Source organism: Notechis scutatus, chromosome 1, assembly GCF_049901735.1.
Source record: "Notechis scutatus isolate UNSWTSFEM ecotype Mainland chromosome 1, rNotScu1.2, whole genome shotgun sequence".
NCBI classification, from domain to species: Eukaryota; Metazoa; Chordata; class Lepidosauria; order Squamata; family Elapidae; genus Notechis; species Notechis scutatus.
In genome coordinates, this window is record NC_142009.1 from 39,809,643 (window position 1) to 40,098,000 (window position 288,358).

At 39.8% G+C, this 288,358-nt stretch overlaps 3 protein-coding genes and 1 long non-coding RNA gene across 11 annotated transcripts; 1 reads left to right on the forward strand and 3 right to left on the reverse strand.

The window, feature by feature from the left end:
* Positions 1–959: 959 nt before the first annotated feature.
* On the reverse strand, positions 960–50,767 carry FOXN2 (forkhead box N2). 3 transcript variants are annotated; one of them, XM_026684772.2, is made up of 6 exons: positions 50,602–50,767; positions 36,161–36,708; positions 12,495–12,619; positions 8,146–8,210; positions 7,318–7,386; positions 960–5,139 (listed from the first exon to the last, which is right to left on the reverse strand). In XM_026684772.2, exons 2-6 carry the CDS (start codon positions 36,692–36,694, stop codon positions 4,613–4,615), a joined length of 1,320 nt encoding a protein of 439 aa, XP_026540557.1. In that variant the 5' UTR covers positions 36,695–36,708; positions 50,602–50,767; the 3' UTR covers positions 960–4,612. The 3 variants fall into 3 exon arrangements, with proteins under 3 accessions (XP_026540557.1, XP_087817549.1, XP_087817538.1); XM_087961423.1 differs by lacking the exon at positions 50,602–50,767 and adding an exon at positions 50,197–50,260; XM_087961412.1 differs by lacking the exon at positions 50,602–50,767 and adding an exon at positions 49,689–50,020.
* Positions 50,768–84,965: 34,198 nt separating this feature from the next.
* LOC113423384 (uncharacterized) lies at positions 84,966–96,277 on the reverse strand. The gene is made up of 2 exons (XR_015748842.1): positions 95,815–96,277; positions 84,966–85,245 (listed from the first exon to the last, which is right to left on the reverse strand). It is a non-coding gene; the product is annotated as an uncharacterized LOC113423384 (long non-coding RNA).
* Positions 96,278–96,573: 296 nt separating this feature from the next.
* Positions 96,574–197,744, forward strand: FBXO11 (F-box protein 11). Of its 5 annotated transcripts, none has more exons than XM_026684754.2 (23): positions 96,574–97,210; positions 171,166–171,293; positions 171,480–171,561; positions 174,056–174,200; positions 178,186–178,315; positions 179,685–179,768; positions 179,857–179,989; positions 181,504–181,610; positions 181,703–181,814; positions 182,420–182,526; positions 182,623–182,760; positions 184,942–185,159; positions 185,721–185,806; positions 185,891–185,985; positions 186,960–187,082; positions 187,161–187,246; positions 190,023–190,099; positions 190,189–190,332; positions 190,972–191,082; positions 192,539–192,646; positions 196,060–196,168; positions 196,259–196,357; positions 196,443–197,744. In XM_026684754.2, exons 1-23 carry the CDS (start codon positions 96,973–96,975, stop codon positions 196,570–196,572), a joined length of 2,790 nt encoding a protein of 929 aa, XP_026540539.2. In that variant the 5' UTR covers positions 96,574–96,972; the 3' UTR covers positions 196,573–197,744. The 5 variants fall into 5 exon arrangements, with proteins under 5 accessions (XP_026540539.2, XP_087817582.1, XP_087817577.1 ...); XM_087961456.1 differs by having other exon boundaries at positions 196,259–196,371; positions 196,456–196,587; XM_087961451.1 differs by having other exon boundaries at positions 96,840–97,210; positions 174,059–174,200.
* On the reverse strand, positions 197,714–222,293 carry MSH6 (mutS homolog 6). 2 transcript variants are annotated; one of them, XM_026684724.2, is made up of 10 exons: positions 221,781–222,293; positions 217,821–218,023; positions 212,286–212,461; positions 208,626–211,173; positions 206,696–206,958; positions 205,501–205,618; positions 203,364–203,453; positions 201,043–201,197; positions 198,293–198,492; positions 197,714–197,873 (listed from the first exon to the last, which is right to left on the reverse strand). In XM_026684724.2, exons 1-10 carry the CDS (start codon positions 221,951–221,953, stop codon positions 197,798–197,800), a joined length of 4,002 nt encoding a protein of 1,333 aa, XP_026540509.2. In that variant the 5' UTR covers positions 221,954–222,293; the 3' UTR covers positions 197,714–197,797. The 2 variants fall into 2 exon arrangements, 1 of the variants encoding a protein (XP_026540509.2); XR_015748844.1 differs by lacking the exon at positions 205,501–205,618 and having other exon boundaries at positions 221,781–222,277.
* Positions 222,294–288,358: the final 66,065 nt, after the last annotated feature.

Below are 288,358 nucleotides of genomic sequence, written 5' to 3' on the forward strand. Positions count from 1 at the left end.
CCAACAGGGAAAGTGCTACCAATGTTAATAATCACTATACATTTTATATCATAGAGGTGACAATAGACTTTTTCGTAATGGGAGGACATGAAAAACAATTGTGTACACATCAACTTTTGTCTGGAGAAAAGAGACTGAAAACAGACTTTTAACAGGTCAAATGCAAGACGACAAACCTGAGCAAAGGAGCTCTTAGGGAAAGTAGCCTCAAGAATGAAAATCTGGCCAATTTGTATTGAGAACTGAACTCAACTCTTCTCAACTTTCAAGAGATAAGACCCAAAGAAACACATTTCTTTATAACCATATTACCTGCATTGCTATGGAAACAAATTTCACATCACGCAAGTTATTAAACACACATTTTGGACAAATGTTAAATGGGACATCTCTGCACAACATACAGGACTTAAAATGTGCCTCGGCAATTAATATACAGGCTTGCTTATAAATTTGTGAATGGTGACTTTATATTAAATCCCCATGCTGTAGGTGCTCTGGATCATGTATATAGTACAATATTCTTCACTTATCCACATGTTACCACAGAAACCCCATTTCATAGGAAGGATATATGACTAGAACCATTCAAAAGGTCAGATGAGAATTTTGCTTTCTATGAATTGATCTAAGAATCAATTCTACCCAGTAACGACCTAATTACTAAGCAATTATACAGTATTTCACTTTCTATTTACTGACTGCTTCTTTTATTTAACTTAAGTACCTTTTGGCAGAAAATATCATACTTCTCAAGCAGTTATTTAAGACTCTTCTCAGAGAGTCTTAAATAACCCTGACTTAGCATGTTTGCAGGGCATTCTAGACTTCCACATGCTATCTCTTACAAAAGTAAAACCTAATAACACTGTGAGTTATTTTTTGTAGCAGTCATACAATGGAAGACCCTATTCAAAGAGGGGCAAATATTATTTGACAGCAAATGAAAGCAATATATTGAAAGCAACTTTTAATCCATAGGTCTTTTTTCCAATTCTCAATCGCTATGCTGTGGTGGAACTCGCATTATTGATTAATGAAATTAAAAAACAGGAAGTTATACAAAATCTATCAGAGTTGGAAGTAGACCCCTACGTAACTCCTTCCTTAGCAAAACCTAATCAGCAGGTTATTTCAAAAGCGATTCTGGCAAGCAGGCAGTTTTTCACCAATCCATGAGAATTTCTGGATTGAAGAGCTGAAGCAGGCAATATACAGAATGAGCACCATTTGTGTTTAAACTTGACATCAAAGAAAGTTGTCTACAAACAGGTGAGCGTGCAAACATCCATGCATTAGATTTTTGTTTCTGTCTATAAAATAACAATGTGATTACAAGCTTGACTCACTTATAGGTTGCTATCATTTTAACAAAAAATTTATTCTGAAATACTAAAAACTACATAATTTCTTACAAACTTAAGGCCTACACCAGGAGAATCTCTGCTGATATTATTCTAATAGCACTGTCCTGGGTGTGCTGGGACTGCAAATCTCAAAATTTCCATTGTTCATGGGAATTCTGTGACTTGCAGTTACACTACAGCTGGATGTTGCCAAATTAAGGGAAGCTGTAACAGTAGCAGCATTCAACAAAGTAGGGCTGTGCAGTGCTTTGCATTCTAAGGCAAAAAAGCACATTGCAGCATATGGGGTATGAACACTACATCTCTCTGCTTTTTTTTCCTAGCTCAAAATACCTGTCAGTTGCTGGGAAATCTCAGGAAATGATAAGTGTGATTTAAGGGATTGTAGATAGGTGCTAAGTTATTTTCCCCATAAGCTCTAAAGGACCATTTTGCCTTTGAATCTAAAACTCTACACAAGCCTGCAAGAAACCTCAAGGGGGGAATCGCTCCTCTTAGTTCTGGAGCTCTTATAATCAGTCCAGTTAGGATCACTGGAACCTGGCTAAGGCATTGAACTCCTACAGAACACTGAACAAAAATTACAGAGAGAGAGTTTTTAGCAGATATAAAGAGACAGTATGCAAGAACAGGCAGTGAAGTTAAGTCCCAGACATTTACACCTTTGACACTTTTGTCAAAGCAGCTCTATGTCATCAGTAGAAATGTAATGTACAACTCACAAGAATGCAAAATGCAGAGAGAGATAACAGGCAGATTTGCTTAAAGGGCCACTAATGGACTCTCTTCCCTTTCATTCTCAAAGCATAAAAAATGTGCGGATGAAATGCCATTTGTCAAGCTGCTTTCCAAACAAGTTATGCTTTGATCATTATGCAACATTCAAGACATTCACAGAACACAACAGCCCCAGCCTGTAGCATGCAAACATTTTTTTCGCAAGTGACCACTGAAAAGTAATGGAATTGCATTAATGGATTGCAGCCAAAGACGGTTGTGCCAGCTTGGAGCGTCCTGTTTTTCTGAGTTAAGCTCATTGTTTTCAGTGCTGTTTGTTCCAACCAGAAACGCCTGCCACATGACTCCAAACCCATCAATATGGCTGATGGTAACAAAAAAAAAAAAGATGATACAGTTTGGCCCTGTACTTCAGACTAACTATCCCATAGGGCAAATAACTGCCCCTATTCCAACTGTGTATTAGCATCCAATCAACACAGCAGTGTTAGTAGCCCTATGTCCTCTCTTATGGCCTCCAGAATTGAGAAGATGCACAACTGTTTCTGAATAAATGCCCAGGAGAGACAGAAGTCCACAATTTTAGACAGCTGGGATACACAAATAAATGACATCTGGATTCACTTCCAGAATTTGAATTCCCCAATACAGTGCACAAAAACAGGTAATTCTCACGTTACATGGTCCAGGCATTGTAAATATTATGTTCTGTGCAACTGTCATGCTGCATCTGGACTTATCTCAGAATTCAACATGGGAGATTATATTATTGCTGAAATAATAGATATAAAACATAAACAAAATCCATCCCATCTCCAAGAAAAATGGAGGCTGCCAGGAGTGGACAGTATCTATCTCTAAGCTTCCTCTGTTGTTTTTAGGAATGCTGGGTTAAATCAAAGCAAAACTGAAAACTGCAGGGTAGGCTAGGAAGTAGTCTGTTAGAGAGCTGCCACTGAAAGCCCTTGTTCTCACTCAGGTGATACATAGCTGAACTTTACTGCTGCAAAAAAACGAAGAAGAATCTCTCATGATCATCCCATTATAATTTTTAAAAGCTTTACTCATAAAGAATTGGGGAGAGGATTAGTCTACAATTGTTCAGCCAGCAATGACTTTTCAATGCACTTATTTCTGTTGCATATGGAATATAATTCCATTATGGTTTGTGAGGTGATGTGCTAGAGCCCTCCAAGACAACTCTTAGCTTATGAAGAACTAGTCAAGTATCAGCGACCTTAACCTAAACAAAATTGAAGTTCTCTGTGCAATGGTCATTTGCAATTGAGCAATCACTCTTTTTTGCACATAATTTAGATATCAAGACAGAAAGAAGGGCCTTGGATTTGCAAACAGATGTATATACCATTGATCCAATATATAATAATTACAATTAACACAAACACAAGGGAAAGAACCAGCTCCTTCCCTTGTGTTAAAAATAAGAAGAAAATTCTAATTACTCATTCAAGATCCCACTCTCAAAAACAGGAAGATTCACATGTTGTATCTCTCCCCTACCCATCAATTTTATAATTGCAAACACCAGTCAACCTGCAACTGATTATCATGGCAGTTTTATACCATTCATGTAATCACAGACTCTTGGCTTGTAAGTTGAGGAAATCAGTTAACAATGGAAGCTAGAGCTAAAGGCTATAAAAACATGTCTACTGTCTTGCTTTGCATTCTATATTGCTAAAAAAAATGGAGACACTGTGGACCCCATAAGCAATAAGAAATGGGGGCTTAGTTGCCCAATTTCAGATGGACCTCTATACTTTTAGGACTACCAGATTCAAGCACCAACTGGGAATTAGGCATATATATGTATTGTTTGCTTAATTTTTATCCCCTCATTCTGAGGGCTAAGAATCATATAATTTACACCTCTTTTGCATAAATGAAATATATTTCATTCACTCAGTATCTGATCTTCAGAACTAGAAAGACAGAGATCTTTTCCTTAGTGTGATCCAATTCTTTGCACCTAGCCTCTTATTCAAAAGTACAACATACAAAAATCTGGTAGGCCTAAAAACTGAAGAGGCATATTGGAAAATGGCAAGCAATTCTCTTCTCCACAATATACACATTTTTTTAAAAAGAATCCTTTGTGAATAGGTCAATTGATTCCTCCAATTTTCTGTTTTCATCCTAAATGCCACACACCTTTAGCACAAAATGACCCAGCCAATGATATCCATGTGAATCAATCATTGATAATGATAATAATATTCCATTTCCTTACAATTATTGAAACTTCCTCATCCGTTTCACACAATTTCCGTTGGCCCTTCAATGCACAAATTAATTGCTCTTATCATTAAAAATAAAAACAAAATTTTATAAATGGCAAAATTATAATCTGCAAAAATTAAGAACAAACAAAAAGTCCTTTTATGGCTTTGATCTCCCTTGCAAAGGGTAAAAGGAGGAATATTGCCAGCCTAAAAAATAAAACATGTATATAGATATTGATAGATAGACAGATAGATCAATTATCTTCACACTGTGTTATCATTTTTTTTCCTTCTCTTCTGGGTATGGCTCTTAGCAGTACTTATTAGTGAGCCAAGACAAGTGCTGATCCCAGCAAGATGAAGAAGAGACCCAGCCGCCTCTTTGAGTTCGTCATCAATTTCTTGGCAGAGTTCCTCCAGGACCTTCTGATGAGGCTGGGCCTCATCTGTGATACTGACACATGGCTGTGAGGTATAACCACTGTCTGCCAGAGAGTCATCGTCATCTTCATTGTCATCTGTGTCCACTTCACTCTGAAATCCTTCACTGCCGTCACTCCCTGTCCGGGTGGCCTCTGAGACAAATTTGTATACATCATCGACAGAGGACAGGGAAGACATGCTAGAGAGCGATGCACAACGCTGTGCAGCCACACTGCTGGCGCTGTAATTGTGGTCCTCCTTGGGGTCAATGTTAGGGACTGCTGGATCACTCTCTTCTTGGGTGTGGTTATGGAATGTGCTACCATATTTCCTTTTCTTGGAGAGCTTGAGGGATGGTGGCTTTTCACCTGAGGAAAAAAACAACAAAAAATCTTCTGAAAACTCAAGGGAGACAATGGGTCCGACAAACATGTTTCCATGTTTAAACCATCAGGTGTCAGGATTCCAGCAGTTACTCCAATTAAATCATGAGTCTCGGACCAAAATTCCAAAACTTCAAAGGATTTATTGGGAGTTAACATATCCGGCACTGCCTGGGTGTAGCCGACTCTGAGACACATAATTCATTGTCACTCGACCCTGGTTTTCTCCCACCCCCTGGGTGTATCATAATTCATATTCTCCAATGAGACACATCCATAGCCAAGAGTCATCAATCATGTTCTCCAGTTAGATTTTTGCATGGCAGAAACTTCAGTCACCTAGTTACTATCTCTGAAAAACTATGTATGGAATGCACTTTCAATTTCCAAGCTGCCTCACTGCTCTTTCAAACCCCTTTCCCCCCTCCCTTTCTGTTGGCAACTCTAAAACAACCATAGAAATATTTTAGGAGTTGACATCAGGAAGGGATTCAATTAAAACCCAGCTAAAAAATAGGAATGAGATCCTTTATTGCCCTGTGTTTATTTCTTAGCTGAAATTTTAGATCATTCATTTCTGGAATATTTTTCATTATGTAAATCCACAATGTATTATCTCAGGGTGTTGGACTTCTACTTCCCCAGGCAGTGTGTATAATAGTTCTGCCACCTGAAAAATTATGGAAATTGAAGTTCAGTTTATGGACAACATCAGGTAAGGGAATATGTTGCTATGTCATTTGATTGATCTCCCTCTCTCCTTCATCACACACGACCTCTTCTTTCCCTCTTTCATTTTCTGCTCCTCTTTTTCTGGTTTCCAGGGGCACTGACTGAATCTTTTACTATCCCAATTCCCTCAACCCCTTCCTCAGTGCTCAATGAATTTTCACAAGTTCCATTACCATTTTGTTCGAAAATTGAACCTAATCATGGTATTAATAATTCTACTCAGTCTGGAAGCAAGTCACTTACTGGACATGCATGTCATCTTTAAGAACAGAGCCAGTGGATCTAACTAACAAAGGGCTGGGCAACCATCTTTCTCTCTCTAGCAACATCTTATCAGGGACAATATTTGGATGGTGGCCAAGCACCTGAACTGCATTCACATGATCATAGGGTGGTGCAACAGTCAAAAGTGTAAGTATAGATTGAACAGTAACTCACTTTTTTTTCCCAAGGCCCTTGTAATTTTGAACCATTGTTAAGCAAATGGTAAGTTGAGGGTTGCCTGTAAAACTGAAGAGTGCATGAAATTGTCCCATAGGTGACATGTTGCCGGCATCTAATCCAGCATCCCGATTCCCAGAAAGCAACCAGATCCTTGGGTAAACTGACAATAAGAGCAATAAGCTATCTATGCCAATACTGCCTTTAACTGAGGACCTACCACCTCCACAAGGATGCTGTTAACAGAACAGTTCTCCATGAATGTTTCTAACATCCCCTCTGAAATTATCAAGTGTAATGGACTTTGCATACCTTGTGGCTCCTAATTCCATAAAGTAATAAAGTTATGTGAGAAGGGCTTTCCGTTTTCAGAAATCTCCTGCCTATTACTTGGATGATCCTGAGTTCTGGGTTATGAAAGAAGAAAAGGAGGGGGAAGAAAACACTTCTTCTGCTACCAGGAAAAAATAGTAACATCAAAGCTGTAACTGGTATAAAAAAAAGATGCTTTAAATCTTTCTCCATCCCTGTGTTCAGAAAATGCTACATGGCTTCCATCCAGTTTCCTTTAAACAATCCTAGAATTGTTTTAGTTGCCCTTTTTCAAATAGTTTTGGTTGTTTTCAAGGTCAGGATCACTCATGAGTGAAAGTACTAGAGCTCTAAGTAAACTGAGAAATTGAAAAAAACATGAGAAGGTGTTTTTGGAATAAAACTTCTGTGTAGCTGCCAAGAAAGCTTCATGTCTATACTAGAAGTCAAAGAAAACTTGAGGGAGACTATAACTTTTAAGAACTTTGGGAATTTGGCTAAGCAATCAGATTTCCATTATTTATTTCAGTAGAAAAACAATTAAGTTTTTTTTAAAGTTTGTAAATGAACATCTTTCTATCAAACCGTCAATTGCTTAAGCTCTTAATTTTAAAAACGTATAGTTAAAAATAAATTTACAAAAACAATATTCCTTGAAAACAGATTTATCGTACTTACAATCTAAAATGTCTTGTTCAATGGAAGTATTCAAGAGCATCATGGCAGTAGCAGCATCGATATCTGAATCTGAAAATCAGAAAAAGAGAAAAAAGCTCCCCATGTCAATTAACCTCAATTAAGTTTGATCTGGAAACTATTATTATCATAGAATAACCAGTCAGAATTCATTCCTAGAAATTTGGATTGGAAACAATTGTCTAAAGAACAAGACTTTTAAAGCTTTGATTCTGAATATTTATCAGAAAATGATTAATATAACCAAAACCTCATCAATTAATCTACTGTCAAATGAGAAACCCGTATATAGAACTTTTAAAATGGCAGATCTGGTTTCTTTTCTCATTTTTTTTCACTGCAAAGGCTGATTTCATATCAAGGTGAGGCAGTTTCCATCGGTTGATAGTTTTTTTTAACCGCTACCAGACTTCTTCTCACGGCAGGATGTTATTCTCATGCAGCGATCTGAGGCAACACAAACTAGCCATACTTCTGAACCCAGGTAGTTCAAATAATACATTGAAACTTCAAACCACATTGGCAAACCACACTGAAACTTCAAACTAAAGTTTCCAATCTTAGTACTCTTAGTTTTCCCATTTAGTATCTGTACAAATGCTGTGACCAAAGTCTTGCTTTGCAACTATGTACAAGCTTTGAGTTCAAATTCTTCCTTCTCCTCATGTGATCAAATTCCCGTTATATCAATAAAGTGCAGTTCTAGACAGATTTATAGAATGTGTTTCCTATCTGCTTATCATGAAGAGCTGACCAATTCAGACTTTTTAACAAAGGATAGGTAAAGGAGCAACAGGAAAAAATGCTTACCTTTGATAGATCGTCCCTGACATTGTTTCCGAACTGAGGTTAAATAGCAAGGAGATGATGAACCACTGGAAGAGAGGGGAAAAATCTCAAAATTCAGAGTCTATGCTATGGAAGACAAAATTAACATGAGCCAATTGTATTTTCAGCTATTATGATTTCAATACACATAATTAAATGCATATAACAAACTCCAGGAACTTCTAAATGGATTCTCAAATGAACCATACCACATTGATTTCTAAACCAACAATTAGAGATAGATGCCAGTTCTCTATTCATTCCAAATCATGATTCATCAAAACATTTTAAATATGTGATCCGTCCTGGTCATGTTTTGGTCTTATACCTAAATATTGGACTAGAGTAGGCCCACTATTTCCTCAGTAAAGCACTTAACTGGTATGGAAAAGATCCCAAAGTTTCTAGCATTTTCCAATTTAAAACCTTACAGCAGTTCATCTAAATACATATTCATCTAAAATCATAGAAAGTTATCTGTCCACCAAAATAGATTATGCTGGATTATGCAGATTTTATACAAGCTACTTACAGGTCTTCTGAACTCTTATCTGGCTACTGCTTTTTAAAAGTCTCTTAGCCTTTTGCTGCATCTTGTCTCAAGCTTTATTCCAGATGAGACATTACAGTCTGGCACAAAGCTGGAAACTTTTAAGTAAATTAAAGTAAATGAAGTAAATTAAGTTTTGTAATGCTGAAAGAGGAGTACAGGTTGTCATCGACTGAGGACCACAATTGAGCCAAACATTTCTATTGCTGAGACATTCGTTAAGTGAGCTTTGCTCCGTTTACTTTCCTTGCCTCAGTTGTTAGGTAAATCACACACACCAGGTGTTAAGTTAGTAACACAGTTGTTAAGCGAATCTAGTTTCTCCATTGATTTTGCTTGTCAGGTTGCAAAAGGTGATCACATGACCATGGGATTGCTCCAATGCTTGTAAGTGTGAAAAAGGATCATAAGTCACTTTTTTCAGTGCTGTTATAACTTTGAACAGTCACTAAGTGAACTATGTAAGGATCATAATGAATTTTTAAAAATCTCTTCATACATTTAAAGGGAGAGGACATTATTCTACCCAAGACAACTTTCTTAAAGCAATAAATATTAAGTCTGTAATGAGCATCTTTTAAGAAAGGCCTTTCTGGCAAGAATTTCTACTACAGGTAGTCCTCAACTTACTACTACAATTGATCCCAAAATCCCTGTTTCTAAGCGAGACAGTTGTTAAGTGTGTTTTTCCCATTTTACATCCTTTCTTGGAACTATTGTTAAGTGAATTTCTGTAGTTGTTAAGTGAATCTGCCTTCCCCATTGACTTTGCTTGTCAGGAGGTCACAAAAGGTGATCACATGACCCCGGGGACATTGCAACCGTCATAAACCCAAGTCAGTTGCCAAGCATCTGAATTTTGATCACATAACCATGGGAGTGCTGCAATGGTCATAAGTGTGAAAAACAGTTATAACTTTTTCCAGTACTGTTGTAATTTCAAACAGTTACTAAATGAACTGTTGTAAATCGAGAATTATCTGTTCATCAAGACCAGGGCTGTCAAACTTGCAGCCCACGGGCCGGATACACCATCACGCGCTGGCCACACCCACACCCAGTTTAGTAAAGGAGGAAAAAGTCATGATACGTCACATGATGATGCTGTGACAAAGCGAGTTTGACACCCCTGATCAAGACTATTTGGGGAAGAAGGGTCCAGGAACAGCTTGTCCTTCCTGCAGTGGTGTAATTATTTCAGATCAGTCCATACTTCAAGATGCTTGTGTAATTTTCAAAGGCTTTCTAATCTATAAAGCATACTTACAGCTAATCAACGCAAAAGCTCTTGGTTTGGTATTAATTCACGTGTATAGTTAAAAATAAAACCCTATTTCACCAGAAACACTATGATATCACTAAGAAACTTGGGCCTACATCTTCAAGTTATTACTTGCTAATTTATGTTGGCATCAGTTTCTGAAGACCAAGAATGGAGTATACCTGCACTATAATATTATATAGTCCCTAGAGCAGACCTGGACATTTTAGGGTCCATGGGCCATATGTGGCCCTTTGGCTGTCCCTTTCTGGCCCACACAATGTCAATGGGAAATTAGAAATCAAATGTAAGTGTATGCCACATATGTAATACAGCTGCATTGCTTTTACTTTGAAGACGACTGCTTTTTGGGGGGGTTCAATTTAAGTATATGTGTGTGTGCCTACGCATCATCTCAGCCTTCCACCCTTCACAACAGTCCTAGCTTCTCATGTGGCCTCTTGGAAAAATTAATTGCCTCCTCCTGCTTTTGAGCAATGAGGAAGCAAGTCAAGTGATGTTAAAAGTTTAAAACTCTCCAGCTTTAGCCCTTATGTACTTCATTCATTTTAATAGCATTGTTTTACAACATTTCAAATATCTACTCCAGAATTTAATGGCCAGTGGACAATTATCACTGAGACATCTTTTGTAGATAGCCCATGTTATGGACATCTTTCCCTAAATCTTTTCTTTTAAACCTTTTAGCCTCAGGCAATTTCCTAAATGTATTAACACAAGAGTTCGTTTCTTTGCTTATGAATCACTTTGCTTATGGATAACAAGCATCCATTGGTGAATAGGACCAGAATCAAAACAACGTGAGGTAACCTGATTTTCTTCCAGCCTTCTTTCATTCTAGCACTTCCCAAAGGCTGGCACTATCTTTGGAAAATTAGGGCAGGGTTCATCTGAGCCCCCCTCAAGTCTACACTAACCAGGCTAACTCACTGCTCACTCCAGGAATTCGATTCTGAGTGGCTCCAAGGTTGACTCGTCCTTCCGAAGTTGGTAAAATTGTTGGGGGCAATATGCTGACTCTGTGAACCGCTTAGAGAGGGCTGTAAAGCACTATGAAGCAGTATGTAAGTCTAAGTACTACTGCTATTCTTTTAATGGACTTATAAGTCTTTCAAATTGCCTTCTGCAAGTTTTTCTAAACTGCTTTTTAAATTACTCATTTCACTTCCTAATTGGCCCAATTTTTATAATCAGCTTATTTTTTTTATCTATTGCTTTCATATATTTTACCATTCTGAGTCTATTTCAATGTTCTTGCAGCCACCTTAAAAATTACATTGACAGCAAAATAAAAGTATCAATTGTATTAATTTTTTAAACAACATTCTATATTTAAAGGCTCAGGGACCTATTTTTGAGGCTAGATATGACACAAAACGAAGAATGCGAGGCACGGCAAACTAATACAGTAACAAACATGCATTTTTGGTGATAGCCAAGTTGGAAAGTAGAAAAAAACTCTAAATAATATAAAGCGATGTACCAGAGATTTTATTTCTGTGCCTCCCTGAATGTACAATGCTGCTAAGAACAGAAAACAAAATTCATTCATCTTTTTTGTCCAGTTATTACATGAATATAAGTCTGAATTTCAAATTCACATACCTGTGCTTCAAAAAAAAAATCATCTCATCCTTATACTTCTTCAGAAATGCCATCATTTTTAGAATTTTTTTCTTTAAAAGGCCTTATGCAATTGTGTCAATTTTTAAACTGTATTTTTTAAACATTTTATTCAGTTGTAATTTCATGTGAAATATGAGCTTTTCTCTCCCAGGTTATCACCACACTACAAGTCATCATGGCTTTGAGAGGAGCTGCAAAGCTTCTTTGGGATTGTCTGTGCCTGGTACATCTCAGGGGTAGTTGGGGCAGAGTCCAAGGAGCAAAAGTAGCTCTGTCCTCTTTTCCACAAGGCCATCTGTGGTCTTTCAGGCTCATACGCTACACTGGAATTTGGGCCATGCCTCAAATCTCATTCCTTATATTACCTGTTCAAAAATGAACTATGTAATGCAAAAGTTCTATGAAACATTATTTTTCTACATACTTATACTCCTAAGCAAGAAGCTTCATTACCTGGCTTATACAGAGTCCTTTACATCTCTCAGATATCACAAACAATTAAATTCCTTTTTTTAAAATCCCAGTAACAAAATTCCAATAACTACAAGAGGCTGGCTATTGAGATGAAAATATAAAATTGCCTTGTTCAGTGCTGGTCTCCTGTATTCTGTGACTGAGGCATGCTGATTTGGGGGAAGGAAGCACACTCAGTGCATTTGGGAACAGGGAATGCATTTCTGCCTACAAAATATGGGATCTGCCATTGAATATGAGCTGTTCTCCAATTTTCAAAAAGAAAAAAAAATAGGATATAGAAAAACAGCTTTACATCACAGTCTGGTCAAAATAAAAACGGTCCCATCTTCTCTTTAGTTATATTATCTGGAAAATCTTTTCCTCCAAGGTTGTATTGCTTGGAAAAAGAAATCCTACCTTAGTGGTGATGCTGGTGGGGTATAAAATGCAAATGTGGAGGGAAATGGTTGCTTCTTCAGAGCCTGTACAAGGTTTGGTTTGTATTCTGGATCAACACACCACAATGAACCTTTTCCGTTCACCTAGGAAACAACCATGCATTAGAACTGATTACAGGCAGTTTCAATAGGAACATCAGATATAATAGTGCGTTACACTCCATGGGTGCTTGTATAAAACACAATGTATCACTATTTTTATGTTTAAAGGCCTTAAGATGAATATGAACACACCTGGAGGCACACTTCTCTGAATAAGCATGGTCAACTGATCATGACTGCAATCCCACCACTTTGGCACTGTATTCATCACTGGTAACAGCAGCCGAAGACCTCAAGAGAGAATTGCCATCCCTACGGCCCTGTGCCTCTCCAGAAGATTGACTGGCCTCAGGAACGTGATAGGAAAAGAAGGGGCTTGCAACTTTCCTCACAAGTGCTTTTCTTTTCCTCATGGCAGCACTGGGGTCATATTTATGGACATATACACAGTTAAAACCTTTTAAATCTAATGTTTACCCACTTGGAAAGTTTGGATATTTTTTTGCCACTACCAAACTTCAAGAAAAAAACCACAGCCTTATTTTCTTAAATATAATGGTTATCGTGCGTGCCAAGCTTCTCCAACCTGTAACTGTATTTTCATAAGACATTAAAAATGTAGCATTATTTATGTATCAGATTTACGTCCTGCTTTTCCTTCTGGAGATTAAGATAACATGTTGTCAGCCCCATCAGGCAGACCAGACCAGGAATTCAACTCCACATGAAGGCTAAAATTGATTTCATTTAGATTGGCTATAGTAATGAAATTCTGACGGTTTGTCCCCTTCCTCCATCTTCAGTGAATTAGGCAGATTTCTGTCCGAGTTGCTTCCAAACTAATTGTATCTCTTTGTTCTGGATTTTATCCCCCTTTGCCTTGGCAATACTTTCTGCAAGGCCATCTGCCTTACTCTCTACCAAGGTTTAGCAATTTGCTTTTCCATACTTGATATTTGAAAAATGTCAAATTACTTGTATTGATTTATTGAAGTAAATAGTTCCTCTAAAATTTCCTTCTTTCTTTTCATAAAAAAGACCAACTAAGACCATTTATTTAAAAAAACCAAACTTCATATTTAAAAAATTGCTGTGATAACGAAGTTTGAAAGCTACTTTTGTTTTCTTAGACCCACCATTCACAATTTTTACTCAAACTATGAGAAATACATTTAATAAAGGAAAGGAAAATTCTGTAGCTAGTTGCTCAGTGTCCCTTTTTTTCTTAAGCAATTACTTTTCTACCTCCAATGTTTATAATTAACCTATATAATGTTAGACCTCTTTGATGTTTAGTATTATGATGATCAAAATGGAATAAAAATATAACTTTTTTAAAGAAAAATTAGCATTTTGTTTACACACTTTGTAATGCAGAGTTTGAAATGCAACCTTCCTTCAAGTTAAGCAGTTGTCCAAATGTGTTGGATTAGAAGTAGTCCTTGACTTATGATTGCAATGAAACCCAGAATTTCTGTTGCATGTTATGACAGTTGTAACTTGAGGCACCCACGTGACCAACCCAATTTTACATTTTTTGCAGCAGTTGTTCATTAAGCAAACCCATTGTACACAATATCTTTTTTTTTGCAGAAAACTGGAAGTATATACCAGTTTCCAGAAAATAAAGCAAATTGTGGTCACATCACTGTGGGATGCTGCCAATAGTCATAAATGCAGGCCAGTTGCCAAGTGACCACAACGTGATCTAGTGATGGGGTGAGAGGGTTGTCGGAATTTCAAATCCCAGACTTAAGCACCTTTGGGGGATCCATTGTAACTTTGAACAGTTGCTAAGTGACTGATTATAATTTGAGGACTACCTCGAATCAGCTCCAGATAGAGTGTAAATCTTTAAAAAAGTTGTCCTTTCTCAATTTTTGTCAACTAATTAAACTTTTTGAAAGAGAACACAAGAATTCCAGATCATAGAGAATAATCTCTCCACTCTGAATGACAATTCATATCAGATAAAAAGGGGGCGTGCATAAGCGCAAGGGGGCGTGCATAAGCGCACCAACGTGCCTACCGTCCCTGTCCTATTGTTTCTCTTATTCTTCTTTTATTTTTCTTATATGTACCCATTTCATGTATTCACAACTATGTATACACTTATACTTATTATCTTGTAAACAATTGGCAAATCAAATAAATAAATAAATAAAATAAATAAAATAAAATAGTAACTATCACAGAAAGCAATTCTACCCATTGTAATACATATAGCAAGAAATAGCATCATATTGTTGTAGTGTGGTCTTCCTGCTCAGCATTATAACAAGGCACATCTCTTTTCCAGGATTGGTTAAGACATCAGTTTAGAATGTGGCAGACTGTGTGAGTTCTGGTCCTGCCTTAACCATGAAAGCCAGCTGAGTGACCTTGGGCCAGTCACACTCTCAGCCCAAGTCACCTCACAAGATAGTTGTTATGGGGAAAATAGGAGGAGATAGATTCTTGGACATATTCGCCATCTTTGTAGCTATTTGTAAAAATAATAAAGGCAGGATATAAATAAGTAAACAAGTAAATCAATTAATTTCCATTCTATCCTCTCTGATGCTTCTTGTCCCCAAACACCCAATAGATATTCTGTGATCATCTTTAATCCTCAACTTAATGGATTAATGAGAAAATTTTCTCTTACTTGTTTTTTAATGGCCCTATTCAGGGAACATACCATACATGAGACTAGGTTGTAGAATGTTACCTGTCAATTTGGAAATAGACTTCACTTCCCTAGGAGTACAAAACTCATACATAAGATCTGGGAAAACCCAACATTTCCTTATACAGGTAGTCCTCAACTTAGGACTTCAATAGAGTCCAAAATTTCTGTTGCTAAGTGAGGCAGTTTTTGCCCCATTTTACGATTTTTCTTGTCATAGTTGTTAATCATTGCACTTCTTAAGTTAGTAACATGATTGTTAAGTGAATCTGGCTTCCCCAATGACAGAAGGTTGCACAAGGTGATCACATGACCCAGTGACATGGCAACCGTCATAAATATGAGTCAGTTACCAAGCACCTGAATTTTGATCAGGTGACCATGGGGATTCTGCAATGGTCATAAGTATGAAAAAGTCATTTCTTTCAGTACCGTTGTAATTTCAAATGATTACTAAATGAACTGTTGTAAGTCAAGGACTGCCAGTATGTATTCTGAAAAAGCAGTTTTTTAAACATAAAAAAGCAATGTAGCATTGGTAAAGCTGACAAAAAAATTGAGACAAAGCCTGGAATAAATTCCTTAAAAAATGCATTATAAAATTATTGACTAAAATTAGATTTTGGCACCTACTCCTTTCCTCATCAGACAAGCACAACTGATTAGCAATGCTTCCTGCAGATTTTGAGCTGTGCTCTTTCCCCCAATCTCACCCCAAGCCCTGGCAAACTAGTTTTGTCTTTGCAGACCATCCATATTTTGTGTTACCCTTTTAACATCCTGGAATGGAAGAAAATGGGCGTTGGTTCTTACCTGACACGCCATTTCTCTGAGGCCGTGAGGATCATCCAGTGTGTGGGAGGTGCTCCAGTCTGCGCTGTTGTAGGCTGAGCTTAATTACTGAGGAACGCTCCGCCCTCCGGCCACGTGGCTCCCTATGCGTCCCCAGTTTGCGCGAAGACGAGAGTGAAGGAAGGTCGCTCTCCCATCCTCCTATGCTAAAGAGTTCATTGGCCGAAACAAGTTCCCACCAGACGGCAAATCTAAAGGGTGGGGCTGGATGATCCTCACGGCCTCAGAGAAATGGCGTGTCAGGTAAGAACCAACGCCCATTCTCCTGAGAGCCGTTCGGATCATCCAGTGTGTGGGATATACCAAAGCTTGGCTGTCCTACGGGGACTCCGTCTGGCCCTGCAACCTCTGAGGTTCCCTAAAGACTTGCTGAAGGACTCGCTCTACCAAACGAAGCCTCCGCCGAGGCAAACGTGTCTATCTTATAGTGTCTAATGAGAGGAGATGGGGATGCCCAAGTGGCTGCCCTACAAATGTCGGAAATTGGAGCCTGAGTGGCCCAAGTTGCCGAGGTGGCTGCACTTCTGGTGGAGTGCGCCAGATCCCCTGGGTGCACGGCAGGGCCTGGGACAAATAGGCCTTGGCAATAGTAGCCCTAATCCAGCGGCCGGTGGTAGACGGGGACACCCTATGGCCTAGTGAATTGGGCTGGAAGAAATAAGGATTCTGATCTCCGGAAGGGCTGAGTACGTTTAATGTAAACGCATAGGGCCCGCCTAACGTCCAGGGTGTGCCAAAGCTGCTCCTTCCCGAGAGGGATTGGGGCAGAAGTTCGGGAGTGTGAGTTCCTGAGCCCTATGGAAGGCCGAGTTGACCTTGGGCAGGAAGGTGGGATCCGGTCGGAGGACCACCCAGTCGGCATGGAAGATGCAAAGGTCCTTCCACCGACAAGGCTGCAAGCTCTGATATTCGGGCGGGCGAAGTAATATCCACCAGGAACACGACTTTGAACGTTAAGAACTGGGGTGAGGCCTCCCTGAGGGGCTCAAAGGGATGTTTAGTGAGGGACATCAGGACCCTATCAAGATCCCAGGTAGGATATCGATGTATGATTGGGGGACACAAGTTGGTGGCTCCTCTGAGGAATGCCCGAATACGAGGTGGTGGGAGAGGGAACCCAGATTATCACAGGCAATGACTGTTGAGAGAGCTGCGACCTGACGCCGCAAGGTGTTTGTAGAAACCCTTTCCTCAAGCCCTCTTGGAGAAACTCCAAGACTTGAGCGATGGGAGGTGAAAGCGGTTGACCTGAGACTATGGCACCACTTGCAGAAGCTATTCCAAGTGGCGTCGTATATACGGGTTGTTGAAGGTCGCCTGGCAGCTAAAATGGTAGTAATAACCTGGTCAGAAAAGTGTTCGCTTTTTTAAAACGCTCCCCGCTCAACCTCCAAACGGCTAACTGGAGCCACTGAGGGTCCGGGTATCGGAGGGGCCCCTGGGAGAGGGATATCCTGTTGGAAGGAATTTTCCAGGAGGGGCCACCGACAAGTTGAGGAGGACCGCAAATCAAGGGCGCCTGGGCCAGAGGGGGGCCCTAGAATCAGCTCCGCTTCTCTCTGGAGATAAGCTTCTGGATGACTCTGGGAAGCAGGGCTAGTGGAGGGAATGCATATAGGAGCCCTGTGTGCCAGGGACAACGGAGGGCGTCGTAATTCTCGGCCCCGTAGGAGGGGTACCTGGAGAAAACCTGGGTAGTTGTGTGTTGAGCGGGAGGCGAAGAGATCCACCAATGGAAGACCGAACATCCTGGTCGCCTCCCTGAACAGTAACGGGTGGATGCGCCACTCGGACTGGTCGACCGTGGTCCTGCTTAGCCAATCCGCTTGAGTGTTTGAGTCCCCTGAGATGTGTTCGGCTTTGAGGGAGAGGAGGTTGCGCTCCGCCCAACGGCAAGGTGCTCGGCCTCTCATCAAACAGATGGACTGGGTGCCCCCTGTCGGTTGACGTGAGCCTTGGCGGTGACATTGTCCGTGGGTATGAGGACATGCCGCCCGCATACGTGTGGAAGGAAATTGCGCAGGGCCAAGTGGATCGCGCGGAGTTCCAACCCGTTATACTGTATTCCCGGTCTACCTGTGACCATCTGCCCTGTGTTGAGAGGGAGTGGATGTGGGCGCCCCATCCGGACAGGCTGGCGTCTGTGGTGAGGGCGAGGCGTTGGGGCTCCTTGAAGAAATGGCCCTTGTTGATGGTGGGACGGGTCCACCAGAGGAGAGACGTGAGGACCCTGGAAGGCACCTTGACTGAGGCCTTTGAATTGCTTCTGCCGGCCCGCTGGAACGGAGCAGGAAACACTGTAGGGATCTAGAGTGTAAACGGGCCCATGGAACAATGGAAATACAAGAGACCATTTACCCAGTAATTTAGACAATCCTAAAATTGTTACCTTCCTTGATCACCTGATATGTTTGATGGCTTCCTGGATGCTAAGGAATCTCTCCGAGGAAAGGAAAACTTTACCCTGAACTGAGTCAATGACGGCCCCCAAGTGGGTGATCCGTGTAGATGGTGACAGTTGGCTCTTTGCCAATTAACTAGAAAGCCATGGTCTTGGAGGGCTGAGAGAGTAGCTCTAAAATGCCTCTCTGGGTGGGTTTTGGAGGGAGAGAGGGATGAGGATGTCATCCAGATAACAATGGAGGCGGACCGGGAGGTTCCTGAGGTGGGCCGCCAGGGCCGCGAGGCCCTTGGTGAAGGTTCCCGGGCCGAGGCCAGCCCAAAGGGAAGGGCCACATATTGGAAGTGGCGATGGTTGTAGCAGAACCTGAGGAATTTGAAATGGGAGGGCCGGATAGGGATGTGAAGGTATGTCTCGAAAGGTCTATGGAGGATAGCCAACCCCTGCCGGATGCTGAGTAAGATGGACTGTAGGGTGTGCATCTTGAAACTGCGATAAACCAAATAACGGTTAAGACGTTTCAGGTCCAGAATGGCCCTCCATCCACCAGAGGATTTAGGGATCACGAAGAGGTGAGAATAGAACCCCTGTCCACGCTGAGATGGTGGGACGGGTTGAATGGCCTGTATGGTGAGGAGATGACGGATTGCTGAATCCATTAGGTTGCGTTTGAGGGGTCCCTTGAGGGGGGATGCCATGAAGAAGTCAGGAGGGGCGCTGGAACTCAAGCGTGAGACCAAGTCTAACGGTATCACGGACCCAAGCAACAGAAGTGGAGGGTCCCATCGGTCGGCGAAGTGCCAGAGGCGGCCGCCTATGGGAAGGGAGGGACGGGATCTATCTACGCTGGAAGGGCTTCTCCTGAACCCCTGGAGGGGTGCTCTGTAGCCGCTGCCCTCCTGTCCTGTCGCCCGGATCGGTTCGGTCCTGGGGCTGGAATGGCCGGAAGGAATGGCCTAGGTACCTGGGCGGGAAGGGGGACTGGTAGAAGGGACGGGAGGAACCTCTCCGAAATGGCTGAGGGGCTCTAGATTCTGACCTCCGAAAAGAGGAGGGAGAAATTTTTTCTTGCTTCGGGTTTCAGAAAGCAAGGGGTCCAAAGCAGAACCAATATTTTGTCCCCCTTTATGGGGGCGTGGCCAGCTTAACCTTGTGTTTATGTCCGCCTGCCAGTGCTTGAGCCAGAGCAGGCGGCGAGCTATGATGTGGGATGTTATTGCTCGTGCGGAAAACTTAACCGCATGGTAGGTGGCATCGGCGGAGAACTCTGCCGCGGCCATCAATTTTGCTACGTCCTGTTGAGCCCTAGTGTTGGAGGGGGAGACGTGCTGCTTCAGTAGACGAAGTCACCGGATAGAATCTGGTGAAGAAGGAGGCGGCAGTGGCCGATCTAATGGCCCAGGTGTCTGCTTGATGAGCCCTACGGAGGGCGAGCTCAGACCTCTAGTCCTCGGGCTTTAGGGCCTCTAGAGGATCACTGGGGACGACGAAGAGGCCAGGCCAACGATGGGGTCAGTTACCTCGGGAGTATTAAGTAAGTCGCAGAAGCTTGACTCGAGGTTGAAGAACCTCTTGTCCAGGCTGGATGGGGCGGGGGGCCCTTGTGGAATTCAGCTGGTTAGAGACCAGGTCGTGAAATAAGGGTGGGGCCGGGATTACCACCGCCTCCACCACGGGCTGTCTAAAAATGACATCCTCCTGGCCTTCTGCCGGGAGGAGAGAGTCAAGGAGGGCTGCACGGACAGGCCAGAAATAATCCTGGCTTTGAATAACAGCGACTTGAACATGTGTGGTTTGAACAGTCCCGTAACAGTGGGTTGGTCCGGGTAAGGCCCTCGCCCCTCGGACATGTCCCCTCCATGGGGTCTACCTCCGATAGGAGCTCCTCTTGGTGCATAGACCCCCATTCCAATTCCTCCTCCACCCCAAACTGATCTTCCATGGCCTCCTCCAGATCTCTTTCTGGAAGAGGGCTGCCCCCTTGTAAAGGTACCTGACCATGAAAGGGATCCGATCTGGGCGAGGACCTGACAGATGGCGGATCGAGTTCGGATTAGAACGCCTGAGGCTGTAATGAGGCCTCTGGCAGCTGGAGCTCCCAGACAACCACCGGGAGGGATAGGCTGCCAAATTCTGCCCTGAGCCAGCTGCGGAAGGCCAACAATATTGTCCAAATTCACAGATTAATCAATCGGTCATCTGGCTGAGGGCCTGCATGTAAAATCAGTAACTTCGCAAACGAGGCCTCAAGAATGGCGCCGCGCGCGCGGTGCCCAAATGGCGGCCGCCCACGCTCCTGTAATTACGGGCTGCTCAGGGCTGAGTAGGGACCTCTGGCACCTGGAAGCCGAGAGAAGGTAGTTAAAGCTGTTCCCCTACTTGCTGTAAGCGGCGTTAGCGGTGGGGGGAATGCCAGCAGCGCTATCTGGCGCGCTTTAAACAAGCCGCTGCGATTGCGGCGAAAAGAACGGCAGGGAAACGTCCGAATTGGGGGATTGGCGCCGAAGCGCTAAAGCCACCCGTTCTACAACCCCCAGGGGGCGAAGAAAACGTGCTCCCTTGTATCTCCTATACGAGCAGGCTAAGGAAGGAAGGATTGTCCCTTTTAAATCAATAATCAAACCTGAAAGTTAATAGCTTGAATCGGCCAGAGAGAGAGAAGAATTACACAGCCTAATCTCACGTAGGCTGAGCGCAAACTGGGGAACGCAAGGGAGCCACGTGACGGAGGGCGGAGCGTTCCTCAGTAATTAAGCTCAGCCTACAACGACGCAGACTGGAGCACCTCCCACACACTGGATGATCCGAACGGCTCTCAGGAGAATATACTGTACCAGAAAAAGATTCAGCAGGCTGATAAATGCTGAATCAGATTTGAATCCTGTTTCTGATACCCAGGCCAAACCACTTCCCTCTGCTGGTTTAAATATATTTATCTTGTTCTAGGCAATTTAGTTATTCAGTGTCTTTTTCACTTGGGCTTGCATGCATGTTATATTAATATTTTGTCTTCAAATGCCTGCTTGGAAGCATTAAAACTGAAGTTGAAAACATCAATAGATAGGATTAATAGAATAATTTCTTAATAGCAGCCCTGCTTGTATTTCTAATTGGCTTTTATTTGGAGAGGCCTTTTTGTAAAAGGGTGTTTAGGACATAATGCATGCATTCATCCTCAGCCATCTCTTTCTCTTCAGACAATGAATAAACAGGCACTATTCCAAAATAGCTATGACTTTTCCTACCAGTTCCCAATCTTCCTTTCCAAGTGCTCAAGGTGAATTAACTGGGGCTGTCTTTTTGTTATTCTTAACAACGTATCTCAAATGAGGTACATCTGGCCAAGAGATACTGCCAAAAGCATTTAAGAATTGGATTTCACTGGGGTATAGGTATATAATTGGACTTCATATTTTTTAAATATATACTTATTATCCTCCTTTTTCATATGACTGCCAGCAATTCTTTATCCACGGAAATCAAAGCTATTCCTGCTTCATCTTCAAACAATGATGCATCAAGATGGCTCACTGGGCACCTCATTATCTATTTTAGAGCCAAATTTTAGTGCTTGCAAAGACATCACAGGGTGGTAAGTAATCTCATTTCAATTATTGAACCTAATGCACTTTTAATTTTAAGTCCCATAAATAAGACCCCAAAAAAGTTGGAATAACCTCAATGGTCCCAATATATTACAATATGCAGGATATTTTTATGAGTCATTGAGTTTGTCATATTTTTGCCATGAACAGTAGTAATACGTTGGGTAGATTTGAATTATTTATTCTTTTGAATAATTTTATTCCTCTTGAATAAAATAAGAGAATAAGTTACTTTTCAAATAATAAAATTTGCGCACAGAAAGTCCCAGGTTCAATTATTTCTGAGATAATCCTTTGAATAACTTAATTAAGAAATTGAGAAAAATCACTGCTGCAACAACTCATCATATGGAAAAACAATTCCTCACAATTTTATTTTTAAAAAACATTTATATAGCTGCCTTTTTTGAACCAAACTCTGGGTGTCTCACAACCTCAAAATAAAACAAAATCTATCTACAACAATAAAACATCAAAACAAACAAATTTGGCATTACAACTATACTTTCCCATGTAATCCACAAGTTCATCTCACCAATCTCAGCCTAACCCAATGTTTGGAGAAAAAGACAGATCTTAAGTATTTTTCAGAAGATTAAGTGGGGGCTGCCAATCCTCTGGGGGAAGCGTGTTCCATATGACAGGTGCTGCCACAGAATAGGCGTTGGCTTACCTGAACGCAGTTTCTCAGCATGCCTTGGGATAATCCACACATATGGGTTGAATCTGCCTTTCTACCCAGAGACTGAGTCATCAATCTTTGCCACGCCTCTTTCTGTCGGGGCAGGAAGCCCCCTAGCCTCAGGCATGACGAAGGCACAGTCATTTGATGATTTTCCTGTGGTGTTGGCTCTGCCTCCCACCTGGACACAGGACGAGATGGTTGCTAGGATGGGAGTGGATTATCCCAAGGCATGCTGAGAAACTGTGTTCAGGTAAACCAATGCCTATTCTCCAGCACGCCTTTGGGATAATCCACACATATGGGACATATCAAAGCTGGCAATCCCTATGCGAGGGAAGTCTGGTCCTGTGCACTCCCGTCTGTATGCACTCGCTGTAGCACTCTTCTGCTGAAGGCCGCCCCTGCTGAGGCGTTTGTGTCCAGTCTGTAGTGCTTTACAAATGGAGATGAGGAGGACCATGTAGCACGCTGCATATGTCCTCAAGTGAGGTTTGCGTCGCCCAGGCAGCTGCGGTAGCTGCACTTCTGGTCAAGTGAGCTGTTACCTCTCTGGGTGTTGAAAGGGCCTGGGTCTCGTAGACCTTGGGTATATAAGCCCTGATCCAGTGGCCTATAGTTGAAGAAGAGAATTTAGTGCCTATTGAAGATGGCTGAAACGAGATGAACAGGGCTTCGGTTTTACAAAACATTGATGTATGTTTGATGTACCTGCGAAGAGCCCTCTGAACATCCAATTTGTGCCATCTGTGCTCTGTCATGTGAAGGGGTAGGGCAAAGGGGTAGGAAGTCTTCCCGACTTCCTGAGCCCTGTGGAAATGAGTTTACCTTTTGGGATGAAGGAGGGATCGAGGTGCAGGACAATCCTGTTGTCATGGAAGTTGCAGAAGTCTTCCCTGGTGGAAAAAGCTGCCAATTCTGATATGCACCTGGCCGATGTAATGGCCACTAAGAAGGTGACTTTGAGTGTAAGAAAGCGTAGGCTTACCGATTGAAGATGTTCAAACAGTTCTTGAGTAAATGCTTGTAACACTGTAGAAAGGTTCCAAGAAGGGTATCTGTGGACTGTTGGCAGTCTAAGATTGACAGTACCTTTGAAGAAGGAGCAGACGACTGGATGATCAGCGAAGGAATTCCTCTTCTCGTAGTGCAACATGGTGGACAGGGCTGCTACCTGCCTGCGTAGAGTACTAGGAGAGAACCCTTTGTCGAGTCCTGTTTGTAGAAAGTCCAGGATCTGTGGCACTGAGGCCACAGTTGGGTCCTTGCTGTTCTTGGTGCACCATTGATGGAACGCTTTCCAGGTAGCGTCATATATTCTGTTCATGGAAGGCCTCCTGGAGGCTTGTACTGTTTTGATGACCTTTCTTGAAAAGTTATCCCTCCTCAGGATCCTCCTCTCAAGTGCCAGGAGGTCAATTGGAGCCACTGAGGCTCCGGGTGTCCCAAGACCCCCTGGCTGAGAGATATCCTGTCCTGAGGGATCCTCCAAGGGACAGTGACAGGCTCACTAGATCCGCATACCATCTGGGCCGGTGGGGAGCGATGAAGATGATTTCTGCCTGTTCTAGAAGCACTTTCCTTATCACTCCCGATATGAGGGGCAGAGGAGGAAAGGCGTAAAGGAGACCCTTGGGCCAGTGGCTGCAAAGGGCGTTTACCCCTTCTGTGTTCGGTGACAGGAATCTGGAGTAGAATCGGGGAAATTGAGTGCTCATTGGAGTGGCAAAGAGGTTGAGGACTGGCCTCCCTAATCTCTGAGATATGTCCTGGAACAGATCTGGATAGAGACGCCACTCAGAGTTGTCCACCCTGGTCCTGCTTAGGTAATCTGCCTGGACATTTGCTATCCCCAATATGTGCTCTGCCTTGAGTGACAATAGGTGAGCCTCCACCCAGATTCCCAGTTGCTGTGTTTCGGACATGAGGGATCTGGAGTGGGTCCCTCCCTGGCGATTGACGTGGAGTGAGAGCTGAGTGAATGGCTCTCAGTTTTAACCAGTTTATGTTGTGTTGAAGGTCCGCTGTGGACCATTGACCCTGCGTGAGCTGTGACTGTAGATGGGCCCCAATCCCAACAGACTTTCATCTGAAGTGACTGTGATGCGATTGCGTTCTTTGAATAGGGACCCCTTGGTGATTGCTGGGGATACCCACTACTTGAGGGAACTGAGGACATCTGACCGGAGTCAGACTCTGACATTGGAGATGCTGGTGCCTACTCTCTGAAATGGTAGAAGGAACCATTGGAGAGGCTGGCGTGCAATTGGGCCTACTTTGGCTATGCAAGAGATTAATTTTCCCAGAAGCTGGGAAAGCACCGCCAGGGGAGCTGCTTGCTGCGCTGTGACCTGGGTGATCAAGGACCTGATGCTGTCCTGACATTCCTGGGACAAATATACCTTGCGTAGATTTGTGTCTATCACTGTACCCAGTTGAAGGAGATAGGTGGAGGGTGTTACCTGGCTTTTTTGGAAATTGATTGAAAATCCGTGGTCCTGTAGGACCTGGATTGTGTAAGTCAGATCTGATTTGGCTTGTTAGCTGGACTGGACTGGATAAGAATGTCGTCCAGATAGCACTGGACGTGCATCGGGATTGTTTTGAGGTGTGTGGCCAATGCTGCCAGCACTTTTGTGAAGGTCCTGGGGGCCAATGACAGTCCGAATGGGAGAGCCTTGTATTGATAATGGCCCCTGCGTAATAGAATCTGAGAAATCTCCAATGGGAGGGGGATAGATGGGAATGTGAAGGTAAGCCTCCATCAGATCAATGGACATTAGGAGATCGCCCCCTGATGCCTTCCAAGATTGACTGCAGAGACTGTATTTTGAATCTCTTGTATTCTAAATAAGCATTGAGCTTTTTGAGATCCAGGATCGCTCCCCCCTCCCAAGGACTTGGGAACTACAAATGGAATGGAGTAAAACCCATGCCCCCTCTGGTCCTCCGGTACCGGCTCAATGGCCTGGATGTCCAGCAAATGCTGGATCACCATGTCCATGAGTCTTTTCCTTACGTGGTTCTTGGAGGCTGAGTAATGGGTAAAGGTCCTCAGAGGAGTGGACAGAAAATCCAGGGCAAGACCAAATCATACTGTTTTCAGGACCCAGGAATCAGAAGTGATGGTCTTCCTTTGTTCTGCAAATAGGGCCAGTCGGCCGCCGATGGGAGGAAGGGTCCAGCAGTCATTTGGATCAATGGTAGGGATGACCACCTGTGCCACGAAAGGGTCATTTAGATTGAAACTGTTGTATGTTCCTGTCTTTAAATCCCGATCTATCTGTGGATCTATCAGATCTGGCCTGGTAAGACCTTTGGAATTGAGGAAATTCCTGGCCCGAGACTGAGGGACGAAATGGCTGTCTATGGGTGTAAGGAGAAGCCCTCCTGTCAGCCCTCTTGGTAAGTGAGGAGAACACCTTTCTCTTGTCCTTATTCTCGACTACAAAGGGATTTAAGGCCTCTCCAAATAGGGAAGAACCTGTATAGGGAGCAGTGGCATCTGCTTGCCACTGTCATAGTCACAGCAGATGATGAGAAGTGATGTTGGAGGCCAGGGCCCTGGAGGAGAATCGGGCTGCATGCAGGGAAGTGTCGGCCGCAAATTCGGCGGCTGCCACTAGTTTGTTGACAATCCTGATGCATTTTGATTTCCTCAGAGGGAATCCTAGCTTGTAATTGGTGAAGCCAGAGGGGGGACATCCTAGTGAAGAAGGAGGTGGCCGCAGCTGCTTTAACTGCCCAGGCATTGGCCTGGTGTGTCTTGTGAAAATTTTGTTCCGCCTTTTTGTCCTCTGTCTTAAGGGCCTCTGCTATATCACCTGATATTGCAGAGGGAGAGACCAAGGACGCCAAAGGTTCATCCAGAGGGAAGTTGAAGTGACTCAGAGAGAAGAGGAGCTATATTGAAAAAAAAAATTATCATTACCCCCCCGGATTGGGGAAGGATCCTGGCTGTGCCCATTGCTTCTGAACTACGTCCAAAAGTAACTTGGGACAAGGAATCTCCTGTTGGAGAATTGTAGGTTCAGAAAAAACCCTGCTGTTAGGCTCCTGAGTGTCTGCTGAAGCAGTTGGTATAGTGGGCGGAGGATCAATTTGGGCAGTGGTTCTAGCCTTTTGGAAGGGGGATTTAAACAGCCCCAGGCTAAACAGACCTGTGAAGGAGGGTGGATCAGGTGATAGGTCCTCATCTTCTGAGGACCCCTGTTCTCCCTGAACTCCTCCTCCATCCCAGATGCCCTGCTTCTGATGGAATGGGCTTGAGAGGCCTCTCTCTGGTGCCTGGAGGAACCCATGGAGGCCTGATGTTGCACTGACTGCAAAGGCTGAGGATCAGATCTGGGAGAAGAATGGCTCCTCCCCCCTCAAGAAGGAGGCTACCCCATGAGAAATGGCCTGAGCAATAAGGGCCTTAAGATCCTCCGATAATTCTGAGGCCACTCTATCTGCTGAGCGCATCCCTGCTGCAGTTGGAGTAAAGGTGGCCTCAGGTGATCCAGTCCCGTCTCTGGTCTGCAATTCTGCAGGACGAGGAAGCATGCAATCAAAAGGAAATCTCCGAGTTTGGATTTCCTCAGCAGGAGGATAAATTCCTGCTCCCTATCCCCCTCAGGTGACCAAGCCCCAGAAACTGCAGGCACGCCCTGTGCTAATGGCTGCTGAGGGGAGGGATTAACAGGTCTTGGCTGGGGGAAGGGGGCATACTTCTCCTGGTCAGCTTGCTTCTGAGCTCTGGAGAACTGCTTTTCCAGTGCTCTTTGCCTCCTTTCTTTTGCTCTTGTGGGCTTTCTGGAATAAAGCACCTTTGCTTTGATCTTGTTAGCAGCCTCTTTGCTTGCAGATCTGGACTTCCTGGGACTCTGCTTGATCTTTTAGCACTTGTGGACTCCATGCTGCTTTTGCCCCAATTGTTGGAAGGAGAGTTCTCTCGATTCTCCACTCCTGCTGCTCCAAAGGGAATTCAAGGCCTGGAAGCCTTCCCTGGGCTGTGACAGTGGCGGACCCTACCAGTCTCCTGGACAACTCACTACGTGGCCAAAATGGCCACCAACGGCCCCAGAAATCAGCTGGAGGTCACAAAAGCAAAAGCAGCTGCTCCGGAGCTACCTGGTTAAGCCTGGGATTGAAATGACATGCTGGGGGTAATCGGAGTTTCAGCACCCCCCTGGGGTTGGGGGGGCTCCCCCTTGACTGCCTGGGCTGTTAGGCCTTCAATTGGTAGCTCAGGGAAGCAGGCAGGATTTCCAATTGCTGCCTGTTCACGATGGTTTGGATGCTTTAGGGGCTTTTTGCAAACCTTTGGGAGAATCCACACTTTAAACTGCTGCTTTCTGCTGAAATTGTTGGAGCCAACCTTTGCCACGTCTCTATAGAGCCAAAACGGAGTCGTGACTGGGGCTAAGGGGCTTCCTGACCTGACAGGATGGCAAAGATTGATGACTCAGTCTCTGGGCAGAAAGGCAGATTCAACCCATATGTATGGATTATCCCAAAGGCATGCTGGAGAAATGGCATGTTTTCTAAGCTAACGCTTAACGGAAGGGATTAGGCATGCCCATTTTATCCAATCTGAGGGACAATCATACCAATAACCCAGTCTTATATCATATAGGGCTTTAACTGTAATAATCATCACCTTGAATTTCACCCAGAAGAATATTGGGAGCCAATACAACTCACACAAGAACATGGGTGATGTTTATGACCCAGAATGCTGGATCAACTGTAATTCCAGGCGGTCTTCAAGAGCAGTCCCAAGTAGAATGTGTTTCAGTAATCAAAAGTTAGCTATTGTTTTTCAAGAAAAAAAAAAATCTCCAACTTTATCCAGATAATTTGGGACTCAGCTTGATTATGTGGGTTTATGTTTGTGTCCATTAGCTTTACAGAAATTTTCAAAGAACATACCGCTTTTAGAATATTAGAAGTCTTTTTTGGATGGAAATAATTCATTTAGAGGATATCTGCGCTAATTTCTATGCCAGTTCCTATGGGCAACCATCTTTTCTACATCATATATAAGCCCCAGGCTGTTTTTCCAAACTGAACTGCTGAAATTCAGTAGAAAAACAAAGAAATTTGATGCACAACCTCTCAACAATTTGGAGAAGGCTGTGATAGTACTCAATTAGATATTCTCCAAGGGATGTGTATTTGTTTAGCATATCTCATTTATCTAAGCATTGTGTCCTCTATCTTTGTTCAGAATACTTCTGTTAGTAACTTTTTTTTAATGATCTGATCCCTTTTAACATTTGGATCAATATTACAAAAAACATTTCATCAATACACAAAGTTTAACATCTGTGGTACATTTGGGAGATCAAACATTGCAAAAACCTCTTTCCTAACACTCTCTATATACATCATTCTCACAATGATAGTTGCAATTTTAATTCTACCATTTGAGTTCAACAAACTTGCTTTTAAAAAAGGATGACTTTAGGATTAATCTTCAAGATTTGTTATGACAGGCTTCTCTAATCTAGTGACCTCCAAATATGTAGAGACCAAGTCCCAGAATTCCTTGTCAGTAATATTTCCAACCTATTTAGAAGAATCTGGGAATTGCTGGATGAAACAATTCAAACTTCTATAGGTAGCCCTTGACTTACAACCATTCGTTCACTGTTTGAAGTTATGACACTGTTGAATAAAGGTGGGTATAGTTGGTTATTGGAATTCCGGCCATCCCAGCATCTTCACAGTCATATGATTGTGATCTTGGAGCCAGGTCATGCTTACACAATTGGTTGCAGTGCCTCATGAAATCATGATTTCCATTTGTGATCTTTCCTGCCAACTTCCTCAGAAGTCAGTGAGGAAGCCATCAGGGAAGGTCACAAATCTGAAGTAGGTTCCTCCCCACACACACATATGCCTTCTCCAAACCCCTCTGCCGCACCAGCCATTTGCATCCTCCTCAAGCCTCACTTTATTTGCCCCACTTCTCACACTCCCTCCCTAAGCCACCCACTCCTTCACATCCTCTTTCACCAGGCAACAGCTATTTTACTGCCTGCCAGCCTGCTTGCAAGCCACTTTGCAAGGCTATGCAACTTCTCACCGGCTTCCCCACTGACTTGGTTGTTGGAAGCTGGCATGAAGCTGCCTCACCTAATAACCATGGGAGTCAGTTAAGAGAACTGCAGGAATTGCCGTCACTAAACAATGCAGTTTCACTTTACAACCACAGCAATTGAAATTCTCTCATAAGTCAAGAACTACTGGTACTCTTGTTCAGGATTTATGTTTCTTTTGTCTCAGTGGATTAGGAAATAAAATACTCCGAGACATACTGGCAGAGTGTTCTGGAAACTTTAATCCAAGCATATAAGAAGGGGACTAATAAGAGAGAAAGCTTCACAATTAACATTTAGTATACCAAAAACAGTAAAGCCACTGTTTAAAAAGTGAGCATTTTACAGAAATTTGTTGTGCCAAATAACGAAGACAACAATTTTATGTACATTTTTAATATTATGAAACAATTTTTATGTTTCTTGTGGATACATACTCCACAGGGGAAAGAATCCATTTGATCCCAGAGCTGAGTTCTTTATTTAAATCAGAGGTCTCCAAACTTGGCAACTTTAAGATTTGTGGACTTCAACTCCCAGAATTCTGGGAGTTGAAGTCCACAAATGTTAAAGTTGCCAGGTTTGGGGACCCCTGATTTAAATTGTCATTCTGATGGTGTAATAAAGGAAAGGGACAAATGTGTTTGACTTTAAACCGCTCCATGAAAACTGGCCTCTATGTGAGCTGCAGCATTAACTCAGATCAAAAGCCTTACTACCACTATCATACCAGAGAGAGGTACTTCCAATGTAACAAAGCAACATTCAATACATTTGACTTGCATATCTTGTTTCCATTGCATAAGCAGTTCCTCTTTAATTTCTACAAAACCAGCTCTGCTATCCAAGTTTCCTCAGATGCTCTTGAGTTTATGTTACATCAAAACATATAAATACATGTGCACTTGGGATCCACCCTCATGCTTAAGTTTAAAAAGACAGAGAAGAGAGATGACATCTCCCACCTCCAGCCAGGAGCACACCAGATCAGCACAGCTTCTGCCTTGCGCTACCAGTCACTCATAAGCCAGCCAAGCAAGAGGAAATGCTACCATGGCAACACAAACCAGGCTGCTTAAAGAGCTGGTACTTTACACACTAAGCTCTCCCTGCCACAAACAGCACAACTTTCAAATAACCCATTTCTCCTACTTTAGGCAATAGAACTAATGCAACATACAATTTCCAGCTTTTCTAAAACCACAATCCTCCTACCATGCAAACTCGTAAGGTTGGCAAAAGTTGGCAAAATGTAAGTCACCTGGACAGGTAGAAAAGGAAAATCAAGTGTGAACAAATACACTGGCATTCATTCCTACAGGATGGTTTACAATGGATACAATTGGATAAATTCTTTATATTCACTTCTACTCAGCTGAATGCATGAAAGGCAAAGAACAACTCTACACATATATCCCATCTTTTCTCTCCCATCCTCTACATTAACGATGTCAAACTTGATTTCATTGAGGGCCACATCAGGGTTGTGTTTGACCTCGGGGGGGGGGGGAATGGGCGTGGCCAGGGGGGGGATGGCCAGCTTGACATCACTCATGTCGGGGGCACCTGTGGTGGTCCAAGCACTCTGCCAGCGAAAACGTGCTCCCGGGCTTCTTTTTTGGCTGTGATGGCCTCCTGCAACTCTTTGCCGGTGAAAACGGAGCTTGGGAGAGCTGCGGGTGGCCCTTGCAAGCTCCGTTTTCGCTGGCAGAGGGACCGTGGGCTGGTTTTTTATTGTCTCTAGGGTAGCCCTGCAGGCCAAATCTAAGCACCCCGCAGGCTGGATCTGGCTTGAGTTTTGACACCCCTGCTCTACACATTCAGTTGGAAGTCCAATTCAGAGTTGTACTCATGTTTGTTAGAATGTAAATAGAGCTCTATAATAAAAGCTGTCCAAGTTGTGCAATTATATTTACGTTCAAGCCATGTATGGACCCATTTTAAATCTGATAGCTGAATGGAAAATCAGGAGAACGAAGATAGTCCCATGTCTACTTTGAAGCCTTGGACACTTTCCACTGAATATCTATAGATGACATAGGGAATGGTCTTGAAGCACAAGAGGAAGAATTGCTACCACAGCAACAGCAAGGTAAGTAGGTCTTGAATCTGTAACTGAGTAATAAGAAAGAATGTATCAAGCAAGCCCTTTCCTAGTTCACATGAAGATAAAGTGAGGAAGGAGGAAACACATCCAGATTTGGAGGCCTGTGGTTATAGATGTTACAATAAAAATAGTCCCAAGGGCACTTTTCCAAAAGGCAATTGGACTTTGTTTTCCCTTGGAGACATTTCTCTTCTCATCCAAGAAGCTTCTTCAGTTCTGAAGAAATCCAATGCCTTTTGAAAAAGTACCTCTGGGACAACTATGACCTGGATGACTGAGAATCTCCATAGACAATAAAAATAGTCCAAACCCATGTGGTATTGACAAATAGATGAGTGTATCTTTTCTTTTTATGTACACTGAGAACATATGCACAAAGACAAATTCCTTGGCCAATAAAGAAGGAAGGAAGGAAGGAAGGAAGGAAGGAAGAAAGAGAGAGAGAGAGAGAGAGAGAGAATTAGTGTCAGAGTCTGGTCTACTTTGCAGGGTTCCAGTTCTTCATTTTTTCAACCAAATATGTAGGATCTGATTGATGCCCTGATTTGCAATCTCTTTGCATCTTCATTTCTCCTAAATGCATGTATTTCTGTACTTATTTTTTCTAATATATCAAACTGTACAATGTTCCCTTTGTAATTTCATGATTACATGCCACTTCCATCAATATATAAATATTTGCCCATATTTTCCATAAATAATTATGGTTTCACACTCGCTGCTGATAAATAACATCACCATTTGTGTTTTGTGACTGTCAGCTTACTGTATGTTTTGTGCATTGGTTTAAAGAATGCACATTTTTTGTTAATTTTTGAATAAAATGAGAAGTTAACTGATTTCCCAACCATCCCTAGTTTAGTCAGATATAATTCATGAGTCATTAAAAGAACTGTTAAGCAATAGCAAAAAAAGTAATGGCAACCCACTATACTGGTTATTGCTTGATTCTTCTAGCTCAGCCAATGAGGTCCCCTAGCATACACTTCAGAAATCCCTTTACCAAAATTAATCCACATTTCTTATTAGCTATCACAAGCATTGTAAAATATATTGAGATAGTTATAAGAAAAAATCCAACACATCTAGTTAACTTAAAAATTTAAAAACCAAACAAGCTTTCAACAGTTTTTGAAATTTCTTTATCAACTAAAATATCAGAAAAATTATGTTATGAGAGAATAAAAATACACTGAACTACACTGAGTTTAGCTCAAACGTGTGCAGTGTGAGATCCAAGTTACATGCAACTCTTGAATTCCTTGGATATAGTTTAAAGAGAACTTGAGAAGTTACTATTAAGTTGTCATTTGCATACACCAGGGAAAACACTACATATATGACTGGATATTAATCTTATTAACTATTTTATTTTAATTAAACTGAAATGTAAGATACAGAAAAACAATTTTAGTCTTTAATCTGGCTTCATTCATTACGTTTTGGAAAACCACCCTGGCATGTTACTCAAAGAAATACTGTTGGAGATGTAAGTATTTATATCATACTTTACCGGTCATTGGATACTTGGCTTATATCCAACCCTATTACTGTATTAAGTAGTAAGCAAAATAATGACTGCTTTCCTGTTCTCAGAAAAATATAAAATCTTCTTGTAACTTATTTTTCCACCATGAATTTTTAAGCATTCAATTAGCTATTCATTCCCAGGAACAGTTCTCTACCCCTCTGTGTACTTTTAAGTCTTATCTGGAAGATTTCGTAATGGCCTGCTACACCATACAGGCAAATTTAGTCACAAAGCTTGACTTAACTATTTTTTTTCCACCTAATGCTGAATGAAAGAAGCCCAAGGCTTTCTCCCAACACTGGAATTGTAAATGGGGAAGAGTGCGTACAATTCCTCAACCCCAAAGATGAATAAACACCAGAATACTTTTTCTTTAATTATACCTTTGTACAAGTGAAACACCTTGATTCTGAGGTGGCAATGAAATTCAATTACTATAAACACTGGGATTCACAACTCACATTGTTGTAATGTGGTTGGTTTTAGCTTAGTGAGTTGCCTGAAGGAAGAAAGCTGTTTGGAAAACTTGGAAATGGTCCATTTGGTGCAAGCAAAACAAAATAGAAGTTGGCTTCACTCAATACACAACTGCTAAACTTGCAACTTAACCTTATAAACATAATTATCCCCCAATATATATATTATGGCTTAACATGATGGATTGGCTCCCACGATGTATTAAGGCAATGACTGAATTCCCAAAACAGTAAACAGTGAATTACCAAACAATAGTTTAGCCCATTGTGTGAACAAATCTAGCATGTTATGTGAACCCAGCCTTTAAGTCTTCAATATTCTTAACTACATCCAAGCTGCAGGGGGGCAGCAGAAGTATTCAGGGTTGTCCTTAATTTCCATTCTAACAGACAGAACCACATCCTGTTGAGCACAAAGAAAGGTATATTCAGCAATGTCACCCCAAATTTGTTGGATCCTAATGCAGGTAGTCTCCAACAACTAATTACTGTTCCTAGAAAACTATATGGATTCATATACCTTTTCTTTTAGAGCTCAAGGTGAGATACATGGTGCTTCTTCCTCAAACCCAAAGTCACCCTGTGAATTTCCTTTGCTAAGGCTGGATTTGAACCTGCAATGCCAATCAATACATTACCTCAACACAAAGGCATTATGACTTTATAAATTATAGGCAACATATTAGGCAGCCTTCACACTGATGACAATCTTTCAATATTTCTTCATGATATTAAAATCAGAAGGAAAACAAAACATCCAAAATGATGGTGTAAATTTAAAATTATTCCTTTTAATCTGAACTATACAAAATATATGTCCATCATAAATGGACAGCCATAAATAAATGCAACAGCCTGTCCAATTATGGCTCTGTCTTTCTAGTCTAATTATTTCATAGTCAAAAATATTTATTACAACACGCTGACTATTCGTGACAGATTTTCACAGGTGGCTTACTGTATAGGGTTCAGTCAAGTAAGGATAGGAAAGATAGTCTCATAGATACCAAGAACTAAGCCATGTAAAGCTTAAAAGTTGACCACCAGAGTCTTGAATTGGAGCAAGAAGCAAACTGATAACCAAACAAATTATGGATGTTAACACTGTTCAATCAGCTACCTTGCCACAAACGTGATAGAAAGTATATAATGGAGATATGCTAATGGCAGATATCAAGTTGTCTATCTAAATATATGATCCAGGGTTTAAATTTTAAGACTTTTGCTTAGAGTTTTTTCAATCAGTGGAAATCTGGCCACTCTGAGGCTTGGAGGCACCTGATCAATGCTTACATAGCAGTTCTGTCTAGTCTGAGAACCAGTAATCCCTGCCATACCAGTTTTAGCTCTTACAGATTGGGAAAAACTTGTACCACAAATCTTGGACAACTTCTAACATTTAGCATTAACAGATGAGTTGGGTGGAACAATGGCTGCCTGGAGAGAAAGCAGCTTCCTAGGGTATAGTAGGAGAGGGACTGATAGCGAAGCTGAGGATGGAACTGGAAGACATAAATTAATTTCCAGCTGTTCAATTCATGCAAATGGCATTTGTTATCACTGCTTTTATGAGTAAAAATATTGATCATTTGAATTCTACCAGGAACTCAAGGGAAAATACACAGCATTACATCTTTCCATTTCCCTCCTCCCCAAATATCAACCATCTTATGACGTAGACTGAACTGAGAGACAGAAATTGCTCTAAAGTTACTCTTTTACCAAATAGTAATTTTTTTAATTGGGGCAGTATAAAAACCATTGGTAAATAAATACTCACCCACTGAACTTTTACACCTTAGAACTGACCAACACACTAACTTCTGAACCACATGGGTTGTATGTGATGATTAAAAGATGTCAGGCTGTCAAATCAGAATTTTTGTAATGTAACAGCCTTATGTTTACAAGGAGCACATTTTCCTCAACTAGCTCTCTTTCAGATGCATTGACACCGTCAATGCATCTGAAATGATTAGGCTGTCTAATCAACATAATTTGAAGTCCCAACATATCTGGAAGGTGCCTGGTTTAGTAAAGCTAGTATAAGGTAACAAAGACCCCAAACATTCCATATTTATTTATGTTCTACTATACATTTGAATCAAGGGTTCCACAATAAGAAAAATGGGTTTACAGTAATTAAAAAGATACAGGTAAACAACTCTAATCTCACCTTGCCATGGCTTCTCTCCACCTTTCGGAAACACTTATTCAGAGAAAGATTATGCCGGACGGAGTTCTTCCAGCCAGTGGGAGCCGTAGCAAAGTATGGGAAGCGTTCCAGAATCCAGCTGTAAATTTCTTTCACTGGGAGGCTTTTATTAGGCGAATGTTCAATTGCCATGTATATAAGAAGGCTAAAAGAATATGGGGGCTTAGATGTGGCAGATTTCTTCTTGGGATTAGAATAGCAGGAGGATGAATATGTTGGCACATTATCCCCCTCAATATCATACAGAGGACTAACAACTGGAAGACCTTCACTTCCCAGGCTGAAGTTCGTTAGGAGATTACTGTTTTCATGCAGCCAGTTCAAGTTGGTGAGCTCATCGTCCGCAACTTCACTATCCACAGCTGTGGCCTTTGGTCGAGCAGCATCACCTGCCTCCGGCAAGCTTCCCATTCTTTGGATATGCCTTAGACCTGCTGCTTTCTCTACTGGTGTTTCAGCTTTCTTATCCGGAGTCATTCCTGTTACTGGACCCATTTAATCTTGTAGGCCTAGGCATAAAAATAAAACCCTAAGCATTAAAAGGTAGATTGTTAGTGGCCCTATATTTAGTTTGATCATTGGATCATCTAGTTCAGTATTATCTAGATTTTCTGTTTTAACAAATCTTCATCTATATTTTCACAAAAGACTTGACAAAAATGTAATAGACACTTCTTGTTTACCTATTGCTTTGCTTAGCAATGTTTTCCAGTTATAAAGATGATGAAAAAGCATCTTTGTGACAAACCCTGCATTTACAGCTTTCATAGGTCTGTAAAGCAAATGAAAGTTTGTTTGTTTATTTATTTATTTATAAAATTTAATATAACTGCCCACTTGCTCACAGCAATTCTTGGCGGCTTACAAACAGTAAAACCAAAATATATTAAAAAAATAAAAAAATAATACACCCCGCCCCCCGCCATTCAAGTTGAAGTAAGATCATCAGCACACAGTCACAGTTTCACTTAGTGATCACTTTGTTTAATGTCTGAGTTGCCAATCCCGACTGTGATCACTAAATGAAGACTAATTGTAATTGTATTAATGGTGAAGTAGGGGTTTATTTAGTTTTGAATTTGTAAGAGATAGTCAGGATTCCTGGCTTTCAAAAAATGCATTTCACAGCAAAAATACCTCACATCTTCACAAGAGCGTGGGCTGCTGCTTCTCTGCATTATTTCTGCAAACACCATGCAGCCACATAAATATTTCTATTATTTATTAAATTTATATGCCACCAATCTCACTAACAAAGCGATAAAATGACCAATATTGATTCTTCACTTGGCCATTCTAGAAAAGACAGCAAAGGAAAAATCTCTACAAAGTTTTCCATTCCTTAGTGCTCAGAGGATATTATTGCCACAAAAAGAAAATCAAGAGCTCATAGCACCCTCAAAGCAAAAGTTCAAAATGGCAAAATATGCTTATTCTGGTGATTATGATTATAACATTTACTATCCTAACAGCTTGAACATTCAAAGCAGACAAGCTAATTACTCCAGCAACTAGTATAAACTTGCAAGGTAGATCAGGATTATTAAAACATCCATAATCTAGTCCAAAATCCACACAGGCAACACTTTTATTTAGTTAGCAATGTTTACAAACTATTTGCAAACTTTTAAATTTCCAGAAATTTATCTTTATCTTAGACAAGATAGGGAAAAAAAATCCCTATTGTATAATGCCAACCAAAATCCAGTTAATGCAAGGCTAGCACACCCACAATTGAGGGTAGCACATCTGCGATTGTCACTGAGGTTTTTAGAGGGCAGAATGGCACAATTTGCCATGGCCAACTCGCGGTGAGACAACTTGCCATCCGACAGTTTAACAAATACAAAAGCTAAATTAATTTTCACAGAACCTTGGCCAATAATAATAAAATAAAGTCAAATACAAGCACTACAATAATTTTGGTGAAAACATGGTCACCAGTAATAAAAATAACTGAATGAAATGATTAATACAGGATTGAATTGTTCCATGGCGGATTGTCTCATGAGTTGGACATGATGAGTTATCTCAGATCCCTTAGAGCAGAAGTTCCCAACCCAGGTCCATGGGAACTGGGCCACACAAGCAGTGGGTGAGTGTGCAAAGCTCCGTTTGACAACTGCCAATCTGCAGAGCTAGAAAGGTTGGGAACCACTGTTTTAGAGTATAATCATTGTTTGAGCAAAATGGAGAAAAGGAAGATTCTGTTGGAGAAAGCTCAGAAAAGATGAGATTTATTTTGAAGAACTACAGCAGAATATTGGAAAAATGGGTTTATTGTCCAGCATGTCCTTTGTTTGCTTGATGTGTTTATTTTAAATATTTATGAGATCTATAATCCATTAGAAAGCAATAAAAATGCTAAAACCACACCAAAAAATGACTGAAAGATATTAGTAACAATGTCGCTCTGACTTCCTGCGTTATATGTTAAAGATGTTTTTGTCAGTCTAGACTTATCTTTAGAAATTATATTTAGAGGTTTTTTTGTTTTATTTTGTTTTCTATAACTACTCTGTGACCTTGCAAAAATATACTTAAGTTGTAAATATATATATATATTTGATTTTTTTTTATATTTCATTCATAAACATATAAAAATTATATTTAAATTTTTTCATTGCCTATTTTCTTTGAACTGGGACCTATTATCTTATTTTCCATAGAAATATCAGTCTGACTTGTGCAAATTCAAATAATACAAGCATTTCATGAGATTCATTATCAGTACTAATTGACACCTACCTGTATACAGTTTATGTATTAAACTCCATAATGTATTTAGGATGCTAGTTTAGTTAGCCTTTTATAAGGCAAAGGTTCCCCTCGCACATATGTGCTAGTTGTTTCCAGCTCTAGGGGACGGTGCTCATCTCAGTCAACTGCAGATAAAAAGAAACTTCCCCTATCTTTCCAACTGTTAATAATTCTTACAACAATTACAAGCTATTAGTCTAATGATATTAAAACTGGAGGAATCTCCTAAGCTAACCCTTTGGAATTAGCTGCAATTTCCCAAAAGGCACAGGTGGGTGACATCACAAAAACGTATTATGCACTCCTCTGATTTTGAGAAATCAGAAATACAACCAATGTAAGTTAAGATGACCTATCATTTTCATCTCAGAGTTAATGTTCAGCTTTCACTGGCCACATGCTTCCATTTAGAGCACTGAAGACAGATCCACATCATCTTTAATACAACAGGGAGTCATTTAAAGAACTATTGGTTGGCTTGATGGAAATGTACCATCACAATACATTCTCAACAAAAAATACTAAGTGCAGGGTATGAAGTGAAAAAAAATTGGCCATGGAAAGTGTTAACTGGCTTACGCATGAAAATACTAATAGACTAGCAGTACATGATATTGCTACTACTCACCTGCACTGTGGTTTGGCAGTATATCTGCTTCTATTTCAAAATAAAGGTCTTAAAAGATAATGCTTATGATCATATTAAACTACCAAGAAACAACAATAAATGTAGTAAATCTATCAATAACTAAATGCTGCATAACTGAGACGATGGCTAGTCACAATTTACACACCATGTTTACACAATTTCACTATGTTCAGTGCTCACCACTTTGATGTCCGCACTTTAGGTATGCTTTGCTGTCAAAATCTGACTTGCCAACAGTGAAAGGAAACATCTTCTATAGCCAGTATACACGAAGCTGCGGGAGTCCTTGGTGTTCTCTGAGCTTGGTTTTTTGCTACAGACATTTCATTATTCAAACAGGTAACATCACTGGTGCCTGTTGCACTGATCAGTGAATTAATATTACCCATATGGTAATGAAATTTCTGCAAGCAAACAACCAAACTCAGAGATCACCAAGGACTCCACAACTCAATCCTGAGATACATATATTCTGGTCTATTGGATGCACCAAGCTCTTAAAAAATAGAAGGCCTTCCAGAAAGATGGTTGGATCACAAGTAAATGTAATGCACAATGCTTTTAGTGACATTAAAGTGTGAACTGAAAAAGTCTAATAAACATCAAGTTTTTTGCTAAACAAGCTCAGTATTGTTTGGACCCAGTCAAAGATGCCTCCATTTGAATGTAAGAAATTATTTTTTCTATATCAGAACACATTTCCCAATGGGAAAGATAAACTCTGTAATACACAGTTTTTCTCTAAATTAAAACACCAAAAAACCTTTACCACAAATGTATTAAACTTGTAGCTTACAGCAGAGCAACACCTTGCTTGCTGGTTAGCTGTAACCCACCTTGATTAAATTCTGCATCAAAGTCATTTGGTAAGCTGTAAAGCAGCGGAATTTATATTCTTCCTCTACATAAAAGAAATACTGTCTTCATTTCACAGTAGGAACCTAGAGCACATCAGTGTGAATCAAACAGAGTTATGACATCTAATCAAGTGCAGGTTTCTATAGCAATGGCACCGTGATTTCTTCAAACCTAACTGGCAGCTGATTTGTGGCAAAATACACCATACTTTACATATGTGAACATCCACAGAAGAAAAAGCATTCTGGGAGGTTGCTGTTTTTACCACCCTGTCTCTCTCCCACGTACTGAGCTGAGAGAGGGCTGATTTTCTCACAATTCACAATAATGAAGGGATTTTAATTCTAGCTACCTAGTAATGTTTCTCTCTAACTGCAATGTTATTCTTTGCCACAGAGAGCTGATAAAGCCACCTAGCTTCAAACAGCTTGGAAGGAATAATATTAGCCAAAGAGTGTTCTTTTTCACAACTTCTATTTACTGTCTCAAATAAAAAAAAAATTGCCATGCAATATAAATCCAGCTGTTGCTGTTTTACAGTATTATTATTTTGTACATTATTTTTCAAAGTACTGATTTTACATAGATTTCAGAAACATTTCCACCTACACAACAGATATGATAAAGTATATAATTTCAAATTTCTAAACAGTTAATATGCATTCCTGTCTTCCAATCCCTTAAGTTTCTTTGTTAGTCATGATGTCTGTACTAATCAAGTAATAGTAGACCATACTGTGAATAGACTGGCAAACCTATTTAGTGTTAACTCTTGAGCCAGGTATGCAAAAAACTGAAAGTACAAAAGAACAAGTCCCAGAACTTGTTCAAAAAATACCTTCAATTTTAGCAGATATAAAACTAAAACTAAACAAAATGAAATTCAGGTTGTGTCCTGCTCACCTATTCGGTCTGTCCTTTCTCCTTCTGCAGAATTTCAGCCCAACACACAGAAGTTTAAAGCTTCTGCCAAATCAAAATGGCACATCTCTGCACTACGCTATGATTTTGAAGCTACCATAGCTTCAAAGTATAATCCAAGTTAGCCCTAACAACAGTTTATTCACGATGCCAAATTAGAAAATAAGCAAACTGAACAAAGAGAAACAGATTGCTAGGGGAAGGTTAGAGAAAGCCTGTGAACTAGGATACACTCCCCATCTTATCAGAGAACACAAAAAGACATTTGATCAGGTCAGAATATCTGTCCAGCCTAGTCCAGTTTTCTCCAATTAAGAATCCTCCAACTATTATATGACGTTCCACATAATTCCCAGCTAATATAATCACACAGAACAGAATTAGAAGACTCGTGGTCCAATTGGGAGGGCATCACATAGGGAAGGGCTAACTGTTCCAGTTCAAACAGATGTTCTTGAATTGGAAACACTTTTCAGTGCCTCCAAGCAACAGAGCATTTTTCTCCCCCTGCTTGTTTGTGAGGGATAGTCACTATGACTTTTTCTTTTTGAAAAGCCAATTACAGCTTTGGAACTGCACAGCTAAAGTAGTAGCATGAGTAATTATCAAATTCCTAATTATTTTCACTAAGCAGATATTCTATATGTGTTTTTAAAAATCCAAATTACAAAACTTTGTCCAAGAAAGTACCGGTATATTTTACCTCATGTTATGTCTTAGGTAGGATTTTTTCTTTCCAGTGGAAGTATCCTCTCACTTCCTTGCCCATGGTCTGGGCATCAGAGCCCCTCTTTGAAAGAGATGGATGGTTTAGAAATAAGAAATATGAACAAAACAAAATAAAGTAAAATAAAATAAGTCATCCTGGGAAGGCTGAAGCTAACAAGTGTGCTGCATTCCGAATAGTGTCATGTTCAGCTTCCATGACTTCCTGCTTGCTCAGCATTGCACGTTCCAATCAGCCTCTGAACAAATGGACTGTGCCCTCATTACCAACACTTAAACCTTTGGCATGTAATGCTAGAGTGCATTATGTTACGATGCTTTTAGGGCGTGTGTGTGCAGAAGAGTGCAAGTGGGGGCAGGGAAGGAAGAGGAGGATTGTTACCAAACCTGTAATTATTAAGTGACATCACATAAAACTTGTTTTTGTTCCAGCCTGAACTAGTTTAACAAAATAAGGGAGGAATTCCATGTGATAAACAAGAGACAGCTGAAATAGCACTATAAGGCAGCTAGGATTTTCATATAGAGAGCAATCCACAACCAACAAGTGGAACTCTGAATACTTTTTAGGATAATGTGAATGAAGAATATGGTGAAGTTCAACCATAGGGTTCACTTCAGGGCTATGGTTTACTGATTGATAGAATTTTACAATAACCTAAATCGTAATTTAGAATGACTGGATTCATCCAACAAACTAAGCCAAAATCAAACAAGCACATGATGGTTTAGCTTGACATGTGAATTCAGTCTGCTTGCATACTGTATGTGCATTTGACAAATAAAATTTATGGGTTCAACTATATTTGAGCCTGAAACACAGAATGTTAGCTTGATCATAGAGACTGAATCTATCCTGATATTCAGCATCTTGACAGCTCATTAGCGTATTTTACCTTCCAACTTTCAAAGTAGATGCAGCTTCATTGAAATCAATGCCCATTTCATTCTGATACCTTAATGTTCTAGTGAAGCACAGCATGTGAACAGAGAAAAACCTCAATAAGCAATTTAAGCTTCATTTTGCTTAGCCATAAGCTCAAGAACAATCATTCACAGAAAGTAGGATACATTCTAGAAAAATGCAAAATACTTAAGGCAAAGAATTATATTCATTTCTTCTTCCCTTTGTTCTCAGAATTTAACACCTATGTGCTAGTATATACCACCCATCTCACTTGAGCTGCTACTGGGATCAAAGGTCAGATTTTAATCCCAAAATGCACTGCAGAGACCCTATACTTCATTACAATCCCACTTACACCACCATGTATCCAAGACAACTGAAACATTATGTTCTCCTCAGGGATAAAAACCTACCTCTCCATCATAGGCTTAGGCAAGCTGGCATACCAGTCGACCAGACAAAACTGTGCATACTGGAATATTGCTCAACATCAGAGGACCAAAAGATCCAAGTTGTTATTTCTCTGTTGCCTGATGGCAAAACCTTCCGATAGTTAAATCGGTCTTAAAATTTTAAACACATCCAGGATATGCACTCAGCTTTGCCATTTGCATTATTAATGAGACATGTCAACAGTCAGCCTTTTCCCCATAAGCATCAGGTGGCTGGTCCATTTTTAAAAACGGCTTGTATGTGCTTATATGTACCCATCTTTTGTTGTAAACCTTATTTAGCAATTAAAAATAAGGACTGTTGCAAAACCAACTATGAAAAATAGTCTTGGAAGTATAATGCTGTTAGCAAAGAAGCTAGCTAACTGGGAATGAATGTTTTTCAGTTGCGACCGTTCTTCACACAACCACTGCAGCATCCCTGTGGTCATGTGATCAAAATTAAGAGGCTTGGCAATTGACTCATACTGATGACAGCTGCAGTGTGTCTCAGGGTTATGTGATCAGCTTTTGCAACCTTTCATAAGCCAAGTCAACAGGGAAGGGAGACTCACTTAATAACCCTGTTACTAAATTAACAACAGAAGTGATTCACTTAACAAACATGACAAGAAAGGTCATAAAATTGGGCAAAATTCACTTGACAAATGCCTCACTTAACCACAGAAATGTTGGGCTCCACTGTGGTCATAAATCGAAGCCTACCTGTATACATCTGGAAATTTCCTTCTTCTTCCCACTCCAGCAAGGAAATTTCCTTCTTCTTCCCCCCACACCATCTGAAGATAATTCCAAGTTATATGAAACTTAAAATGCTTTGTTATGCATTATGCTGGATGAAAGTGAGGTAGCAGAGCTGAAGGGGACAATCAGTTTTTCTTTCCTGCTAATTCAAGAATGGGCAGATAACACTCTATAGTGGAGACAGGGTCTGAGTGGAAATTTGGAAAAAGCTGCATCAGAATTAATTGTTTCAATGTCAAAATTAACAGCTAGACTTAAAAGTAGTCCCACTGGGCTAAGAATTAGTTCATCCAATTTTTCAATAAGCCATGGGTATGCACAATATGTGATTTTTTTTTTCATTAAGTGATTTTCAGCAGGAAAATAACAAGGAAAAAATGGTGTTTCCAGTTGATTTTAAAGGCTCAAGTGAATCAACACCTAAACATTTCTAGTTCCTGAAACATTAACATAAATCATGGGCTAAACTAATGACATTACCAATTAAAATGTTAAATTAAGTATCTTTCAATAGCATAAATCTGTTTTTTTATATATGCAACCGAACGTTTCCATTCATCCCACCAGCTGTAACTTTTCAGAATGTCAGGCTCAGATTCTAGCAAAACTTGGAAGAAAATAGTATATTCTATTTTTGGACAACTATTGAGCCTGACTATAAATGTGTCCTTCTGCCAACACACATAGCCATCATTTGTTTGATAAAATGTATAACCACAGACAGGCAGTAATTTGTGATGATTTTGCTTTGCTGTATATGCAAACATCTACTGGAATGGATAGAGCAAATGCATGGGCATGAAAAACCAAAATACACATACAACTTGACTTGCAAAACCATAGCTCTATTTGGAAAAACTCTGTGAAGCCCGAAAAGGCTCCAAGAATGCCTATAACCATCCCATCTCAGTAGTGGCTGAGCACAGAGTAGGAATAGTGTTTTTGGACTGACATGTATATCTGTAATTTTCCGATTATGCTGTAAATGCTCCCACAAAATGGCTGTTTTGTCACAATGCACCCATTTCCCAGAAGGCAGCACAAAAGCAACCAACCAGAGAGGTTGGGAGTTGACAGCATGCAAATATGATAAATACAAAATTAACATGATTGCTGGTTTGGGGATTTTTTTTCTGAGATTCAAATGTACAAGATTTACAAAATAAATAGATACAAGTTGTCCAAAAGATGTACAAGAGAACATACATCTCAAAATGCCCACAAGTTAGAGGACTGAATCCAATGGCCAATAGTCCCTTCCAGAACTCTTTGATTTTGTGGTGCTAATTATTCTGGTTTTGAGATTTTATAGACATAGTAGCCCCACAGTGATAGGCAGCAAAAAAAGGTAACAAATAAAGATTTATCTGTAGCAAAAAGTCAGCATGGTGTTTTGATCAGCATGCCAGACAAATTAGAAAATCATCCCTCATCCTCAGTGATGGTCACTTACAGACTTATGTGGTTATAGTTCTGCACATAAAGAGGAAAACAATCTCCCCAGTCTTTATAATCCAGGGAAATGTCTGATGACTTCTACTTCCATGAGAGCTCCCTGTATAATATCAAACCTAACAAACAGTGAACTCTGTAGTATGCAACTATACTCTAATAGTCCTAAAATGCAAAGAGGGAAACAAAAATAGTGACCGTGAGCGACTTTTCCCCATTTCCAACCTCTTATCCAACTAGATAAGAACAATTCCAAAAACCTTATGTCCATTTAATTTGCTATAAAGCAGGGGTGTCAAATTCAAGTCCCATGGGCCAGATCTGGCCTGCGGAGGGGTTAGATCTAGCCCACAGGGCCGCTCTGGAAATAGCAAAGGACCAGGCCACGGTGCCTCTGCCAGAAAAAGTGGAGCTTGGGAGGGACACGTGCGAGACCCTCCCAAGCTCTGGTTTCGCTGGCAGAGGGTTGCAGGAGGCCGCCACTGCCGCAAATAGAGCTCAAAAGCCCGGTTTCGCTGGCAGAGTGCTCGGGTGACCACAGGCACCCCTGACACGAGTGACATAGAACTGGCCATGCCCACACTGAGCACGCCAAGCCCGGCCCCTGAGATCAAACACAACCCTGATGTGGCCCTCAATGAAATTAAGTTTGACATCCCTGCTATACAGCAAATCACTGCAACTCTTTGAGGCCCTACAAGCAAAGCCAAATAGCTCTGAGGGTGGACCATACCATATTTTGTTTCAGATCAAAAAAGGAACAATTACACAGGGTAATTAACTTTATGTAGCAGGTATGGACTTGGATTCAAGATATAACATAACATAGGATAAGTTAAGACTGGTTTACAACTGTTGGCTGTATTACAGCCAACCAGATGCTTGATTCCCTCAGTTTCAACATGGAATGAAAAATAGTTCTGCCTATATTCCACAATGAGCAAGCAGAATAGATACTAGGCTATTAGAAAATTGTATTGGCTCTGTGAAACTTAAATATTTTTTGCCCAACTATGTACAGCTCTGCTATTATATAATTTTATTCAGATTTTCTTCATGAGGCTTAGAAGAAAAACAATGTTATTTTGTCTAATAAAATATCTCCCTTTTAGGGAAAGATCAAGTTGATTGTGAAAATGCAAAAGATCTTGTCAAGATACTAGAAACAGTAACGTAAGTAGTTCAGACTTACAGGCTCATACACATCAAACATATCAAGACAATGTGAGGAAATTGCCTGCCAAATTACTTTTGTGTCTAGATGGAGTTGAAATATTGGACAATGTAATGTATAAAGGTAAGAAAAACTCCAATACAAGGTCATGATTGCTCTCCTGGCATTCCCATGCTCCAAATTCTAGTACTTATTAAAAACCCATTGCCTGTGCTACACAATTGTTCATTTCCCTAGTTACAACAGGGATTTTTGTTCCCTTTGAAGATTATACATTTTTATGATTCAAAACAGTTTGGATGTGCAGTCCTATGCATACTTAATTGCTTTTCTGAATTCAATGGAACACACTTGAGTGGATGCATACAGCACTGTGCAAAAAGCTTTTTGGATATTATCTACACAATTACTGTTACTTAAGTCATTTGCCCATGTGATTTTAAAACTTTTTATCTTCAAGGAACTTTTTCCATATTAGCACTGGTAAAGCACTAAGATTCAAACAGGGCCTGTCAACTATGATTGGAGAATGGTAGTTTACCAACATCAAACCACAGGGGAGGGGGGGAATGAATGATAAAACATGCAGCCATGACACAAATGACATTAGAAATCAGGATACAGGTATATAAGGTGGAGTATGCCCTATAGAGTCATTGCACACATGCCATCATTTAGATATAAACTCAGTTTGCAGCAAATGACAACTCTTCCTTTAAAGATTGCCATTAATATTCATTATTTATTATTACAACCATGGCAGTCAGATAGTACAATGGGATGGAAACAACCACTGTTATAGTTGCTGTTAGAGAACATGATAAACGTTATAGAGAAACCCTCATTCATAAGTGACATAATGCAAGCCAGCTGAAAAGAACATCATCTAATAATCTGTAATGAAAGAAAGAATTTATGAATTATACAACCTTTTTTCCAACTGGAAGTTGAGAAGCTTAGTAAGTAACCAAATTCTTACAAAAGTGAGTACTTATATTTAGTAGATGAAATGTTGCTTATTCCAAAGTTCAAGATGACTTTCAATAATAATAGTGAACATCATAACAAAATGCAGTTAAAGCCAAAATTAAAACCTATCATTATGAACAGTTGTTAAAAATTTAGTGAACAAGGTTTTTCCCATCTTCCTAAATAGTGGCATGAACTACACTGCTTTAGAAGTACATTCCATATTTCAATACTGGGAAGTCATATTCCCAGCTTCTCACTACTCAGTAAAGAAAATTAATGCTGTGTTATTTAGGGTGTAGACTAGTTCAGCCTTCTCCCCATTTGGTGCCCTTTGCACCTGAGCAAATATAACACCAAAATTCTCGGGCGCAATTGCTTTTTGAGATTACTGTATTTCAGTACATCAGATATGAAAATGAATGGTTTAATATGGTAATTAATGGCTATGAGGGGGGAACATTAAAAATATGTCAAGTATTCTCAACTGCATTTTCTAATTCTAAATAAAAAATTGCTGCAATTTTTTCATCACAGATACAATAAAAAATAAACACAACTAAGTAAATGGTAAACTGCTTAGAACCTTATTTTGGTTGAACAGCACATAAATTGTGCTAATAAATTAAAAGGAATATTGTACTTTAACATAACATGTATTTCAAAAGAGTAGATACATGCCATTTATCTGCAAAATAAAATCTTTGAGGAAGAGGGAAAAGTACTCTCATCTTCTAGATAACAATGCAACAACCTCCAATTTGTAGAAATGGCTTCAGATGGCTTAGATTGTTTTCTCCATTCGTGTTCAGGGCTATTAGAAAAGAACAATAGTAGACCATTGTTTCACTAAGTTCTCTGTTTCATACGTACAGAGGTGGGGTTTAAGTGTGTTTAAAACTGAGGATGTATTTTATAAATATTTCAAATATGTTTGCAATTGGGCACTTAACAATTTTCAAGGGGAGATTGCTATTCTTTCTACCCCTTTGCACAATCAAAACGAAACGGGTGCAAGTTTGTTTCCTGCCCTTCCATTCAGTTTTATCAATAAAGAGTTTGCATTATTTTTTTAGCAGCCGGAAGCAAAGAAAAGCGGCACAGAGGAAGGAGGGGTCCATGCAATATTGCAGAGATTGCATGAAGGGGGGGTGTTCCCGTTCTTAAGCTCCCCTGGAGGAGGAGGAGCTCTACTCTGTGTGCCTGGCTTTGTGTTGAGCTGCTTACACACAGCCACACGCTCCCACAGCCGCCCGTGTGACCCCATGGCCGCCTCTCCCTGCGCAAGGCTTTGCCGGCCACGTGGCTGTCACAGTCTCAAACCAAAATGGGGGAAGCAAAAGTGGCGGAACTAAACAAATCGCAGCCGGTGCCAAGGGGGAGGGAGGGGAGGGGAGAATCCTACTTTAAACGGGAAGAAATGTAACTTCCAAGGGCTTTTTAAGTTTCCTGCAATCTGCTCGAGAGATTTTAGCCGTACAACTTGACACGGAAGGAAACTGACGAGCTTGACCCTTCCTCCCTGCTTGCTTTTCAGGCTTATATTAACCTTTCCCACTCTTTATTAGGACCGTCCGTAGAGAGAAGGAACAGCCACATGGCAGCGGATCTCCCACGAGAGCAACGCCAAGTCCAGGGGGAGAAGAAAGGAGATATTTGCGACAGCTGAGCAGCCCGAGGGAAGTCCCCAGAGTCTTAAAGCCAGTTCCCCGATCGCGGAAAAGACTCAGCGTTTTCCTCACCGCCACGGAAACTCAGCTTCCCTTCCCCTCCCCCCTCCCCCTACTCTCGAAGCCGTAAAACTCTTCCCTCGAATAGACGCCGCAACGCCTCCGGAGTACAACTCGCAGCAGGTCCTATCAATGCTCAGACATTACCAGTTGTTTCGAGGCGATTGGAAGGCTATTCCCCGTTTGGTCTCCCGTTTCTTCGATCAACAGGCACAAACCGTCTCCAGTAGTTCCCCTTCAGCCAGAAAACAAGCCTTTCTAGCCTGTTCACATGCCCTTCTCGTTTAATTTCACTTCTCCCCCGCGTCCCATTTGAGCCGTCGGGCAGACCGACCATCGCTCCTGCCATGCAAAATGCTAACTGCCAATCAAGCGAAAGTCTTTCTCTCTCCCCCCCGTCCAAACAACCTCTGGCCTCTGCAAAACTGGCTGGAAGAAGCCCTACTTCGCGGCTTGCGGAAAGCGACCCTTCTTCCTTCAAGTCGCTTCTCTGAAATTCTTAATCTTTCTCTCCTCCTCCTCCCCCCCCCCAGCAAAGAGGCCACAAAGCTCTGGCTTGGCCATGCAAATGTTTTTCCCTCTCAGATGGGCAAATAGAGCCTCCGGAGGTACAAACTCCAATTTACACAGATCTTCGACACACGGGCTCCCCCACCTCCATTTGTAGCCTTTGCTCGATTCCACCCCTTGTCCGAATTAAATCTTTAGCCGGAGCGCGCGGAGACACGCAAGCACGCCAGCGGCGCAATTTAAGCCTCCGCGTTACCCAGCTCACATTGTGCAACCGAGGGATGAAAAGCTCAGACGGCGTCTTCCTCCGACACATCTTAGCCCCACATCTGGAAATATATTTTTTGTAAAAAAAAAAAAAAAAGGAGGGAAAAGGAAAAGAGAGAGAAAGAGACTAGCTAAAACTTAGCATTTTTAAGGATTTGGAAGTTAAAATAAATGGAAAGAACAGAAAATCCCAGATTTGGGGAGTGGGGAAATGAAAGAAATGATATTTGATTCCCGCCCACTTTCCCCAGAAATAGTTAATAAAGGAAATATTCCAACTCACTGTACTCATGAAGCAGGCGTATGGGGGGGGAGAGGATGGGGGCACAAAATGGCAGCAGTAGCAGCAATATGGGAAATGTGTCACAGAACAGCAGCGTCGCCGCCTCTGGCTTTCCTTGCCCTGCGAAGCAGCAACAGCAGCGGCGGAGCCACCTCCTCCCTCTGTCTCCCCATAGCAACAAGGCGTCCGAGCCATTAACTCCTCCTCCTTCTCTTCTACCCGCATGCTAACCTTCCTTGCTCACCGCCAACTTTCGCCTCCCTTTATTGTAAATGGGCCGACTCCGTTTCTCGCTTCTCCTGGGACAGAAGAGCCGAATTCATTCGAAAGAAAAAGGGCGGGCTGGTACTTTTTGTCGGGGTGGGGAGCGTTTACTTAATGTCAATGCCTGTAAGTATGCACACGCAACCGGCACCCCGTGGTCCTCTGAAGAAAAATAAAAAGGCTAGTTCCTTCCACACCTTGACCTTAAATCAGTTCATTCAGGGAACATCCTTAAAGTTTGTCTATTACAAAAGTGGAATTAATATATTACTGTAATTGGCCATATTATTTGGGAGAATGAGATGGAAGAGTTCAGTTATATATAAAAGTAAAAACATGGCCAGGGACTGACTGTGGAACAGATCATAAATCATGAAAGTTCCAAGACAGCGACCAATTTCCATGGCATGATCTTCACTATATATATTCATTTGCAAGGAGAATATCAGGAAGTCCTGAACCTCATTGATTGGGAAGCAGAGAAACTACAAATAAGTTTAAAGAGGATGTTAAGGATAAATGTGAAAGAGAAACCATGAAAGATGAAGAAACAGAAGAAAGCAAACTAGATGTCAGAACAAACAGACATTTTAAAGAAAAGATGAGATAGGTGATTTGCTTAATGACTGGTCACATAACAACCATTTAAAGTTACAACAGACCTCCCCAGCTATTTACAAATTCCAAAGATCTGACAGCTGAATGTGCCTTGTGGTCACATGACTATATATCAGATGAATGGCAACTAGCTCACCTTTACTGCCGGTTGCAGCTTTCCACGATCAAGTTACTGCAATTTACAATATTTTTCCTATTTTCAGAAAAAAAAAACCTGTAGGAATACATGGATTTGTTTAATGACTGCTGGGTTCACTTAATGACTGCCATATTTGCTTAACAGTTGCTGTAAAAAAATTTTTTTAATTAGGTCTGGTCACGGTGCCTTGAGTTAAGATTTACAACCTTCATTATTTATTCCAGGCTCCATTCCAGTCTTATGTTGAGAACTACCTGATTCAAGGAAGATCAATCAAGGACTAAAGGAGTGTAGTGAAATTGTATATATTAGAGATGTTAACATCCAAGATACCCTAGAAGACATGTCCTATTTACGTGAATATCTAATGCTAGAGGATGAAATTAGATCAGCACTCCACTCGTTCCTCAATGAGAAGGCTATGGGAATTGATGGAATATATGAAAATATGGCAAGCAACAGAACAAGAAACTAAAGGTTCTAACAACCCTGCATCATCATACACAGGTATTTGCTCTATGTTGTCCTGTACTTTCAGCTTTCCAAGAGCATTGCACTTGTTCAGGTCAATATATGGTACTGTTTGTTTACATTCTCAGGTTCCATGCATGATACAAGATTTCAGAAATATCTTTCTACATTTAAACATGGGGGCAATAAAATAAAATGACAAGAAATAAGTGACATAATCAGTATATTTACATCATGAGAGTACTGTTCTATTATATACAGAAGATAAGCTATAGTATTTGATTAATTTTCCAGTCAGATTATGCTTAAACTTCACTTTAGTCTTTATGAGTATGGGAACCTATCATTGTTTTAGATGGAAAAAAAACTTGATATGAACTATGTGATTAGAATTGGTTGCCTAATTTTAAAAATGTAAGTAGTGCTGTGGAACGCTTGCACATTATGTTTCTGTTGACATAGCTGCTTCCCAGATACCAAGAACATGATTTTACTAATAAAGTTCCAAAATCATACTTATGTAAAAATTATATAAATTTATGTAAACTGAATAATGTTCCCTCTATTTGTTTTTTTACAAGTATAATATGTCAACCTTCACTGTTGACAATATGATTAAAACTAAACAGATAAATCAACACAATACACTATATCAAAACAATTACTACCAACAAATAAACCATTCTAGTCATAAAAATCACAAAGCCTTATGACAATCAACCTCAAAAATGAAGTAACATTGTTTTAATAGTCTTACAAAAACAATTCACTAACAAGGGCAAAGAATGCTAAAAGGATGGGGTTCATTCAAGAGAAATAAGACCTTTAGGTCTGTGTCCCCTGATTTCTTTCAGGGACTTCACCTTGAATGTCCCTTTCCTTGGGTGAGCAGGTTTTAACTTGAGTAATAGCCCCTAAATTATCCTGGAGTGAAGCCATAAAGTGCTTTGAATGGAATTCTAAAATGGATACAAAAAATAGATGTCATGTTGCAATAATGAAACTCATCCTGGCCACATTTTATACCAACAGAAATTTCTGGACCACTTTCAAAGGCAGTTATTTATATTGTATTTGACATTACAGGTAGTCCTTGTTTAGCAAGTTCCTTGTAGAGAAACTGTTCACAATTACAATGGTAATTACAAAGTAACTTGTAATAGTTCTCACATTTACAACATTTGCAGGATCGTAAAGCAAAGGAAGCCTGAAGTACAGTAAGATCATAAGCAGAGTCACTCAAAGTCGAGTTGCCAATCCAGTTGTGGTTGATAAATGGGAAATTTCCTGTAATCAAGTCACATAATGATGAAGGTAGGAATTACTGTTACCAGGGTTTCTTGGTCCAAGTAGGATTATAAACTGGCAAATTGCTCTCAGCTGAGTGAAGGCCATGGATTCTATTTTTCAGAGAATGCATGAGTTTAAGAAGACTCCAAGTTGCAGACTTGTTTCTTCATGTGGAAGGTGACCCTATCTACAGCTAACCTTGGAACTGCCTCTAGGTTAGTTTCCAGATAGGCAGTAAATCAACCTTTCTAAGAGTTTGTTTGAGCTGGTTTGTACCATTCCAGACCCTTACAGTCTTAGAACTTCCAAAACGTCTCTACTTCAGCCTGGGAAGTTATACATCAACTGGATATCTTCGGGACTATCTAGTCCCAGTGATTGATGCCTGCCCACTAAGATCAGGAAGAAAACTAAAATCTTATGGTATCTCTGGACAACTGCGTAACTGGATAGAAGCATTCCTGTCAAACAGACAACAAATGGTCACAATTGGGAGTGTCCTATCAAATTCTGTACCTGTCAACAGTGGTGTCCCCCAAGGCAGTCTTCTAGGACCAACTCTCTTCATACTCTACATAAATGACCTCTGTGATCATATTAAGAGCAACTGCGTTCTCTTCACTGATGGTGTAAAGCTGTTCAATACCACAGACAATACTGCTACCCTTCAAAAAGATATTGACTATGTATCAGAATGGTTAAACAAATTGCAACTTCAAATCTCAACAAATAAATGATCTGTCCTACATATTGGCAAAAAAAAATCAGAAAATAAAATACAAGCTGAATAGTCAAGACCTTGTTGATGATCCAAGCTCTGTAAAGGACCTTGGAATATTCATCTCTGATGATCTAAATGCTAGAACCCACTGTAACTACATAGCTAAAAATTTGCTAGACCAATACTCGAATACAGCTCATCAGTCTGGAAATCACATTACATATCTGATATTAGCACAGTTGAGAAAGTCCAGAAATATTTAATAAGAAGAGTTTTCCACTCCTCTACTCATTGTAGAATACCTTATGCCACCAGACTTGAAATTCTAGACCTAGAAAACCTTAAATTACGCCGTCTTCGATCTGATCTAAGTATGGTATATAAAATTATACATTGCAATGACTTACCTGTCAATGAATAACTTCAGCTTCAACCATAACAACACAAGAGCACACAACAGATACAAACTCAAGGTTAACCACACCAAACTTGATTGCAGGAAATATGACTTCAGCAACAGAGTGGTCAATGTCTGGAATACTCTACCTGACTCTGTGGTTTCTTCCCCAAACCCCAAAAACTTTAACCTTAGACTGTCTACTATTGACCTCACCCCTTTCCTAAGAGGTCTGTAGGGGGCGTGCATAAGCGCACCAATGTGCCTACCATCCCTGTCCTATTGTTTCTTTTATTTTTCTTATATGTACCCATTTCATGTGTTCATAACTATGTATATACTTATACCTATTATCTTGTAAGCGATTGACAAATCAAATAAATAAATAAAAATGAATAAATAAATAAAAAGATTTTCTCCAGGCCCCTTCACATATTGTTATCAATAGGGTTCATGAAGTAAGGCTTTCTCAGCTGCTGCCCCACCATCTCTGGAACATCATTCTGGCAGATTAGATTGACCCCCACAATTTTCAAAAGGAAATAAAGACCTGATTTTTTGCAACAAGACTTTGGGACTTGACAACAGTATCTTGTTCTTCCTTGCTGGGAAATGTCTAGATATGCATTGTATTATCAGTGTTTGAGGTATTTGGGGGTTTTCCAATAGAAGATATATTAAAAATGGAAATCCATTGAAAAATAATTCACATTAATTGCTCCATTACCAAAGTAACAACACAAGTAAGTATCCACAAGAGAAGCTGTGTAAAAACATTATTCAGGTGAGCACTAATGCACTGCAGCAACCTGCAACACCAGAAAAAGGGAACATACCATCTATACATCTTCCAACAAAATGGGCACCTATGCAACTTTATCAAAAAGTCCTGACTACTCAATTCACTACAGCACAACAAACATAAACTATGAGAAGGATAATACTGCCATACTTCAATAATATCTCAGAAACAACCAACAGATTATTACAACCACATGGCATCACATACCATACAAACCAACCAAAACCATCCAAAACATGTTAACTAACCAAAAACCTCAGTAGCCCAAGGGGAGAAGTGAACAGGAATAACCTTTAGTGTAAAGATTATAACAGCCACCATGTAGTACTGGCAGGCAGACAGAGGACATCCAGAACACAATCTAGCAAACAGAAAACACAATAAAAACTCCTAAATCGTGCAACACGTGGACAGACTCAACTGGGAAAATCGTGAGCATCCTAAACTAAGCCAAATTAAAAAATGCTAGGAAATTCCTGGAAGCCTAGTGATCATACAAATCAGATTCTAATAAACACAGAGAAATAAACCATATTTATATAGCATTCAAAAGAGACAATAAAAAACTAAGAAGGAAACAAGACCAGAATACATCTTCTCCAGCAACCAATACCCAGATAAGCAGAAATTAACACCAGAGAATCAATCAAGCAGAAAACAATAACCTCATTAAGGAATTACCAAGGAGAAAACCAAAACCTTACCAACATTGGCAGGGGCAAGCTACTGTATGTATATGCAGCAAACTCCACACTCACTACCACTGATCATGTTACCTAGTTGGTTAATGAAATGTCTGCAAGTAAGCAGCCAAGCTCAGACAGCACTGAGGATTCCATAGTTGTATGTATTTATTTTATACAATTGTTGAACACCATTCAGTGTCTATAATTACTGGAGTGGCCTATCAATCCACTAAAATATCAGCATACTGTTTCTTCACTGCAGATTAACAAATGGCCTTTCCAGTAACTTAATTAAGATGTTAAAAAGCAATAGGGAGAAGGCTAAAACACAAGGCATGCACATCCAAAGCACCCATGGGTGTGAATGCTCCTTCCTTACAACTATAGACAGGAAATGTCACTATGGTAGGAAAGAAAGATAACAGATAACAGATAATTAGAGTTGGAAGGGACCTTGTAGGTCATCTAGTCCAACTCCCCGCCCAAGCAGGAGACCCTACACCATTTCTGACAAATGGCAGTCCAATCTCTTCTTGAAAGTCTCAAGTGATGATGCAAGCTATTCCATTGGTTGATTCTTCTCACTGTCAGAAAGTTTCTCATTTCCAGGTTAAATCTCTCCTTGTTCAGTTTCCATCCATTATTCCTTGTCTGGCCTACAGGCACTTTAGAAAATAGAATACCCTTTCCTCTCTGTGACAGCCCCTCAAATATTGGAAGACTGTAATCATGTCTCCCCTGGTCCTTCTCTTTACTAGACTAGCCAAACCCAGTTCCTGCAACCGTTCATTCATTCGTCCGTTTTAGTCTCCAGTCCCCTAATCATCCTGGTTGCTCTTCTCTGTACTTTTTGTAGATTCTCAACATCTTTTTTATAATGTGGTGAACAAAACTTGATGCAGTACTCTAGGTGTGATCTTACTAAGGCTTCATAGAGTGGCATTAGTACTTCCCTTGATCTTGATTGTATCCCTCTGTTAATACAACTTAGGATTGCATTAGCTTTTTTGGCTGCTGCTGCACACTGCTGGCTCATATTTAGCTGGTTGTCCACTAGGACTCCAAGATCCTTCTCACAGTTACTGCTATTGAGCCTGGTTTCACCCAGTCTATATGTGTACTCTTGCCTAAGTGCAGGACTTTACTTTTCTCTACATTCTCTACATTGAATTTCATTTTGTTAGATACAGCCCTGTGTTCTAGTCTGTCAAGATCCAGCTGGATCTTGAGCCTATCTTCTTGGGTGTTAGCTAGCATCATCTGCAAATTTGGTAAGTTCCCCTTCTATTCCCTCATCTAAGTCGTTAATGAAGATATTGAAGAGTACTGGGCCTAAGACGGAACCTTGTGGCACCCCACTGCTTACTTCCCTCCATGTAGACTTAGACCCATTAAGGACTACTTGTTGAATATGGTTTGCCAGCCGGTTGCGAATCCGTCTAGTGGTGGTGCTATCTATTCCACTTTTTTCTAGCTTACTAAGAAGTAGGTTGTGGTCTACTTTGTCGAATGCCTTGCTGAAATCTAAATATATCATGTCCACAGTATTTTTCTGGTCTACTAATTTAGTCACTGTGTTGAAGAATGAAATAAGATTGGTTTGGCATAATCTGTTTTTAACAAACCTGTGCTGACTGCTAGTTATTACTTTACTTGTTTCTAGATGTTAGGCAGATCTGTTTCTTATTATCTTTTCCAGTATCTTCCCGGGTATTGATGTTAGGCTAATTGGTCTATAGTTTCCTGGGTCTGTTTTTTTTCCTTTTTTGAAGATGGGAACTACGTCAGCATCTACAAAGGATACCTCTCCTTTTCCCAACTTGCAAGTGATCAAGCAAGAAAGTTTGATTGACATTATCAAACACCACGGAGACATCTAAAAGGATCATTCACTAGGTCTTTTATCAGAGCAATCAATATTGTGTGCATTTGTGACATTCTATGTTGCATCTTAAACTACAATCCAAATTGAATGTTGGATTATGATGCCAGCCTTTCATTAACTATTATCCCTGGAAGAGATCCAACAGATATAACCTATAGTGAGGATAGGGATTCTTTTTGTGAGTGGTGGGGAAAGGGGTTACTTGTATACTTGTATACTTATTAGTTTTACCTAAAACTAATAAGGATACCAGTGCATGCAAAATAGATGTTTGTGCAGGTAAGATTATCAACCTTGATGCCAACCAAAACCAAGCATTTAATAGTGAGTGCCATACCATGTGCACTAATCAAACAGGTGGAAAGAAAGTAGGGACAAGCAGGTTATATAGACAGTAAACACAGTGTCAGACATAAAGATCTCAAGTGCCTATATAGAAATGCACAAAGTCTGGGGAACAAACAGGGTGAACTCGAACTACGAATACATGAAAGTAAATATGATATAGTTGGAATAACAGAAACTTGGTGGGATGAAACCCATGGCTGGAACATACTGGTAGAAGGATACAAACTATTCAAAAAAAACACCCAGACCCCATAAAAGAGGAGGTGGAATTGCACTGTATGTAAAGGACCACTATATTGCTACAGAAATGCATGAAACTAAAGATGAAAACCTCCTAGAATGCATATGGGTCAATATAAAAGAAAAAAAGAATGACATGGCCATAGGTGTATATTATAGGCCACCCAATCAAGCAGAAAAAATAGATGTCCTTTTTGCCAGCCAACTAACAAACATATGCAGGAAACACACAACAATAGTAATGGGAGACTTCAATTATCCTGATATCAATTGGAAAACTAATTCTGCACCAAGTGAGAAACCAAATAAGTTCCTAACCAACCTAGCTGGCCACTTTGTTGTCCAAAAGGTAGAGGGTGAAACTAGAGGGACAGCCATACTGGATTTAATTCTTACAAACAGAAAAGAAGTGATAGAGGGAGTTGAAACTGCAGGAACCTTGGGTGAAAGTGACCATGTCATACTAGAATTCAACATAACACAAACACAAGCAACATAACATAATGACACCAGAGTCTTGGATTTTAAAAGAGCTGATTTCAATAAACTCAGAGAGAACTTGGGAAAGATTCCACGGACGAAAATCCTAAAGGGGAAAACAACTCAAGAATCTTGGGAAACTCTAAAAAGTATGATCATAGAAGCCCAGACCAGCACACCACCACTGAGAAAGAAAAACAAGAAATCCAAGAAGAAACCAGCATGGCTGAACAAAGATCTCTCTGGCAAATTGAAAGAAAAAAAGGACAAGTACGAAAAATGGAAAGAAGGACATACAACTAAGGCAGAATATCAGCAGATAGCCAGAAACTGAAAAGACAAAGTCATGATAGCAAAGGCTCAGAACGAACAAAGACTTGCCACAAAAGTCAAAGATAATAAAAAAAGTTTCTTCCAACATATAAATAACAAGAAAAAAATCAAGGAAACAGTCGGTCCACTAAAGAGAGAAGACGGCAAGGAAGTAACAGGCAACAGAGAGAAAGCAGAACTGCTTAACTCATTCTTTGCATCCATCATGCAAAAAGAAACTATAGCTCAACCCACCAAAAACATAACTGTAAAAGACAGACCAGAAATAAAAGTTAAAATAAGCAAAAAAAAAAAAAAAAAATAGTAAGAGAACACCTGTCTGATCTTGATGAAAACAAATCGCCAGTGCCTGATGGATTACATCCCAGAGTTTTAAAGGAGCTGGCAGAGGTCATCTCAGAACCACTGCACCATATCTTTCAAAAATCCTGGAGCACCAGGGAACTACCAGAGGACTGGAAAAGAGCTGATGTGGTTCCCATCTTCAAAAAAGGAAAAAAAACAGGGATTAGACTAGATCAGTGGCCCCCAACCTTTTTTGTGCCGCGGCCCGGTACCGGCATCACAAAATCATCCGCGGCCCGGTACCGGCATCACAAAATCATCCACTGCCCGGTACCGGCATCAGCACGCATGGCAAGGCGAGCCGAGCGACCGGCCAGCCAGCCGTCCCCCGCTTCTCCCCGCCACCTTCAACTCTTCCTTTGTACCTGTGTCGATGGGCTTCGTGACGGCTTTGTGACGGTCGCTTGTCTCACCTTGCCATGCATGCTGAAAGAATCCTCGCGCCTTAGTTTTGTTCGAAGCCGCCCCCCCCCTCGATGAAACTAAGGCGCGAGGATTCTTTCAGCACCCAAACGCCACTTTCTACCCGGAAAAGCTCACCGGAAGCACTTTTTCATCAAAACAAGATGGCGGCGCCCAGCAAACTGGCGGCCCGGTAGAAATTGTTCCACGGACCGGTACCGGTCCGGGGACCGGTGGTTGGAGACCCCTGGACTAGATGACCTACAAGGTCCCTTCCAACTCTGATTATCTGTACCTGTACCTATTTCACAGGATTTTCTTTTCCTTTTTTTTAGATAAGGCATGATTTTTATGTTATTGTTTCACTGTTTTAAATATATTTTAGGACATACATTACTAGTCTCGTATGTTCTGTCTCAAAAGGAAACAGCATTACAGTCAAATTGCATTACAGTCAAATATAGCAATGGTACTGCTGAATTTAAGCATTTCAGAGAGATCTATGGCATATAACCTACACCACACACAGTTCTTTAAAAGCTGATAGCAGATTACCCTCTCCTACTTTCTTAAGTTAGCAGTAGGGTTTTTTTTCCTGTTAAAGTAACTACCTTTGGATTGAGACAGTAGGTTGCTGATAAGTTTAAAGAAGCTGTTGCAGGAAGAGCAAATGCCTGTACATGTAGCTGCTAAAACACCTATTGGTTTCTGACTTTCTTTAAGTTTTTCATAATGCATTACTGTACTGTATTCTTGGGGGCGGGGGGAGATAAATGGTGACATGCTTTTATTAAGTATGTATGTGGCCAGAGCCTGTACTACTTTGGGAGGGATTTTCAAAGGACATCTTGCTGAGGATTAACTCCAACCTGGACCTGGGTCTGATCAGGCAAACTAATTTCTCTGAAATAAACCTTGTCCAATGAACATGCCTTAAAATAAACACCAGCAGCAAACAAGGGAAGTGTCATGGAATATGACCAATATTCAACTCTGGATTTTTAATTTGCTTAAAGTCCCAGCTCTTTTCACTAGGCATCAGAATTACCTGATCACTAAAATATGGCATTTGTAATCATAAAATATAGGCAAAACTTACTTACATTTACAATGCACTTACAATCAACACTAGTATTTGTTTTTCAGGACATTTGTCCAGTGGTGGGATTCAAATTTTTTTACTACCGGTTCTGTGGGCATGGCTTGGTGGGTGTGGCAGGGGGCGGATACTGTAAAATTTCCAGTCAGAGGTGGTATTTGCCGGTTCTCCAAACTACTCAAAATTTCTGCTACCGGTTCTCCAGAACTGGTCAGAACCTGCTGAATACCACCTCTGCATTTGTCTCATGCCTCAGGGAAGTTCTGCTTCAGGTAAGATATACAGAATACAACCACCCTTACAGTTTCTGAAGGAGTAAACAGGCACTGGAATTCCTTAGGAAGAAAGGAGATGACGTACTTTGATTATTCAAAAATCACAGTACTGCAGTATGGTATTGAATTTCTAAGTATTCTCATCATATTCATGTAAATCTATATTGCTCTCTAATTTATTTGTATTATATTTTAAGACAAGAACCAGCTTGCATTTCTTGAAAAAATATTTGTTAATAAACCTTTGAGGGGTGAATATATTCAGTAATGTCCTTCCTTGTTTTGAAGGCCACTGACAACTGAAATGTCTTGTCAGAGAGATCTATCTAAAAAACATCTAAGTGCTCAGAAGTTGACCACTTACATATTCTTATCCTTTTCCAGCAACATTTGGAAGAAAAAGCTTCCAAAGGCTGAATGTATTCACAGGCATGGGTGTTGAGAGCCCTCATAATGACTGCAGGATGTTTTAATTTACTGGATTGGTTTCAGTAGTCATTATGGATTTATATTTTATTTAGGTTTTACTGTTATTCTAAGGTGCTGTTAGTTGCCCAGAAATGTTACAGTCACATGGGTGGCCATATAAATTGAGTAAATTTTAACAAACTAGCGAGCAGAATTGGCCAGGAGTCTGCACCAAGTGTATCTCCATAGATTTCCCAGAATGCAACAGGAAGAGTTCTACATGAAATCTTCAGGGGTTCCTCTCATAACTGGAAAAGATTCCCATGAAACCCGTTTCTATAGCAACTGCTGCTAAGACCTGCACAGGCCATGAACTTTTTTCCAAACAGGCCAAGGGAGTTGGATTTTGTTGAACCTAAAAATGACAGCTGACACAACCTACTATATACAGGTGAAACTCGAAAAATTAGAATATCGTGCAAAAGTTCATTTATTTCAGTAATGCAACTTAAAAGGTGAAACTAATATATGAGATAGACTCATTACATGCAAAGCAAGATAGTTTAAGCCGTGATTTGTCATAATTGTGATGATGATGGCTTACAGCTCATGAAAACCCCAAATCCACAATCTCAGAAAATTAGAATATTACATGCACTCAATAAAACAAGGATTGTACATAGAACAATATCGGACCTCTGAAAAGTATAAGCATGCATATGTACTCAGTACTTGGTTTGGGCCCCTTTTGCAGCCATTACTGCCTCAATGCAGCGTGGCACGGAAGCTATCAGCCTGTGGCACTGCTGAGGTGTTATGGAAGACCAGGATGCTTCAATAGCAGCCTTCAGCTCTTCTGCATTGTTTGGTCTTGTGTCTCTCATCTTTCTCTTGGCAATGCCCCATAGATTCTCTATGGGGTTCAGGTCAGACGAGTTTGCTGGCCAATCAAGCACAGTAATCCCATGGTCATTGAACCAGGTTTTGGTGCTTTAGGCAGTGTGGGCAGGTGCCAAGTCATGCTAGAAAATGAAGTCAGCATCCCCATAAAGCTCATCTGCAGAAGGAAGCATGAAGTGCTCCAAAATCTCTTGGTAGATGGCTTCGTTGACCCTGGACTTAATGAAGCACAGTGGACCAACACCAGCAGATGACATGGCTCCCCAAATCAAAACAGACTGTGGAAACTTCACAATGGACTTCAAGCATCTTGCAGTGTGTGCCTCTCCATTCTTCCTCCAGACTCTGGGTCCTTGGTTTCCAAATGAGATGCAAAAGTTGCTCTCATCAGAAAAGAGGACTTTGGACCACTGAAAAACAGACCACTTCTGTTGTTCTTTAGCCCAGGTAAGACGCTTCTGACGTTGTTGGTTGTTCAGGAGCGGCTTGACAAGAGGAATACGACATTTGAAGCCCATGTCCAGGATCCGTCTGTGTGTGGTGGCTCTTGATGCACTGATTCCAGCCTCAGTCCACTCCTTGTGAAAGTCCCCAACACTTTTGAATGGCCTTTTCCTGACAATCCTCTCCAGGCTGCAGTCATCCCTGCTGCTTGTGCACCTTTTTCTTCCACACTTTTCCCTTCCACATAACTTTCTATTAATGTGCTTTGATACAGCACTTTGGGAACATCCAACTTCTTTTGCAATTATCTTTTGAGGCTTTCCCTCCTTATGGAGGGTGTCAATGATGGTTTTCTGCACAACTGTCAGGTCAGCAGTCTTTCCCATGATTGTGATTCCTACTGAACCAGACTGAGAGACCATTTAAAGGCCCAGGAACCCTTTGCAGGTGCTATGGCTTAGTTAGCTGATTAGAGTGGGACACTTTGAGCCTAGAATATTGAACCTTTTCACAATATTCTAATTTTCTGAGATTGTGGATTTGGGGTTTTCATGAGCTGTAAGCAGGGGTGGGATTCAAATTTTTTAACAACCAGTTCCATGGGCGTGGCTTAGTTTGTGGGCATGGCTTGGTGGTCATGTTACTGGCTGGGCATGGCCAACTCAATATCACTCACATCGAGGCACGCATCTCCTCGCTTGGCCTCTCATGATTGTGGGGATGCTGCAACAATCGTAAGTGTGAAAAATGATAATAACTCACTTTGTTCAGTGCCATTGTAACTTTGAACGGTCACTCCACACAAGCAAAGTACAAGCAAAGGAGGGGGGAAAAACTCCAGAGAAGTTCCTGAGACAGGAAGTCTAGTCCCGCCAAGAATGTAATAAGGGTTAATGGAGAGTCAGTTTCTGTAAGCAACACCAGAACGTTTCCTTCCTGCCTTCCTTACAGGATTAGGCCAGTAATTTCTTCTAACAACCGGTTCTCCGAACTGCTTAGAATGTTAACAACCGGTTCTAGCAAATAGGTGCGAACTGGTAGAATCCAATAATGATCTCAATTATGACACATCATGGCTTGAACTATCTTGCTTTGCATGTAATAAATGAGTCTATCTCATATATTAGGTTCACCTTTTAAGTTGCACTACTGAAATAAACAAACTTTTGCATGATATTCTAATTTTTCGAGTTTCACCTGTAATCTCTCTTTGGCAGAATTACTCAGATAGGTTTTGTTTTTAGAAGGTTTAGAGATTCTTCAGGTTTAATTGTCAATAAATCAGCATGGCCTCCATGTCTATAAAAACAATGATCTTTTCAATCACAGAATGGAGAGCAATTCTTAGTGTACGCAACCTGCCTATGGTAAGATAACAGCTATAACACATGCTGTTTGCTCCATGAAAGGTTTTGCTAGATAATGAAGGACTCCATTAAAACCATGTCCTTTTTGTTTTCTGGCTTATCTCGATTTTATATTGTGATGGGTTCACACATGGGTGCATCTATGTGCGATCATAAAAGTATCTGTTTTTAAACAATCATCTTTTAACTTCATAATATTCCTTAGTCCTTGAGAAATTATTTTGACTGCCTTTTCAGAATATCTTTTAGAAAAAAGGTATAGCACTTCAAAGTTTACAGTAAATACTGTAATTTTCTGCCAGAAGAAAAATACATACAGTTAGTATTCTACCATAGAAATAATAGTACTTTATTTTTACAAAACAGAAATGTGGTGCTGTGAGATTACATAAAAAGTTCTAGGATAGCTGAATATTAATAGACAATAAACCAAGGATGAGAGCTTCCTGTTGAATTTCACTATTTTAAGGTGCAAAACATCCTTCTATTCTTTATGTGTTTGAAAATAGGTGTGTAATGAAGAGTAAGTGTACTTTTTGGAACTCAGATTGTTTGCATTGATTTGTTCAAATTATTAGTTGTAAACAGGCATGGGAAAAATTTAGATGGGCAAGAATACACTTAATGTTTTGGTTACATTATTCAGATGGGCAGGGCTGAGGTTTGATGGGAATATTGGAGGAACTTGTTTAATTGCAATAAATCTGTTTTAGGATTTGCAGAACAATTTTCATTAGTTTTCACCTCAGCAGTGGAAAACTGTACTTTCTTACTTTCTTGAGGCACTAACAGTGTCAACATAATGATGCACTCCAATACCAAATACACATAAAAGTGAAAAGATTGAGAAAGATAAAACTGAAAATGCTGTGTTCTTGCAAATTCCACCTTCAATTACAACACACCCTCTTCCTGTGCAAGATAGGTCTTGACAATTTTCCTAAAACCCAAGAGGGAGGAAGCTGATGAAATATCTGCTAAGAGGTAGTTCCAAAGTGTGGGGGCAATAGAACACTTGATTTGGAAGTCTATCAGGTGACAATGTTGTAAGGACAGGACCTGGAGAGAGCTGACCCCATTTGATCTGGTTCAGAGGAAGCTCTAAAGGTCACAAAAAGAGAGTTTGAAAGCTGCCAGGTCCTCTGGGATTGCAGGTTGGCAGTCCTTGTTATAGATCTTCACATCCTCACATCCTGGACATAAATTGTTTCAATTTCTACCCTCAAAACAATGTTATAGTGCATTGCACACCAGAACAACTAGACACAAGGACAGTTTTCCCCCGCATGCCATCACTCTGCTAAACAACTAATTCCCACAACACTATCAAACTAAGACTCTTATTACTATTATTCTTCTCATCCTTCCTATTACCTATCTCCTTTTCTACTTATGACTATAACCTTGTTGCTTGTATCTTATTATTTATATTGTTTTATTTAGTTTCCTAGTATGATTTTGATTGCTTATTTAGTATCCTATGATTATCACTAAGTGTTGTATGTTATGATTCATGATGAATGTATTTATGATGCCTATGATCATGATCCATCACTTATATCTTTTATGTACACTGAGAGTTTATGCACCGAAGATAAATTCCTTATGTGTCCAATCACACTTGGCCAATAAAGATTTATTCTATTCTATTCTATTCTATTCTATTCTATTCTATTCTATTCTATTCTATTCTATTCTATTCTACTATCATTGATCAAAGTATGTATTGGTCCTTGGAGCATATTAAGATATTTTATACTTCACTTTAGATCTCAAAGGACTTCCATGATGACTTGCAAAAACATTCCAATATCAATATAGATTGGCTTAAAATGATTCTGAAAATATGCAAAACAATATGATAGTTTTAAAAAGCATATATGAAGGGGGGAAAACCACATGCAAAATGCTTCTATATCTAGCAACTTGAATCAAGCTAAAACTATTCTGTATCTCTTAACAATAGAATTCAAAATCCACATGAATTATTCAGAGAAGATTCAATTGTGATGTTTTTAAAAAAAGATATGTCATCATCTCAATAAATAGAAATACATCAATAATATTTTTATATTTCTAATTTCAATGTGATAAATTCTCTCTGAAGCTAATTCAAAACAAAGGCAGTGCATCATCTATGAATATTGGTTTCTTATTACAATTAATTAAATGATTAGTAACAGACTGTGTTATTGGACTCACACTATTACAAAAACTCAAAAGAAAATTGATTTTCTATAAATCAGACCCACTAGGGTATCACTGAGTATCTAAGAGCCTTCTGTAACTGGTTGCCTTCCACATGTGTTAAGGTTACAGTTCCTAAACTTGAACCAGGCTAGATGGAAACTCTGGAAGTTGTTAACCCAATATACTGGATGGGCATTGATATGGGAAAATTGATATAAGACCGACCATATATGTTTTTTCTTTCTCTTTTGACTAAAATATCCCTAACCCTAACCAAATTCTGGGAGAAACAGCAGGTCTTAAGCAGTTTATGGAAAATCAGAATAGCAATATGAATCTAACTGATCTAACATCCACATAGCCATATAGTCAACTGACCATATAACCCTATACTTCCACCTTTCCCAAAAAATAATTTTATATACTTTGTGGAAAAGTTCTTTGGATGAGCTCCCTGTTCTGTATTTAATGTGCTAATATTACTGGGCAGTTAACTCCCTGGACAGTTTTCTGCTAGGTTGCTAGCTTTCTGTAGATGTTCCTCATTTGGCTGACATGCTCTCTTGAAAACAGAAGCAGAACAGTTGTCAGAAGGATTGGTCAGAAGGAAATCAACATCAGGCATGATTGTGGAATTTGTATTGGTTGAGTCAGCTTCAATTAGGGGAGGGGGGAGACTTCGACTCTTCTAGTTGTGAGATTTGAGGCTGCTCTTCCAGTATGTCATGCATTCTTTTAATTCTTGATTGATAATAGGCAAAAAAGTTGTGTATTCCTGACAAATCTTTTTACTAATGTAAGGGCTAGCAAAATGTAGGCACAGCTCATCTTTATATAATCTTCCTTTATCTCTGTTGTATAAACACTAACTATTCAGTGTTCACAGATGTTCTCTGCAACATAATAATTGGTGTGAATAGAATTAATACTCTCTTTCTTCATTGAACATGTCTGTGCTAATCTGTGCTGGTCTAATTCCTTGCATTTTGCTTAGCAAATGAATTGAGATGAAGCATTTATGGAACAAGTAAGGAGAAGTAACAACAGCACCAATTTATTTATTTAGATTTTTTCCTCCCTCATGAAGTAAAGGTTGAAGAGAGATATACTGCATTCATAGCAGGTTCTTTGTTCACATCAGCAAGAGATAAAAATGTATATCCGAGCAAATCAAACATTGGATTATAAATATGTTTTGCTTTTCTAAATTGTCAGTGAGATTTTAAGAAGTTTGTGTATATAATAAAGAAGGGTATTCATTCAGAGTGGTGTGGAATGTTTAATATGTACTAACCAATAAGCAATGCGTTCAAATCAGTTTATGCTGGAAACCTTCATCAACCGTAGGACTGGAAAAAATGTACAGCTAGAAAAGGACTTAAACAGTTTTTAGCACTCTTAAATGTATTATCACAGTTGGGTGGAAAGTCTGTAGCCAATGTTAGCTGAACATGAAAGTTAAGCATATCAACCCTAGTTAGTATTTGGATGGGAGACCCACTGGGTAATACTAGGGTTGAAGGCTAGACTGGAAAATAAAGCAAAACCCCCAAAAGAAGGCAATATCAAACTGCTTTCACACCCATGCTAGGACAACTGAATAGATATCTCCATGAAGCCAGTTAAGTTCAATCTGAAAGATATTTTATTTGTAATATATTTTAATCCAACCTAAATTCCAACTGAGCATGGAAATTGTTGCAAATCAGATTACGGATATGAGCATATAACTCAGAATAAATTCAGAGATGTGTAAATTCAGTCAGCTTGATGTCAGCGTTTCAAGTAATGCACCTATGAAAAGCAGAACTCTGAGGCAGGGAATTCCTCAAAGAACAATTTATTGGATACATCATATTTGCACAACTGGTGAAAGCCAACTCTGAAGTTCCCGTGGCTTTCACCTAATTAAAAAGTAAAAGCTTCCCCTTTCCCCCAAGTCACTGGTCACGCTGTCTAATCAAGGTGCCGATTGGTTGCTTGGTTATTTCACTCCTCCTCTGGCCAGCCACCTGTGAGAATGTCCTTGGTTCCCACAGGAAAACTTTATTGTTTTGGATACAACACCTGATCTAGCTATTTCCTCCCTCCCTCTGTTGTGTGGCAACCCTGAAGCGTCCGTGATGGCCTCAGCCAGGTTTACTTCAGGGTTGACAATGCCAGTTGTAGCCTTGATATCAGAGCAACATGGTCTTGATATATCTGACTTACACAAACATGCAATTTGTATGTATTTCTGTGCTATTAGGCAAAAAAAAAAATAGGCATATAAATTTTAAGTTACTCTGAAGGTATGTTCATGCAAGCATTGTTTGATTGGCAATGGGGAACATCTAGTCATTTCAGATAATTAAGGTAGCCGGTAACAATCCATTAGTACATCAGACCGTTTGAAGACAGTGAAGACAAAACAATGGGGGGTTACTGCAGGTGCTGTGAGTCACGAAGCAAAGATCTGTAATAATTCTTCATTGCTTTTGGAGCGTGGAGTTAATGTAATTCCCAGGAGTTCTAAGTTTAAATTCTTAGTTTTATTATGATTTAACCTATCCATTAATTTATCGCATTGTCTGTTACTGAATTCAAATAAGGAACTAGCATATTTTATAGATCCTTTCATAAATTGTCACTACTTTGCAGTCCATTCTCTCTTTCATGAAGAGTTCAGTGAGAAATCACATGATTTGTAATAGAAAATTCATGTTCATTCCTCAAAATTGCCTTATAAGAAATGGGGTAACAGGTAGTGAGAAAAAGAACGTTCACAACTGCTCTGGATCAGATGGATAATAATGATCTAGATAAAAATTCAGAACTGATACAAGCCAGTTTTTTGGATTTCCCAATTCTCTATACAATATGAAGCCATTGGGCTCAGTGTTCTCCCATCACCTACAAGCTATGATAATCAGATCTCTAAATGTACTAGTATCATAATTATCATTATCAACAACTTGGGGTTCAAGGAATAGATCTTTAGCTCTATTCGGGCAGTTTTGGGATTAGTGTGCTACCAAAAACTGTATTATAAAATTATTCTAAAATTGAAATTCTTCCTGGCAGGTAATCACTCTCAGCAATGCACCAAAAAGAAATTGGAACCCATTCAAAAGAGGTTCAGGGGATATCTGGTGGCCTTATACAATAAAATGTCTGTCTTAAATCAGCTTTCCCTGTGGTAAGTTTCTCTCCCCAGCTTATTTATTGTGACTGAACCAATAATTCAGTCAGGCAACCTGTTTAGTTGTCTCTGGGCTAGGTTTGTATGTAATTTTGAAAAGAAATTTTACTTCCAGGAAGCATAGGTTGTAATTTTTAATGAAATAATATTTTTGAATTTTGTTCTACAAAAACAGACAAGAAGAAGGAGTAAATGGATTGGAGGCTTAGTTAGTTCAATCTTGGACCCATCATAGCTTTGATTGGATTTTCTCCTAGAAAATAGATGTTAGTTTTGATGAGGAAAAAGTGGCCTCAGGTTGAAGAAAAAAACTATAATTGAATTCATTATATCTCTTTGGAAATATAATTTTTAAAAGATGAAACTAAGATGCTTTCAAAATATTGAGGACTTGAGAATCTGAGAATCTTATTTGTGGCCTGATGTGGCAAAGGTCAAAAATAGAAAGGAACACCTATTTTTGGCATTCTTTAATGAAAAACATAGAATTGTTATTGGAGCTGAGTAGCATTTTGTTCTTTGAGAGACATTGCATTCTTACAGTATAAGCTCACCATTCGACATCCAGAAATGAGAAACAGAAGACTACAGACTCCAAAAATTAGTTTTAACTGTGCGCATGTACACAGAAATACACAAACTAGAACGAAAACTTTTTTGCTCATTCCATTCAGATCTGTTCTGTAAATCCAAAAGTGTGAACAACTTTGCACAGAAATGTCAAAAGAAATGTTCTTTCTAAAACATGAAGCTCTGTTCAACATGTAGAATTTTAATTTGATAATTTCAGCACTATGGTCTTAATAGGAATCTCTTTTGTATACTGTATTCATGTTACTGTTTGCCTCCCCGAGACTGAAAGGATCTGTTGTTTGAGCAGCTTGTTTTGGGTCCAGAGCAACCATTTGGATTCATTTTTGACATTATTTTAAAAAATACAACAAAAATTGAGATGGTTAAATGGTTTTTATTCATATTACAAAATTGATAAGCAATTAATTGTAATCCACTGGAATATACATCTTCCCAGTCATTGTATTCTATTATTGTGTATCACTTTGGTCTCTGATCACAAAGGAACAGCAAATATTCAATACAATATCTTACTAGCAATCTTAAGAGATACAGTTGTGGTTTGATGCAGCTATAGATAGATGATCATTGGAGTAGTGCGGTGGTCTAGAGGTGGAGCTCTTGTCTTCAATCAGGAGGTTGTGAATTCAATTCTAGGTAAAGGCAGGTATTTCTCTCTCTGGGCACACTGAGAATATATCTGCTGAACAAAACTCTGCATTGGCAAAAGGAAGGGCATCCGGCCATTAAAACACTCTGCTAGCTCCATTCAGCTGCCCAGACTCCACCCCACAAGGAATTATGGGGTCATTAAAAGGTGATGAGATAGGGATGGTTGTTCTTGGGGTCAATTATTTTTAAGGAAAATAAATTACTTACTGATTCTATAACATGAATGACTGCAATGATGCAGATAATATTTCTTCTTTCTGTTTGGGAAAGGACTATTTTAATCAATTTTATCTTCTATTGCCTTCAGAATATTATAGTAGAATAGAGTAGAATATTACAGAATATTATAATATTACACCATCCTGAGATGGTGATACCACAAAACTCAATTTCCAACATCTATAAAGCAGAGAAAAGAAATGTCTGGCCTATCAGTTCAACTTTCTTGCATGGTGACTACATTTAGCCAGAACAGACTCCTTCTTTAGACTTTCTATCCTATATAAAAGTATTTAATAGGAAGGTAGCTTCATATGGTTTTGACAAGAAATCCCAGAGTTAACTGTTAAAACTAAGTATAACTCCCAGTAGTGACCACCTAGCACTTCTGTTCCATTGCCATTATAAATATCCAAAACTGACAATTCAATAAATCTAGCACCCTATTTCAATTTCTTAGTCACAGCTGCCAACTATTTGGTTATGCCTGGCTGTGCACACCCATCAACAACACCAAGAGCAACACAGACAGTAGCCCATTTATGATAATCAGCCATCTGGTAGACTGGCAAGCTCTATAGAGAATAATGGCAAATATAAGCCCAAAACTCAGGATTGGCAAATGAAAAGCAACATCATTCATAAGTATAAACCTAAGCTAGATAGGTTTACATTTGAAAGCTATAAAAAATATAAGGCAGCCGTCCTGGATCTGGTTATTAAAATTCAGCAAAACTCTTCCTAATTAAAATAGGCTTAGGGGAATATTGGCTATTCTGCAAATTATCGTAGAAAATTACAAATTTTGTTTGTAAACAACTCAAGATTCTCTCTCTCTCTCTCTCTCTCTCTCTCTCTCTCAGTAGATACTTTATATAGCCAGAATTGACCAAGAATTCCAAAAACAAAATAATCAGAAGAAGTTCACAACCAATAATCTGTGATAAAATAATCTGATTCCCTCCAAATGATTAAGAAAATAAATCCCATAATCCCAGTCTTCTCCTCTTCTGATCAGCTGCTGGGAGCCTTTACCTTAAACATCTGAGATGACATTCGGTTGCCTCCCATCAGCGGTAAGGCTACAAAAAAATCAATTCCATTAGTGAACTAAAGCATCCAGACTTCCCTGAAGTCTACTAAATGTTGTGTAGCGATTTGAATCAAGAGAGGATCTAGATATAGTTCTTCCAGGGCTGATTTCCTAAGATATAAAATGCCATTGTATAAGAATGAAAAATATTGGATGGCGAACAATGCAAAGCAACCATTCGGTATGGCATTACCAAAATAATACCAAACTAGAGTAATTCAATATTCTTGCAATTGGAGTCAAGAACTTCAAAATGCTTTCCCTAAAATAAGCTTTTACTGGCAAGTCTGAAATCATTGAGTTAAGTGCCATTCAGTTGAGTGCATTGATTTTTTCCCCTCCTCCCCTCCCCTCTCCTTGCCTTGCCTTGCTTTTAATGGCTTCCATTTACTATTTATTGAAAGAACCAGAGAGTACAGTAAAGACGTTATCTGGTAGATGAAAAACTAAAGCAGGGGTCTCTGTGGGTTCAGAGAGGAAAACTGCACATACTTCCCGGAAATACTCAGCAACAAAATATATCTTGTCAAAAAGTTCAAGATACTGAACATCTGACCAAACATATCTGTTTCTTGCCTTCATAATGTCTCCATTTTGAAAGGCCAAGCAAGAAAAAATGATTTTAAAGGGTGCAGCATTTATGCAAACAATTGCCCTAATTTTGGACAGTAATTATTTACAGTGTTGATGCTTTAGTGTATAGTAATAATTGGTAGAGGCAAACTAGAACAATTGGATCTGGGCTGCAAAATCTCCAGAGGATTACAACATGGCAACAAAGAGATACAAAACTAATTCTTTATTGAGATCTAGTTGCTGTCCATATTTGTAGAACCCAGATCAGATAGCCCAAGAGCAAACTCTTCTCAGGTTCAAGGAGGACCGGCAAATTATGCTATGTTCCTACAGATCAAATTATCTTTCCCCCAAGGCTCCCAAATTAGTTCTGAAAACCACATCTCTTTGCATACCTATTTATAGAACAATGAAAAAAAATCTTTAGGTTATGCATTTTCAAAGTGCCTGACATCTGTATCAGAGATCCCAGGCAACTATATTTTCCAGGATTTTTGGTGCCTCAAATGTTGCTATGGCAGCACTCACAATGCTGGTATAGGAGGCTACATTTGCAGGAATTGTTGAATCACAAATTAGCCAATCACAAATTAGATTAGCAATAGCACTTATATACCACTTCGTGGTGCTTTATAGCCCTCTCTGAGCGGTTTAGAGTCAGGATATTTCCCTCAACAATCTGGGTCATCATTTTACCAACCTTGGAAGGATGGAAGGCCTGAATCAAACTTGAGCCAATCAGGATCGAACTGCTGGCAGTAGGAAGAATTAGCTTGCAATACTGCATTTAATCACTGTGCCACCACAGCATTAGCTTAGTATGTTGTCTATCTATCTATCTATCTATCTATCTATCTATCTATCTATCTATCTATCTATCTATCTATCTATCTATCTATCTATCTACGAAAGACCACTCACAAAATATCAGGAAATCTCCAGAACCGTGAAGCCTACAAACTTGAAATTTGGCACATATGTTCCTCTTGGCTTCTAGGTGCTCGCTAAGAAAGAATTTTTCGAACTGACCATCAGATCATTAGTATTTCTTAATATAGTAATTAACACATTCTGATGCTAAGGAGTTCTACTCCCCCTCCCCACCTGAAAAGAACTCTGTTCCAACTGCCAGTTGCCTCACATTCTGTTACCTCACATTTCATTACCTTAGCAACTACACAGCTATTTGCATCATTCAGGTGACCAGAGGACAGAGACAAACTTCCAAATTGCCCCAATGACTCTCTAAAAGGATGCAAACTACACTTCCAAACAGGAAGCTACTTTGGCATCAAAGGTTGTAGTATTTCTATAATCCACCATCCAGTCAGAGCTGAAGAAGCTCATTGGATGAGAAGCAAAACATTTTCAAAGAAAAACCAGAAAGTCCAGTTGTCTCCTGAAAAAAAGCACCTTTGGGACAACAGTTGGAGGATTGTATTTTACAACACTTTTGCTGGATAGATAGATAGATAGATAGATAGATAGATAGATAGATAGATAGATAGATAGATAGATAGATAGATAGATAGATAGATAGATAGATAGATGGATGGATGATAGAAAGGAATGAAAAGGAGAAAGGAAAGGAAAGGAGGAAGGGAAGGGAAAGGAGGAAAGAAGGAAACCCTGGGCTCCTGCAAAGCCCAATCACAAAGTTTCATCACAAAGCACGGATAACCAGCTAGTATGTACTGTATATAATCCATATGATTAGTTTATAGTTCATTGTGTATTCAGAAGATGGGATCTGGCAGATAGGCATATTGCAGGTAGCATCAGCCAGGGACCATCATTTGATGGCTTCCAGGAGGTATGTCTTCTCTGCTGAAGCACTCACTTTATGTAACATGCTTTGTCCTGAAATCAGAATAACTCCATTTTCTTTTGGTATTCCAAACAGCCCTTAAATCTTGGCTAAGTTGTCAGGGATCCCAGGTGACTGGAATCCTGTTCAAATGGATGCATGAAGTAGCTATTTTAATCTTCCCTCTCCTGTGCTTTATATTTTTCATTTTTATGGTATTTATTAAAAAGGTTTTTATAGTGTATATCTTTGTTTTAAATGTATTGTTCTTATTGATTCTTGTTTATGTTTGGTGGAATGCACAGTCATAAAAATGTGATTAATATATAAAAATAAGATTAAATTAAAACACATATAAACATATAGTGTGATCCCAACCATTTAGAGTATACCAGTGGAAAATTCCTTCTCTTATCCAAACTTGGTAAAGAAAATTTGGGAACAGCAGAGCTTGCTCTGTAGTACAAGTAAGGTTTGTTGGATAAATCTATATTTCATCTCAAGTAAGGATTAATAATAAGTTAACATTCCACAGAAATTCTTTCCCCTTATCTTTTGCCCATCTCTAAGACCTGGTTTACACTTCATATGAAACCAAGGTTTGTTGAAGCTACTATAAATGAATGGATTTACAAACCAATCAACATAATAACTCCTGATTTACATAACCTGTTAATGCAAAACCAATTATGCTGTTAAGCCTTAGGGACTGAGTAAGAGGGCTGTATAGAATTTCCAAAATGAAGATTTTTCTGCCTCTGACCTGAAGAGGAAGAAGTATCAATGGGACTAAAGCAGCTTTCTGCCAGCTGGATACCTTTCAGAAGAAATGTACTGCTTATTTGGGGCACACATCTAGAATGTGACAGAGAGACTTCAAAGACTCTTCAAGTCTGCTGACAAATATCCTTTCCTTTGATCATGTAGGAACAAATCACACAGCCAGATATAACCTTGAAGATGCTGCAAGAGACAATAAAGTACTAGGCAGGACACTGAAAGAGTTGGGAACTTAGGGGTATTTTCTTTTGTCAAAGGACACAGCCCAAGAAGAGAAAGAATGCTGGAAATGAACATATAGCTATACAGAAAGTGCCTATGGAACTTGCAATTCTTTGTTCATAGGATATGTTTCTGAGATCAGAGATTTAAGTAAGAGATGGATGTCGTTTATGAGATCTGAGAAGAACATGTCTGAAAGTCACATTGCCAGTTTGATCTAGTCTTTAAAATGAATTGTGTGGGAAGAAAGAAGAGAGGTGAGAAATTAATCCAATGCTTAGTACTGGGATACTCTACATACTCTAGAGATATGCAGAATATGGAGGAACCCAATAAGGAGCATGGAAAAAGGAGTTACAGCATGTTAGGTTACATGACCTGAAGATTCCACTGTCTATACAAATGCATATGACAAACTCTTTAATGCAGGAAAGAAAATACTATACAGTGTAGCATATATTACTGAAATCTGATTGAACAAAACTCATGACTTATTGCAAGAACTGAAGAGTAAAACTTACCCAAAAGGGGTTACCAAAGGTAAGAATTTTATTCTTAGGGATCAGGATTCTACAGAAACAAAGAAACGAGAATAGAGAAGTACTGTACACTAACAAATAGGTACAGTAATGTACACAGAGAAGCAGATAAAGCACAAAGGAAACTTATAAGGGAAGCTAAAAATAAAAAAAAATGATACTATTAAAAATAAAAGAATGGAAGAGGTGGTTCTGTTCTGAGAGAAGATGTTGTTAGGACAGTAACAGGTAAGGGCATGGCCCCTTGACTTCTATTTATTTTGATCTTCTTTCTGGAGGGAAACTATCTTCAGATATAATACTGAAGCTACAATAAATAGAAGCATCTGCGTTTTGGAAAGAGCATTTGAGTTTTAAGATTCCAAGATCCTACTAATTACACCTAAGAGTTTGGGGATACCTTTCTGTAATGTTTGAGAAAATATGGAGGGGCTGCATATAGTCAAGGGCACCCATTATTATTGTAAGTCAACTTTGCAGTAATACTGAGGAAATTATTAAAGTATAAGCGGGTAAAGGTTTGCTGGGAGAAACATTTTAGGTACTTAGAATCTGAGTGCCCACACTTAGTAATTAGCATGATGTAAGAAAGAGAATGGGGAAAAATAGGAAAATGCAATTATGGTTGATTCAAGAGAGGACCATTGAGAGGCGAGTTTTACTCAACCCTTCATTCGGAAAGGAGATTGAGATGTTTGCTATATGTGATAGTTGGGCAAGTGAAGTGTGGCTGGACAAATCAATGAACAGTCTGCCCAGATATGTGTTGGCACCAGTAAGAAGAGATGCAAAGAAGAGTTCACAAGAAGAGTTCTCCACTCCTCTACTCGTTGTAGAATACCTTATGCCACCAGACTTGAAATTCTAGAACTAGAAAACCTTGAATTACGCCGTCTTCGGTCTGATTTAAGCATGGTATATAAAATCATACATTGCAATGTCCTACCTGTCAATGAATACTTCAGCTTCAACCATAACAACACAAGAGCACACAATAGATACAAACTCAAAGTTAACCGCACCAAACTTGATTGCAGGAAATACGACTTCAGCAATAGAGTGGTCAATGTCTGGAATACTCTACCCGACTCTGTAGTTTCTTCCCCAAACCCCAAAAACTTTAACCTTAGACTGTCTACTATTGACCTCACCCCTTTCCTAAGAGGTCTGTAGGGCGTGCATAAGCGCACTCAACGTGCCTACCGTCCCTGTCCTATTGTTTCTCTTATTCTTCTTTTATTTTTCTTATATGTACCCATTTCATGTATTCACAACTATGTATACACTTATACTTATTATCTTGTAAACAATTGGCAAATCAAATAAATAAATAAAATAAAAAATAAATAAAAAGGAATCAGAAGAGCATACAGGAGAAAGGAGGGGAAGCTGCCTCATTGGATGCTTGCAAGACAGATAAGACTATTGAATTGTGTACTGTATGTTGGACTTTAAAATATTTTGGGATTTAACAATCCTAACTGTTGGGTGATGCTGAGACTGCTATTCCAAGAAAGCATCCCAGGACTCAGAATTCAGTCCCATTGAGCTCAACAGCTACTGTACTGTTGTGCAAAGTTGTTATTTTGTTCTTCTGAGTAAATAGGTTTGTAAATCTATGTAGTCCTTGTTTAAATGCAAAGAGTAAAATAGGTTTCACAATGTTTGATTCTGAGTGCCAAATAATAAAGCAAGGTTGTTTATCCTTAATTAGAAGTGTACATTGCGTCTTACTGATTAATGTAGAAACATTCCTTAGAGGTGGTTGGAAGTGACAGCTTTGATGAAACAAAATGTTATGGAATCCAGAAGAAATTCCATTTGGCATATCTCTTGAGTGAGATTCATTTCTTGAATACAGACTGGCTCATATGCTGTGACACAAGCTGGCAACCTATTGATTCATTCAAGTCAGTGTCAACTTTTAGCTACCACATACATAGATTTTTTCCATGATGATCTATGCCTAATCTGGTGTTTCAGGTCTTCCAACAGTGTATCCATCAATACTGTAAGTTAGTCCATTCATCTCACTTCTGGTTGTCTTCTTCTCTTTCCTTCTATCTTTCCCAGCATTAAAGTCTTCTTCAGAGAGCTAGGCCTTAACATAACGTGTCACAAGGATAATTTGATGCTGGTCATTTATGCCTTAAGTGAGAATTCTATGTTGATTTGTTCACTGATCCATTTGCTTCTTTTCTTGGCTGCTCATGACGTTCTTAGGAGTATTCTCCAATACCAAAGTTCAAAAGCCTAAATATGTTTCCTGCTTCTTCAAAATCCAACTTTCACATCCAGAGTCTCCTCTGCTTTTTTTTTTTAAAGAGTAGGAAAAATTACTCAGGTAACCACAGGCCATTCAGTCAATACTACACAAAACTATTTAGTGTATCAACATCATATGGGAAGGCACCATCTCCAACTCAATATTACCAATATCAAATATCACCTTGCTTAATCACCCTTGTTCAACAAACTCAACCAGCTTCGCTTATGACATTTGCTGTTGATGTTCATTTCTTCTGTTTTCTCTCCTTGTTTTAAAACCTTCCTTTTTGAAATTTAGACTTTTTTTTGTTTCTTAAGGACACAATATTTTATACACATATCTGGTCTTATACTTTGTAAATTGCTGTATATTCTAACTGTGGTAACGGCATCATTATCCCTTCCAGTAGTACACAGGGAAATAACTTACATGAATTTATTTTCCTTCCAAGATGCCATTATCACATCCATAGCCAACTTTGACTGAGCTCAGTCTGTCACAAATGTAAAAAAGGATAGTTTGTCTAGCAGCATCAGTCAGTTCCATGCTTCTCCCATTCCAACTCTACCTTATATTAAGGAGCAAGGTCAAGGAAACAGGATACCATTGTATCTTACTGTTCTATCACTGGGCTTTTCAAGTAATCAGCACATCACTAAGCTATACTGCTATATTTTCTACATGGGGGATTCTTTTACCAGCAAGGATTGGAGCAAATTAATTTGCGGTTGTTTTCTCCAAGACTCTTTTGCTTTCATTTACATCAGCAACCATAATTTATGAACAGGGTGGTAGTAAAAAACCTGAATCAGCTTAATGTGCTATAAGTAGGACATTGTCATGGCAACAAGATGCTGAAGGTTTGCTATTTATGTACAGTTGGGGTTATTCCCTCCCCACCCCGCTGAACCTTGACATAAATAGATTTAAAGTATCTTGTTAGGAACATGATTCCCCTTATCCTAACTCTCAATACATTTTTAGATATATATGTGTGTGTGCACATGTACAAGTGCTTAAATAAGCTTGACAGTTTGCAAACATTGCCACAAAAATAGCTAACCAGTCGCTATTTAAACCAACTGCACAGAAATAAAAGGTTTTGATTCAGATTTCTCCCTTTTATTTATTTATCGGCATGTATTCTCCTGAACGTTTTATGAAAAGGAACCCAAAGCAGGAAAATCAACAATGCTTACAACAATCCTTAAACATCAATACACATTGATTAGTTTGTTTTAAAATGCAGTTAACTATAAAAGCTACCCACTCAGGATCTATTCACTTTTAATCCATGGCTAGGCTACTGAAATCTACAAATCTAGAAATGTCTGTTTTAAAGTCCTCAGACCTTAAGATCAGTTTGCTGAAATTTAGCAACAAGGTACCAATTTTCAGTGAAACGTGTTGGGTGTGGATGTTTGGGAGGAGGGAGTGTGGCATTCTTTCCAGTGAAAATAAGAATAGAAAAAGTGATTCATTAGTCTTCTAATGACCTTGTTTAAAATACTGATTTTTAAAAAATTAACATCCCATAAACCCTTTGAAAAGAGCCATTTTATCAGTCCAGCCTTCTCTGGGGACATTACAATGTCACACAATATCACTTCATGGATCCTTAATAGTTGCCATTTTTAAGTACGTATCTGGTCAAAAGTGAGATGTCCATCTCTATTTTAATCAAGTATATTAATTACACTTTTGCACTTTGCTTAAAACAGTACAAAGCTATATCTGGATGCATCTTAGTTTTCCTTCATACTTGTGCATGTAGGGTCATGAGACCAGGGAATATGAAGCAATCTCTCAGAATGAATTAAATTCTGCTGGTGAATTAAATTATACAATATATTATTTCTGTTGATTATTATTTTTAACTTAGAAGCCACAGGGTACAAGTGAACTATTAAAAGACTACATATCTGAAAAACCTAGTATCTTCTGTTAAGATTACACATGGAGAGAGGAAGATCTATAATATAGTAATAAGAGCAATCTTTAAGGGCAAAGATAAAAAAAGATGTCAAGATGACAATCATGACCATACAATTAAATCCCTACCGCCTTTATATGTGCATTTTCTACACACAGAAAAAAGATTTTGGTTGTCTAGTCACCTGAGGTTTCTAGTTTTGTCTCTCTGTTCTTGCATGTGGCCTGTTCTGAAAATCTGACCATGGTTCAGCCCTTTGTTCAAGACCATAAAATCATTTATTCCAATTGCAGTTAAGACTGGGCACCCCTGTTATTGCTACTGTTGGATATGTACTCTGAGACTTCTTGCCTTACAAGGTAACATCACATGTAACAGTGATGAAACAGAACAGAACCACCAGCCTTTCAACTGAATTCACATATATTGTTTTATTTCCTGGATTCCCAAATTGATGTTCATAGCTGATTGGCTACAATTTGGAATCCACTTGAATTTGCACCAACCATTTTTTTTAAAAAAATGTGTTTTATACTAGTAAATCATATTACATTATAGTTGACTCATGACAACTCTGTGCATGGTCATCCTGAACTGCATTTGCTCTCATCATTGTTGGAGTGATACCCATGGCTGTATGTCATGCCAGAATTCAAAAGGATTTCTTTTCTTTCTGTTTGTTTCTTCACCATCCAACTTAGTCTGAACAAGTTGGAACTTAGTATCTCTGCAGTATCTCTAAAAATCTTCTATAGGTCCTTCAGGAAAACATGCAGCCTTGTTTTATATCTTTGCATTTCTTTTTTACCTCATTCTATTTGGACTATTGCTTCTTGATCAACATAGTTTGTGATCCCTAGTGGCACAGTGGTGAGAATGCAGTATTATAGGCAAACACTGCCCACAGCCTGGAGTTTGTTCCTGATGGGGCTCAAGGTTCTCACAGCCTTCCATCCTTCCAGGGATGGGGCAATTAAGCTGTGACTGTAAAGCACCCAGAGAGGGCTATAAAACATTATGGGGCGGTATATACAGTATGTCTAACTGCAGTTCAATTGTAAGGTTTCAAAAGGAGATCTTTCAATCAGTCTCCTAGAATCTGAACTTGAACTCATTGGTATATAGCTGTAACTTTGTCGCTTGTATCCTTACGATTTATATTGACTAGTATGATTTGATTGCTTATTGTACCCTATGACTATTATTGTTGTACGTTATGATTCTTAACTCTTGATGTATATTTTCTTTTATGTACACTGACAGCATTTGCACCAAGACAAATTCCTTGTGTGTCCTATCACACTTGGCCAATAAAGAATTCTATTCTATTCGAGAACAAGCTATTTTTAAAGTAAAGATCTTTAGGATGCTTGAAATACCAGGGCAAATCACCACTCATTTTTTTCACTGCATTATCATAATCAGATATCATAAACTGTGAGAATGAATTTTGTTGTTTGTTTTTTCAGTGAATTATTTGGAGTTCTACAGTGACTTGGCATTTCAGCTAGGTGATTATTGAAGGAAAGAATATAAGAAATCTTCCTTCCACCTTAACCAGACTGAATAAAACATCTTCAGTTTCCTAGTAGTCTGAATTCTAGACACTGAATTCTCAAAGGTTTCTTAGTCTGTCTCCTAGTTTGTCCGATGATAAGTGTTTCTCTGAACTCCTGATTACTGACACATCCCACAAACTCTGGCTTCTGATTAACTGTAGGTGGCTGCCTTGGCCAGGGTCTGAGAAGACTGTTGATTTGTGCTTCAACACTGGCATTAAAAGTGGCTGAAAAGTCACATTGCTGCTGTTAGCTAATATGAAGTAGTCTCAAGGGGACAATTTGCTTCTGTGAAGCTTCTCATACATCTAATCTAAAAAATAAAGAACAAATTCTAAATCTGTGAGTTAAGAAGAACAGATTCCAAAATGTCTGAATTTGGCTATACACTTAGTGACTTAACCATCAGAATGATTAATCAGTAGTAGCTAATCTGAAAGGATCTATATCTGTTTGATCACATTTGCACAATGCCTGAGAATAGTCTTTGCTTCTGATAGAAGCCTGGAGTCAAAGTAGAAACATTTTAAAATAGAGGGTTGCCATCTACTGGCCATATAGACAAAATGCATGGCAAGAGGAAACCAAGCACCGCCTTAGATAACTGAGTTAATTTTCCAATTTAACCAAACAGTAATGATGATGATGTTATCCATTCAGTTGTGTCTGACTTGGGAATTCTATGGCCCAGATCCCTCCACATCTTCCAATTTTATACTTCTTGAATTTTTCTATGCTCTGGCTGGTGTCATCTTTGATAATGTCAAGCCACTGTATTCTTTGGTGGCCTAGTTTCCTTTTACCACTAACTGCAATCTAACATTTTCCTTTAACTCAGTCATATTTAAAAGAATAGGAAATAACTTTTCAGCCAATGCTGACACAGAATTTTGAAAAATTGTCCAGTTAGTTTGTTGGTTTATATTTTTTACAATAAATAGTAACATCTAATATATTTCCACACTTGCAAATATATTTTGGGGTAGAAATATTAAGTATGGATATTCAAAATGTTTTACTTCTGCTTTAGATAATATACTTTTATATATGACCTGATTTTGCGTATGTGTATGTATATGTGTATATATACACACACACAAAATCAGTTCATATATAAAAGTATACCATGTATGTGTGTGTGTGTGTGTATGCAGTTTTTATTTGATTTAGTATTGTGTTGTTGTTTTATTATTTGATAAACTTATATTCCACTTCTCCAAAACCTTAGGGTGACATATATAACACTCCAAGTTTTTCACCCTCTGGCCTTCATTCTAACAGCCTTCCAGGAGTTAAATAAAAACCTGACTTTTCTGGAAGGCCTTTGGAGACTGCACCTATGGATAAATATCTATAATGATAAGAAATATTTTTTTATATTACTTATTTTTCTTACTGAACTGTTTAAATGTACTTGTTATTATTGCTATTTTGGATTTTTATTTAATCAAAGGGGGAAAAGTGTACTGGCTGTAATAGCTGACAATAAGATCTAGTTCTCCTTTCACTGTCACAGGAAAAGGGCTAGAATTTCTCAGGGTAAATAACAAAGCAGGAAACCTGCATGTAGAGAAGCTCCGCCCTCAAATAATAAATTTATAATAGTAATAATGCAATAATCACCATAATAAAGCATATAAATTCAGACTGCATCTGAAAAAAGACTAAGCTATTCTTAAAAAAAATACTTTATGAGCTTAATAAGAAAAACATCTTCCATTTTCTATAGTACCTTGAAGTTTAGGAAAGATAGTTTAATTCTGTGCAATGTTATTTTCTCTCCAATAGATGGCAGTGGTGACTTCTCGTTTTACTTTTTTCGTGCCAAAAAACTGTTTTAAGCCAGTGCTCACTTGATTGTTTTGATTTTAATTTTAGAATTACAATTTTAGAAGATACCTCAAAAAACATTCTGTCAGAGCACGAAATACTCTGCTATGTAAAAGTTATGGAATCCTGACGTAAAGCTGTATTTTAAACTTCCTTACAGTTTATTGGTACAGTGTAGCAGGTGGCATCTTGACATCAAGTTGCAAGTTCTGTAAAAGTCCTGCAGACTCTTAAGTATATTATTGTGCCTAAAATCTTAAACATGCCTAAATGAAAAACAAAATTGGTCCTCAGGAAAATGAGCAAAGCCCTTGAGAAAAGTTTTTGACATGAAATACAGAATTTTTTAAACTGCTATTTTATCCAACTGTGCTTTTAAAAACAAAACAGTAAGCTATTTGTTTATGCCAAATTGCTGAATGATAAATCATCTACATGGGGAAATTAAAATACTTCACATCATATTAAATAAAAAGTCCCTTTCGAATCCCTGGTAAAAATGAGTAATATTTTTATAGAGAAATAATAAATGAAACTATGTCTTCCTTCAGGTGTTCTCCTTATTTACAACACATATAGTACAGATTTATGCCTATGGAGCAATCCCAGGGATTTTATTAAGGTTTTTCTGAATGTATGATATGCTTTAGCACTGAGCATCTTTATGGAATACCAACCTGATGTATATTATTAGGCAGCAATGTGATTAATCATTACAAGGATTGTAATTCAAAGTTCTTTAAATTGGGAAAGCATGAAAAAAAAATTTAAGATTCACTTCTTACCAAAACTGATTAAGAGTCTGTCTTTTGAATTACAATTCAGTAATAAAAATTTGAATGATAGCTTCTCATTAGCTATATAGATGAAAATTGTAACTTTTATAAAAAGTATTCATCCCCTTTTGGATTTTCTGAATTTTTGCATATCTTTGTCACTGATTATTATCAAAGCTTATGATGGGTCTTACTTGATACATGGAAGGAAGTGTGAGAAAACCAATACCAAAGGTTGATGCTTATTTATTTCATAATCAATGTAACCTAAAATTCAGTATACTACTTTGGAAAAACAATTATACATATGCAGGCATATAGTTCAATCAAGTCCATTAAAATGTTAATAAACAGGTTGTGTAAGTACTTTATTCAGTACAAAAAGGACTGATCCTAACCAACTCACCCCACTATATATCTCATGGACTGACATCTCTCACTACAGTGATGTTCTCACCACACAGATTCTAGAGGTATCTTCTGCCACATCACAAGAAATTTCTGAAGACTTCTGCAAAAAAAAAAAATTCTGAAAAAAATTACATTTAACTATTTTTAAAGTTCTAAGTTTTCATTTATCTATTTTGAAGATACATCCTTGAAATACAGAAAACCTGGGACAATAATAAATCTTCCAAATAATTATTCTCTTTTGAAAACTGCTTCGATAGCTTAGCATAAAATTATCCAGAAACTCACAAATAGAATAACAACATTGAAGGAACTGCAGATCTTCCTTGCCTTGGCCAAAGTCAGTGTTCATGAGTCTACTATAAACAAATGATAAAAATGGAAATTATGGGACAGTAGGAAAGTGGCTCACTAAGACAAATGACGATCATCTTCTGAAAACTAACACCCGCAATGACTTTCCATAAATCTAGGGACAGATGTATCAAACATGGTATTTTTTGGCTATATGTCTGTTGGAAACAAAACGCTGTATTCCATCGTAAGAATCTTATATTGACTATCAAGGATGGAGGTAGTACTGCCATGGGTTGACAGAGGCTTTGCTGCCTCAATGCCTTGCTTGCTTGCCTTCACTGAAGGAAATATGAATTCTACTTCGGGAATGCTATGAGAGAACATTAGGCCATAAACTGAAGTGGAAGAAGGCAACAATATCAAACATGTAAGGAGTTATGTAAAGGAAGAACAAATCTGTTATTTTGGGATAACCAAGTCGAGGTCCAGACCTAAACCTCACAGAAATATTGTGGCGGGATCCAAAATGGGCTGTTTATACTGGAAAGCTCTTAAATGTTACTGAGTGAACTGTTTGCCATGGAAGAATGTGCCATAACTCTTGCACAGCAATATGAGACTGATCAAGAATTACCGAAAAAGCTTTATTGCAATTACTGTAACTAAAGGTAGAGGAACCAGTTTTTGAATCCAGGGGACTATTACTTTTTCACACTAGGAAACTGCCCATTGGTGACTATTTGTTTTCTTTTGCTCTTTTTCTTCTCATGTTTTTATATATGAAATAAAAAGAGCACTAAAGTATGGTGTTATCTGTTCACTTAGATATCTATAAAAACTCCCCATGAGGCTCTGATAACATTTGATAACAAAGTTATACAAAAATCTAAGAAGGAATGAACACTTTTTCATTTCACTAAAAACAATTATTTTGAGGTGTCTATACAGATAACTGTGAGCAGTTCTAGAATATAAATGAATTTCACAGCAAATCCATTCATAAACTGTAATCACAGTCACAAATGAAGGTGAATATACATGTACCAGGATAATGTTTCAGGATCCAGTCTGTATTAGTCACCTCTGGTCCTGGTGACTGACCCAGATTGAATCTTGCACTAATCACAATCCTTGAAATAAACTCTGGAATCCGAGGACAAGAAATTTTCAGATATACAAACGCTTCTCCTTGTAATCCTCTTACATATATGTTATGTAGAAAAAGACATAAAAGCATACACAAATTGACATACACTGTTTCGCCAACCCCACTGCATCACCCCACTGCATTAACCTGGAAATAAGGAGAATCTTTCTGACAGTGAGAACAACCAACCAATGGAACAGCTTGCCCTCGGAAGTTGCGGGAGCACCATCACTTGAGACTTTCAAGAAGAGATTGGACTGCCATTTGTCAGAAATAGTGTAGGGTCTCCTGCTTGGGCAGGGGGCTGGACTTGATGACCTACAAGGTCCCTTCAAACTCTGATTATCTGTTATCCATCACCAAATGTTGTTCCATCTTGTCCCCTACAGTTCAGATGGTTGTGTTACATGTAGAATCTGTTCTGGAGAAGGCTAACATTCAACTGTTTTGAAATTGGTGTAGGGGAGAGGATGAAGGGATCAAATCACACAATTGGAACAAGTAGACTGTTTACATGAATTTTCCCTATCCATGTATTTAGTAAAACAACGTGTGAGAAGAACTTCAGATTGGCTATACCCAGTACCATTCTTGAAGGAAATGCTGCCATTCATCTTTAGATTCAGAAGGAATGTGAGGACTTCAGATTGGCTATACCCAGTACCATTCTTGAAGGAAATGCTGCCATTCATCTTTAGATTCAGAAGGAGTGTGAGGACCAGTTACAAATCTCTTTTTTGTGCTGTTGTAATTTTGAATGGTTCTTAAATGTTGACAACCAGATGGCAGGATAACTTCACCCTACCAGGTTTAAAAAAAAAGAGAAGCCTTTGGGTGCTAGCTCCATTGCCACACCCTCTTTCCCACCCCTCATTGCAGCCTGATCCACTTAGACCTCCTTTGGAAAGCAGCCACTCCACCACATGACTTTCCTACATGGAGGCTATGTGGCACCATGCTAGAAGTGGGAAAGTATCATAGGCCTCTGTACCATATAAAGAAGGCAAGGAGTACATTGGATCCAAATGCAATCATCCAGGGCCATAATGCCCCACCTCCCCAGCTCACACCTGGCACCTTGCTTAATTACCATTATGACTTGCAGCCATAATGGACAAGCTCCATTATAGTTGTAAGTCAAAGACTTAAAGCTGATTTATGCAGCTATAATTCCACTTGCTGCTTCAAACAGGGGATGCACCAGCAAAGTTCACTGTCCAGAATAATTTCCCCTTTCAAAGTTACCAAAGAACAAATGATGTTTAAAATGTTTAAGCCATGATGCTTCCTAAAAACAAAAAGCAAGTTATAGACAAGTTAAAAAGCAAAGTTCCAATACTGATCTCAAGATCTCCCAATTTATGTCATCAGTCGTGAGAAATGGCCATAAATTCCACCTTTTTTTTCTTTTCTTTCAGTTATTGGTTCACTCCCTAAATGCCAAGTTTAATGATAACTCTTTTAAAGAAACTTGTCCACCATCTTTAAAAGTCCAAATAATAAGGCTGTCCACAATTTTTTAAATAGGTTCTGAACAGCCTTCATATGGAAGACAGTTGGGGAGGACTTATTTTACAATCTCCTTTGATAACACTGCTATCCAATGGTCCAAATATCTTTATTGAAGTTTCTTACTTGTTTATTGGTGTTATATTATAAGCAATGTGCAGGAATGCAGCATCTTGCTTATTCTTTATATTTCTTAACACACATTGCTTGATGTAGAAAAGAAAAAAAAGACTTCAACTACACTTTTTGTTGGATCACTGTATTTTAATTGTGATTATATCATCCCTCCAGCATGAAATGAATTGTATGTAAGGTTAATCTTGAATATACTATTGATGTATTTTGCTGTGTAAATGTTTTCATGAGCCGGAAGGAAGGAAGGAAGGAAGGAAAGAAAGAAAGAAAGATCCATATAAAGGATTGTTCTCAGAATCAATTTATATTGTGTCAGTATAATTAAAATGAGACTGTCAAGGTGATGCAAAGTGCCACCTAGCCTTTGATTCACAATGAAGACCTGTATAAGATTTTTAATGGAAAATTATTTGCTTTACAAACTTGTTTTCTAACTGATATGAGAGGAAACAGAAGAGCTCTAGTGGTGGTTTTTAAAATCTTAGCAATGGATCATGTAGAATTATTTACAGAAATTAAATTGAACAGCTGCTTTACCCACTCTCTAATGGGACTCATTAAAATCCTGTTTGACACTCCAATAACTCTGTGTGTTTGGTGGTGAGAAAGAGAAAAGTATGTATACTTTAAAGAAATTACAGGATCTGGAAATTAAGATCAAAGGTACAGAATGATCTTAAGGTTGCTCACGCTCCCCATGCTTTCCTGACGGATTAAAGAATGATGAGGATAAGAGAAGAGCATTTTTTTCTCTGCATATCCAAAAATGGCACACAGGAGCTGCAGACTTTCTGCAATCTGATTCTAAAAAGGAAATAAGGGGAAAAAAAGATTCATTCGGAGACTGATTTAGGAAGGTGCTTATCAGGTACTTTTTTTTTGTATCTGGGGTTTTGAAAGTATAGAATCATGCCCTCACAATCATGTTAAAGCAAAATACGAATCTGACTTTCCATATTTTATGAGCTCAACTATTAATTCAACTGAAAAGATATCTACAGACTCACATCCTGAACATAAACTATTTCATCTCCCTCCCTCAGGATGGCGCTATAGGGCACATTGTATGCCAAAACAATTAGCGAAAGGGAGCTTTTTTTCCCTTCATGGAATCAATCTGCTGAGCACCTAATTCTCACAGTGCTGTCTGATCAGAAATGGTATTCAGCAGGTTCTGACCAGTTCTGGAGAACCGGTAGCAGAAATTTTGAGTACTTCAGAGAACCGGCAAATACCACTTCTGACTGGAGATTTTACAGTATTCTTCCCCTGCCACGCCCACCAAGCCACGCCCACAGAACTGGTAGTAAAAAAAATTGAATCCCACCACTGTGTCTGATGTATATTTTTTCCCATGTAGTATGACTGTAATATTATTATTTATCCTTCTTACCTTCTTTAGTCCCCCCTTACTGGTGTTATTATGATTATTATTATGTACATTGAGAGCTTCTACACCAGAGACAAATTCCTTGTGTGTCTAATCACACACAGTATTCTAATTCTAATTTCCATTCTGAAAACATCTTATGTCTTAGCACGTAGTGCAAACCTAGCAAGTTTTGCTTTATTAAACCACAGTTAAATTATGGTTAAAATTAGGTTTAAGATAGTGTGAGACCCAACCAGTATAAGGCTGAAGAGAGTATGAGAACAGTTTTATGTATAGCTGCATGTGGACAAAACCTTCATATCACCCTTGATTCCCAAAATAGTTCTAATATTTAACCATGATTTGACTCAAAAATTGAAGAAAACATGGTTCAAAATAAAGACTAGGATGCATAAGGAAATCAGAATGTGTGAGGACAGGATTATATGTTGTACATGCCAACTAATTTTTCTTTCAATATTGCTTTTGCTCCTATTTCAACTTGACAAATGAGAAGCCTGAGAATATGCATTAGTTGAGGCACTTGACCTATGCCACGCATGCTGGAAGTGGCATGCAGAGCCATCTCTCTGAGCATGCCAGCCATTGCATGTTGCTCTTTTGGGTTCTGCTGCGTGCATGAGCCATCTGGTCCTCACGTGTGTGGGAGCACTGGAAAGCGGAAGAGCAGCTCCCCCAGTGTGCACGTGTACACCAGCCAGCTGGTCTTCACACGCACGTGAGCACCAGAAACCGGAAGAGCAGCTCCCCAGAGCTCATGTGCGTGCCACCCAGCTGATCTTTGCACAAGTTAGAAACTGGAAGACCAGGTGGCTGGCATGCATGCGCGCGCCAGGAAACTAGGCTTCCAGTTTCTGGCACTCTAACGCATAAGGGAGTTGCTCTTCTGGTTTGCGGTGCATGCATACATGCGCTCCCATTTTGGCACTAAGTGCCGAAAAGGTTAGCTACCACTGCGCTAGATGGTGCCATTTTAATTACAATTAAATACTTAAAGGCAGAATTAGCAATTATTTATCAAATCATATATTGATTTCATGTTAGGTATCTCTTAATTGTTCTAGAAGTAACCATCCAATTTCCTTTGATAGATTATTTTCTGTCAACATTTATTTCCTTTTTTTTTTTTTTTTTATTGAATGTTGTGTAGATGTTCTTTATTTCGATATGCTTGTTGATGGCCGATCTGTCTGAGTGCCAGGCTTCCAGGAATTCTTTAGCGTTTTGGGACTTGGCTTGGTCTAGGATCCTCAGTTTCCCAGTTGAAACCTAGTTAAATATGTCCGCATGTTGTGAAATTAAGGAATTTTCATCATGTCTTCTCACTGATAGTTGTCCATGGATGCGCTGTTAGTTTTCTGCCTGTTTGTTTTAAGTAGTGGCTATTGCAGTCCCTATACTATATGTTGTAGGTGACTCTTGTTTTTTCTTCCGGTACTGTTGGGTAATTTGGTTTACTTAGGTTATTTTGGAGGGCTTTAGTTGGTTTGTGTGCTACAGTGATGCCATATAGTTGTTATCAATAGAGAATACCTTTTTATTATTTTTTATTGTGCTCAATTTTTAAAATGTTTTATGACTCTAAACCAAAAGGAATTAGTGGATTCCAGCAGAAATATAAATAATACGTATTGTTTCTAAATTCATAGATATTAAATGTTTTAATTAAAATAAATGTAATTTTATAATTTATTTCATTATTTGACATTTTTTCCCCTAGTATTTGTTATTCTCACTCGGATATGTTTTCATTTCAGGCCAAATATGAAAATGTTGTGTTATTGACTTCAGGAACAAAATGTAAGTTGAGGGAATTTTTGGAAGCATTTTCTTTATAATAGTTTTCATATTTTTCATTTTTTCAGAAGCTATTGGTCTAAACTGGATTACTGAATTTGTTAAAGACACTGGAAAAACTATAAGAAGTTTGTTTTAATCTATATATTACTAAAACTCTTGTTCCCTTATCCTTTAACTGGACGAAATGGTGCATCATGGGACAACTATTTTTGAACCAAGGTACTTCAAATGGGTTAACTTATAGAATGAATCCAAAACCTGTGACCTATAATTTCCATGGAATTAAAATTTGGCAAGTTTTATAAAACAGTTTAGGATATAAAATATTATCACAAAACAGTTTATGACCTAATGCCAAATGTCATAAAACATTTCTTGTACTGATGTTTGACAATGCTTTACAGTTCAACATGGGTTATTTTCAAGGTAGATACAGTGAAGGCAACACATTAGAAGCTCTTTCACTGTTGAACGCTTTGAAGAATCTGGTAAGGAATTATCTTTGAAAGTATGAGCCAATGGCTCACAGGTTGTCTAGTTACTTGTAATTAGTTACAAATATTGAACAACTTTGCTACTTCATTTAAAGGTTCAGAATAGTTAAGTATACATTATTTTCCTTAGTTTTTTAAAATATGTTGTTTAACTTCTCACAATTCATTCCAGCACTTTTGAATATTAGAACTCAAATTGACATTATTCAGCAGCCAAAGGGGGGGGGGGGGGGGGGGGGGGGGTTGGGGGGGAAGGGTGGGGGGGGGGGGGGGGGGGGGGGGGGGGGGGGGGGGGGGGGGGGGGGGGGGGGGGGGAGGGGGGGGGTTTTTTTTTTTTTTGGGTTGGGGTGGGGGGGCCCCCCCTTCCCCCCTCCTTTTTTTTTTTTTTTTTTTTGTGTTTGGTCCCGCGGGGGGGTGGGGGTTGGCCCCCCTACGAGGTTCCTGACAAACAACCCATACTCTACCCTATATTCCATTTCTGTCTGGAAATCTTGTATACTTCAATGACTAACACATATCATTTGAAAAAAAATCCTACCTTCAAGGCAACTAGAAGGCCCACAAACTTCCTCTCATCTTTTGAAAGTATTACTATAAGTAGTAATAAAGAACAGCATACTAAATACAGTATTGTAAGCAATAATAAAGTTTTACAATTTGTTTTGATCAGATTGGGGAAGAAATCTGTTCCTTCAGAATTGCAAAATTCTGTTAATGTAGCCTTGCAATAGTGTAAAATTACCTCCTCTAGTTTGTTTCCTATCTGGTTTACCTGGCAGGGCTGACAAATTGGATGGACAACCAGCTAGACAAACTGATACTACTGGAGGATCCCCAATCTAGCATTCAACAGGCATACTGAATTGCAAACATTATCATACCCAATCAACAGGACCATTGTCTATGGTTATTGTCTTTTTAATGATATATGGCATCTTGGTATCTTTGGTCAAAAGTTGTGTTTTCTGGCTGAGTTGAGTTCTACCCACCATTTTGAGATATGCCTTGGGATAACTCCTCAAGGAAAACTCAGATCTGAAAATGAAGTTGATTTTCAACATTTTCCACCCTGGAGAAAACTAACATTCAATACATTTTCTCCTTAAGTATATAAGTTTGATCTCTAAATTACTTTTTTTTACCAAAGCTTTGCTCAGTCCCAAATTTCTTTGATTGTAGTCATGGAACTGCATTGTACTTGTGCTTTAATAACATTTTTAACTATTTCGTTCAGAAGGGTCATCATTATGGTTTAGGTTTACATGAGCTAATTTTTTATTTTATTGAATAACTATCATCCATTTTCTTGTTTATTTATTAAATAATAAAGTATTTATTTCCTGTAGTTTAATACTACAGTGTTTTTAAAGAATCATTGTATATTTGTCAAGCTCAATGTACTTTTCAATGCTTATTGTCCATCCTCACAATCAGCCAGGCTATGGGAAATCTATTACTACTAAACAGGAACAGAACAGTAACTAAACTGCATAATTGGCAGAGTATCATCTCCTTTGCCTAACATTCCATCTCTAGCAGTTGCCAACCAACTATTGCCATAAAGAGTCGGATGGTAGTTCTTGTTTGTACATAGTAGTTGGTTGGAGAGTTACTTGACTTCCTTAACATAATCAATTGTACTCATGACAACTGCCCTCCATCGTCAGCTGTTGTTCTTGGGATCCTGAATGGCATTCTGCTCTATTAATATTGTTGTATCAGGAGAATACACATTTGTGGCTTTGGCTTATTAGTGATAGCTTTCAATGTAGAAATTTAACAGTACAATATCCATCTGGGAATATCTGTGCAGTATTTTTAAAAACATAGTTGGATTTGGTATGAACTGTGTTGCTAATTGTTCCAGGATATGATGTGTTAGAAATAGCATGTCTATTCTAGATAGTATCTTGAAAGTATAGGAAGTCAGTGGATTATGATTCTAATTGGGACCAGGATTTTCATCAAGTAAAGAGGTCATGCAAAACACATGACTGCACTGCTTAACAGTTTCAGCAGTCTCAGTTGTGCTCATGGGATGCTGTAACTGGTCATAAATGCGGGTTGTTACCAAGCATCTAAATTTTGATTACATTACCAAGAGGATGTTGCAATGGCCAGAATTTCAAGGATTGGTCATAACTACCAGTTAACTATCAGCAATATCATAACTTTGAAAGATTACTAAATGCCTGGGTGTAGTTTAAGGACTAATAGTATTCTTCAAGTGAAAAAAGTGTTTCATCTAAGTTATAGATTATGCATGGATTTAGTGGCTCAAAGGATATTCCTCATGAAATGATGGACAATTCTCCTTGGCTGAGTGGCTGCATAGGTTCATAGCATTTGGAGAATTTATGAGCCCTCCACACTGTGGTAAGTGGATAGGTGCAGCAGTTTAGAAAAACATGAAACATAGTCAGTTGGTGAATATAAACCATACATCCATTTAATATAACCATTGCCAAGGCTCACTATTACTGTCAGACCTCCAGGCACGATGACAAATCCGAGTCTTCAGGCCCCACCAGAAGGGTAGGGGTCAATCTAAGTTCTGGAAGAATGAGGGCAAACATCATGGCAGAAAACACTCTCTTCCTAGATCTTGTCCAATTACATTTCTTAATAGATAGGACCTGTAACATGCCTCTCCTACTGGATCTGATAGGATGTGTAAATGTAACTGGGTAGAAGAGGTCCCTCAACAAATAGGTTGATAGTAGAGGATTCTTTACCTTTAGTCTTTTAAGAATGATGTCATGTTGCTTGATAGTGTCAGATTGTACCTATGCCAGTTTGTTAAGTTTTATGGATTTTTATATGCAAAAAATCAAAATAGAAGAGAACTTTTAACATAACAGAATTTGGTGGCATTAAGAGAGTGTTTACCTCCCATAGACACACATACTGTTGGAAGGATGTAGTTGAAATTATTATGGTTAAGAGCATCAAATCGGATGTGAAAAACCAAAATAATTTAGTAAGAAATGTCATATATATGACCAAGATACTGAAGATGATTTTGAGATGGGAATAAAATTAAATAGCTATCTAAAGAAAGATCTACTATAGTAATTTGTGATATTTTGTTCTAATTATAACATAAATGTATATATGTTCTAATTATAATAGATTGGATTTTTACAAATTCTAAATTGTCTTAAGAGTAATAGGTCATAGAAAAAAAATCTGAGGAATAACCTTTGATATAAATCCGTTGGTACACCCATGTGGTTTCTGTAGTCCAAGAAAACTTATTGCAAATGTGTTAGCCTTAATAATAATCTTTGTGGTTTTTCATGCAATGGAGTAATCTTGACCTTGCAGAGGTGGGGGGGGGATAAGTTATAATTAAGTGCATTAAAACAAGTACATTATCATGAAAATAGATATAAAGGAGTAAGAATTAAAACTAAATATTATTGTCCTAAAAGCAGTTTGTAAAGATTAAAAATGATCAGGAAAATAAAAAAGGGCATTTGCCAAAGACACATTAATATAAACAGCAAGTAAATTTCTAATCCAAGATCACAAAAACTGAGTAGGCTCTTTAACACAGCAGATGAAGGAGGGTCTAACAGATAAATATGTTAACAACTTAAATGCTAGGTGGTGCAGCTTTAAAAAGGGGACATTTTTAAATTGTCTGGACAAACTCAACTGATTGATGCACCTCACTAGATATTTCCAATACTGTTATTTTAAAACAGAATAGCTTTTAGGAAAAGGTACTGAACCCACAAAATATATATTGGCCCCTCATCTGAGAAAAGCTATGCTCACCTACTCCAGAATACTGTAGTATGCAAACAGAAGGGAAGAGAGCCACCCAGCAAGAAACATCAAGAATCCCCCCCAATGGAGACCATTTTCCAAAAAGTATTTCATACCTACCCTTTTATTCTATGCTCCTTGATATATTTTCAGCCTCCCTGAAAACCGAAGGGTCCCAGATGAGCCAAGCTGTCAAACCAAATCCCGTTTCAGAACTAAATCACCCTTTCTCTTCTGCTCCACCACCTTCCCCACTCAGGAACTGATTAATCATTTCTTTGGAGCTGAGATAATCATTTATAATAATTACATTACTATCATCCCATGCTCCTTCACTTCCATTCGTTCTCGAAAAACTGAAGTCTTCTGGGTTTTTTTCTGGCAGGAAGGCAATTTTTGAACTCTTTGGATCTCTGACCCAGTTCTAAGACGGAACCCCAATTACTTCCCCCCTTTCCTTGAACCTAGAATTCAGCTCTGAACAAATTAAGAGACTTTCCTGCCCTGAACCCCGCTCCCAAGCCTTCCCCGCACTTGGTTGGCCTGTCGCTTCTCAGCTTTTTATACAGCCCCCTTTCTCTACGGCCTCCTCCTGCCACCCCACCCCGCTGTCTCTCCTCCCACTAGTTTTCTCGTCTTCCTCCGTCTCCCTCCCTCTCCGCTCCTTTTTTTCTCCACCTCTTCAATACCAGCCGCCCCTCGGCCTGAACATGCAAGCCTCGCCACCATTGGCCAAGCAGCCTCATCCTTTCCATGCGGGACGCGCGGATTGGGTGAGCCACGGCTTGTCGCCTTGCCCGTTGTGAGAGTGTAGAGTGGGGACGGGGAGAGGGAGGGCCTTTTTTCCTCCTCCCCCTCTCTCTCCCTCGCTCTGTCTCTCTCTCTGGCAGTGTCCATGGCTCCTCCTGCCACGGAGAGGCGACGGGCTTAAACCGAAGCCGGGCCGGCTGTGGGTGACTCCCTTGAGAGAGACCTTCTTGGGGGGGCTGGGGAGGGGTGGGAGGGAAAAGCGCGAGCTCCCGAGTAGGGGGAAGGGGGTCACCAGCGGCACGAGCATCCCCCTCGTTAACCGCCGGCGGCGGAGGAGAGATCCGGGCGGCAACTGAGGCATAGGAGGAGGCGCCTTCCTTTTCTCTGAGCGAGCTCCTCTGGGCCGGTCTCCTCAGCCAGGAAGCCTTCCTTCCCCCTCTCCTCCTCCTCCTCCTCCCCCCCACCTCCCCTCCCCAAGTCTCGTTGCCGGAGGAGCGACCCCCTCTCCTCCCCCGCCCGAACCGGCAAATGAACTCGGTCCGAGCCGCCAACAGGAGACCCAGGCGAGTGTCCAGGCCGCGCCCGGTGCAGCAGCCACCGCCGCCACCGCCACCGCCTCCTCCTGTTCAGCCGCCTCAGCAGCAGCAGCAGCAGCAGCAACAACCACTGCAACTGCCGCCGCCACCTCCACCGCCACCGCCGCCGGAGAGGAACAACAACAACGCCGTAGCTGCCGCCGCAGCCGCTATCGCCGCTGGGGAACGGGGTAAGAAGGAGGGAGAGGGAGGGGCGGCAAGGACAAGGGCGGCAAAGGGGCGCGGGCAGAGGAGAGACGGCGAAGCGGGTGGGGTTCCTTTTCTCCCCCACCCCCATCACCCTTTCTGCAAGCCCTAGATACGCTCTCCCCGTTCCGTGGACCTGTTAGGGACATAGGCCGCGCTTTGTTTGCCTCGGGCCCTCCATGAGCTTGGGATTGCCAATAAACTACGGGTTTCTCTCAGGTACTTTTGGGTGGGTGTGGGGGGGTGTTGAATAGAGAGCACAGAGCCTCCTCTCGGTTCCCCAAGGAGAGAGAAAAAGGGAGAGCAAGAGGACGAAGAAGGCCCCGGTCCTTTTCCACCTTCTCCTCGGTGGTTTATTTTAGCCGTGGGAGGAAAAAGCTTCCCCCTGTGTCTGGGACACGGTGTGTATCCCAGTAACTTGTGTTGACACCTTTCCTTTTATTCTCTTTAATCATCCTCATCTCCTCCTCCACGGCCGCTCTCCCCTCCCTCTCCCTCCCCCCCTCGGTTTTTCTCTCTTTTTGTAATGGTGTCTCATGGAGACAAGAACTGCTCTCTCACCCCCTCCCCTTCCTCTTCCTCTCTCCCTCTCTCGTCCCTCGCCCTGCCCCAGTGTTTTTGCTGCGCAGTTTGCATGGCTTTGGTTACCCGGATCCCGAAGGAAAAAATGATCCGAGATAGGGAGGGATCCGGAGGGTGGCATGAAAGAAAGGAATTGCAGACCCCCCATCCCTACATAGGCGGCGTTTTTGTCGGGGTAGATCATCGGCCATTTATCTGCTTCCTTCTCTTTCCCCTTCTCGCCCCCTTCAGTCTGTCGCACCACTCTCACACACTGGCCTAAATAAAAACCCACAAATATTTGTTCCTGGTGTCGGGCTGCTGCGGGTGGCGGTAGAGAAACCTTCGTCGTTTTTCCGCGCGTGTGAAGGTTTCAGTTCCCTGCTTGTCGGTCGGGGCCTAGCATAAAAATATTAAGATTGAGACCAATTAGATAAGCACCATTGTTTGAAAGAATTGGAAATGTAATCATGAAAGGGATTCCTGCTTTCCTTCGTTCTCTAATGGAAAATTTACACGATCGCCGGAAAAATGAAATAAAATCCAGATCTGGGTGTCTGGGGGCGGGGGCAAGTGTTGGAAAAGGAGGAGGAGGGCGATCATTTTCTCACTAGGCTGCGTAACTGTTGCCATATTAATTGGCTAGGTTTCTCTCCCAGTGTTGGTGTGGTGTCGTCGCAGGGTTATTTTCTAAAGGAGAAGAACAGGGGTGGGATCGTAGGAGACATTTTGCATGTATTATCCATTGGGTTGGATTTTAATTTTTTATGCACTGGGTGTCGCACCTTTCTCATGATTTAAAGGAAAATGACCTATGAATTTGGTCGATTAATAAAACACCTTTAGCTGTTGTTGTTAGAAGAATGTCTTTTGTTTGAGTACGTAGGAATAATTTACTAGGAATAAAATGCTAAATTTCAGAAGTATATGGTGATATAGTTTGTTTGTTTTAAAAAAATATGTAAGTAAGCGATTGTTAACTCAGAACTTGTTCATAAAGAATCCCAGGATGCTTTTAATTCAGTTCTGTCTATTCTTCACATTCATCCAATCAAACAAGAATGTTGCAGGAACCAGATTATTTTTAGAAGATGTGGGGGTTTCTTGCCTATAGAGTTTGTGTAAAACTTAAAAACAATTCTGATACCAATTACATAATAATTAATGTTCTAATGTACCATTTGAAACAAAATCACTTCCTTCTTTTGAATATCAGACTTTTTGCTTTTTGGATTTATAATAATTTCTAAATAGTTTAGCAAATTTTGTGAATTGTGAACAATACAACTAAAGTAATGTTGCATTTCGTTTGCTTACTGCTTGACTGAGAATTTTAACATAAATGAACTAGATATTAGATTTCAGAAGTAGCATTCAGGCAGTAATGATTAGCTCCTGGAAATTATTTTTCCTGTAACACATTAAAATTGGATAGTATCCTTGTGTTTATGTCAAACATAAATATTCATGCTGCAACTAAGACAAAAAGTACAGCTAGTTAATCATAGCAGGTCAAATGAAGGAGGTTTTATGAAGCTAGATCAATGATTAACATATACAAATGCAGACATTTAATTCATTGAAGAAGTGTTAGAGTAGCGAATTTACAAAAATGTAACTTTAAAGTGCTTCAATAAGATTTTAATCTAACATCATTAAAAGTCTTTAGCTAATAGTATGTTTTTGATTTTCTGGTATTTTAAATTCCTACTTAAATCTTTAAAGCTTTTGGTATAATGTATGTATGTATGTGGTTAGATAGGTATTTATTTATTTATTTGTTGGGTGTTTGGTTGGTTGGTTGTCCATCTTGGAATTCAGGCATGAATAAGATTCTTAATAAATAAAGACTTAAGTTGTAAAATATTACAAATTCAATTTGTTCCCTAAACCTGTTTAAAAGAAAGCCTACCAAAGGATGGTTGACAGGAATTTTAAGAGAAACCAACCAAATGAAAGAGTAAATGTAAGATACATTTATTAACTTATAAAATAAGACAAAAAGATAAATTACACCCCATGTAAGAAATTAACAAATTTTAGACTTTCATCATAGCCCAGAATCAATAATTTATTCAGGAAAGTTTTAAAAAAACTTGAATTTGGCCTGATATTTTTGTCTAAAATTTAGATCTGTTTTTCAGTTTGTTTGGACTGTTGTATTAGCTTGGTCTGAATGTTCAAATGACAATGATAATTTCATCATATAAATGATTTAATTGACAGGATTGGAATGAAGTATTTATTTCCTTGCTCAACACATTGTAAAATTGGGATGATTTAGATTTGAGATGAACATATTCAATCGTGGTAACTTGCAAATATTAAAAAAAATGAAGCTATGTGTAATCTTGAGCATTGTCCAAAGCATAGATGAATTATATAATACTGAATTGATGGTTCTGTCTTTTGCTTATTTATTCCCAATTAATTGTTATCCTCTAAATATTCTGAATCAGTTATTTCAAAATGATATACAGAAAAGTTTTTTTTTAATTGAGATAAATGTAAAAAATGTTGCTTTGATGGTATTTGAAGTTTGATTTTAGAGATTTAGAGTGCTAAATAAGCAACAGTTGTTCAATTTTGCAAAAGGATGTCCACACAACCCAATTTCTCTATAGTTACTTTTGTTAGCTTCTGGACAATATTTTTATTGATTTATTTATCTTTTAATATAAATTATATTAGCCAATCAAAAACAGTACTGCTAAAGGAGTGTTGGTTGATGACCTCCATGTTTCAATGAACGTTTTAGCATGCATTCTAATACTCATATGGATAGTATTATTTTAGTAAATAGTATACATGCTGACACCTGTATCTGCACATGGAGCTCTTTAGCTCAGTTGTGGTGATAGAATAAAATCTGGACTGGTTTTTAATCAGCCATAAATATAGATTTTAAAAATGTAGTTGCCTCTTCATAAATAAATAGTATGTAAAGATAATTTGTACGAATTATATAGCTAAATATAGTCTTTGTATTAATATTAAAAAATTTTTAGCCTAGTGCATTTTGTTCATTTTTGCTTGTATGATAAAGTATGGTTCATGTGAGTTAATCTGTATATGATAGATACAGATAAATTAGCATTTCACATATACCCAATAAACCAAAAGCAAATCCAGATTAAATTTATGCAAAAAGTTTCATATTCAATATGTGATGTATTTTCAGTATTAAAAATATGTCTGCAGATTCTTACATAAGAATATATGCTGACAAGAGGGTGGAGCTCCAACACCTCTGGTGGTCACAGATGTAGCCTTTGACTTTTTATTAAGATTTATTGGCAGTGGTATAAAAGAGGAAATTCTATTTCACAGTGTACCAGTTATGCTCATTTCACAATGCTAAAATAAAAGTGAAATAATTAGAAGACAGCTTAATGAAGCCAGATATGTACAGATTGAAAAGTATTTATCTGCACTAAAATTTTAAGAACATTAATTGAGACAAAATGCATGCTATAATGAGTTGTGTTTTTATATTATCTAATAGCTATAATCACCTATTTGAGGGAGGGGAAATTGCATATATGAATTCAATATAGTGACAATGTATTTTTCATAAAGTTTGATGTTATTTGTATATATTTGTCAGAATCTGCACTTAAAAATAAATTTCTGTTTGTATCATCTATCCTTTCATGCAAAACAGATTTCTTGGATATATATTTCATTTAAAAAGTTAGAATTAAGCAAAATTTGTTCTCTCTCCCCCCTTCTCTCTCTTTCTCTCTCAGAGAGAGAGAGAGCGCGCGGGATTGGAAGTAAAAGCAGTGAAATGAAGCTTTGGTTGTATATATTTTGTTGTAATTTACATAAACCTAGAAAAATAGGCTGTTCTAACAAAGTAATTTGTGAAACTCAAACACATTTCTGTTTTTAGATGCTTTGTGAAACCCAAAAGGTTAGTAACTTCTGTTACATATTTATCTTTATGCCAGTCTAGTAGATGCTTTGTGATTTTCTATGCATTTCAATTCCTTGTTCTCATTAAAAAGCAAACATTCAAATATCTCAAATGCTTTTGAGATCAGTTAAGATTTTATTAATTGTTGCAGAATAATTGTTGCTGAATTGTTTTACTAATTATTCCTTGAGTTATTTCACATTATTTTAATATAGACATATATTGGATATATAGAAGGCAAACTGAAATGCTCTGTTTTCATGTATGTATGCATTTCATTTACTGGGACCTTCCTATTTGTTTCTAATGCTAGCTCTAAATCCTATGTCCTGATAATCTAGTACCTGTACTAGATTTGGAATGAATATGATGAATTTACTGACTACTGTCTATTTTAAACATTTATTTTCTAGCATACCAGGTATAATGGGCACTCCACATCCAACAACACATAGACTTAAGAAAGTGGCAACATTTCAGCAGAAACATTAACTTATCCTTTATATTAGAGAAAATTATCCCCATCTGTTGGTAGTAGAAGGCATATAATTACACTAAGCAGTAAGTTATTTGAGTATGGTTTATTGAATAAAACATGATTGGCTAAGTTGTACAACATAGAAAGTCATATATTTTCAGATCATTCTAGCACATGTGACGTTGTATTGTATACACTAAGCTGAACCTAAAAACTACATTATGTCTCAATATGAAGTGTAACCCAGCTTGCATTTTGTTTTTTATTCCTGTATTCATTGTGCTAATTGTATGTTGGATGATATTTATATTTACAAGAGCTGATTGTTTAAATAGGTGTGATTTTTTAAAATAAATCAAAATAGCACACAGAATGTTATTACCTTCCCACCACAATGATACTTATTTATCTACTCACATTTGCATGCTTTCAAATTGTTAGGTGGGCAGGAGTTGAGGGAAGTAATAGGAGCTCCTCTTGTCACGCAGTGTTTGGGTCTCGAACCTGGGCTGTCAGCTTTCCAGTTGACCAGCCGAGCATCTTTAACCGCTGAGCCACCACACTTTTGTTTGGTCATGTTAACACAAAATTTAAAACAACAAAGTTATTGTTGGTGTTATTATAGAGCTAGTTTTCAGTATTTTGATGTGGCAGATCATTTTTCCCAGTTTCTGTGGTTTGGGGTATCAAAAGTAATAAGAGGCTTTTATTTATTTATATAAACACCTAGTTTATGAACCATAAACTCATGCTGCTTAACTACAGAAATAAAGACAGTAAAAACATAACTATCATAAAAATTCCCAGTATCACTGGAAAAAACACACTGCCAAACCTCAACAAACAGCTTTACTGGGCTCCAGCCTCAGTTAATTTTACTCCAACATTTGTGAGAACAGGCAGGTCTTCTGGGCTTTCTAAAAAGCAAGGAGGGAAGGTACCTGCCAGATCACAAGGGGGAAGGGCATACCAAAGAGCAGGAGCAATTGTCAAGAAGGCACACTGCCTAGATACCACTACATGACAACATTTAATGAAAGGGACCTGAGTATGCCCATCCTATCTGACCTGGCAGAAAGGGCAAATACCTTGAGGGAGGGGAGTAAAAAAAACCTGCATTGTTCACTGAAGATCTTTCGTTTTTGCTTTCAACGAATTCCAGAATATATGTACATTTGGCTCACCTGAAACTGAGTGTCCAACAGCTATAGTTCTCCAGGGAAATTTTCTGCCATTAGTGATGTTACAGTGGAACCTTCTAAACTTTCCAAAGGCCTTTCTTTCCCAGAATACAAATTTGAAATTCACTTATTTTGCCCAATTTGTAATATGTAAAAGATTCTTTATTAACCAGTTAAATTAATTGATCATAAAGTTTTAATAAAATGTGCCTTGAATTAGAATGAATATTTGATAAACGAATGTTAAGGATTACCGTATTTATCGGCGTATAACACGCACAGGCGTATAACACGCATCTTCATTTTAAGAGGGAAATTTCACCCCCACTCCCACCCCGCGCGCGCTTCAATCCACAGTGTCCCATTCTGCCTGCCTGCCTGCCTGCCTTAGTTTCTGGTTGTTTGGGAGCAGCTTCGGCTGAGAATAATAACTATTCGCCTCTTTTACTCAGCCGAAGCTGTTCCGATTCAACCATTAACGAAGGCAGGCAGGCAGGCAGAACGGAGCACTGGGTTGAACCCGCGCTTGGGCGGGCGGGCGGACGGGGTGGGGTGGGGAGAAACGGGCGCTTCGGCGACAGGAAAAGCCCCCTGCTTCTTTGAAGCAGTTTCTTCCTGTGCTGGTGGAGGAGCGAGAGAGCGACTGAGAGAGCTGACCCAGAGAGAAGGACAGGCTTCGGTTGCTTCCTCCCTCCCCTTCTTTCATTTGTGTCCTTGATCCCCGATCCCAGCAGCATTCACCGAAGGCTTCTTAACATTATATCGGCGTATAACACGCATACATCATTTGCCCCTATTTTCAGGGGGGAAAAAGTGCGTGTTATACGCCGATAAATACGGTATATGAATATATATGTTTTATTGCTTTTATTGCTTTTGTTAACTCTAGAGAGTAAAAGTTCCAACTTTGGAAGAGAGTCTGCTGAAAAACATTTAATACTTGAATTCAAGTACTAAAATGAGCTCTTAAGCAATTGTTTTATTGTCATTACTTAAGGAGTCAGAGAAGTATGTACTGTATTTCTATTATGTTGTGAGATACAGCAATATATAAAACCAACTAGGGCTGATGAACATAATGTGAAGGCTTTACAGTATATGAAAAGAAAATCTGTTGTAGTCATAAAGTCTATTAACATCTTTTAATAATTATAGTATATAGTATCTTAAATTCCAGTTGCAATTCTAGGTGTGTGTTGAATACACTGAAATTTATTTTAGTTAATGCATAGGGTTGCAGATGGTGCTCACTGACAACATTTGCCTTTTTTAGAAACATTTGGGTACTTGTTTGAAATATTGTATAACTTTTGGTTAGTCCTTACTTCTTCCAATTATGCATAGCTTGCATTAATTTCCATTAATGGAATGGAAAATACATAGTAGAAGCATAAATTATGCCCAATTTGGAATACACATAAAACTGTTTTCAATGTATTCCAGAATGTAACAGATACATAGATAAGTAATAAGAAATTATTAGTAAATAAACACCTGCGCAAGACATCTGTTTGATAAGCTTCTGGATATGCTACTGTTGTACCCATGGGCATTTGGCTCCATTTCTATGGTAAGATAGAACAGCAAGTCTACAAATGTAACTTCCATGAAACAAAAGGCTTTACCAAAGTAGTATTAAGAATATATGTGAAAAATGCATAATATTATCTGGCAACAGTGCAAAAATACTGTGCCTAGAAGCTGATGGCAGGCAATATAGGCTTTATAAATTGAAATCTGGATTTTATATCCTATATGATTAAGAAAAATTATAGCCTACTTTTCCAGCACGAATATGTCACTCAGGGTGGCTGATAAAAATTAGAGCTACCTGGATTTACAAATTTTTTAAAGATTTTGAATATGATGAAATTAGGCAGCAAAAATTTGATAAATAAGTATCATTCATATGTGTGTGTGTTTTGTGTGTGTGTGTGTGTGCGTAGGTCTAGGTGTGTTCGGGTCTTTTCCCGTGAAAGATTAAGAGTATCTTGGCGGCGTTTCGGCAAGGTCCCACTCGGCAGTGCAAGCACGAAACCGAAAGCACCAGCCTGAGGATGGCGAGTGGGACCTCGCCGAAACGTTGCCAAGATACTCTTAATCTTACACGGGAAAAGACCCGAACACACCTAGACCTACATACCTGTACCCGTGAAAATCTACGAAAACATACATACATACATACATACATACATACATATATATTTTCTTAAGTTTTTGCGGGTATTTATATGTATGGTATTCAGCTTTGTTCGGGTATTTTCCCACGTCATTATAGTTGTGCTTTTAAAGTTGTAGCAACGTTTCGGCAGAATCTCATCTGCCATCATCAAGCTTCTGTATAGTGTTCGTTTGTTGGTCACAGACAAACACTTATACACAGAAGCCTGATTATGGCAGATGAGATTCTGCCTGCTACAACTTTAAAAGCACAACTATAATGACGTGGGAAAATACCAACTAATATATATATATATATATATATATATATATATATATATATATATATATATATATATATATGTATATATATATATATATATATATGTATATGTATTATATATATATATATATTATATTATATTATATTATATTATATGTATATTATATTATATGTATATGTATACGTATACGTATACGTATATGTATACGTATACATTACATACACACACACACACACACACACACACATATATATATAGTCAGACAACCAAATTATTTAATATTTTATGTAAGAATGCTGATTCCCAGCAAGTAATACTTAAGAGGCCATTAGAATCCAAGATTAAAGGTGGGGATGTCAAAGTAATGAAAGCAGTATTAAAATGCTACCATTATTTTGTAGGCACACACCAAAAGGTGGAACTGCTTTCATTGTTCTGACTAAAGTAGCAGAAGATTGTAGATATCAATATTAAAGGCTGTTGATTTTCAGAGTATTATTTGGAGCATGATTGCATAAATGAAACCCAGGTTTTTCTTTATTAAACTTTTCTAATTTTCCCTGGTAACTTTCTGAAATGTTGAGTTAAATGAAGCTAGCTAAGGATAAACCTTAATATATCTGAAAGGTACTGGATTTAGAAAGTTTGCCTCTGTTTATACTACCCCAGGGCTTCTGTACCTTCTTGAAGACAAGATATTCACTTAAAGCTCTGACAAACTCTAATGTTTTACTTTTGGATCGCCCTCATTAAATATCAAAACTTAATAGTGAAGTGGAAATTGCCTTAATAAATATGTCTATGGAGATTCTCATCCACGCTGCGATGAGAGTCCTCCTTCTGAGGTCATAGAGCTGGGTCTGCCACTATATAAAAAGCCAGCCCCTAGCTGGCTCCCCAGCTTTTGACTCAGCTTGGTGTCTAGAGAGCTAGTGCATCTGGAAGCATTGTAAAGAGTTTAAAGCATGTTAGCTTATTCTATAGCAACAGCGATCTCTTCAAACAGCCTAATAAAAGAAAAGAAAGGCTTCTGCACAGTTCCCGGGGCTCTGGTGGAACACTGCTTTGAGGAGAGCGGGGATCCACTATCTGGAAGTGTCGAGGACTCGGCTCTGCCCGTTGGAGGAACTGCGAACACAGAGATTCTGCTGAGCCTCCCATGCAATTTCTCAGCATGTTTTTCGAGCTGTTCCACAGCTGATCTTCGGAACTCCGCTTTGCTGCTTTACAGTTGTTCCTTTGAACATTTGATCGCTCGGGGCCTGGTAAGAGCCTAAGGAGCGAGTGAGTAGACCAGGCCGTCCCAGTGCTAGCACATGTGGCAGGTGGCCATTTTGAGTGGCAGTCTATTTTGTTTTTTATGGAGTGGCCATTACCAGGGCCTCACAGCTATTGCAGCTCACCTGGCCCACGCAACAAGCAGCACTCTTACAGGGGAAGTTCCTAGGACCCCTTGTGTCTGTCCTGTTTCGAGGATGGAAAGTGGAAGGGCCCAGTCAGACCTCTCTGTTCAGGAAGAAGCCCAGGATTCTCAAGCCCCAGGGAGAAAAAGAAGAAGACAAAGAGGCCATTCTGCAAAGAGAGAAGCTGTAGCAAAGATCAGGGCCAAAGCCCTGGCCCCCAAAAAGACTTCCAAATAAGAACTCAGGGCCGAGAAGAGAAGGCATGCTGCTTTGGAAAAACGGTTTGCTAAGACACTGGAGCAGATGAGGAACCAGATCCAACAGGCTTCTCAGTCAGGGGAAATGCAGTTTTGCCCAGAGGTTACGGCTAGGGCGGGGGAGGCTGAATCTAGTTCTGCTAGCCATCTCTTAGCTTGGTCTCCAGAGAGGGTAGAGGAGGAAGTTTTACCCCAGGATTTAAGCAGGTCTGGGCCCAACTTCAGGTGGCTGCCTGGGGCTCGGGTCTCTCTTACCTTCCTGGTCAGATAATTCAAGGAGGACCTAGGCCTAGGCCTGAAGCTACTTATACCCCCACTGCTGCAGGCCTGCATCCAGTGGAGGCAGACCTGCGCCCACAGGGGGCAGACATATCAGGGACATGTTCTCAGTGGCCATCAGGCAGGGCCTAGCTAAGGGGTTTCAGCAATTCCTCCGCCCTTGAGGGGGCTGTCAGTCTTTGGTTCCTGGCTACTCCCCAGGGGTCCCCCCAGCTCAGAGCGGGTTACCCAGACAACATCAATTCAGTTACCCTTCTACCCAATCTGATTGGGTGAGGATGAGGACAGGGATTACACCAGCCCCTCTGAACACAGTCTCTCCTCCATGTCAGAGGAAGAGAAGGGGGAGATCAGGGATCCCAATTTATTGGAGGAAGAGGGGCCTAGATCTGATCAAACCTGAGCAGCATTTTTTAAACCTCCTCTGTTCAAACTGCTTCTCACAAGGCCCTTGTCACAGCCCAATTAGGTCCTGAAGAGATGGCCCCAGAACCCCAAGTGGCTTCATCTAGCCACAGTGACACTCTTTTCTCAAAGCCAGTGGTCCACACAGAGATACTTCCATCCCCTCTGTTATTCCTGGATTTGGTCAAGGAGCAGTGTGCCTCCCCTGGGGCAGGTCCTCGGCCTTCATCACACAACAAGCTTTTTTACAATGTGGGCCCTTTCTTGGCCAACGCTCTCTTGGTTCCAGCTGTGGATGCCCCAGTGGTTGCCTCGTTTTCAACATCATGCACCCCCTCTGAGCCAGAGGATGTTCTCAAGGCAGAGGACAAAAGGTCAGAACAAATGCTCAAGTGCACCCACCAAGCAGCGGCTTGGGTGGTCCAGGCCTCCACAACAGCCTTGTTTTTTATGAGGGCATCTCTGTGATGGCTGTGCCAGCTGCAAGATCAGCTTCCTACCACTAATTTTAGATCACATCAAGACCTAAATAAAATCATTGTGGTGGCAGAATTCACAGTGGACGCTACACTGAATTTGGCCAAATTTGCATCTAAGGCCATGGCCTCAATGTTGGCGGCTAGGGGGCTCCTTTGGCTGCAAAATTGGCAATCTGATTCTCCCAGAAAATGGAAGCTGGCATCAGCTCCATGCACCAGAGAAAAGTTGTTTGGCGACACCCAGGAGCAGTGGTGGGATTCAGCCAGTTCGCACCACTTCAGGAGAAACGGTTGTTAAGTTTCTGAGCAGTTTGGTGAACTGGTTGTTGGAAGAAAATCATTAGGGCAGAGAACCGGTTGTTAAATTATTTGAATCCCACCACTGCCCTGGAGCCATACTTGGTGGAAACCAGGGACAAGAGAAAGGTTCTAGGCGGAGAAGAAGTCAGAGTACCATCCCACTCCGTACTACCAACCTACTTCCTTCCGCACCGAGTCCTCCGCTCGTTTCTTCCGGTGCCAGAGAATGTTTCCTCCTCGTCAGGAACAGCATCCTGAGGCGGCAGGTAGACAGCAGCAGACTTCTGGTAAATTGCCCTTTCGAGGAGGAGGAGGAGGTAGTTCTTTCCGATGCTCAAAATGAATGCCCTTTCTTGCCACCCATCAGAGGGCGTTTGGCCTTCTTCGCCTCCAGATGGGAAGGGTCAAGATCGGACACCGAGTGCTTAGGACGGTGAGGTTGGGCCTTCAACTGGAGTTCCTCTCCCCACCTCCAAGGTTTTTTGTTTCTTGCCCGATATCAAGGGATAGTTCGAGATGGGCCCTGATGGAATCGGCCATTCAGCACCTCGTGGACATCAGAGCTGTTCAGCCAGTTCCAGTGGACCAACAAGAGCTAGGTTTCTAGTCTTGCCTCTTTGTGATCTCAAAGGCCTGGGCGGGCTGGTGAGCCATCCTTGACCTCAACGTTTTGAACAGATTCATCCCTTACAGGCATTTTAAGATGCAGACCTTGCATTCAATTTCGAGAGAGCATTCGGGAGGACGATCTCCTCTCTTCTATAGACCTTACGGAGGCATACCTCCATATACTTATCTGGCCTCATCACCACCAGTTTCTTCATTTTTGTTACCAGAACAAGCATTTCCAGTACCAGGCCCTTCCCTTCGGGCTTTCATCGGCCCCCAGAGTCTTCACCAAGATCTTGGCGGCATGGGCAGCTTCACTGTGAACAATTCCAGTGAGGGTCCAGTGTTATCTGGACGACATTCTGATCCAGTCGACATCGCTGCAATCCAACCTCCACATCACGCTGCAGTCCCTGCAAGGCCATGGTTTTTCTATCAATTTCAAGAAAAGCCATCTCTCCCCAATGACCAGATTGCTTCATCTCAGGGCAATCATCGATACATCACTCTGCGAGGTCTTTCTATCACCGGAGCGCGGGAAGAGCCTCAACGACTTCATAGTTCAGATTTGAGGTCAATGCACAGTTCCCTTGGCCTTCCTGTCCAAGCTTCTAGGGAAAATGATTTCCTGCATTAGCATTGCCCCGTGGGCCTGTCTCCATGCCCAGGCTCTTCAATGGTTCCTGCTACCTTTTCAATGAGCATGAACCAGCCACTCTTCCTCCAGAGTTCAGGTTCCTGCACAGATCTTTCGTTTCCTCAGGTGGTGGCAATCCCTGGGCAGTCTGGAAAGGGCATCCATTCAAGGAACCAGACAGAATCCTGCTCACCACAGATGCCAGCCTCCAGGGCTGGGGGGCCCTTTCAGCCAGCGAGGTAGCCCAGGGGATCTGGTCTCAGGTAGACAGGGTCTGCCCCATAGAACTCAGCGCCATCTTCCTAGCCCTGAAGAACAGGGTGGCAGGTTGTCACGTGTTGGTCATGACTGACAATGTGGCCCCAAAGGCACATGTCAACAGATGGGGGGACCAGGTCTAGGGCCTTGATGAGGGAAGCAATCGGCCTGGGGTGGTTCACAGAGAATCACCTTCTTTCCACCAGGGCGGACCACATTTCAGTGGTCGACAACACCCAGGCCAACTGGTTGAGCTAGTCCAGAGTCGACTAATCGGAGTGGAGTCTCCATCCTTCCGTGTTCCTAGATCTATCCCGCAGGTTCAGAACTTCTTCAGTAGATCTCTTCGCCTCTCCTCAAAACACTCAGGTAAGCAGATTCTTCACCAGGTTTCCAACCCAGGGAGCAGAGAGGACCAACGCTTTTCGGAGCAAATGGTCTCCTCTATGCCTTTCCCCCTCTTCCTATCATTCCGGCAGTCATTCAGAAGATGTTGGAGGAAAAGGCGAAACTACTATTTCTGGCGCACCATTGGCCCAGGAGACCCTGGTTCGCCGACCTGGTGAATATGTCTGTAGCCCAGCTGTGGAGGATTCTGGCCAACAGGATCTCTCTCCATCAAGGAGCATTACTCCACCCAGACCCTCAGTAGTTTCGTTTAGCTGTTTGGTGCTTGAGGGACTCTGATCTCCTGGACAGGGTGATAGAGACTATCCAGGCTTCCCATAAGCCTTCCACTACTTGCATCTACAATGCTACCAGAAAAGGCTTCTGTACTTGGTGTTCCAAGTCATCCCGAGACCTCTCTTCTGCATCGGTTGCAGATGTGTTAACATTTCTTCAAGATGGGCTAGATCAGGGTTTAGCACCTAACACACTTCGCTGTCAGGTGGCAGCTATATCATCAGTATTGTCCTGGGAAAATTACTTGTCCTTATCCCACCATCTGTCAGTCTGCAGGTTTCTGAAGGGGGCTTCTAAGGTACTCCACATGGGACCTCCCTAAAGTGTTGCAGGTCCTTACAGAACAGCCATTTGAACCTCTTAATTCGGTTTCTCTTCAATTTATGACCCTCAAGGTGGTTTTTCTAGTGGCCATTACTTTGGCTGAAGAATATCGGAGCTAGCGGCACTCTTAGTTCGACAGGACCTGTGCATGTTCCATGAGAACAGGGTGGTTTTTTTTTTTTGAAAGTTTTATTTGCGTTTTCACAAAAACAAAATACAAATAAAACATCTTTTTTGAAAATAGCATGGTCCCAGGTTATCACTTCTTCATACAGACACCAAACTCAATTTCATGCTCATTTTTATATTCTATTCCATATCTTATTACCGTTTTATATTTTCTACATAGTTTTTCCCCTCTTTTAATTTTCTGAACTTTATTTTAATTATCTCATCTCAATCAAATCATTATATTTATACTTTTGTCTGTCCTGTTTCAATTTCATATTATCTTATTAAACAATTTTTTCCCTGTTGTTACCAATTGGAGTATGACACCTTTATATTTTTTAATTTTATCCATTCAAACTCTTATTTAAGCTTCAATGTATACCTTTAAGATTATAGCATTCAATATAATACATAACTTCCAATCGAATTCTGTTTGGTACATTCTTAAAATACACACTATATTCTTAAAAAGAAAAAATTATATATATATGTAAATAAAGCACACATTCCATTCCAATTCAATTCTATCATTAATATGCATTACAATCTTAACATCTTTAACATTTCTTTTCAATTAAATATCATACTTCCTTGGGAACACTTATAAACTTTCCATAGTTAATTCTTTTTTTTCCATATTTCTCACTTATATTTTTATAAATCATTACTAATAATTAAAAATGTTCCCATTTAATTCTCTCAATCATTTTAATTCATTTATTTATTACCAAACATTCAACTACATTACAGTAAATATTTTATCCATCATTTTAATCATATTTTCTAAAATTATTTCTGTTTATAGTATAACACTGCTATCTTATGTACCTTTGCAGAATCCCTTTTGCAATTAAATTTTCACCCATTATCTCTGAACAAGCTTATGGTTACAATCCTTATATCTTTTCCCTGTTTCTCCATTTCTTGTTTCTGTCTTTTACAACTTCTTTTCCTTGCCTTCTTCCCCCTCTTCTTCTCCCTCCTCTTTTTACCCCCTCCTCCCTCTACTTCTAACTCTCTCATCTGTAATCCCCTCTTCTGTTGCTTTCTATTATTATACTTATCTTTCAAATTCTTCTTCTTTTGGGTGGTTTTTTCTAGTCGTAAACCTTTCACTCTCTTTCGCCCTTTTCTCCCCCCCTTTAAAATTATTTGATCATTAAAGATGGCTTCTTCTTTGTCCCAATCTTCTTGTTCTGCAAGCGTTTCTTGTTTCTCATAGTTCCAGATCTCCATTTCTAAGAATTGAAATACGAAGCCAACAGAACCCTTCCCTTCTTGTGCATCTCCATTTTTTAAGTTCCATTTTTAGTTCTTCTAAGAGTGATACTATTTTAAAGACTTCTAAACAATCACCCGGTTAATTTTAGTCATCCAGATGCAAAAACCAAAAATCACCAAGTAATCCAAATAATCCAAGGCTGTTTCTTTCTGCTTCTTTTTTCCACTTTCTCTTCCTGGGGTTCTATTATTTTGTTATCAAGTTTCAGTTAAGATGTATCTTTGAAGAATCTTGTTGAAATTTCACTGTAAGTTCCTTTTAGTTACAGTTCCATTCCTTAGTTCCAGGCAGTCTCCTCCATTTTTCCAGATCCTGCCCTTTTATTCTTTTTTTTCTCCTTTCCTGCTTTTAAAAACTTTTAAACATCCAGAAATCTTTATTATCCCTTTGACTTTTATTTTCAGCTTAGATGCCTATTAATGTCAAAGTGGATTTTTTTCAATTTCTTGCTTAAGTCTCTTAGCTGTCAGTATAAGGAAGGGAAGAAAAAAAAAAACCTAATCCTTTCCCTTCTCTCTCTTTCGCAGCTTCAAAATCTTCTTTGGGAACAATGTTATTAAATTTAAATTCCAGGGCACCTTATTTGTTGCTTTTGCTGTTTGATCCGGTCAACCAAAACTTTCTCTTCTTATCTTCCTCCTGTACATTGTTTTCCGGTCGAGCTCTTCTTTGTGGTGGCCATTTCTGACCACTGCTACAACCGCCTTCAGGAAAGGGAGTAATGGCCAGCTGGGGAGGAGAGATGAGGCTCTCCTCAACCCTGCAGGCAGTCTCCCCCTTCTTCACCTCTACGGGGTGGCTTAGCCCCAAAACCAGCCGGTTCGGGGCGCTCCAGTGGCGAGCACGGATCGAAGCCTCGCAGAGACGAGGTTTTGGTCTGTCGCCGAAGAAGCTCAAACCGGAAGCCGAGAACAGGGTGGTTTTGAGGCTGGACCCTACTTTTGTTCCCAAAGTGAATTCTTGGTTTCATCGTGCACAAGACATTGTGTTGCCAGATTTTTGCCCCAACCCTTGCCATGACTTAGAGCGCAAATGGCATACGTTGGATGTAAGGCGAGCTACCCATTTCTACATCAAACGTACTGCAACCTTTAGGAAATCTGAAGCACTGTTCGTCTCTGTCCAGCCCCTTGTCCTTGGGGAGTAAGACCTCCTCAAGACCTCCTCTAGATGGATTAGAACATGTATCTCCAAAGCATACCAGACTTTGTCCCTGCCGGTGCTAAGAACGTTACGGCCCACTCCACTGGAAGTGCTGCTACTTCTGCCATCTGGAATACTCAAGCATTGCTTGAAGAAATGGGCAGCTACCTGGGTGGGCAGCTACCTGGGCATCCCCATTGCCATTTATACGGCATTATCATCTGGACCCTCTGCTGAGGCAGCATTTGGACAATGGATTCAACAGAAGGTGGTCCCACAGTTGGATTGAGGGGACCAGAGAGTGGCCCTCATGGAGGCTTTGGTATCCATCCTGGACTCTCTTGCAGCGTAGATAGAAAGGGTGTTCTCAGATAATTATACCAATGCCCAGTTTCAGTCATCCAGTTCATGGTTATTCCAAAAGTGCTTTTTCAAGAGGTAACTGGACTTTTTTTGTTTTTCCTTGAAGATGTTTTGCTTTTCATTCAAGAACTAAAGAAGCTTCTTAGATGAGAAGTGAAACATCTTCAAAGAAAAAGAAAGTCCAGTTGTCTTTTGAAAAAGCACCTTTCGGACCTTCATAAATACTTGTGCAGAACAAATTTAGGGATATATGAAACAATGTATTTATACTCTTTGTCACTTTCCCATATTTCCCATTTTGTTTATTTTCATCTCCAGGAAAAAAATAATTTAAATAACATTTTATAATGTAAACTGGTACTGTGATGGAATACTTGCATAGTAAGGAAAATGTATACATGAGTTTCTATGTGCTAATTTTGTGTGTGTGTGTGTGTGTGTGTATGAATAAAAGTGATACAGGTGTATAATACCTCCATTATCTAGCTCATATCAAATGTAACAATGTGATGGATACATTTAAAATAAATAAAAAGTAAGATTTGTATTAGTACCATATTTAAGTATTTAATTTCCTACTCTCTTGACCAGTATAAATAGGATCACAATTTTGTTGCTCTGTACAATGGCGAACATCAAAGTGCTATGCCAAGATAGGCCTCAGAAGGAACTATAATTTGAGATTTCTGTGGTATTGTTAACTATGTTAATTCAATATGTATTGCTTTTAAGTTAACAATTGTATGAGAAATGAACTAAAACTTGGTTATCCAAATTATATTATAAATTTAGGTTGTTACATTATTGACAACTAATGTAATCCAAAATTAGGTTTTTTTCATATTTATATAGCTTTTGTATAATTCTCTATGCTACTTTTTATTGCATTCCAGCATCATTGTGTTTTTCAGTGGCTGGTGGATTGTTTGGAATAAATCTATATAATTACTTTGAGTGGATCAGGGCTGACATATAGCCAATAAATTTAACTTAGGAGCAGTAGTTGTTTAAAACTAGTTGTTAATTCTAGCACTTTCTGAATAAAAAATGCACATTCCAAATTTCAATTAATTTTAACTCTTTGGAAACATTAACATGTCTGAAATGTTAACCAAGGCATATTATGCTAAAAATGGAAATCTGCTTAAAGTTTAGAATTTTAATAATTAAACTCTTTTATAGTTTTTTTTTAAAAAATTGAACAAACTCTTAAAATAAATTTGACATTATGTACAATGTTTGTGACTTAAAATTCATGGTTGTAGTGTAGAACTTTTGTAGGCATAAATGAGACAGGAAATAATATTCCTTGGCTTTTTTTTGCCACTGATGCTGCTTCAAGTGGTGTAATTGAGAGAAGATGTTTACAAAAAGTGGAGCAGAACAGCTTTTTTTGAAGTAACATTGGAGAAATATTACTGTTTGCTTTAAGTATTCCAGATACATTTTTTGCTTCCCACCCAACTCTTAAATTGAACTGAAACATAACTAAAATGAAAATAGCTAATCCTGTTTCATTTAAATATCCTTCTTGCCTTCAGTGTACCAGTGAGCATTGTACTATGCATTTTCCTAGTATTGTGATCTCCATCACTTCTTGAGCAGCAGAGAGAAGAAAGATGTGAACTGATTGGCACCTGAAACAACTTTATTCACTGTTAGCAAACACACTATCTCGGTCCTTTCCACTTCTCAAGTGAAAGAATGGAAAGTATTGATTCCTCTTGCTTTTGAAAGAACCCCAGAAGCCTGTGCGGTTTACAGTCCCCACATGTATGTATTTGTTCGTTTGTTAAATTTATTGGCTACTCATCTTATCACAGAGTAACACAGAGGCTTACCATATTAAAATATAAAACTATATGAATAAAATTCTCCCAAAATATAAATTTAGTATTGAATATGAAGATTGTGATATTAACACATAGAAGATTGTAATATTAACACATTAACACACATCTGTGTGGCTATCGTGAATTAGCAAATCATTTGGGATTGCCAGTTGGCTGTTATCAGCATTTCTGGAGGAGTTGGTGACTGCTGGGGTCCTCCATTCTCTACAGCAGGGGTCCCCAACCACCGGTCCACGGACCGGTACCGGTCCGCAGAACAAGCCTTACCGGGCCGCTGGTTGCTGGCGCCGCCATCTTTTTGGTAAAAAGCAATTTTTCCAAAAGATGAGCGCTTCCGGGTAGAGCTTTTCACGAAAGCCATTTCTCCAAAGCTACCAGCGCTGGCGCCAGCTTGATGAAATCACGGACGTACCGGTGATTTTCGTCAAAAAGATGGCGCGCCCAGCTGACGCCGGTACCGGGCGCGCGCTGCTGATGCCGGAACCGGGCCGCGGCATAAAAAGGTTGGGGATCACTGCTCTACAGCATTGAGTTCCTTGTGTACCTGAATTTTGCACCTGCTTTGCCCATGTCACCAGTTACCCACTGCACCAAGCCAATTTTGTCCTGATGTTTCTTTTCTCACCTGTATTTCCTCTCTCTTTCTGCTCTGTTGCATGACTTAACTGCAAGCTTTCATCTCAACATTCATGACTTACGTGCCGAAAGTATTTTCTGCTTCCAGTTAAGTGCCAGTGTGGCCCAACTATTACTGGTTTAAATTCTCACAGGATGGGAAAGGGAAAGGAAAGGCTCTCTTCTTAGACTTATCAGTTAGAACATGTAGTATTTAATAAGCTTACCTTGATTGATTGATTTGATTGATAGCTAAGGTGGGGTACATTTTCCAGCAAAGCATTAGGATGAAATAAGCCTTATTTTATTGTCTAATAATGACTGTGCAAGCTATGTAACGCCAGGACATTATTGATAAATAAAAAGGATTATGCTAGAGCTAATTTTGGTGCATTCCAATTTCCAATTGAAATACATTTAAAAGGAAATGTGTAAGAAGAGAGAAACCCCTAAGCATATTGATGCCCATGGTACAGGTAGTCCTCAACAACAGTTCATTTAGTGATTGTTCAAAGCTACAACAAAAATGGACTTCTAACTATTTTTCACACTTTAAGACCATTGCAGCATCCCCATGGTTACATGAACAAAATTCAGATGCTTAGCAACTCATTTGCAGTGTGCTAGGATCATATAATCGGCTTTTGCGACTTTCTGACGAGCAAAGTCAATAGGGAAAACACATACATTTAACAACCATGTTACTAACTTAACAACTGCAGTGATTCATTTAACAACTTAGGCAAGAAAAATTGTAAACTGGGACAGACTCACTTAACAAATGTTTCACTTAGCAATATAAATTTTGGACTCTAATTGTGGTTGTAACTTGGGGACTACCTGTACTACATAGAGGCCCCACTACTTGCTATGGAGAAAATGTATACATAGATTTGAAGTAATGGATTTTAATATGTGTAATTTGTTAGGTCCAGTGTTTTTAGCCTTTTAGATTGTTTTCATTTTGATTAAAAATGCTAGCGCTTTGATAAAGAGCTAGTACTTGGGTTCAACTGTTTGAAATCTGGGTATGTTAACTGCCTAGGGACGAATTTTTCATTAAAATCTATTTTTATTTGTTTGATACAGAATTTTGAACAACTAGTACAAGGTTCATTATGAATATAGTAGTTTTTTTTAACTTTTCAATTGTAATTAGTCGAAAATGAAGTCTTTTAGTAGTAAAATGTACAAGATTTATAAGATTTTAAGAAAAAGTACATTAAAGTAGTTTATTGTTTAGTGATTTTATCCCCCGAGTGGTAGAACTTCAGTACTGGAAGGAGCTGTCCTGGCTCATGTACTTCATAGATGCCTGTGGTATAGGTACTATAAAATAAAAGTTGATAAAAATCATGTGACCGCCTATTAGGCATTTGGCAACCAGCTTGTGTTTATGGAAGTTTTGAATGTCCTTTGAATATGTGACCACATTTTACAACGCTTTTCTCAAAGACTGGCATTTACTTCAAGCTTTTGACTTATATCAGGGGTGTCAAACTCGATTTCATTGAGGGCCACATCAGGGTTGTGTTTGACTTCAAGGGGTCAGGGTGGGTGTGGCCAAGGTGAGCAGCTCAACATCACTTGTGTCAGTGGTACCTGTGGTGGCCAAGTGCTAAGGCAGGACTTTCCTCAGACCCACCCTCACTCATTATAACCTACCTTTCAGTGGTTCTGTGGGTGTGGCTTGGTGGGGGTCATGTGACTGAGTGGGCATGTCCAACTTGACATCACTCACGCCCACACCCACTTAGTTACATTACCCTCCCAAGCCACGCCCACAGAACCCAGTAGGAAAAAATTGAATTTCTACCTATCTACCTATTTTCTGCCCAGGCCTGGCCTAATCTGTCAAAGGCCTGGCCTAATTCTGCATGCCGCCTGCTCTCCCTTCACCAGTCGCGCACACCACTCAATTTCCCCTCCTTCAGAAGCACCGGCCCTTAATCTCCATACTTCTTCCCCCACAACCGCCTCTTTCGTTGCCCTGCGGCCGTGACCTTATCTTCCTCCCGCGGCTGGCAGCCAGGGAAGTCAACCCAGGGCTGAGCTGTTGTCGTTGCTGGGCTCCCTGCCAGCCCACATCTCACCCCCCTTGTGAGATGCCTGTAGCCACCGCATGGTTTTTTTTGGTGTGGCTGGAGTCCAGCCACACCAAAAAAAATCTCTCAGCAACTGCAGGCTTCTTGCAGAAAAATTACCAACCTCCGGCTTCACTCCGCTTCTGCAACGCCCTGCACTGCCGCCCTATATTATGCACTGGCTGCGCAGGTGCACCCTATTGCCTGCTACTGATGCACCAGAGGGACTTGCCCAGGCAGTGGAAATGACGACTCTCAGCTCTGGCTTGCCTTCCCTGGCAGCCAACCACAGGAGGGTGGCGGGCGGCAACTCTGGGGCTTCAGGGAATGGCGCATCCCAGGGGCCCTGGACCCCAACCCAAGGCTAAGGGTGAGTGGGCAGCATGCATTGCTTACCTTTGCTGAGCTGAGCTGAGCAGGTGACTGGTGATGTGATTAGCTGGGCCGCATGATGAAAACAACATATATAGGGTGGGGGTGGGTGAGGCAAGCATCAAGCGCCTGGAAGGGGCAAGCGAGTGGCAACTAGGTGGGGGGGCCTGGCCAGCCAGAAGTTGCTACTAGATCGGTGACCCAGGCCAAATTGTCACTACCAGTTCGCCTGAACCGGTATGAACTGACTGAATACCACCTCTGCTACCTTCCTTCCTTCCTTCCTTTTCTTCTTTTTCCTTCACCCTTCTTTCTCCTTTCTTTTTCCTTCCCCTCTTTCCTTATTTTCCCTTCCTTGCTTTGTCTTTCCTCTTTCCCTTTCTCCTTTCCTGTCACGCCTTGTATGCTCAAATATAAAAGAGAAGACATTTCTCCTTTTATTTTGTTTTTAGTTTGTTTTGCTAGCCCTCTGCTAGTGAAAATGGCCTCATTTTTGGCCGTAATGGCCTCCTGCAGCCCTTGCTATTTCCAGGGTGGTGCTGCGGGCTGGATCTAAGCGGATCAGATTTGACCCATGGGCCTTGAGTTTGACACCCCTGGCCTATAAGTGAAAAATGCATTTACTTTACAATCCCAGTGTTCACTTTACAGTTGCAACATTCGCTTTATGACTGCCACAGAAAAGTTTGTAAAATTGAGTGGGCCATGTGGATGACCCATTTTATGACCCATTTTTATGACAACTTAAACCATGATGGGCAGAATCTATTACAAGTCAAGGACTACCATATATCAATAGTACCTTATATTCACAATGGATGATTACATACAAGAATGGCTTCCATATCTGTCTGTCTGTCTGTCTATTCATTGCAAATTTAAACATTCAGAGTATGATTTCATGGGGAAAATAACTTGAGTTTGGAAATATGAAAATTTTAAGTATTATGTATCAGTCAGCGCAATGAAAGAGATGTGAATAAGAAAGTAGTGCTTTTAGTGGATTTTTTTCTTTTTTTTGTTAGGTGATTTATGTTTAACTAATAAAACATATAAGTGGAATTGGCATTCAGCTCAAGAGTTTTAAAAAACTTTTAAAACCCTTTCTCTTTTTTTTTGTTAAAAATAAATCCGTATATTCTGATTTTTAAGATTAATCCTTCCTCAGTGATAAAATGAGCAGTAATCTTTACATTAATCTTTCAATTTTTCTACTATTTAAAAACAGTTTTCCATATAAAATGATTAATTAAAAAAGGAAGAAAGGGGAAATAATATTTTAAGACTATGACAGTTATTTAGAAGCCATGCTGCTGGAACAAGCAAATTTTAAAACTTCATACAATTTCTAAAAAACGTAATGACAGCAAAGGACAGATTCTAGCTTGATTGTGTAGAATTGGTCTACTGTTTAGATAGGCGCTATGTATTCTACTAAAATATAATTTGGTATTTTTTCTTAATCATAAACATATGTTAAATTTAATATAATACTCAAAATTTATAACTTTTTGCTAGGGGTTATAAAATATGTCCCCCATATCTTAAAATTTTGTGACAATTTCAGTGACACCTAAAATATGCAATATAAATAGGGCAATTAAAAGCAATTGAGAAGAATAATACATCAGTTCATTCTTTTATGAAGACTTTGTAAAATGGATGAATATAAAATATTGCCATGGAATGAGAGCAAAACACTGGAATGTGCGCTTCTAACTTTTCAAGCCTTTTCCTAGTTTTTGAAAATTACACCATTTGAAATTTCAAGATTGGATGGTGCTAGGTTAGAAAATGATACAGAAACCGCTAGGGAAGTGTGGGCAATGCAGTGTTCTGGACTGTATGCAGTTTCTTTGGTAAACTTATGATCAATCAGTCTATTTATATACTGCAGGTAGTCCTTGCTTATCAACCACTTGTTCAGTGACTGAGGTTGCAGCGGTGCTGATCAAGAGATACTCATGACCAGTCCTCAAATTTCCAGGTGTTGCAGCAACCCCACAAACACTCGATTGTGATTTTGGCACTTATGATGGTTGCAGCATCCCACAGTCATGTGATCACCATTTGCCACATTCCCTGCCAGCTTCCCACAAGCTAAGTTAATTGCCATTGTAACTCAAGTACGTTCATGTATTCTGTTTAACAATACCAAGTTTGAGCCTACATGATTTGCAGAATAACTTATCTGCCTTTTTCTACAATTAATAAAAATTCTGTATGCAGTAATTGCCAAGGGCTGAATTAGAATATTGTCAGAATTGATCCATTTAAGACTTTTTAAAATTTTAACTGTCTTCAATAAACTAGTGGTAGATTGATGTTATCCCTTTTCCTTAACAGAGAAATCTAAAATCTTTGGAGCTAGCTGTTAAATGTAGCACGTGCTCAGTAGAGCATATGTGGAAAATAGCTCTTCAGTTATTTAATAGGATTTAAGTCTGCATAAATTATAGAAGTGTGGTTAAATAATGAATACTTTTCTTTAAGTCTTCAAAGGAGCAGTGTGGTGGCCTAGTTTGCTCCCACTTGGAAAGTTGAGAGGTCAATGCTAGGCAGTGGCAGATATTTCTCTCCTAGGGCGCAATGAAAAAAGTATGCTGCAAACTCCACATGGCATCAGGAAGGGCTACCAGTCAATAAATGCTCAGCTCCATCCAGTCACCCTGACACTATCCTGAATTAAAAGATTACAGGATTGTAAAAAAGGAATTTTTGAAGACTTTAAAACTGTTACTAGCAATATTACTACTGGTGCACCATATTAAATTCTAATGAAGAAACATTGGTCCATTTATGTTGCTAGAGACATAGCAGAGGGTACTCCAGAATAAAGAACTGTCGATCTCTTCCGTTTCTTCCACCAATGCTTGTTGGCATCTCCTTAAGCCAGTTGTATATGGCTGCCCTCCACAGCTGCCACTTGATCCTGACAAAAGACATAGTTGGTTTAAGGATTTGGAAGTATGTGCTAAGTGTGCATCCATGTGTGCTGAAAAGTGTTTTTTCACCTTTGAATCCAAAGTCCAGTATAGTCCTAGTACTTGGAATAATTAGAGCGATGCAACACTTTGCTGCTTTAAAAAACAGTGTTAGTTTAAAACAATAACAACAGCACTGGGTATATATAGAATGTACAAAACTGTCTTGAGTTTAACAAGCCCTTTCTGATGTTCTCCACTCAAGAAGAACACAATATTCTTCCTGAGTTTTATCCCAAATTTGAGACAAAATAAAATTTCATTTTATATTATTTCAAAGGTTTCGCTATTCAGATATTGATGTTGTTTTCCTTCAAACCACAGTAATTTAAAGCCAATAAAGCTGCAGGAATGAGCTTTTTTAAAAAAAATGTGGCTGGAGTTTATTGATGGGAGAAAGGAGTGAAAATTGTGAATAATTTGTTATGTATAAATTGCTGCCAACTAGTAGGTAGGGCTAACTGCTGTTTTTTAATTCTGAAAAAGAGTTCATGCTTTCCTTTTCAAAAAGGTTGCCAAAAGCAAAAGTTGGTATATGCATTAGTAAGAACCCAGCCAAAGCCACAGAAATGTATTTTACTGAGGTGGTGCTGGTTAATTTTAAGTATTAGGACTGTTAAATTGAAAAAAAAAAATGTTGCTGTTGTTTGCTGAATTCAGGTCTTAGTTATGCAAACAAGCTGCAAAAAAAGGCCTATTTTAGCTGTTGCTTTCATTGATTATTATAAAAAATTCCTAACATAGTTAAGTTTTTTTTTTAAAGAAAATCCTTCTCTGCTATAGTTTGGGAGAAGGGTTAGAAATATTGAACATAAATTACTAAGCTGCTTACTTTTAGGCCATTGTCTGACCTGATTATTTCATGTTTTAATATATTGTGTCCCCCTACCCCCAACTAATCAGGTACCAATTCATGCCCGGGAAGAATATTTTAGAGAGCTATATACAGACCCTGACTATGTAACTAAGGAGAGCCAAATTAGTTTGGACCAAACTCCTTACTGGCCCCCGGTTATACCAGGAGAGATATCCCGGTTGATCGGAACCCTCAAGGCTAATAAGGCACCAGGTGCTGATAATGTCCTGCCAGAAATAATAAAAAAGAATGCCAGTTGGTGGGCTCCACTTTTAGCATCTCTGTTTACATTTATAGATAAAATGGGCCGTATGCCAAGAGATTGGGGATTAGCAATTATCATACCAATTTATAAAAAAGGTAATAGAAATGACCCAGGTAATTATAGACCTATTAGCCTTCTGAGTGTTATTAGTAAATTGTATGCCAAACAACTAAACTATAAACTTCAGGATTGGCTAATTTTCTGGGGGATAATTAAAGATGAGCAAGCTGGTTTTAGAGAAGGAAGTTCTACGGTGGGTCATATCTTGGTTCTTCACCATCTGGTTCAAAAATAAATGAACAAAAAAAAAAAGTCCTCTCTTTTCATGGCCTTCCTTGATTTTAAGCAGGTCTTCAATTCAATATCCAGGAACACCCTCTGGGAGAAATTAAAATGCACTACCATCGATAAACACCTCCTTTTCCTCATAGAAAAATTGTATGCTAATTCCACCTTGAAAGTGAGATGTAATCCTCAAGGGACTTAAACCTGCCTAGTAAGAGTACAAAAAGGGGTACGGGAGGGTTGCATCCTATCCCCCTCCCCTTTTAACTTCTACATTAACCCTCTGATCAACCTCTTACAGAACCCTGATTTACATCCTCCTAACGTAGCACAACGTAAAATCCCGATTCTCCTATATGCCGACAATGCTGCTATAATTTCACAAACCTCTGATAGGACTGAAGAGAGCAATTACGGGAACACTTGAATTTTGTAAACAGAATAAGCTGGTCCTTAACTTTGATAAATCAAAAGTTTTAGTTTTTACTAAAAGACCTAGACAATACTCCTGGAAAATAGAAGGATATAATTTAGAACAGGTTATGACATTCAGATATCTTGGGGTAGTTTTCCACTCACAAGGGACATGGAAGGCATACCTGGATCACACATTGCAAGCAGCCTATACGTCCTCAAATGCAATTAAACACTTTTTTTACATTGGTGGAGGGCAATTAGTACCTGCGTCCTTAAAACTTTTTAAGGCCAAAACATTGGCACAAATTCTATATGGGGCACAAACAGGAATCTTTGCAAAAAAAAAAAAAAAAGATTTGCTAGAACCTATACAAACCAAATTCCTGCAAGCGATCTTAACTGCACCCAAAGGAACTCCAAATGTCCACTTAAGAATTGAGACAGGCATGCCTCAAATTCAGGTAAGAGCCTGGAAGATGATGATCATTCATTGGCTAAAAATGCATTTCTTCCCAGAGGGACTGACCCCTCTAGTACTGACTGATAACTACACCTCCCCCTGGAAACAGGCAATAGACCACAAACTGGGCTCTTATGGGCTCTCACCAGTATTCTTAATGTCCCTAGGCTTTGACCAATCAAAGCAAGTAGTCATCAATTGAATGAAGGACATGGAGTTCCAAGAACTAAATAGGTTGGTTCGCCACAGCAGGAACAGAATTAAACAGGGAGTGTGGGAGTCAGCAAGATATCTTAAGTGATCTGATCTTCCCAAAACAAAGAATAGCATTCTTCAGAGCCAGATCTAATATTCTTCCATCAGCCCTCCTTCAGGGCAGGTATAAGAAAACACCAATAGCAGAACGGGTATGTATATGTGGTAAAGGAGAAGTTGAAGATATCTCACATGTTTTATTGTACTGTGAGTTATACAGAGTTTATAGGTCATTGTATATTTTCCCCTTACTAGAGAGATTGGCAGGGAGGGCAGACAATTTTTATGTAGACTTTATCCTCCAAGATTCAGACCCAGCTATTACGCGTGCAGTGGCAAAATTCTGTGTTGCTGCAATGTCTACTAGGAAAAAATGGTTACAGAATTATAGCTGTCAATTTGTGACAATTTTTGGAGATAGAACAAACTTTGGAAAATGATATTTACAACATACTTATTGGCTCTCCACTCATATAAACCAAGGAGTGCCCCTAACTGAGAACATGTATTTTCTTAACAGATGTTTTTATCCACTATTAATATGTTATAATGTGTCAGTATTTTTTTGTGTATATTGTAAATACTGATGTCTTGCTGGTCTAAGACCGTAATACAGTTCTGTTCTGTTCTGTTCTATATTGTGTATACCTGTCACTGGCTTGAAAAAAATTAGAAGTGAAAGGATGAGGTACAAATATTATTTTTTAGTCAGTTGGAGTTTAACAACTATATTGAATATTAATTGTATAATATAATCATTATTTTAGTTATTTAATAAGATGCTGTTTTACTTTTTAATGTATAATTTAATTTACACATTATTGATATTTTGGAGCTGCGTTAAAAATAATTTATACATGACATAGGCATTGGATATTTTATGTCGTGATGAATTTCCAGCATACATATAAACTAGCATTTGTCTAGTATTTTAAATCTATACCTTTGGTTTTATTAGTGTTATTAATTTCTCTGTGCCATTATGGAATCAGATATTGGAAGGCATGTTCGTCATCAGGCCTTGTCCTATAAAATGTTTACCCTACATGTAAAAAATCAGTATCATGAGTAGCTCAAACTGAACAGCATATTGGCTAGATTTTTCTCCTTTTCTGTTTCTATTTTCTATTTCTTGCTTAGAGAAATGTACAGAAATTCCAACCCTAATTGGGGCTGGAATTTTCATTGTTTATGATCTGGTCGCTAGGTGAAACATCACATGATCAAATGACATGGCAATGGCAACTTGGTAGGTCATTAGATTAGGACTATGCTATCGTTAGATGAGGGTCTCATGCTTTTCTGACCTGCTGTGCCTGCCTCTGCAAGAGGGGTGTAGGAAGAAAACAAGCGGTGAGAGGCAGAGAGCACAATGCAGCAGGATGGGATGGCAGAGAATAGAGTTGGCAGGGCAGCAGAGTGCTGGGTGTAAAAGGCCAGAGGTTTGGGAGAAGTAGCAAGTGGCATGATTGTAAATGCAGGCTGAATTTTCATTACATGTTTACTGGGGCACTGGATTGACTGTAAATTGGAGGACCAGTTGTAATTTTGAATCATCACTCAATGAATAGTTGTTAAATGAGCTCTATGTATACTGAAAATTCAGATGAGTGGGGATTTATATTTCCATCATTTCTGAAGTAATATAGATTGTTTTAAAGAATGTATATCTTGCTTGTTTTAGCTTTTTGAAGTTTTTATATTATCACTTAGAAGTAAAAAGGCAAAATAGTGAACATGGGAATTTGAAACACTGCAACTGACTGAACTATACAGATCACAGTTGGAGAATTATTTTTGTAAATGTACAGAAAATACAAATAGATCCTTTGTTGTTTCAGTTTCCCTAACTAAAAGTGAACTTGAATTTGTTGGGTTATATATACATTTAGTAAATCATTTTAATCTCTCATATTTTAAGGAAAAAATGGTTATTTAGAATACTACAAATGTAACTTTGGTATTGTTGTTCAACAATAAGTCATGTCTGACTTCATGGACACCCCCCCCCCCCCCGTCCTTCACTGACTCCTAGGGTTTGTCCAAATTCATGTTCACTAAATTGACAATACTGTCTAATCATCTCATCCTCTGCCATACTCTTATCCTTTTGCCTTCAATATTTCCCAATGTAAGAGTCTTTTCCAATGAGTAACTTTGATAGATGTGAATATCGGAATGTATGATTTTCATTTTTTGAAGGTTAGATTTATTAAATATTGCCTCTGGTTTATCTGTTTTGTAGTGCTCATTCACAGTTAACAAAGGAATGGACAGAACCTCAGCTTTTTAAAGTAATTTCATATGTTATATAAAAAGTTGCTAGAAATATGTTTTTTTTTGCTTTGATACTATTTCTAAGAGTGCTGATGTTCTTTTCACTGACAGTTACTGTGATAACATACTACTTTGATATTAAGAATTTTATTAGTTGAATGGAAGGTTTATAAAATAATTACTAACATTTTAATTATGGATTTTGGGTCTTAGAGACAATTACACTTGATTCTTCAAAAGGTTTCTGGAATAAATAACCCTCATTTCTCCTCCACGCTGTGTCAAGAGTCCAGGAATGGGTTAGATCAGGGTCCCCAACCGCCGGTCCGCGGACCGGTACCGGCCGCGGACCGGTACCGGGCATGGAACAAGCCTTACCGGGCCGCTGGTTGCTGGGCGCCGCCATCTTTTTGGAAAGCTCACCGGAAGCGCTGTTTCGTCATAAAAGATGGCGGCGCCAGCGCTGCCGGTGAGCTTTTCCGGCAGAAAGCCATTTCTACCCAAAAAGCTCACCAAGGCTGGCGCCGCTCTTTTTATGACGAAACAGCGCTTCCGTGACGCCGTCACGGAAGCGCTGTTTCGTCATAAAAGATGGCGGCGCCCAGTTGACGCCGGCACTGGCGCGGCGCCCAGCTGATGTCGGAACCGGGCCGCGCGTCGAAAAGGTTGGGGATCCTGGGTTAGATTCTCCCTCTGGTGTCATCGAACTGAGTCTGCCACGCTATAAAAAGCCAGCTTCTGCTGTTGGGCCCAGCTTTTTGACTCAGCTTCCTTGAAGTCAGAGCTAGTGTCTCTGGAGTCTTGATAGCTACTAACTTGGAAACAACAAAAAAAGAAGCAAGAATCACCAGCGCAGCTCCTGGGGACCTGGTAGAGCTGCACCTTAAAGGAGAGTGGGGATCCGCTCTCCTTTTCATTGTACAAACAGCTTCAGCATCGATATCGTAAGTTCGGGCCAGGAGAGCTTAGCTGAGCCTCCCACACCTCTCCTTAACAGCGCACAGGCCTAATTCCTTATCTGTGCCTCACAGCTGTTCGTCGGGCCTCAGATTCAGTGCCTGGCAGTGGGATCTATAGAAGACACAGGCTAGGCCCCGAGAGTGTTGCCGGGTCCGTAGACCATCCCTTGAGTGGGATTTTCTATCAGCCTCCGTGCATGTGGCGGTTGGCCATTTTGGATAGGGCGGTTAACCAGCCACATTTTCTTGGCTCTCTCAACAGATGATCCAGATCCTTTAGGCCCACACCTAGGGCGACACAATTTGGGAGGAGCTGTCAGCACCTCTAGTGTCATTCCTAGCAGTATGGAAAGTAATTGGGACCAAGCTGGAACATCGAGACTGGATGAGGCCCAGGGCTCTGAATTCTCAAGGAGGCCCTTGAAGAGAAGGAGACAGCGAATCCATTTGGCTAATGGAGGCTGCAGCAAAGATCAGAGCCAAGGCCTTGGCTCCTAAGAAGGCTTCTAAGTCTGAACTGAGAGCTGAAAAAAGGAGGCATTTGCCAAAAGTTTAGAATAGTTGAGAGGCCAGAGCCTAATCCAATCAGGAGAGTTATAGGCCAGCCCAGAGCCCATTCCTAGAGCTGGAGGGGCAGAAAGCAGTTCCACCAGTCACCTGAAGGCATGGTCTCCTGAGAGACCGGATGAGGCCTCCTCCTCACAGGTTTTGAGTAGGTCTGGACCTAGTTTTAGACAAACAGACTGGGTTCCTGATTCTTCAAATCCGCAAGATTTTTTGGCCTAAGAGGACACAGGCCCAAGGCAGAGGCCACTTTTACTCCCACTGCTGCTGGCCTTCGCCCAGTGGATCCTCCCTTAAGCAGTAGGCCTGAGGATCTCAAGAATCTCCTGGTCTTGGTAGCCATTAGGCAGGGAATTGCAGAGGGGTTTCAACAACTCCTTCGCCCTGCAAGTGAGGGCCAAGGGTTTCTCCCAGCCTTCTGTCAGGCTATCCCTCCTGCCCAGCGGGGATTTTCTAGACCCCATGAGCATAGTTTCCCTACCTCTCATCCTGAATGGGGGGATTATGAGGATAGGGGTTCTCTCGATCCCTCTGAACATAGTCGATTCTCCATTTCAGAGGAGGAGGAAGATGAGCTCAGGGAATCCAACCTATCGGAGGATGAGGGATCTAGGCCTGAGCAACCCACCTCTGTGACTGTGTTCAGGCCATCCTTGTTTAAGCCTCTTCTTCATAAAGCCTTAGTCACAGCTCAACCGAACCCTGATGATGTGGCACCAGAGCCGCAGGTGCAATCTTCGGTCTAAGGCGACTCGTCATTTTCCAAACCTATCATCCAGACTGAGGTGCTCCCATCACCTTTACTGTTTCTAGACTTAGTGAGGGATCAATGAGCCTCTCCAGTATCAGGGTCATGTCCCTCATCCCAGGATAAGAGGTTCTATAATGTGGGCCCTTCTTTGGCCAATGCTTTATTAGTGCCTCCGGTAGATACCCCTGTGGTAGCCACCTTTTCCACCTCTGGAACTCCAACAGAACCAGAAGATGTCCTTAAACCTGATGACAAGAGGTCTGAACAGACCCTCAAACGTACACATCAGGCTGCAGCTTGTGTGGTGCAGGCCTCCACCGCTGCCTCTTTTTTTACGAGGTCATCGCTGCATTGGCTCCACCAGTCTACAGGATCATTTGCCGATCAGCGATTCCAGGTCTCATCAAGACTTGAACAAAATAATAGCTGCAGCAGAGTTTACAGCTGACGCCACATTGAACTCTGCTAGATTTGCCGCAAAGACAATGGCATTCTCCGTGGCAGCAAGATGTCTCCTGTGGCTGCGCAATTGGCAGACGGACTCCCGTTGCAAGTGGAAGTTGGCATCTGTTCCATGCTGGTGGAGACCAGGGATAAAAGGAAGATCCTGTCCTCGGCAAGCAAATGGTCAGAATTCCATCAGGCACCATATTCCCGACCTCCCCCCTTTCGATCTGAATCCAGCTCTCACTTTCTTCAGGGCCAAAGATCAAATCGTCAGGAGCAGCAACCTGACCAAGCCGGTAGATAACAGCAATTCTCCGGAAAACATCCCTTTTGAGGAGGAGGAGATCGTTTGTTCCGATGCTCTAAATGACTGCATCCCCTCTCCTCCCATCAGAGGTCGTCTGGCCTTTTTTGCCTCAAGTTGGGAGGAATCAACATCGGACGACTGGGTTCTCAGGACTGTGAGATTGGGTCTCCAACTCGAGTTCCTCTCCCCTCCTCTGAGGTTTTTTGTTTGCTGTCCAATATCTTGGGACAGGTCCAGACGGGCCCTTATGGAATCGGCCATCCAACACCTGGTGGACAACCGGTTCCAGTGGATCATCGGGGGTCGAGATTCTACTCCCACTTCATGATCCCAAAGGACTCAGGGGAGTAGAGAGCAATTCTCGACCTCAAGTCTTTGAACAAGTTCATTCCCTACAGGTGTTTCAAGATGCAGTCTCTACACTCTTTACTGCAGAGCGTTCGGGAGGGTGATCTCCTCTCATCCATAGACCTTATGAAGGCATACCTCCATATTCCGATCTGGCCCCTTCATCACCAGTTCTTGTGCTTCTGTTACAACAGCAGGCACTATCAGTACTGGACCCTTCCGTTTGGCCTCTCATCAGCCCCTAGGGTCTTTACCAAGGTCTTGGCAGCATTGGCAGCTTCCCTTCAAGCTCTCCCAGTTAGGGTCCAGTGCTACCTGGATGATACTCTGATCCAGTCAACTTCCGTCCAATCAGTTGATCATGACCTTCAGACCACGATGCACCTCTTACAGGCCCACAGGTTCTCCATAAATTTCAACAAGTGTCATCTTCTGCCAACGACCTTTTTCTACACCTTGGGGCAATAATCGACACGACACGCTGCAAGGTCTTTATTTCTCCGGAGTGACAGGAGAGTCTCAATGAGTTGATAGACCGGGTTCAACAGCTACACACTGTTCCTCTATTTCTTCTGTCGCAACTACTTGGGAAGATGATTTCCTGCATCGACATAGTGCCATGGACTCACCTCCATGCCCGCAACCTACAATGGTTCCTGCTGCCATTTCAACAGGAGGGAACCAGCCACTCCGCCATCAGGGTCCAGATCCCTTCATAGATCCTTTGTTCCTTCTGGTGGTGGCAGTCCCAGGCCATCAAGAAAGGCCATCTGTTTAAGGAACCAGACAGAATCATGGTCACAACAGATGCCAGCCTTTACGGCAGGGGGGCTCATCTGCAAGGCGAGATTGCCCAGGGTCGCTGGTCTTAAGCAGACAGGTCCCGCCCCATCAATTTACTAGAACTCAAGGTCATCTTCCTGGCATTGAGACACTTCCAGGACAAGGTGATGGGATCCCATGTGTTGATCATGACATACAACTTGGCCACCAAGACCCATGTCAAGAGGCAGGCAGGGACCCGGTCCAAATCCTGGATGCAGGAAGCAGAACATCTGGGGAAGTAGGCAGAGAGGAATCTTCTGTCCCTCAGAGCAGACCATATCTCGGGGTCGACAACATCCAGGCTGACTGACTGAGTCGGACCGAGGTTGACTACTCGGAGTGGAGTCTTCATCTATCCCTGTTCCAGGAACTGTCTAATATATTTGGAACCTCAGTGATGGATATATTCGCCACCCGCCAGAATGCACAGGTAGGCAGATTCTTCACCAGGTTTCCTACCCAGGAAGCAGAGGAGACCAATACACTTCAGAGCAGGTGGCCTCCAGGTCTCCTCTACGCCTTCCCCCCTCTTCCCATCATTCCGGCAGTAATTTGGAAGATGTTGCAGGAGAAGGCAGAGCTAGTACTTCTGGTGCCTCGTTGGCCCAGGATTCGCTGACCTGGTGAATTTGTCGGTCAAGAGACTATGGAAAATCCCACCCAACAGGATTTCACTCAGCCAAGGGCCTTACTCCATCCGGAACCTCAGTGGTTCCAATTGGCTGTATGGCGATTGAGTGGAAATCTTTGAAAGAGTCTAACTTATCTGATAAGGTGATTCAAATCATCCAGGCATCTCGTAAGCCATCAACCAACCGCATCTATGATGCTACCTGGAGAACGTTTTGTGGGTGGTCTTCTAAGATAGCCCGGGATCCTGTATTTGCTTCAGTCCCAGGTGTGTCTCTTGATGTTCCTACAGGAAGGTCTAGATAAGGGACTCTCGCCAAACACTCTCCACCACTGCTACTTTTCATAAAACAGAAATGATGTTTGTGTCCTTCCAACCGGTTTCCTTGGGGAGCAAGGCTTCCTCATCCATGATGGGCAGATGGATCATGGTATGTATTTCCACTGTCTCTGAGACCTTATCTCTTCCAGTTCCCAGAAAGTTAACAACGCACTCTACTAGGAGTGCAGTGACTTCAGCGGCCTGGGCTTCGCAGGTGCCTATTGAGATTTGCAGGGCGGCTACCTGGGCATCGCCTTCTCCGTTTATTTGGCACTACTGGCTGGATTCCTTCGCCTTTGCAGAAGCAGCATTTGGGAGAAGGGTACTCCAGAAGGTTTTTCTAGTGTAGGACTGATTGGACCAGATGATGCCCTCCCTTGGACATGCAGGCTTTGGTATGTCCCATTCCTGAACTCTCGACGCAGCGTGGAGGAGAAGGGGCATTGATATACTTACCAGAGAACACCCTTTCTATACACGCTGCTAGAGAGTCCAGCCCCACCCTGAGGTCATCTGGTTGGGGGATTCTTCTCACTGTTTTATATTCCAGAGACACTCTATATCTGTCAAGTCTCTTTGCCAGAAAAGCTGGGGCTAACAGCAGAGGCTGGCTTTTTATAGTGTGGCAGACTCAGCATGATGACATCAGAAGGAGGAGTCTAACCCATTCCTGGACTCTCTAGCAGCGTGTATAGAAAGGGGGTTCTCTGATAAGTATAACAACGCCCCTTTTGTCCAAAATGTGGTTATTTGAGCTACCTTTCTGTTGGTTTTTTTGGTTTCCTTCCACCTTTCCCAGCATTAAAGCCTTCTCCAGAGAGCTAGATCTTCACAAAAAGTGTTTGAAGATTGATAATTTGAGCCTGGCCATTTGTGCTTTGAGTGGAATTCTGAGTTGATAAAAGTTCCATTTATTTCTTTTCTTGGCTGGATAAAATTGAAGGCCTTTCCATAATCAATTAAGTACATATATTGACTTCTTTTTAAAATATTTCTTTGACTTTCTAAGTTATCCAGCAAGCCTCATCAATAATGTCTCTTGCTCCTTGGACTTTTCTAAAACTCAACTGAACAGTTAGTATCTCCCTCTGCCTGTAGAAATGTAATCTGAATGATTCTAAACATTATTTTGTTAATCTATTAAATTAAGAATATTGTACAATAGTTTGTATATTCTATTAGGTCTCATTTTTTAATAATTGTCCATAGATTGACTTGTTATAATCTGTTGGCTGCTGGGTCATTCTCCAGATTTGTTGGCACAGTTTAGCTACAATTTCTATTGATTCTTTTTCCGTTGCTTGTCATGGTTTTATAAATATTCCAACAAATCCTACAGCCATCAGTCATCCAAGACAGCAGGCTAGGGATCCAATGTCATGTAGGTCAGGACTATTTTAATTGAAAAGCCATACTAATAACATCTGGATGTTATCTTGCTAGCAGATTTTCCTCTTGTTCCTCAAAGCCATTCCCTCTTCCGTCTACAAAAGATTTTGGACTTGGTAAAGAACAGACTGCTGATCCCACTTCATCTTATTAGAGTTAGAGGTTTTTGTAAATAGAGAGTATCTTCTATTACAGGGATGTCAAACTGGATTTCTTTGAGGGCCAGATCAGCATTGTAGTTCTCCATGGACCGGTGGGGGGTGGAGACGGAACAGATGCCTCCTGCAGCACCCTGATGACCAAAAGTGGGCATGGAGGGATGCTTGCAGCAACCCCCTCCCCTGTCTTGGGCCTGGACAGCATCCTGCAGCACTTTGCCAACCAAAATGGGGCACAGGATGCCCCGTTTTGGCCAGCAGAATGCTATACAAGGTCATCCAGGCTGAAAATGGGGTGCTGGGGGGGCATGTGCACCCCTGGAGCCCCATTTTGGCTTCCAGAGGCACCATGGTCCTTTTCTATTTCCAGGCTGGCCCCACAAGCCAGATTTAAGCATCGGATCCGACCTGTGGGCCTTGAATTTGACACCCCTGTTTTATTATGTTTGGGATGTGGATATATTTACTGTAAATAATTTCAATATACTTCTCCCATCTGTGTTTCATCTTTTATGAATCTGTTATTATTTGTTACTAATAACTATACAGTCCCTGGGCATTTTTTCCACATTCAGTTTGAGATTGGAACTTTCTTCTGAGGTGATAAGTTCTTTCTATCTTCATTGTCTTTATAGATGTAATTGTAATACAACCTTGTTTTGTTCCTTTGCAAACTAGTCTCATTGCCTCTTCTAAATCCCTGACATTTTTTGTTAAGTTCTTTCTTGAGATATTTATTTTTTGTAATTTTGATTTCTGTTTTCTTCTTGGCAATTTCCACAATTTCCTTTCTTATATTTCTTGGCCTTTAGCAGTTCCCTTTTGTGCTCATTTCATTCCATATTTCCTTTGGCGTTCCCTATGATTTTCAGGACTTCAGAGTAATTTTTGGTATTTTTCTTGAAGACAAAAGGCTCAAGATTATATTGTGGAAACTAGTTAGCTTTGTTGTTCTGCTTTAGCTTGATTTGGAATTTGTACATGAGGTGTTGTTTGTTTTGAACACTGTGTTGACAATGAAAAAACAACAGATTGGTAAAAACAGGTAAGTCGTTCTACTTTATTTCTGTTTCCTAGGCCATACAACCCAACTGGTTTTTCCTTACTGTCTCTAACCATAAGGAGCATATTAATCAGCCTCCTCTTTTTCTGCCTCAGTAGTTGAAGCATAAATTTGGATAAAGGTAAAGGTTACCCCTGTTCAATTGAGTCCAACTCTAGGGAGCGGTGCTCATCTCAATTTCTTAGCTAAGGGAGCCAGCATCGTCCGAAGACATTTTCATGATCATGTGGCCAGCATGACTATATGCCAAAGTACATGGAAAGCTGTTATCTTCCCATCAAAGTGGCACCTATTTATCTACTCACATTTGCATGCTTTTGAACTGTTAGGTGGGCAAGAGCTGGGTGTTCACCCTAGGCTGTCAGCTTTCCTGCTGACGAGCTCAGTGTCTTTAACCAATGAGCCATTGTGCCCCCATAAACTTGGATAACTATCATATTAATTGTCCATGAAATCTAGTTGATATTATGTATGTATGTAAGATCTCTGCTGATCTGCATTGGATGCTTGTTTGATTCAAGGTGTTGGGGAATAGAGCACCTGGAAAAGTCCGCAGAGCCGTTTTCAGGCCTCCGTGGTGAAACAGAGGGCCGCGTGGTCAGCGGCCACCTTGGATTTCGCGGGCAGCATTGGCCCGCTTCTCCAGGCCCTCCTAGCGCTGCCCTGGGGATCAGCGCTGGGCCCTTGGCCCTCGGAAACTGCTGGATCTTGGACTCATCAAAGGGTGAGGTGCGTAGTTCCGGTGGGGGACCTGGTCCCCATCTCTGAAGTAGGCCGGGCTCTACAGGCCTCAAGGCCAGGTCCTATTGAGCCCCAATGGGGATTAGTCCCAGCAAGACGTGTTAAAACGTCCTGCTGAAGTCATATAGGGCGGAAGAGGAGTGGCTGGAGCAATGGGGACAGAAGAAAGGTAAGACCCCATTTAACACCCCTCATGTGCTTCTCCTCCTTGCATAGGTATGCAAACTACTACAGGCCTTCCAAAATGGCGGATGCCCCTAGTGGAAGCAGGACCTCCAGAGCAGGCACCCATAACACAGCTTCCTCTGCTCTGACTCAAAGGAGCAAGCAAGGGAAGAAGGTCTTGCCACCAAAGAAGGCCTCAAAGGCTGAGAAGAAGGATGCTTCTAGGCTCAGAAGGCCCTAGAAAAGCAGATTGCCAAAAACCAAAACTAGTGGAAGGATCAGATCTCCAGCTGATCCTTCATATGTCTCTCCTACTTCTCAGCATAGTGAGGATATTCCTCAGGAGCAAGAACCTGGTCCTTCTTCTAGGACAAGGGCTCAGGCTTGGTCCCCAAATGGAACTGAAAGTTCTTCTGTGCATCAACTCACTGCAGAAGGCAAGTCTTATGGGAATCCACAAGAGGCTTTTCGTGCAGAGCCTTGGCAGGAGCAGTTGGGCAGAAGGCCTGGAGTGGAAGCTATGTTCACTCCTACAGCAGCGGGCCTCAGGCCTTCTGAGCCTCCTGAAACAGAGATGCCAGTAAACATGCAAGTCTTAATAGACAGGGCTATCCGGAAAGGAATAGCTGAAGGAATTCAAAGATTTGCTCATCATTCCTCAGAAGCATCAGAGGTTTCTATGATTCCATCTAGGGAGCAGGTGGTTCATTTATCCGAGAGGGGTTCCTTACCCCAGGTCCAGGGGTCTCCTGCTCCTTCAGTTTATGCTCCTTTTTCCCTGATAGGGGAGGCAGACAAGAGAGTCTGACCTCTCAGAAGACGAAGGTTTGGCTCCTGAGCAACCTGCCTTTTCAGGCCTGTTTCGCCCTAATCTGTTTAAATCCTTGCTAAAGGCCAGGAATACAGCCAATCTGGCCCCAGATGCTGATGATGAAGATTCCAGTGGACAGCTTCCTATGGAATCCGATACTCTATTTGATGAACCTATCATTAGGAAGGAAGTTGTTTCATCCCCCATGCTATTCCTAAAGGTGGTGCATAAGCAGCTAACCACTCCTGCTTCCAGACCTAATCTATCTACTTCTGACTGTAGATTTTTTAATATGGGACGGGAACTCACCAAGAGTCTCCAAATGCCCATAATAGATACTCCTATCGCAGCTTTGGCATCCAGGTCATCTACCCCTTCTGATCCGGAACAGGTTCTCAAAGCTGATGAGAAGAGGATTGAGCAGTCATTGCAGAGGGCCCATCAGGCGGCTGCTTGGGCCCTAAAAGCATCCATGGCTGTTTCCTTTTTTACTAGAGCCTTACTCAAATGGCTGAGGCAACTACAGAATAGGCTTCCTGTCTCTGATATCAGAACCCACCAGGACACAAACAAATTGGTTGCAGTTGCAGAGTTTACTGCAGATGTCACCTTGCATGGAGCCAGATTTGCCACTAAGACCATCACAGCTTCTGTAGTAGCTAGACGTATGTGTTGGCTTTGAAATTGGCAGACAGATGGCAGGAGGAAATAGAAGCTGGCATCGACTCCTGTTTGAGGGGATTGGCTGTTTGGTGAATCCTTAGATCTGTTCCCTGTAGAGTCCAAAGACAAGAGGAAGGTGCTACCGGCTCTCTACAAGAGGGCAGAGTCTTGCCCTGCCCCATACTATAGACGACCATCCTTCAGGTTGGAGCCAGGTCCCAGCTTTCATCGGTCCCCCAAGTCTCCTTAACAGCGCCCTGATCCACCTCAAGATTGAGCAGGCAAGGGCAGGCAGCAATGTTTGGGCAAGCGGCCCTTTCGAGGAGGAGGAAGTTGTCCATTCTGTCGCCAACGCTAAATGCATTCCCAGCTCACCCATCGATGGCTGTTTAGCTATGTTTGCAGATAGATTGGGGACGTAATGGTACGATCAAATGCCTGGTGTATTACCATCCCGGTTGGCATGTCAGCTTTCGGTCCCCAATCTCCTTCCTGTCCACCTCAAGATTGGTGCAGGGCAGGGGGCCCCTGAGGTTTTTCATCTCCTATCCTTTTTCGAGGGACAGGGTGAGAAGGGGACTAATGGAATCAGCCATCCAGCATTTACTGGATCTTCGTAAGGGCCATCCAAGGGGTTCCCATAGATAGACCAACAAGGAAGGGGATTTTATTTTAGACTTTTTGTTATTTTTTTGTAATCCCCAAGTATAACAGAACTGGAGAAGGAAAGAAAAAAATTGAATATGACTCCATATTATAATTGTTAATAAAAGAGTTATAATGGCGCAGGATCCTGCTTATAACCACCACCGGGAATAGCTAACACTTTAAAAGATAGACTCAAAATTCAGAAGGATCATGAACACTGGGCCATATACAACAAAGTTCAATTCAATGGTGAGAAAGGTAAAGTCCTACAGGAAAGCCATTTGCACTGGTGATTAGAAACGTACTGGGTGTCATACAAAAAAAAAAATCCACTTAAGAAAATCTGCATATTGACGAATTTTCCATATATCGATTGCAAAAGGCACATTGCTTGGATTGATACATATACTAAAAGATTATGATATCCTAGGTTCTTAGGAAGTATTTGTATGAAATCAACTACATAACTGGCAGTTGTGACTGAACATTGTTGTGAAGAGAAAATAATAATAAAAATTTAGTTCTAGGTTTATTCAAGTATTTCCTAAACTAAAATTATTTAGAAAGTCTTGTTCTAAAACAACTCAATTGAATGACAGCATCTGTACTTTCTAATTTTGGTTTGGATTGGTTTTAGCACATATTTGTTACTGAATGTCATGGGATCTATTCTAGACACTGGTTCTGTTTGGCATACCATATCTGGACAATTTGCTGGTTCAAATGTTTAGAATTAGGTTCTGCTGTTTCATAAATCATTGGCATGCACTTTAATAAACAAACTATCTAGAAAATCAATAGAATGTTATAGTGATGATATTGATTCTTGGTTAATGATGTTTGATTATTTTCAAAGATACAAATCTTTCTTATGATTTTTCAGCACATCATTACTTCAGATGTCACTAAACAGAGTAGTCGTTAAGCAAGGTTTATGTGCAATAAATACATTTTCTCTGGTCCTGAGCTGATTTTAAGAATCTTGACATGCTGGTGAGAAATTAGCAGATAGCAATTTTATGGCAGTACTTTTCCTGTTATAATATAGTAGTCCAGCCTTTATAATTCGCCTTATTGTATTAACAGAATAACAGAGTTGGAAGGGACTTGGAGGTCTTCTAATCCAATTCCCTATACCTGTGATTGCAAACCTATGGTGCGTGTGCTGGAAGTGGCACACAGAGCTATCTCTCCGGGCATGCCAGCTGTTGTTAATTGCTCTTCCGGGTTGTGGCGTATGCATGCATGCTGGCCACTGGTCTTTGTGTGCATGCGCATGCCGAAAACCAGAAGAGCAGCTCCCCAGCATGTATGCACACTGGGGAGCTGCTCTTGTGGTTTCCAGTGCTCCCGCATGCGTGCACCGGGGAATTTCCCATCCAGTTTCAAGTGCTCCTGCGTGCGTGCTCCAGGAAGTTGCTCTTCTGGTTTCTAGTGCTCACGCACACCAGAAAGTTCCTCTTCCAGTTTGTGGTGCTCCCAGAATTGATGGTTAATGGTGTACCCACAACTTCTAAAGGCTATCTGTTCCACAGATTAATTGTTCTCACTGTCAGAAAATTTCTTTTTAATTTTAGGTTGGATCTCTCTATGATAAATGTCCATCTGTTACGTCTTGCCTTGCCTTCAGGTGTTAAATTTAGAGTATAGGTTGCAACTGTTTATCATATGTTTTAGCCTCCAGTCCTTTAATCATTTTTGTTGCTCTTCTCTGCACTTTTTCTAGAGTCTCAATATAGTTTTTATATCATGGTGACCAAAATTGGATGCAGTATTCCAAGTGTGAACTTACTAAAGCAGCATATAGCAGTCTTAATATTTCACATGATCTTGATACTATTTCTCTGTTAATGCAGCCTAGGACTCAATTAGCTTTTTTGGCAGCTGCAACACACTGCTAGCTCATATTTAAGTGGTTGTCCATTAGGACAGGGATCTCCAACCCCTGGTCTATGGACTGGCACCGGCCCACGGCATGCCAAAAATTGGGCCACATAAACAAGCAGAGCCCCTCTATGGGATCAGGAAGCATGTGAAAACATGCCCCCTCAGGTTCTCAGAAAAACCTTTCTCCACAGAACTGATCCCCGATGGCCAAAAGGTTTGGGGGCCATTGCACTAAGACTCCTAGAACACACACACAGTTGCTGTTGACAAGCCAGGTACCATTTATTCTATTCCTGTGCATTTCCTTGCCTAAGTGTAAAACTACATTTCTCACCATTGAATTACATTTTATTGGATAGGACCCAGTGTTTAATTATGTTGAAATCCTTCTGGATCTTGAACCTATCTTGTAAATTTTTGGCTATTCCTCCTTGCTTGGTGTCATCTGCAAATTTGATGAATTCCCCTTCTGTGCCCTCATCTAAATTATTTGTTAAGATATTGGAGAGTACCGCGCCTAAAACAAAACCTTGGGGTACCCCATTGCATATTTCTCTCCATATATTGTAGTGTAGTTTCATTGAGGACTATGTGTTGAGTGATTTGTCAATCAGTTATGAATCTATCTGCTGGTGATGCTGTTTATCCCATTTATTATTGTCAGAGTACAGCATGTGTACAATGAGATTGGCTGAGCCTCCCTTCGTGTACCCCCTCAACACAACTCACAGTGAGGACAGAAGTCCCTAACCCAGTCCCAATATTATTACACTATGTGATCTTGTTGCACAATGTGTCGGCCCCGCAAATCTATCATACTATGTTGACATGAAGTTATTTTCCATTCAGAAGTTTGACAGCCCACAGGTAGAAACTGTTCTTGAGCCTGTTGGTGTGGCTGGCTATGCTTCTATATCTCCTACCCGATGGTAGGAGAGTGAAGCAGTGCTGACCAGGGTGTGAGTCGTCCCTGAGATTTTTCCTCACTCTTCTAAGGCAGCGAGCCCTAGCAATGTCATCTAGTGGTATCAGGGAACAGCCCACAATTTCATTCCGGGTTATCACATTTCCATACAGACACAATTTCATATGCATATTCATCTTATGTATTCAACTTCATATCTTATTACTTTTTATCCAACTTCTCACTATTTCTCCCTTTACTTCTCTTAATTTTCTTTTATGGTTATCTCATTTTCTTCTTATTCAATTGTATTTCTTTTACCTAAATTTCTATATCTTTTTATTCATTGTACTTATACTTTCATCTGTCTTGTTTACAATTTCATATGTTCTCTTCCAACATTCTTAAGAAGCAAAATTCCCCCTATGATTGCCAATCGAAGTGCAACACCTTTAAATCTTATTGTTATTATCATATGAAATCTCGTTACACATTGAATTTGTGCATTCTAAAATTATAACATTCAAATTTCTAATATCTATTTTATATCATGTAGATCTCATCATTCAGACTCTGCTTGGTACTTCCCCTTGAAAATGTAAAAAGAAAAATTCTAAAAACATAGCAAAAGATATATATATGTGTGTGTGTGTGTGTGTGTATGTGTATACGTATATATGTATATGTGTATATATATAAACATTAGTAAACAAAATAGTCATTCAAAATCATTCTAGTACTGGTATGAACCTTGTAAATCTTTCACGTTTCTTTTCAATATCTATCAATCTTTGAGAACAATTGAAATGTTTGCCTTCCTTCTTCATTATTACTTAACTGTTAATAAGCATACCATTGGACAGTCATACAGTTTTATCTTATAAATTATTTACTATTAATAAGAAAAATAATTATTCAAATTCATTCTAATAACTGGTATAAATTTCCTTATAAATCATTTCTTTTCAATATTTTATCAATCTTTAGAAACAATTGCAATGTTTCCCCTCTCTTCTTTATTATTGCATTAATTATAAATAAACATACCATTACATAACAATACATAACAATAATCTCATAGATTATTTACTTATTTTATTTCTAACTCATTACAATATTCTACTGTCACAACACTATCTTTTGTACCTTTGCAGAATCCTTACTTTTAATTTAATTTAACCATTGTCTCTGTGTTTTCTAGCTGAGCAAATACCTTTAATCCTAGTACGTTTCCCCTTTTTCTTTATTTCCTGATTTTGTCCCTCATAAGTTATTTCCCTTTCTATCTTTCCCCCCTTTTTCTCATCCCTTTTTTTATACCCTTCTCTCTCCAATTTTCCCTTCTGTAGTTTTCTTTTCTGCTTTTCCTTGCTGTTATACTTCTTTTTCAGACTATTTTTCTTTTTGGCTGTTCCCTTTGATCTCAAACTTTTAACTCCTTTCCCCTTATTACCACACTTTGCATTATTTGATCATTGAAAATGGCTTCTTCTTTGTCCCGCCCTTCTTCTTGCTCTTGAAGCTTTTCCTTTTGCTTTTCATAGTTAAGGATCTCCATTTCAAAAAATTCAAATACGAAGCCAAAGGATCTTCCTCCCCTTTCTGCATCTTCTTTCTGTTTTTTAAGACTCATCTTCAATTTCTCCAGGAGTGATGGCATTTTAAACACTTTTGAACAACCACCCAATTGACTTTAAGTAAAAACAGAAAAAGAAAGAAAAAACCAATGCCAAAAATGTTTTTTTTTTTCAAATCACCAAATGATCCCAGACTGTTCCTTCGTGTTTGTTTTCTTTACTTTTCCTTTCCGTGGGTTACTGTATCTTTTAATAAGATTTCAGTTACAATGTATCCTCAGGAGTCTTTTCAAAGTTTCACTGTTAATCCTCTTTATTTTTCCAGGTGGCACTCCATTTTTCCATTATTCCAAGTCCCACCCTTTTGCCTCCACTCTTCTCCTTTTTGGGGCTTTAAAATGACCAACAAAAAAAATCTTTATTCTCCTTTTGACACTTAGATTTCAGCTTAAGGTTGCCTATTAGTGTCAAAATAGATTAATATAAATTTCTTTCCATACCATTTGTAATTGTCAATATAAAGGTTAAAAAAGGGTTTTTAACCTCCTTTTCTCTCTCCTTCGCCGCTTAAAGATCTTCTTTCAGAAGTATTCCTCTAGGTACTTTTAGATTCAGGGTACCTTGCTTAGATGTTCTCTGTTGTTTAGCCCGGTTTGTCCTGCTTTCCTCTTTGTCTTCCTCCTGCACAATCTTATCCAGTCGGGTTCTTCATTGAGGTGGCCATTTCTGATCACCGCTGCAACCGCCTTTGGGAAGGGAGTTTAGACCAGCCAAGGAAGAGAGATGCGGCTCCCCTCCACTCGGCTAGCAATCTCCCCCCTCTTCACCACTTCTACGGGGTGGCTTCAGCCCCAAATTCAAAGGATCGGGGCGCTCCAGCGGCGAGCACAGATCGAAACCGCGCACGATCGCGGATTTCGGTCTGTTGCTGAAGAAACCCAAACCGGAAGTCCAGCCCACGATGTTTTGTACTGTGCTCACCACCCTCTGTAATGTCTTTCTATCTGCGGCTGTCAAGCCAGCATACCACACCGTAATGCAATATGTGAGGACACTTTCTATTGTAGATCGGTAAAAGGAGACCATCAGTCGTTGTTCCATTTTATTCTTTTGCAAGACCCTAAGGAAATGGAGTCTCTGTTGGGACTTTCTGGCCACCTGGGTTGTGTTGATTTTCCAGGTAAGATCTTCGCTGAGGTAGACTCCCAAGAATTTAAAGAAGGAAACTCTCTCCATACAGCCCCCCTCGAGGTAAAGTGAGGCGGGTTCCTCTCTCTTCTTTCAGAAGTCTAACACCATCTCCTTTGTCTTGCTGATGTTTAGGTGCAGATTGTTTTCTAGGCACCATGAGGATAATTTTTGAACTCCCCCTGTATGCTGTTTCGTCTCCATGTGTAATAAGACAAAATGTTTTTCTATCTTAAAACAAGTTGTTTGTGGTCTACTTTGTCAAATACCTTACTGAAGTCCCAGTATTTTATGTCTACAACATTTTGCTGGTCCCCTAATTTAGTCATTTTGCCAAAGATTGCAATAAGATTTGTTCAGAATAATCTGCTTTTAACAAACCCCGGTTGACTTCTAGTAATAGCTTTGCTTGCTTCTACCTATTCGCAGATCCATTGCTTGATTGCCTTTTCCAGGATCTTCCCAAGTATTGATGCCAGGCTGATTGGTTTGTAGTTTCCTGGATTTCCACCCCCCCTTTTTTTTTATTTTTTATTTTATAAAAATGGGAACCATGTCAACTTTTTTCCAGTTCTCTGGTAGTTCCCCGGTGCTCCAGAATCTTTGAAAGATATAGTTAAGTGGTTCCGAGATCATGTTTGCCAGGACTTTCAGAACTCTGGGATATAATTCATCTGGTCCTGGTGGTTTGAACTTATCTAAGGTGTATAAGTGTTGTATTTCCTTTTTCTTGCCTATTTTGGCTTGTATTTCTAATATGTATTTCATGGTGCTCTTTTATAAGTTGGACTACTTTTTCCCTTTTCTACAGATACAAGGAATGAATTAAGTAGTTCTGCTTTCTCATTGCTACTTATCACCATTTTGCCATCTTCTCTGTTTAATGGACCAATCATTTCCTTGGTTTTTTTGTTTATTACATGTTGAAGAAGGATATTTAAAATTATGCTTTACATTGGTTCATTCTGAGTCTTAGCTTTCCTGATTTTGTCTTTGTAGTTCTGACTATTTGCTGGCAATCTGCCTTACTTATCTTCCCCCTCTTTTCACCTTTTCTAGTTGTCGTTTTGTATTTTGGTTTATATGCAGCCATACTGGTTTCTTCTGGAATCTCTTATTTTTCTTTTTTAGTGGTATTGTGCTAGACTGGACTTTTATAAGCTCATTTTCAGCATTTCCCATGCTTTTTGAGTTGTTTTCCTCCTTGGGAATTCTTCCCAAGCTCTCCTAAGCTTGTTGAAATCAGCTCTCTTAAACTCTTAAGACACTAGTTTGTTTTGGTTGTATTGCTTGTGCTTGCAATAGTTAGGATAAAATGTAGCAGTAATGTCCAATAATTTATATAGGGTGGTTAGAATAAAACAAAAAAGACTTTTATCTGTTCTGGACAAATCCTGTACCCAGTACAACTACCAAGTACTCCCATGATCAGCTTAATACTTATGCCTGATTAATGAAGATGTTAGGTTTGCAGATTGCTTTAAGTCCCCCTTTCTTTCCAAATTCAGCATTACCTACTTTGTACTTGTTGTATTTCTTTATATAATGGTATTTGTTCTGCCTGTCTTATTTTTCTTGTTTTAATTGAAACTGAGAATGTGATGCTCAAGTTTTACTTCAACTCTTTGGGTAGCTCAAAGCCAACCAATGTCTTCGTTTCTGTTCCTGTTGAAGCTGATGAAGGTTCTAAAAACATTAAATAGTGTAAACTAGAATAAGTTACATTTATAACCTATTGGTTCTTTGTGAATATTTATAAAAACTCGAGCTTTTGCAGGGATCACTGATGTACATAGAAACGTATCACAAAATGCTTTGTTTATTTAACTCTGAATTTGCTTGGAATCCTGGCAATTTATAAAGTATAAATTAAAACAGCCACAGGGCATTTATCATAAGCAAAGAAATAAATATTCAAATATATTTAATAGGTACTGTAATACAAAACCAGCAGCAACAACAACAGTATTTAGTTTTCAAACATAAATGGACTCTTTCACCCTACAAGCACTCCCTGAAAGGACTATTTTTAGCAGTTTCTGAAAAACATACAAAGATGTGGTGAGCCTGATCTTCTCAGAAAGACTAATCCAGGAGACAGAATCTAGTACTGAAAAGCAGTGCTTCTTGGCTTCATCCCTCTCATGAAACAGAAATGGGAAATTATAGAAACTTTTCTCGAGAAGTTGTAATTGGGTGCATTAGCTCTGGTTAGAGTTGGAATTATTAGATTAGATACCCAGGTGTCAGGTTATATAAGGTTTATAGGTTAAACCTTCAAGATGAGATCCACACTCATTCTTTTGGCCCAAAAAGGCCTGAAAACCTGGTTCTGCCAATTGGTTCTGCCAATTCAGTTCATCTGAATAAAGACAGAATCTAATACTTTATACTGCCTGGAGATGCAGAACATTACAATGGTAAGTAAATCGTCTAAACATTCTAAATGGGAGGAGGGGGTTCCATTCCTTCTACTCTGCTTATAAACAATGAATTATTCAGATCATTTTTAGGCTGGATTGTGACCAAAATTGAATCAGAGGGCTTGAGATAGGAAAAGGGTGCATACAACTTTCTCCTCCTGGACCTTTTGGGGATTTCTCATATCATGGTATTAAGGGGATAGGAGTAGAGGCTATTTGCCAGCAAATAGTCAGAACTACTCTATGATAGAATTCTCTCCTCCTTCCATGGTAGTTCTACTTGGTTATTAGTCATGGGGGAGAGTTCTAGTCCTAGTCTTCTCTTGTATGGATGTCTCAGTGTTTCTCTATCTCCTCACTGCTGGGTGAGATCAATCATCTGGGTGAAATATCAATATGCTGATCCTCAGTTACACATCTCTACTCTTCTCTATACAAGCAGTGCTGTTAATATTAATACTTATTGCCTGGAGGTTGTGAGAGTAAAGATGTGAAAGAACACTCTGATTCAATCGCAGCAAGACCAAATGGCCTTGGCATTTTGGACCCTACTTCAGCTGGAGATTTTTCAGCTTTAATTCTTAGCATGTTATCACTCTTGGGAGCCCTACAAAGTACCTGTCAGCTCTTCAATGCAGATTAGAAAGCCAAATTTATGAATTATAATACAATAATATTTTATTATAAGGCTATAGTAAAAGAACCTTGCAAGACTAAATGTGCCACACCATTCCCTCCCTTTATAAGAGAACTTTAATTCTTAGCATGTTATCACTCTTGTGAGCCCTACAAAGTAGGAAATATGACCAGGAAATATATTATTTAGACTGGCTATAGTAATAAAATCTACCTGTCAGCTCTTCAATGTGGATTAGAAAGCCAAATTTATGAATTATAATACAATAATATTTTATTATAAGGTTATAGTAAAAGAACCTTGCAAGACTAAATGTGCCACACCATTCCCTCCCTTTATAAGAGAACTGGAGAGAGTCAGGCCTAAGAAGCTTTCTCAGATTACATTTCTTTCTGAGACACAAATCTCTTTTGCCTGACCATTGTCTTAGTTGTGGCTCTTCCTCCAGTTCCTCAAGGTTACTCTTACAGTCCCATTACAATATCCCATCCCAATGCATTAGGAAACCTCTTCTAAATATTATTTTGTTTCCCAAGTCTTAAGGAATATTTCATTTCATTGTTCTTGTTAACTCTCCTCAGGATCATATACCACCTCCATGGGGTTGCCAAATGTGGTTTGTGCTGTGATTTTGTTATATAGCACTGGAGTCGTTATAACTGTTTTAATGGTGCTTTCTCTTTTTCTTCTTCTGCTTTTCTTGTGAATGGTTGTTAGCCAACAAAAGTTATGTATGCAAGATGTGTGGTCATACACATTTTCTAAATGCTTAAACTAGGAAGTGATAAATCTTTTCAAATGTGAATGTGTATTTGTTTACTCTCTTAACTGAAAGTTAATCAATTACAAATAGCACCTCTTCAAAAGAATCTCTTAAAATCAAATGCCAGTGTTAATAACTCTGTAGAGCTCTATTTTTAACTATATAGTTTCTAAAAGCCCAATCATGTATTTATAGTTGTATATTCTTTCATAATCTACTGGAGTTCACTCGTGCAACTATATTAAAGAAATAATACTTATGGGGATTTCTGGTGAGGAAAATGGCAGTTTAGAGAGCTCCAACATGCTGAGAAATGACAGCACAGCTTGTTTTGCCCCTTGAACAGCAGGGAGACCATATTTTTTCCTCTGGATTGAAGGAAGGAACTAGAAATCAACCTACTTGACCCCCAGACGGTTCCTCCTCACAACTACATTGCTGAAATAGTGGTTTCTCCAATTGGCTTATTACTTCAACAACGGGAAGGGGGAGACTGATTTTCGTGAACTTCATAGCTTTCACATAGCTAATTTTATGAACACTAGAGCCACCGTTCCATGTTTCTGAATCATTTTTGAATGTATTTATCTTTGTAGATAAATAGAGACTTTAGAGGCAGGATTTTGAAGAGGCAGAGGAACTAGAGATCAAATTGCCAACATATGCTGGATCATAGAGAAAATTAGGGAGTTCCAGAAAAAACTACTACTGCTTCACTGACTATGCTAAAGCCTTTGATTGTGTGGATCACAACAAATTGTGACAGGTTCTTAAAGAGATGGGAGCACCAGACCATCTTATTTGTCTCTTGAGAAACTTATATGCAGGTCAAGAAGCAACAGTGAGAACTGGACACGGAATCATTGATTGGTTCAAAATTGAGAAAGGAGTTCGGCAAGGCTGTATACTGTTGCCTTGCCTATTTAACTTATATGCAGAGGACATCATGAGAAAGGTGGGGCTAGATGAAGTTGGAATTAAGATTGCAGGGAGAAATATCAACAATCTCAGATATGCGGATGATACCATTCTAATGGCAGAAAGTGAAGAGGAACTAGAGGCTCTTGATGCGAAAAATTGAGTGCAAAAATTGACTTGAAACTCAACATCATGGCATCCAGCCTTCTCAATTCCTGGCAAATAGATAGGAAGAAGTGGAGGTAGTGACAGATTTTATTTTCCTGGGCTCCAAGATCACTGCAGATGGGGAGGGGACTACAGCCAAGAAATTAAAAGATGCTTGCTCCTGGGAAGGAAAGCTATGGCAAATCTAGACAGCATACTAAAAAACAGAGACATCACCCTGCCACAAAAGTGTGTATAGTCAAGGCTATGGTTTTCCCAGTTGCAGTGTATGGCTGTGAAAGTTGGACCATAAGGAAGGCTGACCTCCAAAGAATTGAGGCCTTTGAACTATGGTGCTGGAAAAGAGTCCTGCGAATTCTTTGGACTGCAAGGCAATCAAACCGGTCAGTCCTAAAGGAGATCAACCCTGACTGCTCTTTAAAAGGCCAGACCCTGCAGATGAAACTCAACTACTTTTGCCCACCTAATGAGAAGGAAGGACTCACTGGAGAAGAGCCTAATGCTGGGAATGATTGAGGGTAAAAGAAGGGGATGACAGAGAATGAGGTGGCTGAATGGAGTCAGTGAAGCAAGTCAGCGTGAGCTTAAATGGACTCCAGGGGATGGTAGAGGACAGAAAGGCCTGGAGGAATGTTGTCCATGGGATCGCGATGGGTCAGACACGACTTCACAACTAACAAGAGACTTTATCTGAATTTTGATCTCATGACTATGGGGATGCTGTACTGGTCAAAAGTGTGAAAAACGCTCATGTCACTTTTTTCAGTGATGTAACTTTGGTCATTAAATGAACTGTCGTAAGTCATGGACTATCTGTATGATATATCAGGTTAAACTTCAACAATAACAATCTATGCTAACTATAAGAGAAATAGAGAAAACATTGAAATATCTGAAGCAGAAGAATTTTCAATTTGCAAATAAACCTGGAAAATGCCACATTGATTCTAGTTGCCCTGATATCATTTTTCCATTGTGGCAATGTTCTGGTGAAACGTTTCACTGTGTTTGTCACTGATTACACCTAGATTTTTGGAAAAGAAGTCCAAGTGTGAGTGCAGAAAATGAATCTTCAGTGACATGATGCACTTCATGGTTTTGTATACTGTAAGATGTTTGTCAATCAGCTGAATATAGTTTGGTGTTCTATAGTTGCTAAGAAAATTCTCAACATTATCATTGAATGTTTCCCGGATGATTTTTTTTCTGGTCCTCTAACACAGGGGTGTCAAACTTGATTTCATTGAAGGTTGCATCAGGGTTGTGTTTGACTTTGGGGGGGGCGAGGGGGGCGTGGCCAGGGTGGACATGGCCAGCTTGACATCACTTGTGTTGGAGGCACCTGGGGTGTCCTGACTGCTCTGCCAGTGAAAACAGGTTTCTAAGCTTCATTTTGAGCTGCAGTGGCATCCTGCAACCCTCTGCCAGTGAAAACGGAGCTTGGGAGGGCTGCGTGCCATGGGCCAGTCCTTTGCTGTTTCCAGGCAGTCCTGTCGGCCAGATCTAAGCATCCCGTGGGCCGAATCCACCCCTCAGGCCTTGAGTTTGACACCTCTACTCTAACAGATCCTGCTGTTGAACTGCTTGTCATTAATTAGGTATCTGATCTGTGGACGAGCAAAAATGCCTTCTGTAATCTTGACATTAATTATTATTGGAAATATCTGTCTGGAATAACAAAACCTTTACCTTTCCTTGTTCACCGCTTTCAGAAAAAAATCCATCAGTCTGAGTTTTATGTAAAGTGGAGGCAAAAAACAAGCGGTCAACAAGTTGTTCATGTGTTATGCTTTTCAGGCTTAGAATCAATTTTTTTTCAGAATGGCCTTTTCTTTCTCCGTAGAACTGCTGCGAGCATCCAGAGAGTGGGAGGTGCTCCAGTCTTCACTTCTCACAGGCTGAGCTATAATTGAGGAATGCTCCTCCTCCTCCACGTGACTCCACCATGCGTTCCCCCAGTTTTAGCTCAGCCTTCGAGAAGCAGGTAGCTATCTCTATTGTTCCTTGGCTGTTTCAGGATTTTTCCATCCATTGTATTCAGGTTTGCCTTTCTCCATCCTTTTCCTTGTCCCTGTGATTTTAGTGTGATCCTAAATTCAACTGGAGTGCGATTTCGCACTCGGGGGTGATACGGGGTTCGGAACCTTTTCTGCCCCCCCCCACCCTGCCTCCTTTTTTCCCCTGCCTCACCCCAGGCGCGCTTCACTCAGCCGCTTGGCCTCGCGCTATTTTTTAGTGCGCAGTTGCGTCTTCCCCCCAGAACGCCATTAGAGGAAGGAACGCTTCCTCTCCCAGCCTGTCAGTGTTTTTTCATCGTTAGAGCTGCGATTCGGGCTGGTGCGTCTCTGAGTTGTCGCGTCGAGCCGGGCGGCCATTTTGGGCGCGTCTTGTGGCCGGCGCCATTTTGGATTGGTCTAAAATAATAAAAAAATTCTCTTTTACTTGGATTGTGAGCTGCGAGATTTTTTTATAGGCCCTTAGCAGGACCATCAGGCCGCGTGGAGCCCTGTTTCTTCTTGGAGGACACTGTGGCCCCGTGCCCTGTTGTCTCTCTTTGAAAGACATCGTTGGCCTTCTTTTCCTGCCCGCAGCTCCCTCAGAGGCGCAGGCACCTACTTCCCATGGTTGTTGGGAGGCTGCCTAGGAGGCCTGCCTTTATTTCCTTCTAGCCTTTTCTCTTCTGGCCTCAGCGTTCATTTGGTTTGTTTTGGATTTTAGATTAGTGTTAGTAGATTGTTACTATCTTTTTCTGGTGTTTAATTGACCTCTCTTTCCTTTGGGCTCCGCCCACAAAAATAAAATAAAATATAATAAATAAAAATAAATTCAAATAAAGATAGTAATTTTTTCTGTATGTAAATATTAAATTTAGATAGAATTTTTCTTCCCGTTTGTATATAGTTTTCAAAAAGAACAAAACTTTTATTCCAAAAGGGGGACGTGACCCAACTTTGGGAAAACCGGCATACGTAGTAAGCCGAACTCCTAGGCGCGCCAACCGCCATTCCTTTGTTGCCAATCTTTTTTCTTGGTATCATGGCAGAGGGCAATCCAATTGGCTCTTCTCTAAAGGCCAAGTCGAAGACACACTATCTTCGCAAAAGGGACAAGGACTCTTCCAGCGCCTCTCAAAAAGATGCTTTAAGGCGTCATAAGGCCCTGGAAAAGGAGTTTAGCAAACGTTCTAAAGCCACACATTCCGTAACTCCGGCCCTACCTTCTACCTCCGCCCAACCCCCTCCCCTGCCAAGTCAATCTTCTCCCTCCAGGTGCAGTATAACCGCTCAAAGAAACACTACCCTCTCGGTGCTTCAGGCTCACGGCTTCTTAGTGAACTGGGAGAAGAGTCAGCTTATCCCTTCCACCCGTATAGCCCACCTAGGGGCTGTGATTGATTCTGTTGAAGGGAGGGTCTTCCTCTCTCAGGAGAGGTTTGATAGTATCCATACAGCTATCAGGGCTATCAGGCGAACCGGAAGGGCATCTTTGCTCAATTTATCCAAACTGCTGGGGAAGCTGGTTTCTTGCATATCTATTATCCCATGGGCTCGCTTGCATTCCAGATCCTTGCAGTGGTTCCTCCTGCCATACCAGCGTTTAGGAAGGAGCACATCAGGCCTCGTGGTGAAAGTGCCTCCAAAGGTCCTCGCCTCCCTTTTATGGTGGACGCAACCCTCTGCCAACAGGGGGTATCTTTTCAAGGAGCCCCAAAGGCTCACTCTTACGACAGACGCCAGCCTTTCTGGATGGGGGGCCCACCTGCAGTCTCTGTCGGCCCAGGGCGTTTGGACTCCTGCGGAGCAAAGTCGCAGCATCAATTGGTTGGAGCTTCGCGCAGTGTACCTGGCCCTGCGAGCTTTCCTTCCTCAGGTGAGAGGGCGCCATATCCTGATCCTAACGGACAACACTACAACCAAGGCCCACATCAACCGTCAAGGGGGCACCCATTCCATCCTCCTCATGAGGGAGTCCGAGCGGCTGTGTCGATGGGCAGAGGCTCACCTTTTATCCATCAGAGCGGAGCACATCTTGGGAACCGCCAACGTCCAAGCAGATTGGCTAAGCAGAGCCACACTGGATCAAGCAGAGTGGCGTCTACACCCGCACCTGTTCAGGGAGGCAGCAGCCATGTTCGGTCAGCCTCTGGTAGACCTGTTTGCATCTCCACTCAACGCGCAAACTCCAAGGTTCTTCTCTCGTTACCCCTCCAACGGGGCAGAGAATCACGATGCACTGCGTTGTCCTTGGCCTCCCGGCCTTCTGTACGCCTTCCCTCCGCTTCCGTTGATCCCCAGGGTGATTCGGAAATTGATATTAGAGAGAGCAGAGATTCTCATGGTGGCACCTTATTGGCCCAGGAGACCGTGGTTTGCGGACCTTTGCAGTCTGTCGGTAGCTCCGCCGTGGAGGATCCCGCTAGACCAAATCTCTCTATCGCAGGGCCCTCTGCTTCATCCAGACCCACAGTGGCTTCAGTTAGCTGTTTGGAAGTTGAGCGGGAAAGGCTGATTGAGGAGGGTTTGTCAGTCCAGGTCATTAACACCTTTCTAGCTGCTAGGCGGCCCTCTACTACTCGCATCTATGATGCAACCTGGTGCAACCTAAGTGGTGCCATAAATCCTTCATCAATCCACGTTCTCCTTCAATTGCGCAGATCCTGGCCTTTCTACAAGACGGCCTAAATGGAGGCCTCTCACCCAACACTTTGAGAAGACAGGTCGCGGCCCTATCAACGGTGGTTGCTGGCGGCTCCTCCGGCCCTCTTTCCCACCACCCTCGAATTAAGGCTTTTCTTAAAGGAGCTTCCAATTTGCGCCCCCCAGTGGTGCACAGATACCCGACATGGGATCTTAACAAGGTTCTCATCGCCTTGACTAAACCTCCCTTTGAGCCTCTCAGGGAAGTGCCACTTCAATTTCTCACCTTTAAGGTGGTATTTCTTGTGGCGATAACCTCAGCTAGAAGGATATCTGAAATTGCAGCTCTATCCGTGAGAAAGGACCTGTGCATTTTTCACTCTGATCGGGTGGTTCTGAGACCGGACCCTGCCTTCCTTCCAAAAATCAGCACAGCATTCCACAGGGCACAGGAGTTGGTCCTGCCTAATTTCTGTCCAAAGCCTTTGCACGAAAGAGAAAGACAGTGGCACACCCTCGATGTTCGCAGGGCTCTACGTATTTACATATCTCGCAAACAGTCCATCAGGAGAACAGAGTCTCTGTTTCTGTCCTTTAAGCCAAAGACGCTGGGCTATAAGGTATCCCCGTCCACGGTGGGCCGATGGATTAGAGCTACCATTTCCAAGGCCTATTTAGTTCAAGCTCTTCCGGTCCCCAGTGGGATAACCGCCCACTCTACCAGGAGTGCAGCCACTTCGGTAGCCTGGGCTACTCAGGCTTCTATTCTTGACATTTGCTGGGCAGCCACTTGGGCTTCTCCGTCTCCCTTTAAACGCCACTATAAGATCGATTCTTACGCTTCTGCTGAGGCTTCCTTTGGCAGGCGAGTCCTGCAGCAAGTGGTGAGAGAACCTAGGGAGATTCCGACCCAGACGGAGTCTCGCCTGTAGGACAAACATGCTTTGGTATGTCCCACTCTCTGGATGCTCGCAGCAGTTCTACAGAGAATGGACGTTGGTTCTTACCTGATACGCCTCTTCTCGTGGAACTGCGTAGAGCATCCAGCCCCACCCTAATTGGTCCGTCTGGGGGGGGAATCCTGTTTCGGCCAATGATCTTTCTTGTATATAGTTGAGATGTGTGTAATAGTTAAGGTTAGAGGATTATTGTTGTCCTCTCGTCTTCGTTAAAACTGGGGGAACGCATGGTGGAGTCACGTGGAGGAGGAGGAGCGTTCCTCAATTATAGCTCAACCTGTGAGAAGTGAAGACTGGAGCACCTCCCACTCTCTGGATGCTCTACGCAGTTCCACGAGAAGAGGCGTATCAGGTAAGAACCAACGCCCATTTTAATGTAATGCAATTCTCTTGCATGGCTGTCTCAGTCACACGGGTCAGAACGGTACTTGGTATATTCAAACTGTATGCAAACAGTGAGGCCACTGTTTTTAAATCTCCACAGATAATCCAGTTGCACTTGGTGTACTGGATGTGCTTCAACAACAGTTCCATATTTTTCTATGTTTTTTTTTTCCATGTATGCAGCATACTCAACTGTATTGAAGGGCATTGTCATAGGGTAAAATGTAAGATTTCTACTAATAGATTAAATCACAGGTTATTTTTCGTATCAGCAGCTAAAAATCTATAAGAAACACCTAAAAGTGTTAAGGAAGGAAAATCTTTGTTGTCCAGTGTAATCAGAAAAGAAAGATGTTGATTAATACATGACTGCACAAGATCAAGATGTTTTGATGAAAACTCTGGTTCTAAAATTGAGAAAAAGATTAAATATTTGGGGGTTACTTTTACTAATATAAATTGTATGCTATTTCAAAATAACTGCTAAGATATGAAGTGGAGTTAAAAGCTACAGTATATGTTGAAATCGGAAAAATTACAGCTGTCATTGTTGGGAAGAATTTCTGCGATCAAAATAAATGTTTTACCTAGAGCGTTATTTCTATTTCAAGCAATCTCTATATTGATGACTGATGTATCATGTGTGCAATGCCCAAAAGATATTTCTAAATTATCTCCTAAAATCTCCTTATGGTTCTCATTCAAGAAGCCTTTTTAGAAGGGAAATAATAGCTAAATAAAATAAAATAAAAACAGTTATCTTACATTGACTTGCTGAATTTTTCTTGAGAAAAAGTTAACTTAAAAACAAAAGAAAACTAATGGAAATATTTAAATTGGATAAGAAGAATTATGGATTTGAACAGGGTAAAACTGAATTTGATGTAGAGCTCTGTACAAATGATATATTGCTAAAATATATAAGCTGTTATTGGAAATGAAAACAGAACAAGTAAAAAGATTGTATAATAAAATGGGCAAAGTATATTGGATACTGTATATAGTTGGACCAATGGGAGAATATGTGGAAGAAAGCCCAACCAAGTCACATTATTTGGTAATGCAATTAATCCCTGCTAAACTTGCTTATAAGGTTATTAAATTAATTGTACAAAACTACTTATAAGTTTATTTGTATACAGTACCAATGGGGGTAGTTACTTTTTCCATTGTTTCTCAACCAGTTAGTAAGATGTTATTTTAAATTGTTGTCTTAGATAATATGAGATAATATTTTTATTGTTATAATAACCAAGGTTTATTCTGAACTAGAAAATGGCAAATTTAAATTTAATTATCTTGCTTTTGAAGTACTTATTCTGGAATTATCAGTCTTCTGTATAAGACCACATTTTATTAGTCTCAGCCTACTTCCATTGTGATATGTACCTTTTATTGAATTATTTTTTAATGTGGTAGCTTAAAAAAAGGTAGCTAAACAAGTACAGTAATTGATTATGCAACTATGGGTATACAAATTGAATTTGTTAATTCTAGCATTTTTGTTACAAAATTACTGCATATGCTTACCAGAAAGTGGTTGTTAAGTGACAAATCATGTGATTGTTTGCTCAACAACTGCAATTTTGGCACTCCCGGTTGTGGATGTTAAGCAATTGTATAGATCATTAAGTGGACAGAGTTCCAGGTACGGAGCATGGGGTAGTTTGGGGAGGGGGGGGGGGTGAATGACCCTATGAGGCTCTGCATAAGGTGAAAATCCTCCATGCTGAAATCCAAGCAGGATTTTAAGCCCCTGAGCAGAGAGGCACTTGTGCGCACCCTGTGGCTGGCCTCCCAGGGCCTCCCCCTCTTTCCTGAGGCACTCCTCTTACCACATTGACTCTTCACTGTTTGCTTGGAATTTGGCTCCCTCTTACTGGTAACTGACTGAAATAACTGCTTGCCAAAAGAGATCAGCTCTCCTCCATGCACAGAAGGGGATTTCTTTAGTGGTGGGCAGGAACATGAGTGAAATCTTCAGGATTTTGGCCCCGATTCTGCACCCACAAACAGAATTTAGCTTCCCTCTATGCCTGGAAGGAAACTCCTTCAGCGGTGTCCTGGAACAGAGCTGCAATAGTCAGAATTTTGGCTGTTTCTGCACCCCTCTGAAAAAGATTAGTTGCTCTTGGGAGGCAGCTCTTTCAACCAGCCCTTTTTGGCTTCAGATTTGAAGCTGTCTCTGGGGCCCTACATGGTGAAATCTTCATGATATAAAATAGTTGTGTCGGCATTCTTGAGGTGTACTGAATTTAGTATTCATAAATTAAAAAGGTAAAACAAGATGCTAATTTAATGTATAAGTAATACAAGAAAATTATTGTTTTCTTAAATATGTAGCAATGAATATGGATGTAAATCACAGACTGCATTTTCTTAAAATTATAGAAAAATTGTACAGATGGGACTAGCTGTAAATAAAATAATCTTATGGTTTTTGCCAGAATGGCAAAGTATTAGCAAATATAAAGCAAAGGTTTTAACATTTCCTAACTACTGTTTGTCTGCATATTTATAAAAATCTTTATATGCTGCGTCAGTTGGATAAATTTAGCTCTAAAATCCTTATTCCCCAGTCCAATTATGATACAGGATTTACTTTAACTCACTTAGTAGCAAATTTTCATTTTCAAGTGTATTTTGGGTTTACACAGAAAATATTCTAAGTGTAAAGAGTGTTTATTAAAAGATGTAAAAGCCCAGTTTTTCCCAGAGGCTGTCTTTATAGGGAAATTTTTTTTTTTTTTTGCTAGGGGTTCTTAGCAGGAAAAATGACATACCTGAGATGAAGAATATTCAAGGAAAGATTGGGGGGGGGCAAGCAATTTCTTCCGGATTATAATTAGATATTTCACAGCAGTGTGTCTACTTTCAAATGTTTCAGAATTCAGAACATTTTCATAACTATGATATCAGAGTATAAGATAGAAATGTAGCCCTCGGGTTATGACAAGAGTTGAGCCTGGAAATTCGATTGCTGAATAATGCAGTTGTAAAGTGTGATGTTACACGACCATGTTACTTATTGGCAATCCTGGTCATCCCCATTTCTGTAGTTAACCAAAGGCCAACAGGTTGTTAAATAAGGACTTCCCATGACTGTGACCTGAGATGCTAAAATCGTATCCCAGGGTAAATAGGCCAGTGGGTGATTGCTGTGGATAGGTGTTAGGAGTACAGCTTAGCAGGGAGATGTCATGGATGCTATGGAATATGCATGGTGAGTGGCTGTCATGGGTACTATAGAATGTGGGCAGGGGCTGTGGGGGGACACTATGAAATGTAGTCTGCAGAGCGATGTGTGAGATTACCATACTGTCTTGCAGCTCCTCAGGAAAAAATGCTGTAACTATTTGCAGGAGTGGCTTGTGACTGCCAGCTTCCCTATTGACTTTGCCTATTCACCAGCAGGGAAAGGATGAAAATGGTGATCACATAATTCTGGGATGCTGCAATAGTTGTGAGGGCCAGTTGCCAAGCACCTGATCCTATAACCATATAACCATAGGGATGCTGACATGGCTACAACTTATGTGGATGGGTCATGAGTCCCCTTTGTTCAGTGCCATTATATTTTTGAACAGTCACTGAGCAAATGGTTGCAACCCAAGGACTATCTGTAATCATACTTGTTTGACATTTTTCCTGAATTCCTTGTGTATGAAGTGAACACTGAATGTCTTTTTTCAGTGGTGGTATTCAGCTGGTTTGCATTGGTTTGGGTGAACCGGTAGCAATGATTTGGTGTGGGTTGCTGAACCGGTAGTGACTTCTGGCTGGCTATGACCCCAACCCGGTTGCTCGGTCACCACTCGCTCACTTGCCCTTCCTGCCCGATGCTCGCCCACCCCACCTGCCTGATGCCCCACCCAGTCACTCTTCACCTCACTCTTGCTTCCCCACCAGCAGCGGCCTCATCCTGGGCGGTGGCTCTGGCTGGGGCCTAGCTAGCTGTGTTTCCCCCCGTCACCGTCCCTGGGCTCAGGTGGCTGGCTAAGCAGTCATGCGGCGCTCTCCCAGGTCTCCCTACCATGTGGCGGCCGTGGCTCAACAAGTGGCAGCAGAGGTGCTCTGAAAGGGACAGCAGGGACTCCTGAGGTTGCCTCCTGTAGCAGTGCCACCTCCTCCAACGCCCACTTCCTTTCATCACCCGGGAGAAGCAGGCGGTGGCAGAGGTGGTCTGAAAGGGTGGGTGGGGACTCCCGGGACTGCCTCCCGTAGCAGCACCTCCACCTCCATCCGTTTCCTTTCGTCACCTGGGAGAAGCAGGTGACGGCAGAGGTGCTCCAAAAGGGAAGGCGAGGACTCCTGGGGCTGCCGCCCATAACAGCGCTGCCACTGCAGCGCCACTACCTCTTCCTCCGCCTCCTGCTTCCTCTTGTCACCTGGGATTAGCAAGTAGTGGCGGAGGTGCTCCGAAAGAGAGGGCGAGTGGATGTCCCAGGGCTGCTTGCTTTCTTCATTCTCCTACCAACTGCTGCTCTGGAGCTCGCTGGATCAGTTTGTCCCAGACCAGGTGTGTGTGTGTGTGTGTGAGAGAGAGAGAGAGAGAGAGAGAGAGAGAGAGAGAGAGAGAGACAGAAAAGAAAGAAAGAAAGAAAGAAAGAAAGAAAGAAAGAAAGAAAGAAAGAAAGAAAGAAAGAAAGAAAGAAAGACAGACAGACAAAGAAAGACAAAGAAATAGGAAGAAAGAAAGAGAAAGAAAGAAAAGAAATAGGAAAGAAGGGGGAGAGAGTGTGGTGTGTGTGCGTGTGAGAGAGAGAGAGAGAGAGAGAAGAAAAAGAAAAGCAGAAAGAGGAAGGGAGAGAAAGGAAGAAAATGAAATAGGAAGAAAGAAAGAGCAAGAAAGGGAGAGAAAGAAAGAAAGAAAGATAGATGATAGATAGATAGATAGATGGATAGATAGATGATAGATAGATAGAAAGAAAACTCTGTGCTATTATTTTTGATTATTCTATTATTTATCACATATTAATATTTTACACCATCCCTACACCTAGAGTGATTTTACTGCCTTTCTTTTGCCCAGGGCTACCACATATTTTTCATGGTTTACATGCATTCAATGTCTACAGTCCAGAGCATAAATACACGTGTGTTTAACAGAGTTGAAAGGGACTTTGGAGGTCTTCTAGTCCAACCCCCTGCTCAGGTAGGAAAACTGAGGATGCCAAATCCTGAGTAGAGGTCCTGGGAAAAAAGGTGTCAGAATAACATTTAGAAGGGACCTTGGGGTGAACCCTGTACCATTTCAGAGAAATGGCGGACCAGTCTTTTCTTTAAAACTTCCAGTGATAGAGCACCCAGAACTCTTGGAGACAAGCAGTTCCACTGGTTAATTGTTCTCACTGTCAGGAAGTTTCTCCTTAGTTTTAGGCGGCTTCTTTGTTCAGTTTCCATCCATTGCTTCTTGTTTTTCTTCAGGGGCTTTGGAAAATACATTGCCCCCCACTCTTTCTGGCAGCCCCTTAAAAGCCTGTTGCCTATCACCCTCTTGGGCAAAGCATGTGAGCCATTTCCTCCTTTCAGTGGTCCATGAAAATACATCTATAGTATGTAGATAATAAAGTCAAAAAAAGGTGAACAACATTTTTACAGAACTATAGATAGGTTGAGGCTGGGTGTGACAAGGAATGGCTGGGAGGAGAGGGACCAGGCAAGGCACCCCATGACGTGAGTGACATTGAGTTGGCCACGCCCACCCAATCATGTGAAAACCAAGCCACGCCCACCCAGTCACATGACCACCAAGCCATGACCACTAAGCAAGCCACGCCCACACAACTGGTAGTACAAAATATTGAATTGCAACACCGGCTCATTTGTTATTTTAGTTTTAATTTAATAATTTTTATTGTAGACATTTTGTTTATATTACAGATAGTATTTGACTTACAACAGGTCACTGGAAGTTAGGACAGTTCTCCCTCGAGCCGCTCGGAGCATCCAGAGACTGGGATGTGCTTCTGAGTCCTCTTCTTGCAGGCTGAGCTTTAGATGAGGAAACGCTCCGCCCCTCACGTGGTATCGCGCAGCGTCTCCCCAGTCTTTTGCTCAGCCTCGAAGAGTCAGGCTGTGTTTTCAGAGAGCTCCTTGGCTGATCGTACATTTCTTGCCTATTTCTTGCCTATTCCAACTTCGTCTTCATAAGGTTTGCCTTTCCTTCCTCCTCCTGCGCAAAGGGTCTGGACTTAAGGGAAAAATTTCCCGTCCCTGGGGCGAAGCTGTGGGCTCGCAGCGCGTATAGCGCGACCCCCACCCTTATCAGATTGCGTCGCTGCCTCCGCGTTGCCTCGTGGCACGCATTTCTTTTATTGCTGGATTCCCCCACCCTAAACGCCGATCGGGAGGGTCATCGCCCCTAGGGCCCTAGGAGCTGAGCTGACCAGCAAGCCCTCCTTTTCCGTCCCGAAGGCGTCCCGACGGTTCAGCTTGCGGCCGCCATTTTGCTCCGCATCGTGGTCGGGCGCCATTTTTAAATACTTTAGCTGCGGTGAATTGGAGCTCCAGGCCTTGGGTTAAAGCTTAGCTGCCCATCTCTTCCACCTGGCCCGCTCCTTTATTACTTGTTGGCCTCCCGCAGCCCGTTTCGCGAAGTTGCAGCCCCCCCCGGTTTTATTTTTCTTGTCTGGAGGCCTGCTGCCAGAGGCCCTCTCTTCAACTCTAGGCCTCAGGCGTTTATTTGACTGATTGGCCTGTACTGAGATACAGTTCTCCCTGTTACGGTTACTGTTTCTATAGATTTCAAAAAAAAAAAAAAAAAAAAAAAACACCAAGAGTTCAATTCCTGACAGAGGGTTTTAATCCCATTGAAAAATCTGTGGCTACAATGCATATTATCCTTGATTTGCAGCAGCTTGTTTAGTGACTGTTCAAAGTTACAATGACATTGAAAAAATAATAATAATAATATATATGATATTTTTAAAACCAGGGCTGTTTAGCTCCTGAAGCTAATGTATTGCATATTGTCACCTAATGTGAAATACAAATACAAAAAAAAAAAAAAAAAAAAAAATTCTTTTTGTACACCAATATTTCTCATAGATATATAGAGGTATACGTAGAACCTGTATATTCACCTGGTATAAAACATAAAAATAAATAAAGGGAGAAGAAAAATTACAAATTAGAGTATATATATTTCTGTTATCTCCGTACATAACAAATTCCAAAAGGGGAGCGGGCCAGCTTCATCGTCACCCGGCCTCATCCAGGCCTGATCTGGGCGAGCCAACCGCCCTTGCTAGTATTTATTATCTAACATGGCAGACGACAATCCCTCTAAACGTCCTTCCTTGAAGGCTAAGGCAAAGTCCCACTACTTGCGCAGGCAGGACAAGGAACCTAAGGGCTCTAGACAGGACAAGGAACCTTCCAAGGCCTCCCAACGTGACGCCTCAAAGCGCCACAAAGCGTTGGAAAAAGAGTCTGACAGGCGTTCAGGGAGTCCCGCCCGGAGCCGTCAATACTTCCTCCTCCAACCACACTGCTGCTGGTCTGCGCCAGGGCGAACCCTCTACCTCCGAGGTTCCGCCTCACATCAGGGCTTGGATGGAATCAGCCATCCGCCAGAGCATTGCAGAGGGACTACAACACATGACCAGATCAGGCTTCTCTCCATGAGCCTCCGAGCACGACTCTTTATCCATCAGATCCCTTCCACAACCGGTCCCCGGTTGATCAGGTATTCTCTCAGAGGGACAGCCCTCCTCCGGTTGGGGCCCAGGCGGAGGAGGAAGGGGACTTTGGGGATTTCAGGGAAGAGGAAGAGGACTCCCAGATGGGATCCTCCGCTACAGTGAAACCCTCTTAGAGGCTGACATCATGGAGGGGAGATGTCGGAGGGCGAGGGCACTTCCCCGACCAACCCACTTTTGGGGGCTGTTCAAGCCGCACATGTTCAAGTCCCTCCTCCTTAAGGCCAAGTATGTCTCTGGCCTTCTTCCCCAGTCCCCTGCAAACCTTCCCCCCGTCCCAGAGGGCCCGGAGGACTCCATTTTCACCCAACCAGTGGTGGAAGCTGAGGTCATCCCTTCCCCTTCCATCTTCGTGGATCCGGTGGCGAAGCAACTCACCTCCACAGGGACCCCTCCTACACCCTCTAGCCAAGACAAGAGATTCCTTAATCTCGATTCGGCACTATCTAGCCTTCTGAACATTCCGGAACTTGATGACCCCATTGTGGGTCTGGTTTTCTCCTCTACCCCTTGTGAGGCCCTAGAGGCCTTGAAACCTGATGACATGCGGGCGGAGTTGGCGCTGCGCAGGGCCCACCTATATGACGCCTGGGCCATTAAATCAGCTATGGCCGCTTCCTTTCACAAGGTCCTCTATCCGCTGGCTACGTCAGCTCAAGGAACACGTCCCGCTTCCAATCTCAGAGCACACCAGGACATAGCGAAGTTAGTGGCTGCAGCCGAGTTCTCGGCTGGCGCCACTTACCAGTCGGTAAAATTCTCTTCCAGGGCCATCACATCGCACGTCACGGCTGCGCCGCATGCTGGCTCAAACACTGGCAGACGGACGTAAAGAATAAGGTCAAGCTGGCCACTGCTCCCACTAAGGGAAATAAACTGTTTGGCCCAGCTTGGAACCACTGTTGATCGAGGACCGCAGTAAGAGAAAGTATCTACCCCCTTCCCGCCCAGATACCCTAGACCCCCTTCCTTCCGATCCCAGGACCGCACGGTCCGGGCGACAGGACCAGGCGGTGGCAGCTACAAGAGACCCTTTCGGGGATCGGGAGGAAGCCCTACCGCAGAAGGTGGAGCCTCTTCCTCCTCCCCATTGGCGGCCGCCTCAGCCACTTCGCTGCCCAATGGGACATATCCACATCCGATGCATGGGTTAGGGACACAATCAGGTTTGGTCTCGCCCTGGAGTTCAGGTCCGCCCCCTGATTATTTCATCCCATCCCCCCTCCTCAAGGGATCCCTCCAAACGTGCACCAATGGATGCAGCCATCCATCATCTTCTTGACATCCAGGCCATGCAACCTGTCCCTCCGAATCAGGGAGAAAAGGGGCTTTTACTCCCATCTCTTTGGGGTGCCCAAGCACTCTGGGGTTGGAGAGTCATCCTGGACTTGAAACGGCTCAACCGTCACCTTATCCAGCGTAGGTTCAATATGCACTCCTTGCAATCTATTCTTTTAGGCTCAGGCGGGGAGACTGGTTATCTTCCATAGATCTTTCGGAGGCATTCCTCCATATTCCAATCAGGGCCCTCCCATTACAAATTCCCCAGGTTCTGTCATAATAGCCTTCACTATCAATACGTGGCCCTACCCTTTGGACTGGCATCGGCCCCGGACCTTCACCAAGGTCCCGGCGGCCCTGGCGGCTCATCTCAGGAGCGTTCCCGTCCGCCTCCACTGCTACTTGGGCGTTATCCTTATTCTATCCCCGTCCAAATCCCAGGCAGTCAGGGATACCAGGGTCACCCTCTCGCCTTATGGGCACACGGGTTTCTAGTCAATTGGCAAAGAGCCAACTTACCCCTTCCACCGAATCAACCTCTTGGGTGCCATAATTTATTCCGTTTCTCAAAGAGTTTTCCTCTCTCGGAGAGGTTCCTTAGCATTCAAGCCCTGGTCAAACAGAGCAGGCGTTCAAGGAGGTGGCCTTGCTGGACTTCTCTGAATTGTTGGGCAAAATGGTGTCACCCATCTCTATTATTCCCTGGGCCCGTCTACACAGTAGATCCCTCCAGTGGCTCCTGCTCCCGTTCCAACGATCCGGAAGAAGCAACTCGAAGGCCAGAGAATCAGGGTCCCTCCAGGGTCCTCACGTTTCTTCTCTGGTGGACCAATCCCGCCATCAACAGAGGCCACCTCTTCGCGGAACCTCAATGACTCTCCGTCACTACGGACGCAAGCCTGTCCGGTTGAGGCGCTCATCTCGACTCGCTCTCGGCACAGGGCAAATGGTCGCCCGACCGAGCAGAGTGCAGTATCAATTGGCTAGAGCTTCACGCTGTCCATCTGGCCCTGTGCAGTTTTCCTCAGATCCGCAAACATCACGTTCGTTCTCACCCAGGACAACGTCACGGCCAATGCCCATATCAACAGGCAAGGGGCACCCAGTCCATCCAGCTAATGAGGAAGCCGGCGCCTTTGCCGCTGGACGAATCCAACCTCCTATCTCTAAAAAGCCGAACACATCTCCGGAGTAGACAATACTCAGGCGGACTGGCTGAGCAGGGCCACGGTGGACCAGGCAGAATGGCGTCTCCATCCATCCCTACTCGAGGAAGCGTCCAGAATATTCGGCCTTCCGGTGGTGGACCCTTTCGCCTCTCCGTCCAACACTCAGCTTCCACGGTTCTTCTCCCGGTATCCGTCTCACCGGTCGGAGAATCACAACGCCATGCTTTGCCCATGGCCCCAGGGCTCCTATATGCCTCCCCTCCGCTCCCGTTAGTTCCCAGAGTAATATAGAAACTCATTCAGGAGAGGGCAGACCTTCTCCTGGTGGCTCCCTATTGGCCCAGGCGACCGTGGTTTGCGGACCTCCGCTTTTATCGAGTAACGCCCCCATGGAGGATCCCCCGGACTGGGTCTCCCTCTCTCAGGGGCCCCTTCTGCATCCGGGCCTCAATGGCTCCAGTTAGCCGTCTGGAGGTTGGCGGATCCGCCTGACTAGTGAGAAGCCCTCAGTCAAGTCATCGACACTATTTTGGCCGCCAGGCGACCTTCCACTACTGAATTTATGATGCCACTTGGAAGGGGTTCTGCAAGTGGTGTAGCGGGTCTCAGATTGATCCCCTCTCTCCCTCTGTGGCTCAGATCCTAGAATTCTTCAGGAAGGTCTTCGCAAAGGGAAGCTCGCACCTAACACCCTGAGACTACAATTTTCTGCCCTCTCGACCGTGGTCTCCTGTGATAACTACGGTTCCCTTTCTCATCACCCCCGAATTAGATCTTTCCTTAGGGCGCCACCAACCTGTGCCCTCCCACTGTTCACAGGTTCCCCACATGGGACCTCATCAAGGTCCTCGTTTATCTTACTCGTTCCCCGTTCGAGTCTTTGAGGATTCATCCCTTCAGTTTCTCACCTTTATGGTAGTTTTTTCTAGTAGCTATTACTTCTGCTCGTCGAGTTTCGAATTAGCAGCTCTGTCAGTCAGGAGCGATCTATGCGTGTTCCATGCAGACCCGAGTGGTCCCGTCCCGACCCCACCTTCCTACCAAAAGTCAACTCTCCCTTCCATAGGTCACAGGATCTGGTTCTACCAAACTTTTGCCCTAGGCCCTCCAGGGCAGGGGGTCCTCTGGCACTCCTAGATGTTAGAAGGACCTTGCGTATATATATTAAGCGCACTCAATCCATGAGAAAGTCGGAATCCCTCTTCCTATCCTTTCAGCCCAGGTCACTGGGGCTTAGGGTTTCTCCTTCCACCATCAGTCGCTGCATCAGGGCCACCATTGCGAGGTGCTACCTTTCCCATTCCCTGGCCGCTCCGGGTGGAATAACCGCCCATTCCACCAGAAGTGCAGCCACCTCGGCGGCCTGGGCCACGCAAGCCCCCATCGCTGACATTTGTCGGGCAGCCACCTGGACCTCTCCGTCCCCGTTTATCAGACATTATAAAATAGATCGTACGCCTCAGCGGAGGCCTCTTTTGGCCGACGGGTCTTACAGAGGATCATCAGTGATCCGGAGGGGCCTTCGGACCAGACGGAGTCCCACCCGTAGGACAGCCCAGCTTTGGTATGTCCCAGTCTCTGGATGCTCCGAGCGGCTCGAGGGAGAATGGGCGTTGGTTCTTACCTGCGCCCCTTCTCGGCGAGCGAGGAGCATCCAGCCCCACCTAATTTCTCCGTCTGGTGGGGACTCTTGCTTCAGCCAAGGAGCCAATAGTAGATTAGAAAGAATTAATAACCTCTCTTCTCGTTATCGCAAAAAACTGGGGAGGCTGCGCGATACCACGTGAGGGGCGGGCGTTTCCTCATCTAAAGCTCAGCCTGCAAGAAGAGGACTCAGAAGCACATCCCAGTCTCTGGATGCTCCTCGCGGCTCGCCGAGAAGGGGCGTATCAGGTAAGAACCAACGCCCAATCTACCTGGGTCTACTTACAACCTGGTTCCAGCGTTACAATACCACCCCACCCTCCATATTACATGACTGCATGCTGGGCACTCTTCATTTATATTTCCAACCTTTTTGCTTAATGACTCTAGTGTTTTCTTCATTACTGTGATGAGCACTTTAAAATCGTGTCAGTCATTTAATGACTACCAGGAAAAAAATGATATAATCAGGCCAGTCATGTTGATGATCCATTTTACAACCAGCAGGCTCTATTACAGTCATAGGTTGGCCACTACCTGCACTGTGGATTATATTCAGATAATTCTTAATTTACAACCATTTATTTATTGACTGTTCAAAATGGCAATGGCACTGAAAAAAGTGATTTATGACAGGTTCTCACACATATGACCATTGCAGCATTCTCATGGTCACATGATCAAAATTTGGGCACTTGCCATTTGGCATGATCCTGGAGTTATGGGATCACTATTTGTAATCTTCCCAGCTGGCTTCTAACAAGCAAAGTCAATGGGGGAAACCAGATTCACTTAAAGACCACCCGATTCACTTAACAACTGCAATGATTCATTTAACAACTATGGCAGAAAATGTAAAATGGGGCAAAACTCACTTAATAACTGCCTTGCTTTACAATGAAAATTTTGGACTCAATTGTGATTATACATCAAGGACTACTTATATTTTTACCAGGCCATTTTATGTCTGCACTGTGGAGTTAAAGTCTTGGTAGTATTTAGCTTCCTTTCTAGCTGTAACATGATAATGGAGTTCTTATCTTTAGGGAAATTGATGCAATGACTTATATTAGCACGATAGAAGACTTTGCATTCCTTTTTTTATTCTGAACAGCAAATAAATCAAGATTATAAACTTCTCCTTTTGTATAGTCCATCAGTAACGAGTCCTGGACTTCAAAATATAGAATTTCTTTGTTTTTGCATTAGCATTTTTCTTGTAGTTAATAATAGAGCAGAATAACACAGTTGGAAGGGACCTTGGAGTTCTTCTGGTCCAACCTCCTGCTCAGGCAGGAAACTATATCATTTCAGAAAAATGGTTGTCCAATCTCTTGTTAAAAACTTCCAGTGTTGAAGCATTCACAACCTCTGGAGGCAAATTGTTCCACTGATTAATTGTTCTAACTGTCAGGAAATTCCTCCTTAATTCTAGGTCGCTTTTCTCCTTGATTAGTTTCCATCCACTGCTTCTTGTCCTGCCTTCAGGTGCTTTGGAGCAGGGGTCCCCAACCACCGGTCCCTGGACCAGTACCGGTCCGTGGAACATTTTCTACCGGGCCGCCGGTTTGCTGGGCGCCGCCATCTTGTTTTGATGAGAAAGTTTTTTTTAAAGACTCCAATTTTTCTTCTTTCCTTTCTCCCAAAATGAAAATACGAAAAATGAACTGCATAAAGTTCTGCTACAGCAGGCATTCGTTCCCCCAAAAAGGAACTCACAAATTACAGAACAAAAAAAAAAAAGAGAGGTAGGACCAGGATATAGGCAGATGCAAAACTTTATATGCAAAAAATAGCCAATCTGGGCGGTTAGCCCTGAGGGAAGTGTGGGGGGGCGGGGAATGGTAACAGCAGGCATGCATTTTTCAAAAGAACCACACAGGCTGCTGAGCCCTGGACAGAAAGAGTGAGCCAAGTAACATTTTGTTGCTTCCTGATTGACTAATTTCAAGCTCCCGGCTGCACTAATCGGGCAGGGCTGTGTCGCTCACATGACCTCCAGGCGCGAGATTAAATTCAGACGGCCGTGTAGGGGGATATCGGAGTCGGTTGCGCCGCTTCTGCGGGAGAATCTTTTCATTGCAAGGCAAGCGGGTGGGTAAGCGCCGTGAGGTGGGGGGGGGTCAGATGGGGTGCCGCTGTTAAAAAAAAAAACTGAGCGAAAACAAATTTAATTTGGATTTAGTGGAAGGACAAGTTTTCCACTTTGTTGGATGGGTTCTAGTTGAACAAATGAAGCCGAAAAAGGGGGCTCTTGCTTTGGGGTCGCTCGGCTCGCCTTGCCTTGTCATGTGTGCTGATGCCGGTACCGGGCCGCGGATCATTTTGTGATGCCGGTACCAGGCCATGGCACAAAAAAGGTTGGGGGCCACTGCTTTGGAGAATAGCTTGACTTCCTCTTCTTTGTGGCAACCTTTGAGATATTGGAGCACTTCTATCATGTCCTTCTTTTCATTAAACTAGACATGCTCAATTCCAGCAACCGTTCTTTATATGTTTTAGCCTCCAGTCCCCTAATCGTCTTTGTTACTCTTCTTTGCAATCTTTCTAATGTCTCAACATCTTTTTAGATTGTGGTGACCAAAACTGGATGCAGTATTCCAAGTGCATTATAAAATGATATCACATAACACTTTATGTGATCTTGATTCTATCCCTCTGTTAATGCAGCCTAGAACTGTGTTGCCTTTTTTGGCAGCTACAGCATACTGCTGGCTCATATTTAAGTGATTGCCCACCTGGACTCCCAAGATTCCTCTCACAGGTACTACTATTGAGCCAGGTATCACCTATTCTATACCTGTGCATTTGGTTTTTCATGCCTAAATGTAGAACCTTACATTTTTCACCATTGAATTTCATTTTGTTAGATAGCTCCCAATGTTCAAGTTTGTCAAGATCCTTCTGTCTTTTAAGCCTATCTTCTGGAGTGTTGACCATTCCTGCCAGCTTGGCATCATCTGTAAATTTGATGAGTTCCCAATCTATTTCCTCATTCAAAATCATTGATCAAGATGTTGAAGAGTACTGGGTCTAAAGCAGAGCCTTGGGGCTCTCCACTGCACACTTCCTTCCACGTTAGATGCAACTCCATTGAGGACTACATATTGAGTATGGTTGGACAGCCAATTACAAATCCATCTGGTGGTGATGCTGTTCTAATCCATATTTTTCTATCTTATCAAGTAGTTGGTTGTGGTCTACTTTATCAAATGCCTTAATGAGGTCCCAAGTAAATTATATCCACAGCATTCCTCTGATGCACTAATTTTGTCAAATAATGCAATAAGATTTGTCTGGCATGATCTTTTTTTGACAAACCCATTTTGGCTTTTGGCTATGACTTTGTTCCCTCTAGGTATTCGTGATTCGTTGCTTGGTTTTCTTTTCCATAATCTTCCTAGGTATTAAGGTCAGGCTGATAGGTCTGTAGTTTCCTGAATGTATTCCCCCCCACTTTTTTTTTTTTTTTAAGATGGGAACTACATTAGCTCTTTTTCAGTCCTCTGGTAGTTCCCTGGTGCTTTAGGATCTCTGAAATATATAATTCAATGGTTCTGAGATCACATCTGCCAGTTCCTCCAGAACATTGTGATGTAATCTGGCTGCTCCTGGCTATTTGAACTTGTCTAGGGTGCTCACCATTTTCTTGCCTATTTTAACTTAATAGTTAATAGTGAAAGATTAATATACTCTGAAATATACATTCAGCACTTCTTTGAATTAAAATTAATATTTAAAATAATTGCAAAAAATTGAGAGTCATGAATCAAGGCAAATGTATGTGTTCCAAGATAACGTCACAAGATCCAATCTGGGTTGGTCACCAGAGGTTTAGTCTTCCGAGCTTTCAGACTCAGGTTGGTGCCCATCCTCAGGGAACTTCTCTCTCACTAAACCTCTGGTCCCCATGACCGACCCAGGTTGGATCCTACAAATTTGAGAGTGCCATCTGTTTCACTGAAGACTGCATAAAAGACTAGAGGACTACAATGCTCTCTGGGGAAAATTTAGTTTTAATATATATTTGTGAATTAAAAACAGAAACATCTTGTGCTCCCAACTTTTGTATTGCCTTGTGTGTACTTAATAGATTAGTAAACTTGAGGTATATCACTGTGTATATTCTATTGTAAGCTGCTGCAGGCCAATTCTCGATTTAAAATGTTAGATCACCACTAATTTAACAACTCAGAGACATTTCCTTATATCAGAATTATTCATTTGTTTCAAAATTTCTGGCTTTTCAAGAAAAAGTCCAGGCTACCAGAGTAGCATTTACTTACCTGTTTTTGGGTTTGGCTAGTCTAAAGAAAGGAAGAATTAGGGGTGATATAATAGTAGTATTCCAGTCTTTGAAGGCTGCCACAAAGAAGAGGGGGTCAAATTATTCTACAAAGCATTAGAGGGAAGGACAAGAAACAATGGTTGGAAACTAACCAAAGAGAGAAGCAACCTGGAATTAAGGAGAAACTTAAGGAAAAACTAATAGTGAGGACAAATAACCAATGGAATAGCTTGCCTTCAGAAATCGTGGGTGCTCCATCACTGGAGGTTTTTAAGAAGACACTAGACAGCCACTTATCTGAAATAGTATAGGTTCCCCTGCTTGATCAGGGGGCTGGACTAAAAGACCTCCATGGTCCCTTCAACTACTGCAGCAAAACCATTTTTGTGGTATCTGAAAGGTTCTGAAGAGCTAACAAATCTTTATTACTGCAATTGAAACATTCTATATAGTTTATTTGTAAAGTGTATTTCTCTGTTAATATAAGGATTTTAAAAGTTTAAAATATATGAATACAGTGCAGTTATGTTTACTAATATTAAATATAAATATGCAGCATAACATTTAACCGAGATGGACATGTGACTGATATCTGCATTAATACATCAGCTTTGACTTCCTATAATTTAATTACAAACAGAAAAGTTTTTCCTAATATGATAAAACGATAAGTTATTTTTGTGTGACAATCTTTTATGTGTTCTTTGTTTCTTGGTAGATGATGATGTACCTGCAGATATGGTTGCAGAAGAATCGGGTCCTGGTGCACAAAATAGTCCATACCAACTTCGCAGAAAAACTCTTTTACCTAAAAGAACAGCTTGTCCTGCAAAGAGCAATATGGAGGTATTTAAAAAAGAAATTTTTTAGAGTAGATAAATAACTGGGCATAATCTAGTCCAGAGAATGTTGTGAAGGGAGCATATGTAAGAATACCAATATCAATAAAATTTGAAGAAGATTGGTTGGGATGCTTGACTGAATCTAGTAGCTAGAAGAGATGCTTAAAATGTTTTTACTTTTTCTTGTCAGGGTGCTTCTACTTCAGCGACAGAAAACTTCGGCCATCGAGCAAAACGGGCCAGAGTATCTGGAAAATTACAGGATTTATCAGGTAATCCCTGTTTTATAGGATGGAGTGCTGTGTAAAAAAATTTAGTCTTCCACGTTTCCTTTGAATTTTTTAAATGAAAAGCAAATAGGATGCTGACTTTAGACCTCTTTGTTTTAAGTAATCTGATTTTAATGTCAAACAAGATAACAGTAAGGTCTATGTGTAGCAAGTAGTTCTGTTTGCCATGTAGATGAGAAAGATTTTTAATTGATAGATGCAATTAATAGCACTTCTGAACAGTGCAATCCTATGAGTCGTTTTAGAAGTAAATAGAAAAATCTCAGCCTCTAGAGCAGAGGTGGTATTCAGCCAGTTCTGACAGGTTCTGGAAAACCGGTAGTGGAAATCTTGAGTAGTTCAGAGAAGCGGTAAATACCACCTCTGGTTGGCCCCGCCCCCATCTATTCGCTGCCTCCTGAGTCCCAGCTGATCAGAGTCCCAGCTGATTGGCTGGGTCTTCTTTTGTTGCCCTGCACAAGAGAATGGAGCTGGAAAGCAGGTTAGTGGGGTGGGGTAGAAATGGGGATTTTACAGTATCCTTCCTCTGCCATGCCCACCAAGCCACGCCCACCAAGCCACCCCCATAGAACTGGTAGTAAAAAAATTTGATTACCACCACTGCTCTAGAAATATAATAAAGATTATAGTACTGTAACCTTGAAATGTTCCAAGCTCAAAACACCTATTTTTGAGTGTTCTGGGCATGAATTGTGTTTTCTAAAGTTATGTTCCAAGCATGAGACAACTTAATTGTTTCAAGAGGTGTCATTTTGAGGCTATTGCAAGCACTCCAGTTGAGCTGATATTCCTCGGCTTGTGATTGGCCCTGCTTGTTTCCTCAATTTATTGTACTTAGCCAGATTACAGCAAAAACCAGCAGCATATTTTTGCCATTGTTGGCTTAGACCAGGTGGCATAGGGAAAGGAAACAGTTAAACATAATGGACAGAAGATTTTAACAATCGCATGTTGCTAGCCTATTTTATATGCTGTGGTTCTTCTGAGGAAGTTAGAGTTCATCTAGATTATTATTTCCATGAATGTTGCATGGTGCTTTATTTCACAGGTTGATAATACAAAGATGTAGGTACACACTAATTTGCACAGAAGTATTGCCAGTGCTGTTGAATAAATGTCCAGCACAGTGTTTGTTCAGTTGATGTGTATCTGCACATTGTCTTTGTAGTAAAGCTAATGTTATTTATGCAGTTTATTTTATTCATTAAATTTATATGCTGTTCATCTCACTATCAAAGTGCTTCTGTGCAGCAGGAGTCCCACCCATCAACCCACCCACCCCCTTTTCAGCCAGTTGCCAGATATATGTGCAAGTAACTAGAATAGTCTGGAAGAGAACCTGGAAAAAATAAAACCCATAAACCTTGCCTACAGTAAATTGGCCACAGAGATTTTTTTTATTCCCAAAACTTTAAACAAATCATTTAATATAAAAGTATTAATATCAAACAAATATTAAGAATGTAGTTGCTCTCTTTGTCTATAATCTCTTGACTGAGTGCTACAGAGATATTTTATTTGAAGAGTAATATATGTGCTTCATTATTTAATATGCCTTTTCTCCTCCCCATTGTGGTTGTACCAGTGTGCCCTTATTTATTATTTTTATTGCATTTAAGCAGCTCGAGCAAATGGAATAAAATATATAAAGCCATTACAAGGGCATTCCATTTGAAATGAGGAATTCCTTTAGGAACTTCTGGGCATTGTAATGAACTTTTTATCCCCTTCTCTTCCTATATTTTCCTGTCAACCAGACAACTGAACTCATACCAGTCTCTGAATGCTATGTCTTTAGAAGCTCTCATCTTACACAATACTATGCTGCAAGCAAAGCTGTTTTGTGTATTCCTTTGTTCTCCATCAGCAAAGGTGGCTATGTATCTTTATCCTATTGACTCAACTTTTGTAGTATAAAGGGTTTGCTTACATATTGTCCCCTTTGTGTAGAAGTCTGCTGTTAAAGTTGTTCACTAAATTAGGAGTTAAACTAGAAGCTAGTTTCTCCTATTGCAGAAAAACTGTTGAAGATCTCCACCAGCCATGGATATCTTGAGTGGTATGAATATACAGGAATGTGGAGACTAGATTTTGGAATATGAGCTCGCCTTCCTTGATGGCTCCTTACTTGAAATTATGAAATATCCAAATATTTTGAGTGATTTCTGTCTGCCGTGTGCAAGTATCAGGAAGATTTTTAAAAATCAGAAATTTAGTGTTGTTCATTGTCTGTCCATATTGATTGCTAAGCATAGTTGTTTGTTGTAATTTACTCAAAATTTATCATTTTTATAGTTTATAAAGCTGGACACATACCTATGTTTTATGTTTTGATAAATAACTTACAGGCTGCTGCTGCTTATAATCTTTTCAGTCAGATCATGAATATAAGAAAGATACAAGATGTTTATGATCTTTCTTGATGAAAATAATCCAGACAATTTAATCCTGTTATTCATGTTTTGTATTTTAATAGCAGCACCTGCAGAACAATATCTTCAAGAAAAATTACCTGATGAAGTGGTTCTGAAAATCTTTTCATACTTGCTAGAGCAAGATCTTTGTAGAGCAGCGTGTGTATGTAAACGTTTCAGTGAGCTAGCTAATGATCCAATTTTGTGGTAAGTGATAATTCTTAATTATTATGAAATATACTACATGTTATCAAGCACCATAAGAAAAATGAATTCCTAGTTAGTTGTTTTTATTACCTTGAATGAAAACAGGTATTTGAATTGTAAGAAATGTTGTTTGGCACATATTTCAAACTGTATGCCTATTCTTCTTTAATGAATCCTGTCAGTCTAATTTGGCGATCTTGGAGATTTTGCTATTTTTTAAATAGAAATCTACCGTATATACTCAGTATAAGTCGAGTTTTTCAGCCCATTTTTGTGTTGAAAAAATCCCCTCGGCTTATACTTGAGTCAGATTCCCTCTGAAAAAAAAATGGTGTGGAGTCGCTGCTGCCGGCGCGCCCCAGTCCGCCCGCCTCGGGAAGGGAAAGGCAAAGCGCTTTTGCCTTTCCCTTCCCGGCCGGGCTGTTGGGAGTCGCTGCCGCGCGCGACCTCAGTCCCGCCGCCGGGAAGGGAAAGGCAAAGTGCTTTTGCCTTTCCTTCCCGGATGGGGCTGTTGGGAGTCGCTGCCGCCGGCGCGGACCCAGTCCGCCGCCTCGGGAAGGGAAAGGCAAAGTGCTTTTTGCCTTTCCCTTCCCGGATGGGGCTGTTGGGAGTCGCTGCCGCCGGCGCGGACCCAGTCCGCGCCGCCTCGGAAGGGAAAGGCAAAGTGCTTTTTGCCTTTCCCTTCCCGGATGGGGCTGTTGGGAGTCGCTGCCGCCGGCGCGGACCCAGTCCCGCCGCCTCGGGAAGGAAAGGCAAAGTGCTTTTGCCTTTCCCTTCCCGGATGGCTGTTGGGAGTCGCTGCCGCCGGCGCGGACCCAGTCCCGCCGCCTCGGGAAGGGAAAGGCAAAGTGCTTTTTGCCTTTCCCTTCCCGGATGGGGCTGTTGGGAGTCGCTGCCGCCGGCGCGGACCCAGTCCCGCCGCCTCGGGAAGGGAAAGGCAAAGTGCTTTTGCCTTTCCTTCCCGGATGGGGCTGTTGGGAGTCGCTGCCGCCGGAGCGCCCCAGTCCCGCGTAGCCTCGGGAAGGGAAAGGCCACGGCTTGGAAGGCCGCCGCTGGAGCGAAGCTGCGCGCAGCCGCTGTGTTAGCATCGGATCGGGCGTGCCGGACGGTTCCGACCGAGCCCGAGCGTCGTCTTTGGCGCCCGCCCAGCACCGCGGGAGCTCCTGTACCGGGAGAAGGGAAGACCCCCCGGGCGGGGCAGGAGAGGAGCTTCTCCCGCCCGCCCCTCTTTCGCGCCCACTGGTGTCCCCGCAGGACGACCCCCGCCCGCAGTCGCCGCTGCTTGAAAGAGACGGGCCGGGGTGGGTAGAAAGGCGCCGGCGCCCTTGGAGGAGAAGGTCCCGCGTTCGCCTGTCTGCCCGCGGATGTCAGCGGAGCAGCCGCTGCTACGGGAACAGTTTACTGCCATCGCCCTCAAAGGGGGCAACCAGACAGGGAATCCGAGGGCAGCGCTGCGTTGCGTGCCGGAGGCGACAAGCCCCGCTCAGGTGGACGTGTTTGCCCAGAGACCCCGGACGAAGCAGCGGCAAAGCTCCGCTGACATCCGCGGGCAGACAGGCGAACGCGACCTTCTCAAGGGCGCCCGGCGCCTTTCTACCCACCCCGGCCTATCTCTTTCAAGCGGCGGCGACTGCGGGCGGGGGTGGTCCCTGGGGGACACCGGTGGGCGCGGAAAGAGGGGCGGGCGGGAGCTCCTCTCCCTGCCCCGCCCGGGGGGGTCTTCCCTTCTCCCGGTACAGGAGCTCCGCGGTGCTGGGCGGGCGCCAAAGACGACGCTCGGGGCTCGGTCGGAACCATCCGGCACGCCCGATCTGATGCTAACACAGCGGCTGCGCCGAGCTTCGCTCCAACGGTGGCCTTCCAGCCGTGGCCTTTCCTTCCCGAGGCTACGCGGGACTGGGGCCGCCCGGCGGCAGCGACTCCCAACAGCCCCATCCGGGAAGGAAAGGCAAAAAGCGCTTTGCCTTTCCTTCCCGAGGCGGCGGGACTGGGTCCGCGCCGGAGGCAGCGACTCCCAACAGCCCCATCCGGGAAGGGAAAGGCAAAAGCACTTTGCCTTTCCCTTCCCGAGGCGGCGGGACTGGGTCCGCGCCGGCGGCAGCGACTCCCAACAGCCCCATCCGGGAAGGGAAAGGCAAAAAGCACTTTGCCTTTCCCTTCCCGAGGCGGCGGGACTGGGTCCGCGCCGGCGGCAGCGACTCCCAACAGCCCCATCCGGGAAGGGAAAGGCAAAAGCACTTTGCCTTCCCTTCCCGAGGCGGCGGGACTGGGTCCGCGCCGGCGGCAGCGACTCCCAACAGCCCCATCCGGGAAGGGAAAGGCAAAAGCACTTTGCCTTTCCTTCCCGAGGCGGCGGACTGGGTCCGCGCCGGCAGCAGCGACTCCCAACAGCCCCAGCCGGGAAGGGAAAGGCAAAAGCACTTTGCCTTTCCTTCCCGAGGCGGCGGGACTGGGTCCGCGCCGGCGGCAGCGACTCCCAACAGCCCCAGCCGGGAAGGGAAAGGCAAAAGCACTTTGCCTTTCCTTCCCGAGGCGGCGGGACTGGGTCCGCGCCGGCGGCAGCGACTCCCAACAGCCCCAGCCGGGAAGGGAAAGGCAAAAGCACTTTGCCTTTCCTTCCCGAGGCGGCGGGACTGGGTCCGCGCCGGCGGCAGCGACTCCCAACAGCCCCAGCCGGGAAGGGAAAGGCAGGCGGCAGCGACTCCCAACAGCCCCAGCCGGGAAGGGAAAGGCAAAAAGCGCTTTGCCTTTCCCTTCCCGAGGCGACATGAGATAGTGAGATCATTTCCCAAATTAATTATTTTTATTTTTGAAATTTACCAGTAGCTGCTGCATTTCCCACCCTCGGCTTATACTCGAGTCAATAAGTTTTCCCAGTTTTTTTGTATAAAATTAGGTGCCTCGGCTTATATTCGGGTCGACTTATACTCGAGTATATACGGTATTTCTACACTCAGAATAGTAGAAATACTGTTAAAAAATTCAGGAAAGATTTCTGAATTCTCCATAGTCACTTGGATTTTTTATTTCTCTAATTTTGTCTTCACCATTGTAAAATTATGCTAATAATGTTCTGATTATCTACATATCAATATATATTGAATACTGACTGTTAAGTAAACTTATTTAGTTAGATTTTACTACGAATGACTTAAGGGACACATCACTGTAGCTTTACAGTCCTACTTAGTTTCCAAGCTGAAATAAGATTGGCCAGATGCTGCCACCTGCTGAGATGTAAAGACTGTAGTTGTTGTTTTTTTGAATGATGTTTTTAAACAAATACAAACAAAGATTTGTAAAAGAAAAAAATCAGCCGCAGGAAAAACATAAAATAAAACAAGCCATTAAAACAAAATTATAATAAAAATATTTAGCAGACTGTAAATATGTAAAAGGGCAATTCATTTGTCATAAAAACTTGATTTTAGCTAGCACCTAAAAGAATTAATAAAAGCTCTAGCTCTAAACGTTAATGAATTCGAAAACAGAATAAATCATGAATCAGTGCTAAAATGTGTAAGTTCTTTCACCTCCTCAGACATTGATTTAAGAAAGGATTATTTTGTAACAGGTAATATATTGTATTTGCAGAATGCATTATTTCATATCTAATCATCATGCAGTTCTATGAATGCTACTCAGGATATGATTGACCACTTGCTTGGTTTAATTTTTGATTCAGAATTCCAGGAAAAACCAACACATTTTGCTTTTATAGAAGAATCTTTAATAGCAAGAGAGATTAATTTGTGAAGGAAAAAGAGAAAAAAAGAGTTGATGAACAATTATTTCTGCTCAACCAGATTCTTCTATAGACCCATAACCTTAATCCCTTGTTCATGTTTGTGCTTGTATTGAAATAAATTCATATCAAAAACTACTCTTAATGACTATGATTTCATACAATTTTTATCTGTATAGTTTATATCTGTGTTCTCTTAAAATTTATTCACAATTTTCTATTCATAATGTCTTTATTCAGGAAACGATTATACATGGAAGTATTTGAATATACACGTCCAATGATGCATCCTGAACCTGGTAAATTCTATCAAATAAATCCAGAAGAATATGAACATCCAAATCCCTGGAAAGAAAGCTTTCAGCAACTGGTATATATATATATATGTTTTTAAAGCCTTCTTATTTATGTTGCATTTTTACAATGGTTGAAATGGTCCTGGTCATGATGTGCACTGAAGATGGTGTTTGATTTCATTGTACGAGGTGCAATGACAATAAAGTAAACTAAAAATACTGAAGAACAGTCAACAGCTTTCTTTCTCACTTCCATCATTTTATACTTTTGAGATCTTGATTCGCTTTTACTAGTATGATAGCTTTATTTCTTAAATCCCTGGTTCAGTTCATTACAATAAAATTACATATCTCTATGCAGATGAAATATAATTCTTAAGATGTTATTTGGAGCATTTAATATATAGTTTGTTGGACTAAACTGGAATGAAAAGAATGCCTTTTTGTTTTGTGAAGAACGTTCTATTAGGAGCATATTAATAGAAAAACTTAAAAACTGTAGAAGAAACTGATCAAAGTGTATGGAACAATAAAGAGAGATTAGGTTTTTTTTAAAAAAAGAATATAAATGTATGTCTATATTGTAGTATACAGGTAGTCTTCATTTAGCGACCACATTTGGTTCCAAAAACTGTTGTTCAGCTAAGTGATAACTAAGTAAATCCACGACTCGGGACCTTACCGCAGCTTTCCTTTGCTTTACAGACCTGCAAAGGTTGTAAATGTGATTATTGGTCATAAAGTTACTTTTTCATCACCATCATAACTCTGAACAGTCGCTAAATGAGGCAATCTATAAAGAAGGACTAACTATAATAATGAAACATAAATAACATTGAGTGAGAACTCAAGAATTTAAGTCAAAAGTGATTGCAAAAATGGGAAGCTTTGGTATTCAACACACATACTTTCTGTTCTCACATAATTTGTGAAATCAAGAAAAGTGATACATAAAACAAATGAATAGTAATTAATATGACTATTTCAACAGGTTGAGAATTCTTAGAAAATCATTTTATTCATAGTCTCTTATATCTTCCTCATTTTTGTGGTCTTATGGCTGTGTGTGTGTGTAAAACAAGCGGTAACACAATATAACAACAAAAAGCATAATATTTTTTTTGCATTCTTCATACAGTTTTATGGAAACTTCCATATCCTATGTCCAGTGTTGCCTGTTGAAGTTGGAAGCCCCTTATAAGATTCTAATTAAGTCTACTTCCTAACTCCTACCAAATTCTTTTCATATCTGTTTCTTGAACTAGACTAGGCTGAAATTTAGAACTATCTACTGAGAACAATTAATGATGTATTGAAATAATGTGAATTACATCCAGGAGTTCTGCAATACAATATTTAACATGTGTGTTATTAATTCTCTTTCTCTGGCAAAGCTCAAAAAGTACATTTTACCATAACTTAATATTTTTTCTCAAATTTTAGTATAAAGGAGCCCATGTAAAGCCAGGATTTGCTGAACATTTCTATAGCAACCCAGCAAGATACAAAGGAAGAGAAAACATGCTGGTACATTTTAAAACCACTCTAATTGATTGCTAGTATAGTTTTTCAAAATAGCTATTTATCTCTAAACAGTTCCTTTGTCTTCTTTTAGTATTATGACACCATTGAAGATGCACTAGGTGGTGTTCAAGAAGCTCACTTTGATGGACTTATCTTTGTTCACTCGGGCATATACACAGATGAATGGATATACATTGAATCTCCTATAACGATGATTGGTGCAGGTATTCAATTTGAAAAACATCTTAATATCACTTGCTTTAATTGACTTTTATATTTAACTTTCAATACATACAGCCCTTGCTTTATAGTCATGTGAGAAATATCAAGACAATAAATTAATGAGTTATTTTTATTATACCAAAGTTCCAGACAGCACTCTATTTCATTTCATATTGTTTTGTTTTTGTTTCTGAGGAAACATTAAAAACTTGAATAAGCTCCCCCATTCTTCTCTTTCCCAATAGTCCAGCCTCATCAGATTTCTTTCTTAGAAAGAGACCAGCATTTAAGTTCTTTACCTCCTTCCTTTTAATCCGGTATTTCAAATAAACCCACTTATTGTGCAATAGTTTCTCTTTTTGATGATTGTTTTATTGTTCTTCCCCTTATATATATTTTGCACTTTTGATAAAACTAATTCACTTTATTTTTTGGCTCCTATATACTTGATACTGCATTTTTTGTTGCTAAAGTCTTTCTATTGATCCTTTATTAAGAATCAGCTTAATAAACTGGAGTTTCATTAACAATGATGTTATTATAAATTTCCTAATTGTGTTGGGCTTTTTTACTTTTTTATTCTGCAATGGAAAGTCTCTGTACTATAACGGAAGTTTCCATGCATGTTTTGCTGCATTGTTTTTCTCTATTGAATACAATTTCAGTGTCAATAAATTTTCCTTTTGTCTTTAAATGTTATTTTAGTTTAAAGATGCTAATTTTGCTCCTTTGTCAAAGAACGCAATAAGATTTATCTGGCATGATATGTTTTTGACAAAATTAGCACAGCTGAGATTAAAATTAAAATGATTAATTATAACTTTGTGCTCCTTCTGGTGGTTTTTCAAATAGATATTCATTTGATTAAACATAGTGCAGATGTGAGTACCATTGTAACTTATTTTGGTTTAAAGAATTCTCTACATAATATATAACAGCCTGAACTATTTAGTACTTTATAATCAGTTCTGTGTTCTGTTTCTCTGCCCTGAATGAGATTATGTTGTGAAGTCAATATTGGCTTATGGCAACTCTATGAATAGTTGTTCTCAACTGTGAGTTCTCTCTACAGTTAGGTGACTAATCGTTATTAGAATAGCAACCATCACTGTTGTTATATTAATCCATTGCATTACTGGTTTTCTTTGTGTATTTTCTTAAATCTTGCCAAGCACAAAGATTGTCTCTTTGCTTGTCATGTTCACAGTATGAAAATCATTATTTGTCATTTGAGCTTTGATTGATGGTATAGTTCCTTCTATTAAAACTAAAATTAATGTCTGGCTTAAATCTGAGGAAAAACAATTTTTAAAATTTTTGTAAAATAAAGTTACTGGACTGAATGTCTCAAAAGACTTAAAACAATTTGAACTGTCATCTGAACTGTTCAATATAACGTTTGCAAAAAAAACATGGCAGGTCTTGGGTTACTACTTTTTAAAGGGACTAGAAATAGAAACTATGGTTTGTAATTTTCATTTAGTAATTTATTTAAAAAATTTATATTTTTGTAAAGCTCCTGGGAAAGTAGCAGATAAGGTCATTATTGAAAACACAAGAGATTCAACCTTTGTCTTCATGGAGGGATCAGAGGATGCTTATGTTGGTTACATGACAATCAGGGTAAGAAGAAAGATGGGCAAATACTTGCTTTGAACCTGTTGCACTGAAAGAAATGAATAGCTAATAAAGGGATTTATTGTATGTTTTTTCAGTTTAACCCTGATGACAAATCTGCACAACATCACAATGCTCACCATTGCTTAGAAATCACAGTTAACTGCAGTCCAATAATAGATCATTGTATTATTCGAAGTACTTGTACAGGTATGTAATTTCTTTGTAAAACAGTTAAAAAGTAGAAAACATTATTTGTAGATAATTTCTAAACTGTATTCATGTGTGCAATTGAACCTTGCCTTCCCAGGTGATGAAATTTCATGTACTAATATGAATTTTCCACCTAATGACAGTCTTTGGGTTCTTAGAACTTTACTTTTTTAAACGTTTGTTCACTTGTTCCCAGGTATCCCTAACTGATAATTTATGGTAGGGGTGTGCAAAAGTTCCATTTTGGGGAATATTTGAAAGTGTTATGCTTCTTACAGCTCATCCCAATCCAGCTCTTCTAGGAGTGGTCTGGCAGACTTCCAGAACAGGAGGTGGTTTGTTGTATTCCTTCTCCACAGAGCTCAAAGCAGAGTATTTTATATATCCTTAATTTAGTATTATACAAATGGTTATACTGCTCTTCTACAAGATATAATTTATTTAGCTTAGTGTTGTATTTTGAAAGGCCAAGATTACATAATTGGCAAAAACTATTCAAGTTATTCCAATTGCAAAAGCATAACTGATGGTATTTGTTTCACATATTTTATGAAAGACAAACACTTACCTCATTTTTTTGTATGTACAAACTTCATTTTCAGTTGGTTCTGCAGTTTGTGTTAGTGGCCAAGGGGCTTGTCCCACTATCAAGCATTGTAACATAAGTGACTGTGAAAATGTTGGACTCTACATCACAGATCATGCACAGGTAACACTTCTTCCATTTTTCTTTTTTGATATTTTTTATTGTTTTCTTTCTTAACTATTTTAACTCATCCTAAAACATTCTTTTCTAACCTTTCAGGGGATATATGAAGATAATGAGATTTCTAATAATGCATTAGCTGGGATTTGGGTTAAAAACCACGGAAACCCTATTATAAGACGAAATCACATTCATCACGGGCGAGATGTTGGTGTTTTTACATTTGATCATGGCATGGTAATGTATATTTCTCTATGTGCAAATATAGATAGGTGCGTTTTGCAGACAGATTTTTATCTGTTTGTATGTCTCTTGGAAAATGAAGCTTTTGTGAACATTCAAGCTGTGTTTGTTCGTTAGTTCATTAGTCTCCATTACCAAAGTATTTATAGAACAAGTATATAGTATGTTTAGCAGGGAAAATTGAAGTCAAGAACCTTGGGAGACAATTACCTTCGTGATATCCTTATGTTTCATAACTCTTACTCTCTCTGTATTTAAGAAACATAGTCAATTATCACTTAAAACATAAACTCTTCTAAAGCTATTTTCAATCCTTCAGTTATTGCTCATAATTGTACTTATATATGAGTGTGGCAGCTTTTTTCTATTGTATCAATTTAAAAATATAACTGCAAATTCTCTTTACTCTTTTTTTCTTTCCAAGCATGGTTACAAAGGCATTGTTTTATATTCCAGAAGACATAAAATGGGAACTGCAAGCAGTAGAAAGCTTGAAATGAATGAATTTTTCTCTCTTAATTTTATATTTGGATATGTAGTTACAGTTGGGATGATGTTTGCATAAATCCCTTATCACAATATCTTAGTTTTGCTATTTTTACAATTACACCTTGACTTAACTGGGAAACTATCATCTTTTATTTATGTACTGAATTGGAATTGTCCACAATTCCAATTCAGATATATTTAGTATTTTGATGGGTGTGGCATTATTTGAACTTCTGCTTCTTGGTGCTGCCACAACACAAGACTTTATGTGTTACAAGTTGCCATTTTTAGAATATTTGTGTTAGTTTATCACTAGTTGGAACTATTTCTTGGTTGCTAGTATAAATAGTTACTTTTCAATGTGCTTCCATGTTGGTTCTTTCATTTCAGACATTGGACATTATTGCCAAGAACCTGGCGAGCTCCCATATTTCTGATATAAATTATATTTATTATATTCCCTGGGTCCCAGAAACAATATTTATTTACTAACTTTATGTTACTGCAAAGCTTTGATGCTGCTTCTTGCAAAATATTATTGCTAGTCAGAATGTTTGACTTCGGAAAAAGAGCAGCAGACTGTGACAAGTCATGTTGTGATTTTACCTAATTTTAATTCAAAGTCAATGTAAAATCCTTTTGTTCCAAATTAATAATCAAGGGGCTATGTTGACACTTTCCTCTAAAATAAAATCTGATAAAAGTCAGTTTATTAAAGTCATACTTCATTACAGATCTGGAGGAATTTTGGATGTTATGATTTAAGATTTAAAATTTTGTTTCAAATACATTGTTCTCTATTTGAATGGATTTCCTGCATTTTAAAACTTTCATGTTCAAAAGTACTAGCATCCCAAAGATCTTTTGAAACAAGCTCGGCTACGCAGGCTAAGGATATAAATATTTCCCAAAAAAAGTTTTTTGCACTATTGAGCTTTTCTTGTCCTTTAGAGATCACAAGTCTTGGTGATGACATGGGGACGTCTCTGGAAGAGGCAGAAAATGTTGGCCTTAATATTTAAAAATTAAAATAGCACACCAAAAAGTCTGCAATGTATTGTGGAATTCAATCAGCAGAATTGGGAGATAAGTTCTAAGTGTTGCAAAAACAGGATTGGAAGCTGCATGTAGTTTGTAAGCCAAGGTTATTCAGCCCTGCTATAGTACATAATTTTTGCTATATGAACATTTCTTGAGAAAATAAGGGTTGGTTATGTTGAATTAAATAAGAAGACTCTTTTTTTCAACTGAAAAAGGGCTTAATATATTTACTGTTATTAAGAGTGCAACAGATGGTTTGAAAGAATACAATAACATTTTTCTTATTATTTTCATGCCATAGAAATAAATATTAGCCAGCTTAGTATAGTGGTTAAAGTACCATGCTATAAACTGGGAAACTGAATTCTTGGTTTGCCTTAGGCACAAAGCCCACTGTGCCAATCCTTGTCTCTGGGAAAGGCAAAAACAAGCCACTTCTCAAAATGTTGCCTAGAAAACTGCAGGGACTAAAAAGCACCATAAATAAATAATTTTAATAGTATTACATATTCTTGTGTACTGACATGTTTCATTACAACCTACAATTAAGTAGGTAGTCAGAAGATAATTTCTTCCTATTGTTTCTCCTTGCCTCCCAACATTCTCTCTCCCCTTCCTCTTCTTCTCCCCTGGTCTTATGTTTAGGGTTATTTTGAAAGTTGCAACATACATAGAAATAGAATAGCTGGTTTTGAAGTGAAAGCATATGCAAATCCTACTGTAGTTCGTTGTGAAATCCACCATGGGCAAACTGGAGGAATCTATGTCCATGAAAAAGGAAGAGGACAATTTATAGAAAATAAAATCTATGCAAACAATTTTGCTGGTGTATGGATTACTTCAAATAGCGATCCAACCATAAGGTACTATCTTTATTTTAACTTACAGATATTTACCCTAGGAAGTATTGCAAAATATTTTCTGTAGATTATTTTAGTCATTTGGGAATCATCTACTTTCTAAATTAGTATTTGAAGTAGGAACCAGACGTTCTGGATGTGAAACCTTGTATAAACAATCTTAAGCTCTCCAGATTAAGAGCACATTATATCTGCAATTATAACATTTGAAAAGTAAGTTTAAATGAGAGACGGGTAATATTTTACTGTGTAGAAGACTATGTTGTATTATGTAAGTTATTGAGGAATGTGTGATATACAGAACTAAAGCAAACTAGGGCTAAAAATGTTTGACTTTTTTTCTTCAATGATATCCTGTTCTCTTGCTTTCTCTGTCCCCTCCCTGTCCCTTATTTCCCTAAGCAGCAGACTGCAAAAAGCAGAAAGATGGTTTGAACTAGAAGTTTGGAGATAACTTGGGGAGAGGCAGGGGAGGGAGAGATCAGGTGGAAGCATTTGGAATTAATTTGACGCAGTTAAAAAGATGATAACTGACAATATTATTTTCTGGTTTTAAACCTTTAGGGGCAATGCAATTTTTAATGGAAACCAAGGTGGAGTCTACATATTTGGTGATGGAAGAGGTCTTATTGAAGGAAATGACATTTATGGTAAACAAATATTTGCTCAGTTGCATTTAATATTCTTTGTGACTTTATAAGCCACATTTTCTTACGCTTTTCTTATTCCAACAGGGAATGCATTAGCAGGAATACAAATTCGGACTAACAGCTGTCCTATTGTTCGGCACAATAAGATTCACGATGGCCAACATGGTGGTATATATGTGGTAAGCATAGTTTTGGAATAAACATTGAAGATTCATTATTTAGCTCTATTTTCAATATTAATTGTGTAGATAATTGAAAAACATAGGATGAATATGAACACATGGAACTATAGGAGTTCTAAAATGCATGAAAAGGAGGGGTGAGTTTACTGTCAATATGTGCTCCTCCTTTGCTCCAATCCGTATACACATCTTGAACTGCTGACAAAGTGAGCTGTACTTTGATATAACAGTAGATGGAAAACATCATATTCAGGAAGCAGTAATGCAAAACAATGTTCATTAAACACCCCCTACCCCTGATCTACCTATCTATCTATCTGTTTTTTATGTACTCGACTTCCAGTGACTCTGAACAGTTGAGACAGCAGAGTGAGTGCTATTCTCAGAGAGTTGGTTGGTTGGAGGAATAGGAAAAATATTTCATGTGTGAGAGCATGTAGTTTTGTGTGATGGTGACCATCAGACCAAAATATGTTTTAATGTAAGCAGTGGTGGTTTAGTGTGGAAAATAAGAAAGGAAGCAGCAACACTAAGGTGAGATGAAACAGAGGAAGGCTCTGACAAACTCGGGAAAGATGGGTCAGTGTGGCAGCTAAGAAGAAAGTTAAAAGAAAAGAGGGCTATGAAGATCAGTAGGTTGCCTGGCACATAGGACACACAAAGGGAGTGGTGGAATGAGAGATGAGGTGCACCAAACTTACTTTATCTGCCACACAGAACTTCGCTGGATTTTTGTTTCAGCCAAATGCTGGCACCCAAAATGCTTGGTTTTGGTTAGGTTAGACCATGACCTATCTTGATCTCCAAATGTTTGCTTAAGGTTTGAACAAAACACATTTTTCACTTTGTAGATAAACAACCCCCTCCCCCACTTGCTTGTAACCCGAAACGGGGTGGGGGGAACTCTTCGAAGGAATTGACCAAATTGATTGCAGGTTGCACTTGATTTGCATACTTTTGTTTTGTTTCAGCATGAAAAAGGCCAAGGTGTGATTGAAGAAAATGAAGTTTACAGTAATACCTTGGCTGGAGTCTGGGTTACAACAGGAAGCACTCCAGTTTTAAGAAGAAATAGAATACATAGTGGTAAACAGGTATGTTGCTTACTATTGTGTGAGTTACAGCAACACTAGTTTCATTTTTTTTTTACTATTTTTCTGTTTATGCTTTAGGTTGGTGTCTATTTCTATGACAATGGGCATGGAGTATTAGAAGACAATGATATCTATAACCATATGTACTCAGGAGTTCAAATCAGGTAAATTATACTTTTATTTACTTCCTTAAAAGAGGCTTAGTATATATTGTTTTTATTCAGTGACTTCCTTTTCCTTTAAAATGATCCACACATGGGATTGTGTCTGTCTTTGTGTGTTTTCATGTCTAATTGCTTTCTTCTTCTGTTTAATGAGAGTGATATTTCAAATGATAATCTAACTTCCCCCAATAGGAAGTCCCAGCATGTTTTATAGGCATGAAATGAAATTAAGCCCCTCCCCCCAAATTAAGGCCTATATTAAAACATGGGGAATGGCAGGGGGCTCGCCATTAGGAAGTACTTTTGTTGCACACCCGGATATGGTGCTGCCTGCGTTGACCTCGGCGTTGGTGGGGCACTTCATATCAGGAGACCTTCTGCCACAGTTGCTTTCCCTTCTCCCCGTGCTGCCACGGCACTTGGAGCAACGCTGCAGTGTTTGGCGCAGCCACGCGGCATTTGGCGTAGCCACGCACGGCCAGCCAGGGCTCCTCCCTTCAACTGGAGCCCGGCGGAGACACTTGGCTTCAGGCGCTCCTCTCGCTACCTGCCCGGGCATCGTTCGAAGGCAAAGCCCATTCTTTTAAAAACAACGCCCTACTACCGGTACAACAAAGCCTCCCCTGCCCGAGAGGGCAGCCCAACCCCACGTGGGGAGGCGAATCTCCCGGGGCTGCAGCGCAGGATCGGCCCACCCCGGGAGAAGCGCCCAGCCGCCATCCCTGCCTAGCGCCAGGCAGAGCACGAAGAGCTTCGCCTGAGGCACCCAGCACAGCTGACAGGTGGGCCCTCCTGCCTGGCGGCGGAATTCTGGCCAAGGCAGCGAGCGCCTCCCCAGGCCCTCCACTCATCCCGCCAAGGCCGTGCCGGAGCCGGGCAGGCTGGGCAGAGCCGGGAAAGTGAGCCAAGGGTGCGCGCCCGCCTGCCAAGCGAAAGAGCCAGGCCAACCCGAGCTTGGCTTCCCAAGTGCCTCCAGCCCGACCCCAAAGGGGCCACCAGGAGAGGCTGCCCGAGACAGTGATAGCACCCACCCATCCGTGGACAGGGAATTAAGGCGATGGCCCGCGCTGCATCCTCCGAGCTGAGCCCTGCTGAGTGAGCGCCTCTGCCCGATGCCCGTGCCGCTGCAGCGTTTGGAGCTGCTGGCGCGTTTGGAGATGCGTGGGGATGGGGATGGGCTGGGTGAGGGGTGGAAAGGACAGGTGGCTTCGGGCTCTCTCCACCGGACCTGCCAGCCAGGGAAGCAGCGCTGCCGTCGCCTCGCCTCCCTGTCCGCGGCTGGGTGGGCGCTATCACTGCCTCGGGCAGCCTCTTCTGGTGGCCCCTTCGGGGTCTGTCAGAGATACATTTCATACAGTGATGAACTTCACTGAAAGTGAAAAATCCTTAAATGTAGCCAGGGGAAGGGGGGAATGCTATAGTTATAAGATTTTATTACCACTGGGAAAACAAACCATATTTTTGGAAGCAAAAACATAACATGGGGGGCTCAGATAAAACAAATTCAATCTAGTCATATCTAACTCCTATTAAAATAGTGAAATTGATCACATTATTTAGGAATTCTGCTTTAGTCAGATGATAGGTATTCAAAGCTGAGCCAAGAGGATGTGATTATGTTCTTCAATGCTTTCATTTTCTTTTTAGTTTTTACTTCAAAATAAGATTCTTTTATCTAGAAGAATCCCCTTTGCTTACTTTACTAAATGAGATTAGCTTGGCTAATAATATTTACATGAGGAGGAATTGATTTACTGTGTGGTGCCATGATATCCACTATTAACCACACAGAGGATAAACCTGCTGTCAGTCAATTACATAGCTTCAACCTAGCCTACTGCCTGTGCTCTGGTCCCAATGTCTTGCCCAAACGAGTCAATTTGTTCAATGGCTGTTTGTTACCATGTAGTTAAAATTAGCTGTAGCAGGATTATTGGAAGCAGAATGGGACAACTTGCCATGGCCAACTTGCCACGGCCAACTTGCTGCGGCCAACTCACAACAGGCCAATTCACTGCGGGACAACTCATCGCAGGACAATTTAACAATTATTTAAAATAATTTTAAAAATATTTTAATTTTTGTCTTTCACATTTCATTTTGCATCCTTTCTTTATTGTTTCTATTCCACCATTTGAGTTTAACTCTTGTCCCACAGCAGGTTGTCCTGTGGCAAATTGGCCACAGCAAGTTGGTTGTGGTATGTTGACTGCAGCGAATTGTCATAGACCCTATTAAAGGGAGGATATCCCCCCCCAACAATCCTTCACCAAGTTAGCTAGTTCCCCACAGCTCTTGGCAGTGATTTGGAAACAGGCCATTGGAGAAAGGAATGAAGCAAGGGCTGAAAATTACCCTGTTCTCTGTGACATAAAATCATTTAAAGATAGAATAGAAAAAGTGCAAGAAAAAGAAAGCAATATCCACAAATCAAGTTTAAATATGTTAAATAATGCTATGGAGTGAGTAGTATGTATGCATATGCTGTTTGCCCTAAATAAATAATTTCCCTGTCTTGCTGAATAGATTTCCTTCAGAGACCAATCTCAGAATATGCAAGATTTGGCATTGAGATAAATGCAAATAAATTATTTTTATGTGTACCAGGATGATGTGATTAACGACGTTAACATTCCAGTTCTGATCTAAACTCATCAGTCATATTTTAACTAAAATGTTAACATTGCTAGCAGTGCCCTTCCACTTACAAGTGAATTTTATGTTATCAGTAATAAATTATAAGTACATTTTGAGTAACATGTTCGCTTATGCACAGAACTGGAAGTAACCCCAAAATTAGGCGAAACAAGATTTGGGGAGGCCAGAATGGTGGAATTCTTGTTTATAATTCGGGTAAGTTCAACTTTACTTAGCGTAATTTTAAAAAATGCAAAAATTTTCCACATTGCCGAGGTCTTAAATTTTGCTTTTATCATATAAAGGGCTTGGTTTTATAGAAGACAATGAAATTTTTGACAATGCAATGGCTGGAGTATGGATTAAAACAGATAGTAATCCTACATTAAGAAGAAACAAAATCCATGATGGCAGAGATGGGGGAATCTGCATATTTAATGGAGGCAGAGGTTGGTGTCTTCTCATTTTTACTATATTTATACTTTCATTATATTTTCTAATAGTCTGGTACTGTTAAAAATAAAATAGAATTCCAGATCTAGAATGTGATCAGAATCTTCACCTTCAATTTGCCTTTAAACTATTCTTTGTAATTAGATGGATGATATATGTTCTTTCCTACCCTTAAATGACAGTACATTTCTTACTTACACCAGAGAAATACGTTCAAATATTTGTGGTTCTACTGGTTTGGCCAAGCAACCACCAATTTAAAAATAACTCCAAATTTGATTGTTTTGATTGGCTAAGAAACTTAACTTTTTTTCACTTACTGTAAAAATGGAACTGCAGCTCTCTTGAGCCATCCAAAATAGTTTGGTGTACAATATTCAAAATTCTAATAGCGTTATTGTAGCCCTTTTTTTTTGTATGGTAATGAAATTGAAGAAAACAGTATGCAACATTAGCAGATGTAGGTCTCTGGTTTAAGGATTTTTTTTAATTAAATGATACTAGCTTTCAACATAAAATACTTATTATTAACATTAAAAGGAAATTTGTACTAATATATTATAGGAGATGTGTGTGCCCCCCCCCCTTTTTAAGAAGGTTTCAGACTGAAATTAGTGTTCTTGTTTTGATATTAGGGCTTCTTGAAGAAAATGATATCTTCAGGAATGCACAAGCTGGAGTTCTTATCAGCACAAATAGTCATCCGGTATTACGGAAAAATAGAATATTTGATGGATTTGCGGCAGGTTTGTGTTTGATTTGTATTGATTTTAGCTCAGAAGAATGGCAGATTTAAGTAGCTTAATAATCGAGCTAGTATTGAATAATCGAGCTTGCCAGTATTGAAGATTTATCCTGGGGGACACATGCTGACATTTTAATACATTTCAAAAACAATAATTGTGCTATTATATCAAAGTTCCGTTGTGGTTTTCCTCCTTTTTTCTTTTAGAAAGTGTCATACCAGAGCACCATGTTTCAAACAGCTTTGCATTCTTCATGACATTTGCAATTATTTTCTCCCAAATGTTAGTAGTAACTATGTTAATTTGTTAGGGAAAAAAAGTAGTTTCTTCTGGCACCATCCTAAACCAACATTGCCATTGTGAATAGCAGCTGAATTGCTTTATATTGAAATCAAAAGATCTGTAATTTTTCATGAAATGTAGTTACCTGACATGTCCCCAGTCATATTTACTCCCCTGGATGAATATGTCCTTTGTTGAATGTTCAAAGAATAGCCATAATTACTGAGATTTACTTTGCTTTTGTTGAATATCTTGGCATATGATATATCATTACTCTTTAAGAATAAACTTCCACATAATATTGGAGCATCTCAAAGAGTATAGAAGGCCACACATAATAAACATGTAGAATTCCCAAGTAAGAACTTCAATACTACTGACAGAGTTAACTTTTAAAAAGTTATTTATGTACAGATAACAGATAATCAGAGTTGGAAGGGACCTTGTAGGTCATTAGTCCAACCCTCCGCCCAAGCAGGAGACCCTATACTATTTCTGACAAATGGCAGTCCAATCTCATCTTGAAAGTTTCAAGTGATGGCGCTCCCACAACTTCCGAGGGCAAGGTGTTCCATTGGTTGATTGTTCTCACTGTCAGAAAGTTTCTCCTTATTTCCAAGTTGAATCTCTCCTTGTTCAGTTTCCAACCATTATTCCTTGTCTGGCCTACAGGTGCTTTAGAAAATAGCTTGACTCCTTCCTCTCTGTGGCAGCCCCTCAAATATTGGAAGATTGCTATCATGTCTCCCCTGGTCCTTCTCTTTACTTGACTAGCCAAGCCCAGTCTCCAGTCCCCTACAGCAGTGTTATATGTTGAATAAAAATAAATGCACAGTAACTCATGCATTGGGTTGCTATTTTTAGGAAAATTTCATTTGAAAGATCAAATGAAGCCTGTTATATAATCCCAAAACTCAGTTCTTGCCCTGCCCCATTCCTTTTGTATTCATAGGATTGAACCTAACCATGCTTCCTAAAGAAATGCTCCAATAATTAATAAATATTACAAAATGTTGATACTTGGATTCTGAAAGTTGCAATCAGCTTCAGAATGAGTGCATCTAATGAGTTCTTTTTCCTAGTTGGCATTATTTTTAAGCCATGTGGGGATTACTTAACTAGTAAAATACAGGTTTTGTGTTTATTAAAATTATTTTTTTCTTTTTAACCTAAGGTATTGAAATAACAAATCATGCAACTGCAACTTTAGAAGGCAATCAGATTTTCAATAATCGGTTTGGAGGTTTATTTTTAGCCTCTGGGGTCAATGTGACAATGAAAGGTATGTAAATTATGCTTATTTGTAGAATAACAAAACTTAGAATATTTTACTTTTGCACAGTAAACAATTATCTATTTTCATAAGCATGGCTGTTTAAAAATAAGGAAACATCTTAACATTTGGAACAAGTATCAACATTTTCTCCATTATAAGCACAACCCACCCAGTCAACCATCCACTGAAGGGAAGATATCTCACAGTAGAACAGGCTTTTTCCATAAACTCTTGAATCTATTTTGGAGGGTTGGGTTAAAAAATTTCAAAAGGGCAGGATGGGAACATTTGCTTCAGGGAAGTTTGTTGAATGAGCAGAAATATACTGGTGTAAAAGATATATAACCCTAAGCTTTTGTAATGAGTACTGTGGTAATTTGATGTAAAGAAAAACCTTCCATTTCAAAGCTAGTTCATGTCCTGACTGCTACGGATTGTGAACATAAAATAATTTCACTCTCTAGAATGTCTGGCTCTGCTTCACTGATTAAATGTTCATATATATCATCAGTTTTAGGAGTCTTTCTATAGTTCTATATATTTGCATGAACTTTTCTCTGGAGTAGGCTTTTTCTTTCTTGCATAAAAGGTTCTCGGTTTCTTATATTCTTGTCTTTGTTATTTTGTTGATCTGTTTGGTTGCATTGATTTTTTAGGCATAATATCTATTTCCTTGCTCTTGCTTCCCTGGCACTTGTCAGGCTTCCTGGCCTCTTTTTCACTTAAAAAAAAAATTGGCGGTACTTCTGCTCAAAAGCTTTTAGTATTTTTATGTTCAAGAATGTGTTTGCCCTCCCTAAGCTTTCTTGCAAAATAAACAGGATAGGCAGCTTCAGCTTTGATTTGTAGTCATACTACAAAAAAGGGGGGGAGGATATGCAGGAGTTGATTGCATTCTGATTATTCAGAACTTAATAACATCTCTGAAGGCAGTCATGTTGTGAAGGGTCTAGGCTTCAGACAGGGTTTTTGTTTTTTTTGTAAATTTTATTTGAGTTTTCACAAAGAGAAAAAAAAATACAAATAAAACATCTTTTTTGAAAGCAGGTTTCTTCGTACAGACACAAATTCAGGTTCATGCTCATTTTTATATTCTATTCCATATCTTATTACTATTTTACATTTTCTGCATAGCTTCTCCTCTCTTTTAATTTTCTCAATTTTATTTTAATTGTCTCATCTCAGTTCAAATCATTGTATTTATATTTTTTGTCTGTCCTGTTTCAATTATCTATTATTTTTTCTCATTAAACAAAATTTCTCCTGTAGTTACTGATTGGAGTATGACGCCTTTATATCTTTTCCCTAAAGTTGTAACATTCAATATAATACATAACTTCCATTCGGATTCTGCTTGGTACATTCTTAAAATACACACTATATTCTTAAAAAAAGAAAAAATATATAAATGTATATAATTAAAACAACATTCCATTCCAATTCAATTCTATCATTAATATTAATATTCATTAAAGTCTTAACATCTTTAACATTACTTTTAAATTAAATAGCATACTTCTATGGGAACAATTATAAGCTTTCCATAGTTAATCCCCCCCCTCTTCACTTATATTGTATAAAACATTAACTAATTAAAATGTTCCCGTTCCTTCCTAATTCAATTTTCTCATTTATTTTATTTCACTTATTTTATTCACAAACATTTCACTAAATTACACTATTTTATCCCTCATTTTAATCATACGCTGTTTCCAATTTTCTAAAGTTATTTTTATTACTAATATAACAATACAATCTTATGTACCTTTACAGAATCCCTTTTTCAGTTAGATTTTCACCCATTATCTCTAAATAGGTCCTGTTTCTCTATATCTTGCTCCGGTCCTTTGTAACTTCTTTTCCTTTCCTTCTTCCCTCTCTTCTTCTCTCTCCCCTTTTTACCCCCTTGTCTCTCTACCTCTATTTCTCTCTTCTGTATTCCCCTTTTCTGTTGCTTTCCAGTATTATACTTATTTTTCAAATTATTTTTCTTTTTGGTTGTTTTTTTAAGTCTTAAATTCTCCATTCTCTTTCCCTCCTTTCCTTTTTCTTCCCCACATATTTGTTCATTAAAGATGGCTTCTTCTTTGTCCTAGTCTTCTTGTTTTGCAGTCTTGTTGTTTCTCATAGTTCCAAATCTCCATTTCTAAAAATTGAAAGATGAAGCCAAAAGAACGCTTCCCTTCTTGTGCATCTTCTTTGTACTTTTTAAGTTCCATTTTCAATTCATCCAGAAGTGGTGCCATTATATAAATTTTTAAACAACCACTCAGTTGATTTTAGTCATTCAAATATAATAACCAAAAATCCAAAGATCACCAAATAATCCAAATACACGCAAGCTGTTTCTTTTTTGCTCTTTTTTTTCACTTTCTCTTCCTGGGGTTACTATTTAGTTGCAAAGTTTCAGTTAAAATGTATCTTTTAGAAGTTTTGTTGAAGTTTTACTTTAGATTCTTTTTAATTCCAGGCAGTCTCCTCCCTCTTCCAGATCCTGCCCTTTTCTCTCTCTTCCTGCTTATGAAAAAGAAAGTTTTTAATGTCCAGAAATCTTTATTACCCCTTTGGCATTTTGTTTTATTTTCAGCTTAATTGCCTATTGATGTCAAAGCGGATTTTTCCGATTTCTTATTTAAGTCTCTTAGTTGTCAGTATAGGGAAGGAGAGAGAAGAAAAAAAAGCCAAACCTTTCCCTTTTCACTTTCCTTCGCTGCTTCCGACTCTTCTTTGGGAGCGATGTTATTTTTTGTAAGTTTAAATTCCAGGGTATCTTGGTTGTTGCTTTTACAATTTAACCCGGTCAGCCAAAACTTTCACTTCTTATCTTCCTCCTGCACATTCTTTTCCGGTCAAGTTCTTCTTTGTGGTGGCCATTCCTGACCACCGCTGCAACCGCCTTCGGGAAAGGGAGTAATGGCCAGCTGAGGAGAGATGCGGCTCTCCTCGACCGTGCTGGCGGTCTCCCCCCTCTTCACCACCTCTACGGGTGGCTTAGCCCCGAAACCAGCTGGCTCGGGGCGCTCCAGCGGCGAGCCCAGACAGAAACCGCGCACAATCGCAGATTTTTGTCGCCGAAGCCCTTCAAACCGGAAGTTGGCTTCAGTTTTTGAGTGTTGACCATTCCCAAACATTGGGGACCACATAATATTCAGTATTACTCTCAGGACCTCAGAAAAATAGACTCTACAAGCCAAAGACAGATGGGACAACTGTTGACAAGGAATGAGGTGCTCCTAGATAGCTTTGCTGCATTTAAGAAATAAAGCATGCATGAAGACTTGTATTACTAAATTCCTTTGAAATTATAATTAAAATTTGAAGGAATGTTTTAAGAAGTTGAAGGTTTCCAATTCAGATTATTTGTGTAATCAAACATCAATATGGTAAACTAATACTGTGAAATTTGCCATTTAATATAGATAATAAAATAATGAACAATCAAGACGCCATTGAAAAAGCTGTTAGTAGAGGCCAGTGTCTATATAAAATATCAAGTTACACCAGCTATCCGATGCATGATTTCTACAGGTAAGCAACTAAACATATGTCCTTCTGTCCTGTAGATTTGGATTTTGCATGGAAAGCCTAATTATTTCTTTCCTTTATTTTTTGTTGTAGATGTCATACATGTAATACCACGGACCGCAATGCTATATGTGTAAATTGTATTAAGAAGTGCCATCAAGGACATGATGTTGAATTTATTAGACATGATAGGTATGTTGCATAACCTTTGACTGAAAACCTATTAAATATAAGTTGAACTTTTTCAATAAATATTTAAAAGATTTCTCTCTTTCAGGTTTTTTTGCGACTGTGGTGCTGGAACACTGTCCAATCCCTGTACACTAGCTGGAGAACCGACACATGATACAGATACACTATATGACTCTGCTCCTCCTATAGAATCTAATACACTGCAGCACAACTGAGTTACTTTTGAGGGGGGGAAAAGTCCTGCCATTCTATTGTAACTGTTATTTTGGTTTTTTGGGTTGTTGTTTTTTTTGGAGGAAGTTATACTTGCCCATTTCTGCAGAGACTTTAAAATGGATAATAAATGGTGACACTATGGAGCTCAACCTACCAAAAAGAAAGTGGCAATATGTTGACTCAGGATAACAGAACTGGGCGTTTCAGCATTACTGTGTAAAGACTAAGGGACAGGTGTGAAGAAAGTAAGCCGCGTATTTGTACAGATGGCAACTTCCAAAAGACTGGTGTTTCTACAAGTAGCATTGAAACGCAGTCCCATTTGCAGTAGTCCTACTCTATAGACGAGCAGCAGTCTTTGTTGCTGCCTTTATGGACATGGGTACCAATTGCTTTTTGTAATATGGTAAAAATGTGAGCTAGCACTTCCGCATTTATTTTGGTTTTTTAACATTTATTCAGATTGAGATGATTTTAATGCTTTAATCTCATGTAGTTTTTAATTTCAAGCAAATCTTTATTGTACTTGAATGTGTCCTGTTTTGTTAGCACACCTACACTTGCTGTAACTGTACTCATGTCCCAGTATGTATGTTCTTTCTATGAAAGAGAACACTAATCTTAAATTATATCCAGCAATTTTTCTGGTATCCTTTGCAGTTAGAATCTCCCCTTCCCTTTTTTCCAATCCTCATGATTTACATCACCTCACAAAACAATGTTTTAATGAGACTTTTTGGGAGATAATGCACTATAAAACAAAGTGCACAGGTGATAGTTTGCAAGAGGAGGTTTTACTGTGTTTTAAAGTACACTGTAAGAATCTCCCTAAAACAATCCTGTATTTTACTCTGTTCACAGTTTTATTGAACAGTCTAGACATTACTCTTATGAACTGCTGACAATTGTAATTTCCTGCTCTAATGAAGATGAGAAAAAGTATATAGACGCCCTATACAGTTTCATAGCTTTTTTTCCATTTATGTGTATTGGTGACAGTGGGTAATCAACAGCCTGAAAGTGTATGCATGTACCATAACATCTAGACTTAATATATTGTGGAGTATTCAATAATCATTATGTAGAGGGTAGCTAAGAATTAAAAGGGTTTAATTTCCTAGGAAAGACAATGGAAAATGGTCATTTTTAAAAAATAAAGTTTATTAGATCATTGTGTTGTCTACATACTGCCTTCGAAAACTGCTGGAAAAACTATACAGGGTCTCAAACATGAAGCAGAGTTAGTTTGTCAAGATAGTCTCTGGCTGCTAATGCTCCTTCAGCTATCCAACAAAGATTCCTGCAAAAGCAAACATGCAATTATTCCAGCACAACTACTCAATCCTCAACCCATTTTAATATGCAGTAAATGTGTAAATTTGGATTTACCGATCCAGATTATGCATTTTTCCAGTGATCCCATTGGAGCCTTAACACAGCTTTGACATTGCACTTCAGGTCCAAAGCAGTATTTTTAAAATTAGTTGAGAAATTGGTCCTCCAGTTATGAATTACAACTCTGTAATTCTAGCCAATGGTTAGAGATATTGCAGGTTGTAGTTCAGTGAAAGTTGGAAACTAGGGTTACCTCCCCCTATATTCTCTGTCAATAACTCTCCCGTTTGTTTTATGCCTTCCCTCGGGTTGCATAGGTACTTTAAGGAATATTTGTGACTTTTCTATTAAAAAAAGGTATCGTTGAATAAGTGATCAACTTACCTAAATACTTTCATTGAAAGAACAGCCTTTTCAAATTCTTTTGCCTTTTTGTGGCCTTTCTGAATCACTTCTTCTGGAATGTCAGCAAGCCGTGCAGCATTAAATCCATAACTTTTAGGGCAAGCCCCCTTAACAAATTTATAAAGGAATGTGATTGTTTCTTGACTAGGATCTTCACATTCATTTTCTACCATACAAGCCTGGAAAGACCAAGACATTAGCAATTTAGGTTTTTTTTAAAAAAACAAACAAACACCTCCACTACTATAGTAACATAGTTGCTTAAGATAGGTAACCCAATATTTTTTAAAAAATAAATTCCAAACATGCAGAATTCAAGAAATCACAATGGCTTAGGAGTTCTAGGAATTGAAATCCACACATCCAGCAATTGCTGGTTTGAAAACACTACCCTATATGGAAACATTTAATTCTCAAATGATTCTCAACATAGGCATTTCATTTCTCATGAAAATATAAATCATTAGTACAGCCCATAATGACAAACCATACATATTTCAAGAATGAAAGAGAAACCAGTAAACTTTGAAGTCACTTTGTCCTTAGAAGTGTTTCAAGCTTTGTATGGGATCATTTCAAAACAGGAATATAACTTATCACTGTAGTGAACAGAATGTATTTTGCACCCTTTTAAATAAGTACATTTCACAGTAGTGCTTAAAAGTTTGTGAATAATTTTGAATTTTCAATATTTCTGCATAAATATGTCTAAAACATGTTCCGTACACAAGCCCTACAACTAGATTGGATCTTGTTAATTGATTAAACAAATGTCAAAAGCATTGTTCATTTATTTATTGAGGAAAATGATCCAAAGCTACACTATTTTGTCCCAAAGGTGTTTGTTCAAAAGGCAATTCGACTTAGTTTTTCCTTGGTTTCATTTCTTATCCAAGATGCTTCTTCAGAACTAAAGAAACAAAGTCCAGTTACCTTTTGACAAAGCACCTTTGGGACAACCATGACCTGGATAATTGAGAATCTCCATAGATATTTATATATTTGTATGTGCAAAAATGTGTGTGAACCTTTGCTTTCAGTAACTGGTGTTCCTGCTTTGGGCAGCAGTGACTATAATGAAACAATTCTGATCAGTCTTGCACATCAGCTTAGAGGAATTTTAGCCCAATCCTCACAGAACAGCTTCAATTCAGGGAGGTTAGTGGGCATCTTGTGTTTCAGGTCCATTCACAGCATTTCTATAGGAATAAAGTCAGGATGTTAAGCCATTCCAAAATGCATTCTGCTTTAACTAATCTTTGTACATCTTATGGTTTAGGTCTTATTGCATGACACAGATTCTGAATTCAGTTCATGACAGGAACCTTGATATTTTCCTGCAGAATTTGCTGGTACAATTCAAACATTACAATTCAATCAATGACAGCAAGCCATTCTGGCAGCAAATCAGACCCAGACCATGATATTCCCACTATGTCCCATAGATGGGATAAGGTTCTGCTGGAATGCATAAAAAACACTTTATTCAAGTCACAGGTGGCATAGTGGTTAGAATACAGCACTACAGGTTACTTCTGCTAATTGCTGGCTGCCAGCAGTTTGATTCTCACTGGCTCAAGGTTGACTCAGCCTTCCATCCTTCCGAGGTCAGTCAAAGGAGGACAGAGATTGTTGGGGACAATATGCTAACTCTAAAACCGCTTAGAGAGGGCTATAAAGCACTGAAGCAGTATATAAGTTAAGTGCTATTTCTATTTTGGTCTCTTATTCACAGACCGTTTTTCCAATAGTGCTTTCCCCATGGAGTCTTTCACAAACAGTAAATGGACAACAATGCTCTTTTTGGAGTAGTGGCTTTCTCTTTGCAACCTTGCCATGCGCAGCATTGTTCAGTGTTCTTGTGATCATAATCTCATGAATACTAACGTTTGCTGAAACAAGAGAAGCTTTTAGTTCCATAGATGTTCCCTGGGCTTCTTTGAGGAGTCCTAGAATGATATATGCCTTGCTCATGTGATCTTTGTTAATTGCCCAACATGGATAGATGTTGAACTGCCTTTATTTATACATGATCTGCCTAAGAGTGGATGAAGTCCAAACTCTTTAGAAATATTTTTGTGACTTTTTCCAGCCTGATGACCATCAACAGCTGATTATTTTGGAGGTACTCTGAAATGTCCTTTGTTTGAACCATGACACACCTACCTGTGTTGTGAAGATGTGACTCCGATAGTGAATACCCAGAATTCTGTTCTTTAATGCAGCACCTCTCATACTCATATCAAACTGATCAAAACACCTGGCTCTTAATTTCTCCTTCAAATGAACTGATATTCCTACAGGTTTACATACTTTTGCCATACAGAAACATGTTGCTTTGGATCACTTCCCTCAATAAATGAATAAAAGTATTGACTCATTTAACTGGGTTCTCTATTTAGTTTTAGGACTTATGTGGAGAACAGTTCATATTTTAGATTCTATTTCTGCAAATATTAAAAAATTAAAACGGATTCATAAATGTTTAAACATTGAATTTGCACTGTATTGCGATGCAAATTAAGGATAAAGATCAGAAATTTACCAAATTTAGGAAATGAAGGGAAAACAATTTTACATATTTTTTTGCTAATTTTAGTTCTTGTTAATCTATTCTTGGAAACAAGGATGGTTTTCATTTAGCATAATCACTTTTAACAAAGAACTTAAACATTTAATATGTCTAATAATATAAGAAGCTACCATTACAAGCATAGAATATTACATACCATGTGTCCCAATCGTACAGAGAGACTGTGGGAATAATCTTCTACTAAAGAATGGTAATGTGTTGAAAACATTGTACAACACTTAATATTCTCTGAAAGTTCTTTGACAACCGCACTAGCAATAGCAGTTCCATCAAAAGTCGCTGTTCCTCTCCCTGAAAAATTGAGAGATAAACTGTAGCAAACTTATTGCAACAGATAACTACAGGTCTTGACTTAACAACCACAGCTGAGCCTAGAATTTGGGTCATAAGTCATTGCAGTGATAAGTCGAGTCATCACATGACATAACTTTATTTTATAACCAATGGTCATTAAGTGAGTCACTACAATCAGTAAGTGAATCATGATGGTTAAGTTTGAATCTGGCTTATCCAATGGGTGGGCTTTTTTGGTCAGAAAATGACAAAAAAAAATGGTACAGCAATTGTAACTTTGAGGACAGATGGTAAGTAGCTAAACTTTGACTAACCCTAACCCTTTAGCGTAAGTCAAGGTCTCCCTGTATCTCAGTTTAGATTTAAGAACCCTCCTTTGTCAATTTCCATGAAGCCAACCCATACACCCACTGCACCTACCTAAAGCCTGTAAGTTCCTGGCTATTTTACAGTTGGATGATATCAATCATGAACATTTTACCACCTTTCTTGCCACAGTTGTTCAGTGAATCATTGTAGTTGTTGAGTTAGTAAGACGATTAGGTGAAACTGACTTCCTCATCAACTTTGTCAGAAAGTTGCAAAACGTGATCACATAACCCTAGGATCCTGCAACCATAATAAATACATGCCAGCTGCCAAGCATATGAATTTTGATCACATGGGCATGCTGAAATGGTCCTTTGAAAAACAGCCATAAGTCACTTTTTCCAGTGCTGCCATTAACTTCGAAACGAATGCTTGTTAAGCCACCAAGGACTATCCTTCAACAATACCTTTAATATTAGCAACAAGATCTACCTAATCCACATCCTTGGGAAGGATTCAACATGTAGATAAAAATGTCGATCCAATCTAAAAATCTGGCTGACTGTGAAATTAACCATAATAAATAATAAACTGGCTGTGGTGGTCATGGTTAGAAGCATACTGTGTGCCATATCAAAAAATCTTGGATGGCACTTGGAAAATCTACATTGATGAAATTTCCATCCATCTTTGCAGAAGGAACAGTTTGGATCTGCAGATATGCTATGCCAATGCATTATGTCATTCTAGGTTCTTAAGAACCTGATGCGTCAAGCATTTCCTAAATTAAAATTATTTATAAAATCTTGTTCTAAAACAACTATAATAAAAGTCAGACATGAAAAGATACAAATTAAAGGTTCTATAGGAAAAGGTTTGTTTCTACATATGGAATCAAGAATGGGCCTAAACTACTTTTTACCTTGATATTTTTATCATTTTGCCCTATTTGCAAGTCCCACCTTGTAAACAGAAGTTGGAAGTATACAAATTGGAGGTTTAGGATAAGAAAATGTATTGTTTTTCTGGATGTCTGGTCCAAATATTTTTGAACTATTAAATAAAACTGTTCATGAGAGCCTAGCCAATGATAGAGGTTCTACTTGCCAATTAAAGCTTTGACTGTCAGTATTCAGATCAGATAATTTCAGAAGCATTAACTATGCTTTAGTTTGTATAGAACTTACTTCCAGCCTGTTAATCACGTCAGTTATCTTAAATAAAAATGATATATACTGTGTTCCAAAATGTTTTGTTTCTCCAAGGAAAAGGCAAAATAAGCAGGCAAGGTCTTCATTAAAATGTTTAAGCACAAACTGGACAGTCACATCGTTCTAATGATCTTGCCTTTGGCTTTGTATGCTTGACCTTACATGCACTTGAAGGTGTTTATGATTCAGCAACTCTGTATATGGCTTTAATTGTCTCTTAATTTTCTCATTCGCTGTCCTTCCAAATCATCTCAATTTTGATGAATTAATTTATATTCGTAACATTTTATTTACCCACAGCTATATATTATATATCCTTGGAAAAGTTGATCTGATGTTTAGATATGGCTGGGCAAGAAAAACCCACCATTAAGCATTGCAAGCATTTGTCTAATTTAAACTGGATTCTGGGTCTTTGGTATATCCTGCAATTATTCTTAGATGTTTGCATGACTCTTGCCCAGGTAGTAGCAAAGAGTCTTTCATTTAAAGAAAATGCAAATCATATTATATGTTACTTTGCCTTTCCAAGCCACACTGAAGTTGGCAAATATATGGGCAACACAAATTTGATTTTGAAGCAGCAAATTTCTGGAAGTCTTTAAATCCAATTATGACACTCTTAACCAATCAACATACATACCTAGCTCGTCCATAAGAACAAGGGAATGCTGTGTTGCATGTTGCAGTATACTCGAAGTCTCACTAAGCTCAACAAAGAATGTACTCTCTCCTAATGGAAAACATATTAAGATATTAACAAAATGTAGCCGGAGGCAGGAATATCACATGCAACAAATCTAAAAATTTCCCAATTATTGGTTGCACATACTGTGTAATACACAACTACAGCTTCTGTTTAGTGCAGTAACAAGTCACAAAACACTATTTCAGCTTGATTTATTTCCATGGTTGGCTAGACCAGCCCCATATGGAAAGATCTATGAACTGCACAAGATAAGAAGTTACACTCCAACAAATATGGAGAATACCATACAGGTAATCCTCGAGGTTCATTTAGCGATCATTCAAAGTTAGGTCAGCCCCCAAGTACTTATGACACAGTCCCATGGTTATGAATGTTGCAGCACCATGGCAGTCATTTAATCTTATGAACAACCACTAAGGCACTGCAATAGTCGCCTGCCTCCCTTGCGCCCCGCACGGGATCTCCATACGCACTGGGCCTGTGGAGACTCACTTACCTTGCAAAGATCTAGCACAGGGGTGTCAAACTTGATTTCATTGAGGGCCACATCAAGGTTGTGTTTGACCTCGGGGGACGGTGGGCGTGGCCAACTCACCATCACTCAGGTCAGGGGCGCCTGTGATGGTCTGAGCTCCGTTTTCAGCTGCAACAGCAACCTGCAACAATCTGCCAGCGAAAACAGAGCTCTGGAGGGCCAACCATGGCCTTTGTGAGCTCCATTTTCACGGCAGAGACACTGCGGGCCAGTTCTTCACTGTTTCCAGGGCAGCCCCACAGGCCACATCTAAGTACCGCACGGGCTGTATCCGGCCCCCGGGCCTTGAGTTTGACACCCCTGATCTAGTCAGTTGTCTCCACTCCAGCCTCTATGCCAATGTTTTTTGCCTGCTTCCATAATTCAGGCCTCCTGGATATTCACAGAGAATTCGCTACTGAGCTCATATGAACTTGTGCTACTTCATATCTCCATTCTCTGCAAATGGAGGCCTGAATGAGATCCGTGCCAAAAGGCTTTGCAAACGGACAGATGGCTTTGGCACTTGAGGTCTTCTGTCCGTTTGCCATTTCCTTGCCAAAGGCTGCTGAGCAAGAAATTGCATCCCTGCAGGCTCCAGTTGTCTTTGCAAAAAGCTTTTGCCACCAAGAACAGAGGCCAGGCACCTTCTGTTTTTGGTGGCAAAAGCCTTAAGCAAAGTCTTGCCAGAGTCTGCAGGGGCAGGAGATTGCATTTTTGCAGGCTCCGACTGTCTTTGCAAAAAGCTGTTGCTCCCAAGAACGGAGGCTAGGTGGGGCATGCACATCGCTCCTGGCCTCTGCTTTTCGCGCCAAAGGCTTTTTTGCAAACAAAACAAAAAACCCAGAGCCTGCAGGGACACTAGCAAAGAAATCACGGCAGAGAGGCAGGAGAACACAGCTCACTTGATCATCAAGATCTTCAAAAGGTAAGTCAATCTCCACAGGCCCAGTGCCTGTGGTGAGCCAATGGGGCACTAGGCCCCCCATGGTCTTCCCAACACTGAGATACTTATGCGCACTTAATGACCTGAGCATTCGATTAGTGAATGCATTGGGTAAATCAGGGTAAACCATTAAAGAATTCCTCAGGTTGCAAATATAGGCTCTATTATATGAGCAGGCTCTATTATAATTGGTAAGTCGAGGACTATCTGTAAGAGTTTCTAGTTTTCTTATTTAATTCAACCCTTGGTTTAAGGCAACATTCAACTTTGCAGGTTTTTCATGCTTCTCTTCACTATAATGCTGATATTTTATGAATTTACTAGGAATGCTCTGAATGTTCAACCAGAAAATAATGGTATCTTAAAACAATATACTTTCAACTGCCAGACAATTGAAAACATGCTGTGTATTTAAACTCTGTTATTTTCTAGTCATTAATAGAGGAATTGGAATTGATTTGTACTTTCTAGGTTTAGCATGAGATTTTTTTTACCTCAGACTGAACTTGGGAGGTAGTTTAGAAAGAAATCCTTCAATTTGATCATTACATATTGTGTTGAAAAGGTAATTAGTCTTTTTTAGCATTTTTACAAAAACGTGTGAAACCTACCTGACATAATTCTATCTGAAGCTCCTAGTCTAGTGAACACTCTATCAACAGGAGTAAGCCTGCAAGATTCAGCAGGTACATAGCATCCCAACTGAGCCATTATTACCAAGAGACCAGCCTGCAAAGCAACAAAGGCAAAAGCAAATAACTCTTTTTATTAACTTGTTCTGCAACCAGAGAAATTTCTCTTCATCTGCTCCTCCATCTATACTGCCACTAGTGTTCAAGTTATTCTACTGAGATCAGAGAGCCAATCTGGTGTAGTGGTAAAGGTACGAGGCTAGAAACTGGGAATCCATGAATTATAGTTCTGCCTTGAGATTCTCAGTCATCCAGATCATGGCTGTCCCAAAGGTGCTTTTTTTTTCCCAAGAGGCAACTGGACTTTCTGGTTTTCTTTCTTCAAAAAAACCCCCAGAAAGTCCAGTTGCCTTTTGCCTAAAGACAGCAACCAGGACAGTCAGAATTGCCACCAGAAGTTGGTATGGTTACATGTAGTGTTGTCATGCTTTATGAGTGTAGCAATGGAGTTCCCAGTCCCAATGATCTAATTAAGGTTTGGATTTAGCCATTTAACACAGAACTGTTCCTAATGTATATAGCACACTTGGAGTCTCACAAGGCTATTTACAATTTATCCCACATGCTCTAAAAGCATATATTATCAACATTCTAGCAAACAATTTAACACATTATATTGTTTAGGCATCTTTAAAAAGAAAATGGAACATATACAAGGAAAGTTCAATGGTGTCTTTCTTTCCTATGTCAGGCACAGTATCATCTGAATGATAGGGAAACAGTTTATATAAATTCACGGATTTCTATGAAAAGTTAAGCAAATTAAATTCAATAAAGCAAAATTGATTACTCCAGTCACAGAATCTGGACCAGTAAAAAGTGTCAATAACCCTGAGTCTAATCCTCCTTTGAAAACTGTCCTAGATCGGAGCAGTAGTTTTCATCTGAAATATCCTTGTATGATAGCATGTAACTAATACTTACATAAAAAGATGTTTGGGGCGGGGGAGAGACTATCTGGTTCTAACTTGTTATCTTCAACACAATTCTGTTTGCACCTATTAGTAGCTGAGCATACTGTGGCATACTGGAAATACCACAAAGAACTATAAAGTCAGTGCAAATACATATAAAATTAAAAAATGAAGAGTGTTAAAGCCAGCCTTCTAATCACCTGTCTCATGAGCGTAGATTTTCCTCCCATGTTTGGACCAGTCACAAGGACACAAGTAGCTCTGCTGTTTGTTTTTTCATCCTCCAAGCCTATTATAATATCATTAGGGATGAAATCATCTCCAAAGTATGTTTTTGTAATGCATGGATGACGCGAACTTTTGAGCTCCAGAAAAGGTGAGGTGTTCTCTGGCAACAAGATTTCTGGGCGGCACAATGGTCCATCACATCCCTGACTATAGCATGCAAGGCATAACAAAACATCTAGAAAATAAAACAAAAATAAGAGTTAACTTTCCTCCTTCAAGTATTTCTTGTGATAATTTCCTATTTGTGGATCTTTGGTTATTCGGGTTTTCTCCCGCGTAAGATTACGCGGGAGAAAACCCGAATAACCAAAGATCCACATACAAATACCCGCGAGAACCTCAGAAAACAAATTTCCTATTTAGCTATACATTTGGAATTATCATTTTGATTGCAGTAGAGATCTCTCATGACAAGTAAATGGTCTCTCTAAATTTCTGTCATATAACTTAAAACTTTTATATCCGAGACTCTACAGCTGAAGTAGAGTCAAAGCTATGCAGAACATATACCTGTTATTTTGAGGGTTGAGGTATTACAATAAAACAAACATATCATAATCTTTGCGCAACTGCAGGTTGTGCACCAGTTACACCCTTTCCTGGATCAGCGGTCCCTACTCAGAGTCAGTCATGCTCTGGGTCACTTCCCGTCTTGATTATTGCAACGCGCTCTACATGGGGCTGCCCTTGAAGAGCATCCGGAAGCTCCAGTTGGTGCAAAATGCAGCGGTCCACATGGTTTTATGCAGACCCCGGTGTGTACATGTGTCACCTCTCCTGCAAGAGCTGCATTGGTTGCCAATTTGCTTCCAGGTGCAATTCAAAGTGCTGGTTGTCACCTTTAAAGCCCTTCATGGCTTGGGTCCGGTTATCTAAGGAAACATCTCTTGCCAGTCACACCCACCTGACCCATTAGAATGAGGCAGCAGGAAATGTTGCAGGTCCCACCCCCCAGTGAGATACACTTGGTGGGACCCAGAAGGGCCTTCTCCGTGGTGGCTCCGTCTCTCTGGAACATCATTTCCCAAGAGATTAGAATGGCCCTCTCACTAATACTCTTCCAAAAGGCACTGAAGACCAGCAGGCTTGGGGAACCCAGAGAGGGATGGAGCCCATCAAATGGCTAGTGTGATCTGCTGCTGTCGAGGCAGGGGGTGGGAGTTGATTTTTGGTTTTTTGTTTTGTCTTGGTTTTTGTTTTCCAAAATTTTGTTCTATTGTACTTTACTAATTTATTTGATTCTTTTTGTTAGTTTTTATTGCTTTTATTTTTTGTTTTAAATATGGTTTTACATTGTGTAAGCCGCCTCGAGTCACCATGGGCGAATAGGCAGCAATATAAATTAAATAAATAAATAAAATATATAAATAAATCAGGGATGGGATTCAACCGGTATTACTACCGGTTCGGTCAGAGTGAGTTTTGCTGTGCGCGCGTGTAAAACAATTGCAAAAAACATCAGCTGTGCCACCTGGACAGCTGACAAACGCGCGCAAGTGCGCAGCGTTTAAAAATCCTCTTCTTTCCCGCTTTTTCAACCTCAGCTGTGCCACGCAAAGCAGCTGAGGTTGAAAAAGCAGGAATAAAGGACAGCCAAGAGCCTGGGCAGGCGGGTAGGCCAAACAGATGACCAAAAGGTTGTCACACTGAACTGATTCTGTGTCTGCTGCTCTTCAGAGCTACTGGTTCTATAGAACTGGGCCGAACCAGTAGCATCCAACCCCTGATCATAATTGAAAAAAAATTCTTAATAAATAAACCTGTGAGTACTTTTAAATAGTCCCAATCAAAGTTACATAGATCTGCCAACGTGATTCTACTTCTACATAGAAGATAACATACCTAGAACAGCAATGCATTCCACCGCAGTTTGCCAATCTTTTCTGCTTTTATCGAAGTCATAGAATAATCTTTTCATACAATCTTTTTGTGCTGCATCTCTCCGTTCTTCAGCATTGATAATATCATTTAACATCTTCTCTATGTCTTTTGTCCAGTAACGTTTATAGCCCTTTCTACTGGACTTCATGATATATTCATCAGGTAAATCCTGAGGCACAGCAGTTTCTGCAATCTCCATTTGGTAACGGTTTTTGCCTGCTCCCCAATACATCACAGCTCTGACACCAAGTCTTTTGCGTTGTTTTTCCAAATACTGGCGAAGACTTTCCTCAATTTCACTGATATCTGCTAATGCTTTATCGTAATCAGAATCAAAACCAGTTCTTGGATTAACCACACCTGTTCTCCGTGCAACATTATGATCAAAGGCAGAATCCCATCTTTCAAGTTCCGCTTTCAAGTCTGGGAAGCAGCCTACTGGATTTTTTGATTTCACTGTTGCTATTTGTTTTAGTATTTTAGATTTAAAGCCATCAACAGTATCTTTCAAGATTGAGAGAATTTCAATTATTATGTTAAATCCTTCCAGTACAGATAAGAAATCTATAATCTTTTTCTTGCTGTACCTAGCCTCCTCATATAAAATAGCGTTATTGTCTGGATGATTCTGGTTCTTAAGAGAAGATCCAATACTATGAATTTTGCTCAATAGCCTTTCAAGATCTGGGAGCTTTTTGAGACGGTCCCGGATATCAGACATTTTAGCAGCCTCAGCCAGGAGATCCTCAACTGCATCCAGGCGATCGTTAATGGCACAAGGATTATATAATGGTGCACAGAGCCATTGCTTCAGGAGTCTTCTTCCAAAAGGTGTACAACAAGTGTCAATTTTTTCCAATAACGTGCCCTCTATTGAACTCCTGGTTGCATTCTGCAGTATTTCCAGGTTTGCCAGTGTTACCCCATCTAGTACCATTCGCTGGTTTTTTCTCTCAGAAATGCTACTTGATCTGGTTCTGTTAACCATATCAACATCTACAGGAATGTATTCTTCAAAATTTGCCATTGATAAAAGTTCCTTGTCAATAATACATTTTTTAAGATAGAATACACAACTGCCTAGAGCAGAGAGAGCAAGTTCACTGTTTTCTGCAGGAGTAAATCCCAGTGAATCACTTTCTGCAGTCATGGATTTGATTACAGGGGGCAAAGTGATTCCACTATCCGTATTCTCCTTGTTCTGAAAATAACCTTCTTCAATAAGAGTTTTTAAAGTTTTAGATGCATTCCAGAACTGAGAACCAGGAGTCAAGCTTTCTTGAATAGTAAAAGAGATTAAGCCTTTAAGTATCTTTTGTGTTTCTGCAGAGGGGTTTCCTTTCTCAAAAAGTATCTGGACAGGAATATGATGAGCCAGAAGTGTTCTAAACCTAGAACAATGACGGTCATCTGGAAACTGGCCAATATAAAACTTTCCAACTGTTGTATCAACAAAGCAAACTCCATAAGTACGATGCAGGCCAGCAGAATCATCTGTTTTTTCTTTTATGCAAAGAAGGTATTTGTTCTGGGTCTCTGAATAGTCACCATCAAGAATATTATAGGTCTGTGTGCCTTTGGAAATTATCCTGCATATTTCTCGACGCACAACTCTGTCAAATCTTGTTGGGTGAGCCAAAGATTTACACCGTGCTTCCATCTGCTCAGGGGTCTCCATCTGCTCAACTCGTACAATTTTATAACCTTTTTGGACTAGGACATTGGCGAATCTATCAAATGCCATTTCTGGAAAACCTGAGTGAGCCCAGGTGCCTTTCATAAATACCAATCCAAGTTTATTTACACCAACAACAGCATCCATATGATATAACTCATAAAATTTTCCAACTTTATAAAAAATCACAGCATCAAAATTTTGACTCTTCAACTCCCACCATTTCCTCATTCCTGGAGTGCAGTTTTTAAGATAATCCTCTGGCACAAATAAAGTACTTTGGTCATAATCTGGATCATTTTGTCGTCTTCTATTACCATCCTTCCTTCTTCCATCCTGAAGCCAATCTATTTTTTCATGCTCCCATACAGTTGGATTACCATCTCCTTCTCCCCCTCCGGCTGCTCCTCCATTAATGCTTGATCGAAAATCAAAACTTTCAGGAGCTGCATAAGATGCTAATTTATACATGAACTCAGGACAGAGTTCCCTACTGGGTGTTTCAGATAGGTTGTTTTTAAGATTAACCTCTTGGGGGGATTTACATGTCTTTTCCTGCACTTGTTTAGGAGAATGTTTAGTAAGTGCTTTAACGGAACGCTTCTTTTCAGGCACAGTTTCAGATTCAGAAGTTTCATTGTCACATATTTCAACACTATTTTCATCACTGCTAACTTCATCTGGCTGAAATTCCATATCGGAACCCTCTGTGTCTGAATCCATAAAAATCTTTCTCTTTTTGGCTTTTCCATCAGAATGCTTTCGTCTAGCTATCCTTTTATTTCTACTTTTTAGTTCCTTTGCTGTGTCGAAATCGTCACCTTCATCACTCACCTGTTTAAGGGAAAAAAGCCAATAAATATAAAAAAATAGGTATTTTAAAGACAAGCTGATAATTAGCAGTCTAACACTTCAACTTTGCAACTTTCAAAAATTTGATCCTTTTCCCAATCTCCTATTTGTAAAGAGATGAGCGGATCAATGTTCTTTAGCTTAGACATACTGCTAAGAGAAATGTACAGTACAATAAAGGAAAACTATCAGGCATGATATTCCCCTCTGAAAAAAAAATCGGGGCCGGCCAAAAGAGACCCCCCCACCGCGCGCCAAGAAATCACTGCCCAGCTCCCTTTTCCTGCCGCTCAGCGGCCTCCGCTCGCACTGCCCGCCCGCCCGGGCTCCGCTTGCACCGCCCGCCCGGGCTCCACTCAGGTATCCGGCTGGGGCTGTCAGGAGTTGCTACCGCCGGCGCGGCTCCACGCGGCTCCAGTCCCGCGTTGCCTCGGGAAGGGAAAGGCAAAACCAGGAGCCGCTGCTGCCGTTGCAAAGCGCCGCCGCGGCTCTTCCTTTTTGCCTTTCCCTTCCTGAGGCAACGCGGGACTGGAGCCATGCAGAGCCGCGCCAGCGGTAGCAACTCCTGACTCGGGGCCTCCGAGGGGAGGGGAAGGAGGAGAAGAAGGGGGGGAAAGGGGGGGCGATTCCCAAAAAAATTGGAATTCTGATTTTAATCGGAAGAATATCATGTCTGAACTATGCAGCTTTTATCTAAGATAACAGCCCACATTTTTCTACATTAAGCAATCAATCATATCCAACTTCAACTTAAATAAGAGTAAATATAAAGCTCAAAAGATAAAAGAATTTATCTACTTTACTTTCCTCAATAGACAAGTTTTGATACAGATGCCTAATTGGAGCCCAAGCAAGTGTATTGATGTTTTCACAGCGAATTCAATTAGGTTCTTTTAACTGATTTGATTAGGTATTATGTTTTATATTTTGTTTGGAAAGGAACTCATGAGTTCCACTCATAAATTACTTTGTGAAACCTTTTTTTTTTTAAAAAAAGACAAAGATGTATTCACATAAAAATGTATCCTGAGAAATAAAGAAAAACATTTATCCTAGTATTTCTGATTTTAAATTCTGAAGTTAAACAAAATTACCTCCATTTCTTCTTCCTCTTCTTCTTCACTTTCTGAAGGTTTGTCACACACAGCTAGACCTAGTCGTTCACTTTTACCCTTTCTCATAGCAGCATCTGCCAGTTCCATTGCTCTTTTAATTTCAGGTCTTGAACTGTGAAACATACCTCCCCTTTGGGTGTCTCTGCCTGAAGAACCTTTACAATAATGGGAACCAGAAAGAGTGGTTATTCAGATCTTTTTTTTCTAAGTCCATCCTATGTTTTAACTTTCAATATCTACACTTAATAACACTGAATCCAAGCTATTTGCAATCTTTTTGAAATTACTGAAATCCCCAATTCAATCATTTATCTCTCTGGCAAGGCTCCTGCTTTCTATATAACACACATTAAAACTACTATAGAACACAAGTGTAGCTTTAAAAATTCAAAGGATTTTATGAAATTTATACAATAACTGAACTACCCAAACACAGTGTTCTTTACACTCCAGAAGTCACAAGCATAAAGTAAGTAGAATCTACAAGCTGAAAGGGAAGTGTAGATAACAGCAGTAAAAGAAAAATGGCTCTGAATCAATCATGTCTCTTCTACCAGCTGACAGTGAAGAGCACGTTGTTTATTAAGAGTATGAGCCATTTTGAACACATTTTAAGATACACCATCATTTTCTCTGCTTGAAGATGAGTGTAGGAGAAAGCAAAACAAAAGCAAAACAAAGCAAACCTAATTTGTCTGGATTGCATTTTTCTAGCCTACTTAAGTCTGGACAAGTCTTCTCTTTTGAAGGCTATCTAATATGTTTCCCTGAAAATAAGACCTGTTCTTATACTTTTTTTGGCTCCAAACGAGGCACCAAGTCTTATTTTCAGGGTATGTCTTACCCGCTTACCTTAGGACCGCTGCAGCTAGGCCTCCCACTCTTGACCCTGTCGCACCACTGCCTGACTTCTTCTGCAGCCACTTGCTGCCAGATGCCATGTGGCGCATCGTGCTGGTGCCGTCACTCGCAGCAGGATGCTGCACAGCTCATTGTTCTAGTGATACTGCTCACAGGCTGTGTGGCGCGTTACACCACTGCGTATGCTCACTGTGGCACCAGCGCAATGAGCCATGTGGCCTCCTGCCACAAGCAGCAGCACCGGCGCAATGCTCCATAGCATCCAGCCACCAGCAACAGCATGCGCCACGTGGCATCTGGCCACAAAGTCAGGCAGTGGCACGACAGGTGTCGGGGCATGGGATACCTGGCTGCAGCAATCCTAAGGTGAGTGAGTGCGGGATGTGTGGAGCAGCTCCACCCACCCACGCCTACTTCATTTTTATGCATGTACCTCGCCCTATCTCATACAACCATACGGTGGGATGAAATGGGTGTATTAACTAAGGCTTGTTTTTGGAGTAGGGCTTATATTGGACACACATGTAAAATCAGGCTAGGTCTTATTTGGGGGGAAACACGGCAGGACTGATCCTGCCTGACACTTCACCTAGATCTCAAGTTCTGTTAATATAGTAGGAACATTCTCTATTCTTTTTCGTTTTCAGAGGGAACAGGTAATTATGGTCATGATTTTCTCACTTTATTCCTAGAAATGGCGTGAAATAATTTTTGGAAGACCCTTCTTTCACGCCTAACTATAAAATCCATTCAAATTAGATATTTCTCTACCTCCATAAAAAGGTTCTCTGCATGTTCCTACACAAGCCAACATTTTGTTTCAAACAATCACATGGGAATTAGTTTGTGCAATTTACTGTATTTTTCGGACTATAAGATGCACTCCCCCCCCCCCCCAAAAAAAGTGGGTGGAAATATCTGTGCTTCTTATAGAGCTAATATGGAAGCTTCAGCTGGATCAAAATGCAGAGACACAAAGTTGTTTGCCTCAGTGCGTCCCATTTTTGTCCAGAAGCACTCTGCAGGCAAAAAATGGGCCTCTTTTTGCCCTCCCAAACCCTCCATGCGTCCTGTTTTTGGTCTCTGGAGGCCTCTATGGGTCCTGTTTTTGCCCTCCCCAATGTCCAGAAGCACTCCACGCGGAAAGGGCAAAACAGGACACATGGAGGCTTTGGGAAGCCAAAAAGAGGCCCATTTTTTGCCTGCAGAGTGCTTCTGGACAAAAATGGGACGCACTGAGGCAAACAACTTTGTGTCTCTGCATTTTGATCCAGCTGAAGCTTCCAGGTGGCATTTAAGGGCAAGCCCCTTGTAGCATGCATCAAGCCATGAGGTGACCAGGGCTTGAGGAATTGCCTGAAGGGAAAGCGAATCTAGGAAGGTAAACAGTGAAACTTTATTTTTTACTGGTGAAATAAATAATAAATAGATCACTCTAGTGAAACTTTATTTTTTACTTACCACATTGTTATCTACCCGTTTCCCCCAAAATAAGACCCTATCTTTTTTTTTGCCACCCAAAAAGGCACCAGGTCTTTTTTTTTTTTTTGGGGGGTCTTCCACTGACTCCATTTGCACACATCACCCGGCCTCCTTTTCACTGTTAGAGGTCTTTTTTTCTTGTTTTCCTTCTCTAAATCTAGGTGTGTGTTATGGTCTGAAAAATATGGTATACCCTTTCTTCTTACCATTTTAAAATGCTTCCAAACCAGTCTTACACAATCTGGTGTCCACCAGATCACCATAAAAGTAAAGAATCCCTGGAGTCAATTGTGACACATGGTTATTAGATAACACGATCCCTCCATCCCCCTTCCTAGCCCACTCTTGCTTGTCTTCTTTTAAAGTATCAACCACATAAATCTACAAGGGGGATCAGATGACAAAAGCAGTACCATGCCACAAGGCTAACCTTTTTGTCATGTACTATGATACTCTACAAATGTACAAAAGAGATGGAGCCTTTGTCATAATGTTACAGTATTACTTTTATCATTTTGATGAAAACATCCTCCAACCCTATAAATGCTTTAGATGTTTTGAATAGATATTATAGGCTACATGATGCCACAAGATATAATCATACTAGCTCAGAATTATGAACGTTACAATCCCAACATATGGAGAATACATTTATTCATTATTATTCACATCCTGTACTAACCATATTGGGTTACAAGGATACTCCACAGTTCTCAATCAGTAGCTACAGTCTCTGCATCCTTTTCATTTAAGATTGATGCTTTTCAGATCTTCCTGAAACGTTTGGCACCAGGTTTTCATTGGCCTTCTCTTTTCCAACCATCTGGTAGTATCTAATTGATTGCAATCTTTGCTAGACATTGCTCACTCATGTGGAGCATGTGTCCAGCAAAGCACGTTCTTCGTTCTGTCACTATCTCAGAGTCTTCAGAAATTGCTTCTTTTTAGAATTTCTTCTTTCCGATATAAAATACAAAGAAATCCTCTGAGGCAATGTTTTTAGAAGACATTGAACTTATGAATAATTCTTGTGGTAGATTTCCAGGTCTCACTGGTATATAGGACAGTCTGGCATTAGTTGCTGTGTTTATGGTAGACGTGATCCATACTGAGGGCATTTTTTGGAAGACAGCGGTTGCTTTGCCTATTTGGCATTTCACATCTGCTTCTGTTCCCCCATCTGTATCTAGGATGCTTCTAAACTAGTTGAAATTGTTCCACAAATTTTAAGGCCTGTCCGCCTAATATCGAGGTGTTGTCTTGAACATTGCCAACTTACATCAGCTTGGTCTTGTCTTCACCAATTTTTAAGCCCACTTAACTTGCCTCCCCTTCAAGTGCCATGTTATATATACTACATTTAGGAAAATTGTTTTAACCAGGCTATCTTTCTGTACTAGTTGCAAACAGTTGTACAAAAATTTATGTAGGAAAACCAGATGACAGTTGAATGAAATCTTGTTCAAATAACAGTTGTTTTTCTACTTTAATGGAAAAGCAAAATCAATTCAATATTTTCTGTCATATCTTTTTCCTTTAATTTTTTTTTCTATTTTAAGTTTAAAAATACAAGGATAAAAACTAAGAAAAATACAAAAAAGAAAAAAATGCAGAGAAAAGAGGGGATAGAAAAAATGTTTAAAAAAAGGAATACACACACACACACACACACAAAGAAATAACCTCTACCTCTCTTAATCTCTTAAATCTATTTTAAGAGATTAAGAGAGGTAGAGGTTAAATCTATTTTAAAACTTTCTAAAATCAATATTCTAATAATCCTGTTGCTGCTTATTTGCACATTTTAAAAAGTTCCTAAAATTACAAGAAACTTCTTTCAACGAGGATTGAAAGAAAACAACTGAATCAGTGGTGGAATTCAATTTTTTTTACTACCAGTTCTGTGGGCATAACTTGCTGAGCATGGCAGGGGAAGGATACTATAAAATCTCCATTCCCTCCCCACTCCTGGGGAAAGGTTACTGCAAAATCCCATTCCCTCCTCATCCCACTAACCTGCTTCCCAGCTCCGTTCTCCTGTGCAGGGCAACAAAAGAAGACCCAGCCAATCAGCTGAAACTCGGGAGGCAGAGAATAGATGGGGGCAGGGCCAGTCAAAGGTGATATTTCCCGGTTCTCCAAACTACTCAAAATTTCCACTACCAGTTCTCCAGACCTGGTCAGAACCTGCTGAATACCACCTCTGAAGTAAATGTAATAAAAATTGTCTTCTCAATATTCAAAAAGCAACGTACAATCTATTTCTAGAGAAAGTAATTAAGAAACTCAGTGTCCCTTTGGAAGGCTCCTTATGCAGCTTGGTCAAAGCTGATTCTACCAGCGCTACTGGAAACATCTACATGAAGCAGGGGTCGCCAACCTTTTGGACCTCAGGGACCACCGAACTCATAATTTTAAATACCATGGACCACTAATATGAATTTTGACTGACGGTGGCTTGCTGATGTTGGTGGGAAAGTCGGTCCCATATTCCAGAACTGCAGTAGTCACAGGACTGGCCCTTTGGTTATCCTGGAGCAGCTGTTCCTCCACCCAGGTGCACTGGCCTGCCATGGACTAGAGGAGCTGCTCCAGAATGACCAAAGGGCCGGTCCTGTGACTTCTTCAGCTCTGGAATATGGGACCGACTTTCCCACCAACATCAGCAAACCACCCCGGGGCGGATTTCCCTCCCCCGCCGTTGGTCTTACCTTCCAGTTCAAGCTCAAGTGGCTCTACTCAAGGTAAATTTTGCGCCTGGCTGAAGGTTGGGGGCCAGCAGGTGGGCGGGCCATGTGGGCAGCGCAGCCTTGTGTTCCCGCGCAGCCTGGATTAATTGCTTTGGGGGAGAGTGCTTGGGGGGGGCATTTCTCTGCGGACCACCAAAATTTTCTCGCGGACCAGTGGTCCCCAGCCCACTGGTTGGCGACCACTGATCCAGAGTGTTCAGGCAGCGGCCCTATTCAGTGGCTCCTCTTTCCACCACAGTTGTTGGCTCCACTCCAGAGCCATCTTCAGTTTGCCATACTTCCTAGGCAATCTATCATACCTTTTTCCCAATTAAAGAACAAATGTGTTTTTTGTCTGTTAGCTATAAAGATGAAGCAATAACAGGATTAAGTATAAATATATCTAACTTCAGCTGTAATATTCTGTTACTGCATCTCTTACCTTTATATGGTCTTATGTATCTAATGCTAACCCAGCCCCTTGAAGGATCATCCTCAAAGAACTGTACATGGATACGTGATGCTCTTCCTCTCCCCCTTAAAAGTGATCCTTCTGTTGGGTGTGCATACACAAGGCATGGCCACCATGGGTAGCCTTCAAGTTTGGCCCAAACTAAATCACCAGGTGAAAACTCATTGAAGTCACTGCAAAAAAGGAGAAAAATAAGTGTAATTTTAACACTGGCTTGCAACTCTTTGAAGCATTTGAATATTCTTTTCTAGAATCCCCCCAACTGCTTTCTGCCAATGCTACATATTCTGGGAAATTACATGGCTCCTTTAAAAATTTGCAGAGAAATGTGCCTTTGCACATTCCATCTTTCAGAATTGTATCTATGTAGATCTATAAAAACATTAAATGTTTATTTTTGTTAATTAAGGTTTAAGTATTGGAATTTACAGGTCCTATTTTTGATGTTTTCTTAAAATCATTAGACTAGAACTATAGTTTCTAGTTTAGAAACTAAAATGCAATAATCTTCCATGTAGCCTGCAATTTTCCAAGATTATGACTCCCAAATGAAACAATTCTGTTACGTCCTCAGCATTCCAGTCAGAGTTACATCATAAGTAACTCCACAGTGAATTAGTTCTAGATAAACTGAAACTTGCCAGCAGAAGCCGAAAATGTAACCACACAAAAGCTGTGGGCAAAGGATCCAGAGGTAAACAAAGTTTATTATTAGCATATTAAAAACACTACCTCTAAATAATTAGATGAGCAATATAGAGATCAAATGATGTAATATATTTGAAGACAGCTTATATTTAACAGTTTGGAAGAGTATCATCAATATGCAGTTCAGTATGCAACCAGATGAAACTTCAGACACTTCTCAATGAAGCCAACTCCTGTTTTATTTGTTATGTGCAAGCTGATGTCATCAAAAAATAACTCCTATTTTGAAAGTTCCTTCTGAAAACTACAAAGACCATCAAGATTTCATTTTAGAAACTATTTAAAAAAGCGGGGGGAATACCATCTGACTAGGTATAACACAAAATACCAAAGGGGAGAGAATACTAAAATAAACAATCAACTATGGAAATAAGGTCAGCAAAGAGCAAAATAAGTCCCTAAAGAGGAAAGGGCCTCCAGTTGCTTGACATGCACTGCAGTGCTGCTTAGAAAAAGTGTCACAAGAAGGAACCAAGGACCTTCAGGATCTTAACCCGACTTCCTCCAATACCTTGCATGCATATTTAGTTAGAAGAGACTATGGTGTTCCCTAATTTTCTTATTCAAACTTAACAATAGCCTTCATACTGAAGTATGCATACATTTTAATGTGCCTATTTTTTAAAATGTCTTTATCTTGCTATTGATTGGATAGTTTATTTCAATCATATATCGCAATTAGATTTTAAAGTTTTCATTTATATCATAGGAAGCATAAGAACTTCATGTGCAGAAAATTAAGAGCCTAAGAGAAGGAAAAAAACCTGTACCTCTAAACAGTAAGAAAAATAAACTGCTTGAGCATACATTCCTATGCTAATAATAGTATTAAAACAGATGGCTTTCCCCTTTTTGTTTATTCTGCTGCTGAACCTAAAATAGGAAATTTTACTAGAAGATATAAGCTATAAAATATATTGCCTTCTTATCTGGGTTCTTCCCATGCACTGTGTTGAGCCTAACAGCATTTTTCCAATAAACCATTTTCTTTTAGACTGTCAGCGTGCTGCCTTTTTCCCCAATAGTCAGACAAAGATTATCACCAAATCACTTGAGCAGCAGGGAGATTGCTGGAAAGGAAACTTGTAGCTATCTGGACCTATCACTTCCTTGCTTGAGTGCATTGTGGAATTGAGCCCAAAATTTATGTTGCTAAGTGAAACATTTAAGTGAATTTTGTCCCACTTTACAACTTTCTTGCCACAGATGTTAAGTGAATCACTGCAGTTGTTGAGTTAGTAACACAGTTAAGTGAATCCTGCTTCCCCATTGACTTTGCTTATAAGGTGGTCACAACAATTGTTTGCATGACCCCAGGACACTGGAACCATCATAAATATGAGTCAGTTGCCAAATGTTTGAATTTTGATCACGTGACCATGGGGATGCTGAAATGGTCACAAGCATGAAAAATGGTCCTATCACTTTTTTCAGTGCTGTTGTAACTTTGGATGGTCACTAAATGAACTGTAAGTTAAGGACTACCTGTATAAAAAGTTGGTCCTATACTGGAATGGGTAGGTAAAGCATACTGCTTACCTAAAAGACAATTATTTCAGTGAGATTTATGTCTAGGCCCAGCATAATACAACATTTTATTTCATTGCCCATTCTATATTTATTTCTGTGGCAGAAATAAAGAAATCAAATTTTTGTGCCCCACTGAATACAGTAGAAAATGCTTCAAATCACACTTGCAGAGGAAAAGCTTGCAATTCAGAATGAATGAATATCCAGATCACATTCCTTACACATGGTTTACACAGAGTGGACAAAGAGATTTGAAGCAACTATCCTGATCTAGATAATTTCAACTGGAAAAAAAATGTTCATTAAAATTCCACTTAAAGTACAACAGTTAAAAAATAAATATTCCTACCTTTGCTCTCTCTCCCCAACCTATCATGACACATTGGGGGACTTGGCTGGATGCAGCCATGTATTATTTCACAAATTATGCTTCCTTGCAGCAGATAGTTAAAGAATTTGACTGTTGTGAATTTTCCTCCATCAAGATTGTGCAAGACTCCTTTCTCTGAAACCTTGGCTAGAAACTTAAGACACACAGGATTTAACTACAGTGGATTATCAAGAGCAATCACTGGCCTTGAAACTGTAGAAATGGAATTTAGTGATGCACTGAAAACACTGTAAATATTGACAGTGATTTAAAGCAAGCAAAGGAGAAAGTTGATGAAAACCATCAGTGATAAATTGCAAAGAATGCTGCAATTGAACCTTGTTTAGTCAACACTTTGCAAAATCAGTAAAGTTCTAATGGAGCTGGAAGCAAAATTTGAAGACTAGAGCCAGAATTTTCTCCAAATGTCTTTATTAACTCTATAAATAGTTAATTGTTATGTGTATTTATGATTGAAGGAGAGTAGGGCAGACAAAATAAAAAGTGGATAAACATACTCCAGGAAAAAAAATGGAACTGACATTTCAGCCACACTTTTCCCCTATACTTCCATTTTACAAAATCTTTTATTTTTCCATGTGTATATACTCTGCTACCACTATCCACTCTTATATATTAGTTTCCAATAGTTCACTTTAGAGCACACTTTTCCATTAAGCTTACTTTAAAAGCAACTCTCAAGATGGCCATTTTAAAAAATAGTAAAACTGTACAAGACCACTCCTCTCCAAAGCTACGCTGACTCTGGTTTTATTACCGGGGTCCATCTTTTATTCCAATGAAATGCACACAACCGGTGTGCGCCACAAACAACGCCAGGCCAACTCCTTTACTCCTGGACGAATTGCAAGTTTATCCTCTGCAAAGTGTCATCTGAAGCATTTTCTACTGTATTCAACGGGGCACGAGAATCCGATTCCTTGCTTTCTGCCTCGGAAGTAAACGAAGAACGAAACAAAATGCGAAGGTCTGCTGGGCCTAGACATAAATCTCAGTGAATAAATTAATTCCCCTTTAGGTAAGCAGCGCGCGCTTTACCTAGGCCCAAGCGATTGCCGCGATGCCCGCAAGCAACGAAGAAATGGCTCCAAAGTGTTGCAAGTGTCAACTTATTAAGGGCGTAGCAAGAACAACTGCGGATCAGAGGACCTTCTCCCCCCACCCGCCCCCAAACCCCGCTCCATTGTGTGCTCCCTCGAGAAGGAAGGTGCTTAAGGCCTAAAGGTGGGAAAATCGCCCGAGGAACGAAGCCGCCTCCCAGAGGGCCTCGGCTGCCTTTCTCCCTTGGGACCACGGCTCACCAATCAGGCGGAAGCGCTGGCGTCCTGCCCTGGCTGCTACTAGGGGCACTGGCCGGCGGTGTCTCTTGCGGGGGGCGGCCCTCGGCGTCTCTCGTGGGGCTTCCGCTGCCGCCGTCATGACTCTTCTCCGCAGGCTTTGAGAAAAACGTGAGGAGGCTGCTCTGGCGGGACATGGCGGCGGCGGGAAAACAAAAAGGAAAAACGAGCAGCCGCAGCCAGAGCACAGCCAAGAAAACGAGGCGAGCGGTTCCGCGCCGCCTTCTCCTCCTCCGTCACGCTGGCTGAGCAACGCGCGAAATCTGCGACCCCGCCCCGTCAGCTCCGGGGGGACCCTCCCATCGCAAGTTCCGGGCTAAGAAAGAGCCCGCCTTTGGCCCTACTTGGAGGCCAGCGCCACGCCTGCAGGCCCAAGCGAGTGGGAAGTACTGCCAGGGACGGCTTTTCGCCAAAAGAGCCGCCTCCTCTAGCTCTGCTGGAATCAGAGGATTCTTGTAGAAACGGAGAACCGGGAAGAAAAGTGTCCTTCCGGGTTAGGAATAATTAGCTTAATCGGGAGTACCCTTCTCTAATACGTCTTCTCGTTGGATTGGCCTCATAATCTGACTTCCCGCCTGAATGGGCCAGAATGGCGAGCGTTGAAAGGCCTTTCGCCCAATAGCAAGAAAACAGCGCAGCGGCAAAATGCATTCTGGGCCCCTGTTTTTACCGCAGGAATGAAACAGAATAGGGGTTCTGCCCACAAGCAGCGGGGGTGGGGAAGGGCTTCCTTTATTTTATTTTATTTGTCAAACATGTACAAGATAACAAGTATAGGTATGAACATAAACAAAGGAAGTAAATACAGATAAATGGGGACAGTAAGACAAGGACGCTAGGCTGGTGGGCTTATGCACGCCTCCTTTAAGAACCTCTTAAGAATGGGGTGAGATCCATGGTAGACAGTTTGAGATTGAAGCTGTGTGGGGTTGAGGCTGTAACAACGGAGTAAGGTAGAGCGTTCCAGGCATTGACTTCTTGCTGAAGTCATTTTCTGCAAGAAACTTCAGTGCAAGTGTTGCAGGAAATGACAAGACTCAGACCTTAGAATCAAAAGAAGTTGCTTTTATTTGCGCAAAGGGTCAGAGCAATATAGCCAAAGCAACACCTGAACAATCTCCTGTGGAGCCACACGTACATACCGTATTTATCGGCGTATAACACACACTTTTTCCCCCCTGAAAATAGGGGGCAAATGATGTATGCGTGTTATACGCCGATATAATGTTAAGAAGCCAGCGGAGGCCGGGCGGTGCGAGCGGAGGCTGGGCGGTGCGAGCAGAGGGCATTATTTTGCATTATTTACCTCAGGGGTCCTCAACCACCGGGCCGCGGACCGGTGCCGGGCCGTGGAGCACTCTCTACCGGGCCGCAAAGAATTTTTTTAAAAAAAATGGCGGCTTTCTTCACCTTCGGTGAATGCTGCTGGGATCGGGATCAAGGACACAAATGAAAGAAGGGGAGGGAGGAAGCAACCGAAGCCTGTCCTTCTCTCTGGGTCAGCTCTCTCAGTCGCTCTCTCGCTCCTCCACCAGCACAGGAAGAAACTGCTTCAAAGAAGCGGGGCTTTTCCTGTCGCCGCAGCTTCCCTGAAGCGCCCGTTTCTCCCCACCCCCACCCCGTCCGCCCGCCCGCCCGCCCGCAGTGCTCCGTTCTGCCTGCCTGCCTGCCTTCGTTAATGGTTGAATCGGAACAGCTTCGGCTGAGTAAAAGAGGCGAATAGTTATTATTCTCAGCCGAAGCTGCTCCCAAACAACCAGAAACTAAGGCAGGCAGGCAGGCAGGCAGAATGGGACACTGTGGATTGAAGCGCGCGCGCGGGGTGGGAGTGGGGGTGAAACGGGCGCTTCGGAATAGCTGCGGCGACAGGAAAAGGCCCCCCGCTTCTTTGAAGCAGTTTCTTCCTTGGATGGTGGAGCAGCGAGAGAGCGAAGCCTCCTTCTCTTCTCTTCCCCGGTCCTTGCAAAAATTTTCTGCTTGAAACCGGTCCCTGGTACAAAAAAGGTTGGGGACCACTGATTTACCTTATAAGTGGTAATAATATTAATAAAAAAAAAGTTCTGAGCTACCCTTATTTTGCTTCAAAGTTTTTATTTAGAAATTTAATTTTTTTTCCTGAAATTTCCCTCTTAAAATGAAGATGCGTGTTATACGCCTGTGCGTGTTATACGCCGATAAATACGGTATATACTTTTCAGAAGCAGCAAAACACGGAAATATAACTTGTACAGCATTCATTGGCTACTTGAAATACAGCCCCTTGTGCTATGCGAAAGTAGCTAAATATCTTCATAGGTGTCTTGCCAAAACATCTGTTTCCAGCAGTTTGCTTGTGGTTTGTTGCAAGCGAGACATATGCGGTTACCTATAATGAAATTTCCTGCTTGACACATATGAGTGACTGACAGATGAACCTGTGGTCTGACAATTTCCATTTTCCTGATCTTTCCTCTTACTAATACACACATTTCACTATCTAGAAGAATCATGTCAATATTCCTCTAAAAGTAATATGTTTCCTCTTTATGTCCTGCCTCACAAGTCTCTGGTCTTTTTATAGTGATTTTGAAGACAGTTTATTGCCTTCGCACAAAAAGCCTTCCATCAACAGAAAGTAGCCAAGAGGTGGTATTCAGCAGGTTCTGACCAGTTCTGGAGAACCAGCAGCTGAAATTTTGAGTAGTTTGGAGAACCAGGAAATACTACCTCTGACTGGCCCTACCCCAACCTATTCCCTGCCTCCCTAGTCCCAGCTGATCGACTGGGCCTTTTGTTGCCCTGCACAAGAGAACTGAGCTGGAAAGCAGGTTGGTGGGATGGGGAGGGAATGGGGATTTTGCAGTAACCTTCCACTGCCCACAGATAACAGATAATCAGAGTTGGAAGAGACCTTGTAGATCATCTAATCCAACCCCCCGCCCAAGCGGGAGACCCTACACCATTTCTGACAAATGGCAGTCCAATCTCTTCTTGAAAGTCTCAAGTGATGGCGCTCCCACAACTTCCGAGGGCAAGCTGTTCCATTGGTTGATTGTTCTCACTGTCAGAAAGTTTCTCCTTGTTTCCAGGTTAAATCTCTCCTTGTTCAGTTTCCATCCATTATTCCTTGTCTGGCCTACAGGCGTTTAGAAAATAGCTTGACCCCATCCTCCCTGTGGCAGCCCCTCAAATATTGGAAGACCTCTATTATGTCTCCCCTGGTCCTTCTCTTTACTAGACTAGCCAAGCCCAGTTCCTGCAACTGTTCATTGTATGTTTTAGTCTCTAGTCCCCTAATCATCCTGGTTGCTCTTCTCTGTACTTTTTCTAGAGTCTCAACAACTTTGTGATAATGTGGTGACCAAAACTGGATGCAGTACTCTAGGTGTGGTCTTGCTAAGGCTTTATAGAGTGGTATTAGTGATCTTGACTGTATCCCTCTGTTAATACAATTTAGGATTGCATTAACATTTTTGGCTGCTGCTGCACACTGCTGGCTCATATTTAGTTGGTTGTCCACTAAGACTCCAAGATCCCTCTCACAGTTACTGCTATTGAGCCTGGTTTCACCCAGTTTATATATGTACTTGGTTTTTCTTGCCTAAGTATAGGACTTTACTTTTCTCTATATTGAATTTCATTTTATTAGATATGGCCCAGTGTTCTAGTCTGTCAAGATCCATCTGGATCTTGAGCCTATCTTCTTGGGTGTTAGCTATTCCTGCCAGCTTAGTATCATCTGCAAATTTGGTAAATTCCCCTTCTATTCCCTCATCTGTCGTTAATGAAGATATTGAAGAGTACTGGGCCTAAGACGGAATCTTGTGGCACCCCACTGCTTACTTCCCTCAATGTAGACTTAGACCCATTCAGGACTACTTGTTGAGTACGGTTTGCCAGCCAGTTGCAAGTCCATCTAGTGGTGGTGCTATCTATTCCACTTTTTTCTAGCTTACTAAGAAGTAGATTGTGGTCTACTTTGTCGAATGCCTTGCTGAAATCTAAATATATTATGTCCACAGTATTTTGCTGGTCTACTAATTTAGTCACTGTGTTGAAGAATGAAATAAGATTGGTTTGGCATTATCTGTTTTTAACAAACCCATGCTGACTGCTAGTTATTACTTTACTTGTTTCTAGATGTTGGCAGATCTGTTTTTTTATTATCTTTTCCAGTATCTTCCCGGACATTGATGTTAGGCTAATTGGTCTATAGTTTCCTGGGTCTGTTTTTTTCCCCTTTTTTGAAGATGGGAACCACATCAGCTCTTTTCCAGGCCTCTGGTAGTTCCCCGGTGCTCCAGGATTTTTGAAAGATATGGTGCAGTGGTTCTGAGATGACCTCTGCCAGCTCCTTTAAAACTCTGGGATGTAATCCATCAGGTCCCGGCGATTTGTTTTCATCAAGATCAGACAGGTGTTCTCTTACTATTTTTTTGCTTATTTTAACTTTTATTTCTGGTCTGTCTTTTACAGTTATGTTTTTGGTGGGTTAAGCTATAGTTTCTTTTTGCATGATGATGGATGCAAAGAATGAGTTAAGCAGATGGATGGTGGCCATATTTCCAAATTCAAACATGGTATAAAAAGGATCGGGAACAATTCGGCTTTTATAGAACTCAACAAGAAATAGACAAAATTGTACAAGGGACTGGGAAACAAATGATTAGCAAAGTGTATAATTATTTACTAGAATATAAAACGGAAGAAGAAACTGAGCTCTGTCTCTCATGTTCATCCTGCCCCTGTTCCTCCCTGCCTACAATCTCTCCTAATCCTGAAAGTCCCTGGCCTTTCCCATTTTCTTCCAAATACAACAGAGCCACCCCCTCAATATCTGTCAGCTCAGGTTCCGTCTTCCCCCGCAGATTCAGGCTCTGAAGTGGGCATGGCAGGCCCTCAATGAAATTGAGTTTGACACCCTGCGCTATATGATGTGAGAGGAAGCCTTATCCAGGATGAGGAGTATTGTTATAAACAGCACATGTTCACATATGGAACTACCTGAGACAACAACTTGAAAGCAGCAGTTTATTAATGTATTTGCAAATACAGGTGCAACAAAAGTGAACAAAGAACAAAGCTTTAGTTCAGCTTATACCCCTTGCACAGACACATCACCCTCTCCCCTTGTCAGTGCAACATCCTGTCAAAGCATTTAGTCTATACCCACCCACCCACCCCAAAAAAAACCCTTTGTCCTAGCTATGTTTTCACAGTTTTTAACTCTGTAATCTACTTTGTCTCGCATAAGCTCTACTGTTCTTGTTGCCTGGTTGCAGTTACAGCTGGCATCTCGTTTGCTGGGCTTATGGTTTCACACAACTGGCATTTAGCTTGTTACCTGTTACATGTTTTTGAAGCTAGCTCATCATTTCTCATTTACATGCATTTTATGCTAAGCATTTTAGAAACAATGCATACTCCATCTTGTTTTGCATATAATAATTGTATATATTTGTATACATCATAATTTGTATATTTATCAGTATGAACACAGGTTAAGTTGGAATATCAGTAGTAGGACATACTGTTTGATTGCAGTCTTTGTTAGAAATCTTAATAAATAAAAATTCTAAGCCTCTAAAGATGCAGGCAGAAGAACAATAAGAGATCGGACATTAGGATTCTGCAAAAAACTGAATGGCTCTAGATTATCTACTGTTTACTTGAGGAAAGTAAATGTAGGAGATAATAAATAGCATTCACTGTATGGATATCACAGATAATTATGTGACATGAAAAATCCATTTTATTAAGAAATACTGAAAGAGGAAGGTATGGATATGAGAACTGGTGGTCTTGAATCACATCATGGATGATCAGTCTTGGGTTCCAAGGAAAGGAAACAATCTTGGCACTGGTTGGAGGCGTAACCAGTCCTGTTTTTAAATATATGGCCATTGCAGCTGTAGTGGCCCAAAATCAAGTGCATCGTAGCCTAAGTGGTGGGAACATCAACTCCATTTTCTATGATTAGAAAAACTGCAGATGGGAAGAGGAATAGTAATGCAGCAATATGAAGAATAACATTTGTAGGTGATCCCTACAAGACCAGAAAGTGGGAGATTTTGGTGCAGAGAAAGGCAAGGACATCAGTAGCAATTCTCATGGTTTAGGTGTGGTAGAAAAAGGAAGGGGTGGGGAAATTTGCAAGGGGCACATGGATTGGTTGAGCATATTGGGCTCCAGTTGCAGCAGATAAGGAACGAAAGATTTGTGAAGGTTGGTGATGGCAAGGTACACTAGTTTTGTCCTCTGTGCTCTATGAGTTCCCCTCCAGATTTTGCCTCAAACAACTCAAAGCTATACCTGAGAGAGTCTTCTGAACTTTGAAGCTACAACGTGTTTATTTAATGCAAGGAACAAAGCACTTACTCTGTTGTCTGTCTACCTCTTAAAATAGGGAAAGATTTGTTATAAAAATAATTCAGTAAAGGAAATACACAGACAAACCACAATCAATAAATCTTACTTTGAAATCAGAGGTTTATTTCATGAGCAATTTGGAACATGAAAAGCCATCATAATATAACAACATTTCAGTAAGATAATACGTACTAACAAGAACTCATTGCAATGAGGTCCAAGGATAATAGCTAAGTCCAGTGAAGAATAGCTACCATCGGTGGTCCTGATTTGTGATTTACCCCCTTCTTTTATACCCTTTTTCTGAAGACTACCCAGTAGTATGTAATCTTACTGGATGTACCTCCTTGTCCCCGCATACTGATTTATAGGTGCATGCCAACTCTTTGTCAACTCTCTTGCCATCTGCCACTTTCAGTTCCCCTTTTTCTCGATATCCCAGACGTTCGTGATCCAAAATAGCTCTTATTTCTGATTGTCCAGCAAATATATACTTTTTTGCAGAAGTAGCAGATAGCAACATATTGCGAAGCTTGCAAAATCAGCTCATCAGATAAAAAATATTTCACCAGGCTTGCAAAATCAGCTCAGCCGGCATTATTATATATTGAGGCCTTCAATAAAGCAGAGGCCTACACCAACTTTAATGCCTAGTTGTCTTCCTCTCACAGATTGGAAATAAACTTTAAAAATAAATAAATAAATAAATAATAGTCTTCATTAAAGTATATGTCTTAAAATATAGGGGTTGCCAACCTTTTGGACCTCAAGAACTACCAAACTCATAATTTTAAGTCCGGCGGACCAGAGACCCTGGGAAAGCCCCCCCAAAAGTCTGCAGAAAAATTCCCCACCCCGTTTTCCTACCAATCAATTATTCTTTATTTGGGATCACAGGATACCATCTCCAGCTCCATTCTCAGGGGGAGAGAGAGAGAGAGGCTTCATGCAAGGAAAGCAGCAGAAGCAGCAGAAGTCTTTATTTCTCTCCCCCCAAACTCCACCAGAAATGAGTTTTTGTGAGACTTGTTGCACCGGTGCAGCCTCTTGGAGCAGGATGCCTTGCAGGGTCCCAAAGACTCATTTTTGGCAGAGTTTGGGGAGAGAAAAAGACTTTTGCTACTTTCCTTCCGTGCAGTCAAAAGCAGCAGAAGAAAGAAGAAAGAGGGCGGAGCTGGTGTCGCGACGATACAGCATGCGATCTTGGAGGTCTGAGATCGCTGCCGATATCTTTGCTCCTGGATGGTCCTATCGGATCTAAACCATCCCAAAGAGACGGTGAAAGTGAAGAGCGCATCCTGTCGATCCCAGGGATACTGCAAAGTCCCTGGTAGATCCAGGAGAAGCTCTTCTTGCCAGTGGCAAAGAGGCAGCCATTAAAGCTGCTGAAGTTGGGACAGCTCCGAAACGGAAGAGAGCAGAAAGAGAGAGTCTCCCGGTTTGGTGAGAACTTTTTTTTTTTATTCTAAGATCTGAAAGGACACCCTAAGGAAAAGAAAGAATCTGTAAAAGTTTTGACAGAAGTGATTAAGCGGCGATTTTAAACAGGAATGTCAAAGTAATGTTTTGTTTTTTCTCATTGCTGGATCTTCTATATATGATCTTGTATTTTGAAACTGGACTGGTTTTTTTTAATTTATATCTATTTTTTTCTTCTCTTTCTTGATTTTGTAATATTATAGGCTAGAGGCTCCCTTTAGTTATTTCATTTTTTTAAATATCTTTTTCTTTTTTTTATTAATTCTTATTATATCCTGCTCGGAAAAGGAGGGGGAAAGTGAGAGCAAAGAAACTTTGTAACACTGCCAACTAGAGGCTTGAAAATATTCTATTTCCCTGTGACCAGACAAAGCTGAGAAAGAAAGAACTGAGACTCTTTTTCAAGGACATTGCTATTTGATAAGATAGAGGGAAGAGCATGGGAGAGTATTATTGCAGGTGCTCTTCTGGGTTTCTATCAACAGCTGGAGTCTGGTGTTGAAACGTAGGGGGAAAAAGGTGATAAGTTTTTGGAGAAGAGAGTTATAATAAGAGCCTTGGATAATTAAACAAAGTGCAGTGTGCCCTTTTTACTTTTCCTAAGTTGTGCTATCCCTCCTCACCAGCTTTATTGTATTTTTTTAATCTTTTTTTTTTTTTGTAATAACTATTTGGGTTTTTGGCTTCGTTGGAGCTTGTCTTTGTTTTTCTTTTTTCTTTTTTTTTTGGAAGTCCAATCTCTACGTTTGCTTTTTATTTTAAAGGGAAAGCCTTAAAAGCCTTTTTTTTTCTTTCCTGGTATTTTTGTTTTTTCATCTACCTTTCTGGTTTATTCTTATGCACTTTTTTCTATTTGAGACCTTTCAATTGGATTAAGGTGTTGAAGAACCTGAAGAATTTTTCCTTTTCCTTTTTCTTCTTTTTCTTTTTTTTTCTTAAGTCTTTTTCTTTATCTAACTATTGATTGGATTAAAGTATACAAGAACCTGAAGAAATTTTGTCCTCCCTTTTTTTTTTTCATTATTATTATTGGGCTTCTTTTTTCTACTATTTTTATTTTGAACTATAATTGGTTACTTCACAATTGGATTAAGGTTTAGAAGAACCTGAAGATATTGAATTGCTTAAAATGAGTAGGAAATTTACAGCTCCCGGTTCTTCAACTTCTACGTCTTCCTCTCCACCATCTGGAGGACAACGTTCAATACAGACAATGTTAAAGCAAGAAAAAGAACAAGAAAAAGTGACTCTGCAGATGATTATGAAAGGAATTCAAAATATTCAAGCAAGATCAGAGAATATTGAAAAGAGAATAGAGAACATCGAACAAAGAACAGAGAACATTGAACAAAGAACAGAGAATATTGAGCAAAGAACAGAGAACATTGAACAAAGAACAGGGAAAACCGATGAAAAAGTGGAGAACATCCAAAAAATGATGTTGAAGTATGATGAGAGATTCCAAAAGATTGAAGAAGAAGAAGATAAACAAAGAGACAAGAAAATTGGAGATATTGATAATAGATTAACGGTGGTTGAACAAGATAAAAGTGGTATGTTGAGATGGGAGATGGATAGATCAGAATTCTATCTTAGATTCCAAAACGTAGAGGAAGAAAAAGGACAAAACCTAGCTGAGATAATGATAGAAATACTGGCTGAAGCTTTGGAAATAACTCAAGAGAAGATGATGGATGGAATAGATGAGGTTTATCGAGTTTTCACAAGATATGCGATGAGAAATAGCTTACCAAGAGAAGTTCACATTAGATTTACAAAGAAAGCCATTAAAACGCAAATATTGCAAGTGGCAAAAGAGAAAACATTGAAATACAAAGACAAGGAGATTGTAGTCTTGAAACAAATACCCAGAAGAGTGAGAGAGATGAGAAGAGAATACCGATTTCTGACTAAAATGCTACTTAAAAAAGAGGTGAATTATAGATGGCTGATTCCAGAAGGTTTAATGTTCACATGGCAAGAACAGAGACATAGAATTGACTCAATTGAGAAAGCTGAATTATTTATACAGAATTTTTTGGAAGGAAAGAGGAAGAGGCAGAAAAAGATATCTCACTAATTGAATTCCAAGAGGACTGCCAAATGGCGACTGAAAAAGAAGAAGGCGCAGTAGGTGGAAAGGTGGAAGCCAAAGAACAACGTGAAAGCTGCTAAACCTAACTATAAAATATAACCATGGAAGAGAAAAAAAATGATTACAATTAATATAAATGGACTTAACTCAGCCGTTAAAAGAAGGAAAACCTTTCATAAATTAGAGAAATTAAAATTTGATATAATTTGTCTACAAGAAGTACATATTGAAAAACAATATGAACAATTGTTGGTACAGCCAAAATTAGGGAAAATATTTACCCAATGTAAGAAAAGAGGAGTGGTTTTATATATTAAAGAGACCACCCCAGCAAAATTGATCTATACCAATGATGATGGAAGAATACTAATGGTGGAAATAATGGACAATAATATGAAAACACTCCTGATTGCAATTTATGCTCCGAATGACAAACAAGAAGAATTCTACAAAAAATTACATATGAAAATAATTGAATTGGACTATGTTAATATAGTTATGATGGGAGATTTTAATGGAATTGTAGACAATAAATTGGACTACACAGCACAGAAAACAATAAACCAAAACAGAAAAACTCTCCCTAAATCTTTTTTTAAAATGGTAGATGAAATAAACTTAAAAGATACATGGAGAGAAAGAAATGCTAAAACTAAACAATACACCTTCTATTCAAATAGACACTTATCATGGTCCAGAATAGATATGATATGGATGTCAACAGAATTAATATCTAACATTCAAGAAATAAATATTGAAACAAGTACTTGGGCAGTTCACAATCCAATGACAATTAAATGGAAAGGACAAAAAAGAAGATCTAGATGGATGTTAAATAATACTATTTTAAAGGAAAAAGACTTCACACAGTGGATGGAGAAAGAATTGGCTTTTTTCTTTAGAGAAACAAAAAAGAAGATACATCAATTCAGAATGTATGGGATACAATGAAGGCATATGTTAGAGGCTTGATAATAGACTATACAAGGAAAAGGAATACTATGAAAAGGCTAGCCTCTAAGGCCCTAGAGGATGAGCATAAAAGACTTGAAAAAGAGCTACAGAACATGCCACAGAAAAAGGACATCAAGCTAAAAATGGATATAATTAAACACAAAATGGGTCAAATAAAAAAAGAAGAATTAGCACAGAAAATTAGAGGTGCTAAACAGAACTACTCTGAAGACGCAAACAAACCAGGTAGATGGTTAGCATACAAATTGAGAAAGGAGAAAGAATCAAGGAAAATATTGCAATTAATAGATGACCAAGGCCAAGTTTGCCATGGTAGCAAAGAGAAGAAGGAAATCATTCGAGACTTCTATGGGAAATTATATATGCAAGAGAATATTGATGAGGAAAGAGTTAAGCAATACTTACAGAATGCTAATTTACCTCAGATACTTAAAGAGACTGAAAAAATGTTAGAAAGCAATATAACGATGATGGAGTTAACTGAAGCACTCAAGAAGCAAAATAATGGAAAGGCACCAGGCCCAGATGGACTTCCGGCAGAATTTTATAAAATATTACAAGAATCGTTGACTCTTCCATTGCTAGAAGTTATGAATGAAGTTATGTTAAAGAAGAAGATACCTAAATCATGGTCAGAAGCCTATATTACACTTATTCCAAAAGAGGAAGCTGACCCATTACAAATTAAGAACTATAGACCCATTTCTCTACTAAATGCAGATTATAAAATCTTTGCTTCAATATTGGCAGAAAGACTTAAAAAATATTTAAATAATTTTATCCATCCTGATCAAAATGGATTTCTGACAAAGAGACAAATTAAAGACAGTATGAGAGTAATCTTGGACACCTTGGAATACTACGAGGCACATCCTGAAAAACAAATGGCTCTGATATTTCTAGATGCACAGAAGGCATTTGATAATGTGAATTGGCGATTCATGTTATTACTGTTGGAACAGATGGGTTTTGCTAGAAAATTTATTCAAGCAATAGAAGCTATATACTATAAGCAAACGGCAAAGGTAATGATAGAGGGATAACTGACAGACTCTATTAATATAAGAAAAGGAACAAGACAACTATCACCTTTGTTGTTTGTGTTAACTTTGGAAGTGTTAAACAGAAATATTAGAGATGAAAAGAATATAAAAGGAATGAAAATCAAAAAGGAAGAATTTAAGCTGCAAGCATTTGCGGATGATCTGGTTTTCATCTTAGAAGACCCTTTAGAAACAGCATCAAAATTGATAGAAAAGATAGAGACATATGGAAAGGTGGCTGGTTTGAAAATAAATAAAGATAAGACAAAGATTTTGACAAAGAATATGCTATTAAGAATATGCTATGGCAGACCTATTGAAAATTCAGGTCACGAATAAGATCAAGTACTTGGGGATATATTTGACAGCAAGATGTAGTACATTAAAAGAGAATAATTATATTAAACTTAAACAGCAGATAGCACTAGATTTGGCGAAATGGGAAAACTTACAACTGTCACTAATAGGGAGAATTTCAACAATCAAGATGAATATATTACCCAGAATTTTATATTTGTTTCAAACAATTCCAATTAGGCTTGGAAAAGACTACTTTGAAGATTTAAATAAAATTGTGTTGAAATATATATGGCAAGGTAAGAAAGCAAGAATAAAGTTAAAACTTTTGCAAGATGCTAGAATTAGAGGAGGATTTGGTTTGCCTAATTAGGAGTTGTACTACCAAGCTACAAATCTGATGTGGGTTAAGGAATGGATAACACTAAGAAATACTAGATTGTTGACATTAGAAGGACATGATTTGTTGTTGGGGTGGCATGCTTTTTTTTAAAAAAAAAACAAGTTTTATTAATTTTCAAAACACACAAGTCATCATTATCCATTACATGTTTAACCTTTTTCCTTTATAAATTTAACAAGTCAGATAAACTATAATTCTGTTTTAAACCATTTCCATATAAACATACAAAAACCTCTTATCCAATTTCCCTTTATTTCTCTTTACTCTTATTCAATTTTATTATTATTATTTCATCTATTTCTTTCTGACTTAGTTACCATTATTCTCATTCTATATTTCTACAAGGTTTTATTAATTCTCCCCCAAAAAAAACAACATATACACACAACACACAAAACATAAAAAAGATCTTTTTGGAAAGTAACTTGGACCCAGGTATCTCTCTTTTCATGGACTTCAATTATATTCATGCTCATCTTACATATCATTACTTATTTTATTTATCATTCTAAGTCTTCTATATTAACTTCTCCACATATTTCACTCTTCTTAATTCTATCTTAATTAATCATCTTAATTTGAGTCATTATATTTATATCTTTTGTCCATTCTCTATTGTACCTTTGTCTCATTCCTTTTAAAAAGAAAGAAATTTCTCCTGAAATCACTAGTCAGAGTATGATGCCTTTCTATCTCCCCACTAAATTAATCAAATTAATCTTTAAAATACCCAATCCGATTTTGCTTGGTACATTCTAACTGAATAATACATCCAAAACAATTAAATACATAGTTAAACAATAGATCTAAATATTAAAGACAAAATACTATAATGAAAGTTTTATAATAACATCAATACCATAATCTTATTAAACTCTTTAATTAAAGTTTAATATTCTAAATCTCCCCTCATATTATATTTTCAAACCAATCATTATTAACATTTCAACATTTTAATCTCTTATCAACTCTCAAGCCATTTAAATTTTCTATTTCTGATACAATACTACAATATCATCTTATGTACCTTGCAAAATCTCTTTGAAGAAATTATACTTATCCTTTATCCCTAAAAAAAATTTCTTTTTCCCCATTTAATTTCAAAACTTTGTAGCTTTTCTCCACCTTTTCCCTTTCTTTCTTCTCCCAACAAACCTTTCTACCCCCCCTTCTTCTAGCCTCTGCCTTACTGGCTTCCCTTCTCTGTCGTATTCCTCTTCCCTTTTGTTTACCATCCTTATATTGATTTTGCACCTTGTTTTTCCCTTTCTTAAATGTTTTTTTAAATCTTAAGTCCTTTATTTCTCTTCTTTTCCCTCTTCCTTCCCTCTTGGTCGAGTTCTGAGATTTATTAAAGATGGCTTCCTCTCTTTGTTCTTCTTCTGCTGTCTTCATCTGTTGCAATGTTTGTTGATAGTTAATGAACGCCATTTCCAAAAAAAGGCAGGCTTCTTTCAAACCAGCTTTACCATTTTGTTTTGCTTGCTCATAATCTTTTCTCAGTTCCTCGATAGAAGAAGCCATTATAAATCTTTTCTTTTCTTTTCTCTTACAACAGCCAGAATATTCCAAAGGAAAAATAAGACAATCCCAAAGTTATCAGTCAGTCCAAACCAAGACAGAGTTCCCACTCTCTCCTCCTAGGGTAGTATCAATTAGAGAAAAAGAAAGTCCAAATCTGTTTCTTAAAATCTTATTGCAATATATTTTAGTCTTTCAATCCTTAAGGCATCTCCTCCAACAAAGTCCTAGCATACAAATTTTTTTTTTTTAGTCCTCTCTTTTCCCACTCATCGCTTAAAGCCAGTTTTCACCAAAAAAAAATAGGTTTCTTAATATTCACTTTTTATTCCGTAAAAAAAGAGGGTAAGCTATCCTTTCAGTACCATTAAACTGCCGCTTTTTTCCTCTTCTCGAAGGTATCATTCAGAAAGTCGTGCTTTTCAGGAATTTTGTTAAATATGTCTTAGAGTCCTAGGAACCAAGAAAAACTTTCTCCTCTCAAGCACTTTCTCCACTTCCTCCTGCGCATTCTTACCCGGCTGCCAGCTTCTTTGTGGCGGCCATTACGGACCGCCACTGCACCGTCCTGGGAAAAGGGGGTTCTGCCGGCCGGGGAGGGGTCTGCAGCACCCCAAACCCTTCTCCGGATCCCCCTACCTTCAGCTGCCCCTGCAGGCAGCCTAGCTCCGTACCCATCTGGGTCGGAGCCCCAAAAACGGCTAGCGCGGCAGGGATCGCGCAGCTTCGCAAATCCCTGCCGCTCGCGAAGCCGACAAACTGGAAACCTCGGGGTGGCATGCTTTTTTATGGTACAAAGGAACTAAAACACAGGGGTATTTTAGAAGACATTATATACAGGAATCTCTGTGGTTAAACTGGGAGAAGATTAAAAGACAATGTTATTTGAAAATTCCAGTCTGGTTATCGACTATTGAAGCATTTTCGTATCCTATAATATACATAAAGGAACAAACAGTTAGATATGGTGAAATATTGAATGAAAAGGGTGAACTTAAATCTATGCAAAAACTAGAGGAACAAGGTGTAAAGATGAATTGGTTTTCATATGCGCAAATACATTCAAGGTATGATAAAGATTCTAAAACAGAAGGTTTCTATGATAAACTGACTGATTTAGATAAGATTTTGACAGGTACTGATGAAAAGGTGATTAAAAAATTGTATGGATATTTATTAGAAATTAAACTAGAAGAAGAACAAGTTAAAGAAACTATGATTGCTTGGGGGAAGAATTTTGGATATGGGATTGATTTAGAGAAATGGCAAAAATTTTGGTCTCAAAATTATAAAATGACAATGTCAACAGCATATAAAGAAAATTTGTATAAGATGTTTTACAGGTGGCATTTCCCCCCGACAAGAATAGCAAGAATGTTCAAGAATAAATCCAAAAAATGTTGGAAATGTCATCAGACACCTGGCTCATATTACCATATGTGGTGGACTTGTGCGGATGCTAAAAAATACTGGACTAAAATCCACATGTGGTTGGAAAAAATGACAAAAAAACCATATAGACTTGAAACCAGAGATATTTTTATTGGGAATTTTACCTGAAATATATAGTAAAGACTTGAAATACCTGATTGTAAATGTATTAACAGCGGCTAGGATTGTATTTGCTAAAAACTGGAAAAATGAGAAAATACCATCACAGGAGGAATTCATTAAGAAAATATTGGAATGTGCTGAAATGTGTAGATTGACATTAGAAATTAGAGAACAAGAGGATAAACAATTTTATAAAATTTGGGATCTTTTCTATCAATGGTTAGACAATAAAGTACAGTAATGAATTATGTAGACTTTTAGAAAATAATAAATATACAAAGATGTACTTCTTTCTTATTATATCTACAAAATGATTTTAGGATGGATTTGGGATGGTAATATGAACTGTTATAAGATCTAAGTAAATTATGGTTATCTTGTAAAACATGAATGAATAAAAGTATAGTCAAATGATTGATTAATGATACTAAGATATTTAATTTTTGATTGACAATATGAGATTATATGTAATGTAATTGTAATTGAAGTCTACAAAATGGAAGCACAAAACAATTTGTAAACCAACCGGCACACTGTATGTACACCTACGGAAGATAGCTTGATGTTTTTATGTTTTGTTTGTTTATGTTTGTTTTTAAAAACCAATAAAATTTGGGAAAAAAAAGAGGAAGAAGCAGCCCGGTGGCCAGGCCAGGCTTGTGGGGCGAGTGGGGCAAGTTCCCCCCCTCCGCCCTTTCCCCCCTCCCCTCACTACCTTGTGTTGTTTGCAATGCAAGCGATGCAAGCCTTGTGTTCCCGCAGACCATGTGGGTGGCGCAGCCTTGTGTTCCCACGGAGCATGGATTAATTGCTTTGGGGGGGGTGCTTTGGAGGTGACAGTTCTCTGCGGATCACCAAAATTTTCTCGCGGACCACCAGCCCAGTGGTTCATAACCACTGTTATAATAGGTATATTTAATTTCAAATCTCTTTATGCCCTGAAAACAAAACAAATCAATTTCTGTTTACATTTATTTAGCAACAAACTTTTTTCCAGTTAGTCAGGAAGTCAGTAGAATCTGATTTATCAGCTATATATTTTTGCTGTTATTTTAGTAGATGGAGAAAGATGGAACAAAAATAAACTGAAATAAAATGAATCAAACTACTGCCATTTTGTTTGCATTGAATTGTGCTTTTTATTTAGTCCTTTTCAATTAAAATCAGTATATGCAAAAAAAAGTTACAGTTATTCAGGTAGTCCTCAAATGACAACCATAATGAAGCCTGCCCAATCAGTTGGTCTGCCCCCATCCTCCCCCTATTACCTTTCAAAGATCTCCAGAGCTCAGGATGTCGGGGTAGGAAGGGACAGGTTGCTCCAAAGCTGGGCTAGATGGCAGAAAAGCTTCCATCTTTTTCTGAAACAATGGATAAACCAATCTGTTTTCTTTTCATCGCTAGACGCTAGCCTTCCCTTCCTCAGTGAAGGCAAATGGTGAGGGAAGAGAACTCTTCCTTCCCTTTCTTGATGTTTATCTTCGGTACCTTATTCATGATGGATGGAGGGAAAACATGGATACAACCAGTAAACTTTTCTTGTAGAGTAAATTTCCTTTAAAGACTCGGGTCTCTCTGCAAACAAATGCACAGCTATACACTTTAAATAAGGTGGTTCCTTGTTTAGAGCTCCTTGTTTTATGCCTATTTGTCTGTTTTAATCCCTGTTTATCTGGGTATTGAGCACTGGAGGGGATGTATTCTCGTCTTTTGGTTTCCTTCTTAGCTTTTTGTTGATGATTTTGAATGGTGTGTAGTATGGTTTATTTGTATGTGTCTGTTGATGGCTGATTTGTCAGAATACCAAGCTTCCGGGAATTCCCTAGAATTTTTGGATTCGGCTTGGTCCAGGATGTTCACAATTTGGAATTGTGGGTGAGTCTGTCCATGTCTTGTGAGTTGAGGAGGTTTCATCATGTCTTCTGACTGCTAATTAGTGTTCATGGATGCAATCTACTAGTCTTCTGCCTGCCTGTCCTACATAGTGGCTGTTGCAGTCTTTACATTGTATGTTGCAGATAGCTTCTACAGTTTCTTCTTGGGCTTTTGGGTTTTTTGGTTTACATAAGATGTTATGGAGGGCTTTAGTTGATTTGTATGCTATGGTAATGCTGTATGGTTGTAATTGTGTGTTACTTGTTTTTGAGATGTTTTTGATACTGTTGCCCTTTTCATAGCTTGTTTTGCTTGTGCTGTAGTGGGTTTGATAAAATGTAGTGGGTTTGATAAAGCTGCATGGCTATCCATTTTGTTGGAAATGGTTTTATAGGCAGTCTGTTTCCATTTTCTGATGTTTGGGTTGTTGCAGTACATTTCTATTGTATTTGTCAGGATAATGTTCTTACAGAACTGTTTTTATGGGAGGTTAGGTTGTTACTTTGGCAATGCATTACTTGAGTACTGTGGGTTGTTGTTTTTTTAAATGTACTTGCATTTCTAATTTGCTGTCATTTCCATTGCTAATATCTAGGAAGGATAGGGTGATGTTGTTTTCTTCTTCTTTTATAAATTTTATTCTTTTGAGGATGTTGATAGTTTCATACAAAATAGTGTATGCTCTAATTATTCCTTTTTTATTTTGACAAAAGTGTCATCTAGATCAGGGGTCGCCAACCTTTTGGACCTCAGGGACCACCAAACACATAATTTTAAATCCCAGGGACAACTAATATGAATTTTGATTGATGGTGGCTTGCTGACGTTGGTGGGAGGGAGGGAGGGAGGGAGAGAGAGACAGACAGAGGGGGGGGGAGGGAGGGAGAGAGATCTGATCTAATCTCTCTCTCTCCCCCTCCCTCTCTCATACACACACACACACACACACACACACAAACACACAGAGGCAAGGGTGGGATTCAAATTTCTTAACCGATTCTTGGGTGTGGCCTAATTTGTGGGTGTGGTCATGTGACTGGCTGGGCTTGGCTTGTATGTAAATATTATAAATATTTATGTAAATATTGAATTTTTTATTTAAAAAAAGAGCAACTTTTACCCAAAATAAGACAAAGCAGGCAGGCAGATTGAGTTGCTCACAGAATCACACATTCAGAAATCTATCTTTCTGCCATCAGCTACCTGAGTCTGTTACATAAAATTTGCTTGTAAGCAAACTCATAAAATTTGCTAGCAAGCAAACTCACAAAATTAACTCACATCCAACGATTTCTTGCTTTCTAGCCAATCAAAATCTCCCAGTACAGCAGAACAGCTGACGGTTGGGGGGGGGAAAAAGGAAAAATAGCAACTTAGGCAAATTTGCCAGGTAAGGAGTGAGTGGGCGGGGAGAGTTCCCGTGAGCCATGTGGGCAGGACAGACTTGTGTTTCTGCACAGCCTGGATTAATTGCTTTGGGGGGGCGCTCTGGGGGTGACATTTCTCTGCGGACCACCAAAATTTTCTTGTGGACCACCGGTTGGCAACCACTGATCTAGATATTGAATTCATACTTTTGGTTGTATAAGTGGGAGTGTCATAGTTTGTAGACTCTTCCTGGTTAGGTTATTGATAGTTCTCTTGATTAGGTTGTCCATTTTATATTGGGTTGGTATTTACTGGGATGTAGGTTTCTTTTTTGGCTTTTTGTATGTATTATATTCCGTCTATGGTAACCATAGTTTGGCCTTTGTCTACTGGAAGAATGGATGGTTGGTCTTTCTTTAAAAATTTTTAGATTGTTCTGTCCTCTGCTTTGAGCTGGTTCTGTTTCTGTGTTCTTTTGGTCTATGTATGATTATCTCTGTTATGTTTTCTTGTGTCTCTGTGGCAAGTCCAATTGTTTTAAATGCTGCTTCTAACACTACAAAGAATTCTTACTGATTCTGCGTTTGTGTATATATGTATAAACCCTACATATGTAGTTGCTTATAACTCTAACCTATATATTCTATTTTGGAAACTGGAATTAGAACAAAACACCAGGTAAAAGTAATTTTATTATAATCCAGCAGAGGGAGGTAGAAGACTTTGAGTTGAAGCCTTAAGTTATTTAATATTTAAACATGAAACCAAACCTCTATACTTTCCAGGATACTTAATTTAAAGATATGAAATTACACATTTCTCCATTCAGAAGAAAAAGCCTAATGACTAGGTCTTATTTGGAAATGATCATTTCATTGTCTGGATATATTTTTCTACACTTGATTTTATAATTTTCATGTGCATTCTCTATTTCATTCTAAAATTTTGATATATATTTTTTTGCAGATTTTTAACATCATGAAGTTTTTAACTCCCAACCTAAGAGAAAGTTCAATAAAAATCAAAAGGTTGCTTATGAGTTATAATTGTAAAGCAAAAAGGCTAGTCCTCTTGCAGCAAAAAGCACTATATGTATTGTGCTGTTCATTGGTCTCTGAACTTCTGTACACATTAGCATCTTTCAATTTGTATTGTGGGACTCCAGGAGAGGTCCAGAAGGATTCATTCTTATGAATGTACATTAGTTTTGCCAAAAACCTGTGGAGTTCAGCTGACTGTTTTTTCCCCTGCTGGCAATGTTAGGGAACCTGAATCTTAATGAGATTGATCCCAAGTGGCCTCTCTCTGCACACCAATCCCAGATGGCACCTTAATTTACTAAGGGTCTCTGGAAGATGAAGCAACACCTAAAGAAATGGTGGATAAAGATGAAAAGAGAATTTGTTTGTTATATACTCAGGTCTGACCTTATACCATAGCAACAAAAAGGAAGACTGTTACTACTTTTAACTTTAATCAGTTACCTGCCCATTAGATAGAAGTTTTGCCTGGCTCTGTGAGAGGTAATGCAGCTGATAACATTTATCAATTTAAGGATATTCTCAGTATCTGTTCAAGCTATGGCAAATGAGGAAAAGATGAAGATTTCAGCCTTGTCTCTTAGGTGAGTTTGTCAGTTATGGAACCTTGGAAACACAACTGACAACGACTAGGGCTTCATACGGTTAATATTGTTTTCTTACTTCATTTCCAAGATTCTGTAAGCCTCTTGTCTGAGCATTCAACTTGAGTAATGAGACTGTAAATTTGGCTTCTTTGGTCTGATATGGGTTTGACATTCAAATTCTCCAGTCTCTAAATTCTTCTTGAGTGGAGTTTGAATAATTGAATAATTACCATGTTATATGGAACTCATTTGGCCCCGTGGGGTATGAGGAGATGGGCAGGAGACTCTAGTATGTCCTTGGCTATTTGAGTTCTGCGTAACTGGCCCACTTGGCTTCTGCATAGAGAAACTATCCGTATGTGTTTGTGTGTGTTACTAATGCCTTATTTCAGGAAGAGATGGTCCTTACAGTCTTGAAAGAGACTGTGCATTCTCTTCTTAAGAAGCCCTCCATGGGTACAGTCATCCTTGACAAATGTTGTCCACTGTCTAACATTCATTTTAGAGAGAAAGTTATTGAGGCTATGGTCACAGAGCCACTACAAATCTTTATAGGAAAATAAAAAAAAATGGATTCATTTCAATTAGTGTTCAAACCTGGGCATGGGATGACATTGAATTGGAAGGATTGTTCTACAGTGGTTCCTCTCCTTCCTTAGTGGACCATTCCAATTAGGAGGTTGTTTGGCTAGAAAGATCAACCAAGCAGTCACTCTCATGCAGAGTGCTCCCTCTCCTGCTTTTTACTCTGTACATAAATCTCTGAGGGAGGCCATGTATCAATTTAGGATGCTAAAGCCATGTAAAATAGAATTGATGTTTGTTCATCATGGTATTCTGATCACTGTGGCATTGCCTTATGAGGGGATGTGCTAGCCTTAAAAGAGTCATTACTACTGCTTTAGAATTTGTATTTGCACTCACCTTAGGATAAGAGGACGTTGCAACCATAACTCATGACTTCATTGCAACATGGGTGAACAAGGGCAATGCATCCTGTGTGGGATTTATTTAGTAGCTGGCATTAGCTACCGTAAACACCCTTGCTCTGAGTATCACACTGGCTTTTGATAGGTTTCTGAATGCATTTCTGATGATCTGGCCCTGAAGTATCTTCAGAACTGCCTTCATCAACTAGAATTCATTCATCCTATTTGTTTGTCCCAGGAAAAATTATAGTTGTCCTCAATTTCTGCAAAATGTATGTTATGGAGGCATGGAGGTACTACTTTATTGTGCTTGTATTATTGTGCTTGTACTTGAGTATTGCAGGCAATCTTTGCCCACAATCTGGATTTTAGGCCTGAAGAGGCTCAAGGTTGACTGAGCCTTCCATCTTTTTGAGGTCGGTAAAATGAAGACCCAGATTGTTGGGAGCAATATATTGCTCTGTAAACCGCTTAGAGAGGGATGTAAAGCACTATGGCAAGGATCTTCAAACTTGGCAAATTTAAGACTTGTGGATTTCAACTCCCAGAATTCCTGAGCTAACATGACTGGAGAAGGAATTCTGGGAGTTGAAGTCCACAAGTCTTTAAGCTGTCAAGTTTGAAGATCCCTGCACTGTGGAGTGATATGGGGTCTATTGCTACTGAGAATGAAGTTGCTCAGATGCATGATTATACTACCACTACTTTTGACTATGTTTTTTATAACTGCATAATGTTTTATTTTTCATTACTAAAATCAGCAAGAGTCTTGAGACTACAGCAAATAATAAACCTAATGTCAGATTTTCAAGTGATGAAATCCATTTAAAAAGAAAAGAGCAAAGTCCACCTTCCATAATAATTTCTTTTATTTAGGAAAACATCAAATTGGCAAAGTTTGTTGTTAATTCCGGAACTGACACAACCCGGAATTACACCACATAATATTGGAATCCCCAAAAGTCACATTCTCCAATAGAAGTAATTCAATGTTGCCTGGTGTCATCAATCTCCACCTCAAGGCCTCAGCAGAGTCAGCTCGTGTTCCCACGGGAAGAAACACCACCTAGCCTAAACAACTCTATTTCCACTCTTCCCCCCCTTAGGAATGTGGTAAGTCCAAAACCTTTCTCCCCATAACCAACAAAGAGAAAGAAAGCAAAGGAATATATAATAAGGCTAAATAAAATAGGCTACACATATGTCAATTTCCGGCTTGACACCTAATATATAAAGAAGCAAAATACCATTAGACAGGTCTGAAATGCTATGTGTTCCCTTACAATCAGTATGCTGTCATTTAACTTTTTCCAGCCACTAGACCACTAGAAATCATATGCAGTAGTCAGACTGCTCTGAGTGGATGTGCCTAATATTAAAATGCATGCATTCCTCAGTTTAGTTCCTCCAGATTATTTGAACTGTAATTCTTCCTATCCTGCAAAAGCCATGCTCCCTGTAACCATAGGAACTGTAGTAGTTAGAAATACCCATCACAACTTGCTAACCTTAAGGGGCAAAAAGTGTGTGGTCAGGTTCCCTTTTCTGCCTTTGATCAGACATATACCGTACATATGGAGCTCTTACTCTCTGACTCTCCTCTTAGTAATACATAGCTACTAGATGTTTTGCCTATTCCAATCATGTATTTCCCTTCTGTTCTAGTTATAAAACCTGCTTGACTATGGTCAGGTGAGATTCTCACTCTCAAGAACATTCCTTCACATGCAGAGACATTTTCTTTCCCACAGCAATCAGAGATGCCTACAGAATATCAACTTGGATTAGAACAGTGTATTGTAACTTACTGCTTCACTAACGTTTTAACAGCACTGAAGTTCAAACACTGAGTGCTGGTACTCTTAAAATATTGTTAAAATGTATCACCAAGAAACAAGGAAGATAAACAGTGTTTATATAAGGAAGCAAAAAACCATAAACATATTACACTGATTAAAATGAATTTAATACAACCAAACCCCCTAATTAACAAAAAAAGATTCATATATGTACAAATACTATATAAAATTAATTCATTAAGCTTATCATTAAATCTAGACCATGTAGCAACATGCTGTGGCCATATTTTTAGAACATAGAGAAGTTTAAAAAGGGTAACAAACATTCCTTAAAATCATAATTTCCCAATTATGTAAAATTCTGTGTCATATCCCTTGCTCAATAAAGCCAAATCTCTTAGGAATATAATTCAATACTCCTTTGATATAATTAATTACAATATTTCTTCCCCAAAATTACATCAACATATGTAATGATATGAAATATAAATTGAAGTATAAGTAATCCAATGTACATTATTTGTGAACATTGACTCACTGAATACTGGTTTTACATGATTTGTACTGCCCTTTGAACTAAGTACACATTTTATGTCCAATTCTAAGAAAACCTTCTATTTACTCCATGGATGGACAACTTTTAACATTTCTCTTCAGTTGAGATGCGCCATAAATGCTAAGTTCAAAGCTTTAGGTGTTCACAATAATACCATTTGGAAAATAATTGTTCCCCACCCCAAATAATTATATTTGAAGTGGGAGGTCATGTTACAGTTGCAGGATAGAAGAGAGAGTGAAGGGAAGGGAATCCCTGTAGATTTTACCCCACTAGTAATTGCTGACTATAAAGGGTAATGCTCATCTCCATTTCAAAGGTTGTTGAGTCAGTATTGTCCAAAGATGTTTCCTTCCCACATTGTTACCTTCCCACTGAAGTGGTATCTAGTTATCTAGTTGCATTTGCATGCTTTCAAACTGCTAAGTTGACAGGAGCTAGGATGAGCACAGGAGCTTACTCTGTCGCACAACACTCGAACCTGGGCTGTTGGCTTTAGTGAATGGGAAAAGCCACGGCCTCTGGGTGGGCTCAATATGTGTGAGAGAATGAGCTCTGTGCATACAGCCAATGGGGAATATGTTAATTTTGCAAGTAGTATGCCTTATTGTATACACACTGGCCAGAAGCCACACTTCAGAAAAGGTACTAATTTAATTGAAATAAACAACATAACATATATATTTAAACTTCCTCTGACTTTTTGTTTATAGTGTGGTTTCTGGTCAATGTACATATTCACACACACACTTATATACATAGGTAGAATTGGCAAATCTTCGGTGACACAACAGCAAAGCCAAACACTATGCATAATTTGGGTAGGGTGGTATTTCTAATTTTCCTTCCTTTGAGGTCATCTTAAATTCTATGTCATCTCTTTTCAGATAAATTCTCTTTTTCCCTTCCCCCACTCCTGTCTCTCTGTGTGTGTATTAGGAAACTTTTCTCATTCATCAGTTTCCATGAGCATTTTTTCAGTCATCACTTTTATAATTGATTAATCTTAAAGATTAACATCTGAAGAACCATATACCATTTACCTTACCACTTTCATTTAATAACCATTAAGTGTATTATATGTCAATTAACCATGAAAGTCAGCAACTGGTGGGAAAAACCATATAATAAGCAACACTTCCAACCCAGATGTGACAATATAGTAACACCATATCAGTTCAGACCTTAAGTGATTTTCTGCACTTGCATTAACATCTATCTCAATAATTAATACCCAGCAATTAAAAAGGAAAAAAAATGAATATCAAATGGGGAAAATATTACATAATATCATGACATCAGTACATTCCATAATAGAAGGGATCAATTAAAATCATAGTCAGCTGTAATATATTCAGTTTATAAACAGTTTTATGATAAATTGAGTTTAAACTATCAAATGTTTAAATATGCTTATATGTTATCATCCTGCTTGAACTTTTTTAATTGCATGGGATATAATTTAATTTATGCATTCTCCTTTGTACATTTTTGTAAATGTCACCCTGTACATTTTGTAAAAAATATTTCTTGTACATTCATGTTTACAAGATAGCTTATCAATGAATAGACTGGAATTCAATCATGTTCATTTTGTGATATTTTAAGAAGTCATTCTGGAAACAATCTGCTGGATTGTTTCATTGAACCAGCATGTACCAGAATTGCTAAAGAAATGTAATCTCTCAAAAGAACATGAATTTTCTGGAATCATAAAGGAAAATATGGCTTAAATAGCGTATTTTTTAGATAGGCAGTTGATCGATGAACAGCATCTGAACTTGAGAACTTGAAAGATCAAAGCTGAATGAATTGCTGCCTAATAAACTGACTGCCTCTTTCAATCAATGTTTCACAGTGAACCTACATTCTACTTTTTCAACCCTCCCCCAACTTTCTGAAAGCTTTAATATTTAATCATCCAAAATTTGGTAGAACTACTTTGCAAAAAAAAAAATTACTTAATGTATTCTGTATGTTAAGAGCCCACTCAGCACCTTCTATATTAGAGAGCTTTCCACTAATGACTTACGATGCCTTTCAACCAATCATCAGTCGATCATCATAACAGCAATGAGGACAGGCTTTTTCTCATCTCAGTTATGACTAAACTATGATAAAAGATGTTTTAAGTCACTGGTTGGGAAAGCCCTTTGGATAACATGTTAATTGGAAAATATACTCTTACAGCTAACATTTGAGTCTTATCTGTTAAGTAAATTGCTGACGGATACCCAAAATGGTTGATTTGCAATTTCTTAGTGGAAGCCACTTGGTGGATAGTTGTCAATCACATTTTGTGGGGGGGGGGGGGAAGGAGAGATGGCCAGTTGGCATTGTTTGAAAAAGATTGAGGTGAAGCTAAGGATATTTCATTATTGTTCAAATGATATCTAACTACAGTCATCACACACATTCACAAATGACAGCAAAAATAATAATTGCAATTCCCTTTGCCGGTCTCTCCTACCCTTTGGTTGCCTCTGTTTTGAGTCCTTACCAAATGATGTTCTCCTGGTTGGTGAGTATGCCATTTTTGTAGGAAAGATCATTGATTTCCTTTTCTGGTTTGATTGATTCCCTCTCCTTTCAGCTTGTCATCAGCAAGTGGTAAAAGTATCTAGCAATCAAGGCATTGCAGCAGGAAGGAGCTTTGTTTGACTTTAGGTTGTTTGGTTTCAGTGATAGGATTCAAAAAATTTTTACTACCGGTTCTGTGGGCGTGGCTTGGTGGGCATGGCAGGGGAAGGATACTGTAAAATCTCCAGTCAGAGGTGGTATTTGCTGGTTCTCCGAACTACTCAAAATTTCCACTACCGATTCTCCAGAACTAGTCAGAACCTGCTGAATACCATCTCTGGTTGGTTTGTACGCCTGCCCTCCACCATGCTATTTAGCTATCTCCCAAATTAAAATACTATGAAATAAAGAAACCATAGAAACCTTTCAGGGCAAAAATAGCCCAGAGAAGAAGCAAGTAAAACATCATAACTAGTAAGGTCCCTTACACCAACTACTTTCTTACTTGAAGATGAAGAAAGGAGATGTTTGAAACTGACAAATACCAGGAAAATAAACAAAAAAACAACAAAACCCCATTATTCTCTGGATGCTGCAATGAAAAAGGTTAAATAGTATCTTAAAGATATATATCATAATACTTTTAAAACAAATGGGAAAAAAGCATACATATCCCTTTTCCAGATAAAACAAAGGAACTCCATTCTGCTTTGCTGGTGGTCTGGAGAAACTAAGTCATTACACTAAGCCAGGGCTGGGAATCATGGAGTTGGCCCAACATTATGAAGAACTGCTCTATGATGTTTGGGCTACAGTTCTCACCAGTTGAAATAGAGTATCTAGCAAAAAACTGAGACCTGTAGCCCCATATAGCTCAATTCACCAATCTGGTGCTCTCCAAATATTTCAGACTACAATTCATATCCTTCTTAGCTAGCTAGCATGTTCATACAGTCTTGGAAGTGATGGAGTTGTAGACAAAAATATCTGTTGATAGATTGAAGAAGCCTAGGATAAGGTTCGTTTTCTCTCAGTATGGCCAATTCCATCTGGTTCCCTGTATTAGAATGCCAGAATAACAGTCCATCTCATCCCTAGTTGGATGCTTGATCATTAGAAGTAGAGAAATCAGGGTGCTGATCTTTTGAGGGATGTTCTGTTTTCAAAGTACACACCACCATTCTGCTTCTGTTAGCACTATGGCAGTTAATCTTTCAAAGAAAAATATCTCATAGCTTATTCAGGTAATAACATTTCTGCAACCTGAAGACCTTTCTGCTGGTCTATTATCCATTTTCTATCATGCCCAAGAAAAAAAGATAAGAGTATTTCAACCAGGGAAAAGATAATCATTTGTTAGTCAGCTTCTGTAAGTGGTAAGAATCCTTGCTATAGGGTATTGGGAGGGTAGGGCTAAACAGAAAGAAGCAAGAGATTTTCCAATAGACAGGACAAAACATGGCAAAACTAGTGCATGGCAATATTGTAATTGTATTTAAAAAGTATTATAGCAATTCTGTAACGGTTTACTTTCGTGTCTATAGATTTGAGAAATGGGGGAAATATATAACAATAGCACAGACTTATATACTGCTTTCGTCACATTGTTCATAGTTAAAGTGAAAAATTCAGTACCACAGACATGCTGGTGGCCGCTAATCTATGTTACTTTCAAAAATAATTAGATAAATTCATAGAAGATAAAACTTTTGATGGATACTAGCTTTGACATCCACAAAGTGCCTCTTAATGCTGGTTACTAGGTAACAATAGTGAGATGGCTCTTGTGTTGTTTGTGGATCTCCTATTAGAAAGCCAAAATACTGTGTAGTTTACTGCAGACTTTAAAAAAAAAAAAAAAAAAAAAGCCTCCCCCACCTTCAGTTCTCCTCCTGAGCCAAAAGCAGTTTCTACTGAAGTCTGTTTTCAGGAGAATTTTATTAACTGCATTGTCTATGAAAAAAGGAGTATAGTGCTCGATTTGTAACCATTCATTTACTGATTATTCAAACCTACAACAGCCCTGAAAAGTGATCAATCCTTGCACTTATGATCATTGCAGCATCCTTGTGGACACGTGATTGTGATTCAGACTCTGGGCAACTGGCATGTATTTATGATGATTGCAGCTTCCTGCAATCATGAGATCATTATTTGTGACCTTCTTAGCCAGATCCTAACAAGCAGATCTGTGGGGGAAACTGAATTCGTTAAATGACCATGTAATTTGTTGAATGACCATGATGTTTCACTTAACAACCACATCAAAAAAGGTCATAAAATCGGGCACAGTCACCTAATGGCTCACTTAGCAACCACATTATTTAGGGATGGAAGTTCTAGTCCCAATTGGGGTCGTAAATTGAGGGCTACCAGTAGTACTGTAGTTAAACCTTATTCTTTTTGGTTAACCTTTCTGCACCCTGTTAGTCATATAACGTTTTGAGCTATTGAAATTACCATACGCATTTTTTTTTTGTTTGGCTAGGAAATAAGAAATTTAAGAAGATGCTCTATTGGTGGCATGGCTTCCAAGCTGGGAATGACAGCCAACTGTAGCATAATGTTGGATAGTGCTCAGAAATACAGTGACAGCTCAGAAAACACTGGCTTCTTTAAACAAAGTTCTCAAAAGTGGAATTATTTATAGACCTTTGGCAGCAAAACTAAAAAAAAAGGCATTTGCCAAGGTCAATCACACAACTATATGGAGAAAACCATTATTTCTTGGGCTCCAAAGATCTCAGAAAATACAATGAATGAAATTCTAGAATGTGGGTGGCAAGGGGAAAAGAAGTATTGTAGCTGCAAACTTTTGCAGGTCATTCCTAGAAGAACATAAAAATATGACTGCTCATGTAGGCTCATTCAGTCCAATCTTCTGTACTAATTGCTGTAATTAGGAACTATTTATTTGATGTTTTACACAGAAGGTGTAAAGAAGGTTTATTGATGAACAGGATCACATGCCTTGGAGATCTTGGGCAAAGAAAAGGGCAGAGATGCTGAGGGTGCCTGGGTTTTATGGAAGTGCGCGTGCATGCACGGCAGAGCTGAGCTGGGGTGACAGCTCCCATGCTCACAGAGAGGCTTCTGCATGCCACCAGTGGCACACGTGCCATAGGTTCGCCATCATGGTTCTAGAAGATTAAGGAATCCAAATTTCCCATGCAGCTGTTCTGGCACTTAAGGACAGAAATAAGAGGATCAACAACTGGAATGTAACCTTCTATGCAAAATTTCTCCCTGTGTGTCATCCAGTCTGTTTTACCATATACTGGATTAGACATTAATGAGTTAGAGCCAGGTGAAGCAAGTTCAGCAAGGTTCTACAATATTTCCCTTGTCTATGATCTTTTAAGAGTAGTTAAACCTTTCTCTTTAAATAGGCTTTTGGAGCTGATACCTAGTTTTTACTATTTTTTAACTGAACTAGTTCCATGTATAAGTACTGTGTAATGAGGTTATTAAGGTAGGTATGAGAGATGTGTTATAGGATACTGCTTTTAATTTTGTATTGTAAATCACAGAGAATTACATGATTGAGGCCATTCAAAAGAAAGACCAGAATGAAATATATAATACTGGGAGTACTATAAAGTATTATAACAATCACCAGCTGAATTTCAAATCAAAACTTTCTATTCCATATCCCTTTAAATTTAATCTTTCTGGCTAGGGTTTTCCAACCCAACAGAGAAATACCAGGGCTTGGACATTTTGCAGTGAAAGCAGGTGCTTTGCCAAGTGAGTCATAAATTCTTAATTGCTCTTTTCTATTATCACACAGCCTTGCCCTATGTGTTGGTTGGATCAGAATTATCAGTGTCAGAGAATGTAAGTGCTTAGAACATCTCACAAAGGATGGACTCATTTGGACTTTTAACAACTGAAATCTGTATTTCCATCTATGGAATCCCATGACTATTTGCTCTTCCCAATAAGCTTTGGGAAAATTATTGCTTCAGTTCAATGCTAACTATCCTTGATAAGATCCAAATGCCAAGACAGTTGATTCTCTCCATCAAAAAATGGTTTAAATATCAGCCATGTTTTGTTTTTCCCTTTCCTTCTTTCTGACTCACATTTTTAGGATTCCAATCCCCTTGCCTAATGAAGAGTTCTTAGAGGCTTGAAAATTTGTAATTATTTGATAAATCTCAATTGTTTTATGTTTTACATTTTTTGTAATTGTAAACTGTTCAGGATTTTTGTGATGAAAAACTATACTAATTAATTAGTATACAGACTTTCCCCCATAATAATCTTCAATTGATCATAATTCTCATAAACTTATATAATAAAGATATTGCCTTTATGGATTTTTTTTTGTATTTTTCAGCTGCCTATTATAACATTCTACATGCTGAAAACTAAAATTCAAATTGGAATTCAATTCTGGGGCTTATCTGTTAATTTCACAAGTAAATTAGGGGGCGTGCATAAGCGCAAGGGGGCGTGCATAAGCGCACCAACGTGCCTACCGTCCCTGTCCTATTGTTTCTCTATTCTTTTATTTTTCTTATATGTACCCATCTCATGTATTCACAACTATGTATACACTTATACTTATTATCTTGTAAACAATTGACAAATCAAATAAATAAATAAATAAAAATAAATAAATAAATTAAATTCTGAATGAAAAGAACTGGGTTTCCTCTATCAAATTTGAGCTTATACCTGGAACAATTCACAAATAGCCCAGAAAAGGAAAATATAATGATACTGATTATTTGGAATAGCAAAAGGAATTATGCATCTTGAAAGTATAATTTGAGGATAGTAAGTATAGAAAATGAAAAAGTATTGATTAAAAATACTGCATTGTGTCTCAAAGATTCATACAGCTTTTTATAGCCTTCTTTGGCTTTAAAAGGCACCAATAAATAAGATTCCCCTTGAAAAAGGTCTAGTTGTGACAATATTCTAGCACATCATCATGGAAAATGGAACTGTGGCTAATGAGGCTTTCAGTCTATGGGAATGAAGCTATGGGAATTGGTTTTTGGAGAATGGCCACGAAGCAGAAAAACAAGCAAACCACAGATAAACAGCAATAGAATAATAAAAGAAAGAAAAGGCAAGAATATTGTTCCCTGTCCATCTCAAATCTTCTATTTTGCCATTCTCTTTTACCCAAAAGGAGAAAAAAAAAAGTACAGCTTTGAATATTGTATGTATTGTATGCTTCCATGTCTCTTCCCAAAATGGATTGAGATCATGAAGCATGCCTTCGGGGTTTAAACAATACTTTTATACAGTCCCAATCAATATAGACCAGGGGTCGCCAACCTTTTGGACCTGTAATTAGAGAATATGCAGGTTGAAAAATCTGAGAAATTAGGTATCAATTTGTCCTTATGTACTACGAGTTTTTATATTGCACACTTATTTTGTTGTAAACTGTCTAGAATCTTTAGTATGAACAGCATAAAATCAGGTAAATAAAATAAATAATAATGGTGAAGCTTTGCGTAAACATTTGCCACTTTCCTCAGCAAAGCAATCCCCTCTGTCCTTGCTTATTTTTACTATGCAGGAAGTAGCATGTGGGAGATGTATGCCACACAAAGTCAGAAGGCTGGAGGTGGCTTAGAAAATGTGGGGAAGAAGGCCAAAAACAAGCTTCTGTATATGTGCAAAACAGTGGATGGATTAGAATGATGTGATAAAATAATGTTACAAGACGGGATATGTGGATTATTTACCATAGGTAATGAGTTTTAATGTTTATTTATCAGCCGCGGATACCAGAATTGCAGATAACAAGTTTATAGATAATGAAGTCCACCTCTATTGTTAATTAGCAAAAAAATCTAAAATATGATATCAAAAGCTCCATTTCCCATTTGAAGAAGGCAGAGAAGAAAGATAATATTTTCTGTCTCACTGTTCATCAAATCAGGTCACACAACATTTTAGATTTCAGAAAGTCTCCCGGGAAATCAATTTAATTCTGTTACAAGATATTGTTACTATATTCAGGAGAGGGACTGGATTTTACATTTTTTTAAAAAAAAAACCTGCATTATCAAATTAGCAGAATACTGATGCTAGCAAGTGCTCTGAAGTCAGGCATTATTTGTTTAATGCAATAAAGAATTTTTAGTTGATGGCAAAAACTCTGCCAACATTTGAAGTGCAACAGAATGCCATCACAGTTCTTTTAATAGAAGCCACAGATGCATTGCCAAAATGATAATTAAAATGGTTTAAGAAAAGGCAAAGATTTTTTAAAGGCAAGTTATATACTTAGACTAATTTAAATAGCATTACAAAGCACCTCACAATAACAAGGAAGGTTACGAGTCAATGACCTAGGAATTTGTTTTTGCTCAGTTCATTGTCCAGGTCCAGGTATTGAGGGATGAAGAACAGTTACATAGGCCTGTTCTGCCTTCAAAAAAGTGTTCAATAGAGAAACATTGGCCACCCAGAGACACTGAGAATTGGGTGCTACATACATTTAATAAATTATTATTTTAAACATAAAACTGAAATCACAGCTGCCAATTATTTACAGTAGCTGTTGATCTTCATACCAACGTGGTATGAATATGGCAAGATGGCTGCCTAGAAACCACAGTATATCACAAGGCTACCAACACTCTGTGCATTTTGAGAGACTGCTATGGGTAGGGTTGGGGATAGGGATATTGATAGAAGAACTGTAAATGAATAGATCTAAACATCATGGTTTTAATGCCTCAATAAAGTTTTACTGAATTCGAAAATCTTATAATATTTAATACTAAACAGTTGTTAGGCATAATTTATAAATTACTATATAAATTACTGAAATATGATTCACAATCTGAACAAGTTAAAGAATGTATGATTAAACAGATGCAGAATATGGCCAAAGAGATGCAACAGTGGAAATTTCAACAGAAATTTAGTTGGAAATAAATTTGAATTTAATTCAGACACTATGTTTACAGAGAAATAGCATAAGATGTTTTACTACTATATAGTTTGAGTTCACGCTGCTTCAATGAGTACAGTAATTCTTTTTTTCCAAAAAATGTTGGAAATATAACAGATTAGATCCCCCCCCCCCCATGTTGTGGCAGTGTGGTTAAAAAAAAATCCCCGAACAATGCTATAAAATGACACATTGTGGGCCAGAAAACATTCTGAAAGTTGTAATCCTAACCTGATATATCCTTACTAAGTTTTATTAAGTCATATCTCCCTTTGAAATACACTGAGTTGGCACTGTATATGTCAGTGGCTACAGGATTTTATATGCCTTTTATTGGAAAAAGAATATTGATTCCCACTTCAAAAGAAACAGAGATGAGCACTGCCCCCTAAAGTTAGCTATGATTAGCGGAGTAAAATCAACAGGGACTCTTTTACATTTCAAAAGAATAGCTAATTAAATTGTGGGAGTATGCCTTGATGTAGAATTTCATTTGAATTGGAAACCATTTTTGGACTACAGTTTTACACATGGAATAATACCATGTCCAAAATTTGTGTTTTGAGTTCATATCTTAATATAATGCATATTTTACCATATTCGTTATTTTTTTTTAAACAACTTGAACTGTGTTAACTAAACATTTTTAGGAGAATATGAGTTTTAAGTAGAAAGCAGATATGAAATATCTTACATTGTAATATCATGATGATGCATTAGAATATACAAGTTTTATAATATTTCAGATATGGCTTATCCACCTGTATTTCACTATATTTACCCTGCTTTTATTATATTATCGATTGCTTACAGTCTTTCAAAATATATAATAATAAAATGTAAACAGTAAAAGGAAAAGTGAGAATTACAACTTATTGAAATGAAGCATTGACTGTAATTGAACTTCCCATATACTGTATTAAAATGGTGATAAACTTTATAAGAAAAAAAAAAGTTTCTGTCGTTGGTAATAACAGGAGAGGAAAGCTTCCTCTTCTCCAGGAGTGGGAAGACATTACAGATGGAGTGGCTGATCATATAAACCAGCACATTAGGCTTTCTGAAGGACCTCTGGAAGTATCCTTGGTTTTTATAGTATCATCTCAGTTGAGATAATGCAGACATGAAAATCTTATTATATGTGCTTCCACCAGGAAGGTTTTCCATGAAAAGCAGATTTTATGCCACTGAGGTATATTTTCAAATGTTTATCTAAAATGCGAGACATCATGTTTATGATAAATTATCTGTGTCTGAATGTGACAAAGAAAAATATCCTAGTTGGAGGCTTCAATTCCTTTTTATTTATGCTGTCTTCATTTTAGCTCCTCAAATCCAAACCCAATACAAACTTCAGAGGTTTCTTTGGCATTTCAGTTCACCCCTGTCTATTTCCAGCAAGGCCAAAGACACAATATAAAAGCGGAAGTAACGTGATTTAAGCCAAGGATTCAGCACAAATTCATATTAACTCTGTTGGATTAAAGAAGTCAAAGAAAGATAGAGAACTAAAAGCTGTGCTTGCACAAGGGTGAACTGTAGAATCAGATCACCTCTGTTGAGTCAGTCAAGCAAATCCTTTCTTTTTCGCCCAAGTTTCATTTCTACAGATTTACTTGTTGCCCAGAAATTCCTGAATTTAATCTAGAGCAGGAGTGTCAAACTTGATTTCATTGAGGGATGCATCAGGGTTGTATTTGACCTTGGGGGAGGCATGGCCAGGGTGGACATGGCCAGCTCGACATCACTTGTGTTGGGGGCATCTGTGGTGGCCCGAGCACTCTGCCAGAAAAAACTGGCTCCTGAGCTTCATTTTCAGTTGCGACGGCCTCCTTCAACCCTCTACCAGCGAAAATGGAGCTCAGGAGTCCACCCATGGTTCTTGCGAGCTATGTTTTTGGTTGCAATGTTCTCCTGCATCCCTTTGCCAGTGAAGTGTGCCAGTGGTGGGGTTCAAATATTTTTACTACTGGTTCTGTGGGCGTGGCTTGGTGGGTGTGGCAGGGGAAGGATACTGTAAAATCTCCAGTCAGAGGTGGGATTTGCTGGTTCTCTGAACTACTCAAAATTTCCACTACTGGTTCTCCAGAACTAGTCAGAACCTGTTGAATACCACCTCTGAAGTGCACCCCCCCCAGCTCCCTTTTCACTGGCAGTGCCACTGTGGGCCAGTCCTTTACTGCTTCCAATGCAGCCCCGTGGGCCAGTTCTAAACACCCCATGGGCTGGATCCGGTCTGCAGGCCTTGAGTTTGACACCCCTGATCTAGAGCATGTGATTTAGGAAAGCAGGAAAACATATGCTGTATAAAAAGTATCTTGCTATATAATATACAAGATTGAATCTTCCATTTGGTGTGCTCTGTCATTTTTTTTTTATCAATACAGCAATTAGGAAAGCATAGAAAATTGTGACTTGTTCAACTTTGTTAGCTGCAGTATAATTTGCTTACACTTATTCATCTTAACTGCAGGAAGCCACCTATAGCTGAAGCTAATTGAAGCCTATGAGGATTATGTTTGGAAACTTACTATAATTATTGTAATACATTTCTTCTCTATAGAACTTCACTCTTGCTGATTACTTTAAAATAAAAAGAAAGGAAAATCCAGATTATTGCTTGAACACAAGAATGTACTGCCTCCTATCACTTTACTGAAAATATAACACAGCAAAGCTCAAAACTAACAAAATGCAGCAGGTGGAGATAGATACTAGCCTGTATTTTAAAAAAACAGGTCAAACATCCTATCGCTACAAATAGCAATAGCACTTAGACCAGTGGTTCCCAAACTTTTTAAGTCCACCGCCCCCTTGGTGCTACAAACTCATCATCAGTGCCCCCCACCCAGAGGTGGGATTCAAATTTCTGTGTGCGTGGCCTAATTTGAGGGTGTGGCTTGCTGGTCATGTGACTGGGTGGGCCTGGCCAGGTGACTGGCAAACCAAATACAAGTGGTCCTTACTTAATGGCCGGTTGTTTAGCAAGTGTTCTAATTTATGACTGGCCTCCCCAGAGCTTCTTGACCTGTTTTTGGAGTTTTGACAGCTTTAGATCAGGGGTTTAAATCCCACCCCCGTCTGTGTGTGAGAGAGAGAGGGAGAGAGAGAGGTTGGATCAGATCTCTCTCTCTCTCTCTCTCTCTCCCACCAATGCCAGAAAGCCACTGTCAGTCAAAATTCATATTTGTGGTCTCCGGGATTTAAAATTATGAATTTGGTGGTCCCTGAAGTCCAAAAGTTTGGCGACCCCTGATCTAAAGGGGTGAGCCTGGAGTTCCGGTTTGTCAGGCTTCGGAGGCAGCAGGAATTCATGTTTGTGCGCGATCCCTGCTGCGCTCGCTGCTGGAGTGCCTTCGATCCAATTGGATTGGGAGGCTATAGTTATCCTGTAGGGATAACTGAAGAGAGGGGAGATCCGGGCAGGGGTAGGGGGATATCGCACCCCCCCTCCCCAGCTGGCTTAACTCCCTTTTCCAAAGGTGGTGGAGCGGCGGTCAGCAATGGCCGTCACAAAGAACCTCTCAGCCGGACAAGTTTTGTGCAGGAGGAAGTGAAGAAAGAGAAGGCTTTTGGCTGAACCGGGACGACAATTAACATCTGAATACCCTGGAACTTTGGCTCCTTAAGTGATATATTGTTTCCCAGAAAATCGTTAAGCTGCGGTGGAAAGTAAAGGGAAAGTTTTTTGTTTTTTTCTCCTCACTTCCCCACGGAGACAGCAGATGGAAATCGGAAATACCCGCTTTGGCAGCAGAAGGTACTAACTTTGAAAATTAAAGCCAAGGGGACATTAGATTTCTAAACACTGACATTTAAAAATTAAAATCTTTTTGCTTTAAGTGGGAAGGAAGAGAGGCAAATGATTTATACTAACGTTTGTTGAAGGAGATTGCTTGGAGTTTTATAAGATCAGAGATTAAATTGCAATAAAACTTCCAAAAAATACCTTGGAATTTTGTAATTGAATGCTACCCCAGGAAGAGAAAGTAGAAGAAAGTGCTAAATGAAACAGACTGTGCTGATTGTGCTGACTTTGATTGCTTGATGACTTTGGGACTTTTGTGAACTATCTTTTGAAAGACTAAGAAAACATTTGGATTATTTAATTTTTTTTTTACAATGGTATCTGTTGAAGAACTGAAAATGCAATTTGAAAAATTAAGAGAAGAAGAAGAAGAAGGCAAGGGCTCCTTTGGATTTATCCTTTGCTTCTTAGAAATGGCGATTTCTACTTATCAGGAAATGCAACAAGAAAAAGGCTGGGATGATGAAGAAGAAGCCATCTTTAATGGACATATGATTTTAAATGAGAAAGAAAAGGGTAAAAAGGAAAAGAAAATGGAGAATTTAAGTTCTAAAATAACAACTAAAGGGGTGAGCCTGAGAGAGGGAAAGAGAGAGAGAAAAGAAAGAGAGAGAGAGAGAGAGGAAGAAAAGAAAGAGAAAAGGGAAAGAAAGAAAAAGGGACAGACAAAGAAGGGGGGATGGAAGGAAGGGACAGAAAGAAAAATAAATAAAGAAGGAGGGAGGGAGGGAGGAGAAAGATAATGAGATATCTATTCTAGTCCAATCACCTGCTCCAGCAGTGTTAGAAGGGTGTGTGTGTGTGTGTGTTCTCCTTGTAATTTACCAGTACATTTTGGTTTTGCCTTCTTCGGAATTGGCACTGTAATACATTGGGGAAAAGTAATTTTTAGGGTGGAGATCTGGTCCAATGAATCCTATTTAAAGCCTCAACAAAATGTGAGAGCTTCCTGATAGTCTTGACCATGTTTTGTCCACAAAACCTTTAATAGAAGCCAAAGAGGTTTCAATGTGCTGGCAAAGATGTTTCAATGTGGAAAAGGGCCTCAGTCTAAACTAGGCCTCATTCAATCAGATGCATCAGGTTTCTCTCTCTCTCTCTCTCTCTTTTTTTTTCTCTCTCTCTCCCTCCCTCTCCTCCCTCCCTCCCTCCCAGACTGGCTTTGCTCTACTTTCCCGATGTGCCTCCAGGGCCGGCACTTCGAACTTGGAGGAACGGACAGATGGATGGATGGATGGATTGGAGAGAGAGAGAGAGAGAGAGAGGAGCAGGCAGATAGATAGATAGATAGATAGATAGATAGATAGATAGATAGATAGATAGATAGATAGATAGATAGATAGATAGATAGATGGATAAGTAGGCAGGCAGACCTTTTGGATGAATGTATGGATAAGTAGGTAGGCAGACAGACAGGCAAGCAGGCAGGAAGACAGACAGACCTTTTGGATGGATGGATAGGTGGGTAGATAGGTAGGTAGGTAGATAGACAAAAAGACAGACAGACAGGTAGGTAGACAAGAAGGCAGGCAGGCAAGCAGACAGACCTTTTGGATGGATGGATGGATGGATGGATGGATGGATGGATGGATGGATGGATGGATGGACGGACAGATGGACAGAATGCGACAGCGGCGGCACTTTGGGAAAGTGGTGGCAGCAACTTTTCCCAACATGCTGCTGCATTCGAGGTGCCAGTTCCAGTGTGATACAATAGTCAATGGGGTGAGCCTGCAGGGCTGCTGCCTCGAATGCCCCCCTGCCGCCTCTTAGCGTCTCCAAGGGGGCCAGCAGAGGGGCACTAAGAGGCAGCAGGGGAGCATTTGAGGTGCTGGCTGGCCCTGCAGTTTCACCCATTGACTAGCACCGCTCCGGAGCCAGTGCCTCCAATGCGGAAGTGGTGGCACGTTACGTGCCGCTGCGGCCACGTTTGATGCGCCGCCCCCCTGCAGCCTCTTAGCGCCCCTCTGCTGGCCCCCTTGGGGATACTAAGAGGTGGCAGGGGGGCGTTTGAAGAGCTGGCCCTGCAGGTTCACCCACTGACTGTAGCACCGCTCTGAAGCCGGCGCCTTAATGGGTGAAACTGCAGGGCCAGCTGGCACCTCAAACACACCCCTGCCACCTCTTAGCACCCCTCTGCCGGGGCCCCCTTGGGGACACTAAGAGGTGGCAGGGGGGCGGCATGTTGAACGCGGCCGTGGCACATAACGTGCGACTGCTTCCGCATTGGAGGCTCTGGCTCCGGAGCGTTACTATAGTCAATGGGTGAACCTGCAGGGCCAGTGCCTTGAATGCCCCCCTGCTGCCTCTTAGCATCCCCAAGGGAGCCAGCAGAGGGGCACTAAGAGGCGGCAGGGAGGCGGTGTATCGAACGCGGCCACGGCAGTAATATAATATGCTACCGCTTCCGTATTGGAGGCGCCAGCTCTGGAGTGGTACTACAGTCAATCAGTGAACCTGCAGGGCCAGGGCCTCGAATGCCTCCCTGCCTCCTCTTAGCGCCCCCTGCCAGCCCCCTTTCCTCTTAGCTCCCCCCCCAAGGCATCCCACTGTCTCCCAGGGATGGTACCGCCCACTTTGGGAACCACTAACTTAGACTTATATACTGCTTTACAGTGCTTTACAGCCCTCTCTGAGTGGTTTACAGAGTCAGCATATTGTCCCCAATAATTTGGGTCCTCATCTTACCCACTCCAAAAGGGTGGAAGTCTGAGTCAACCTCGAGCCTGGAGAGATTTGAACTGCCAAATTGCAGGCAGCTGGCACTCAGCAGAAGTAGCCTGCAGTACTGCACTCTAACCAGTGCATCACCGAGGCTGACAAGTGATATTCAGATACAAAGATAACCAAGCCTGACCCAGTGAAATTAAGAGATTAGCTACATAAGGAGACTTCGGAGAACTTTACCATGATGATCTTTTCTGGCCTTTCTCTGTCTAATGTTAATTATGGGAACTTTTGTCTCAACAACATTTGAGGCCATTAGGTTGGAAAAGGCAGGTCTGTTCCAGAAGTAAGAATCTGGTGGATTCAGATAAAATGTTGGGACTTGTCAGATATTCTCATAAAATAACTACCACAAAAGGTACATGTTTATCACAAACTCTTAGATGATAAAATGATTCCTAATGTTCTCTTTGGAAATAGTGAATATATGCTCAATATCATATTTTTGGATACTGGTGAGCTTGTTCTGCTTTAGCTTTACTTGGAATTTGCAGTTCATGATCTGTTTTACAGTCAGCCCCAGGCCACATGTTTTTGTTATAATTGAGCCCTTCCTCCTCCCTTGTACCAATAATATAGTGTATTTATTTTTTCTCTGTCCCTTTCTGGTGATGCCCACATGTATAGATAGATGTCTTTTTGGTTCGATGAACAATGTGTTAACTTCATGAAGAAGTTGTTGGATTGGCAGAAACTGATAAATCATTTGCCTGTTAATTTCCATTTCTTAACTCCAAATACATATTCTCCCTTACAGTTTCCAATTTGGAGATTTTTATCTCCAGCCACAAGCAGTACATCTCACCTGCATGTTCTGTCAATTTCAGATTGAACTTGGACAATAAATCACCAACCTTCTCTTCTTTTGCATCAGCAGTTGGAGCATGAAGTTGGATAACAATCTAACTGAAAGGTTGTCCATTAAATTTAATTGAAATTATTCTGTCACAGATTGTAATCATATTGAAATATTATCTTAACTATATTTTTCTTCCAAAAACAACTCCATTTTTTCTTTATTTTCTGTGTCTTGAGTTGTAAAGACTGTGATCATCTGACTGAAAGTGTCCAATTCTAGTTTTTCACTGTGTTCATCTTTTTTATGTTCCAAATTCTCACGATAATTTTGATCTTCTTTTCCTGTATGGCAGCATCAGCATCTAGATGTCTGGAAAGGTTTAATTTAGTTGGATCATACACACCATTAGTGTTCCAAAAAATCCACAGCTCTTTCTCAGTAGCACTCTTGTGCTCCTTGATTTCTCAGCACTTTGGATACTATTCTAACAGACAAGCACAATTCAGAATGCACTGATGATGCCTCCTTGAATGGTGATGAAACATTTGCAACCAAATTGCCAAGCTCAGAGCTCAAATCAACAGCCTAACTTTGGATAGTCTATCTATCTATCTATCTATCATCTATCCATCCATCCATCCATCCATCCATCCATCCATCCATCCATCCATCCATCTATCCATCTATCTATCTATCTATCTATCTATCTATCTATCTATCTATCTATCTATCTATCTATCTATCACAGTATCCCTCTGATCTGCCTAGGGGGATTGAGAGCAAGAAATACTGTATTTCAGAGGTTCACTTTGTATTTTTATTGTAATTGGTATGGTTCATTTTTAGGCAGAGCTGTCTGTTTGTTTTATATTTTTAACTGTTTAAGTCCTTATTTAGATTTTATAAGTCACCCAGGGTCAGCATGAGAGGTGGTCATAACTCTTTTAAGCCAACAAATTCCTTGTGTGCAGCCTTACAGTAAAAAAAAATCCACTTATTTGCTCACATTGTTCATTTATTCTAGTGATTCTTTCTTTGTGATGAGATTAAAAAATGGAAAACATGGGGGTGGAGTGCGGAAGGAAGATTGAAATTGATCTCCTGACAAGCTGAATTCTGGAAAAAATCAATTTATCATAAAAAATTGCTGAAGGGTTAAGAAACTAACATTTTTTTAAAAAAAAGGAAAAGAAAATCATCATGCTGTCTGATTCAAGAGGGATTTCATACTGTATTTTCACAAGAAAACCTGGCTATTTCTAATAAAAAATAAAATTGTCTGCATACCAAATCTATGGTTGGTAGCTATAAACCCTTTATGGAAATGTGCCTCATTTAATATGTCATTGAAATTAAAAATTGTTTATTAGTTCATTAAAGGCAACCTTCTGGTGATAGCATAAAAACACAAAAACCCAGTTGAAAGTGAATTGTCTAAGGTATGATAACTTGCTAAATAGGATAATAGGTTTCATTTACACTTAGATTATTTCTTTATTAGAAACTTTTAATGCTGCTGAGTCATAGCTTTTCCACAATCAATTGGAAACAGAATTATAATAGAGGTTACAATAGAACACTAGCTTGGATTTGGTCCAGCACAAAATGCTTCTCTTAGATATTTAATGGGGTGTTTTCTCTGACTTCTCCCTCTAATTTATTCTTATAAAATGAATATATCTCACAGCAAAATTTCTTTGGATAATAGATAAAACTTTAAAATGCAAAAAATAATAATATTAATTATTATTAATAATATTAATAATAATATTAAAACTAAAAATACAGTTCAAATCACACAAGGATTTCCTTGTCAAAAATTATTCTGCCTCTGTAGCTTAATGATTGACGTGTTTTGGGACTCTCAGTTGATGCATAATCCCCTCAGATTCTTCTGCCATAATTTCTGTCTCTTTGCTCAAGCAATTAAACACGTGTCTCCTTTCATACAAAGCTTGTTCAAAGGATGGATGACTTCTCTTCCCATTATTTTCTTTGTGGCAGTATGTACATTCATCTTGTCATTTGTAGATTCTAGGAAATTTAATGAAGTGTTCAGTAAAGGGGCAAAGGGACTGCTTATATTATCAAAACTATTTGGAACCCTTCCATTTTAAGGCAAGGTCATTTGATATTTAGTAAAACATATCTCATTAAGAGATAGCCATGACTTCTGCTGCAGAATACTGCACTCATTTGCACTTTTTAAAGATCGAGGTCCCGGATTCAAACAGTCTCCTCTTATACTGAAATGTAATAGTTGGAAAGCCTCAATGGATCGAGCATGTCAATAATCACTGCATTTTGGTTGGTGGCAATGGAATTTGTTAATGTAAAGTTTATTGTGTAAAACAATGTTAATTGTCCACTATGCTTGACTGGAGGAAAATATTCAGAGGTGGTATTCAGCAGGTTCTGACCAGTTCTGGAGAACCGGTAGCAGAAATTTTGAGTAGTTCAGAGAACCAGCAAATACCACCTCTGGCTGGAGATTTTACAGTATCCTTCTCCTGACATGCCCACCAAGCCACACCCACATTTTTAGTAAAAAAAATTCGAATCCCACCACTGAAAATATTCCAATATTCTTTTAATCAGATTTTATTTTCTTCTCTAATTTGGATTTCTAGCCACCATTTTCCTCTGCTTTCTGCTGTTGCCCTCTTGATTTTTAATTAGTCAATAGTTTTAGACACTGAGCTTTTTTTTTGTCTTGTAACAAATAAAATAAGTATTTCCAATTACAAAGACTGTGGGTTGGATATATTATGTTAGTATATTGGGGCGGAATAGGTAATATTTGCCTGTATCTAAGTCTGGCAAGAACACAGGTGTCAGCCTTGGAAGCCATGTTACTTGGAAGCTTCAAGGCTGCCACATTTTAGTGCCTGGGAATTTGGGAGGGCAGATTTCATAGAGAGGTGGAAGATTAGACTCAACAACATTCTTTCTTAGAAAGTCAAGGACATGTTGCCCTGCACCTGGAGAGGAGTGTCTGGAGGAATGTCTCCAATTGGGACGATGTTTGATTGGGCCATGTGATGGACTGGTGGGTGCAGGGGATGGATCTTTGAATTTCTATTGGGAAGGGAAAACCCAAAATTCTCAGATATGGGTTTTCCCAGATGTTCCAATATGACAACTCTAATAAAATGGAATATGTTTGTCTCAGAGTTTGTTAGTTGGAGCGCTTACAACAGGATTTTCATTATGAACAGGGATGTCCATGGGGGGAGGAGAATCAGAAAGTCTTGATGGTGGCACAATTGTGCAGCTTTTAAATATGTACTACACATGCAATACATGTTAAAAGGGGGCAGGACTTCCATTCAAGTTCCAGCTGCTATATCAACGTTTTCTATACCACTATCTCTGTGAACATTCCTGAATGTGAACACTGAATAAGACTTATACAGTGTATGTGGTTTGTGTAGAAGAAAGAAAACAATGGTTACTTTTTAAAAGGCAACTGTTTGTGGTTCAAGAAGACAGTTGCGCTAAGTCGGTAGAAAGCTCTGTTTATTAGATTAAAATGCAAATCTCACATGGGCAGCCACAGAAAAGAGCTTGACCAGCTGCCACAAAATTACTTTTCAGCTAAAAGCACAAAGTGCTTCTCCTATGTTGTATGTTTGGAAACCTGGTTTATTAATATTAAAGCCACTTTTTACCGGAACTGAAGCCTTGCTAAATATAACTTTCCTCATCCTTGATATTGAGTTTGCAAAAGGTGATAAGAGGCAAAACAGAAACATGAGATTACTACAAATAGGGGAAATATTTAAAGCAGTTTGTTCTTCTAGCTTCTTAGATAATTTTTTCTCTCTGCAGAAATCCCCAAAGAAGCTGAATAATGTTCTTGGAGAAAACAGTTTGTTGCAAGTAAAAAAATATTTCTGCATAAAGACCACAAAACTTAGTTTTCTAACTAAATGCATTCAGTTGTTCTGAGAAGGTGCTTCTAGGATTTTTCTGTGGATTTTGGAGCTTGATTCATAAAACCATTGTTAGCACAAAGTTATACTTATAACTTAGTTGGTACATGACTGTATCAGTCAGTGGGCTCTTCCAGATAAACAGAAAGAACTATTGATGTGAGATAACCTCCCAGCTGATCATATAATGCTCATGATTTCATGCACTTTGGTTATATTTCTATGCTGTCAGTACACATACTGATCAATAGAATTTCAAGGAAGAAAGTGATGTTTCAGAAACAGAACATATCTTTTCTTTCACATGAAGAAGAGGATCCCGTTACAGAAGTGCTTCTTCTTCTACTGCCTAGAATCCCATTATAGGTTAGTTTAATCCCCTCATAGATTGGGTTAGGCTCTAATGCAAGAAGTAATATGCCAGAATTAAGTGACTTGAAGGAAAGGAATGTAAGCACATAAATTTATTCTGTGTGTACCTTTGTGCGACAGGAGAAAGTCATTAAAGTGGATTATGCATCTTTCAAATATTTGTCACATAAATGTATTCAAGACTGAGTTGCTATGTAAAGCTCATAAACACCTTATCTTAGACTAAGAAGGCCTTACCTTAAATCAATGATTAAAGAAAAAGACAAGAGAGAGGCCCTGAACCTGTCCCTTTCTTTCATAAAAGATAGCTTGAAAAAATAATTTAAACACAGAGCAAATTAAAGGAATTGAATCATACATAAAAGATAGTGTCTACATTTCCAAGTTGAAATGCTCTACCTCCTTTGGCTTAAGATAGTGAATTAGAGGCTTGTCTCTCATTCTAGCAACAATTTTTTAATAAAATTAAAAGAGGATCTTTTTCTTAACTTCAATTATTTTTTCCAAGTTATTCTTTCTTAATAGGTAATCTGCACAGGTAATGTAATGGATTATCAGCACGGCATTTTTCTTCTCTTTTCTTCCTCACAGTTGGAACTAGTTGTTCTCTTTCTTTTTCCTATTCTATTTTTTAGATAAGCTGTAATAACTTTTGACTTTCACAATCAAACTGGCCTATCTATTATGAATAGCAGGCCCTTAATACTGTAAAAGCAAAATCTACTGGTCCTATTTTTGTCTGTCAACATTTCAGTGAATAGATCACATGCAGTTTCAATATCTTACTAACTTTTTTTCTCCTCAGGGTGAGGACACTAACAAAAGAAATGCTCTGGCTCATCCATTGTTGCCTTTTCTGTTCTGTGACAACCAAGTCTTGAAAAAAACAGAATAAGACACTTTGTTCCTGGCTGGCCAATGAACCTAATAAGCCGACAATTCTATGTTCATTAATTAGCCAGAGGCATAAGTGATTGATAATTCTCTGCAGATTCCATAGACTTTCAAATATATAAAATGTGTGTATTTAGTTTTTTGATGTCCAAATAAACATGTAAATAGCCCAGATGACTCTGATGTATCTGAAACTGGATTTAGAAGGATTAGTGAGGGAAAGATAGATGGTTATGTGAATGTGTTGTATGTCAACTGTTTCATTCTTGGAACCTATAACACATGCTCCAGCATGACCTTCTGATGCATTGGACAGGAACAAAAAACAAGCAAACCTATGTAGCTCAAAAAGGGGCTTCAGTCACCCTCAACAAAGCCTGGGTAAAGATAGCAGCAAATTCATTCAAATTTCTGAAGAAATCACAAGCAAAATTGTCATGAGTCATCTGATTCCCCCATCATATTAGGAAATATAGATGTTATTTGGGTATCGTAATGCTGACTTTATTTGTAGAAAACAGTCATGTAGATATCTGGGTTTTAAACCATTTAGGGGTTTTTTCCTAGCACTCAGTCCAGAAGAGAAACCAATGAAGCAAACACAATATAAAAAGTAAACAATCCTGACCTTTGGCTCCATTAAAAAACTTTTAAGCTTCATTCTGCAACAACAACAAAATCTGAATCATTTTCAAAGTTACCACCTTGTACTGGTATTTTACAATTTTATTTTTTAATCAATAAAAGGCACATGAACATTTTTTCCCCTAGGCAACATCATTTCAGATCCATATGAACTCTGACATCAGATCCATAACTTAGGCTATTAGACGTATTGATTCCTATTGTCATGCCTCTGGTGGAGACTGACTCTGAGGGATAGGAGGAACAGCCGATAGGGAGTGGAAGTGTGGCTTTGGAGGTTGTGGAGGAGGCTGGGGAAGGGCAGAGGCCAGCTGAGCAGTCAGAGGAGGACCCAGGCCCATCCCCTCTCCATCCTAGGGCACACAAGGAGGAGAGGATAAGGGAGAGACGTGGTCTACTCAGGAGGAGAGGGCCTTGATCCTCTTCATGGGCTGCAGCTGTGACAACTGAATAAGAGTATGGATCTGCGTACAGGCGAACGCTGGAAACAAAGCGTGGAAATATCTCTAGTTTATAGTTCCTCTCTGAGTTTGGCATCCTTCCCAGTGTGTGTTATCTGTGGACATCCTCCAGCCCTTATCTTGCCTGGTTTGTGCTGCTTTTTCCCTTCTTCTTGTAACTGTTTGTGTGGGAGTTTTTTGGCTTCTGTCAAGAATATTCGGAGCTTGGAAGCGAAGTGAAGGAATAAAAGGGGCTTCACCTGTTTTCTGTGACTGTGTTTGTTTTGTATCCCACCCTGGGTCATCACACCTATATGGTGTCACAATAGCATTTACAATCCTGGGGAAAATGTTTCAAAGAGAGATAAAAAAGGCAAAGGTGATGACCAACAAAGAAAGGGTTGAAGGGTACTCAGTGGACTTCTCCCATGTAATTGTAGAGATTGTCATTTGGAAAAACAAGATATAGATGACTGCAATCTTCCAATCAATCAGTCAAACAACCAGTTTGTCATTTATTAGCAAGTTTGATTGTGTATGTGATTATGCTTTCAGTCCCACAAAATGGGGGAGGGGGCAGTATGTGGCCCATTCTCCAAGAGTTGCCCACTGGGTTATAAGAATGCTGTGGTCAAAATACAGACAGGAACAACCTGTGAGTTTTGCTATTGCACCACTGAAATTCCATGTTTTCTTTCATTTTCTTGGCTTTAAATATTTTTCTGCCTTTTCTTAAGAATTAAAGAAAAGTTTTAGTATGCTATCTGGACAAGCAGCCCATTAATCGGGTTCCGATAAGTTAACTTCATGCTACAGTGAAAAATTGTGAATACAGAAGCCTTTCTGAGCTTGGAAAGAAAACTAGAATTTTTCAACCTTCTCTTCATTATTTTTTCACACTGCTTGCAATGTAACATTCAATGTAACATTATTATTCTTTGCAGAAATGTCAGCGCCCTCCCCCCTTGCTTCTTTTCTTTTATTAACAAGCAAAGTTCAGATATTCAATACAGGGTTTGAGAAATATCACCACTTTAAAGAAGAGACAAACCTAAATACTATTTAATAAGAGAACAACTGACAATAATTCTGCCGATTGTTAAAACATTACAAAATCTGAATTTATGTTAAAGGGTTGTCAGAAAGCATCTAAGTGAATGTCAATATACTACATATACTTTGTGCCTAGTGGGATGCATCCATATTATGTCAGCTTGCAGGCCAGTCTCTATACTAGAAACCCTAGCCCTCATAAAATATTATAGACATGCTTTGAGTAAAACAAAGTTTTAGTCACTTTTGTGGCATACTGCTCAAAATGTGCTAGAACAGCCTTATACCATACTTACAGTTATGCTGCATATTGCAGAGTGCAACTAAGGCTAATAATATAATCTGCATTTTATCTTATTAAAAAGCATCATGTGAAAAACTCAGTTGATCTAAATTATCTATTTTTAAATTGGTATCCCGCCTTTACTATTTTTATAAATAACTCAGGGCAGCAAATGTACCTAATATTCCTTCCTCTTATTTTCCCCACAACAACAATCCTGTAGGGTGAGTTAGGCTGAGAGAGAGTGACTAGCCCAAAGTCTCTCAGCTGGGAAACATAGGATTAGAACTCATGATCTTGTGGTTTCTAGCCTGATACCTTATGCACTAGACCAGGGGTGGGCAAACTTTTTAGCTCGGGGGCCGCATTGACTTTTAAAATTTGACAGACGGGCCGGGTCAGCACAAGATTTTTTGGGAATCGCCCCCCCACCCTTTCCCCCCCTCTTCTCCTCCTTCCCCTTCCCTCGGAGGCCCCCTGAGTCAGGAGTTGCTACCCCCGGCGCGGCTCCAGTCCCGTGTTGCCTCGGGAAGGGAAAGGCAAAAAGGAAGAGCCGTGGCAGTGCTTTGCAACGGCAGCAGCGGCACCGGAGGCTCAGGCTCAGCGGCTCCTGGTTTTGCCTTTTCCTTCCCAAGGCAACGCGGGACTGGAGCTGCGCGGAGCTGTGCCGGCGGTAGCAACTCCTGACAACCCCAGCCGGACACCTGAGCGGAGCCTGGGCAGAACTGCCTGTTGCTGCTGCCGGAGCACCGCCGGGTCGCCTCCTCCAAGCAGCCCACCCGCCCGCCGGGCTTCCCCTCCGTCGCGCAGCTCGGGGCCAGGCGCGAGCGCCCGCGAGTTAAAAGGAAGCCGAAAGTTGCTGGGAAGTTGCTCAGGTTTCCGGGGCTTCCAGGCTTAAACTTTGCACAGGCAAAGTTTGCAGGCGGGAGCGTCTTCCCGCCGAGGAGCGGGAAGGGTTCCGCCCGGCGGGCGGGCGGGCGGGCTGCTTGGAGGAGGCGACCCGGCGGTGCTCCGGGTTTCCCCTCCGCCGCGCGGCTCAGGACCAGGCGCGAGCGCCCGCGAGTTAAAAGGAAGCCGAAAGTTGCTGGGAAGTTGCTCGGGTGCTGGGAGCAGGCTTTTAAAGTGCTGCCCGAGCAGGACCGCTGAGCCAGGAAATGGGGCACCAAGGCAGGGCAAGGCTCCACCAGCAGCGGCCTAGCTTTAGGAGGCTCCAAGCAGCCCGCTCCAAGCAGCCTGCCCGCCCACCGGGCGGAACCCTTCCCGCTCCTCGGCCAGAAGACGCTCCGCCTGCAAACTTTGCCTTTGCAAAGTTTAAGCCTCAAGCCCCGGAAAAAAAGGGGGATCGGCGGGGACTCACCTTCGGAGAGGTCGCACTCGAAGGTGATTTCGAACTCCCAGCCGAGGCCTTTGCAAAGTTTTTCTTTCTTTCCTACCCCGAGAGCGCTCCGCACTGTTTTGCAGCTTTGGGGGCCACGCGGCGCAGGGCAATACGCCACGCCCAGCAATTTTTTTTCAGGGGCGGGCCGGATTGGACAGACCAATGGGCCGGATGTGGCCTGCGGGCCGTAGTTTGCCCACCCCTGCACTAGACTAAACTGTTGTAGTTCCATCTGATGCTTCCATCTGATGATGACCATGCCTACAAAAGATTGGAATGTAAGAAAAGGCACCTGGATCTCTTCAGGATTGCTTTCTCCACTGAGTTGCAACCTGATTGATTAGATGTAAATAAAAAATATTAAACATAATTTGTTTATTTGGTAAACATATTAAATACATTTAATACATAAGTAGTAAAGGACATGAATTAAAACATGAAATTTAAAAATATTAAATTCAAAAAGAGTTAGATCTGAATTAGATAGTCTGATTTTATGAAGTTGAATGAATGGATCAATGAATAAATGAGTGAGTGAATGAGTGAATGAATGTAGGAAATGAATGTAGAGGTTTAATTATAATGAAAGAAGCTCAAATGGAAGTATGAATTGGTGTCATCTAGATTGTGATGTTTATGAAAGACTGGATATAATTGCATTTTAGGTTTTAATTTATTATAATGGAGTAATCTGAGATGAATTTGTGGGAAAACTGCACAGCATTCTGAAAAAATATTCTGCCAGATGGTATGAATAGGTGTGTAGGAAGAAGATAAGAATATAGAAAAAGTGACTGAGCTGTTCAGAAACCCAAGAATGAATAATTTTTAAAGTATTGCTTAGCAAAAGGTCTGTCAAATGCAAAGTTTAGAAACAAATGGGCATGGAAGCAAAGGTATAAAGGGAAAGAAAAGAGAATGAATGTAGAAAGGCTGGAGGAAGAGAAAATATAATCCTATATGAGAACATATTTATTAATCTTTCAACAGAATGAGAGGGAGGTAGACATAAGGAAAGAGAATATGAAGCTGATCTCAATAGACTATTCCCTACTGCAGGGGTGTCAAACTCATTTTCATTGAGGGCCGCATCAGAGTTGTGTTTGACCTCAGGGGGCCAGAGTGGGCATGGCCAGGATGGACGTGGCCAGCTGAATATCACTCATGTCAGGGGCACCTATGGTGGCCCGAGCACTCTGCCAGCAAAAACAGCTCCCGAGCTCTGTTTCTGGCTGTGACAGCCTCCTGAAAGATTCTGCCAGCAAAAATGGAGCTTGCACATGGCCTTCCCAAGCTGTTTTCGCTGGCAGAGGCACCACGGACTGGTCCTTCACTGTTTCCAGGGTGGTCCCACGGGCCAGATCTAGGCACCTCATGGGCCGAATCTGGCCCCCAGGCCTTAAGTTTGACACCCCTGCCCCACTGCATGTGAATATGCTCTCCTTCCATCCTTGAGTTGAAAAGATATTATATTGACATAAACCAGAAGTGATATTCAGTAGATTCTGACCAGTTCTGGAGAACCGGTAGCAGAAATTTTGAGTAGTTCAGAGAACCGGCAAATATCAACTCTGACTGTCCCCGCCCCATCTATTCTCTGCTTCCCAAGTCCCAGCTGATTAGCTGGGTCTTCTTTTGCTGCCCTGCAAAGGAGAACGGAGCTGGAAAGCAGGTAAGTGGGGTGGGGAGGGAATGGGATTTTGCAGTAACCTTCTCCCAGGAATGTATGTGGCAGGGCATGATGCACAGGGGACTTCATATATGCCTTGGTTTTCCAGGTCAATTTTATCTTCGGGTTTTCTTAGGATGGCTGCTATTTTTCTGTCTGTTTTGAAGGCAGTCTTGATGTGATTGATGCCTATGTAGTATCTTACTGATTTTGTCTATAGTACCTCTTATGTAGGGCAGGACAGCTGTTCCATAGTGTGTTTTTGTGGATTGAGCCTGTGATTTTGCTTTTGTGGAAGCCGTTGGCTGTCAGTACTTTAGTCAGGGTGCATAGTTCAGTCTTTATGTGTGTCTTGTCTGCCAGGCGTTTGGTTCTGGCAATTAGTGTTTTGGCCACGGAGTTTATCTGTGCTGGGTGGTGGTGGGATTGGGCATTGAGGTAGCAGTTGGTGTTTTTTTTTTTTTCTGGTATATGGTGTGTCCTAGTGTGCCATCTGTTTTTTTGTAGATTAGTACATCTAGGAATGGTAGTTGTTCGTTTGTTTCCATTTTCATGGTGAATTTGATTTTGGGGTGTGTGCTGTTTAGGTGTGTTAGGAAATTGTTTAGGTTTTCTTTTCCATGGGGCCAAATAACAAATGTGTCATCGATGTATCTTAACCATAGTTTGGGTTTGTGGGTGGCATTGACTAGGGCTCTGGATTCGAATTCTTCCATGAACAGGTTTGCAATAACGGGTGACAGTGGTGATCCCATAGGGCAGTGATCCCCAACCTTTTTTATGCCGCGGCCCGGTACCGGCATCAGCTGGGCGCCGCGGCCCGGTACCGGCATCAGCTGGGCGCCGCGGCCCGGTACCGGCATCAGCTGGGCGCTGCCATCTTTTTTTGATGAAAAAGTGCTTCCGGTGAGCTTTTCCGGGTAGAAAGCTCACCGGAAGCACTTTTCATCAAAAAGATGGCGGCGCTCAGCGCTCGGTGAGCTTTTCCGGTAGAAATGGCTTTCTACCCGGAAAAGCTCACGAAGCGTGAGCGCCGCCATCTTTTTGATGAAAAAGTGCTTCCAGTGAGCTTTCTACCCGGAAAAGCTCACCGGAAGCACTTTTCATCAAAAAGATGGCGGCGCCCAGCAACCAGCGGCCCGGTAGGACTTGTTCCGCGGACCGGTACCGGTCCGCGACGGACCGGTGGTTGGGGACCCCTGCCATAGGGGCTCCTTCAATTTGCTTGTATCTTTGTCCTTTGTATATGAAATATGTGCTGGTTAAGCAGTGTTCTGCCAGTTCCATGAGGTGTTTGGGTGGTTGGTATTTATTTTTGATGATTTCTAGGGTTTCTTTTATCGGGACTTGAGTGAATAGTGAAACCATGTCGAAACTTACAAGCAGATCTTTTGTTCCACGTGTAGATCTTTCATCATTTCCAAGACCTGAAGGACCTGAAAGCATGAATAGAAGAGATGACTCCATCAGACTGTCAATTATCTGGAAGCCTGCACTCACAAACAAAAAAATCTCCACACCACAAGCCAAGCAAACACCTGGGCACAAACAGACCCCCCGATACCTCCAGTTCAAACACACCCCAACCAGGCACCCAGATGAAACCTAGCTTCCTAATAAATGATAGCTGTCTGTTTACCTGAAGCCAAGCCACACTAAAAGCCTCCAATACAGGAAACACAATGTTGCCAGCCAATCAAGACAAAAAAACACTACAAAACAGACAGAAGATATTAGAAACACCAATCAAGCAGAACATAGCAAACTCCAAGACCAATAAACACAGACCAAGACTCCCAACCAATCAGGATGAAGAAAAAAAAACCATTCTAACACAGTATTAGGCTAGCACCAAATTTAAAACAGAAACAGCTGTGAAAGCCTGACTTACAGATGAACACAATACACAAGCCTGATGATGGCAGATGAGATTCTGCCGAAATGTTGCTACAACTTTAAAAGCACAACTATAATGACGTTGGAAAATACCTGAAGAAAGCTGAATACCATATATACATATATATAATATATATACATATATATATATATACATATATATATACATATACATATACATATACATACACACACACACACACACACACACACACACACACACATATATATATATATATATATATATATATATATATACACATATACATATACATATACATATACATATATACATATATATAATTTTTTTATAAATAACTCAATGTGGTGAATACACACTATTCACCACATTGAGTGTATACTTCTTCCTCTTTTTTTCCCCACAACAACCCTGAGTTGAGCTGAGCTGAGAGAGAGTGACTGGTCCAGAGTAACCCAACTGGCTCTCATAGTTAAGAAATAATATTTGTATTTATATTTAGATAATATAAAAATAATAAATACATAAATAATAAAGGGAATCCTTTGAAACAGGCTTGGGAAATGAAGGAGAGAATATGTCTCCACAGCCACTCTTTCTGGTGAAAGAGAACAACCTTTCATTCTCCTCACCCTTTGTCTTGCATCACAATAGTGTACCTGTTGTTTACTGTAAAAAAAATCAATGCCAACCTTTTGTTATGCAATCTGGCCAGGTGAGAAGGGGAAACGAGTGTATAGAATGTGGTTCAGAGTTTTATAGCTGATGTTTGAAAGGGCAAGGGAGGCAAGGAGAGAAACAAAAATAGAAGAATGCTTTCCTGCCATAGTAGCGTGGTGGAAGGCAGAAATGAAAATGAGAAATTGCAAGGCTCTTTTTGGAACCTTTAAAAATGAACTACAAAATGAAATTACATGCCAAGGAAACTGAAGTAGAATGATGGAAGTGTGCATGGTGAGTGAGTGCCAAGGCAGGAAATATGGCATGAGAAAAACACTTCAGATTAGAGTTCTGAGAACTAGTCAAGATGAGTCCAGAAGTGCGATATAAGATGCATGAAGACATTACCACATGGGATCAGATAAAACCATGCCACACAAGTTTCTGTCACTGTTTATGAGTATCACTAAGGGTTGTATCTTATGATTCTTGATAAATATATTTTATTTTTTTCTTAATGTACACGACAGCATATGCACCAAAGACGAATTCCTTTTGTGTCCAATCACACTTGGCCAATAAAGAATTCTATTCTATCAATTGTTTGAGGACTATATCATGTGGATCACTTTCCAAACAAGGTCGATAACACACCAGGGTTACTGTAAGCCTTTTGTGTGGAATTGGCTTCAACTTAATGGCTAGAGACAATTGCCCACATTTTAAAAAAATATTATCTGCCTGATCAAGGATTGTACTGAAATATTTCTATCCCATTCTATTATCTTTGCCTTCAGAACAATTAAGCAATAGCCTTTAAAATAAACACAGAAAGCCCTGATTTTAAAAAAAAACTAAAATGTATTAAGGTGAATTCAGCATGATTCAATCATTTGTCCATTTGCCCATTCTTATTTTGTTTGAATAGAAATGAAATCAATATCATCAGTACCAACAGAAACTCAAAGAGCGTCTCATCACACGGTCACTAAAGTCAAGAAAGTGCTCTCGAAGTTTCTGCAGGATCTCCAATTCATAGCTACAGAGAATGGCTTGAAAATATAGCACCTCAAATGCCACCACTAACACTAATCTTGATTCAGAGGCTAAGGGGCCCCCATGAGCTTTTTTTTTACAATTAGTGCAATATGTGTATCTCCACACATTCCAAAGCACTATTTAGCAGACTGTAGCTAACCTCAAAAAGGCTAAACCGTATCAGATCTAGTTATTACGTAGATGGGTTATTACTCAGAATTTCCAAGCTATAAATTAGACTGGTTGCTGAAAACATCCCACAAGAAGGCAGTGACAAACCACTGCCATATGGCTGCCAACAGTATGTCATTGTCAAAACTGAGCAACCTGGTGTATGCAGTACAATGCAGTGAGAAATGTGCAGATCTGTACACTGGGAAAACAAAACAACCACTTCATAAATGCATGGCACAACACAGGAGAACAAAACTCATCAGGACAAGATCCATCAGTCCATCTGCATTTAAAAGATGGAGGCCACTCTTTTGAAGACAGCAAAGTCTACAGTTTGGATAGAGAGGACTGCTAGTTTGAGGGAGGGGGTCAAAGAAGCCCTCTGTCAAAACTGAACATCTCTCTCTCAACAGAGAGGGAGGGATGTGACATCATCTCTATCCAGTCTACAACACAGTCCTTTTAGGAGTTCCAAGAAGGCTCCACACCAATTTGTACTACTCAGGTGACCCTGAGGCACAGATAAACCTCCAAGTGGCCACAACAACTCTCTAAAAGAATGCAAATGACCAGCTGTCTGCAAGGAGTATAAATCCTTCCATTGCCCACCATCCAGTCAGAGCTGAAGAAGCTTCTTGGATGAGAAGCAAAACATCTTCAAAGAAAAACAAGAAAATCCAGTTGCCTCTTGAAAAAAAACACCTTTGGGACAACCATGACCTGGATGACTGAGAATCTCTATAGATACTCTTTGTCTCCCATTTTCTGGCCAATAGATTGGACTGGTTGGGGAATTTTAGGAGTTGAACAAGTTTTGAAAAACAGTTTTTTATAGTTTCAGCTACAATGTTGAATTTATAGTCCATGGTACTTGCTCAGCTTTATCCATTGGAATGGAATTACAAACACAGATTTATATCACTTCATGGACATTGTTACTGAAAAGTTTGACAATACTCTCCAAGAGTGTGAGTAACCTCACTATGTATTAAAATTATTGTTTTTGAAAGCACACCATGGCACTCCCATTTCAACATTGGCAGAGAAATCTTACAATAACTAAATCTGTGTCTTATAAAGAGAACTTATATAAAATGATATATAGATGGCATCTAGCACCCTCCAGATTAGCAAAAATATATCCAACATCCAATCCAACTTGTTGGAAATGCAAAGGGAATCATGGTACCTACTTCCATCTCTGGTGGACATGCCCAGTGGTCAATTTTTTTTGGATTAGAATCAAAACTTGGTTAGAAGAAATTGTCCAGGGTGGATTGGAGTGGGAACCTAAATTATCTTCTGGATATCATTAAGGAAGGTTATCCCTCCAAAGTAAAATATTTCATTATCCATATCCTAACAGCGGCACGTATTTCACTGGCTCAATTCTGGAAATCACCTAATATACCACCAATACAATTTATTCAAAAAATTTGTGAATGTGCAGAAATGGAAAAATTCACATGAAAATTAAAAGGAAAAGAGGAGGCGGAATTTTACTCGATCTGGAATAAGTTGTACAATTGGCTAGAACGTAAAAAAAACGAAAAGGGGAATCAAGGGGGGGAAACAAATTTATGAAACAGTTCAGGTGGTATTATTATCCACATGCTCTGGGTTTGAAAACACCTCTATGGATCTCAACATAAGAAGCATTTTATAGAAGAGAAATAGCAGGCAATGAAAAATGGTTAATGTATCAGAATCATTGGAAAATCATCAAAGGAAATATAAAATTAAATCAAAAGAGCAACTAATGGCAGAAGGATACAGTTGTCAACACTTTTCCTATTTACAGATTTATGGTATGAGCAAAATATAACAGAATTTCAATTGCAATTGTGTACCAGTGATAAACATGCAATTGCTAAATATATCAGCTTTTGCTGAAATAACGGGGAAGAACAGATTAAGGAATGTATTATAAAGTGGACTAAGAATTTTGGTTATAATATGCACATGGATCAATGGAAAGTATGGTTTAAAAAGGTTGAGAATAAACTGTCAGAAAAGAGCCATGCAAAGTTATTTTAATATATGAGTACTATGAGTACACCATAGTACTCATATATTACTATACGAAAAAAGGTAGAAAAATTCAGCAATACCCACAATGCTTATTGAAACTGACAGAACTTCGTGAGCTGGAGAACTTGACTTATTTTATCAGAAAAATATCATTATTGACATTATCATGTTTTTGATGATCAGAAAGAATAGGTTATTAATAAAGAGAATTATGATGTAATCTTAGAGAGAAAGAGAGGTATATAAATTTTGTATGGCATAACAGAATACAGCATTAATACATAGATATTATCTTGGATTACAGTATCTCATTTTCAGGGTTTTCTCAGTAACTAATACTGAGAGGCAAACAATCTCTAACAAAGCAGTATTTATGACAAGTAGCCGCTGATAATCTTACCTTCTATGAAAATGGCTAATTCCCTTTTAAGGCTGGGTAAATTATAACAGTAATCTCTACTGTTCAAGAACATGTGATGAGAAGAACCGTCAAACTGGCAGCCCAGATGCATCACATGCAGGCCATGTCCACCATAAAGGCAAAACACATTGTGATTCGTTACAATATGTCACATGATATGATCAAGTTTGACACCTGTGACCTACTTTGATGAGGGAAAGAGAAATAAGTAACAATGGGGAAGATAGATGCAAGGAATATTTTAAGAAGATTAGATGGGGCTAATAATTCATCAGAAATATAGATGCAGTCAGCTTTGGCTCAGAAATTCCTCTGTATAAAGATACTGAACTCATGAAATCTCATGGTTCCTATATACTGTTGGGGTTCTAAGAAGACTGCAAACACTCAATGAAGTAGGAATGGGGCAAAGGAATAGTATATTATAACAAAACTTTTAGCCACTCCAATCTTAAAAATGCACCTCAAAAAGCACTAAATATTATCTCATTTCTATGGAGGGAAAATGGTCCTATGAATCATCTGTTGATTTTAGGGTTTTGGTACTGATTTAATACAATTTCTCAAGGCTACCTTGCTAGAGTAGAACTAAAAAATACATAGAAAGGCTGGAGACTCTGTGACCTTCTAGTTTCTGTTGAGCGCCTCCCAATATGTCACTATTGAGTACATAAGCTGGGGTTAATGAGAAAGGTAGTCTAGCAATATCTAGAATGATCACAGGTTCCACAACCTGATCATTCAGAGTTATTTCTTCTTGAGGAATTGACTCATGAGATCCATATTATTTGTAGGATTGCAGCCCATCCTGGAATTTAACTCAACATTTAACAGTGTCCTGGTGTCCTTGGTTCAGCTGTATCTGGTGATTAATAAATTAAATTAAAAGCATTCAATTCTTCCTCTCATAGGTGGCCTATCTGCTTAAGTGTGGGCTCAATATTTTGACACTGATCTCTTGGTCACCTTTTGTGGTCATAGAACTGAATTCCCTTGGAAGCTTGCCTTGCTATCATATTTCTGGCCACCTTCCCACATCTTTTGTTTTAATGCTTTGTCAGCTGAGATTGCCTTCAGTATGCTTCTCAAGATTTCTTGATGGAGGTGATGAGTCTACTCTGAGAATGCTACTGCTGGTGCTGCTTTCTGGTTCAGCTTGCCATCTTCTGCTAGCTTCCTTTCTTTCACCTTCCATCTGAAAAAGCCCAAGAAATTCTCTCTTGAGGTTTTCCTGAAGTTTTAATTGAAGCACAGGAAGAATAGAATAGAATTCCTTTATTGTCATTGCATTCTACAAATACAATGAAATTTGAAAGCTACTCCAGCACAGTGCCCCAAACACCACATCACAATCACACTACAGAGTATTTTAAAATTAAAATAATGATGATAATAATAATTAAAAACCTAGTCTAAAACCAATCTAAAACATATAGTAAGTTAGATAGTTTAAAAATGCCACTATATACATAGGACTAAATCACATATGCATTGTTTGATTCAAGACAATTATTGCCTTGGAAAAGAAACTGTTTCTCAGTCTATTAGTCCTCATTTTAAGACACGTATAGCATCTCCCTAATGATAACAGTTCGAAATATGAATGACCAGGATGAAAACGGTCTGTGGAGGTTTTAGTGCTCTAGAGAGCTGAGCAGGATTAAGAGCACTCAGAGGATGATTGTAAATAAAAGGGTATCCCTTGGCAACTTCTAATTAAATAAGTGCAAGAAAGATATCCTCCCTCTGTAAACATTTCATCAACATTCTTGTTGGTCATATGAGAACTGGTAAGAAAAGCAAGGGAACAAACCATCAGACAATTTATTTCTTTAACTCTAATGCAGGAAAATAATCCATAGCAGTGGGTCAAAAGATTATCAAAAAGATATTAGGCAACAAGACTATGGCTGGCAGTTTAAGAGTCTTCTGCATGAAGCTGAATCTTCTACTTCACAGTAATACAAGCTACTTTCCCTTTTCTCCTCTGAGCAACCTTAAAAAGCTTAGAGATGAGCAGTGCAAACTGAAAGAAGAATGAGTAAGGAAGAGAAGACTATCCAAAGTACCTGAAGGCAGGACAAGTAATGGATGGAAAATAATCAAGGAAAGAACCAATCTAGACCTAAGGAGAAATTTCCTGACAGTGAGAACAATTCATCAGTGGAATGGCTTGCCTGTAGAAGTTGTGGGTGGCATTTTTAAAGAAGAAATTGGACAGCCATTTGTCCAGAATAGCATAAGGTCTCTTGCCTGAGCAAGGGATTGGACTTGAAGACCTCCATTGTCCCTTCCAACTCTGTTTGTTATTTGCCTGATAACAGAGATCTACAACCTGAAAAAAATGGAAGGCAGGCTCTAGAGCAGGGGTGTCAATCTCGCGATGACATGTTGCTGTCATGATGTATCACAATTTTTCCCCCTTCACTATAATGGGAGTGGATGTGTTCAGCGTGTGGCATATTCAGCCTGCAGGCTGTGAGTTTGACATCCCTGCTCTAGAGTCAGCCCCTGAACTTTAATATTTTAAATTCTACCCTCAAATGTCTTCAATTCATGCTTTCCTTTGGAGTGGTAGTAGGACCTGGCCTCAAACAAAGAAGCCAAGGAAATAGCTATCGTTCTAGTTATAAGGAGGACAGATGGCCACTGTCATTATTATTAGCAATAGCACTTAGACATATATACCACTTCATAGTACTTTACAGCCCTCTCTAAGCAGTTTAAAGAGTCAACATATTGCCCCCAGCAATCTGGGTCCTCATTTTACTGACCTCTGAAGGATGGAAGGCTGAGTCAACTTTGAGCCATTCACAATTGAACTCTTGGCAGTGAGCAATGAGTTAGCCTGCAAGACTGCATTCTAAGCACTGCACCACCTCAGCTCTAATATATAATTTAATACAGCTATATAAATATTTAAATAAATAAGTACATTTTTAAATGTTGAATATTTAAGGTGACAGAAATTGACATTATTAAATAGCGGGAATAAAATGTGTTTATGAATTATATATTCTATAATAGTATTATACAATTTCAGAAGAGGTTTAGAAAGGCAGTGCAAATGATTAAATGGATGGTACAATTCCCTATTAAAGTTGGGTGGAATAGCTGGGAATTTTTTTAGCTTGGAATAAGTAGAGATATTATATATGTATTGTGTAGTATGGAGAAATTGCCTAGGAAAACGTCTCTGTTGTTCAAAGTCCTTTCCCATTCTGACACTGTCTGGGGAATCTTGTGAATTGAAAGTTCAGGTTGAGAATAACTGTACTAAAATCTTGGATTATCCTAGGAAACAAGGATAATTGGCCATAAATCTGGACAGGTTTAAAAGTAGAACAAGAGCAGGCAGAGGCTATAACTCATGAGAACTGTACTATATTTGCAGAAGGAGAAATCCTACCCTTGTACTATTGCAGAAGAACACAAACAGAGACTTACCCCTCCATTTTCCATCAGATTGGCAAGCATTTTCAAGCTATTGCCAAGAAAAATGTTATTATAGTCCTTATGGATCTTGAAAGCAGAAACTTTCCATAAGCAAGGCATATGGTAGAGAGTCAGCTTCTCAGTCTAGAAACAAAGAACTGGAGGCAGAAAAGGAAAACATTTTCCTCCCAGCACAGAGGGAAGTGAGAAGAAACTAATTGCATTTCCAACTTGTAAGCAGCCAGAACTGCCAGCAGAATACACATTAAAAACAATAAGATGCCTTCAGGAGAACACTGTTTTTCTTCTTTATGATTAGAGCTATTATTGTGTTCATGTTTTGTTTATGGTCTTCTGTAGTTACACTTGGCCTTTATCTGACCCAGCTGGGCTTTCCTCTATTTTTGCAAGAAGTTCAGGAATTAGAAGTATGTGCTGCATAAAGGGGAAGAGCGAGAACATGTGAATAAGAAGGGTTCATTTGCATAGAAAAATTCAGGAACTTTGGAAAGGCCAGAGTTTCAAAGAGTTGACAACTATAAGAGCTACATTGTCTTAAGGATCTATCATATTTATATCTGCCACAATCAACTGGATTTTTTGATAGTTTACAATAATTAAGAGCAGACAAAGACCAGGCACTTAACACTAAAACATTAATGCTAGGACTAAAATAAAGACTAGAAACCATAGCATAAAATACCTTGAATTATTTTGGGCATCCTATCATTCCATATAAATTTGTCAAAATAAGTAAGCTGTTACAAGTTCTTGGAAGGCTAAAATACAAGGAGATACATTTTCCATTTACCTCCCCTTGATTAGTCTAGGAGAGATTGGGTTAAAAATGGCCACTCAGTGAAACTTCTTACTACTTAGAATGCACCTGAATCTTTCCTTATTAGCATAATTAGATTGCTGCCTACAATAATTGACTACATTTAAGCAGTGAAGGGCAGGACAATTTATTCTTTTCAAATACATATGCCAGATAGATTGGGAAGATAAATGCAAGTGTTAAGCAAATTGCCAGGTAGCTATTTTCCCTGTGATATATAGTAACTGCTATGTTTTTCTTAATCTCTATATATCCTCTTATCAATAAAAACTAATCACTGCAAAAAATACGCATGTGTAAACGTGACTTAATTTTGATTTGTTGATGTAATATTGCAAAATCACTTCATCCGGGAAGAAATAAAAGCAGGTGATATAAAATCAGTCCTAAAGTCTATTTGATCTATACCCTTAATTTGTTTTTTAAAAACCTGACTAAATATATGAGTCACTGAAACTCATATGTGGATTTCAAAGATGAGTGCTGGGGTCAAGCAGCTTCCTTAGTAAGTAAACCATGTTACCCTTTTATTATAAAAAGTTATAATAAAATCATGTTTTTTTTCTTTTTTCAATGTAGTCTTGGCCACTTCTGAATTAGATGAGAATTTCTTTGCAGCACAACACATTCTAAACTCTTCTTTTTGTTAAGTGTGCAACAAAGTATGACATAGTCATTTACAGCAAATTCCATTCAATTAACAGCTTTTGTCCACTGAATTCTAATTGAAAGGAAGAGTTCCTTTCCTCCATCTATAATGTTAGCAAATAACACTCTTCTGTTTTTTACAGAGTACAGGGCATATTAAGGACAGGGACTGGTGAACTTCCTGGCTTCCCTCTCACTAAACATTTCCAGAAAATTAATATTCACCAATCATTCTCTTTAACGTGGGTGAGATTGGGCTGGGGAAGGAGGCAAGTTGCTCAACTGAGGGTTCTCCTGAGATGAAGACAAAATCATGAGGTCATGAAGTGGTAACTAGCCAGAGGTGGTATTCAGCAGGTTCTGACCAGTTCTGGAGAACCGGTAGTGGAAATTTTGAGTAGTTTGGAGAACCGGGAAATACCACCTCTGACTGCCCCTGCCCCTATCTATTCTCTGCCTCCCGAGTCCCAGTTGATTGGCTGGGTCTTCTTTTGTTGCCCTGCACAGGAGAACGAAGCTGGAAAGCAAGTTAGTGGGGTGGGGAGGGAATGGGATTTTGCAGTAACTTTCCCCCAGGAGTGGGGAAGGAATGGAGATTTTACAGTATCCTTCCCCTGCCACGCCCACCAAGCCACACCCACCATGCCATGCCCACCAAGCCATGCCCACAGAACCGGTAGTAAAAAAATTTGAATCTCACCACTGTAACCAGCATCTTTTTTTAAAAAAAAATTATTGGTTTTTAAGACAAACATAGACAAACAAAATATAAAAACATCAAGCCATCATCCATATATATATATACACATACAGTGTGTCGGTTGGTTTACAAATTGTTTTGTGCTTCCATTTCGTATTCTTCAATTACAATTACATTGTATATATTCTCATATTTTCAATCAAATATTAAATACATTAATACAGTAATCAATCATTTGACTATACTTTTATTCATTTATGTTTTACAAAATAATCCATATTTTACTTAATTTGTTTTATGACAGTTCATATTATCATCTCAAATCTATCCTACAATCATTTTGTAGATATAATAAGAAAATAATACATCTTTATATATTTATTATTTTCTAAAAGTCTACATATTTCATTACCATGTTTTATTGTCTAACCATTGATAGAATAGATCCCAAATTTTATAAAATTGTTTATCCTCTTGTTCTCTAATTTCAAATGTCAATCTACTCATTTCAGCACATTCCAATATTTTCTTAATGATTTCCTCCTGTGATGGTATTTTTTCATTTTTCCAGTTTTTGGCAAATACAATCCTAGCCGCTGTTAATACATTTACAATCAGGTATTTCAATTCTTTACTATATATTTCAGGTAAAATTCCCAATAAAAATATCTCTGGTTTCAAATCTATATGCTTTTTTGTCATTTTTTCCAACCACGTGTGGATTTTAGAACACTCGATAAACCTTGTCTATTCCATCCATCATCTTCTCTTTAGTTATTTCCAAAGCTTCAGCCAAAATTTCTATCATTGTCTCAGCTAGGTTTTGTCCCTTCCTCTATGTTTTGGAATCTGAGATAAAATTCTGATCTGTCCATCTCCCATCTCAACATCCCACTTTTATCTTGTTCAACCACAGTTAATCTGCTATCAATATCTCCAATCTTCTTATCTCTTTGTTTATCTTCTTCTTCAATTTTTTGGAATCTCTCATCATACTTCATCATCGTTTGTTGAATGTTCTCCACCTTTTCATCAGTTTTTCCTGTTCTTTGTTCAATGTTCTCTGTTCTCTTTTCAATATTCTCTGTTCTTATTTGTATATTTTGAATTCCTTGCATAATCATCTGCAGCGTCACTTTTTCCTGTTCTTTTTCTTGCTGTAACATCGTCTGTATTGAGCATTGTCCTCCAGATGGTGAAGAGGAAGAAGTAAAGGTTGAAGAACCAGGGGCTGTTAGTTTCCTACTCATTTCGGACAATTCAAAATTGTCAGGTTCTTCTAGACCTTAATCCACTTGTGAAATAACCAATTGTAATTCCAAGTAAAAATAGTGGGAAAAAAGAAGCCAAATAACAACAACAACAACAACAACAACAATAATAAAATTTCTTCAGGTTCTTGTATACCTTAATCCAATCGATTGGTTAGATAGCAGTAAAAACTCAAAAATGGAAGAAAAGACCATAAACACACACAAAAAAGAAAAAAATGTTAAATCCTGGAAAAGGCAGAAAAGTAGAAAATAAAAAACTAAAGAAGACAAAAGAAAAGTTCTTCAGGTTCTACAACACCTTAATCCAATGAAAAAGTCTCAGGTATAAAAGAATGCATAAGAAAAAAAAGAAAGCCACAAAAAAAAAAAAAAAACAATATGGAAGATAAATAGAAAAAAAAATACAAGGGAGGGAGAGAAAAAAAGAAAAGAGACTACTCCCTTAAAAAGAAGAAAAAAAGGAAGGAAATCATTAATACTAAAGCTTTTCCTTTAAAATAAAATGCAAACATAAAAATTAGACTTCAAAACAAAAAGAAAAACAAGTTCCAAAAGGCCAAAAATCCAAATACCTATTACAAAAAGTAAGCTAGTAAGGAAGGGGTTTGTTAAAATAAGAAATCGCCCAGCTTAAAAAAAAGTAGAAAGAGCACACTGCACCTTGTTTGGTTATCCAAGGCTTTTGTTAAAGTTTATAACTCTCTTCTCCAGAGCCCTATCACCTTTTTTTTCTATAAACTTCAACACCAGACTCCAGCTATTGATAGAAACCCAGAAGAGTACCTGCAATAATACTCTCCCATGCTCTTCCCTCTATCTTATCAAACAGGCAATGTCCTTGAAAAGAAGTCTCAGTTCTTTCTCAGCTTTGTCTGGTCAGGAAAAAAAAAGAGATATATTTCCAAGCCTCTAGTTGGCAGTGTTACAAAGTTTCTTCTGCTTTCACTTTCCCCCTCCTTTTCCAAACAAGATATAATAAAAATTAATTAAAAAGGGAAAAAGATATTTAAAAAGATGACTAGAAGGGAGTCTCTAGCCTAGAATATTATAAAGTCAAAAGGGAGAGAAAGGATAGGTGGGGGGAAAAAAACAACAGTCCAGTTTCAAAATATAAAATCGTGTGTAGAAAATCCAGCAATGAGAAAAAAAAATATTACTTTGACTTCCTGTTTAAAATCGCCACTTAATCACTTCTGTCAAAACTTTTACAGATTCTTTCTTTTCCTTAGGGTGTCCTTTCAAATCTTAAAGTAAAGAAAAAATTCTCACCAAACCGGCACACTTTCTCTTTCCATTCTCTTTCGTTTCGGAGCTGTCCCAACTTCCGCAGCTTTAATGGCTGCCTCTTTGCCGCTGGCAAAAAGAGCTTCTCCTGGATCTACCAGGGACTTTGCGGTGTCCCTGGGATTGATGGGATGCACTCTTTACATTCACCATCTCTCTGTAACCAGCATCTTTATGTTATGGGTAGATATAGGGATGGAGAGCAAAGACAGGCTTTCGAAAGGAATCTTTTGCTATTTCAACTCATGGCTAACATGATAAAAGTTGCAAAGAGATGATGATTCTGGAGTTGCATTTTCATCTGATGCTTCACAGAGTTAACAGAAGATGACTTCCATTTACCACAGGTGACATATGCATCAACAGAAGGAGCCACCACATAACTTTCCAGGGGTTAGGATCTGCTGGAGCCAAGGTCCCTCTTCTCCTTGGATGAAACTGACACAGGATTAGTAACTAATATAACAGCCTAGCATGGCAATTTTCCTTCCATTGATTTCAATGATAAAACAAGAAAGAAAGAACAATAAAGAATAGAAGGGACCTTTGAATCTCTTGCCCTAATGGCAAGAAAATGTAACAGCTTGAAAGGAATGAATTGTCTGAAATTTTACTTTCCTTCCAGTTAGGATCACATTTAAGATCACCTAATATATTTCCTATTTGTGTGAAGAAACATCATTTTCAACCAGTGTACCCAAATGTAATTCTTTGTTGCCCTCTAGAATTTTGCAGCCCAGAACTGGTAATTCTTGGTTGACTCCTTCAGACAGATGGGCAATGGTGGCAAATACTCGATCTTTCTTGATAATGCAGATGTTGTCTTTCATTTACCAATTTGGA

What these genes read in the sequence shown, in the direction of transcription:
- MSH6 (XM_026684724.2), bottom strand. Translation starts at nt 221,953, where the DNA reads ATGTCCCGCCAGAGCAGCCTCCTCACGTTTTTCTCAAAGCCTGCGGAG. An exon ending in CCAGCGCTTCCGCCTGATTG is followed by an intron (nt 218,024 to 221,780) that starts GTGAGCCGTGGT and finishes CCTTTTTTGCAG; the next exon opens with TGACTTCAATGAGTTTTCAC. An exon ending in TGTTCTTATGGACGAGCTAG is followed by an intron (nt 201,198 to 203,363) that starts GTATGTATGTTG and finishes TCAATTTTTCAG; the next exon opens with GGAGAGGAACAGCGACTTTT.
- FOXN2 (XM_026684772.2), bottom strand. Translation starts at nt 36,694, where the DNA reads ATGGGTCCAGTAACAGGAATGACTCCGGATAAGAAAGCTGAAACACCA. An exon ending in TGGAGAGAAGCCATGGCAAG is followed by an intron (nt 12,620 to 36,160) that starts GTGAGATTAGAG and finishes GTTGTTTCCTAG; the next exon opens with GTGAACGGAAAAGGTTCATT. An exon ending in TGAACAAGACATTTTAGATT is followed by an intron (nt 5,140 to 7,317) that starts GTAAGTACGATA and finishes TTTTTTCCTCAG; the next exon opens with GTGAAAAGCCACCATCCCTC.
- FBXO11 (XM_026684754.2), top strand. Translation starts at nt 96,973, where the DNA reads ATGAACTCGGTCCGAGCCGCCAACAGGAGACCCAGGCGAGTGTCCAGG. An exon ending in CTGCAAAGAGCAATATGGAG is followed by an intron (nt 171,294 to 171,479) that starts GTATTTAAAAAA and finishes TTTTCTTGTCAG; the next exon opens with GGTGCTTCTACTTCAGCGAC. An exon ending in GAATTTATTAGACATGATAG is followed by an intron (nt 196,358 to 196,442) that starts GTATGTTGCATA and finishes TCTCTCTTTCAG; the next exon opens with GTTTTTTTGCGACTGTGGTG.